Raw genomic sequence first — 215,510 nt, 5'->3', positions numbered from 1 at the left:
TTGTTTCCTAATTGTATTAAAGTTCTTTCCCATTAAAGTCTCATTTGTTTTATGTTGATGTGATGGATGGCAGAACCTATTTAGAGTAGGCAGGTCTGGGGGTGTCTGTGGTGCCCTTCTCCCTGTCCTGTAACATAAGGAGGTAAGAGAAGGTGTCTGCCTTACTATTACGACCACTTGTGATCTCCCTAGGCCACTGTTGGGCCCTCCTCTTTCCCATGAACAAAGCATGCACCCAGTGCTAAGGCAATGGAATGTCTCGCCCCAAATGCCTCTTCAAAGCCCCACAAGGAGCCCGGATTCTCTTGTTTCCCTGCTGGGGCTGGATGTCTTTTCTTCACGGCTGAATTCAAAGAAGACTATTTATATAAGGCTCTGTAAGTTATTTTAACCACCTTGAGAAGGGAAGATGTTGGTATTTGGATCCATTTCTTGACTGGCTTTGAGGAAAATTTGCACCTATTTCTCAGAGCACAAAATAGGTCCCCTCAAAGCATTATTACACTAACGATAGTGAACTGGTGGACATAGGCAACATTTGGCCTTGCGACTGTGTTTGGTTCGACTGCCAATGTTTTCTGAATTTGAGCCAACCTTTAAAACTTGAGAGTTTTTGTTTAAGAATATAGCTTTCTAGCTTCCCCATGATTTGGTGAAATTGGATCTGTGTGATACATGGCTACTGTTAATTGGACATGAACGGGTGTAGAGGCAGGAACGGACCACTGAGCAGGTTTTCTGATCCAGCCAACCAGGTAAAAATGGAGTCCTAGAGAGTCCTCGGTGGGTTTTGCAGGCTTTTTATTTAGATTACCAGGCATATGGCAGGTAAGGGTGCTGAGGGGCCGGAAGGCTGGCAGTCCTCCCAGCCCCCAGCAAGCCTTCACTCTATCTGGGCTCTCTGGCTTTCTCTCTGCTTCTCTGCTCTTCGGTTCGTTCTGCTTCTTCTTGGCTTCTGCTGGCGTCCCCGTGACGCGGCCCTTAAAAGCCCAGTCTTAGCCCAGGTGAATCCCATCTACCTATGCCCACACCCTGTTCCAGGTGCCCGCCATCAGGCATGCATTCAGGACCGCAAGGATCCATCATCTGTCCTGATGGCGGGAGGGCAGAAAAGCCTGACATTTTTCTTTACCCAACAACGGGGATTAGTCACTTTAAGTCATTTACAACCAGTCCCCTATATATAGTTTTCTTCACTTACCAACCTGGCTCCCAAAGAAGTGTCAGTTCTGAGAACAACTGTTCACTTTTTTTCACCTTTCCACATTGCTGCCAGGGACAGGTTGACTGATCTCTGCGCAAAGCTTACCCCCACAGTGGCTTTTGATATTCACTAGTAGACTGTGAAGCTGGCCGCAGCCTCTGCAGCATGAGTTCAATTCCTTGCCAGCCAGAGAGAAACCCACATGGAGCTGCAGACCTCTCCTGTCTCACCCGTTGCTCCCCTCAGCAGTGTGTTTCAGTTAGTCTGCCTGTTCTGCTCCCTACTCTGTCTCTGGTGAATCCTCCCACACCTCTGACTACACCCCAGTTCTTGTATGCATAAGTGAAATAAATCTTTATTTTTTAAAAGTTTTTGTATTTTTTTCTCTAATTGTGTTAGTCTTAACGAGTTGACTTTTTTATTGAAAGATTTATTTTATTTATACAAGTGCTGGGGTACAGGCCACATGCACGGAAGGGTGAAAGGATTCACCAGAGACACAGTGGGGAACAGAACAGGCAGACTGACGAAATACACTGCTGAGGGGAGTAGTGGGCGAGACAGGAGAGGTCTGCTGCACCATGTGGGATTCTCACCGGCCGGCCGGGATCGAACCTACGCTGCAGAGTCTACAAACAGCTTCACAGTGTGGTGCTCAACCTCCCGCACTGCCAGGGAGGTCCAGTAAAATAAATCTTTAAAAAAAATTTAACAGTGACTGTTTTTGTTACCAAGAAAAATTTGAATTCTATTACCCTGCTACGTTTATTCATTCAACAAATACTGACATAGTACCTACTCTGTGCCAAAGACTTGTGCTAGGCATTGGGTACCATCAGAACACAAAGAAGTGCCTGCCCTTGTGGTACTTACTGTGAGAAAGCTAAACAATGGAAAACAAATACGTTACCTATATAAGTTATTGCAAAGTGTGGCATGTTGTATGGTGAATACTCACCAAATGAGTGGTGTGTTTTTCTATACTTTATAACCACCTAGAATGGATCACTGGGGGAGTCCAATATAAAGGAGGTTGGAAATGAGAAAAAACAGCAAGGGAGCCTAAGAATGAACAAGCCAATAAGTGAGGAACAAAAGAGAAGATTGGGGTGTCCTGAAGGAAAGAAAGTAATTATAATAAATTAGTAATGGAAATCAACAGGCAACTATAAATCAGAGACATTCTGCAGGGGTAGAGGAGGGAGAAGGATTAAAACAGAGTTGGGAAGAGCACAAGGGACTATGGTGAAGGGACACAGCTGAATTGGTGGTGGGATTTTCATGGGAACTGCACCTGAGAGGAGAAAGCAAGTATTGTACAAAAATGGAGAATGATGTAAAATATATATGAAATAAAAAATAAATAAAGGAAACTAGAACTCAAAAAAAAAAAGAGGAAAGAAAGTATGTTGAAAAGAGAATAATCAGTGCTGCCAAATGTTGCTGCAGGCCCAGTAGATGAAGAGCAGACTAAGAATTGAAACAAGTGGAGGCCATAGTTGATCTTGACAAAAGCAATTTGGGGTGATTGATGGGGGCAAAAGTCTAATTTGAGTGGGTTTAAGAGAGAATAAGGGGGGGGGGCCTTCTTGGTGGTGCAAGGGGTTAAGATGCAGCACTATGAAGATATCTGCAGCTACTGCAGCACAAGTTTGATCCCCGGCCAGGTAGGTGACCCTCATGGTGCAGCAGACCTCTCCTGACTTGCCTGCTGCTCACTTCAGCAGTGGATTTTTGTCAGTCTGCCTGTTCTGTTTCCAGTCTATTTCTGGTGAATCTTCTCGCCCCCCACATCTCTGGTCTGTACCCCAGTTCTGGTATGCATAAATAAATTAATCTTTTTTTTTTTTTTTTTTTTTTTTTTGGTGGGACCGTCGCCGGTGGCCGGGAATCAAACTGGTGCTGCAGAGGCTGCGGGCAGCCTCCCAACCCAGAGCTCAACCACTGCGCCACCAGGGGAGGCCCAAATTTTTTTTTTTTTTTTTAAGAGAGAATAAGGGAAGTAGGAGCTTCATCATTTAGACCATAAAAAGGAAGCTCGCGTTTGCTTCCAGGGCAAAAAAAGGGGATTGAAACAACATCGGTGTAGTTTTGCTATCAGGGGTGCTGTGTTAAGGTGGGACAACTACGAACAAATGTGTATGCTATTGGAAAGAAATCAATAGAGAGGAAAAACCTGAAAAAAATTTTTTTTGAAATATTTATTTCATTTATGCATACAAGAACTGGGGTACTGACCAGAAGTGCAGGGGGTGAGAGGATTCATCAGTGACAGAGTGGGGAATAGAACAGGCAGACTGATTGAAATATACTGCTGAGGGGAGCAGTGGGCGAGTCAGGAGAAGTCTGCTGCGCCATGTGGGATGATTCCTGGCCGGCCGGGGATCGAACTCATGCTGAGGTGGCTGTAAATAGCTTCATAGGTTGTGTCTTAACCACTTGGTCGACCAGGGAGGTCCCAAAACCTGAAAATGTTGAGAGAGACAAGGGAGCATCACTGGATTGACTTACTATGTAGGTACAAGATTTAGTGTGCACGTGGAAAGAGCATCTTTGGAAGAGGGAGTGGGTAATTCCTCTGCAAGAAGAGGAAGCCAGAACACATAGAGTCGAAGAACAAATGTTAGTGGTGGCTAAGGGTAGCAGCAAGTGTCTATGTAAGTGTTCCTCATTTCTACAACTGGACACTATGATTCTGAAATGTTGATGAAGATCATGAGGGACCAGTGCTCTACATGACTAGGGTGTTCTGTATGAGTATAGAAAGTGTTATGGGCAGAGGTACATTTCTGTAGATTATGGTTCATTTGGAATAATATGGTTCATTGAGTAATAGTGGATTCAAACTATGGTCTGCCTGCAAACTGATGCTTATTTTTGTGGAGATGTGTGTATTCTTGCTCAAGCAGTTAGATCAGTAAGAAGATGCTGAAAACAAGAAGAAGGTCAGTGTTTGGGCACAAAGAAAATCAGCTTGTACCCCTCTGGGTTCTTCTAGGCTGGCAAATAATTAAGCAAATATCAGGCAAATTTATGAGAAAAAAAGCCAAAAAGAAATTGAATAATAACATGTATATCTCCTGTCTACCTGGAAAAAACATAGTAAAACTGAGTAACTCACTCACATGGCTTCAGATGCCATCTTAAAAAGTTCTATTAAGGCAGAAGAACTTTGAGAGTGGAAGGTGGTAGGATGGAAAGATAGCTAGAAGTTTACCAGGGAAGGGAAATAAACAAATCTCCAAGTGTTTGAGACTAGCCAAACCCCCATTATATAGGTATTTGTGCCCTCCTTGACATCAGTGCATCAGTTTGGATGCTTCTGAAAAGAAAACCTCTTGAACTCTGTGCTTTTAGTGTCCTTTCCAAGAAGTCATTGACAAATCCAAGCTATGAAGATTTTTTTTTTTAAGATTTATTGTATTTATTTATTTATTTATTTGTATTTTTTTAGAAAAAAAATTTTTTTATTTATTTTTTAAAGATTTATTTATTTATACCAGCACTGGGTACAGTCAGAAGCGCAGAAGGGTGAGAGAATTCACCAGAGCCAGAGCGGGGAGTAGAGCAGGCAGAAGGACCGAAGTACACTGCTGAGGGGAGCAGCGGGCGGCAGGAGAGGTCTGCGCGCCATGTGGGACCCTTGCCCGGCTGCCGGGGATCAAACTGGCACTGCAGAGGCTGCGGGCAGCTTCGCAGCCCAGCGCTCAACCACTGCGCCACCAGGGAGGCCCATTAGAAAAATTTTAAAAAATATATATTTATTCATGCATAAAAGAACCGGGGTACAGGACAGATGTGCAGGAGGGTGAGAGGATTCACCAGAGACAGAGTGGGGAAGAGAACAGACAGACTGACTGAAATCCACTGCTGAGGGGAGCAGCGGGTGAGGCAGGAGAGGTCTGCTGCACTATGTGGGATTCTTGCCGGCTGGGCAGGATCAAACCCATGCTGCGGAGGCTGCGGACAGAGTCACAGTGCTGCGCTCAACTGCCTGTGCCACCAGGGGAGGCCCTTATTGTATTTATTTATGCATACAAGAGTTGGGTGTAGGCCAGAGGTGCAGGGAATGAGAGGATTCACCAGAGACAGAGTGGGGAGCAGAACAAGCTGATCTACTGAAATACACTGCTGAGGGAAGCAGCAGGCGAGACAGGAGAGGTCCGTTGCACCATGTGGATCAGCTCTCTGGCTGGGGATGGAACCTGTGCTGCAGTGGCTGCTGATAGCGTCATAGTGCTGAGACTTAACCCCTTGCACCACCAAGGAGGCCCCTATGAAGATTTTATTAAAAATAGCTTTTTTTAAACTAGCAGGAAAAGTTTTATCTCACCTGGAAGCTTGTCTCTCCTCAAAAGATGGAGCTATGGGTCTTTAATTTTGTTTGGAATAACTCTTTTCCATAGCAAGTAAGCATAGCAGGACACATAGCCACAAATCAGGTATGTATCCCTGGAACCCTGGTGTTCTGCTCCCTCTCAAGATTCTATTCAAGATGTGTTAATTGGGCCTCCATGGTGGTGGCTCAGTGGTTGAGTGCTGGGTTGCGAAGCTGCCCACAGCCTCTGCAGTGCCGGTTGGATCCCCAGCAGCCAGGCGAGGGTCCCACATGGTGTGCAGACCTCTCCTGCCACCCGCTGCTCCCCTCAGCAGTGTATTTCGTTCAGTCTGCCTGCTCTGCTCTCCCCTCTGGCTCTGGTGAATTCTCTCACCCTCCCGTGCTTCTGACTGTACCCAGTGCTTGTATAAATAAATAAATAAATCTTAAAAAAAAAACAGGATGTGTTAATTTAGGGCCTCCCCTGGTGACGCAGTGGTTGAGCGCTGGGCTGCGAAGCTGTCTGCAGCCTCTGCAGTGCCGGTTCAATCCCTGGCCACCAGCGAGAGTCCCACATGGCGCAACAGACCTCTCCTGCCGCTCCCGCTGCTCCCCTCAGCAGTGTATTTTGTCAGTCTGCCTGTTCTGTTCACTGCTCTGGCTCTGGTGAATTCTCACACCCTCCCACGCTTCTGACTGTACTCAGTGCTTGTATAAATAAATAAATAAATCTTTTTAAAAAAATCTTAAAAAAAAAGATATGTTAATTTAGTTCCTCATTTCCATTGCTCCTCTTATCCCTGCAATCCCAAATTCTCTCATTTTATAAGGCCACCACTTTTCAAGTCTTGCATTTTGGAGAATACTAGAATCAGTAAGGGAAGGTCAAAGGGGTATTAGTTCGTAAAAAGGGGGGAAAAAGTACTTTAGATTAGTGGAACATGAATTTAAGCCAAGAAATCTAAGTAAATTTGTAACAGTGGATAGAAAACACAGATCTAACTCAAAAAGGAAATTGGAACTAGAGTTTTAAAATTGCTGAAGATTCCAGTAGAGAGAGAAGATAAAGAGAACTAGAAGGTTCTGCTCTGAACCTTGGGGGTTGGTCACCTTTAATGCAGTGTTGGAAAGAAGAAAGAGTAAAAGGATCCGAGAACAAAAGAGGTAGTGAAGGCAGATGAAAGAAAATTCAGGAGACTAGCCTCATGAAAGCAAGGGAAGCAGTTTCTGATAAAGAGGGACAGTGAATATTGGTTGAATTCTTCTAAGTTCAAGGGGTTTGCCAATAAAAGGGAGGTCAAATGAAAGACAAGACAGTAACAGAATCCAATTAGGCAGAAGAGAGATTCTTATCAAGTCACTGTGGATCATACTCTAAGGCTGTAAAATAGGTTACTTGTTTTAAATAAAAGTCTGAGGTCATCTCCTCTCTCTACTGGAATCTTCAGCAACTCAGTTCTCAGCTTTGGACAAGGACTGTCTTCTCTGTGTCTCCAATTTCCTTTCTGAGCTCAGGACTGGGTTTCTACTCATTAACTAGGTTACAAGAGACTGGGTAGGCAAAAGAACATCTGTTCCTTTAAGAAAGGGCTCAGAAAGTGGCTCCAACTTCAGAATCTGATAGATCCAGATCTGTGCTGCAGTGAAAAATTTGCATAACCTGCAAAAAGGAGAAACCTAGTCCGAGCACCCATAAAATGGGTTCTTCAATGTCTAGGAAGTTGAGGGGTTTGCCAGGCAGGTATAGAATTTTTTCCTAAAGGACTTTGAAAAGGCAGAAAAGGCAGTAGTCTGTTTACAAGGGAAGACTTCAGTCCAGTGAGAAAACACACAGACCATGTCTAAAACAAATACATCTCCATGATATGGAAGCAACTGGATGAAATCCAATTGTGAGATCTTAAATGGCCCCTTAAGCACTTCAAAATATCTAGGAGCCACATGAACAAGCTTCCCTGGATTAATTTTGAGTTGGTGGGACAAATAAGCTACACATTTTTTGCAGCAACAAATATTAACATTACCAACATTCCGTACCACGAAAGCTACCATTTTATTATTGGTCCAATGTTTAATGTTGGTGGTGAGTAGTAGAAATTTTAGGGTTGCTGGTAGGGCTGGGCTGTTATTTGGTCCAAAACACAGCTTTCCCTTTTTGTCATACCAACAGTCATTAAATTTCCAATCCTGTTTTCCTTTTCTAAGTTATTCATTGGAGAAATATCCCTTTGGAGCATCACAGAGGATTGTCTGCTATTGGTTCCTATATGGGCAGTATTTCTCATGAAAATATCAACGAGGTGATTTCCTTCAGTATCAGAGAGTCAGTTTTACAATGCTTTGGGATCTTAATACTAGCTAAGACAGCCAGGAAAAGTATAGCAGCCAATAATTCCTAGACATAAGGTCCATTGAAAAAAATGGAAGGATGGCACATTGCTTCCCACAAGATTCCAAAATCATGAGCTACTCCAAAAACGTATCTATTGTCAGTATAAATGTTGGCAGTGCTGTCTTTGGCAAGGGCCCAGGGTGAGCATGTGTAATTCAGCATGTTGGCCTACTAGTCAAAGGCAAAAGTGCCATTTCGATTCCATCAGTGTTGATATTGGTATCCAGCACAATATCTACCATTTTCACTTTTCAAATAGGAGCTATCAGTGAACCATGAGTGTCAGCGTTACCCAGGTGGGTTTCTTGAAGGTTTGTTACCACAAGAGGTCAGAAAGTGACTGTGAATGTCAGACAGTAGTGAGGAACTTTGACAGTAGTAGCAGGGGACAAAGTAGCTGATTAAAGTGGTTAGAAGAGCTTCTATTGCACGAGATACAAAAATGGTTAAACAAGGGTCCCGCAATGATTTCCTTACTGACCGTAACCAAAAGGGCAGTGACAACAATGGCTCTAAAGCAAGGAGGTTATCCTCTTGCCAAAGGGTCTGGTTACTATTGTATCTTAAGGGTCAATGGTAGCTCCTCTTCTTTTCACGTGCCAAAAAGGGAGAAGGGAGGACCTCCCTGGTGGTGCCGTGGCTTTAGCTCAGTGCTATGAAGCTGTCCACAGCCTCGGCAGCACGGGTTCGATTTCCGGCCGGCCAGGGAGATGCCCACTTGATGCGGCAGACCTCTCCTGTCTCGCCTGCTGCTCCCCTCAGCAGTGCCTTTGGTCTGTCTGCCTGTTCTGCTCCCTGCTCTGTCTCTGGTGAATCCTCTCACCCTCCCAGGCCTCTGACCTGTACCCCAGCTCTTGAATAAATAAGTAAACTTAAAAAAAAAATCTTAAAAAAAAAAGGGAGAAGGGAAACTGATAATGTCCAAGGGTAGGTGGGTTTATTTAACCCTCCTTTAAAGCCATTAGTTTTGTTATCTTCTATCATAGGTTTTATGTCTTAAGGGGCTTCTTTACTTAAAGGGACCTGAAGAAGTTTCAGTTAGCCCCATAGCGTCAATGAGTTGGGTAGTAAGGGTATTATTATTCTGGATTCCCACATCACTGGAACCTTCCCAATTTCCATTATTAATCATACCAAAGAACTCCCTCCAAGCCCCTTATATCTCCAGCCTTGTAATCTTTCTGGGTTGTCTCTCTTGTCACTTTCTGTGTGTTGGTCCCCACAGTCTCGGTTTGAAGCATTCGGCACTTAATGACAAGGGCAAACCATGGGAAATGTCCACCTGGTTTCCATGACATAGACGGCAATGCTGGGTTAGCTAGTGGAGCCACTTTCTGTGGAATAGTGTTGGCAGAGTTATCCCCAAAGAATGGAGAGATCTGTCATCATTCCAGCTGGTATAAAACTGAATTGTTTCAAAACCAATTCACAATTGATGCCAAGTAAAAGTACTGTGTACCCATCAAAATATGACATGATTGAAGAAATAAAGTACATTTGAAACCGTAAAGAAAAAGAGAGACAGAGAGAGTGATCAAAGTTATAAATAAATGATCCTTTGACCTTTCAGTCCCAAGATTGACAGTAGTTGGTGGGGGAAGCCAAGGATCTTCGCTAACATGACTTTCTCTAAAGTTACATTTTTCACCTCAACATGACCCACACTGCTGCCCAGGAATCCTTTGGGTTGTCTCAATAATACAATATTTTAAAATTTTTATTTTTATTTAATATTTAAACCAGTAGATCAGAGACATCAACTTTTAACTGATGGAGCTGGTCTGAAAAAGGCCCCCAGCTGCACCCATATTGACTCTTTAATTGCCAACCAAAGGTGCTGGGAAAGAAATCAAGATTTCCTGGACAGGAGACAGTTAATAATTTTTTTTTAAAAGATTTATTTATTTATACATACAAGAACTGAGGTACAGGCCAGAGGTGCAGGGGGTGAGAGGATTCACCAGAGACAGAGTGGGGAACAGAACAGATGGACCAGCTGAAATACACTGCTGAGGGGAGCAGTGGGGGAGTCAGGAGAGGTCTGCTGTGCCATGTGGGCAGCTCAACTCATGCTGCAGTGGCTGCGGACAGCTTCATAGGCTACGTCTCAATCCCTTGCACCACCAGGGAGGCCCAACACTTAACAATTTATATAAAAGTATGTTAATTTTTTTAAAAAAAGGATTTATTTACTTATTTATACAAGAACTGGGGTACAGGCCAGATGTGTGGGAGCGTGAGAGGATTCACCAGAGATAGAGCTGGGAACAGAACAGGCAGACTGACGAAATACACTGCTGAGGGGAGCAGTGGGCGAGACAGGAGAGGTCTGCTGTGCCATGTGGGACCCTCGCTGGAGGTTTGCTGTGCCATGTGGGACCCTCGCTGGCTGGCTGGGATAGAACCAGCACTGCAGAGGCTTCAGACAGCTTCAAAGAGCTGTGCTCAACAGCCTGGGTCACCAGGGGAGGCCCAAAGTATGTTACTATTTTAAATAACTGATACATTTGCGTGGTTTAAACCAACTAAATATCAGTCTTGCTTTCAACCATGACCTTTCCAAAAACTGTCTCCCCCTTTTCTTGCCCCCATTCAATATCAATCTTCTTATTACTCATTAAAAAAAAAAAATTGTTGAACATTAGGTAAGCAAAGAGGAAAAAAAAATCCATGCATTTTGGCCTTACATGCTAATTGAAGGTCACAGATACTGAGGCCAACTCCAGCCTTGGTTCCTTGGGGCCCTCCAGCCAGGAATGCAGTGATGGTCCAGTCTGGGCTGGGGCCAGGCTTTTTCCTTTCACATCAGGCTTGAGGATATTGAAAATGGACCAGTTTAGGGCCTCCCTGGTAGCACTAGGGGTTAAGACATGACTTATGAAGCTGTCCGCAGCCTCTGCAGCACAAGTTCCATCCCTGGCCAGGGAGCTACCCACAAGGCACAGCAGACCTCTCCTGACTTGCCCGCTGCTCCTCTCAGCAGTGTATTTTAGTAGATCTGTCTGTTCTGTTCCCCACTCTGTCTCTGGTGAGTCCTCTCACCCCTCAAACTTCTGGCCTGTACCCCAGTTTTGTATGCATAAATAAATAAATTAAAAAAAAAAAGAAAATGGACCAGTTTAATTGGAGCTTGACCAGCATCAATCAAGCAGCTGCAATTAGAATCCCTTCCTTGCCCTTTGTTCCTAGTGTTCAGTTATACAAATAACTGGGATCGTAAATAGACGGATCTAATTGGCACTCTCATGGGTACCAATCAACTAAAAGGACCAGTCAGGTTCAAAAGGCAGGCAACTTGGATAATATATAAGTGAGGGTCCAAGCAGCCTGAAAGGAGAGTAGCAGAATTGAAGAGGACTTGAAGAGGCAGATGGAGAGGCTGTCAGGAAGACCTTCATTGAGCTGAACCTTGTCCTCTCATACCCTGTCTTTGTAGACCTGACCTTTTCTTCTGCCTCGGGCATCATCTGCTGAATGACACCATTGGCCCTGTGCTAGGTGTCCCTAAAAGAGCTGTTTGCTGTTGGCTTTATGCCCAGCATCTCTGAGAGATATAACACTGATCCCTGCCTCTGACATATCCCACACCATCACCAGAGGCTGTTTTCTTTGGTGCTGACCAGTCTGGTGTTCAGTGCTGCCCAGCTCAGCCTTTGTTTTGCTGTTGCTGACTGCTGTGGTTCCACTTTGCAGAGACTTTCAACTTTTGACCTTTGAACCATTGCTATTGCTTCTGATCCTGCCTGCCTCTAACACTCTCCTCTCTCCCAACTTCTCTGTCTCTGTTCCCTATGTAAATAAAGCCACTGCTGTTGAACCCTGAACCTGAGCTGTGTCCTGTAAATGCAGTTGTAGACACATGAATGAGAACCCACCAACCATGATATTTTGGCTCTCCCAGGCTTTGCACGGTGACAAAATCAGTGTAAATGTAGTGAGTAGACACTGTCTCTGGTGAATCCTCTTACCCACTCCACCACAACCCCCCACATCTCTGGCCAGCACCCCAGTTCTTGTATGCATAAATAAATAATCGTTTAAAAAAAGAAAGTCTATAAAAAAAAAGTAGTGGGTAGAAGGCAGTACTGTTCTCTTGGGCTCCATCAAAAGTCTGTGATTGCAGCTTTCTCTAGAGAATTCTGCCTGCCAATGAGTATTACCTTGAGATTGTGTTATAAAGTATTCAAAATCATTCCAAAATTAATGTGTATTATTAGTGCCATGATTAACATTCATATAATCACCCAAACACACCAGTCCCATTCCAGATTTGCTCTTTGGAAAGAAGAGCTCTGGTAATAGAGCTTATTCTTTGACCAAGTGACCATTTCTATAGCTTTCCTTTCTCTTTCAAAGAGGAATTTTTGTTTGAATGTTATTAGCAATCTGTAAAACACAGATCCTGCTTTGATTTCTATTCCAATCACGCATTGTTTGTATGATTTTAATTTAACTAGTGCCTGCTTTTTAGCCCAGATAGATGTTTAACTTGTAATAACAGGTGATGTCATTTCTTCATAAAAATAAGTTATTAAAATTCTTTTACAGCTGAAGGCATCATGATGTAGTGGTAGTTCTGCTTGTGTTTGGGGGGGGCTTTGGGGAGATGTTGTATTTCTTCCTTAGTTTATTATAATTAGAGATATTTGTATGAAAATAGAATCTCTGTTGCTTAAGTGTTGCTCAGCTCCTGCTGATCAGTTCTCACTCACAGGCACCGTCCTTTGTGATATAATAGTTAGTTGCTGTGGAGATGATTATCCTGTCATGGAGAAAAAAGACTTATGAATTTAAATGAAGAATGAACAGCAGGAGCAAAAGAACTATGCCAAAAGCCAAGCATTTCATCCATTTTAATTTTCTATTGCTTTTTAAATATATGTTATATCATAAAGTTAGATGTGTCAGCTTAAATAATACAGTTTCACAGTTAGTGATGAATAATGACAAAAGGAGAATTTAAAAGAAAAGGCAAGATATATGCTGACAACCAGTACAGAGGCAAGAATGGGCCCAAGTTAAAGAAAACTCAACAATAACAAGTAAATACTATGGACTATAATGTCATCGTTTAGACAAAAAATTAAGTTATTTGGGCAGTTATTGCAACCTACTTCTGATAAGTTATTGAGGTAATTTAGGATTTGCCAATAAGAAGGAAGTAAAGTGTTGAGATAGAAAGGTGGATTAGGGCCTCCCTGGTGGCACAGCGGTTGAGCCCTGGTTTGCGAAGCTGCCGGTAGCCTCTGCAGCACCGTTTCGATCCCTGGCTGCTCCCCAGCCACTGGAGGAGGGTCCCACATGGTGTGCAGACCTCTCCTGCCACCCGCTGCTCCCCTCAGCAGTGTACTTTGTCAGTCTGCCTGCTCTGCTCCCTGCTCTGGCTCTGGTGAATTCGCTCACCCTTCCGCGCTTCTGACTGTACACAGTGCTTGTATAAATAAACAAATGCAATCTTAAAAAAAAAAAAAAAAGAAAAAATTCACACACACACACAAAAAAAAGAAAGGTGGATTAAACAGAACTGGATTTAATGCCACTTTTAAGCAATTGATCTTAGACCACTTGGCCCACTTTGATCTTCAGTTTCATCAACTATAAAATTGAGATAAATCTGTAAGGTTGTTTTCTGGGTTATTCAACTGATATGGACTCATATGGCTATACCTGTTGTTTATAGCAATGTTCCTTTTTTATTTTTTAAAAAAAGATTTATTTATTTAGGCATATAAGCACTGGGGTACAGACCAGAGGTATAGGGGGTGAGTGGATTCACCAGAGACAGAGTGGGGAACAGGCAGAGAGACTGAAATGCACTGCTGAGGGGAGCAGTGGGTGAGCCAAGAGAGGTCTGCTGTGCTATGTGGGTAGCTCTCTGGCTAGGGATTGAACTCATGCTGCAGTGGCTGTGGGTAGCTTCATAGGTGGTGTCTTAGCCCCTTGCGCCACCAGGGAGGCCCCAGTATAGTGGCTTTTAACTTCCTCAGTCCCCAAGACACATCTTACTCCTCTGCTGCCCATTGACCAGAAGTATTCACATAACCCCACCAGCCTCTTACAAGGGAGGTTGAGAAATGTTATAGGCAACCACTCACTGTCTTTGCCACATCATCTTTGTTTGTGAGGATTTAATAGTATATATAAAGGATTTACATTTGTGCTTAATGTGATCAGATCACAAAGGTTGACAAATTACAAAAAAAAAAAAAAAAATGAATTCACACCAGGTTTATAGCTTGTCGTGAATGACAAATTGGCTGAGATTATTTTCATTTCCACCTCAAACCAGCAAAACAGCAGAAGAAAGGATGCACGTGAAATTGATCGAAGTTCATGTTGAATGCAGTCATCTGCTTCGTTCCTTATGGAAGCATGTCTCAGATTCAGCAAACTGAGCAGCCCATGTGGGAGAGGAACCTTATTTATAGGTTCGAGAGGAGAGAGGCCCAGAACAGAGGTTTGCTTTTCCATTCTTTTAGGTAAGACTGGATAGTAGCAGAATTGGGAGATGATGAGAAAAGTGAACATGGAAGAGCCCATTCTATTAGCATAAACATTTCTTGCTGTCAGTTACCAATTCTACAATTTATTACTGCATCTTTGAGATTACATTAATAAAAATTTCCTGAATTGGGCCTCCCCGGTGGTGCAGTGGCTTGAGCGCTGTGCTGTGAAGCTGTCTGTAGCCTCTGCAGCACAGGTTCAATTCCCGAATGGCCAGGGAGATTCCCACATGGCGTGGCAGACCTCTTAATGTTTTGAGAAACTACCATACTGTTTTCCATAGAAAACAGTATTAGGGGAGCCCGTTGCTCCCCTCAGCAGTGTATTTCAGTGTATTTCAGTCAGTCTGCCTGTTCTGCTCCCCACTCTGTCTCTGGTGAATCCTCTCACCTTCCTGCACCGCTGGTCTGTTCCCCAGCTCTTGTACAAAAATAAATGAATCTTTAAAAAGAAAAGAATTTCCTGAATTCATACTTTATGATTATGGTGGATTTATAACGGGTGCTATAGGAGGATGCTAAAAAAAGAAAAGCCTCCTCTCATAAGGAATGTATAATTTAATTAAGGAGATTAAGGCAGGTCAATCAATTAATAAATGGCAAACCTATGCCTATGAAAGAAAGATAATTCAAAAATAAGGCAACTATGATAAGATGTTGCTTTTGCATTATAAATTACAAAAAATAAATGAGTGAAGAGAGTAATTATTAGGAAAGTTAGTAGAAGTCTGGCAACATTAATTTTCCTGGGAGAGTTAAAGAATATTTCATTTTAAGTTCAGATTCCAAAGTAAAGAAGTGCAGAGAATTTCAGATCACATTTAACAACAGATCTGGTCTTGGAGTCTGAAAAAATTTCAACTCAATTGCTCTGGACAGGGCAACATCAGGAATAGCCTGGATGCTATAGGATGGAATGCATAGAAGAAGGTATACCCTAGGGCTGTCAAGAAATGCCTGGGGGGCCCTCCTTGTTGGCATAAGGGGTTAAGACGCAGCACTATTAGGCTGTCTGAAGACACTGCAGCATGAGTTGGATCCTCGGCCAGGGAGCTACCCACATGGTGCAGCAGACCTCTCCTGACTTGCCCACTGTTCCCCTCAGCAGTGTATTTCAGTCAGTCTACTTGTTCTATTCCCTATTCTGTCTCTGGTGAATCCTCTCACCCCCCACATCTCTGGCCTGTACTCCAGTTCTTGAATGTATAAGTGAATAAATCTTAAAAAAAAAAAAAAAACTGGAAAACTTACCTCGTTTAAAAAAAAGAAATTTATTTAATTCAGACAGAAACATTGCTTAACCAAAGACAGTTACTTTGTCTGTCAGGAAACTTTTTTTTTTAAAGATTTATTTATTTATGTGCACAAGAACCAGGGTAGGGGCCAGGTGTGAGGCATGAGAGGATTCACCAGAGGCGGAGTAGAGAACAGAACAGGCAGATGCACTGGAATACACTGCTGAGAGGAGCAGTGGGCGCAACAGGAGAGGTCTGCTGCACCATGTGGGTAACTCCCTAGCTGGCTGGGAATTGAACTCTGTGCTGCAGAGGCTGCCCATAGCTTCACAGTGCTGTGCTTAATCCCTTGCTCCACCAGGGAGGCCCATCTGTCAGGAAACTTAACAAGTACATATTTGAAATTCCTTCTGTGACACAGGGGAAAGCACTAATCTTAAACTTCTTGAAAGACATGAATTTCATCATGTAGTCTTGTGTCTATGGTCCTGGGCAGGACTCAGCAGGCAGAAGCAGGAACAGGGTACCTGGGCAGGAACAGGAGACTTCTAAGAACACTGTTATAGAGCATGAATGAGATTTAGGAGGATGAAGGAGTGATAATGAAATATGACTTGTTACGTAATAATAATTATTAAGAAATGAGTTTAACACTTGGTGTTGGTGGGAATATAGGCTAGCCTAGCCTCTGTGGAAAACAGTATGGTAGTTTCTCAAAACATTAAGAAGAAATCAACCATATGATTCAGGATTCCCTATTTTAGGTAACTTCCATAAGAATACAAAAACACTAACTAATTCAAAATGTATATATATACTTCTGTTTATTGGAGCACAATTCACAATAGTCAAATTATGGGAATGAACTAAATGCCCAGCAACAGATGACTGGATTACGAAGCAGTGGTATATGTATATACATAATGGAATGTTATAGAGCTATGAAAACGTGAAATCTAGCCATTTGTGACATGGATGGAACTGCAGGTGATTATGTTTATCAAAAAATTAGGAGGACAAATACCAGATGATTTCACTAATAGGCAGAATACAGGGCCTCCCTGGTGGCACAAGGGGTTAAGACGTAACCTATGAAGCTATCTGCAGCCACTGAAGTATGAGTTTGAACCCTGGCCAGGGAGTTACCCACATGGTGCAGCAGACCTCTACTGTCTCCCCACGGCTCCCCTCAGCAGTGTATTTCATCAGTTTGCCTGTTCTGTTCCTCACTCTGTCTCTGGTGAATCCTCTCACCCCCCACACCTGTGGCCTGTACTCCAGTTCTTGTATAAATAAATAAATCTTTAAAAAAATATGCAGAATACAAAGAAACAAAACAAAGGAACAGTCAAAAACAACCAAAACCAATGCTTGAAATCTGACTATAGAACTGAGGCTACCAGAAGAGGAAGGAGTGGGGACATCAAAGAGGAGGGGGCTCAGTGGTAGAAGATTATTTGGGTTTTGGTGCTGAGCTTGGTGTGATAATATCCATGTGTAGAGGTATGAACCTATATCCCTAAAACATAAGCAATGTTGTAAATCAACATTATCTCAATAAACGTATTAAAAATATATAAACTTTGACCTTAAAAATGAGTTTCAACATATTTTGTGTATTTTTTGTGTGTTTTGAGAGAAATGAAAGTGCCAGGATTCAGTAAATAGTGTCTAGAAAAATGTCTACAGCTCATCAACTTAACATAAATAAGTTTTTTTCTTTTTTTTTTTTATAGAGGCATGTTTTATTTATTTATTTATTTGTTTGTTTGTTTTGTTTATACAAGCACTGGGTACAGTCAGAAGCGCGGGAGGGTGAGAGAATTCACCAGAGCCAGAGCGGGGAGCAGAGCAGGCAGAAGGACCGAAGTACACTGCTGAGGGGAGCAGCGGGCGGCAGGAGAGGCCTGCGCGCCATGTAGGATCCTCCTCTGGTGGCTGGGGAGCAGCAGGGGATCGAACCAGCACTGCAGAGGCTGCAGGCAGCTTCGCAACCCAGCGCTCAACCGCTGCGCCACTGGGGAGGCCCAATAAGGTTTTTTTTTTTTTTGAAAAATAATTTAAATTTTTCTTGGAAGTATTAAAATTAAACTAGTGCCACTTTTTTTTTTTAAGTAATGTAATACTACCTCAATTTACATCTGCTCAGCTGACGGACAGTACCAACAAGGAAGCTGCCTTAATTCCTATTTTCAGATGAAAATATCCGAGTGTAAATATATATATTAAAATGGAAAGCTGTAGATCATGAGAAAATCTTGATTGTCTTAAGAGCACAGGATTTTGAGTCAGAAAACAAGTTGAGTATACATCACTTTCTGTCTTTATCCAGCTGTTCAATTTTGGGGTGAAGGACAGTTATTTAATTTCCTTCAGCTTCATTTCCTAAACTATAAAACAGGTATCTCTGTACTCACCTGCAGCCAGGTAGTAAGACTTAAAGGAAAATATGGATCTAAAGTGGCTAGACACAATAGTTAATAAATGTTTCTTATTTCATTATTCAGCACGCTCTTAGTAGATGGACTAGTGACCCAGATCTGTAATTATCTAGCTATTCTGGACTCATCATAATTTGACCTTAGAGTAGTTTAATTTGCTCAGTTAGAACAAGCTGCCCTTTTCACTGAGGGTGCTCTTAGGTGTGAAGTAAACAATCTGTACTTTGTTATATTCAGCCAGCTGTAGTCCAACATGGACTACAGAAGATGAAAAAGAGAAAAAGAAGTGAAAAATATTGAAGGCTTTAGAATAAAAAATAACTCTTGGAAAAACCTGAGAAAATGGATTGTTTCAGAGCTGACATTTATTTGAAAAGAAGAAATAGCATTGGATGTGTGCTGAGAATTTTGTGCTTTGAGCAGCCGCAGCATAGTGCTAAAACCTTTCATTTAATGGCCTCATAATCTGTTAAATAGCTAAGTGATTTTTATCTTAATGCATTTTACGAAGCAAAATAAATAGCTATCTAAGTGCTTTTTGATGTGTGAAGTAATGTACTTTTTAATTGTCACTTGTAAATGTCATTAATTTAGTAAAATCTCTTCACTCTCTGCTGATGATTTTCCCTCTCTGATAACACAGAGAATATTTATTTGCTTGTTGGCATCTATAGGAATGCTCTTTTATAAGCATGGAGATGGGGATTCAATAACGACATGCAAATAGATAAATGTGAAGATTTATATGGAGTGTTGCAAGGTGAAAAAATATTATCTTTATAAATGGCCCTGAAATTTATCTATGGAGGGAATTGTTTTACTTTAGGAAATGCTTCAGCTGACTGCTTGGGTGAGAATCTCAGCATGTTCAGATGGAGGCATGAGAACAAAAGAGACAGGGTATTGTTCCACACAAGAAGGAACTGAGTTCAGAGAAGTTGAGAAGGGAGAAGCTGAGGCAAGAGAGAGGATGGCTGAACAATGTAGTACAGAGGTAAAGGGTTTCTTTTTTTTTTTTTTTTTTTTTTTAATAGAGGCATGTTATTTATTTATTTATTTGTTTGTTTGCTTGCTTTGTTTATACATGCACTGGGTACAGTCAGAAGCGCGGGAGGGTGAGAGAATTCACCAGAGCCAGAGCAGGGAGCAGAGCAGGCAGAAGGACCGAAGTACACTGCTGAGGGGAGCAGCGGGCGGCAGGAGAGGTCTGCGCACCATGTGGGACCCTCCTCCGGTGGCCGGGGAGCAGCCGGGGATTGAACCGGCGCCGCTGAGGCCGCGGGCAGCTTCGCAACCCAGCGCTCAACCGCTGCGCCACCGGGGAGGCCCGTAAAGGGTTTCTTAAAAGAATCTCTGCTATCCTATTTTTTTAAAGATTTATTTATTTATGCATACAAGAACTGGGGTACAGGCCAGAGGTCTGGGGGGTGAGAGGATTCACCATAGACAGAGTAGGGAACAGAAAAGGCGGATTTACTGAAGTACACTGCTGAGGGGAGCAGCGGGTGAGTCAGGAAAGGTCTGCTGCACTATGTGGGTCACCTCCCTGGCCAGGAGATTGAACTTGTGATGCAGTGGCTGCGGATAGCTTCACAGTGCTATGTCTTAACCTCTTGTGCCACCAGGGAGGCCCTTTGATATCCTATTTTAAGGCATTATTTTTCTGTGATAAATACTCCCATTGCCTCCTAGAAGTTTCAGCAAATGACAGTTTATACTCATTATTTGCCCAAGTTGTGTTTTTTAGGAAAGGCATCAGATTTTGCAACAGGCTCAATGTGGCATGAACACCAACGGCAAAGTGGGATAATGACAGCTTCCATAACCTGAATTTTCCAAAAGGAAAAATTCCAACCAAAAAGAAAAGCAACATTTTGCACGGGACACATATTAAAAATCCTAAGATAGATTTTATTTGGTACTACTGCAGTAGAGGGAAAGACTCACTAACCTGAACTTGACTCTGCCAAACAAAAGGTGGGAGTCTTTTAAAATACTGGGGTGTATAAGGAAAAATACTGAAGAGAATGTTGGGGGGGTTAGTCAACCCAATGAGGCCATCTGGGGTTGCTGACTGATGCTTGCAGAAGTCACCACCTTGCACAGAGAAGGGGAGAGAGGAGTCCATCATTCTTGACTATTATGTTTTAAGAAATGACTCCTGGGTGCTTGAGAAAGACATGTCTGTGTTGTAGAAGATACAACTCTGAGTTGTATTTACAACTGCAAGTTTTCTTAAGTAAATGTTCTAGGCAAAGGGCAGTCATAAGCTCATTATCAGGTTTTGACCGGAACACACAGAAAATTCTTTTGACCCTATAGTGTTTTCTGAGGTGGAAGCTTCAGGGACCTGGGGCCATCATTCTAAGGACACAGCCATGAGTTATTGGGAACTATGCTAGTGTTTCCACAAGTCTTTAGTATGGGGGGGAATGAAATTGCTTGTACAAAAAGTTGCATTTCTTCTAGTGCCAAGGATGAGAACTAGTCTATTAGCAGGCTCAGAGGAGCCTGACTAAACCTTGGTCAACTTTGTGAGAACCAGGTGACAACACAAATATGACTGTTACAGGGCAGGGTGAGGGGCACCCCAGGACCCCCAAACCTGCCTGCTCTACAGAGTTTCTGCCATCTGCCACATCAAGACAAAAGGTACTCTAGTGCATAAGACCTTCAATGGAAAGGAACTTTAATACATTAGTATTCAATAAAGAGAAGAGAAGGGAAAGAATAGATACAATAGTTTCCAAATGAAACACCCAAAGTTATCCATCCCCTCCTGGGTAAACGTCCAGCCATAGAGGGCTGACCCAAAGCAGGGCCTAAAGTCACCTTCTGGTGGGGACCCATAGGAAAAGGGCGGCAGGGGCCAGGAAGTCTGGAAGGAAAAAAAAAGCAAAATCAAAACAAAAGTCAAGGTAAAGGCTGCCATTGTCAACCTTCCCCATGGGTCTCTCAAGTGTCTCCTTCCATGTCCCCCAAGTCCCTGGTGCAAGGCCAAGAATGAAAAGCAACCACAGCTTCTTCACATGTCTCTGCTCCATGTGCCTCCCTTGGGCATCCTTTTTGATTTTCCTTCCTCCTCCCTGTCTTCCCTCACTTCCCCTCCCTGCTCAGCTCCACCTTTCCTTGAATGGGGCAGGGAACCTGGATCCTCTCCTTTCCCTTGGAATTACCACAGAAATGTCCAGGAACCCCGAGGAAGATACTAGAATTTCTACTAGTGCAGTGATTATTTGAGTTGACCTAATCTGTTTTTCAATGGGCAGGATAATCCCAGCTGACATCCCCTATAAACATAAAGTATTCCTGGTTTTGATGAAGCTTCATAGCTAATATGCCTCAGCATATTTAAAGAGTTATATAGAGGGCCTCCCTGGTGGCGCAAGGGATTAAGATGTAACCTATGAAGCTATCTGCAGCCTCTGCAGCACGAGTTTGATCCCAGACCAGGTAGTCCCAGACTACATGGCACAGCAGACCTCTCCTGACTTGCCCGCTGCTCCCCACAGCAGTGGATTTCAGTAGATCCACCTGTTCTGTTCCCCACTCTGTCTCTGGTGAATCCTCTCACTCTCCACATCTCTGGCCTGTACCCCAGTTCTTGTATGCATAAATAAATACATCTTTAAAAAAATAAAGAGTTATATAGAGAAATAATCCTCGTAAACTAGTAGTGTTATATTATTAAATCTTGTCTGTCTTAGTCCTCTGTAAATGCTTCATGAATTTGTCCATTTCACCTACATTTTCAAATTTTTGACACAGTCATTCATAATGTTATCTTATTAATTTTTATTATTTATACATTCAGGTAATCTTTATTTCACAAAATTTATTCCACTGAAATTTTTTGTATAACTTTTACTATGTAAAACTATTTAAATGAAAAACAATGACACAACCACAAAGTATATTCTTTAAGTTATTTCTTCTACTACAAGGCTGTAAGTGTAGGAAAGTGTTAATTCCTAGACCAGGATCAGTGAGTTTATATTGCTTTTTCATGAACCTAAACTTGAATCTCACATTTAATACACCATTTCTTGACTCATCTGTGGCCTTGTCTTGGTTAAAGCTTAGATTTTCTATGTTCTTATGTGTGCCTTACCCCATCTTTTACTAAATCAGTAAGTTAGTTCCTGAAAAACTTGGCCTATCATTTGAAAGATGGGAAAGTAAAGAATCCAAGCAAGAATTTTAGAAAATAAGGTAAAAAGGAGAGAATTTCTACATGAGACTGTAAGACACATCTTCATAAAAAAGAGTTAGTTAGACAAAGAGTTTCTGAGACAATCAAAGTGAGGATTCAAACCTGGAAACAGTCCAACAGGTTTTACTCTGTGAAAACTGTGCCCACAATCACAATTTAGTTTATATAGGTAGGAACAGTGAATTGTTGACATTAACAATTTAATTATCCTTGACAAGGGGACTTCTGGTTCAAAGTTTTTTTTCACTTAAAGATATGTTGATGCTAACTGTGTGGAAAGGAAGACAATGCTGGGATTTACTCTCATGCTTTCTAAAGAATGCACTGTGGAGATGCAAAGCCTGGGTACCCATTGTTTAAATGTTCTTTCTAGGCTCCTTGGTCATCAGTGGGGTTTGAAAAGACTGGCTTTTACCGGTAAGCAGTAGATTTTGCATAACTGTGTCAAAAGACTTCATCTGTATGCAAATGGCTTTGCTTGCTTGTCTGCTAGAACAGGGAGGGGTCATTCCCAGAATATTTTATTCACATTCCTTATTAGCCACTAGCAACTCTCCTGCAACAACCCTCTCACCCCCCAGTTTCTGGCAACCTCAAATCTACTTCCTGTCCCATAGATTTGCCTACTCTGAATTTTTTATGTGAATGGAATTGTTGTAGGGCAGTCCCGATACAAAACGGGGTGCCTGACTCTGGGTCTCGCGAAAGGTTAATAAAAGGTTTATTTACAAGGAAGGGCAAATGAGGAAATGTACAGGTCAGGGAGAAAAATGGGAGACAAAGTTTTAAATGTGTCCTACCCAATCTGCCGATCAGGAATCCCAAATGGCGCTCTGAGAGCTGGCCGCAAGCCAGGAACCGTGAAGCCAGGAGGTAAGAGAGAGGGAGCGAGAGAGCCCCCAAGGCCCACGTGTTTAGTTTTTTATACCCAACCTGGCTGTTTAACTCCACCCTCAGGTCCCAGCCACCTTCCCTTTGGTGGTGACAGGATTTGTCTTTCCCAATGTCTTGATGGCTTTGGTCTGAAGTGGGGGTGCGGTCCACAAAAGCCTGTTTGGGATTAGCTCAGGACATCCTTTTCCCCTAACAGAATCATAATTATATCATCTTTTGTGATTGGCTTCTTTCTTCAGCATATCATTTTAGTAAGTATCATGTTTAGTAAGTATCATGTTTAGCAAGTACCACATTTTGTTATCATTCATCAGTTGATGGACATGTGGTTTATATCTACTTCTCGGCTGTTATAAACAAGGTTGCTATGAACATTCATGTACAAGTTTTCATGTAGAAGTACATCTTTCTCTCTCTGGGATATCTATGAGAAGAATTGCTGGGCGATGTGATAACTTTGTCTAACATTTAGAAGAACTACCAGAGTGTTTTCCAAAGTGACAGCACAATTATACATTCTCACCAGCAATAACAAGGGTTCAAATTTCTTTAAATCCTCACCAACATTTGCTACTGCCTATACTTTTTAATTCTAGCCATCTGCTGGATATGAAGAGGTATATCACTATGATGTTGATATACCTCTCCCAAACCCCAAATTTATCAGAGTAGATTTAGAGATTTAATTGGTTTTATCAAAAGAGTTATGAATCAGGTAGCACCCCAAGTAGAAAGGTCCTGCAAAGGTACTTGCACAAAATGAAAGTTTTTTTAGTATTATTTTTAAAGATCTATATATTTATGCAGAGATATGGGGGTTGAGAGGATTCACTAGAGACAGAGTGGGGAACAGAACAGGCGGACTGACTGAAGTACACTGTTGAGCAGAGCAGTGGGTGAGTCAGGAGAGGTCTGCTGCACCATGTGGGTAGCTCCCTGGCTGGCCGGGGATCAAACTTGTGCTGCAAAGGCTGCAGACAGCCTCATAGGTGGCATCTTAGCCCTTGTGCCACCAGGGAAGCCCCTTCATTATCTTTTTTTTTTTTTTTAAAGATTTATTTATTTATTTATACAAGTACTGGGTACAGTCAGAAGCATGGGAGGGTGAGCGAATTCACCAGAGCCAGAGCAGGGAGCAGAGCAGGCAGAAGGACCGAAGTACACTGCTGAGGGGAGCAGCGGGCGGCAGGAGAGGTCTGCGTGCCATGCGGGACCCTCCTCTGGTGGCCGGGGAGCAGCTGGGGATCGAACCGGTGCCAGGGAGGCTTCAGGCAGCTTCGCAACCCAGAGCTCAACCGCTGAGCCACCAGAGAGGCCCCCCTTCATTATCTTTTTAATGTCTGTAGCAACTGCGGTTATGTCCTTGTTTTCATCCTGATTGTAATTATTTGTTCTTTCTTTTTTCAATTCTTGTAGAAAGAGGTTTATCAATTTTTAAGCTCTTCAAGGATTCATCTGGCTTTGTTGTTATTTTCTATTATATGTTTGTTTTCTAGTTCATCATTTTTTGGTAATTTATTATTTTTTCTTCTTTGGGTTTTTACTTCTGTAATATTTCCAACTTCTTGCTGCTTAGCTTGTAAATTTTCAGCATTTTAAATTGTATAATTTATGCATTTAAACCTGTATACTTTTCTTTGGGTACTTAGCAGCCTCTTCTAAGTTTTGAATCATGGTAGTTAATTTTTTCCATAATAATTTCTTTTTAAATTCATGGATTTTTTTTAGAAGTATATTTTTAAATTTTTTTTTTATTATTGAGTTTTAGTGCAATCACATATGATTTAATTTCTTTAAAATGTGTCATGACTTCTTGCCTCAACACATGGAGAATTTTTGCATGCTAGAAAAATAACATATAGCTCATAAATGTCATATGTAATGTTCTGTATGTATCTATTAGATTATGCTTGTTAATGTTATCCAGATCTTCTATAACCTTCTATATTTTCTTTGGTTCCTTTATTCAGCAAAATAAATAAATTAATAGATTTAGAAGCATAATGAGCAATTTGCTACAAGGCAAAATGTTATAAAACATTCCTGGTGAATGCTGTGTAATGAGAACCTTAACTTCTCCATCAACAATTTTATCATCTGAGTGAGGGGATGTTCATAATGTTTATCTGGAAGAATTAAAAACATTCATAATATTTAGGTCCATAGTTAAGCTGATATCTTTTAGAAATTAGCAGCAAATGTACTAACATGGGGGCAAACAGGAATAATAGATGTTCCAACTTTCTGGCATAAATATTTGGGTAACTTGATCTTGTATATTCTGTCTCCTTTTGCTCTAAAGTACTTATTTCTCATGGATTCATACAGTTACAGGGCAGGGAGCGGGGCACCCCAGGCCCTGCAAACCTGCCTGCTCTAAATAGATTCTGCCATCCGCCGCATCAAGACAAAACATATGAGACTTTAATGAAAAGGAACTTTAATACAATTAGTAAACAATACAGGAAATGCAAAGAATATAGTTTCTAAATCAAGCACCCACAGTTACCCATCCCCTCATGGGTAAAAGTCCACTCAAGCAGGATTGGCCCAGAACAAGGCCCCAAAGCCTGCCACAAGTCTAAAGCATCTTCCAGCAGGGACCCATAGAAAAGGATCAGAAACAACCAGACAAGTCTGGGAGGAAAAGAGCAAACTCAAAATCAAGACAAAAACTGCCATTGTTATCCTCCCCGCAGGCCTCTCACCCACATCTGTTTCCCCCAGTTCATGACCAAAAGGCAAGCATAGTTTCTTCATGTGTCTCTCATCTCCATGTGCCTCTTCCAGGTCTCCTTCAGGCTCTCCATCCTGTCTCCTTTCCTCAGTCTCCTTTGCAGCTTCTTCTCTCTCTGCTCAGCTCCACCTTCCTTTTGGGTGAGGTAGGAAACCTGAAACTTCCCCCTTTCCTGGGGACCACCCTGTTACAATACCTATTATCTCTCCTGGCTCTAAATGAAGTGGCCTTGCATACACAAAGCTTGTGTAAATTGAATCTACTTGACATTGGCTTCTAATTACTTCACTCATGGGCCTCCCCTGGTGGCGCAGGTGGTTGAGCGCTGTGCTGTGAAGCTGTCCGCAGCCTCTGCAGCGCCTGTTCGATCCCGGTCGGCAGGTGAGGGTCCCACATGGTGCGGCAGACCTCTCCTGTCTTGCCTGCTGCTCCCCTCAGCAGTGTATTTTGTCAGTCTGCCTGTTCTGTTCCCCACTCTGTCTCTGGTGAATCCTCTCACCCTACCACGCATCTGGCCTATACCCTGGTTCTTGAGTAAGTGAATAAATAAATGTTTAAAAAAATAATTACTTCACTCATTGAGTCTGGATTTTCCTCTTCTTCTGTCACCTGGGTTCATCCTGTCCTTCGGCTCTTCTCTCTTCCCTTTCTGGACCAACTGTTGTAAGTTTCTTTCAGACTCTTGCTCTTTATTCTAAGTCAATAATGCTCTGTAGACACATCCTTGTAATGCTCCCGGGGTTATGGAACTATTGAATAAACCTGTTTCCCATCAGCCTTCCCATTAGAAGAAGGAAATAATTTTGTTGATTCATTTATCAGTCTGGAAATATTCTGCTCGCCCATAGATGAAGATTTGCCCAGCGAGCTCTAAATCCGATGCCTATCTGCTCCACACAGATTTCTTAGCCTCATAGATCTGACTTCTACACTCAGCTTTCTGTTCAGTATATTTATCATCCCCCTTCCTCCCTTTGGCAAGCGCTAGCATGTGAACCTTAATAACAGTCTCAGTACAGCCACAATTACTACTCTCGCTCCTCTTTCCTGATTATTAAAGGTACAATGCATAAAAAGGAATGACGTTCCAATATGCCACAACATGAATAGAGTTTGAAGAGATCATGCTAAATGAAATAAACCAGATGCCAAAGACAAATAGGTTCTGATTCTACTTATATAAGGTACCTAAAATAGGCAAATTCATAGAGACAGCAAGGAGATTAGAAGTTACCATGGTTGGGGGCCTCCCCGGTGGCGCAGCGGGTTGAGCACCATTCTGTGAAGCTGTCCGCAGCCTCTGCAGCGTGGGTTCAATCCTGGCTGACCAGGGAGAAACCCACATGGCGTGGCAGACCTCTCCTGCCTCGCCTTCTGCTCCCCTCAGCAGTGCCTTCGGTCTTTCTGCCTGTTCTGCTCCCCGCTCTGTCTCTGGTGAGTCCCCTACCCTCCCACGCCTCTGATTGTACCCCAGTTCTTGTATAAATGAATAAATTTTTTTTTTTTTATAGAGGCATGTTTTATTTATTTATTTATTTGTTTGTTTTGTTTATACATGCACTGGGTACAGTCAGAAGCGCGGGAGGGTGAGAGAATTCCCCAGAGCCAGAGCGGGGAGCAGAGCAGGCAGAAGGACCGAAGCACACTGCTGAGGGGAGCAGCGGGCGGCAGGAGAGGTCTGCGCGCCATGCGGGACCCTCCTCCGGTGGCCGGGGAGCAGCCGGGGATCGAACCGGCACCGCAGAGGCCGCGGGCAGCTTCGCAACCCAGCGCTCAACCGCTGCGCCACTGGGGAGGCCCAATGAATAAATATTTAAAAAAAAAAAAAGAAGTTACCAGGGCTGAAGTTAATGGTTACAGGGTTTCTGTTTGGAGCAATAAACAACTTTTGGAAGCAGATAGTGGTAATGTTTGCACAACATGGTGAATGTAATTAATGCCGCTGGATTATCAAGGCAAGAAGCAAAAGCAGCCTCTTCATCTGTCTCTGCGCCCACGTGCCTCTTCCAGGTCTTCTTGATCTCCCTTCTCCCAGTCCTCTCTAGCTTTTCCTCCCCGCTCAACCCCATTCCTTGGGTGGGACTGGGAACCTGGAACCTCTCTATTACTTGAGAATTACTGTTACAGGTGCTCCTTGAAAAGCTCAGATGTCTGCTATGTAAACTTTTTTAAAAAAAAGATATATTTATTTCTACAAGAACCGGAGTACAGTTCAGATGTGCAGGAGGGTGAGAGGATTCACCAGAGAAAGAATAGGGAACAGAACAGGCAAACCGACGGAACCACACTGCTGAGGGGAGCGGCAGGCGAGACAGGAGAGGTCTGTCCCACCATGTGAGTATCTCTGCAGCTGGCGGGGACTGACCTGGCACTGCAGAGGCTGTGGACAGCCTCATAGCGCTGCGCTCAACTGCCTGAGCCACCAGGGAGGCCACTGCTATGTAAACTTTGAGAGAACTAGACACATCTTCAACACTTGAGGTTCATGCACTTTTCTGAAAAGTCAATTGATGCTATGTTTATTCTCTTGGTGGTTGCATATTGCTAAATGGCTATCACCTAACCACTCAGAGCATTGTCATAACTGCACTTCCCTCCAGCTTTTTGTGGCTACTCCTGATAGTTCTTGTTTCATATTTTAGTGGTTTTAAATTCATTGGGGCTGCATTTAAAGATGGATATTGAAACACAATCTGAATACAAAGGTAAGGATTGGGAAAAAAATCCTTGGGGATCCCTGAAATTAGTGCTTCAGAATATTTAATGTTGTGGCACTTTCTGACTGTCTGATGTAATGATGTCTTTAGGATTTTCTCAAGGCAATAAATCAAGTGTTTTTAAAATTAAAATGACCTAGAATTAATTTTATTTCTTGAAATTTTGGATATTTTTGTGGTATTGTTATATGGTACAAAGGAAACTTGGACACCGGGGTTAATAAGAAGCAGGTTTAATGCACCGGTGCTGACTCAGTGGACTCACATCCCAAGGTTGAGCCCTGTCTTTAGGAAGTCAGGGGCTTATATACACTTTCAGTTTCTACAAGGTTCCAGGTGGGTTTGCATTGGCAGCTGTACATGGTCAGATATGACGTGGCTATATACTAAGAGGTGAGTTGTATGGTTGCATACCAAGGAGTGAGTAAAGGGTCAGTAATGATGGGACCATCCAAGTCAGTTCTGCTTCATGGTTAACATGTGACAAGATTTCTACCAGGAACTAAGTTGCATAGCAGAAACTGGACAAAAATTCATTACTAAGATGCCCAGGTTGCTTATCTCAGGTCACCATGCTTCACTGTAATTAGAGATTGCAGGATTCTGTAGCAGATTGGGAATTTATGTATCTGGTAAATGTTACTAAAGGAAGAGACACAGGTTCCTTATTACTTCAGTATTCCTGGTACTACTTTATTTTGTTTTTTGCAAATAGCATAGTTACTGTATCAGTCAAGGTTCTCCAGCGAAACAAATAGAGATTTATTTTAAGAAATTAACTCATGTAATTGTAGGGGCTGGTACGTCTGAAATTCATAGGGCTGGCCAGCAATTTGGAAATTCAGAAAGAATTTCTATATTATGGCCTTGAGATAGAATTTCTTCCACTTCAGAAATCCTCAGTTATTTATTACGTCCTTTAACTGATTGAATGAAGCCCATTCAGATAATTGAGAATAATCTTTACTTAAAATCAATTGACTGTGGATGTTAATCACATCTATAAAACACCTTCACAGCAATATCTAGACTTATGTTTGAACAAACAGCTGGGCATGGAGGCCTAGTTAAATCAACATATAAAGGGCCCCCCTAGTGGTGCAAAGGTTAAGCACCGCCCTATGAGGCAATCCACAGCCTCTGTAGCACGAGTTCGATCCCCAGGCCAGCCAGGGAGAAACCCACATGGTGAGGCAGACCTCTCCTGTCTCGCCTGCTGCTCCCCTCAGCAGTGTATTTCAGTCAATCTGCCTGTTCTTTTTTTTTTTTTTTTTAAAGATTTTACTTATTTATTTATACAAGAACCAGGGGACAAGCCAGAGGTGCAGGGCATGAGAGGATTCACCAGAGAAAGAGTGGGGAACAGAATAGGCAGACTGACAAAATACACTGCTGAGGGGAGCAGCGGGTGAGACAGGAGAGGTCTGCAACGCCATGTGGGATCCTCGCAGGCTGGCTGGGATTGAACCGGCGCTGCAGACCAGAGGCTGTGGACAGCTTCACAGTGCTGCACTCAAGCACCTGTGCCACCAGGGGAGGCCCCAATCTTCCTGTTCTGTTTCCCACTCTGTCTCTGGTGGATCCTCTTACCCCCCACATCTCTGGCCTGTACCCCAGCTCTTGTATGCATATATAAATAAATCTTAAAAAAAATAAATAAAATAGAAATAAAACCTATAAAATGAAACCATCACAGCTGCCTTAGTGATGTATTCATTAGCATAGTGTAGAGGTGAAAGGGGAAAAATTCCCTACCATCTGGGTTCTCTAAGCTGGACAAGTAATCAAAGCAGCATCAGATATTTGCAAAGGAAAAAACAATTTAATAACATATGCATGGAAAATTTGCATGGTTGTAAATTCTAAAGAATAATGGAAACCTCTGGGATTTTTATTCTGTGTTTAGGGACCTGGGGTGTTAAGGAGAGTGGAGGGGATACTTCAGATGACAAAAAGGAAGGAGTGACATAACTTTACTCTGGGGTAAAGATGAGATTCTCAGATAGAGAGCACATGTTCACTGATAAATCTACATTTGGATGAGTTGAAACTCTTACTGAACTTGTTACAGAGCAGGGAGAGGGGCACCCCAGGTCCCACAAACCTGCCTGCTCTAAATAGGTTCTGCCATCCACTGCATCAACACAAAAACATATGAGACTTTAATGAAAAGGAACTTTAATGCAATTAGTAAACAATACGAAAAAGGCAAAGAATATAGTTGCTAAATCAAGCAGCCACAGTTACCCATCCCCTCATGGGTAAAAGTCCACCCATACAGGATTGGCCCACAGCAAGGCCAGAAAGCCTGTCACAGTCGAAAGCACCTTTCAGTGGGGACCCGTAGAAAAGGATCAGAAACAACCAGACAAGTCTGGGAGGAAAAGAGCAAAATCAAAATCAAGATAAAAGCTGTCATTGTTTTCCTCCCCATGGGTCTCACCCGCATCTGTATAACCCAGTCCACAACCAAAAGGCAAACGCAGTTTCTTCACATGTCTCTCATCTTCATGTGCCTCCTCCAGGTCTCCTTCTGGCTCTCCTTCCTGCTTCCTTCCTTCTCAGTCTCCTCTGCAACTTCTTCTTCTCCCTGCTTAGCTCCACCCTCCCTTGGGTGGGGCAGGTAACCTGGAACTTCCCCCTTTCCTGGGGACCACCCTATTACAAACTCCCCAAACTGTTACTGAACTCATGAGGTTTGTCACTTTGTATATATCATGACGAGCCAATAGACCATGGTGAGAAGAGTTTATTACTTGAGTAAAGTAAGAAGACAGGGAGAGAGCTCCCCACTTCTTGGGATACTACAGCATGTAAAGGACATCTAGCTATTACTTTGAAGTGCAGTTGAGGGGCTGTGGTATACAGGCACAGATCAGTTCCATGGTGGAATCATGTTCCCACACATATTGCATAAGAATATGGCAACATTTGAATCTCCAGGGTAGATGTTAGGTACTGAACCCAAGTTTACTCCAGGTTGTTGGCTTCTTCTGTGGATTGCTGGGCACAAACCAGTTTGAGTCAGAATCTTGCTTGAGTTTCTGAAAAACAACCAAAATAGCTTAAGAATTTCCTGACATTAGTTCCCCTTTGACCCACAGGTAACAAAACTACATTCCTCTAGATCCTTAAAATGGGGAGCAGTGATTGCTTCTTTGGTTAGTAAAAAGGTAAACAATGAGAAAAGGAAAAAGCTTCTTTTAGCCCCTAGGGTCATCTCTTCTCCTGACTGAGAACAATTTGCATTTTTATAGACCTCAACAGACTTCCTGAGGGTCAGGGGGTCTCCATTGGCCTCAAGTTTCTATATAGAGGTGAGAAGAAGCCTACTTTGCTCACAATGAGCAGAATGCCAAAAAGCAACAAAAGATTCATTCATTATGTTTGTAACTTCTTTTACAAAAGAGGGGATGGTAAAGTATAGAGAAGTCCTGGTGGTATTGTTGCTGGGAAGGTCATTTTTGGTCAGTGTTAGCACAGACTGAAGGGTACCCTGGAACCCCCAAACTTGCATGCTCAAAATGGGTTCTGCCATCCACTGCATAGATCTTCAATAGAAAAGAACTTTAATAGAATTAGTATGCAACAGAGAAGAGAAGAAAGGATGATAGTTTCCAATTAAACACCTGAAGTTACCCATCCCCTCATGGGTAAATGCACAGCCAAACAGGGTTGGCCCAAAGCAGGGCCACTGAGGCCAAAAAGCTTGCCACAAGTCTAAGGCACCTTCTGTTGGGCACCCATAGGAAAGGGCCAGAAGGGCCCTTTCTGGGCCAGGCAAGTCTGGAAGGAAAGGAGTCTCCTTCCAAGGATCTCTATCTCAAGTCTTATTTAGCTTCCCCTCATAACTCAGCTCCACCCTTTAGGGAGGGCAGGGAATATGGAATCTTCGCTTTTTAGATTACGCTGCCACGAGAGAACCAAAATGAAACTGGGAGTAACTGAAGGATTACCCAGGGACTACAACTAGAGAGACAGAGAAGAAAGAATTTCAAACAACAGACTCCTAATAAAACTCCAAAAATCACCCACCCTCTTGGGCAAATGCTTAGCCAAAACAGGCTGGGCAAAGAGTGAGGTGGTTAAAACCCAAAAGCTATAAATCTACCATAAAATCTACCATGAGGCCAATCTATATTTATTTGCCTTCCTCCTTCCCAGCAGCCCCTCTCAGGAAGTGTCATTCATGGCATGGTAGGAGTTGTAATCCAAGGCATCTGAGATGCTGGCAGCCTGAAAGTGGAGGCAGGGCAAATGGTGCTGATGGAACCTTAGAACAGAAAATAGACGAAGAAGCAGAATTAAACTCTGACCACTGAATCATATTCACTCTTTAAAATTAACTGTTCAAAAACACTAAATTGCTTTCCTTATACCCCGTCCCCATGCCACCATGAACTGGTTCTAACTGCATTCCTGGACACTGTTGGGAAAGACAAACATCTGACTCAGGTCTCTAGACCTTTCATCTCCTGTACTGGCCTGAGGCACAGATAGAGATGATCAACACAGTCTTTGGAAGGTCTACAGGCAAAGCCGGCAACTAGAAGTGGAAGTAAAAAAAGTTAATCTTTTCAGGAAAACAACTCCAAAGGAAAACATTCCACCAAAAGCAATGAAAAATTACAATTAAAAATGCTATATAATGATATCCCTTGCTCTGGGAAAATTCAGACATTACCCCAAGACTGCCACCTCTGTCTACACAGGGGTCTATTTCTTAATAATCCTGCCCCTTCCAAAGGCAGCTTTTGGCTCATTAAGAACTGCCCCTTTGCACCTATGCAAATATCCATTTTTCCTTTTCTCTGTCCTAACAAACCTGCCCTTTTGACTTATAAATGAAGTTTCATTTCTAGCTCACCTATACTGATTCCCACACGAATTCTTTCCTGTGCGAATTCTTACCTGTGCGAATTCTTTCCTGGGAAGACTTCAAGGCCCAAGGGGGCCCTCAGCACCCCTGAGTCCCATCACTGTCCTTTCCTGTGGCCATGGCAACACTCCTCCCCTCCCGCCTTTCACTTTGACCGCTGCCCCCCCCCCCATGATTTCTGGCCACTTTGTTGCAGGTACCTTTTGAGTTGCTACAATGGACATTGTATACTGTTTTTATTTAAAAAGAGAAGAAATATGTATGGCTGTGTCGGTTCTTTTTATCTTATGGGCAATTTTTTTTTAACAATTTATTTATTTAAGATTTATTTATTTATACAAGAACCGGGGTACAGGCCAGAGGTGTGGGGGGTGGTGAAAGGATTCACCAGAGACAGAAGCCGGGAACAGAACAGGAAGACTGACTGAAATACTCTGCTGAGGGGAGCAGCGGGCAAGACAGGAGAGGTCTGCTCTGACGTGTGGGTTGCTCTGCAGCCAGAGGGGATCAAACCAGCACTGCAGAGGCTGCGAACAGCTTCACAGAGCTGCGCTCAACCACTTGCATGACCAGGGAGGCCCTGTTTTGTTTTTTTTTTTAAGATTTATTTTGTTTATACAAGAACTGGGGTACAGGCCAGAGGCCAGGATGGCGAGAGAATTCACCACAGACAGAGCGGGTAGCAGAACAGGCAGATAGACTGAAAACTAAAGAGAGGAGCAGCGGGTGAGTAGGAAAAGTCTGCTGCTCCATGTGGTCTCTCCCTGGCTAGCCGGGAATCGAACCCATGCTGCAGAGGCTGCAGACAGCTTCACAGTGCTGTGCTCAACCCACTGGGCCACCGGGGAGGCCCTTTTGGGCAATTTGACTTCCAACTTAGAACACTTGCTTGAGGTAGGTAATTTGAACTTAAGCAGATTTTAGATTATTGACTGTGTAGATGGTATATTTTAGGATTTGTTAATTCTCAAAGTTGCATAGACTGTGCACCTCCCTTAGAAGACAACCCCTTCCTTGTGTTTAAAATAGGAATAAAATCTACCCCATATTATTGTTGAGATGATTAATCTATTGAAGTGCTTATTTGCATACACAAATGAAGCCTTTGATGAACTTCATTTTTTTTCCAGATGACTGTCAGTTGCCCCAATAAAATACTATGCTTTTAGATATAAGTGGCAATAGTCAACAATAAGTGACTTAAACAATCTGTACATTTATTAACTCACATAATAAGACACATTGGTATGGCTGATCTAGAGCTGATTAATGCAGGGCTTCTACAATGACTTCAAAGATCCAGATTCCTCCTACTTTTTCAGTGTGTCTTTTACACTGTTCTCAAAACAAGTTTAGTCCTGTAAGAATTCTATTTAATTGGATAATTTCACTTTTGTACCACTAAGCTTAGATGATCAGGATTGCAGAATTTTTTCACACAGCTAATCAGTTGAAATAGAAATTACCTTTCAAAATTTGCAGTTATTATGTACAACACAACAGATAGGACTTTATTATTATTTTTTTATTTTTTAAAGATTTATTTATTTATGCATACAAGAGCTGGGCTACAGACCAGAGATGGGGGTGGGGGGCGTGTGTGTGAGAAGTTTCACCAGAGACAGAGTGGGGAACAGATCAGGCCGACTGACCGAAGTACACTGCTGAGGGGAGCAGCAGCAAGTCAGGAGAGGTCTGCCAGGCGATGTGGGTTGCTCCCTGACCGGCTGGGGATCGAACTTGTGCTGCAGAGGCTGCTGCGGATTGCTTCATAGTGTGGTACTTAATACCTTGCCCCACAAGGGAGGCCCAATCTTGTGCATTTTATTTATATCTTAATGCAAATCTGCCTGGTGTTAAAATGTGCTTCCCCAATGAGGAAACTGCTAGCCCTTCCCAAGCCCACTCTTCTTCCTATGCTGGTGACCCAAGGTCATCCAGCCACCATCACAACAATGTTTAGAAAAATTATCAAAACTTGGAAATGGGGCAAAGGAAAACAGCAGGTGCTCTCAGTTCCAGAGGGCCCTAATGGGCATGAGAGAGAAGCTTGTAATCGTCATTCCACTAAGTCCCTGCCCTCCACTGGGCAGCTCAAGTAGGTATACTCCTGGGTTTGAGGTTGGTGCTTATTTTTCCTTCCCCAGTTTCCGTGAAGATTGCAGTTGATTTCCTTTTCTGTTTCAGTTGGCTTCGCTCCCTTTTTACCACTTCCAACTAAATGATGATAGGATGATGTCTTATCACTTAGCATTTTTTTAAAGATTTATTTATTTATACAAAAATCTGGGTACAGTCCAGATGCATGGGAGGGTGAGAGGATTCACCAGAGATAGAGCGGGGAACAGAACAGGCAGACTGATGAAATGCACTGCTGAGGGGAGCAGCAGGTGAGACAGGAGAGGTCTGCGGCGCCATGTGGGATCCTCAACCGCTGGCCAGGATCAAATCCGCGCTGCAGAGGCTGCGGACAGCTTCACAGCGGCGCTTAACTGCCTGCGCCACCAGGGGAGGCCCTCACTTAGCATTTTTATTTTAAATTTACTGAAAGTTTCTTTTTGGACTTAACTATTGATATATATTTTTTTAATTTTTTTTTTTTTTTTTTTTTAGATTTATTTATACAAGAACTGGATACAGTCAGAAGCGCGGGAGGGTGAGAGAATACACCAGAGCCAGAGTGGGGAGCAAAGCAGGCAGAAGGACTGAAGTACACTGCTGAGGGGAGCAGTGGGCAGCAGAGGAGAGGTCTGCGCGCCATGTGGGACCCTCCTCCAGTGGCCGGGGAGCAGCCGGGGATCGAAATGGCGCTGCAGAGGCCGTGGGCAGCTTTGCAACCCAGCGCTCAACCGCTGCGCCACCGGGGAGGCCCACTATTGATATATTTTAATATATATTCACCTTTTTCATACCTAAACAGAAATTAGAATAAATGGATGAAGGCATTCCTGAAAATTCTTCACATTCAGAGTCTAACTCTTGAATCAGCTTGCTACTTAGCTATTGCTGTGTGTGCTTTTCAAATAGTTAAAAAATAAGATTTTCATGCAAACATAGAATGAACACCTGTCAAAGATCAAGGAGGGAATTAATACGATGGCAAAACGGGTTCAGAGGAAAGTTAGAGGAACAAGGATGACACAGACATTGGGAAAATAGGTTAGGTTAGAAACAAAGCCTGCTAATGTCCTATCACAGTAAAATATATCTTTGCAGCTATCGTTTCTACTAGACAAGGATTATTTGAATCTACTAGACAAGGATGATTTGAATCTCTATCAGATAAAAGTTAGCATGTAACATGTACTGTGAAACTTTAACCACTAGTTGATCAGAATCAAATAAAAGTATATTCCTTTAGACAATTAAACGATCAATATGACATTGAATGCATATGCTGTTTTCCTTTGCCCCATTTTCAAGTTTTGATAATTTTTCTTAACATTGTAATCAAAAGCATTGATGATATAGCATTTCTTTTTTTAATATTTTATTTTATATAATTCTTACATCATTTTTCATTTTTGCACAATGTGTGCATTTTCATTTTGGTTATATTTCCCATACAATTGCACACCCCACCCCCCCTCTTATTTTGACCCTAATCCTTCCCGCCCTCCTCCCCACCCCCCATAGTGTGTCTCTGGTTTATAGTTGCTTGTTGATTTTGATAGTCTTTTTCCTGGTCCCTTATTTAGGTTTTCTAAATTCCTGCTATGAGTGAGACCATCCAGTATTTTTCTTTTTCTTTCTGACTTATTTCACTGAGCGTGATCCCTTCCAGCGCCATCCATGTTGCTGCAAACTGCATGAGTTTATCTTTTTTGGTTGCTGAGTAATATTCCATTGTGTATATGTACCACATCTTCTTGATCCAGTCATCTATTTTTGGGCATTTGGGTTGTTTCCAAAGCTTAGCTATTGTAAATAGTGCTGCTATAAACATAGGGATGCAGGTGCCCTTTGGAATTAATGTTTCTGTGTCCTTTGGGTAAATACCTAGGAGTGGAATTGCTGGGTCATACGGAAGCTCTAGCTTTAGTAAGTTGAGGAATCTCCACACAGCTCTCCATAGTGGTTGGACCAGTTTGCATTCCCACCAGCAGTGCAGGAGAGTTCCTTTTTCTCCACACCCTCGCCAACATTTGTTGTTGCTAGTTTTTTTTAATATGTGCCATTCTCACTGGTGTGAGATGATATCTCATGGTAGTTTTGATTTGCATTTCCCTGATTACAAGTTATGTTGGACATTTTTTCATATGCCTGTTGGCCATTTGCATTTCCTCTTTGGAAAAGTTTCTTTTTAGCTCTTCTGCCTATTTTTTGACTGGATTATTTTCTTTGTTTTTATTGAGTCTCATCAGCTCTTTATAGATTTTTGTGATCAAGGAATTTATTATTCTAATGGAGACTATGTGGTTACAAAGCAGAGCAGGATGTGGGAAAATTGGCTACAACTATGATAGAATTGGACAAGAATTGTCTCAGCTCCTCTCCAAATGTGCGGCTGTCCACCTACATCTGAACCATGATCCTGACTTGGCGTGAGAGGTATTTTTTTAAATGAAAACTAGGATAGATGGTTCCTCCTCTTAGAACATTTTTCATGGTTTCTCATCACATTCTGTAATAAATCTCAACTTATTTTCCTGATGTCTAGGACTCTCTAGCTGTGGTATCTGCCCATCTAAATTCACCACTGTCCATTTTCTCCAGCTTCATTTTTTAAAAATTTTATTTATTTATGCTATTTATTTATGCATACAAGAACTGGGGTACAGGCCAGAGGTGTGGGGGGGTAAGAGGATTCAGTAGGACAGAGTGGGGAGTAGAACAGACAGATTGACTGAAATACAGTGCCGAGGGGAGCAGCAAATGAGACAGGAGAGGTCTGCTGTGCCATGTGCATGTGGGTAGTTCCTGGCCAGCTGGGGATCGAACTCATGCTGCAGAGGCTGTGGATAGCTTCATAGGTTGTGTCTTAATTAACCCCTTGCACCATCGGGGAAGCCCTCCATCTTCATTTCAGTTGAAGTATGTGATGACTATTTCTCTATCCATCCATTGTGCCAAGCTTGTCCTCATCTCAGGGCTTTGGCACTTCCTCCACACCTTAGCCTGTTGTGTCCCCATCCCTCGGGGCTTAGAGTGCATAAGTTCAGCACTGAGTAGTTTATGAAATCAGTTGTGCCTGCCCACATTTCAGCAGTTTTTACCACAATATTCCATATAATATTTTCATAGTGTCATTATCAGAACCTGAAATTATCATACATATTCATTCACATATTTATCATCTCTCCTCACTGGAATGTGAGCTCCTTAGAAGGTGTTAGCAGGCAGAATGAGGGGCACACTGGGACCCCTAAATCTGCCTGCTCTAAATGGTCTCTGCCATCTATTACATAAAGGCAAACATACTCTTGTCCATAAGACTTTTTAATAGAAGAACTTTAATACAATGAGTGTGCAATAACTTTAAAAGAATTTCAATACAATGAATGTGCAATAACTAGCATGCAATAGAGAAAATAGAAGGAGAAAAAATACATAGTTTCCAAATCAAGCACCCAAAGTTATCCATCCCCTGTGGTTAACTGCACAGCCAAAAAGGATTAGCCCAAAGCAGGACCACTGAGGCCCAAAATCTTGCCACAAGACTAAGGCATCTTCTGGTGGGGAACCATATGAAAGGGGGGGAAGGGGCCAGATAAGTCTGGAAGGAAAAGAGCAGAATCAACATAAAGACAGAAGCTGCCATTGTCACCCTCCCAGAGGTCTCTCACCCACATCTCTGTCTCTTTCAAATGTCTCCTTCCATGTCCTCCAAGTCCTGGTACAAGTCCAAAGCTAAGAAGCCTGTGTAGCTTCTTCTTTACATGACTCTCTGCTCCATCCGCCTCCTCCAGTTCTTTTCTTAGTCTTCTCTCTTGCTTTCTTTCCCAACTCTTTTTCAGCTTCTTCTTGCTGCTCTGCTCCAATCTTCCTTGGATAGGGCCGGGAACCTGGCACCTCCCCTTTCTATGGGCATTACATAGTTATAAAGGCAGAAACGTTGACTATCTTATGCTCTGCTGTTTCTCATTATCTGAAATGATACCAAACATTGATTTAGTAGTCGGTACTCCGAAATGTTTACTGAATGATTCAATACCCTTACATATGTTTTGAGAAGTCACCATACTTCTTCTGATCTTAGATCCTTCAATTTTAAGATGAAGTAGGTTGAATAAAAGACACCTAAAATTTGTTCTGGTTCAGTTGCTAGGGCTATGTCTTGTAACTTATTGAAATGACAGGAAAACTCTTGTACCCGAAGATTTGTATTTATTGTAGAACATTCATTCATTCATTTATTCAACAAGCCTTTACTGAGGGTGACAATAAACTATTCTAGGCACTGAGGCCAAATCAGCCATCAAGATTGTAATACATCAGTCTCAACAAATAAATATGAAAATCCCAGATAGTTGATGTTCTTGTTGCCCACCTGATTTTATACATACATATCCTTTTCATAATAGCTTCCTTAGTACCACACAATTTATAGACACTGGGATCCTTCTATGTTAAAGTTATTATTTCTCTTACAGTAGTTAATTTCCAAGAATTCTAGGATTAAGTGATATAATTTATGTGACTATCACTTATATAGCACCATGTAAAACGTGGCCATTAAGGTTGCAGAATTTCTGCCAATCTGACCTAGTTCTAATCCAAACACTGCCATGCTTCCTAACTTAATTGCAGCATGACTTGAACCAAAATTTTGACTTTATGAATCTAATTTTTAAAAAATGAACAAAATGGGAGTAGTAAAAAACTATACTTTTATATATTCAGGTCATGATGTACAGAAGGACTGCTAATTCTTGTGCCAACGTTAGAGTAAGCTGCTTTTAAATCTGAGTTGGAACTAGTGTGTATTTAGAGCTAATCATTAGTCAAATGCCTAGAGTGAAAATAAATCATTTTCAAAAATGACTATAAAGAATGAAAAATGACTAAGGAAAGAAAAGAAAAAGTAAATTGATATATATTATGCTAACTGCCAGTTGTTGGCATGTGCTACAGATGACTCACAGAAATTGATGTTGATTTCTCTTTGCTTTAATCAACTATGTAAAGGAATATATTACAGCTATAGAATATTTTAATCTTGTAAACAAGCAGTGCACTTAAAGCTTTATGTTGGTCAAAATGTTTTTGGTTTAGGAGAAAGACAGAAATCAAATTCAGTCTTGCTTAACAAACAAAAATGGAGAGGATTTATTGTCTCATGTAACTGGGCAAAGATATCATCAGAGAAGTCTTTTCTTTAATTCAGGGGCTTTCCTTTTTGGGGACAAATATCCACTAGTAGTTCATGATTCATATCTTACCAGTTTATCAATTCAAGGGAAAGAAACAGTCCTTTTCAAGTACCTTTGATAGAGAAATTCTGGGTTAGATCCTAACTGACCTCATTTAAAAGTAGAGTAATGTGTTTTGAAGGACCTCCTGCTCTTAGCTTATTCTTTTCTCCTTTTTTTCTTCAAAACTGTTTTTTTTTAAAGATTTATTTATTAATGCATGTAAGAACTGGGGTACAGGCCAGATGCAGGGGTTGAAAGGATTCACCAGAGACAGTGGGGAGCAGAACAGGCAGATTGACTGAAATACACTGCTGAGGGGAGCAACAGGTGAGACAGGAGAGGTCTGCTGCTCCATGTGTGTCACCTCCCTGGCCGGGGATCAACTCATGCTGCAGTAGCTGCGGATAGCTTCATAACGCTGACACTTAAACCCTTGCACCCCCCAAACTGTTATTTTTTGCTATGCACTAATCTTAGTTAAATACTAGGAGAATGAAATCTGATTAAATAGTTGAAAGCATTTAATATAACTTTAATATTTCTAGCCTAAATGAATTGATAATTCGTAGACTGTCAAAATAAAAAAAGAATCTGAGACTTGATGGATGAGGACAGTTTAAATCAGTACAATAAGTCATGGCAGTGTAGAAAGGGGTATAGCCTTTCCATGTACAGGACATATCAATAAAAATCTGGACACTTCTTCCCTATACTATCTCATTTGTGACTGCAAATATCCAAGAGTTTATCAGGGGCATGTCTGGAGTGGTTCACCTTTGGATCAGGCATTAAGGAATGCATTGTCAGAAAGCAATAATAAAACTAAGTCAGCCTGCTGTTTTTTTTAAAATGCTCATGTATAAAAATTCTGAACATCAGTGTTATAATATCCTTCCTGATCTTGATGAACCAGTCCCACTGTGCCTTTCCCTTGGGGTTTCTTGCCTATACTTCCTTCCAACTCTCTATTGAAGCATCCCAGAATATAAGTTTGAGTTCTAACATATTGCTTTTCACAACTATGGCTACCTCATGAGGAGAATTAACATGCTGGTGATTTGCACTCTAAAGAGATCAGGACACCTTGACTCTAAGAGAAAATAATCAGAAGAAAGTGTTTTACAAAATAGATTATAATTATTGTCATAAAGTGTGTTATAAGCATTAAGTATAATCATGCATTGTAAAATAGAGAATTAGCCCTGAAATAAATTCAGCAGGAAAAATTCTGTTCTGGAAGAGTAATTCATTTGTCAATTGAGCAAAAATTGCTTGACTAAGAAGTTTTTAAGAAAGAGTTGAATAATAACAAATGACTGTTAAAATCATCTAAAAGCAGACATATGACTTGAACTTGGACAGAGTGGGTGGTTTTCCTCGCCGCCTGTGGCCCTGCGGTCTTGCATGGAATATTAATGGTGGTCCAGCAGGTGGCGTTCTTCCCTCTGTGCCCCAGTAGGAAACTAACAAAGTTCCCCACACACAAGGTATGGATAGCTTGGTGTCTGGTCTTTGGAGGAACCCATGAAGTCTGCTTATCTGTGGCAATAATATGGTTATGCCTTTTACGGGGTGAGCAGTATTGGTCTTGTCTTTTTCAGATTTGAAATGCCCCATTGGTTCTAGGGTTTGTCATCTTTCATTCTAAGCTTTTGTTTGTTGCTGTTTAAATACGTGGACTTCTACTTTGTTTTTTAGCGTTTTTTGCAATGCTAGATAGAGGTTTGTACAGATTTGTGATGATTCCTATTTGAAAAGCATATTGAGCAAAAGCAATGTTTTTTAATTTGGAAAAAAGTCTGTTTCTTAAGTAAAAATTCCACACCATCTTGGAACTCCTGAAACTTCCCCTCAAGATAAAACTAGCTTCTTTAAAAACGATTTCAATCAAAACAAGGAAGGTTGTTTTTTTTTGTCTTTCAAATATACAGTGAAAATATAATGAACACATTTTCTTTTTAAAAATTGGCTTTGTGTTTTGCCTCTAAGTGCATGATTTGGTGGTCACAAAACAAATGTGCAATAACAAACAGAAGAATAAAAGACACTAATATTGTATGACAGTTAATAAAGCACCTTTTCATTTATTACATCTTATGCAAGCTTCAGGCATATTAATAGATATTAAGTGCATCATATATTATATCTCATTAAACTTTCAAACATATCCACTTTGAAGATAAGAAATAAGAGGTTTAAAAAGATTTAGTAATTTAGATCACATTCATAAACAAACCAAACCTGACAAAGTAGTTATGGAGTTTTTGCATGAATGTATGGTTAATAAATTCAAGAAAACATCTATTCACAAGCAACAGACAAATGAAGTTGTAAAAATAATAGAAAAAGATATTATGGAAGGTGTTACTGCAGATGACCACATGATGAAAATAGAAACTGATCACTGCAGTGCTTGCAGTGTATGTATCCCTGCTTTACATAGTTCAGTTCAGCAGCATTTAAAATCTCCTGATCACATCAAAGGGAAGTAGGCTTATAAGTAACAAGTCAAAAGAGAGAGTGTTTTGACTGCTACAAGCATTTTAAATAATCTGATAGTGAAGGCGTGATATGAACGGTTTATTAAGGGTGAGAATCCTTTTGAAATTCAGGATCATTCTCAAGATCAACAAATAGAAGGAGATGAGGTGGAGGAAGAAATCATTGATGAACCCATTCAAAAAGAGGAGGAGGAAGGGCCTCCCCTGGTGGCGCAGCGGTTGAGCGCTAGGCTGTGAAGCTGCCCGCAGACTCTGCAGCGCCGGTTCGATCCCTGGCCACAGGTGAGGGTCCCGCATGGCGCGCAGACCTCTTCTGCCGCGCCCACTGCTCCCCTCGTCAGTGTACTTCTTCAGTCTGTCTGTTCTGTTCCCCGCTCTGGCTCTGGTGAATTCTCTCACCCTCCCGTGCTTCTGACTGTACCCAGTGCTTGTATAAATAAATAAATAAATAAATCTTAAAAAAAAAAGAAAAAGAAGAGGAGGAGAAAGAAGAGGAAGCAAGGACAGGAGGGGGGAGTAGGAGGTGCAGGGTGGGGAAATGGAGGAAGACTAGGGCAAGAAGAAACAAAGGAGGAAACTGTCAGTCCTTCTGTTGACCAACCTGAAGAAAATTAAATATAAGTTATTAAATTTAAAGACGCTTTACATTTCTGTCCTAATGTTAGGTAAGAATTTTAATAGTTTAAAATATGAGTTAACACCCATGTTGCATACATTCCATACATTAAATTTTATTTTGTATAATTTGTAAATGTTTGGCATTTGTTTAATAGAATGAAGGTAAGGCTATTTTAGTTTAGTTTTTATAGCTGCCAAACTTAGATTCAGTAAATTGGTTGTATAATTTTCAGGCTTAATTTTTTTATATTATTATTTATTTATTTATTTATTTATTTATTTATTTATTTATTTATTTATACAAGCACTGGGTACAGTTAGAAGCACGGGAGGGTGAGAGGATTCACTAGAGACAGAGTGGGGAGCAGAATAGGCAGACTGATGAAATACACTGCTGAGGGGAGCAGCGGGTGCAGCAGGAGAGGTCTGCGTGCCATATGGGACCCTCGCCATGTGGGACCCTTGCTGGCGGCTGGGGATCGAACCGGCGCTGCAGAGGCTGCAGGGCAGCTTCTGCAACCCAGAGCTCAACTGCTGCACCACGGGGGAGGCCCTAGGCTTAATTTTTATTACTTTATTGGTGTTAAGGATGACAGGTGTATATTGTTAGTATATCACAATCATTTAAACTTAAATGCTGCTCTTTTGAGTATATATTCGTGTGCATTAATGTTTTGAATACTTACCCTAGAAGAGATAAACTGGGCAAGTATTTTGTGCTGACTGTGTATTTTTTTTTTACTGCATTGGACAAGGAATAGTAATTTGGGTTGAGATACACTTAAAGGCTTTTTGTGACCATGTTTCCCTTTGTAGCAATAAAATGTTTTGTACAAAAAAATAAAAAGATTTAGTAATTTATGTAATTTCATGAGGTGAATAAGTATCAGAATAAGGATTGGAGCTTCTAAAGCTTGTACTCCCAACAGAACATATTAGATTATTGCAACAACTTTATGAAGCTGTTAGTAAGTCAAAGAGCTTCAGTTTAAAAAGTCAATTTATAAAATGACCTTCAATAGTTACTCTATTTTGTATAAAAATCCTATGTATGGGCCTCCCCAGTGGCACATCAGGTTGAGCGCAGTGCTGTGAAACTGCACTGCTGCAGCCTCTGCAGCACTGGTTCGATTCCTGGCCAGCCAGGGAGATACCCACACGGTGTGGCAGACCTCTCCTGTCTCACCCCGCTGCTCCCCTCAGCAATGTATTTCAATCAGTCTGCCTGTTCTGCTACCCACTCTGTCTCTGGTGAATTCTCTCACCCTCCTGCACCTCTGGCCTGTACCCTGGTTCTTATGTAAATAAATAAATCTTAAAAAGAAAAATCCTATGTACAACAAAAGATAGGATATTATTGATAAAGTTAGGCATTCTTTAGAAATTGCATAAAGGGAAGAGGAGAGGGGAGTGTTAAAGAAAGATGGGAGGATATTACAGACAAATTGAACTAATTTTACAATTTGTTAGAGATTAACCCAGTCTTTAAAAAAGATTATTCAATAAAGAACACAGGGAAATACATTTTAATAAGAAAAATGTGTTTAATTTGCAAACTGTTACAATAGAAGTCTTAATATATGAAAAGCTTTAATATATAAATAGCTCTTATATATCAATAAGAATAAAAAATCAATAGAAAAAAACAAAAAAAGTATAAAAATTCACAAAGCTATATGGAAAAAAATAATCTTTCTCATTGAGAACTTCTAAATTTAACAATGGAATATGATGCCTAGTTCAACTCTCAAATTGACAAATACTAAAAGGAACAATGGAAACAATAACAATAAAGCAATAAAAGACATGAAAATGTCCAATGTGACTGAGGATGCAGGAAACAAGCATACATATGTTGCTGGTAGGTGGATGAATGAAGTTACATTATTTATAGAGTGAAATGCCATTGGCCTTAATCTAGATATTTATTTAAATGAAAATATTCCAAATAGAAAATATAATTCATGTATAATTATAAATCACATTTTATAAAAGAGCTGACATTGATTGCACATATATCTATAATTATGTGCAAATCTATAGGAATGTACAACAAACTAGTATTTGGGATTATCTAAAGATACTATGTTGGTATTTGGGGATATTTTCCCCCCCTTTTTTTTTAAATTATCATTTCTAATTTTCCTAAAGTAAAAGCTGGTTTACTCATGTAAATAAACAAAAGCAAGACTCAAGATGAAAGAAATAGCCTTGCAACTAGAGGATGAGCTCTGGAGTCAGATAAGTCCAGGTGACAGGTGATCTTAGATAAATTCCTTAAACTTTTTTTTTTTTTAAAAGATTTATTTATTTATTTATACAAGCACTGGGTACAGTTAGAAGCACGGGAGGGTGAGAGAATTCACCAGGGCCAGAGCGGGGAACAGAATAGGCAGAGTGATGAAATACACTGCTGAGGGGAGCAGTGGGCATGGCAGGAGAGGTCTGTCGCGCCATGTCGGACCCTCCCTGGTGGCTGGGGATCGAACCGGTGCTGCAGAGCCTGCGGGCAGCTTCGCAGCCCAGCACTCAACCGCTGTGCCACCAGGGGAGGCTAATTCCTTAAACTTCTTAATCTTGGTTTCCTTATCTGTAAAATGGTGATATTAATAGTGCCTGCCTCAACGGGCTTTTGGCTATCTGAGCCAACCTGTCATGTGTACTTCTGGACCAATAGAGTAATTAAGGAATTCCTACTCTTAAATTGCAGGGAAGGACAGAGAAGTTGAAGACTGTCTTGCTCGGCAGCAGTGAAATGTCCAAAGAGACAGATGTCAGTAACATAAAATATGGTAAACAAGGGTTTCATAATATTCTATGGCATGCAAGGTAATCCCAAATTTTATCTATCTATCTATCTATCTATCTATCTATCTATCTATCTATCTATCTATCTATCTATCTATTTTTTTAAAGTTTTATTTATTTATACATGCAAGAACTGGCGGATAGGCCAGAGGTGTGGGGGTTGAGGGGATTCACCAGAGACAGAGTGGGGAACAGAACAGGTGGAGCTACTGAAACACACTGCTGAGGGGAGGAGTGGGTGAGACAGGAGAGGTCTGCTGTGCCATGTAGGTCAACTCCATGGCCAGGGATTAAACTCATGCTGCAGTGGTTGTGGACAGCTTCAAAGGCTACGCCTTAACCCCTTGTGCCACCAAAGAGGCCCCGGTAATCCCAAAATTTAAAACTGCTAAATGTCTGCTAAACCAGTTTGCTCCAAAAGATGATCTAGATGAGTACATTTTATGATATGTTAGTTATCTCTCAATTAAGATTTTTTATATAATTTATTTATTTATATATTTTATATAATTTATGTATATATTTTGCATCATTTTTGTACAATGTTTCTTTACTTTCTTTACTCAGATGTAGTCCCCATGAATTCCCACCAATAATTCACCCGTCACCATCACCATAGTCCCTTGTGCTCTTCCTGCCCTTGTTTTGATCCCTCTCCCTCTCCCACAGAATGTCTCTGATTGATAGTTGTCTAATAATTTTTTTTATTGTTATTGTTTTTTCCCCTGATTCCTTATTTGGTTCCCCTAGATTCCTCTTACAAGTGAAACCATCTGATATTTTCCTTTTTCCTTCTGGCTTATTTCACTGAGCATAATCCCTTCTAGCTTCATCCATATTGCTGCAAATGCCATGAGTTTATCTTTTTTGATTGCTGAATAGTATTCCATTAGTATTCCAATAGTATTCCATTGCTGAATAGTATACCACATCTTCTTGATCCAGTCATCTATTTTGGGGTATTCGGGTTTCCAAATCTTACCTATTATAAATAGTGCTGCATAAACACAGGGGTACAGGTATCCTTTTGAATTAATGTTTTTGTGTTCTTTGTGCAGAACCCTAGGCGTGGAATTGCTGGTTCATATGGTAGCTCCATTTTCAGTAGTCTGAGGAACTACTCTGGTAGTAGTAGTCTCCATTTTTCAGTAGTCTGAGGAACCTCTACACGCTTTCCATAGTGGTTGGAGCAGTTTGCATTCCCACCAACAGTGTAGGAGAGTTCCGTTTTCTCCACATCCTCACCAACTTTTGTTGTTGCCTGCTTTTTTAATATGTACCCTTCTCACTGGTGTAAGGTGGTATCTCTTTGTGGTTTTGATTTGCATTTCCCTAATTATGAGGGACGTTGAACATTTTTTCATACACATGTCAGCCATTTGCATTTCCTCTTGGGAAAAGTGTCTTTTTAGCTCTTCTGCCCATTTTTTGACTGAATCGTTTACTTTGTTTTTGTTGAGTCATTTGAGTTCTTTGTATATCTTCGTGATCAGTCCCTTATCAGTTGTGTGGAGGGTAAAAATTTTCTCCCAATCAGTAGGGTATCTCTTTGTTTTGGTTAATGTATCTTTTGCTGCACAGAAGCTTTTTAGTTTGACGTAATCCCAGCTGTTTATCTTTTCCTTCACTTTGCTTTGGGGGATGAGTCTTTAAAGATGTTATTGAGATGTATATCACACAGTGTTTTACCTATATTTTGTTCTATGTATTTTATGGTTTCAGGTCTTAAGTTAAATTCTTTTATCCATTTTGAGTTGATTTTTGTGAATGGTGTGAAGAAGTGGTCTAGTTTCATTCTTTTGCGTGTGGTGGTCCAGTTTTCCCAACATCATTTATTGAACAAACTGTCCTTGTTCCATTGCATATTTGTTCCTTTGTCAAAGATTACATGTCCATGTATGTGTAGCTTTATTTCTAGGCTTTCTATATGATTCCATTGTGTGTCTGCTTTTGTTCTAGTACCAGACTATTTTAATTATTATGCCTTTGTAGTATAATTTGAAGTATGGGAGTGTGATACCTCCATTTTCCTTCTTTTTAGTCAGGAGAGCTTTGGCTATTTGAGGATTTTTGTGGCTCCATATGAATTTTATCAATATTCATTTCTTTCTTTGAAGAATGTCATTGAGATTTTTATGGGGATTGCACTGAATCTGTAAATTGCTTTCAGTCAGATGGTCATTTTAATAATGTTAATTCTTCCAATCCTTGAGGAGGGGATGTCTTTCCATTTCTTTTTTTTAAAGATTTATTTATTTATTTATACAAGCACTGGGTACAGTCAGAAGCGCGGGAGGGTGAGAGAATTCACCAGAGCCAGAGCGGGGAACAGAACAGGCAGAAGGACCGAAGTACACTGTTGAGGGAGCAGCAGGCGGCAGGAGAGGTCTGCGCGCCATGTGGGACCCTCCTCCGGTGGCTGGGGAGCAGCCAGGGATTGAACCGATGCTGCAGAAGCTGCGGGGCAGCTTCGCAGCCCAGTGCTCAACCGCTGCGCCACCAGGGGAGGCCTGAGATTTGCAAATTTTTTTTAATAAATTTTTTTCATTTTTATATTCCCCATACAATTGCGACCCCCTTATTTTGACCCCAATCCCGCCCCTCCCCGCCCCCCACCCCCTATAGAGTGTCTCTAGTTCATAGTTGTTTGTTGATTTTGATTTTTACTTTCTTATAGTTATTCTTTTTCCTGGTCCCTTATTTAAGTTTTCTAGATTCCTGCTATGAGTGAGACCATCCGGTATTTTTCTTTTTCTTTCTGGCTTATTTCGCTAGCATGATCCCTTCCAGCGCCATCCATGCTGCTCCAAATTGCATGTGTTTATCTTTTTTGAATGCTGAATAATATTCCATGGTGTATATGTACCACATCTTCTTGATCCAGTCATCTGTTTTTGGGCATTTGGGTTGTTTCCAAAGCTTAGCTATTGTAAACAGTGCTGCTATAAACATAGGGGTGCGGGTGCTCTTTGGAATTGATGTTTCTGTGTCCTTTGGGTAAATACCTAGGAGTGGAATTGCTGGATCATATGGAAGCTCTATGTTTGGTAGGTCAAGAAATCTCCACACAGCTCTCCACAGTGGTTGGACCAGTTTGCACTCCCACCAACAGTGCACAAGAGTTCCTTTTTCTCCACATCCTTGCCAACATTTGTTGTTGCTAGTTTTTTTAATATGTGCCATTCTCACTGGTGTAAGATGGTATCTCATGGTAGTTTTGATTTGCATTTCCCTGATGACAAGTGATGTTGAACATTTTTTCATATGCCTGTTGGCCATTTGCATTTCCTCTTCAGAGAAGTTTCTTTCTTAGCTCTTCTGCCCATTTTTTGACTGGATTATTTTCTTTGTTTTTGTTGAGTCTCATCAGCTCTTTGTGGATTTTTGTGATCAGTCCTTTCTCATTAGTGTTGTGTGCTAAAATGTTCTCCCAGTCAGTGGGGTTTCTCTTTGTTTTTGTTATTGTCTCTTTTGCTGTGCAGAAGCTCTTTAATTTGATGTAGTCCCAGCTGTTGATCTTTGCCTTCACTATCACTGCTTTGGGTGATGTGTCTGTAAATATGTCTTTGATGTGCATATCATTGTCTTATTGCTCTGGCTAGGACTTGCAGTATTATATCAAAAAGCAGTGGCAAGAGTGGACATCCTTGTCTTGTTCCTGATCTTAAAGGAAAGGCTTTCATCTTTTCGCCATTGAGAATTATATTGGCTGTAAGTTTTGTCATATATGCCTTTTATCATGTTAAGTTATGTTCCTTCTATCTCTTGGATTTCAAGGGTCTTCCTCATAAATAGATGTTGAACTTTGTGAACTGCTTTCTCATCATCTATTGACATGATCATATGTTTTTTGTTTTTCTTTTTGTTGATGTGTTGGATTACATTAATTGATTTTTGAATATTGAACCATCCTTGTGCCCCTCAAATAAATCCCACTTGGTTGTGGTGTATTATCCTTTTGATGCATTGTGGATTCTGTTGACAAGGATTTTATTGAGGATTTTTGCATCAGTGTTCATTAGGAATATTGGATTGTAGTTTTCTTTTTTGTGTGTTGTCTTTTGATTTGGTATTAGTGTAATGTTGGCTTCATAGAATGTATTTGATAGTATTTCTTTTTTCTCATTTCTTTGAAAGAGTTTGTGTAGGATAGGTACTAGTTGATTTCTGAACATTTGGTAGAATTCATTTGTGAAGCTGTCTGGTTGTGGACTTTTGTTCTTGGGGAGGATTTAGATTACTATTTCAATTCCACTGCTTGTAATTGGTCTGTTTAGGTGTTCTATTTCTTCTTTATCTAGCTTTGGATGATTATATTGTTTTAGGAATTTGTCTATCTCTTCTTCATTGCTGAATTTGTTTGCATATAAATGTTCATAGTAATCTCTGCTTATTCTTTTGATTTCTGCTGTGTCTGTTGTGATGTCTCCTCTTTCATTTATGATCCTATTTATTTGTGTTTTCTCCTGTTTTTTTCTTCATGAGCCTGCCTAGAGGTTTGTCTATTTTTTTTTTTTTTTTGAAGAACTAGCTTTTGGTTTCATTGCTTTTTTGGGTTGTTTTTTAAATTTCTATTTCATTTATTTCAGCTTTGATTTTTATTTCCTTTCTTCTACTGTTTTTTGGGGTTTTTTTTGTTGTTCTTTCTCTGTTTCTTTGAGATGGGAGATTAGATTGTTTCTTTGAGTTCTTTCTTGTGTCTTGATGTGAGCCTGTATTGCTATATACTTCCCTCATTACTTTTGCTGTGTCACATACATTCTGAAAAGTTGTGTCCTCATTGTTATTCAACTCAAAGTATTTTTTAATTTTTCTTTGATCTCCTCTTTAATCCAATGGTCTTCCAGTAGTGTGGGTTTCAATCTCCATGAAGTGGGGGGGTTCCTTGCTTTCTTTTCATGGTATATATATAGTTTGATGCCTTTATGATCAGAGAAGATAGTTGGTATGATTTTGATCTTAATGTATCTGTTGATATTTGTCTTGTAGCCCAATATGTGATAGATTCTGGAGAATGATCCATGTGCACTGGATAAAAATGTGTACTCGGATTTTTTTGGGTGCAGTGTGCTGTTGATGTCTGTTAAACCCATGAGGTTTAAAACTTTATTTAGGGCTCTAGTGAGCTTGTTTATTTTTTGTCTCGTTCATCTGTCCATTGGTGAAACTGGGGTGTTGAAGTCTCCTACTCTATATGTATTTTCTCAATACCTGTTTTCAGAGCTGATAATAATTGTCTTATATATTTTTGTGCTCCTTCATTTGGTGAGTATATGTTGATGAGTGTTATATCTTCCTGATGTATTGTCCCCTTAATCATAATGTAGTATCCATCTATGTCTCTTTTTACCTTTTTTAGTTTGAAGTCTATTTCATCTGATATAAGTGTAGCTGTTCCTGACTTCTTTTTTGGTCCATTTGCTTGTAGGATTATTTTCCAACCTTTTACTTTCAGTCTATGTTTATTTTTTGTGGTTAAATGTGTTTCCTGAAGACAGCAGAAGGTTGGATTGTGTTTTTAAATCCAGTCTGCTACTCTGTCTTATTATTGATGAGTTTAGTCCATTTACATTTAGGGTTAATATTAATATGTTGGCATCTTGACTTGTTTTGTTCTTATTAATTCCTCTGTGTTGGTTTTGGCTTTAGGACTTCTGGTAGTATTTTTTAAAGTGGGGGTTTAGTAGTAATGAATTTCTGGAGATTCTGTTTGTATGAGAAGGTCTTTATTTTTCTGTCATAGAGGAAGGAGAGCTTTGTGGGGTAAAATATTCTTGGTTGACATTTGTTACTTGGAGTTTGTTAAATATGTCACTTCATACTCTTCTGGTTCATAGTGTTTCTTTGGAGAAGTCTGATATCAGCCTGATTGATTTTCTTTATAGGTTATCTGCTTCTTCCCCCTTGTCAGTTTCATTATTTTGTCCTTGTCTTGGACTCTTGGAAGCTTTACTATTGTGTGTCTTCCTGTAATTTTCCTTTCATTGTGGTAATTTGGTGTGCTTCCAGCTGCCTGTATGTCTACTTTCATCTCCTTCTTCATGCTTGGGAAGTTCTCTTTGATTATTTCCTTGAATAGTTTCTCAGTTCTTTTGTCTCTCTCCTCTCCTTCTGGGATTCCTATAACTCATATTTCCACTCCTCATGGTGTCAGATAGTTCTTGAAGTGTTTCTCCATTCTTTTCCCTATTTTCTTTCCTTTTCTTTTTGGTTCTTTTTATATCTGTACCTTTGAGAGTACTGATTCATTCTTCCATTTCATCAGTTCTGTTTTCATTTTTTTCCCCCAGAGTTCTTTAACTCCTCCATTAATCTTTTAATCTGCTGTGATTCCTTCATTTCCTTCTTTAAAGATGCATTTTCATTCTTTGGTTCATTAATTATATTTCTCATATCATTCTTTTCCTTTTTTCACTTCTTTATGTTTTTTAATCATGATGACTTTAAATTCTCTATTTGGCAGGCAGAAAATTTCTTCCATGTCATTGTTGTTGAGTTTTGGGGACTCATTTTCTTTTTATGATGTGTCCTTGCCCAGAGGGCTTGCTTGGTTATTTGTATTTTTCCTTCTTTCTGTTTTTTGTTTTCTAATTTGTTCTATGTGTTGGGCCACTGTGCCACTGCCTCATCTTAGGGTGCTCCTTCTGGGATGTTGGAAACTGGAGGCCAGACTGTGTCCAGCACTGTTAAGCCAGACTTCACAAAGGTGGTGATTTTGTGGATATATTGATGGGTACTGTTCCTGAAGATCCCCTCCCTCTGTATTTACTCAATTCCAAAAGGGGATTGTGGGATCCCTGGCTTCCAACAGCCCCACAGGCAGACCTGCACTTTCCTGGTACTCACAGTTCACCTTGATGGTGGAGCTCTCCCTCTCTCTACCCAGTTGCAGAGGCGGGTCGCTGGGTTGCTGGCTTCTGACAATGGTGCAAGGGTTGCAATTTCCTGGTACCCAGAGTTCACCTTGATGGCAAAGTCTTCCCTCTCTCTACTCCTCAATTAAGATGCTTTAAAATGTAATCATATCAGTATATATTTACCCAAAATAAGTGATCTTAAGAGTATTTTAAGACAAAACTGTTACAGTACAGAAAATAATATTGCATAGGATATATTCTAAACTAGTTGATTTGAATAATATGAAATTTAATCTAGCTCATAAAGTTATGGAATTGCTTGGAGACTCATTTTTAGTTTGATTAATAAAACGATGCTCACATAGGATTTGAAAATGTTAAATACTATGACTAAAATAATGAATTCCTTAATTTTTTTTATAAACCAATTGGGGAAAAAGAGCTTTATTTGTTTGGGGGAGAAAAAGGAGCAGCACAGCAGTTCTTTCTTAATGTAACATCAATGATTTTTAAGTACCAATTAAAATTCACTTACTCTGAAAAATCTCTTCCTTAACCCTTCTTGCCCTTACTGATAATAACAATCCTAGCTTCTGTTACTGAGCACTTAGTTTGTTCCTGGGACTATGTTAAGTGCTTCAAAGATCTGATCAAATTTAATTTTGACAACCTATCAGATAAGTGCCATTTACTCTATTTAACAGATGAGGAGACAGACAGATAAGTAAAGCAACCTCACCAGGTTACATGACTATTAAGTTATTAGGTTAAGATTCAAAACTGGAACTATTGTACTATATCATACAAATTCTTCCTTGTACTTTGTTCCATCTCTGAATGTTAAAAATGAGCAAAGAATAAGAGGTTGGAAATTCAGTCTTTTCTCAAAGTGCTCCCAAACAAAAAGTCACAAGCTAAAACTACACTCTGATAAGAGACCTGAATTAGTTTTTTTTTTCAATAACAATAACAGTATTCTCAGGCATAATTATGCCAGCATATATAATGAAAGGTATTACTACTCTGAGAATATATACATAATTTAAGAACAAACTAGAAAATTAAGAAGAGTTGAAGGTTGAATAGTTTTATCATTGAGTAGTTATCTGGAAACACTCCTTTTCCTTTGAGATAACAGCTTCCATTTAATTCAGATTCTTATATTTTTTATTTCATTCATTCACTCACTTATTCAAATAGTTATCAACTGAACACCTACTATGTGCCAGGTGCTACTCTAGGCATCTGGGGAATATCTGAGAACATAACAAAAATTCCTGCCTTTCAAGAAAAAGATAATTATATAAAAAGAAAGAAAAACAATAGTAACAAAATATTTAACCTTATGGAGTTTCCATCTCGGTGAGGAGAGGCAAAGAAATATATGTCATATAATGCTAAATGATATGAATGAAATAATAAAGTCTTAGGGGAAAATAGAGATGAGGGTTGGTGTTGAGTTGGGGGTGGGGTGGAGAGTGCCAAGAAAAACCTTTGTCAAGTGTTAGTACTTAAGTTGAAATTTGAATGAAGTGAGAGACTTGGAAAGTGAACCATGTGAATGTCTGAGGAAGAGCATCTCAGGCCAAGAAAGAGCACATGCAAAGACCCTGAGCTTGGCATGTCCTTACAAAGTAAAAAGGCCAGTGGGACTGTGTGTTTTTGTGTCCAACATGGGTGTGTGGCAGCCTCTTCACACCAACAAGCAATTCTGATACCAGCAGCTCAGCTGAACCATAGAAATGTCAGATTCCAGGAGCCTCCCTGGTGGTGCAAGGGTTAAAGTCTCAGCACTATCAAGCTATTGCCAGCCACTGATACATGAATGCAATTGCTGGCCAGGGAGCTAACCCACATGCCATAGGAGACCTTTCCTGTCTTGACTGCTGCTCCCCTCCAACTCTGTCCCTGGTGAATCCTCTAGCCCCTCCCCCCACCTCTGGGCTACACCCTAGTTCTTGTATGCATAAATAATAAAAAGTAAATTTTGTAAAAAAGAGAAATGTCAGATTACATGGGTAAGAGTCGTAGTCTTCCAAGACTGCCTTCCACTTCAACCATATTTAAAATGCAGGATACCACATTAGCTTCTCACAAAAACTGGCTATAAATCAGAGATTCTCACAATCTTCTAGACTCAGGTACCCTTTGCAAACCCTGATTATTATCTCTGCTTCTGACAGGCTGGCTATAAATCAGAGATTCCCAGAATACCCTCCTCAGATTCCATTAATTTGGTAGAATACAAGCACAGAACTCAGGAAACCCATTTACTCACTAGATCATCCATTTATTACTACAAAGGGTATAACTCAGGAACAGCCAGATGGCAGAGATGCACAGGGCAAGATATGCGGGAAAGGTGTGGCGCTTACATGCACTCTCCAACATTCTCCCCAAATCTCCACATATTTTACTGATCCAGATGCTCTCCAAAACCCTCCCTCTTGAGTTTTTCTGGAGGTTTTACTACAAAATGGATGAATTCATTGGCCATTGGCAAATGAACTCTATCTCCAGCTACTCTCCCCTCCCCAGAGGCCTGGGGGTGGGATTGGAAGTTCCAACCCTGTAATCACAGGGTTATTTCCTCTAGAAACCACCCCATTCTCAGGTGTTTCCCAAACTTTACATTTGGTATTTATAACAAGATATACCTTTATCACTCAGAACACTTAGAAAATTGCAAGGCTTTGGGGAGCTGTGAGCCAGGAACAAAATAGGTATGAGAAATATATATATTTTGGTCATTTGTCATATATATATATATATATATATATATATATATGTATTTCTTGTAAATCGTGTTGCAGGCTGGAACAGAGAGCAAGTGGGAGGGTGATAGTAGAGGAGAAAGTCAGTCTTCATGTGGATGGTGGACTTTAGCTTTCTCTTTGAAGGTGGGAACCCAGCAAAGGATCCAGATGAGAAATGATGGGGGGTGAATGCAGTGAAGGGCATGAGAAATGGCTAGCCACTGGATATACTTTGAAAGTAAGAGTTGAGGACATTTACTGATGGATGGGGATATAGAGTGTGAGTGATGGGGTGTGATGTGTGACAATTCTTTGCCATAGAAAACTAGTTAATGAAATTTTTTTAAAGATTTATTTATATATGCATACAAGAGCTGGGGTACAGGCCAGAGGTGTGAGGGGTGAGAGGATTCACCAGAGACAGAGCGGGGAACAGAAGAGGCAGACTGACTGAAACACACTGCTGAGAGGAGCCATGGGCGAATCAGGAAAGGTCTGCTGAATCATGTGGGTAGCTCCCTGGCTGGGGATCAAGCTTGTGCTGCAGTGGCTGTGGATAGCTTCATAAGTTGTGTCTTAACCCTTGCGCCACCAGGGAGGCCCTAGTTAATTAATTTTGAAGGGAAAAGCTTTAAGATCCTTCTCAGACCTGCTTCCTATGTGTATAGTCCACTTGACCTTCCAGGTTAAGTCAATAGGAGTCACTAAAACACAAAACACTCAAAATAGGAACAAATGTGTGGTGACGTTTCTGCCTAAGTGTTTATTGGAAGAGGCTGCCAGGCAAAATGGTGGTTGTGCAAAAAGAATCAATGCCCTTTATAATGAACTATTTCTGATTTGTCAAGGAGAGGAACTGACACTAAACGTGCAAGAATAGACTCTGATCAAATCTTAAGAAGTTTCAGAGTCGGAAGCAGATTGTAGGACTTAGGCCCAGGGTTTCTCTAGTTTTTCGATTTCTCTCTTTTTTCCCCTTTGTTACCACTCCCATCATGGCCCAACTTTTTGGCTCATGAAAGTACAATTTACCATTGGTTTTCAAATGTCAGCAAGCATGGGAATGATCTGGAGGGTTGGGGCAAACACAGATGGCAGGGTCGCAATTCCAGCATTTCTAACTGGGGTTCAGTGTGTGTGTGTGTGTGTTTGTGTGTACAGGAATTTCCATTTTTCTTTTTTAACATTTATTTATTTTATATAAGAACTGGAGTACAGGCCAGAGGCACGGGAGAGTGAGATAATTCACCAGAGAGAGAGTGGGGAACAGAACAGGCAGATGACTGAAAACACTGCTGAGGGGAGCAGTGGGCGAGACAGGAGAGGTCTGCCACGCCTGGCCGGCTGGAATTCAAACCCGTGCTGCGGAGGTTGCAGACAGCTTCACAGCGCTCCGGCTCAACCCACTGTGCCACCGGGGAGGCCCCGTTTTTCATTTCTAACAAGAGTTCTAGAGAACTCTTCCTTCTTGGACCTGCGGGCCTGCAAAGTGAAGGGACTCTGAACTCCAGAGCATGGGATGTGAATGGGGAATGTCCTAGCTCAGAAAGGTTTCCAGTCACCAGGGAAACCTTCCACTTCCCCCAAGGTACTTCTCAGCTGCCCTAAACGGGTGAAAATGAGAAGCAAAAGTCGGGGAAGAGATTTCTTGACCTACTAAAGATAGAGCTTCCATATGATCCAGCAATTCCACTCTAGGTATTTACCCAAAAGACACAGAAACATTAATTCCAAAGGGCACCTGCACCCCTATGTTTATAGCAGCACATTTACAATAGCTAAGCTTTGGAAACAACCCAAATGCCCAAAAATAGATGACTGGATCAAGAAGATGTGGTACATATACACCATGGAATATCACTCAGCATTCAAAAAAGATAAACACATGCAGTTTGCAGCAACATGGATGGCGCTGGAAGGGATCATGCTCAGCGAAATAAGTCAGAAAGAAAAAGAAAAATACTGGATGGTCTCACTCATAGCAGGAATTTAGAAAACCTAAATAAGGGACCAGGAAGAAGACTAATTAATACAAAGTAAAAATCAAAATCAACAAGTAACTGTGGACCAGAGACACACTGGGGGTGGGGGAGAAGGGAATGGGAGAGGAGAGACAGGGAGAGGAAGGATTAGGGCCAAAATAAGGGGGAGGGGTGCAATTGCATGGGGAATACAACCAAAATGAAAATGCATACATTGTGCAAAAATGAAAAATGATGTAAGAATTATATAAAATAATTTTTAAATTAATATTTTATTTTGATGTAAGAATTATATAAAATAATTTTTAAATTAATATTTTATTTTGATGTAAGAATTATATAAAATAATTTTTAAATTAATATTTTATTTTATATAATTCTTACATCATTTTTCATTTTTGCACAATGTATGCATTATCATTTTGGTTATATTTCCCATACAATTGCACCCCCCCTTATTTTGACCTTAGTCCATCCTCTCCCCTTTCCTCCCCCCACCCCATTTTATAGTTGCTTGTTGATTTTGATTTTTTTTTTTTTTTTTTTTTTTAAAGATTTATTTATTTATTTGTACATACAAGCAGTGGGTACAGTCAGAAGCGAGGAGGATGAGAGAATTCACCAGAGCCAGAGCAGGGAGCAGAGCAGGCAGAAGGACTGAAGTACACTGCTGAGGGGAGCAGCGGGCGGCAGAAGAGGTCTGCGCGCCATGTGGGACCCTCCTCCGGTGGCCGGGGAGCAGCCGGGGATTCAACCGGCGCTGCAGAGGCCGCGGGCAGCTTCGCAACCCAGCGCTCAACCGCTGCGCCACCGGGGAGGCCCTGATTTTGATTTTTACTTTGTATTAATTAGTCTTTTTCCTGGTCCCTTATTTAGGTTTTCTAAATTCCTGCTATGAGTGAGACCATCCAGTATTTTTCTTTTTCTTTCTGACTTATTTCGCTGAGCATGATCCCTTCCCGCTCCATCCATGTTGCTGCAAATTGCATGTGTTTATCTTTTTTGAATGCTGAGTAATATTCCATGGTATATATGTACCACATCTTCTTGATCCAGTCATCTATTTTTGAGCATTTGGGTTGTTTCCAAAGCTTAGCTATTGTAAATAGTGCTGCTATAAACATAGGGGTGCAGGTGCCCTTTGGAATTAATGTTTCTGTGGCCTTTGGGTAAATACCTAGGAGTGGAATTGCTGGATCATATGGAAGCTCTATGTTTAGTAGGTCCAGAAATCTTCACACAGCTCTCCATGGTGGTTGTGACCACCCTGTTACAGTTGGACCAGTTTGCACTCCCACCAGCAGTGCAGGAGAGTTCCTTTTTCTCCACATCCTCCCCAACATTTGTTGTTGCTAGTTTTTTAGTATGTGCTGTTCTCACTGGTGTGAGATGGTATCTCATGGTAGTTTTGATTTGCATTTCCCTGATTGCAAGTGATGTTGAACATTTTTTCATATGCCCGTTAGCCATTTGCATTTCCTCTCTGGAGAAGTTACTTTCCAGCTCTTCTGCCCATTTTTTTACTGGATTATTTTCTTTGTTTTTGTTGAGTCTCATCAGCTCTTTGCAAATTTTGTGATCAGTCCTTTATCATTAGTGTTGTGTGCAAAAATGTTCTCCCAGTCGGTGGGGTTTCTCTTTGTTTTTGTTATTGTCTCTTTTGCTGTGCAGAAGCTCTTTAATTTGATGTAGTCCCAGCTGTTGATCTTTGCCTTCACTATCACTGCTTTGGGCGATGTGTCTGTAAAGATGTCAATATTAAAAAAACAAAAAAGAAGTGGGGGAAGAGAAGGATTGGAAGTCCTTGCATACTAGCATTAGCTTAGGGAGACTGCCTGAGGCGGCCCAACAGATGACTGGATCAAGGTTCTCTGAGGGCGCCGGCCGGAGGAGGCGCCCCAGAAGGCGGCGCCTCTCGGAGGAAGTTTGCACTTTTATAGCGATCTCGGTCACAACTTCAGGAGCAAGCGGCGGGCGCCCACAGAACTGTCAGCCCCTTTGTGTGCCGCCGGGCCCAGCATACGCCTTCCCGCGCCATGGGCGGCTCGGCCTCCAGCCAGCTGGACGAGGGCAAGTGCGCCTACATCCGAGGTACGCCCGCCCGCCGGCGCTGCTGAGCGCGCGGACCCTGGGCCAGGTTGGCCGCCCGACCTTGTAGCCCAAGGGGGCGCACGAACGGTGGCCTCCCCGCGTCCCGGGTCTCTCAGCCCAGCTCTCTGCTGCAGGGGCCGGGCTCTCCAGGGCGCACCGCGCCGCCTTCAGTCACGGTCGGTGCTGGAGCGCAGCTGGTGCAGGTGGGCTGGCTACCAGGACTGCTTTGGAGACGCCGGACCGGGGATGCTTTGGAAGGCGACGCTAGGGCTCCGGGAGAAGCAGGTGCAGGCCGCGAATGGGGGGGCGGCTCCGTTTCCTGCACTGCACCGGCCCAGACATCTGTTCTGCCCCCTGTTCTGAAACACCTTGCCCTCCTGTCCTTAGTGCCCTTCTAAGGAGTTTGCCGGGGGATATCCCGCTCTTCTGGAGATTTCCCTGGGGATTCCCGGCCCCTAAAGCAAAATTTCCCTTCTGGTAGTGCTGGCTGGTGTATACAAAGCGGTGTCGCCCCCAGCTTCATCTGAACTTCGTGCTGTTGCAGTCGGATGGTTTCATCAGATGCATAAAGGACAATGTCATTGTTCCCAGGTTGTGTGGCTTTCTTTCCTCCCCGGAAAGGGGGGGAAGCAAAAGAGGAACGCTGGCATATTTTGTAACAGTTGCTATAATTATACATGGGGGAGAAATCCATTTTGAGGAGACTTTCAGAGATGTAGTGACTCAGTGAAGAATGGGGCAGGAGAAAACAAAGCAAACTGAACTGAAACTGCAGGAAATCATGACACTTTGCCTTCTGTGTGTAGCTGGTCTTCCTCCCTTACCTCTCTCAGCCCCCAGCTTACCCACAGTCACTACCTAGCAGTTGGTTATCTTGTCAACTTAGTGTCTTTGTGGTTTCAGAAATACCTTCTAAGTTAGGCATTAGAGTTGGGTTTTATCTTAATTTTGTGAAGAAACGGTTAAGTTCTTCCTGATACCTCTTTCTGGCCCTCTCAACCTTTTCCTTGGAGGAAAGCATTTATGTGGTGTCCTTCTACCATATTTCTTTTCAGTCACCACAAGATTTAAAGTCATTTTAAAAGGAATCAAGTCAGGGACCTAGAGAGCAATGTAATTGATTTTCCAGGTTCCTGTTGTCTTGCTTTGGGAGGTAGAAGATCTTTAACAAGCCGCACTGTGTCTCCTTTTGCTTTTGTTTATTAAAAATGGGGAAAAGATGGATGACATTTACATTAGTAGAAGTTATACTTAGGCTGCTTTTGTCTTATGAATTTGGCTGTGTGCTTGTGGTCACCAGTGTGTAGGGGAATGAAAGAACCATGTAGTAGGACATTTTAGTAATTAGCAAGCTTATGTTTATGATGCTAATTTTTTAAAAAGATTTATTTATTTATATAAGAGCTGGGGTACAGGCTAGAGTCGCAGGAGGGTGAGTGGATTTGCCAGAGACAGAGTGGGGAGCAGAACAGGCAGATGGACTGAAAGCACCGCTGAGGGGAGCAGCAGGTGAGTCAGGAGAGGTCTGCTGAGGGCATCTTCACACCGCTGAGGGCATCCTCACAGTGCTGCACTCAACTGGCTGCTCCACCATGGAGGCCCTATGATCTTAATATTGTAAGGCTTTATGTCACTGAAAATCTTAGAAACGCCTAAAGTGAAAGCAGATATCTCCAGTAATTGTTGAAAATCCAACAGGTGAGGGATTAACTTGTTGGAGACTTTATGGTGGTAACAGCTCTTGCTCCTGATGCAAGTTTTGTGCTCCTGTGGTAAGAAAATGTGTGATCTTTTTCTTTTTTTTTTTTTTTTATAGAGGCATGCTTTATTTATTTGTTTGCTGGTTTGTTTGTTTGTTTTGTTTATACATGCACTGGGTACAGTCAGAAGCGCGGGAGGGTGAGAGAATTCACCAGAGCCAGAGCGGGGAGCAGAGCAGGCAGAAGGACCGAAGTACACTGCTGAGGGGAGCAGCGGGCGGCAGGAGAGGTCTGCGCGCCATGTGGGACCCTCCTCAGGTGGCCGGGGAGCAGCCGGGGATCGAACCGGCGCCGCAGAGGCCGCGGGCAGCTTCGCAACCCAGTGCTCAACCGCTGCGCCACTGGGGAGGCCCGTGTGATCTTTTTCACTGTGCAATGGTAGCAGATGCGTGGAAGTTGTTGCATCCTCTTGTCTTGTTAGTTTTCTCTCCTTATTCTATGTCAGGGAGGATACTTTCAAATTATGTCATGGTGGAGGGCAGACAAGAGTTAAAGTTAGAATACCTCCAGAGAAAACAAGATGTTGTGGGAATACTACTCCTGCCAAAGAGAGAAAAGAACATTGGAAAAATGCATGGTGCTGTGAATTGTTAGTGCATGAGCGAATGCAGTGCAGGGTCTGTGAGTGCCTGGATGGGTTGGAAGCCTCAGCTCCCTGAATAAAAGCCATAAACCGATCTTCACTACCCTGCCAAATCTTTAGCCCAAACTCTTCTCTAGCTTGGATTTAATTGTAAGCATAAGAACTGAAAAAATAATGGTCCAGTTTAAATACAATTTTATGGCTTATTTCACATAAAATAGCTGCCAGTGAAATATTGTAGATTAGAAATTTGCTATAGCCTAGACTTTTTCTTTTTCATAAGAAAGAACTTGAAAAAGTTTGCTGACATATAGAGAATCACTAATCACCATATTTGGAGTGAATTTTGCTAACTTAATCTTGTGTGTGTTATAAGCAATAATACTTCTAGTATGCTGATGACTGAATCAGCATTTGCTTCTAGACAAATCATTAACAGCTTGTTGTTTGGCTTGTGTGCCTCAAATCTTTGTGTCATGTGGATGTTCTGAAAGTATATTATTTCTTAGGCTTTTGTAAATGTCTCAAGAAAAGGGATATCAGTGGAAGGAGTCACTTCATTTCTAAAGATAGTTTTGAAAACTACTGCCACTCATGTTTCTTACAATAGAATTCATTTTGAGAATTGTTTCTACAAGTCTCTTAGTAAGTTCCCTTTATGAGATGTTTCCATTAATAAATGCAATCAACCAGTCAAAAAATGGGCAGAAGAGCTAAAAAGAAACTTCTCTGAAGAGGAAATGCAAATGGCCAACAGACATATGAAAAAATGTTCAACATCACTTGTAATCAGGGAAATGCAAATCAAAACTACCATGAGATACCATCTCACACCAGTGAGAATGGCACATATTAAAAAAACTAGCAACAACAAATGTTGGCGAGGATGTGGAGAAAAAGGAACTCTTGTGCACTGTTGGTGGGAGTGCAAACTGGTCCAACCACTATGGAGAGCTGTGTGGAGATTTCTGGACCTACTAAACATAGGGCTTCCATATGATCCAGCAATTCCACTCCTAGGTATTTACCCAAAGGACACAGAAACATCAATTCCAAAGAGCACCTGCACTCCTATGTTTATAGCAGCACTGTTTACAATAGCTAAGCTTTGGAAACAACCCAAATGCCCAAAAATAGATGACTGGATCAAGAAGATGTGGTACATATATACCATGGAATATTACTCAGCATTCAAAAAAGATAAACACATGCAATTTGCAGCAACATGGATGGCACTGGAAGGGATCATGCTCAGCGAAATAAGCCAAAAAGAAAAAGAAAAATACCGGATGGTCTCACTCATAGCAGGAATCTAGAAAACTTAAATAAGGGACCAGGAAAATGAATATAAGAAAGTGAAAATCAAAATCAACAAAAAACTATGAACCAGAGACACTTTTTGGGGGTGGGGGGCGGGAGGGGAAGGATTGGGGTCAGAATGGGGCGTTTGCAATTGTATGGGGGAATATAAAAATAAAATTTAATATTTAAAAAAAAAAAATAAAAACTATTGGAAACAATAAAAAAAAAAATAAATGCAATCAAGACCAACTTGTAATCACACAGGCAGTGGCAACTGTTAACTTCATTGATGATCTTGGCTCTGACCTGCAAGGGCTTCCTTTAAAGAGGAAGAAAATTCTTATAAAAAAATCAAAATCAACAAGCAACTATAGACCAGAGACACACTAGGGCCCCCCCTGGTGGCGCAGCGGTTGAGCACTGGGTTGCTAGGCTGCCAGCAGCCTCTGCAGCGCCAGTTCGATCCCCGGACACCTGCGAGGGTCCCACAAAAAAAACAAAAACAAACAAACAAACAAAAACAACAAATACACCAGAGACACACTAAGGGAGGGAGCCAGGAAGAGGAAGGATTTGGGTCAAAATAAGGGGGGTGCAATTGTATGGGGACTATAACCAAAATGAAAATGCATACATTGTGCAAAAATGAAAAATGATGTAAGAATTATATAAAATAAAATATTAAAAAATAATAAAAAATTCTTATAATAATGGCATTATGGTCAATTTAGGACACTTTCATTTTTGTATTCCATGTTTTCTTTTTCTTTTTCAACTTTTGATATGCCTAAAAATGAGCTATATTTGCAGGAAACACAGTTTTCATGGTTCAGCAATACATTCACTTCATCTTTTAAGTTGTAATTGAATTATCAGTGAATCAAAAGAAAAAAAACCTTAAAAATCTCCCACAGGGGTCCTGTGGAGGGTCAGGAAAGAATCACAAATTCAGGGGCCTCCCTGGTGGCACAAGGGGTTAAGTGTCAGCACTATGAAGTGGGCCACAGCTACTGCAACACAAGTTCGATCCCCGGCCAGGGAGCTGACCCACATGGCACAGCAGACCTCTCCTGTCTTGCCCATTGCTCCTCTCAGCAGTGTATTTCAGTGGGTCAGTGGATCCATCTGTTCTGCTCCCCACTTTGTCTCTGGTGAATCCTCTCACCCTCCCCACCCCTGCACCTCTGGTCTACACCCCAGGTCTTATATGCATAAATTAATAAATCTTAAAAAAATAAAAGAATTGGAAATTCAGTATTGCAAGTAAGAACTGTGGAGTGCACAAGGGTTGGGGGTGGGGTTGGGACTGGTGGCAACTTTAGGCCTAGTAGCCACAAATTACAGTTAGAAAAACTGTTCTTTTTCTAGACTGTTGCATGGGTGGTCACACCCATGTAAAGAGTCTAGTGGCCTTCTCTGAAATGCTTATCTGTGAGCAGATGCTTGTAGAATAAGACATCAGTTCAGTGTAAAAATAATATGTATTTTGCTCAAGGGAATTTCCTCATATTTATGCCATAGGGTGAAAACATAGGTGACTTTTAAGTCACAAAATCTATGCTGATAACTGTGTGGATTAAAGCCTGTACAGATTGGGAGTGGGAGATAGGGAGGGTGGCACCTGTCTGCGGTCCACTTGGTTTAGATGGGAAGTACTAGACTTTGGTGATAAGTTGTTGGTGGGAGATGGCTTTAGAACTGGTCTGATTTATCTGGACAGTTATGGCAATGTCATCTTTGAGTCCTTTTTCATGACAGCCCCAGCTTTGTTTGGGATTCAACCTCTTCCACATTGCCCTTTGTTCCAAAGGGGCAACCCCCTACAGCCTTTCTGGGGTGGGTGCCAATTGGTCCCTACCTTTCATGGTGATGTGTTCTCCTTGCCGGTAGTTACAGGACATATGGGATTATGGTGCAGTCTGGTCAGTGAAGCTCAAAGGGAAGTTTGCTGGCAGCTTTAAGAAGATTTCTTCCTTTTTTAACAGGAGGCAGAGGGAAGAGTTTCACACTTCTTGCCCTTCTTCTTTTGGATTTTTTGTATCCTAATGCCACACTTGGAACTACTGTTTTTATCTTGATGAGCAGGAGGGAAGCTAGCTTAAAGATAGAGCTAACACTAGGAACCTTTGAGGTTGTGGTTGTCTCAGACAAGAGAAGCTCTGACCATCTTAGAAGATCTACTGGTGTATTATGATTCCTTGCTGGATTAATTGGAGTCCCCGTACACATTGCTGATCACCTGAACATCCTATCCCTAGTCACTTGTTAAATGAGATACTAAATTCTCTTTGAGTTGGGGTATAGAGACTAATTATCCTTCTCTTCTGCTTTTAAAAATATTAGTGTCCTCAAATATTACCTGGCCTCAGGAGCTCCCAGAATAAAAAAGTTTCTCAGTCTTCTTTGCAATTAGATGGGGTCATGTGACTGAGTTTTGGCTAATGGGCCAAGGTAGAAGTGTTGTATGCTATTTCCAGAAAGTGACCTTAAGGGAAAGATGGTGCCCTTCTTTGCCCCATTCTGTACTGCTGGCTAGACCATCTTGGACTTTGTGATGGCCTTTTTTTTTTTTTAAGATTTATTTATTTTATTTATGCATGCAAGAACCGGGGTACAGGCCAGAGGTGTGGGAGGGTGAGAAGATTCACCAGAGACAGAGTGGGGAGCTGAACAGGCAGACTGACCAAATTACACTGCTGAGGGGAGCAGTGGGTGAGACAGGAGAGGTCTGCCGTGCCATGTAGTTATCTCCCCAGATGGCCAAGATTGAATATGTGCTGCAGAGGCTGCAGACAGCTCACAGCAAGGTGCTCAACCACCTGTGCCACTGGGGAGGCCCTGTGATGGCCTTTTAAGAAAGAGTTTATGCAGAATGGAGTTAAGTGAACAAAAGGAAGCCGAGGACTTCATGTAGTAGAACCTCCCTATTAGACAATTTATAGCCGTATTACATCACTTATCTCTGGACCTTAATGATAGAGAAATAAGCTTCTATCTTACCTAAGCAAGTTTTCTCTGTGGTATTACTGTTATCACAGACAAACCTTATCCGAACTAATATAACTATTTTCTGTTACTTGTGACTGAAGACATCCTAACCAGTATACTAAGTGCCTCATTGGGTCCCCTTTAAGAAAAATTAATCCAAGGAAAGTAGGAAGTGAGTAAAAGTGATATCATTCATATTTGTCTTAATTCCTAATTTATAGAAATGAGTGGATGCTCCTAAGTGAGAGATTGCAGTGCCCCAGGTAGGCATAGCAGGGATGGGAGACAGAGAGAGAGAACTGAGTGTAAATAGTACACAAACATATTAATCACATTATGGTTTTTTTGTTATTTTTTTATTTTTTGATCACATTATGTTTTGATGAAAAAGTTTTCTTCATGAATGCCAAATCACTGTTGAAACTAGTAGAGGCTTTGAATCAGGAAAATTCAAAATTGTGTATTGGATACTTCTGGTGGCAATAATTACTTTCTATTGCCTTTGGTCTTTGTTAATGAAAACCGAGACTTTGGTACTATGAAGCTTTTTAAGAAGCCCCTAGTCTAATTTTACAAAGCCATAAAAGACTTGAATGGAGTGTTCCTTAGCTTCATGAAAAATAAAGACACTAGACTGAGACAAATTAACATTTTCTCTTGCACTTGTGGAAGAAACTGTGACCTTTCCTGTCAGGTCCTAATTCATGCCTTGATGAACCTTACGGAGGAGTCAGACGTTGATTTAGTATTTAGTCTTGATGAAACACTTCCCTTTTTTGTGGATATTGACTTAAGAGGACCACATCATCACAGGGGCTTTACTAATAATAATTCCTAAGATGACAATAGTGATTTTTTTAATATTTAAAAACATTTTATTTATTTTTTGCAGTGGATTGCTGAGCTGATTGTAGTTTAACTCTATTATATTATTTGGGAAGGACTTAACTGTGTTCTAGGTAGAAAATGCAACAGCAGGAGCTCAATTCATAGCAATCGTTTCTAATTCAATTAAAATAAATGTACTGTGAATGTTTTATAAAATATGCAGTGTGAATTATGGCAGTGAATTTTAATCTCCTAATCAGAATTTTTAATTGTTTTTATTAGTAAAGCTAGGTAACACCATTCTAAGAAAGGAACATCTAACAATTTGCATTGTGAAATGGGAAATGAAATTAAAAGTGAAGATAAAAAAATAATGGAAAGAAAGACAAAAGAATAAAAGAGGACAAATCATCTGCTATAGTCTGTTCAAAGCACATTAGTAAAACTTATAGGACAGGAGAGATGAAATAATAAATAGTTCCAAACTAAAACACACACACACAAACATTCCCCAAACAAAACCCAAATGCCATACAGATTTTCTCCTTTAAACTGGAAAATGCATTTTGAAAAGAGACTAGTAATTTGCTGCCAATAAGAAAATGTAAGCCAGCTTATAAAAGTGCCTCCTTTTTTGGGTTACTAAATCTTTTTTCTCACTTAGAGGAGGAAAGATTTAGAGATATGAAAACATTTAATTCAATTTTGCGAATTACAAAGTCTAGGATCCAAGGAAATATATTTTTCTGTGCTTGCTGTGGTTTGGATATTGATGTCTATAGGATTAGAATAAATTGATCGTTTTTATTAGGAGCACTGAAGTGATTTTAATGAAGTCTGTATCTGAAGGAATTTTGGAAAAAGCGTACATGTCTCTATGCCAAACCATATGGGTATTTTTCCTTTTTCTTTAAAGCATTTTTATTTTAAAATAATACTTAAGTTCAGAAAACCACACAAAACAAATGCATGGGTTAGTAACTCATTATAAGGCAAATATCCTTATGTAGAGCCATCATCGAGGTCAGGAAATAGAAAGAACTTCACTAGCTATCCTGGCCTCCATGTGCTCCATACCAGTCCTAGACTCCTTTGACTTTCTCCAAAGAACCAGGGTCTTCAATTACCTACTGCCACCTAACAAAGTACCCCAGAGCATAGTGGCTCTTAAAACATCTTTTTTATTTGCTCCCAATTCTGTTATCTGCCCTGGGTTGAACTTCTTATATTTCATGGTGGTCAAGTCAAGGTTTGCAAGAATGCAAAAACTTCTAGAAACCTCTTATGTCTTAGGCTTGGATTAGCACAGTATGACTCCACCACATTCTAATGGTTAAGGGGAGTTTCAAGGATAGCCCAGATTCAGGACCACAAAACTTTCTGAATACCATGAGATGTGGTCCATTAGGCAAGACCACTGTGACAGACTAACCACACCAACTAAACCTAGATTTTATGGTAATAACGTCCTTATACTTTCTATAATTTTATCACCTAGCAATGCATTTTGAAACATTATAGCTTACTCTACCCCAGTTAAAATATCCCTTTTAAATTACTTTTGATCTATAGATTTCCCATACATCTCTGTCTCTTACTTGCAAATTTTCTGTTAAAGCATCTGTACTCCTTGGGCTTACAGCTGAATGCATCTTTAGCCTGTCTCCCCCAAACTGCAGACCTGAAGCCCCAGATGTTTCCTGTGATACTGGAGCTGCAACGCTAATGCTATAACTGCAACACCAGAGCTGTAATACCCCGTGCAATGCTGGGGCCCCCAGACTTGCATATTTTTCCATCAAATAGAAATAGAAAAATAGAAGTGACAATGTTTTAAAAAATTAGAGTTAATTCAAATATTTCTAAATCTGACTTACTGAAGTCCCAAAATAGAGAAGAAAATAAATGGGAGAGAATTATCAAAGAAATACTCAAGGCCATTTTCTAGAATAGAAGATCACGTGTCTTTGAATTTATAGAACCAAATAATTCCTGAAGCTTATTTAGAGCTGTAGAAGCGCAGTTTCTCATTATTAAAGGTAGGAAAACCTTGTGATGTGTAGGGCCTTACAAGGAGTTCATAGCGTACTGAGCAGAAATTAGCCCTAGACTTCAAGATTGCTTTGGTCCTGCTCTATTAAAAACGTAGAAGCAAACCTCAAAAGAATCAAATTGATCATAAGTAATTTAACTGCATGCCTGAACAAAGTCCAACATTCTTTATAGGAATACAACCAAACGTACACTCAACAAAAAAATGCAAAAGACCCAGCTTCCAATAAAAAAATCACTAGGTGAATGAAGAAGCAGAAAAATGTCTTTAACATGGAGAAAAGAATCCGTCAAATGAAACAGATTTAGGAATTCAGACATGATGAAATTAGCAGACAAGGATGTGAAGAGTTTTTATAAATATGTTCCATATGTTAAAGCAAAGGAACACACACAAGATCAGGAGAGGAATGGAAGATAGGAAACATAAATCTTGCCTTTAGTCTTTAGGAAAGAGAGCACGACTTTTGTGTTTCTGAAGTCTAGTGGAATAAGTAGGGGAAATGAGGCTGTATTACCTGCTACTAAAGTAGAGGAGCAGAGTCCACCTCTACTTGGAGCTGCTGCCAGGGGGCTGGCAGCTGCTGCCAGGGGAGCCTTGGTGGCATCAACTTAGAAAGGAAGGGAAATTGTGAATGTTCTTTCAAAAAGGACAGTTGTCTCTGCCCTTACTTGGGCTCATCCAGGGCAAGAGACAATTTCTCTGATTAGCTCAAAAGAATTCAGAGGTTTTCTTAATTTGGGTTAAAGGTGTATGTTTAAAAAATGATTTCCTATGTAAGTCATGCTGATTGAGTTAGAGCAATATGTCCAAGTAATTGCTTAAATGAGACAGACACAGGCTTGGAATTAGAATAAAGATAAATTTTATTAGCAACCACTGCAAATGTGTAATATCTGGAGTATAAATATTTAAAATGGTTTCATTGTAGAGAAGGATTAAATTAGCCCCATTAATTGAAATGTACTGTTTACGCTTAAAGTAAATAAGAATTTGGGCCTCCCCTGGTGGCGCAGTGCTTGAGCAATGGGCTGCGAAGCTGCCCGCAGCCTCTGCAGCGTCGGTTCGATCCCCGGGCCACCAGCAGGGGTCCCACATGGTGTGCAGACCTCTCCTGCTGTGCCTGCTGCTCCCCTCAGCAGTGTATTTCGTCACTCTGCCTGTTCTGTTCCAACTCTGGCTCTGGTGAATTCTCTCACCCTCCCGCGCTTCTGACTGTACCCAGTGCTTGTATAATAAATACATAAATCTTAAAAAAAAATAAAAGAATAATGGTTATCTTAAAAAAAAAAAGTAAATAAGAATTTTAGAGCATGACTAAGACCTGTGCATATCAGCTAGGATGTCAGTTCTTAACCAAAAATAATAGGTTCTGATCTGAGGAATAATAACAATCACAATGATAAGCACTAACATTTACTGAGTGCCTATTATGTACCAGGCAAGTAAATGTCTCAAACAGAAGATAACAGGATTGCAAATATTCTTCCAGAAATTCCAGGTATTGCCCCGGAATAGCCTTTTCTTAAGAGGAATGGAGTGTCAACTTGATAGAATTTGAGCAGCGTTGTAACCATGTCAGCTACTTAAATGAGCTAAACCAGTAATTTATCCTTCGGTGTAAACTAAGACATTTATAAGGCTTTTGATTCCATGTCTTAATTCTAAATGATATGACTACTTTTGAAGTGAACATTTTCAGCGGATGAGTTGATAGATTATAAATAGCTTAATCTAGAAATTAAAATTCATCTAAATGCTAGCAAAACATGATATGGAACTTAGAAATCAATGGAAGCAGGCACTTTATTTTTAAGTAAAGTGATGCCTTTAGGCAGCTTCATTATAAAAGAAAATATTTATATTTAGGAAGACACAAAGACTCATAAATGGAGCTTTCAGATTTGAAAAAATGGCATGATCATCTCCTGAGTACATGCAGAACCTGAAGATGGATTCTCTATAGATTTTGAATCTGTCAACCGGCCGCCTTCAATTTCTCACATGTAAAATGGGGACAGCAGTATTGCCCAGAGAGATAAAAGGAGGTCGGAAATGAAAGTAATATAATTCTCAGATTTCCCCAACCTACTATTATGCTAATCAATTTGTTTTTATTGTCAGTAATGGCATCAGGCCTTTCCAGACTAAATAATTGGCTTTCAGACACTGCCAAATAATACCTACCTCACACATTTGTTCTGTACTCTAATTAATGTTTCAGTGTTTAAACACAATGCCTCTATAGAAGCGATGGCATTATAATTTGTTGGGACACTCTAGTATTGTAATTAGTACTAATTAAATTCTTTTCGACAGCTTGCAGTATTTACAAATTACTGCATCTAAGGTATCCTGCTTTATTTATTCATCATGAAAGAGTCAGCCACAGTGGTTTAAATAAAAGCCTTTGAACAACTATTTTCAAGATTTTACACACACCTCTGTCCTCAAACTAGTGCAGGGAAATAGCAAGACACCTTTCTAGTGTTGTCCCAGAATGAATGAGGCATAGTTGAAGCAAAGTATAAGCATTTGTTTGGGATTTTATTAGGATGGCAGCCCAGGAGACAGATTCAAGAAGCCCTTGAATAGTTTCTGAGTTGCCTGGATAGGATAGGGCTTACATTCACACAGAAAAGGTTATGAGTTCCCACTGTGGTCAACTATGCAAGCCAGGGTTCTAAGTCCATTAAAGTCTGATTGATGGCCCATTCTGCAGATTTGGCTAGAAGCCAGTCCAGTTCCAATTGGTGCAATAATATGCAAATCAGGTGAAATGTCAGTTGAGCAGTGTTTGGTCACGTTTCAATCCTGGGTGGTCTGTGAAGTTCTGTCTTTGTTTTGATTCCTTCCTGGAGATGGGTGTGTCTGGCATGCTTGGGTGTACCCAAGGATTGGCAGCTTCTTGACTCTGTTTTGGTTTTACGCAGACTGGGTGACTGCATTTTGCATGCTTCTTTCTTTTATTCTTCTCTTCTTTCTTTCGTTAAAAAAAAAAAAAATCGTGTCATAGTTAATAGGGGAGGCTGTTATAGTGCTGTGCTAGGATCTTGCACACACTGGCTAACAAGAGCTGAAGCTGGCATCCCTTCCTAACTCACTGTTCAGTAACACCATATTGGCATACAATCAACCTAGTGAATTTCTTCTTTTTTTCTTTTTTCAGACCCAATGTAACAGCACGTCACGGCTTGGTGCACTTCCCTTAAGTGCTTGGAATGGTCATAGTGGTAACCACCTGGCAGTGACCTCAAACCAGGTTTCAGTTGTACATTAGTCAGTATGGGCTGGCTGCTGAAACAAACATTCCCCAGAGCTCAGTGTATAGACCTAATAACCATTTACAGTCACTCACTGCTTAATGTAGGGGGAAAGGCATTGTTAAGTGTTTGCCATTGCAAGAATATCATAGAGTGTACTTCCCAAACTTGGATGGTATATAGAAAACTTCAAATAGACACAAAGCTTTCAAAAGAGCTTTAAATCTGATCTTTATAATCTGTATCTGTCCCCTTTTCAGAAGAGTGAAGAAAATAAAATGAACTTACAGGGCAGATAAATCCTCATAAAACATTCAGCACAAATGCTACTATGCAGCTTTTTTTTTTTTTAAAAAAAAGATTTATTTATTTATGCATGCAAGAGCTGGGGTACAGGCCAGAGATGCGGGGCGTGAGGGGAGCCACCAGAGACAGAGTGGGCAGAGTGGGGAACAGAACAGGCAGACTTACAAACACACTGCTAAGGGGAGCAGTGGGCGAGACAGGAGAGGTCTGCTGTGCCATGTGGGTCACCTCCCTGCCGGGGATCGAACTCGTGAAGCAGTGGCTGTGGATAGCTTCATAGCGTTGCTTCTTAACCCCTTGCACCACCAGGGAGGTCCCGCTTCTTCTTCTTTTTTAAAATAGTGCTTAAGTCTCTCCAAAGAATCTTACTTTGAAATTATAAAAATATCCTGGGACACATCTATTCCTTCCAGTGAAGCATTCATTGACTAACTTTCATTCTCTTCATCAATTAGAATGTGCCCTGCATGGCAAATTGAGATGAACAAGGCACATGAAACTGCTCTTGAGGATTTTGTCATGGAGGTGGTGGTGGGGGGAAAGTGAAATAAATAATAAGATGGCATGTGGTAATAAGTATTATGAAAAAACATAAGGACAGGAAGAGGCAAGAGAGTGATAGGAGCCACTAACTCAACGAGGGGGCAAGAAGCCCTCTCTGATACTTGAATGAAGTGCTGGTGTGGGACATAGGAGTAGTGGGCAGGTGTATCCCAGGCAGAGGAAAGTTTAAAGGTTCTGAGTTTGGAAAGGAGTTTGTCTTAGGAATAGCAGAAGGCCAATGTAGTTAGAGAGGATGAGCAATATGCTAGTGTAAGAGGGGAGACTTGTAGGACTTTGCAAAGTCTTGGGCTATTATTCTGCATGAGAAGAGAAACCATGGAGAGTCTGAGCAGAGGAGTGCCATCGTCTAATTTCCCTGACTAAAGAAACTCTAAGAGAAACAAGGGAGGATACCGGAGGTTAATTAGGAAGCGAGAGAGCTATAATCCAGGCGAGGGGTGGCTTGGAGAGAGTGAGGAGTGATTGGTTTGAGAGTACATTTTGAAGGTAGGACTGCCAGAATTTACTCATGAGGTCTGTGGGGTAGTAGGGGGAAAAGTATTACCAAAGAAGACTGAGAAATGGAGATTGGAGCTGCTACTTATTGAAACAGGGAATACTGGGGAACACACCTAAAGGTGAAAATGAAGAGTTCATTTTTGGACGCACTGAGTTTGAAATGCACATGGATGAGCAACAATACAACTGTAATAATAATTGCTATTTGTTAGGGGAGTTACCTGCCAGGCACCATGTGAAGAATGCTATACTTTCAAATCCTCAGTAAATAGGTATTATTATCCTACTCATTTTGCAGATAATGAGACTGAGAGCCAGGGACATCAAATCTGTAATTATGGTTACGTGTCTAATAGTGGATGGAGATCTTCCTGAGGCCAAAATCTGGACCTTACACACAAAGTCTAAAGAGCCAGTGGGAGGAGGTAGATGGACATCACAATAACTGATTTGAGTTCCTGTTCCTGAATGAATTTGCTTTTTATCCATTGTCTTAACCTCTTTTTGTCTTAATTCTCACAGACACCTTGAAGCTTATTGAATTCATCAGAAGTATCATTTATTATTTAAGAGCAGAAAGCTGCTGATGACATATATTTACAACATATTTTACTTCTGAGGACTACAAATATTTTTCAGTGCCAAATACTATAATTCAGGAGTGCAGAAAGAACTGTCATCTGATGAAATTATTGTTTCCAAAGGCAATAAGCTTGGATGCTGAACTATGTCCATTATGTCCTCTTTTATAGCTAAATTAGGCATTGGGCCATGAATTTTCATTTCTAGCATCTTAAAGCAGCTTCTTTGTGATGCTGCTGGCCCAGTGAAGTTTTTCCATCTATATATCTTGATAGCCTTTAGTTGAACAAGCAGAAATAAGATCGTGATTGTTCTCATTTGCATAAGCATCTCCCTGACAGCTCATTGAATATATTGTTTTTGGACACATTTCACAGGCGGCTGAAGGCATGCATAATCATCTCTAGCAATTCTTCTTCGTACCTAGCTTAATGACCCCTGTTCCATATCAGGAGAATGATGGAGTGAGAAGGCAGTGTGTCCAGGGCCTGCCTGCTTAAGATTGTGGAGTAAATTAACAGCGGGGAATAAATTACATGAGCTCTTTCTCATTCTTCAGCTGCCTTTTTGCTAACTTCATCTCAACTAGGCTAAACATTCTGGATGGCCTGGAAAAAAATTGTGCACCTTTCACCAACAGGCTCAGGTTTTTGTTCCGCATCAAGCTCATATGTGGTCAGTCATGAGATCATTATTTTTGTTTGAAATTTTTTTTTTCTATTTCTGTCTTTTTAAATCTGGGGTAACTTTAATTTTCTTTTTTTTTTATGATTTATTTATTTATTTATTTTTATTTATTTATACAAGCACTGGGTACAGTCAGAAGCATGGGAGGGTGAGAGAATTCACCAGAGCCAGAGGGGGAGCAGAGCAGGCAGAAGGACCGAAGTACACTGCTGAGGGGAGCAGCGGGCGGCAGGAGAGGTCTGCGTGCCATGTGGGACCCTCCTCCGGTGGCCAGGGAGCAGCCGGGGATCGAACTGGTGCTGCAGAGGCTGCGGGCAGCTTCGCAACCCAGCGCTCAACCTCTGCGCCACCAGGGAGGCCCTGGGGTAACTTTAATCTTCCCTTAAACTATCTAGTAAGCATCCAAAGTCCCAGTGAAGAAGCCTCTTCTGCCCTAGTAGACAGAACTTGGGCTTAAGGAGTATGGGATCCTTACCTTTGTATCCCTTTTTTGAATAAAAAAAAAAAAAGATTTTGGTGATAAAGCAGATAAATCATTATTTTGATTGAACTATATAAAATAAACACTCCATTGATTCTTCTCCTCCCTCAGGAGTGGTGCTTGGGTGGTAATGGCGGTGGCTGCTGTCAGCCTGGTGGTGCCAGAACCTTATCTACATCTGGGTTGTGGTTGTGGCAGTGCAGGGATCCAGATTCAGCTCTACGTCATTTTCTGTAGATATTATCATCCACCATTTCCAGATCAAGAACTGACGTTTAAATTCTGGCTTGTAATTTTGCACTCGAATATGTACTGTTCATACCCTTTAGCATTACTGTAACAGGGTGGTCCACAGGAAAGGGGAAGGTTTTAGGTTTTCTGCCTCACCCAAAAAGAGGGTGGAGCTGAGCAGAGAGAGAAGAAGCTGCAGAGGAGACTGAGGGAAAAAGGAAACAGTATGGAGAGCCAGGAGACCTGGAGGAGGCACATGTAGCCGAGAGACACGTGAAGAAACTACACTTGTCTTTTGGTCGTGGACTGGTTGACACAGATGTGGGTGAGAGACCTGTGGGGAGGTGACCATGGCGGTTTTTGTCTTGCTTTTGATTTTGCTCTTTTCCCTCCAGACTTGTCTGGTTGTTTCTGATCCTTTTCTGTGGGTCCCCACTGGAAGATGCTTTAGACCTGTGGCAGGCTTTGGGGCCTTGTTCTGGGCCAATCCTTTTACCCATGAGGGGATGGGTAACTTTGGAAGTTGATTTAGAAACTATATTCTTTGCCTTTCCTGTATTGTTTCCTAATTGTATTAAAGTTCCTTCACATTAAAGTCTCATATATTTTGTGTTGATGTGGCAGATGGCAGAACCTATTTAGAGCAGGCAGGTGTGCGGGGTCTGGGCTGCCCCTCTCCCTACCCTGTAACATTACCTCAATTTTTGATAATTAATCTGAAAGAAAGCACTGTCACAAGTTAATAATGAATGACTCTGTTTTGAGAGGGAAGATACTATCTTGTATCTTCACTTAAACCTACTGTTGATCAGGCAAGCAGAAGGGAGATTTGGGGGACCGTGGAGTACAATGGAAAGTGTGTAAAAGCAGCCAGGTCTTTACACGAATTATGTAGCTCGCGAACCTCAGTTTCTTCTTATGTAAAATGGGGCAATACCAACTACTTGACATTTTATTGTGAATTTTATATCATGCATGTATTGTGCTGGATGAAAATCAAGATTCAATAAATGATAGCTATTCTTGATTTGATTATAGATCAGTTTCTTTGAACAACAATCAAACTTCAGAGAAAAAACTAAGGCAAATCTCTTGCCACATGTCAGGAGTTCTGTAAACCCAGAAGATTTTTAAGACAAAAATTAGGGAGAAATAGTGAACACTATAATTTTTAATTAAAACATTAAATGAAAGTTAATTCTAACTATGTATTACTGCAAAATCAAGAAGAAAATATAAGGAAAATAAATACATTATCCACAATCCTTCAATTATTGTTAAATAATGCTATTTCTTTTTTATCTCTATTTTACTCCTTTTTCTGTCAATGTTTCATATATCTATATATATATATACATACGCACATTAAAAACAAAATTTGGGTCATATATTTTGAATATGAATCTGTGTATTGCTACACCACATTATATCAAAAAAATTCCCTAAATCACTAAGTATTCATCTAAAGCATACGTTTTATTGATGGTGGAGAACTAACTCTAGTTTCCATACATTGTATAATTTATTTTACCATTCTCTTCTTGTTGGACATGTAGCTCATTTTCAAACTTTCATTATTATAAATAATATTTTAGTGAGCATCCTAATGCATAAATATTTATGTACCTCTTGATTATTTCCTTAGATATATTTCATAGATGTCAAAGAATATAAGCAATTTTAGAAACAATAGCATTAAAAGAAAGGCATAATAAGTGAGCAATATATCAGCCACACTCAATTCCTGAATCTCTGGAATTCAGTAACTACCCTGAACTCTTGGGAGCAGATATTTTATCTTATTCATTTTCCTACCCCCTTTGTATTCCATAATCCCCACCCTCAATACTTGTTTTATGAATAAATATTAATTGAATAGGAATTAATAGACTCTAGGCCTCTTTCAAACAGAACTGCACCTGAATTAGCCCTAAATACTAGATATATCAATAATTAGGCCTCTGTTGAAAAAAATTCCGTAAGTGCATTTTATAATTATTGTATGTGAAAATTCTTGTTCCTAGGGATCTTTTCTTCTTGTTATTACATATTGTTGAATACCTGATTGTGCTTATCTAAGAGTAGGTTGAATAACCCAATAATCTGAGAGGCGTTTTATATTCTTGTTCCTTTCCACTTCACCACTATTTGGGGGCATTACTGTATATTACTTACAGTCTAAGGAGATTATAGTAAAGGGATAAACACTACCTGCTTTCCCTTTGGAAGGGAAATTAAAGATCATCTTATGGTCAAATGCTCTTACTAATCCTATGAACAGTTTTCAATAAGTCAAGTAACAGGAAATTCTTGATTATCTCCTAAAGCCAATCAATCCATATTTGGACAGTTATTTTGTTACTGAACTGTGCCAGGATTGAATACTTTCTAGATCCATCACTGTCTCTTGGCTCACACTTAGCTCCTGGGCCAGGCGCTCTGCCACCCTTTCTTGCCCTGCCGTGGCCAAGTCCCTGGTTAGGGGCCCTTGATCAGCACCCACGCTCCTGTGTGTTTAGAAGGGAATTCAACCTATAAAAATCTGGGATTCAAACCCACATGTGTTTGATCAAAGCTAGATACCTGTTTCCCTTTATTGTGGAAAATATACAAAACCTATGTATCATTTTAACCATTGTTAAATGGGTTAACATTGTTAAGTACGCAATTCAGTGGCATTAAATACATTCATGTTATTGTATACTCATCACCATTATTGATACCCAGAACTTTTCATCATCCCCAGTGTGAACTCTGTAGCCATTAGATGTTAACCTCTAATTTATTTTTGTCTGTGGATTTGCCTATTATAAGCTCCTCATATAAGTTACTCTAGCACCCTACAATCATAGTTGGTTCTCCATCACTAGTGCCTTTTTGTGTATTTCAACTTGTTAGACTCATTCAATTCCAAAAGCTGTCATGCTTTTACAAAGATAACAGAGGCTTTGCCCTCATGTCATTTGCTCCAGCAGAAAGCAAGATAGGAGAAACAATGAATTTCTTTGTCTTGAACTCTAAATTCTTCTTTAGAAAAATCTCTTCTTCTGTGGTACCAGAAGAAGAGTGGAGAATAAATGCCCACCCACCTGCAACAGCAGTCATTCTGGTTTTGATACTGCTTTTTAAAAGAAAGGTCTCTATTAATTCACCAATACATTGATAGTGACTTTTAGTTTGAACAGATACTTTTTATGATTTTTTTTTATTTTGAAAATTTAAAGCATCCCATTAATATTGATTCTATATTTTTTGTTATTGAAATTAGGCTCAAAGGCTTACAGGTTACACAATCTGCATTCATTCTTTCTTTTGAGAATAGGATCTTCATTTGTCTATTCAACTTTACTTGTAGACAATAGCTTGTGCATCTTATTTGTGAATTTTCTTAGTACATTGGAGTGTGGTTATTTTACAACATCCTGCTGCTCAGTTTATCTATATTTTGAAATTTATTTTAATTTTTTATTGATGTAACATTGGTTTACAACATATCGGTTTCAGATGCACAGCATTGTAAGTCAACATCTGTATATGCATATTATGATCCTTATCAAAACTTCAGTCTCCATCTACCATTATATGAATGACCAATTTACCTGATTTATCCACCCCATTCCCTCTGTCTGGTAACCATAGTTTTGTTCTTATAATCTTAGAGTTTGTATTTTTTGTTGTTAATTTGTTTTGTTGCTTTATCTTCCACATGGAGTGAAGTCATACAGTATTTACGTTGTTTGTCTTTCTCTGACTCATTTCACTTAGCACTATACTTTTTAGGTCCATCCATGGTGTTTGTTGCACATGACAAGATTTCATCTTTTTTAAAAATTGTTGAGTAATATTCCATTGTGTATATGCTAATGGAATCTTCTTTATCCATTCATCCATCAATGGGCAATTTGGTTGTTTCCGTACGTTGGCTATTGAAAATAATGCTACAGTGAAAATATTGGTACATACATCTTTTTTAATTAGTGTTTTCACATTCTTTGGGTAAATACCCAGAAATGGAATAGCTGGATTACACGGTAGTGCTATTCTTAATTTTTGGAGGAAACTGTATGCTGTTTTCCATAGTGGTTGTACAGTCTACATTCCCATCAACAGAGCACAAGTGTTCCTTTCTCTACATCCTGCAACACTTGTTTCTTATCTTTTTGATAATAGCATTCTGGCACATGTAAAGTGATATCACATTGTCTTTTGACTTACATTTCCCTAATACATGTTTTCATATGCCATACTGCTCATTTTAAATCTCTTCACTGATCTTGGGTCTTTTACTCTTACCATATTTAGTCTACTATTTTAAGTCCAAAAATGATAATTCTTAGAAGAGAAGACAAGGACAAAAATAATAGTGAGTCAGTTATTCTTTTCCTGTGTTATTGCATCATGTCTTTGTCTCTGAACATCAGGTGACGGTCCCCAAACATTTGGCTTATCTCTTTCTTGTATTTCTGTTTTTTTGTTTTAAGCCAAAACCTGGGATCAAATCCCTTTTTGTTTCTAACGTACCTAAAAGCTACTTTTTGGTATTCTTATAGTTATTGTTCTCAATCTCATTATTTTTGGAGAAACCCCATCACTCATATTTGTTCTGGGGGAGCCCCGTTTCTATTTTTCATTCCACCCTTTCAAAATCAGAGGTCTTGGGGCTCTTCAGTGGTGCAGCAGTTGAGCACTGGCCTGTGAATTTGCCCGCAGCCTCTGCAGCACCAATTCGATCCCTGGCCACGGGCAAGGGTCCCACATGGCATGCAGACCTCTCCTGCCATGCCCGTTGCTCCCCTCAGCAGTGTACTTTGTCAGTCTGCCTGTTCTGTTCCCCACTGTGGCTGTGGTGAATTCTCTCACCCTCCTGAGCTTCTGACTGTACCCAGTGCTTGTATAAATAAATAAATAAATAAATCTAAAAAAAAAAAAAAATAGAGGTCTTGATAGAACTATGTAAGGACCCAGGTCATCCCTTCCTTGGTGGAATCACAATCTGTGACTGTGCTGACAGAATTGCACACTGTGTGCACAGATGGGTGCTACCCAGCCCTCTTTCAGAATCTCTTGCTCCAGAGTCATGATTCTGTTTCTGTTGAGTCTTTTGACATCTGCCTTCTGAAGTTCAGGGTTTATCATCATATTTTTAACATCCCTTTCTTGACTATTAAGAAGACAGAACAGAAACCTTTTTATTTTATTTTATTTTTATATTCCCCATACAATTGCAACCCCCTTATTTTGACCCCAATCCCTCCCCTCCCGCCCCCTATCCCCCATAGAGTGTCTCTGGTTCATAGTTTTCGTTGATTTTGATTTTCACTTTCTTATAGTCATTCATTTTCCTGGTCCCTTATTTAAGTTTTCTAGATTCCTGCTATGAGTGAGACCAATCCGGTATTTTTCTTTTTCTTTCTGGCTTATTTTGCTGAGCATGATCCCTTCCAGTGCCATCCATGTTGCTGCAAATTGCATGTGTTTATCATTTTTGAATGCTGAGTAATATTCCATGGTGTATATGGACCACATCGTCTTGATCCAGTCATCTATTTTTGGGCATTTGAGTTGTTTCCAAAGCTTAGCTATTGTAAATAGTGCTGCTATAAACATAGGGGTGCAGGTGCTCTTTGGAATTGATGTTTCAGAACAGAAACCTTTTATCTATCACTATTGGGGTGGAGTTTGATAATTAATCAAAAAGGTAGTTAACGTGGCAAAACACAAAAAGATAGACGTACCTAGAATATCTTATTTTCACTTAAAGTGTGCTAATGAAACAAATATTCATTCAGCAATCTTTTGCAGGGCAAAGGCCTTTATTTAAAAATTGATTAGAGTGCCACATTGTCATTTTTGCATCATCTATAATTTTCAGTTTTGATTTCAGTTGAGCAAGATCTTATAAAGAAATTTGATCACAAAATCCGTTTTGAATCACAGAATCCATCTTGAGATATATATATATATATATATATATATATAGTTTTGATATTTCAAAACACTGTTTTCAGTTCATTTTCCAAACTATGAAAATCACTTCACTACATTGTTTGAGTTATGTGCAAATAATACTTGAATTTCCTACATCTAACACTTTGTGTAGAACTTTTATCAAAATATTCCAAAACATTTAATTTAACTAATAACCATTCTTTTCCTTTTGCACTAATATTTAGTCAGTTGTATAATATTTAATTTAAGTTATATTTAAATTTAAATCACAATTAGTATGAGTATATTTGGAAGGAAACACAACAGACGTTCGATAAGCACACAACCTAGCAGATGGATCAGAGGTACTAGAGAATACACCATTGAACTTGAGTCCTGAATTATTAGCAAATACATTTTACAAAGATAGTGGATGAAAACCCTTGGGTGAGTGCAGCATGATGGAACGGGCTTCTGTCATATGCTAAAATGACATGATTGCTTTTACCTAAGGGTCATTTCACTTCACTAGCTGCTATCTCTTTGTTGTTAAGATTTAAATCCAAGGAACTATTCCCCTGGTTATGTCTCTACAAAGAAATAAAACTGCTATCCAGTCCATGCAGGGATTTTGCAGACATTTTGCTTTTAGTTTAGAGTCCTCCAGTCAAATATTTGTGCAATTGAAGTTTTCCACCCGAACTGTTTCGGGCCTCTACGCCAGCATTGTAAACAAAATTAGGAACACATCATCCATTTCTTCCGTTAAGCTAGATACTTTGTGAATATCAATTTTATCAACAATATGATATCTTTTCCTCTCATTTAATCCTCATTTGAATGGCTCTTTATTTCCTTACCATCTGGATTCATGGATTTTCACACAGTACTATTTCTTTACCTCCCTTCATCACAAATATTTCTTTGGAATACTACCAACTCCCAGTAATGACTACTAGATTATATCTATCACTTTATTTTCAGGCTCCCATGCTCTCTTCTGGTCTCATACAACTATGAATATCATTTTGAAAACTTTTCCCAGTTGATTTTTTTATTTAGTGTGAGTTCTTTAATAGAATTGGTATGCACAGAGAGGGAAGAGAAGAGAAAATATTCCTAATATGAGTTTCCCAATAAAACACCAAAAATTATCCATTACCTTGTGGGCAAATGCAACCAAACAGAGTCAGCCCAAATTGGGACTCCTGAGGCCCCAAAGCTTGTCACAAGTCTAATGCATCATCTGGTAGGGAACCATGGACAGGGGGCAAAAAGGACCAGGCAAATCTGGAACAAAGAGAAGAGTCAGAGTTCAAGATGTACCAAATAATCCATCATGAAATCAGGATAATGGCTGCCTTTGTCTCTGCCAAGTTCCAGGAAAGCAGCTTCCCTGCATATCTCCTTCCAAGTCTCTTTGTACTGGGGTGCAAGTTGGGCCATGGCAGCAGGAGAACTTGACTGTTTTCTTACAGGAGACTCCTGGCTTCTCCTGAACTCATCTTTTTCTCATGGCATTATAGGATTTTCTGGTAACTGGCTTCAGGACTTTGAGAATTTAGTTTTCTCTTCTTCCATATACAATATAAAGAGTATCTGATGATCTCTAAGCTTTTCTTCCTGTCTGCATCAGATGTACTCCAACCCTACCCAAAGTCTATCATTGCAGTACCTAAAGGTATCAGTTATTTGCCAGGACATCCTACTTGCCAACGACCTCTTTATTGTTAGGTGTTCACTCTCCCAATTTCCAAAGTCTGAGAGGAAGAGATATAAGGACCCCACTTGTGCTCCTGGGTCTTTTAGTCTCCAACCTGCGACTTTCTTTTAATAATTAATTTTTTAAATTTTTTACATCATTGTTCATTTTTTTTAAATAATAAATTTTATTTTTATATTCCCCATACAATTGCAACCCCCCATTCTGACCCCAATCCCTCCCCTCCCGCCCCCCAACCCCCAAAAAGTGTCTCTGGTTCATAATTTTTTGTTGATTTTGATATTCACTTTCTTATAGTTATTCATTTTCCTGGTCCCTTATTTAAGTTTTCTAGATTCCTGCTATGAGTGAGACCATCGGTATTTTTCTTTTTCTTTCTGGCTTATTTCGCTGAGCATGATCCCTTCCAGTGCCATCTATGTTGCTGCAAATTGTATGTGTTTATCTTTTTTGAATGCTGAGTAATATTCCATGGTATATATGTACCACATCTTCTTGATCCAGTCATCTATTTTTGGGCATTTGGGTTGATTCCAAAGCTTAGCTACTGTAAACAGTGCTGCTATAAACCTAGGGGTGCAGGTGTTCTTTGGAATTGATGTTTCTGTGTCCTTTGGGTAAATACCTAGGAGTGGAATTGCTGGATCATATGGAAGCTCTATGTTTAGTAGGTCAAGAAATCTCTACACAGCTCTCCATAGTGGTTGGACCAGTTTGCATTCCCACCAACAGTGCAGAAGAGTTCCTTTTTCTCCACAACCTCGCCAACATTTGTTGTTGCTAGTTTTTTAAATATGTGCCATTCTCACTGGTGTAAGATGGTATCTCATGGTAGTTTTGATTTGCATTTCCCTGATTACAAGTGATGTTGAACATTTTTTCATATGGCTGTTCATTTTTAAACAATATTTGCTTCCCCTCACTATCTATGGATAGTCCCCACAGAGTTTCCTTCATCAATGCACCAGTGCACCATCACCTCAGTCCCCTGTGCTCCTCCCTCCCTCCCTCTGATCCCTCTCCCTCTTCCTCCTCTGCAGGATGTCTCTGATTTATAGTTGTCTGTTTTTGCTTTGTTGTGTTTTGTACTGTTATTATTTTTTTACACTGATATCTTATTTAGTTCCCCCATATTCTTGCTATAAGTTTATCTTTTTTTGATTGCTGAATAATATTCCATTGTGTATATATACCACAGCTTCCTGATCCAGTCATCTATTTTTGGGCATTTAGGTTCTTTCCAGGTTTTACCTATTGTAGAATATTGCTGCAATAAACATACAACCTGTGACTTCTTAAATACAAATGATACTGCTTTTGTCTCCTCACAACGTGGTTCCTTCCCATGTACACCCCAGGACTGAATCATGAGTTAGTGGGCTTAATGTGTTTCAGTAGACTACTATATTCCAGAAATAGTCACCAGAAAGATGGACAGCAAGCAACACTGGCTGTATCTGATCTGCACAGAATCCTAAATGAGAGTGGTGAACTTCAGCCACCCTTTTCCTACCAGAACAATAGAAGATTTCTTATTCTAGCTGTGCTTTGGTGTCTTCTTGGATGTGATTCCATGGTGTTTCATGTACATGATCTTGATTGACTAGCAGTAGTTTTCATAGCGGTAACTGCGTTGTGGTTGCTGAATAATGTGCAGGGATAAATGCAGTACATGATTTCCCCATATTTCTTTATATATATATATCTATTTATATGTAAAAATATCTGTCTATACATTTATTTATTGAGGTAACATTGATTTACATCATTGTTTATGTATTAGAAGTATAGGCTCTCCCCACTTAGGTGTTCATGTTTCTTTTTAGAAGATCATCTTTTTTACCTACCTCTATTTTCGTGATAAACTGGATATCCTGTGCTTCCCTATCCCCACTTTTGGGTCTATTCTTCCCTAGTGAATCATACTTCTGTGTCACCTACAATGTCTAGTACAGTGTGATAGAAAATTTAGCACTTAATAAGTATTTTTAAAGTTAATTGCTTTGTATAAGATCCCACTAACTATATGAGTAAAGATCTTGGAAGTTATTTTTGAATAGTAATTTGCAGTTGCCGAGTTATTGGCTTTGACTTGCTACACTGCATTTCCTTAGCAAGTTGCAAATATTCAAGCAGCAAGATATGTGGTCAATTTCTAAACAGCATAGTTGGTTTTCACTGTGTTATTCAGCATTAACATTTGCAGGCTTTACAAATACAATCTCTCAGCTTCTATTAAGAACTAAAAATTTGTCTCCTGCAAATGGCATTGATGGATTACTATATAAAGTTGCCAGTGATCAGGGGCCAGTATTAATCCCAAAGGATGACCATTTTAAAAATTAAATTTAAGTCTGAACATTAATAAAATTTATTTATTTTTTTAATTTAAATTTTATTTTTATATTCCCCAAACAATTACAACCCCCTTATTTTGACCCCAAGCCCTCCTTTCCCTGCCCCCCACCCCCATAGAGTGTCTCTGGTTCATAGTTGTTTGTTGATTTTGATATTTTCTTTCTTATATTCTTTTTCCTGGTCCCTTATTTAAGTTTTCTAGATTCCTGCTATGAGTGAGACCATCTGGTATTTTTCTTTTTCTTTCTGGCTTATTTCGCTGAGCATGATCCCTTCCAGTGCCATCCATGTTGCTGCAAATGGCATGTGTTTATCTTTTTTGAATGCTGAGTAATATTCCACGGTGTATATGCACCACATCTTCTTGATCCAATCATCTATTTTTGGGCATTTGGGTTGATTCCAAAGCTTAGCTACTGTAAACAGTGCTGCTATAAACCTAGGGGTGCAGGTGTTCTTTGGAATTGATGTTTCTGTGTCCTTTGGGTAAATACCTAGGAGTGGAATTGCTGGATCATATGGAAGCTCTATGTTTGGTAGGTCAAGAAATCTCCACACAGCTCTCCATAGTGGTTGGACCAGTTTGCACTCCTACCAGCAGTGCAGGAGAGTTCCTTCTTCTCCGCAACCTCGCCAACATTTGTTGTTGCTAGTTTTTTTGATATGTGCCATTCTCATTGGTGTAAGATGGTATCTCATGGTAGTTTTGATTTGCATTTCCCTGATTGCAAGTGATGTTGAACATTTTTTCATATGCCTGTTGGCCATTTGCATTTCCTCTCTGGAGAAGTTTCTTTTTAGCTCTTCTGCCCATTTTTTTGACTGGATTATTTTCTTTGTTTTTGTTGAGTCTCATCAGCTCTTTGTGGATTTTTGTGATCAGTCCTTTATCATTAGTGTTGTGTGCAAAAAATGTTCTCCCAGTCAGTAGGGTTGTTTTTGTTATTGTCTCTTTTGCTGTGTGGAAGCTCTTTAATTTGAGAACATTAATAAAATTTAAATGTAATCTCTTTTTCTTTGCTCTTTTGGGATTAGCCCACTGATTTTCTATTTATTGGCCAATGCAGACTTCCCACAGAACTCATTTTGATCTAATTTTGTAACTGAGAGTATTCATCGTGCTAGCTTTGGAAGGATTTTTCACAGACATCTAAATCAAAATATCTTGGCTTAGGGTCAGAGAATTTGGAGTGGCAGAATTTTATGTCTATAGACATTACTCTGGTATTCAAGGCTTTCAGTATAATTTTAAAAGGGTATGTCACTTAAAAAGTTTAACCATTTTTTTCTGTACCTCTTAGATTATGAGAAAAGTTCTCACTTTCTCTCCAAAATAAAAAAAAACCTTTAGCTCACATTCTCATTGATGTTCTTCTCTTTGAAAGTTTCTCTTTTTTTTTTTTTTCCTATTCTGGAATGAGAATTTTTGAAACATCATTGATTTTCAGGTCATATGAAGGTGCTTTTCTCATTTTTTCTGGGGTTGGTTAGTGCACAGAGTTAGGAGTTTGAGTATGAGAGACTGTTCTCACCAGTCATCACCTCAGCGATGTGTGGGCAGTTAGTCAGTAAGGAGATTGATTCTTTTAAAAATGGCAACTCCTAGTAAGTTCTTATTACACATATGTCTAAGATTAAGGTTTACCTATTAAATACACTTGCAAAGAATTCTTCAAACAGGTGATGAAATCCAAGGCTCCTATTGAGCTTATGTTCATCCTACTATGCTACTGATTTGCTCCCAAGCTTTTTTATAACTTGTATTTTATAACTTGTAAGATACATCTTCTCTTTTAAACTGAAAACAGCTAACTGGACTAAAAAAAGCATAACTTTCATGCATACAGGAAGTGGAAAGATATAGTAATTTCTATGTTCTCTTTTTGATAGTTTATTATTATATTTTTTAGCCTACACAGCTTTCATTATGAACTCTACCAGCCCCCTAAAAAGTTATTCTATAGGCCAATAATTTTAATGTACTCTAGTCCATGGTAACTCAGAGACCTTAAGCAACTTCTAATTGTACCACCTCATTTGTGTTTTTTAAAGTACAGGCCCTGGTATGTAGTAGCCTTCGTCTTAATATAGCTTCTGTTGTCAGGCTGTGGGAAGCTGAGACAAGATCAGCCCTCTGTTTTAACATCACCCATCTTTGAGCTGTCTTCATATCCTTCCCTATGGTTAAAGCTTCCTCTTCTGAGAACAGTGAATATTTTTCCGTGGGAGACTCCTTACTCTTTGCACTTCCTTGTTAGAGTAACTCACTCTGTCACCCCAGCCGTGACTTCAGACACTTCAATTACAGACTTGCGCATCATCACTTAGACTATTGTGCATCTGTTCAGCTCCTGGAGACATGATGCATGGTGGAACCAATACCGTCACACAACTTGTTTCATAAAGAAAATTGGGAGAGACCTGAATTAGGTGTAAAGAGGTCCAAGAACTGTGAAATGAATGATTGATGAATTTCCTATGAAAATATGGTCTCCATTTCCCAAGCAGCTGACCTATTGCTTAAGCCCAGGTACAGATGCATCCCTAAAGATGTGACAGAAACATGACTGCAGATGCCAGCTTGTGATATCATTTAGCCTGGGACACAGGGAAGCATATCTACCTGGTTTTTAATGACAAGAATGAACTAGTATTGCAGGATCTGTGTGCTATGCCTGTACTCTGCCCCTCCCCGTGTGAAATCAGGAGGTCATGAAATCACTCCCATACTCTTCAAACAAAAGTGTTGACATTTTCAGGTGTTTGACTTTCCTAATTTACAACAAGATATGTTGGATTTGAGGGGGGAAGGGATGCTAAAAAGCTTCAATTCACTTTAGTTTACCCATCTCAATTCCTTCTCTCCTTTCTTTAAACTGCTCCCCTACCCCACCCCGCCATTTCCTTTTTCTTTGTCTTCTGTTTGCCAACTGCTAAGTGGTTTGGGCATTATTCTCAGTTATGTCTAGAGTCAATAAAATCTATATAGCAAGTTTTCCCATCACATGAAATAGACTAAAGTGGGTCTGATGTTTGTTCTGCTGTAACTATATTTCTAGTGGATGTAGCCAATCAGGAGCTAAAGGAGTTGATCTATTCAAACCATCCCCAGCAGAATGATGATTTCACTATATCTCTTATGTTCAGAAATAGCAAGGGCCTTCTCAGATTTTTACAAAGATTATCTAGAAGGCAGAATGTGCTGAACACTCACTATATTTACTCACAGAAGTAATGAGAACAAGTTTTTTATTAAAACTATTATGCAATTATTTGCTTAACTTTGTTGCTAAATGCATACCTTAATAGTAAGTTAATGTGGAATATTAATGTCAGAAGGTTTTAAGACAATGATAATCTTTCCCTTACCCCTCTCATAAAATAAATTAGAATATACTAATTTACACTAATTAGGATCCCATATACCTCAAAAAGCGTATGAAAGCAGTAAATCATAAATTATTTTCTTTTTTCTTTTTTAAGCCATTTGATACTGTGTGTTATTGAGAGAGTCTGTGGTTTTATAGGATTTGAGGAATTTTAAATGTTCCAAGCTACTTCCAGGCCTGCAATAATAATTTGGGGAAATGCATTCACTTGAATGCTTCCTTGCTACCATTCAAAATTGCAGAAAGCAGGCTTCTGGCAGTGGGTGGGGTGATTCTTATTTCGCCTCTGAAGTCCAGTCCCAGTTCTGTGGCACTGGCACCAGGAGAAGCTGCTCTAGTAATGCAGAAGCTTTGGCTGCTGGGGACTCTTGCCATATGGTCACTTACCACATTGGCCATTTTTAGGGCACAGATGTCTCCCCAGAATCCCCAGTTATCCCAAGACCTGACCTCCTCACCCATTCCCTGTAACTCTATCTGGAGAGTTTGCCTCCATGTGGTTTCCTCTCCTCATTAGGGAAGCAGGCCAAAGTCTTTCCTATCTCATTACATCATCACCCCCAATGATGTCTCCAAATCAATACTAGGCTTATTGTATAAAGTTATACCTTTAAATTTGTGTTTATATTGGACATTTGGAGCCTCTTAGCACTTTATAATTTCTTGCTGGTAAAAAGAATGCTTTAACTTAAGAACCCTATCAGAATCAATCTGAACCACAGGGAAACATAGATTTCTATTTAAGTTCCAGTTCAAATTTATTTATTTATTTTTTTTAAAGATTTATTTATTTATTTATACAAGCACTGGGTACAGTCAGAAGCGCGGGAGGGTGAGAGAATTCACCAGAGCCAGAGCAGGGAGCAGAACAGGTAGACTGATGAAGTACACTGCTGAGGGGAGCAGTGGGTGAGACAGGAGAGGTCTGCAAGCCGTGTGGGACGCTCGCCCGGTGCCAGGGGATGGAACCGGCGCTGCAGAGGCTGCGGACAGCTTCGCAACCCAGCGCTCAACCGCTGCGCCACTGGGGAGGCCCACGAATTTATTTTTTGATTAAAAAAGAAAGATCTCATTTGATTTTCTTAGAAAGAACAGAGAGAGAGATAAAGGGGGGAGGGAAAGAGAGAAGAAGAGAGAGAGGGAAAGGGAGAGAGAAGAGTGGAGAGGTCAGGAGGAAAGAGAGAAGAAAAGAAAGAACTGGATTCTTGTAGTAGTTATTTTAATATCATGCAGATATAATTGAGAACCTTGAAGCTATCCTTGTCTCTGTTATCTACATTTCATGCTACAGACAATTTCCCAGTAAAAGGTAAATTCTCCAAAATATCTCTAATATTCCTCCTCTCTTATCCACCTCTTGTCCCTGGCTGATTTCCAGTCTTTATGAACTTCTGACAGAACTGTTTTACCAAATTGTACTGATCTTTGTAACTCATTTTTTCAGACCACCTTTGACACATCTGTATAAACTTGAGCACACCACGACCCCATTAAGCTCTCAGCCCCTAGTTAACCATCCCCCACTTCCCCTACCCCACCCTCACCCACATCCCTGACTATCTCTCCGAGCTCATTCCTTGACCTTTTCCCAATTGTCTTGTGCTTTTGGCCTTGGCCTGACTCCCCTGACAAATCTCTGTGTGCTTGTCAAGTTCAGCTCCGCCTCACCTCCCTGCCAAGCTCTGCAGCAAACCCAGCTGCTCTGGGGGCTCTGCTGCAGCAGGTGCTTTGCCCGCATCACGCTCTTTAGTCCTCTCCACCACCTTGAATGTAGGTGGCCTTTGTTCCCACCATCCAGGTAAGAAAAGTGAGGCTCAAAGAGATGAAGCCATTTGCCTGAGATCCCACTGTAAGATGGTAAGTGGTGAGGTGGAATTTTTTTTTAATATTTTATTTTATATAATTCTTACATCATTTTTCATCTTTCTACAATGTATGCGTTTTCATTTTGGTTATATTCCCCATACAATTGCACTCCCCCCTTATTTTGACTCTAGTCCTTCCTTTCCCTCCCCCCGCCCCCCCACCGGTGTGTCTCTGGTTTATAGTTGCTTGTTGATTTTGATTATTACTTTGTATTGATTAGTCTTTTTCCTGGTCCCTTATTTAAGTTTTCTAAATTCCTGCTTTGAGTGAGACCATCCAGTATTTTTCTTTTTCTTTCTGACTTATTTCGCTGAGCTCCATCCATGTTGCTGCAAACTGAACGTGTTTATCTTTTTTGGTTGCTGAGTAATATTCCATTGTGTATATGTACCACATCTTCTTGATCCAGTCATCTATTTTTGGGCATTTGGGTTGTTTCCATAGCTTAGCTATTGTAAATAGTGCTGCTATAAACACAGGCAAGGTGGAATTTGAACCCTGTTGTTTCGGTCTTAGGAATCTGCTCTCTCTGCAGGAGGGGGCCCTGGCGGTGCTTCTCTGGCCCCCACCTGACTTTCACCACGGCATCATCACAGTCATGGTGGGGACAGTTGTCCCTTTCTGCTACATTCATTGGGGCTATCAGCTCACTTTCATCTTCAGGTGAAAATTAGCTGTGTCTGGCTCATGATAGGTAGTTAAGACATTTTTTTTTTTGGGAAAATGAAGGAACCAAACAGTACAGTAAGCACACAGTATAAAGCTCCCATGGTCTGTGAGGGAATAATAGACCACGGTCTTTTCTGTATGGTGTAAAGAAGCAGAAGGGAGAACTAATGGGGGCCACTTTCTGAGCAGAAGAGTCACAGCAGGACAACGGGAGGCTGCACAACCCCATTTTAGGGAGGATTTTAAATTTTTTTTAAAGATTTATTTATTTATTTATACAAGAACTGGGTACAGTCAGAAGCATGGGAGGGTGAGAGAATTCACCAGAGCCAGAGCAGGGAACAGAACAGGCAGACTGAGGAAATACACTGCTGAGGGGAGCAGCGGGTGAGACAGGAGAGGTCTGCAAGTGATGTGGGACCCTTGTTGGCGGCCCGGGGATTGAACTGGCGCTTCAGAGGCTGCAGGCAGCTTCACAACCAAGCGCTCAACCGCTGTGCCACAAGGGGAGGCCCTTAGGAAGGATTTTAAAGTCAGCTGCTAACGAAGTCAGGAATGAATATTTTGATAATTGTATTAGAATTTGGGAATGTTTGTACTGCCTAATATTTATCACTTCCTTAGATGAACTTGTAATTAATGCTTGTAAAGAAGTATTCCTTGTAAAAAAATGATGTTCCTGTGCCCTCCAGTAGCTCCTTTTCCTCTCCAGATGCTCACTGCCCATTACAGCTCAGGGGGTGGGTAACAAAGGGTATAGGAGGAACCGAAATGGGTGGAGAGGACTCTGGCAGCGAGGCTTCATCTGAGATTCTAAGTTTCTTTATTTGAAAATATTTTTATATTTACCGTGAGGGTGACTTTGACTAATACGGTGTAGGAGGCCAAAGAATGTCTCCCAATGATGGCAGGTCCTGGGCCTGGGCCTCATAAATGTTACCTTATTTAGAAAAAGGGCATTTTCAGATTGTGATTAAGGATCTTGAGACAAGGCAATGGAATGCAATGTCATGTGTCTTTGTGAGAGGCAGAAGTAGAGTAGACACATACACGCACAAACACACACGCGAAGACTGAGGCAGATTGGAGTGATAAGCCACAAACCAAGGGAAGCCAGCAGCTGCCCGAAAGTGGAAGAGGCAAGGACAAGCTTCTCCCTTGGAAGCAGGGGTCAGGGGTCAGGGTGTTGTCCTGCCAGGGGCCTGCTACCCCCTTGATGTTATGGAAGCCATGCTGATTTTACACTTTAGGGCTCCTGAAGTGTGAGAGAACACATTTTTATTACTTTAGCAAAGAATAAGAGAATAAGTTTGTTATTTTTAGTTTGTGGTGGTTTGATACAACCGCCACAGGAAACCAGTGCACACTGGGGGTATGACAAGCATGAGGCCCCCAAACCGAGGGCTCCTCTGAGGGAGGGAAGTGATGGATGGGGGTTGTGGCACTGGGGATTTGTCAAGGGTGAAGGAGGCATATGCATACATAGAGGTGTGAATCTGTTCTCCCCAAATGACATAGTTGTATAAACAAGTGGCAACTCAATAAAACTTGAGAGAAAAAAAAAACCCAAAACAAAGAATTCTTGCCGATGACTCTCCCTCTGCTTCCCATGAAAAGCTTTCTGCTTTCACTTTCCAGGGCATCAAAAATAGGAAGAGAGTATGCCTCCAGAACTAGAGCTTGGCATTCATGAGTCCTTCCCCCTGCAGATGCTTGCTGTTCGCGCAGTTCAGGCGCGCGTATATGCATTCCCTTTGGGAACAAGTGACCTTCACTGCCTGTGAGGGAACTGGGAACATAGCTATATTTGGATGAGGTCAGTTATAAGTGGGAAAGCTCATGTTACATAATTAGCTTAGCATAAGTATAAATCTTTAAATAAGTTCAACTTTCTCCTGTTTTTATGACTATCACGAGAATAGGCTCAATTAGATCATGGTTATGATTCCTTCCAACTCTGAATCCATTTACTCTCTCACCAGATTGCATTTGCTTTCAACCTTGAACTTGTAGTCCTTTCTCACTGCATAGATGATGCTTCTTCTACTACTAGACCCAAGCGATGTCTGTTAGCACATAGGTTCCTGGAGAAGGACGTTCTTTCTGGAACCCTAGTCCTGGTCAAAGACTTAAAACACAGCCACAACAACAGCATAAACCTTAGTTCTTATCTAAGTTGGTATCCCTAGCTTCAGACTTTGGAATTACCCAGCTCGGCTTTCTTTGGTCCCAACTACCTGCATTTCATTTGGTGTCTGTGAATATAACTTGATCAAGCCAGTCTGAATTCTTACCATCTTCTATTCTTTTCACATTATTTTTCTTTTAATATTTTATATCATGTTGCTTACTGTAGACCTTCTGGTCTCAACATAGGTCAACAAAGATTAGTTCCTTTCTCTTGAACCCATGGCTTCCCTATAGACATTCTGAGATACTTCACAATTCTCATCTTCCTCTCCTCTCAACTTCCTACAAGGGTTCAGTTCCTACAATGTTCTTACAGTGTCAGTCAGGGAGGTCAGCTGGTGCTCAGCCCCTTGATGTATGCACCATTATGAGCTACTAGAGTGAATACTTGGGACATAATTTTCTTTTTCTTTTTCTTTTTTTAAAAAGGTTTATTTATTTATTTATACAAGCACTGGGTACAGTTAGAAGCACGGGAGGGTGAGAGAATTCACCACAGCCAGAATGGGGAACAGAACAGGCAGACGGACCGAAGTACACTGCTGAGGGGAGCAGCCGGTGGCGGGAGAGGTCTGTCACACCATGTGGGACCCTCGCCAGCGGCCAGGGATCGAACTGGCGCTGCAGAGGCTGTGGGTAGCTTCGCAGCCCAGCACTCAACCGCTGCGCCACCAGGGGAGGCCCCATAATTTTCTTTAGTAAACACATTTTGAATACCTACTGTAACCAAGCATTTCATCAGGTTAGTGTTCAAACTGTATGTTAGAATAAGTAAAGATTCTTATTTTAAAGTTTTTTTGTGATAGAGAAAGTCAGCTAGCCACACAAATGGGAATATCCGGTGAGTGTTGCTGAAACAGTGATCCAAAAGTCAACACACCAAAGTTCTGGTCCCTAATTGGACATTTGCCATGAATATGGGTTTATGAATTTCTCATATGCTGGTATGCCTGTGGAGCATATGCTAGTGCAACTGTTGTGTAGATTAAATGATATGAAAGTGTCTGATTTTATCCCTGGTATATAGTAGGAGATCAAGAAGAGATTCTTACATTGAATTAGTAAAAAGAAGAGGATTCAAAAGGAAAGTTCACAGGCAGTTAAGTGGATTCAGAGGGTTTTGTGGAAGGGGGAGAATCTAAAAGAGGCCAGACTAGTGGTCCCTCAGGGAAGGAACCTTCCAAATTGCTCTTTTGTCCTTTGTATTTAATATATATTGGAAAGGTTGAATTGGACTTGAAGAAAGGGCGTGCCAGGCAGAGGGCACAGCATGGAATCAGAAGGTCTGGGTCACTTTGGAGGGATAATAGTCAAGCTTGATTGTAGTGTTGGGAAGTAGTAGAAGTAAGAGTAAAATGTAAGCTGGCTATACTATGTGGCTCTTGAAAGGGTTTCCAATATTAGACAGGGGAGTTTATACTTAATTCAATTGCTCTCTAATTTCTTCAGTTGAATTCTTGGGAAGAGACTTTTTGGTAATGCTTTTTGGGTTACTGAGAGTTTATCATGACAATTTCCATCTCGTGTGTTTCTCCTTTTTTTCGAAGGTTTCAAGTATTTCTTAATAGGGGTAATTAGGCCACTATGTAAATATGCAGTATTTGAATTTGGCATTCTGACTTACTTTACTACATGTAATTCCTTAAAGCCCCTCCATTTGGCTATAAATGACTGCATTTATTTTTTCCTGAAGGCTGAATAGTACTCCATAGTGTGGCTATACCACATCTTCTTGATCCAGTCATCTATTATGAACATTTAGGCAGCTTCCATGTCCTAGCTATTGTCAAAAGTGCTGTAATAAATATAGTTTTTTGCTTTGATGGTTTTATGTTCTTTGAATAGATGCCCAAGAGTGGGATTGCTGGGTCATGTATCATTTCATTTTCAGTTAATTCAGATCACTTTCCATAATGGCTATAGCAGTTTACATTCTCACCAACAGTGTATCAGGGTTCCTCATCTCTGCAGTCTCTCCAGCACTGGTTGTTGGGCATCTTTTTAATATTTGCCATTGTTATCTGTGCTCATCATCACTTCTTATTAGGGAAATGCAAATCAAAACCACAATGAGATATCATTTCACATCTGTGAGAATGGCACATATCCAAAAGACTGGCATCAGTAAGTGCCTGAAAGGGTATGTTGAAAAGGGAACCCATGTATGCTGTTGTCGAGAAGGTAAATTGGTGCAGCCATTTTGGAAAACAGTGTGGAGCTCCCTCATAAAGCTAAAAGTAGAAACACCCTATGATCCAGCATTCCCACTTATAAATATCTATCCAGAGAATCTGAATCATTAACTTGAAGAGTTATATGCCCCATAATGTCAATGACAGCATTATTTAAAATAAGCTAAGGAAACACCCTAAGTGCCTATTGATAGATGATTAGATAAATAAGATGTGGCATATACACACAATCAAATAGTATTTGGCTATAAAGGAAGATGACAATTTGCCCTTTGCAGCAATATGGAAGGAAGGCATAAGGATTAAGCAAAGTGAAATTAGTCAGAAGGAAAAAGACAAATATCAGATGATTTCACCTATATGTGCCAAATATAGAAGAAGAATGGGCAAAAAACAAAAAACTTAGAGAACATCAATAGAACCAAGTTTACTAGAAATGCAGAGAGTGGAGAGTGGAAGCAAGGGTGGAGGGTTCTAAGGGATGGTGATGGGCGAAAAAATATTACAACTAAAAAAATAAAATAATTACTAGGAAAAAAGCTCACCCCACCCCCATCCCCAGGAAAAAAAGAAACAGGCTTGTCCATAACTCCTTTTATAATTTGATTTTATATTTCAAATGTTAGTATCCTTGAGAGAAGTAATAATAATGTATGAAAACAGCTGGGGAGTGTATTAGGAACCATGGAGAGGGTACTAAAGATAAAGACTTGGTATTTAGTTGACCTCAGTTGTAAATACACCACTATTTTATGTACCATTAAGAAAAAAAGTACTGGGGCCTCCCTGGTGGTGCAAGGGGTTAAGCACCACACTATGAAGCAATCGCAGCCTCTGCAGCACGAGTTCCATCCCCAGCTGGTCAGGGAGCCACCCACGTGGCAATGCAGACCTCTCCTGTCTTGCCCACTGCTTCCCTCAGCAGTGTGTTTCAGTCAGTCTGCCTGTTCTGTTCCTCACTCTGTCTCTGGTAAGTCCTCTTACCTCCGGCATCTCTGGTCTGTACCGCAGCTCTTGTATACAGAAATAAGTAAATCTTTAAAAAAAAAAGAAAGAAAAAAGTACTGCTAATTATGTTTAATGACCATCCTACATACAGTACACATGAATTGGCTGTTGGGACTTATCATTGCTTTGACTTTTCTTTTATCTCTTTTGAGATATTTGGCACTTTTGCCTGTTTTCAGTTGGGTTGCTTGAACATGAGGTAGAAAGTCCTTTGTATGTATCTTTGTAACAAAATGCAACACAACTTCTTCTACCTCTGTTTAGATCCCATAAAGCAATCAATTTTTGCTTTATATTCAAATACAGAATTGTGGTCATTTTCCCAAAGATAGATACTTATCTTACTAACATCACATTAATTCTGCAGCCCCATTTCCATACCTGTCTATTTACACGATAATTGTTTATCAATGTAGAATCAGTTTCATCTTCTAAAGACAGAAAAAATGACAAGTTCAACAGCTGCTAAAACAAAACTCAGTTACACTGACAGCAGCATGGACAGTGACAACCAAGTTTGTGGATGTGCAACCACATCATGATAGCAAGTTGGCGGAAGCAATTATAAGAAGCCACTGATGATGAGACACATTCCCAATTTAGCAGTACCAAAATGTGAAGAAAATATGCCTCTTGCGGGTCTTGAACTTAACTAATTAAAAGCGTCCAAGGACCAGCCTATCTCTTGCTGAAGTGTTGTCTCTTTTGCTAAAGACTAAATCCGGTGAGCCACATCCCTTTGTGGCTGGTTTCTTGATAAACACTAGCGTGTGTCCTAAAACCATAATGTTCATTTGGTGACCACAGTCATCTTACCAAAGGGTTCTGCCATGAGGGAGGGTGAAACAGACTATCCATCCTCCTGAAAGCTGCTCCAAGTTGGTGTTGTGTAGAGACACCCGTTTGCCCTTGCTCCCTTTACCCCATAACATGTGCCACTTAGTAGTTAATTTAATGGAGGATTTGGTGCTTTTCTGGTCTGATTTACTTCTTGCTGGTCCTTATTTAGTAAAGCATAGCTTCTGATAAACACACAGGAAAGGATATGTTGAAGACACCTAACTTACCCACTGTGAGTCAATTTCCTTCTTGTTACCTTCACCATCTTCATTTCAGGCATCCCCTCACTACAGAGGGTGCCCCATGAATAGAGAGGTGAGAAACCCACCAAAAGAAGTTAAGCTGTCAATTTCTCTTTACCTTCCAAGCTGAAGGTTGATGAGTCAATTTCCTTCTTGTTACCTTCACCATCTTCATTTCAGGCATCCCCTCACTACAGAGGGTGCCCCATGAATAGAGAGGTGAGAAACCCACCAAAAGAAGTTAAGCTGTCAATTTCTCTTTACCTTCCAAGCTGAAGGTTGATGGCGACAGCTGTGATTTGGCAGCTTTTGCACTGCATTGTGAGCATTTCAAACTTTCCTCTCAGCAGTCTACCTAGAGTTAAATCTCTGAAGACTTTTATTTCATTGCTGATCATTTGAAAGGTGGGAGATTGGAATCTATCCATCCTTTGCTTCTTGGGATGCAAGATTCTTGATTCCTGTTTTTGATGGTACTCTTACTGCTGCTGGAGGTTTGCTTCTACCCCAATCCATTTACAGCTGTTTACAGCTGTGAACTACTTCAAGTACCAGGCACAAAGCTCAATAGAAGTTTGACAATTTTTCTTCCCATTAGCATTTTACAGTAATCTAATCTGTCAGGGATATTTTAATATTTTTGACTAAATATTAATGGAACTGACACAGTTTTAGCCAGCACTCATTGCATTTTGTATTAAGAAAAAAAATTCAGTGTACAATCTATGTGTGGCAAAAAAAGGACATAGTTTCTGAGGAAAATTCTTATGTAAGGATTAAATTGAACACAAAATGAGTGCCTTAAAACTTCTATTTCCTCATTTTCAGCTGTAGACTTGGGGGGATTTGGCAGCCACTTGAAGATGTCAGATTTCTTTTTTTATCTAGAAATGGCTGCCCATAGAAGCTGATTTAATTTGTAGGCACTTTATAAATTTGTATTAAGTAAATGAATGAATTCATGACTTCCTGAGAATTAAACCTTGTTTTCCTATCCTCCTTGTGTGATGGTGTGGACACACCCCTCTGAAAGGGACATTTCTAGACAGATCTTCATGAGCTGTTTCCATCCCAGTCCTTCACCTCTTTTACACTGAAAGTAGTCTGTGGGGCGTGGTAGCCATTTTGGGGTAGAGAAGGTGCACGTGATGAAGCCCATGATTCAGGACTGACTTCCCTCTCACGTTGTGGTTTTTTGCCCTTGCACCAGAGTATAAAATAGCTTTGAGGAGCTCCAGCTGCAAGCTCGGAAGAGTCTGTGTGACTGTAATCACAACGCTTGGAATCTAAATTGAACTTCTGTTGTATTCTTGCCACTAAGTTTATTTTTTTAGCAGTTTAATGGGTACATTTTAGAGTGTTGTATTTTGTATGGAATTAGATCCTCCCCTTCAAATGCTGTAATTGACATCACTTAAAATAAAACTTGAATAAATATTAAAACCTCAAAAAGAAAACCCCATATGTATTTCTTCGTTTATTGAGGTGGGAAAAAATATCTTCCTGTCTATTTCTTTCCCTGGCTTTGCTTGGGAAACATAAGTGGCATACACCTTCCTTTCAAACATTTAGAAACCAGACTCACTAAATCCTAAATACGACTTTAGGGTACTTGAAGATTTAAATGGAAATAAAAGTAATTATTTGCCAGATGACCTGGATACTTTTGTTTTATTAGGCTTTTAGGATGGTAAAATATTTTATATCAAATCACATAGTGGCTGTACAATTGTAAACATTAAATAAGCATTGTACTTTTAAAATTGGCAAGTTTTATTGTCTGCAAATTATACTTAAATTAACAATGACCAAAAATTTTAAGTATTTTGGAATTTAGGAAAGGACTGACTGAGCTTTTGGGAAAAGAACTTCTCTGGACAAACTAAGACACAAAGATCAGAGATGGGAACACCAGTTCTTATTTTAATCAGAAGCCAAATATATTGACACTAATAAAAAAAGGATTTAATGACATCGTATTTTACGGGCTTATTATACTACCTACTATGTTTTGAGTTCTTTCCCAGTGTCATTCTAATCATTTGTGTGTGTGTACAGGTGAAGTGGGGTTTGGGGGTATGTGGAGGGGTGGACATGCCCTTCATAAACATGAAAGAATGAAGAAGGTAATTAGTGAGGGTGGAGAGGAAATATATAATCACTTGCTCTTTAAAATTAGGGCTACCTGCTTAAAATAACCAGAGCACAAGATCAGGGCTAAATAGATTGCTTATATCGACAGTCAGAAAATTCTTGAAAATTGGCAGAAATGATGCTGTTTTGGAAATTACTATTGATTATTTTTACTGTTAAAGTGATTGGATTGATTATGCCATGCTTTGGTAATTAATGGGACATTCATTTGCCTTGATTTTTACATACAAATTTAATAAGATGTAATGGTTTTATTGGGGCAATAGTGATTTCTAAGCAGATTGTTTAAGACCTTAAACGAGCAAGTTATTGCTTTTGCTGTTTTTTTTTGAGAAAATTTCTTTCTTACCCATTTTAAAATAAAATGTGTCTATGAGACATAACCATGTATGAAAACAGAAGGAAAAAAATCCATGGGCCTGTTACTCAATAATAACCAGTTACTGTTTTAGTATATTTCCTTCTAGGCTTTTTTTCCTCTGCCCAGCTGGGTATGTTTTTTTTACTTCTTTGTGTTCTCCCTCTTTAAAAAGTCTTTGTTGACTCCTGTTGCTATTGCTTTCTTTATGATGTGCACTTTATATTTCACAAATACATTTTTATTTAAAATTTTTTTTTATTTATATGTTTTTTACATCCACTCTCCTCTCAGGTATAATCCCCATAAAATTACTACCACCCAGACACCCATGAACCATCACAGTCACCATAGTCGTTATGCTCTTCCCTCCCCTGCTTTGATCTCTCTTCTTCCCACTCCCCTGCTGAATATCTCTGATTTATAATTTGCTAACTAGTTTTGTCAACAAATACATTTTTAATTATTGCACTTAATTAAAAATATACCATAGTTTACATCCCTGATTATACTACATTCTTATATTTTATTATACCTAACTAGATCTGGAAATCATTTCTTTTCTGATGGAAGAAAATATTTATTTGCTTTAACTCATAATTTTTTTTAATTTATTATTTTATATAATTCTTACATCATTTTTCATTTTTTCACAATGTATACATTTTCATTTTGGTTATATTCCCCATATAATTGCACCCCCCCTTTTATTTTGACCCTAGTCCTTCCTCTCCCCTTCCCCCCCCCAGTGGTTTGTCTCTGGTTTATGGTTGCTTATTGATTTTGATTTTTCCCTTGTGTTAATTAGTCTTTTTCCTGGTCCCTTATTTAAGTTTTCTAGATTCCTGCTATGAGTGAGACCATCCGGTATTTTTCTTTTTCTTTCTGACTTATTTCGCTGAGCATGATCCCTTCTAGCTCCATCCATGTTGCTGCAAACTTCATGTGTTTATCTTATTTGATTGCTGATTGATATTCCATTGTGTACATGTACCACATCTTCTTGATCCAGTCATAAATTTAAAGGAGCAAACTACCAAATTCATAATAATAAAAATATCTGCTAAATCTTAAATCACCCCAGATGATTACATAGTCAAAAAAAGAGGTGTTCATATTCCACATCAAATTGTTTCCTTTAATGATTTAATGATTTCCACACATTTGATGGCAAACTTGGAAGTTTTATAAATAATGCATCTTCTGTCTTGATCTTTCTTGATTTTCTTTCTGTAATATCTTCAAGTAGCTATAAAGATCAATTGCTTGTGTTCATTGTCTTTGTGATCATCTAGTGTGCACTCTTAGTTTCTTTCTTAAGATGAGGCACTTGATTTTTGATTTTTACACATTTTGTGGGTTCTCCTCAATGCCCTTCTGTTACCAGCTCAAAACCTCTTCCTCTTTGGAGTTTGTCTTATTTCCTCTCCACTGCTTTCCCTAGCTTTGGTTGGCAGGTCTTGTTTATTTAAAATCATAACAACTAAAGCATGTGTGTGTGTGTGTGTGTGTGTGTGTGTCCCTAGTCCAAGGTAACTGAATGATGCAAGACTTTCATCTCTTTCCCTCCTAAGAGAAATGCTTTCCATCTGGAGAGTCTTTTAATAGTATGTGTGGCTACAATTTGTGTGTGTGTGTGTGTGTTATTGTTTATTGTTTGCTTTGTTTGTTTATCTGGAGATTATTAAAGGGCCTGTGACTCATAGCCGTCATTGTGTATTCAGATACATTTTATCCTCATTACCTCAGGTGTTCAGGAAATTTCCCCAGCTGCTCTTTGCTCTTTCTTCCTTACTTGGTGCAATTGTCCAAATATAGACAAGTTGAAAGCACCAGAGAAACCCTTCATGGAAAATGGCAAATCAGATGACAAAGAAGCTCACTTTTCTTCTTCAGGGTCTTATTCTAAAATCACTTCCAGGATAAATCTGAATCGGTTTTGTTTGTCCAATGAGTAGCTCTTTTTCTGTCATTCAGTCTGTTTGAACTTGTTTCTTGTTCTTTTCATGCTGAGTTAGATTCTGTCAACCAAGTATTTTTGTATCACTTGAACTAGGTCTAATCTAAATTTTCACCTCACGGCTTGGATTTGTAAATGTAGTCTTGCTGCTTTGCTCCTAGCGGATCAGTAAATTTCATATCAGATTTGGAGAAAGGGAATAAAGTATTCATTCCTTCTGCCCATCTGTTGGGGCAGGTGAGCTTAAGAGTAGATGGAGACAGTTGAGTTTGTAGAGATAGCAAAACACTTTGATTGCTGACTTTTTTTTCAATTTGTTTAATACTAACTCATTACAGAGCTGAACATATCACTTTAGGATAAATATTTCTGACAAGTTATATATTTGAAGACTTTCTGGTTCTCAAATGAAGGAAAATTAAGCTCACAGTGTGGAAGAAACAGAACAGTTTTGGAATAGAGTTTTCTAAAGAGTTATAGAAGTACAAGTTTAAAAATGTTGGTTTAAATGTTCAATTTGTGTGAAAAATTAATTTTCTATTGGGTTTCCCATTAGTCCTCATGTGTTTTAGTTGGGAGAGGGGCAGGGGAAATACATTTATTGCAAAGAGAATATTTACACTATCAATTAGACAAATGTTCTTGGAGGTACTGACCTCTCTAGACTCCTAGGAGTCAAGAATGAGAAACCTGCTTTCAGCTAGTGGCTGTGCCAGCAAAGGAAGGCAGGTCGCAAATCACCACACTGCAGTGGGAAATGGGCAGAATGGGCGTTAGGTAGAGGAGTGAACAGCAGAAGCAAAGGTCAGGCATGTGCTGTGTTCAACAGCAGTGGCAAATGTGGATCAGACTCTGGACTAGACTCTGGGAATGTGGATTAGTCTCTGGGAATATGGATTAGACTCTGGATTGTGCAGTGGCTGGAGAGGTGAGTGGGAGACAACTTGAGAAGGACCCTATGAGCAAGGTGGTTTTTATCAGAGACAAGTCCTGGTCGGTTGTGCTTTTCAGAATGTTACCTTTGCTGGTAAAGGACATATTTGAAAAGGAGGAAGGAAAGAGGCAGGAGAAAAATTGGTTTGTTCCAGTAATTGTTCTTGCAAGAGATGAGGGCCTGCACCATCATTGGTAGCAGGGTTGTATTTAAGAGATTTGTGAGGTCAACTGGGCAGGACGTGGTATCTGTGGTACCAAAAGGAGAATAAAGGATGAGTGAAATTTCTACTGCCGTTGCTCAGGCCATGGAAAAATGTGATAACTGAGACAGGACCAGGTTTGATGTTTTTTTAGCAGGGACTCAGGAACAGATGTAGTGTTCAGCCAGAGGTGGTATGGCAGACAGAGCAGACGTCATCAGGTGTGTTTCTAAGTGGGTGAGGGATGACAAGGATGCAGAAGGTTGGTAAATCAGGGGAAAGGGGCCAACTGAACAGTGAAGGATACAATTGAAACTTTTTTAGTGGTGACCCTAATGTTGTATATATGCATGTTGATTTTTATTGAAATACCTGAAACGTATATAATTGTTACAATGCAGTGTTACTTCAATTAAAAAAAAAGAAAAAGAAAAATAGGGCCTCCCTTGTGGTGCAAGGGGTTAAGGCACAACCTATGAAGCTATTGGCAGCCACGACAGCACGAGTTCGATCCCCAGCCAGGGAGCTACCCACATGGTGCAGCAGACCTCTCCTGACTCACCCGTTGCTCTCCTCAGCAGTGTATTTCGGTCAATCTGCCTGTTCTGTTCCCCACTCTGTCTCTGGTGAATCCTCTCACCCCCCACACCTCTGGACTGTACCCCAGTTCCTGTAAGCATAAATAAATCAATCTCGAAAAAAAAGAAAAATAGGAAAAGGGTATAAAAAAAAGTAGATAGGTGATGGATATGGGAATAGTGGTTTTAGAGTACTGTTGGGTAGCTAAGGGAGACAGAGGGTAGTTTCCTGAGAGGCAGATGTGTTTGCTTCTTTCATTCATGCTGTAGGAGTTGAGCACATTTGTGGGCTGAAACTTGTGAAGAAGAAGATAATGATAATCTAAGAAAAAGTACACAGTTGGTGGGGTGAGTTTACAGGAAGAAGTTTGGAAAATCTTCCTTTCTTAACATTTATTTTTGAAGATTTTATTTATTTTTGCATAGAAGAACTGGGGTGTAGGCCAGAGGTGTGTGTGGGGGGGTGAGAGGATTCACCAGAGACAGAGTGGAGGGGGGCAGAACAGGCAGATCTATTGAAATACACTGCTGACGGGAGCAGCAGGTGAGGCAGGAGAGGTCTGCTGTGCTATGTAGTTTAGCTCCTTGGCCAGGGATTGAGATCATGCTGTTGTGGTGATAGTGCTGGGATTTAACCCCTAGGCCTCCAGGGAGGCCCAGGTCTTACTTTTGAGATAAGAAGAAAAGAAGAAAGTAGAGTTGATGAGACGAACTTGGAAGTAGATAAGGGAGGACCGAGACTTATTTTTTCTGTATATCTTAAAAAAGGACAATCTGAGAATAAAAAAGGACAATCTGAGGAAGGGAGTGGTAGATACTGGTGAAGATACAATAGCTGTTGTGGAGAGTGTAAGAGCAGTCACTGAAGATGAGAGAAAGTTTGCTGAATAGTGATTGGGTCCATCTCAGGCTGGAGCTCATTTCTATGTCACAGAGCCAAGGACACGACCTCCTTGTATCATCTGCTGGGGCCCTGCAAGGAGCAGCCAGGAACATGGGCAGAAGAATTGATCAGGCCTAGAGATCGGTCAGACTTTGAAAACACTTAGGGGTAAGAAAATCAAAGTTATTCTTGACTGTGGTATTCAATGATAGTGGTGGGATTACTAGAGATCACCAGAGATCTAGGAGGGTTAATGCAGAAAGCTAAGCAAAGGAGGTTTTAGGGGCTGGGAGAATCAGGAGGGGCAAGTGTGTGGAGGTGTAGATGAGTAAATAGGTTTAAAATGAGTGAGAGGAGTTGGGGTTGGTGAATGTGTGTGTGTGGGGGGGGGTGTGGATGTGAGCAGGAAAGAGGAGAGAATGATGTTGTAGATAAAGTGTTATTTTTATACAACCCCAGTTCATTTACTCAATAAAACTATTTGGTTTTGTTGCATTATTACATATATGGATAGTTATATTTTGTTATATTAGATGAAACGAGCAACCTTCAATCTTATCTCAGAAATTAAATGTTTCGCTTTTTAAAGATTTAGGCTGATATATATCTCTCTAATGTAATTTATTCATCTTTCTTTACATAATCAATTATTCAAAAAGGATAAAAGGCAATTAATGAATCATTTTACATTTTTTGCTGATAATCAAAATTCGTAGTTAATCTATCATTATAATGTATGTTGTAATTAAAGTGAAATTTAAAATTTAAATGCAAGGTCCTAAAACTTTCGTTTATCTTGACACATATATAATTTAGTCACTTTGTTGCAGCTTTCTTCTCCCCTTCACTGCCATATTTTTATTGCCCTTCTGATATCTGCCACAAAGCAGACCCAATGCTATCTGTTTATAAGATTCCAGGTCAGTCCCCTGGATGAAATGAGCCCCCAGAAGCCATAATAGACACATTTATTAGATGATCATGCTTCTACTGCTGCAAGTAACAATCTTTCTTGTCATCTTTGTGTCTTTTATTTGGAGAGCTTCAAGTACTCTGAAAAAAAAATCTCATTATATTTCCTTTAGGAAAGTCGATGAGCAGATGGCTCCCACACCTGCACAATGGAAATGTTCATGGATTTATTTCTGCAACTATATTGAGCTTCAGGTTATATAATATGTTCCTTCAAACAGCAGCAAATTTAGCAATAGACTAGAATGCAGGTCATTTGCTCCCAAACTATCCTTTAATCTTTTGAGACCATTCTCACTGTTTCCTAAAGTTAACAACCACTTTGACTTTAGAAAGACAAATTTTCTCTTTCAACCTTTCCCTCCTTTTTCAATTTTTTTTTTGATGGTATGTAGTTTCATGTTATTATTTTTCTCTCTCCTCCCATGCCAAAGGCCTTCACTATATTTCCAAAATAATTTACCCCATCAAATAGAGTCAAGATCACCCACACTTTAAGCTACCCATCATCGAATACATACCTTATATTATCCCTTATATTCTTTTCTACTTAAATAGAGGCAAATTGATGAAGTGGCTTTAGCCTTCTGGAATACCCCACCCCACCAGAATCACTACACTCTTACGCATTAGAGAGATTTGAATCAGGGAGGAAAAAAATACTGTCTACTCTTTTAAGTTCAGTGGTTAGGACCTGTGATTTAAACTGATAAAGACAGAATAACAGAAAAAAAAAAGCAGTTTATGTACGCAATCCACATACATGAAAGAGATTCTGTGATGTGCATTTCAAAGTTGTGGTTAGAATTCAGGGCTTATACCATTTTAACAAAGGATAATAAATTTGTGGAGAAATGATAAGGCAATGGAAAATGGTTTTGGGCCTCTAGGAGCAGTAAGTTGTGAGAAGACAACCATATGGGGGAAACTAATGAACGTTAAGGGTAACTTTAGTAAGGTTTGTTTGTGCAGACCCATCTTGATGCCAACTTTCTGTCTCTGGTGGTAATGGTTGTTTTCTTCCTTCTAGTTTGGGAGAGGCAGAGGGATAATCAGCATGAAGAGAAATTTATGCTCTACTTTCAGACAGACAAGGGGAGGGCAAAGAGTTGTTTCCATTTGCTGCTTTGATATTACCTTCAGCTCCAAAAATCCTTATGTCAAAGTGGCTTATTTTGAAGTTGCATGTTTTGATTCTCTATAGTACTTTAGTTTTAAAATTACTTTAAAATCATGTCTTTTTTTTAATTGAGGTAATTTTGGTTTGCAATACTATATGTGATTTAGGGGTAAAAGTTTATACCACTTCAAATGTATATTACCATGCTATACCCACTACCAAAGCACCCATATTCCTCTACCATAGTATGTTGTACTCCCTCACCCCTTTGCTGTCCACCTCCCTCTCTGCTTTGTTAGCCTCAATTGTGCAGTCAGATTTCTAGGTTTTGTTTGGTTTAGTTAGTTAATTTGTTTTGTTTCTTTATATTCCATATATGAGTGAAATATTCTGATATTTGTCCTCTTTTTCATTTACATTGCTTTGCATAATCATCTCCTGTTTCACTTATGTTATTGCAAATAGTAAGATTCCATCAATTTGAACACATTTGAGTGGCCTTCCATTGCGTATAAATATACTGCATCTTTCTAATCCACTAATCTGTCCTTGGGAACTTAGGTTGTTACCATAATGTGGCTATTATAAATAATGTTGCAGTGAACAAATATAGTGTTTTTGCTTTCTTCAGGTAAATATCTAGGAATGGGGATGCTCGATCATGTGGTATATTTATTAGTATTTTGAGAAACCTCCATACTTTTTTTGATAGCATCTGGACCAGCTTACATTCCTACCAACAGTGTACAAGGGTTTATTTTTCTTCATATCACCATCATCAATACTTGTAGGTCTGGGACTTTTTGGTATGTGCCATTCTCACAGGTGTGAGCTATTATCTCATAGTGGTTTTGATTTCTATTTCCCTGATGACAAGTAATGATGAGCCTTTTCTCATGTGCCTAATGGCCATCTCGATGTCTTCTTTGGAGAAGAGTCTATTTAGACTGCCATTTTTGATTGGGCTATTTGTTCTCTTGCTGTTGAGTTGCATGAGTCCTTTGTAAATCTTGGATATTAGCTATTTGTTGGATGCATGAAGTTCAAATATTTTGCCATTTTCTAGGGTGTCTTTTCATTTTAATGATAGTTTCTTTTGCTGTGAAGAAGACTTTTAGTTTGATGTAGTCTATTTTTGTTCTTGTTTCGCTTGCTCTTGTAGCCAAGTCTTCAAAGACATCATGAAGCCAGTGTCTCAGAGTATTTTACCTAGTTTTCTATTATGTATTTTATGGATTCAGGTCTTACATCCAAACTTTTAACCCATTTTGAGTTAACTTTTGTGCATGGTATAAGATAGTGGTATATTTTCTTTCTTTTGTGTGTTACTGCCCAGTTTTCCCAGCACCATTTGTTGAAGAGACTTTCCTCTCTCCATTGTATGCCCTTGACTCCTTTGTCATAAATTTACTTTCCATATTTGTGTGGGTCTGCTTCTAGGCTCTCAACTCTATTCCATTAGTCTGTACAGTTATTTTTACTCCAATATCATACTGGTGTCAGAGTAGTGTTGGTCTTATAAAATGTGTTTAGCAATGTTTCTTCTTTGTCAATTTTTTTGAAGAGTTTGAAAAGGATAAGTATTCATTCATCTCTGAAGGTCTAATGACCCAACATGTACATATCTTTGAAGATCAGATGGGTCACATAAAGACAGCATAAAGTTTGGTTTTGTGTTCTGATCCTACCTGTCACACTGTACCATTTGATTAAGGGTCATTGTTATTATGTGACAGCTTGCGGTCACCAATTTGTTTTTAATTTTCTGGTTCTTCCTATTTATTTCCTTGTTCAATTTTTTTTTGTGGACTTTATTCTCTTCAATTTGGGGGAGGTCTAGTATTGGCAAATTCCTTTAGCTTTCATTTGGAAAGACTTTATTTCTTTCTCATATCTAAAAGAGAGAGTCTTGCTGGATATTTTGTCTTCACTATAAGTTTATATTTTTGAGATTGTATCATTCTATTCTATCCTTTTCTGTAGTGTTTTTGCTGAGAAGTCTGATGAAAGCCTGATTTGAATATCTTTATAGTTACCTCCTTTCTTTCTCTAGCCACCTTCAATAGTCTTTCTTTGTTTTTAGTTCTTGGTAGTTTCACAACTTTGTTTTAGTGTAGGTCTCATTGTATTTAGGTAACCAGATGGTGTTTTAGCTTCATGGACTTGTATATTTTGTTCCTTCCCCAGGTATGGGGAGTTTTTTCCTCTATTAATTTTTAAATAAGCTCTTTGTTCCCTTCTTTTTTGCTTCTCCTAGGGGGATATCATTATCCTTATGTTTCCTTTCTTAATGGAGCTCAATAGTTCTTTAAGTGCTTCTTAATTTTTTTTTTTACATCTTCTTCCTCTCTCTTCTTCCAGCTGGGTCTTTTGTGCGTTACTATTTCCACAGTCACTAATTCAATCCTCCATTTGGTCTAGTCTGCTTCCATAATTTCTCTAGATTTTTAAATCTCATTTATTGAGCTCTTTACATCTGAATATCTGTTATTTTATTTAGAGCTTCACTTTCTACCTTCAATTTCCTAATTTTATGTCTGAATTCATTCACTGGTTTTTCTTAATTTTTTTAAAGATTTATTTATGCATGCAAGAGCTGGGGTACAGGCCAGAGATGTGGGGCGTGAGAGGATTCACCAGAGACATAGTGGGGAACAGAACAGGCAGACTGACTGAAATACACTGCTGAGGGGAGCAGCGGGCAAGACAGGAAAGGTCTGCTTTGCCATGTGGGTTGCTCTCTGGTGGCCGGGGATTGAACTTGTGCTGCAGAGGCTGCGGATTGCTTAACCCCTTGCGCCACCAGGGAGGCTCTTATTTTTCTTAATTTTGTTTTATGTCTTTGATTAGCTATCCTGAGTTCACTGTTATCACTTTGAATTGCCTTTTTCCATTTTCTTCTATCCCTTTGATTTTTAAAAAAATAGTATTTGAGTTCTCTACTCATAGGGAGAGAAAATCTTCCATGCCTTCATGGCTATATTCTGGAGCATTGTTTTCTCTCTTGATGTTATATTCCCTTGAGGCCTCACATTTCTATGTTTTAGATTTTTTTCTTTGCCATTTCACTGCTTTCATTTCCCTATTTGTTTTTCAATATCCATAGCAATTGATATAATTGAACTACTTTTATTTTTTCTACAGGTGGTTCTGTGGTTTAACTTAACTTCTACAGGTACTGAGACCTGTTTTTGCAGTGGCTGAGTCAGCAGTATGGGGGACTAAATTGGAGAGTTCTAGTCACTGGTGCAAATGTACTTGGGAATGGAGGGTGGGAAGATTTGCTTTTTTGTGTTACTGCTGATATCCCTCCTCTCCAGGGTTCCAGATCTTGGATTCTACAGTCTTTCCATTGTTAGTACACATCACAAGATCAGTCCTGAGGAGTGGGGTTGGAGTATGCAATCCAGAGCACATTCTCTATACTTTCCCTAGCCATGATCTTGGCCTTTTTGGAGCACCACAGTTCCTCTGCACCTGTTACCTTTTAGTGAAGAGTGTGTGCTTCTCCACTATTTCTGCTCTCCTTACCCCAGGGCCCCAGGGAGAGCCAGAAAACCTGCCATCTGTGTTCCCCACAATAGCCTTTGGGTATTTTTCTCCACCTACCTCCTGTTAAATGAGGTATGATTCTCCTCCATGTCTCCTCTGTGCAGTCTGCTGATCTCTGATGTATAAGAGGTGTTTCGGTTTCACCCTGAGTCACAGGAATCTCTTGGTGTGGTGTCCTACTGGTTAACGGTTAGATGTTCCTTTCAGGAGTGAAGCAAGGAACATCATCAAAATCCTCTACTTTTAACCGTGTGTTGGTAACATCATCAAAACCTTATATTCTTAACCTTGTACTTTGAGTCTCACTTCATCATGGGTGCAGTTGAGTTCTGTGCTCCTGGGGTATTGTGAATGTTGTATGCAAATAAGGTACAAGGAATGGCGTGGACACATATATTACATGAAGCTCCTCAGCTCATGAGCATGGTCCATTTTTCCCCTTGAACTTTACAAGCCTGTATGAAGTTGTTCCTAGGCAAGGTGCTTGTCCTTGGCGCCCTCTTTGCACTGGGTGTGGCTGCCTCGCTAATTGCCTTCAGTACATTAGATACTAGTTAGCATATGTGTTATATGACTAGCCAGAATAGTTGTATGTGTTAACTGTCTAGCCAGAATAGGAACCATCTCTCTCTGAGATATGTGCTGTGCTAGGTACCTTGCCAGTTCTTACAAGTATCAGTATCCATTCTTCATTACAATTCTTTTAAATACCAAACTTACCTTGTCATGAGAATCAACTGGAAGAAAATATTGAAAGTCCCGGGTGCATAGCCTCTCTTGGGTACATTCTGATTCAGTAGGTATGAAGTAGGGAATGAATTTTATAATCTTTAATAAAGCAGCCTAAGAGAATCTTATGACCAGTAAGGTGAAAGAAAACACTGAGATAGGTGATTTTTTTTAAGATTTATTTATTTATGCACACAAGAGCTGGGGTACAGGCCAGAGATGTGGGGGGGGGGTGAGAGGATTCACCAGAGACAGAGCGGGGAACAGAACAGGCAGATTGACCGAAGTACACTGTTGAGGGGAGCAACGGGCGAGTCAAGAGAGGTCTGCTGCACCATGTGGGTTGCTCCCTGGCTGGCCAGGGATCGAACTCGTGCTGCAGAGACTGTGGATTGCTTCATAGTGCGTTGCTTAACCCCTTGTGCCACCAGGGAGGCCGAGATAGGTGTTTTTTATCCCCATTTTAACATGAAGACATGGAGCTTTTCTAGAACTATACTCCTTAGCATGGTAGCCACAAGCTACATGTGCTTATTAAAATTAAAGTTAACCAAAACTAAGTAAAATAATAATTCATTTTCTAAGTTACATGCTTCACGTACTCGGTAGCCTCAGGTTACTAGTAGCTGCCATGTTACACTGATGTAGAATATTTTTATCTTGGAAGAAATTTCTACTAAATGATGCTCTCCTAGAAATAAAGTAACTTATCTAAGGCAGTGTAATTAAGAGGTAGAACCAGTAGGTGGGGATTTGGACTGATACCTCTCTGAAATAGAATTTTATGTCATGGTAAATCCAGTTTCATTCAAGAGAGATTGAATCTGCTAAGGGGAAGACTGGAGGATCTGCTATGTGCTGAAATTGAAACAGACTTCTTTAGCTATTTTTGAAACCCCACAAGTCTCCCACTTTGGGGTTAGTTCTGAAACTGACAGAACCCTCTGGGAGTATTTGTTCTAAACCTCAAATGGAGACACAGTTGGATAGAGACACACTTGGATGCAGACTGAAGATAACCACTAATCTGACTGTACACTAAGTCAAATTTGCACCCATGGGAATAACCCCTTCCTGAGTTACACTGAGTCAACCCCAGAATCTCACCTAGCCTAAGAGAATCTACTTTGAAAAGGTTACTCTTTTGCAAGATGGAAATCACTGTTTCCTTTGCAGATCTAGACAGTTCTCCTTGAACTCCAAATATTTCAATTATAAGCCTATGGTTTAGATTTCAGAATCATCTTGGAATGTAAATTGTTGGTTTGTTTTCCGGGCTATTCTGCAAAAATCTGCAATGTACATCAAAGGAATATGTACTTAAATTATAAGAAGTGCATCTTACAATGAAAGTACAAATATGTTAGGTACATATAACCACCATTCACCACTCTTCTTTTGTGAAACTGTACAGTGTGCATTCCTACTTCTTCTGCTGGAAATAATTTTCCCCATTCTTTCTTAATAGTTTTAATGGAGGCATAGCTCAGGGAGGTGAGATGATATGTCTTGGTTGTTTATTCTCTGTATTTGCATAAAAGAGACATCTCTCATTGGCAAAAATACAGAAGTTTGAGAACATGCTGCTGGTGAGTCTGTGGGTAAATGACAATCTTATGTAACATTCTTGGTGGTACAAAAAGATCTAGCTACTGTAGTAGGCAATTTGTTAATTTATATTAAAATTGCAGAGCTTTTACTCTTTGACTTAGTATTTTGATCCATTCCAGCATTGTTTATACTATCAATAGAAAACGGACAATTCACAAGTATCCATCAGTGGAAGACTGATTAAACCAATAGTTTCATACTTCATTGTGCATCAGAAATACTTGGAGGTTTGCCAAGTGTTTTATATGAATTATTCATTTGATCCTCAAAATTCTGCTGTTTCTGAGATTTGCAAGATACGAAACAATTCAACTTCTGCTTTTGCATGAAAAACATTTCTTCTTTGATGTTTTTATCTGTAAAAAAAGGAATATTAGAAAGTTAATAACATGAAGGACTTAGATCCAGCTATTACTATGCTCATTATTACTGCTCTATTTCTATAGAATAGCACTTTAGTTCTTTCTAAGCTCTCTGATCAGTGCCTTTCTGTCAAGCATTCTGCATGCAGTCACATAGAGCAAGGTTTGGAACTTGTCTTCCTTGTACAGGAGCAGGCCTCCATACTTCCATGTAATATTTAAGGGAATACAAAGTTCATAGCTGACAATCTCACCATCTCCACTTCACTGGCCAAAACCTTGGACATTCAATATCCCTCCTTTATGAAGTCAGAGACCATGTGCTTCTGCTTTTCTTTTAATGCTTGTATAGTCTTTCTTGTTTCATCATTTACATATGACTTGTAAAGACCTACTTATTATGACTTGTAAGACCTACTTATTCCTTTTTTCTAGGCTGTATGCTCCTTGACCTCATGAGCTTTTGGCTTTAGTCTTTCAGTCCTCTAAGGAAGGACCTTAAATGTAAAAGGAGTGAATTATTTGTTGGATTGAATTGGAAAGTAAGTGCATGTGTAACATCCAATTACTCTTTAACCAGCTTTGGCATTAGTGCCACAAGTTTTCCATAATCTGCCTACATCTTTTTTTGAAGTTAAACTGCCTTTCAGATTTCATTATCATCAACCTACCCCCTCCCAATATCATATTATTCTTTTAAAGTAGGAGCATTTGGACAGCCACAAAGTTGTTTTAAAATGACTTAAAACAATGTTAAAAAAAGATTTTTAATAAAACATAGAGGGACTCAAACTGAAGCGCATGGATTTAATGAACTCTGAAATACACCTCTTGAGTTTTTAGACAATAATGAAATAATTACAGTTTAGAGGGAGGAATGGCAAGCAAAACAATTTACTCCATTCATCTTTTTGTCAGATCTGTTGTACATGAACCTAACATTTTCTAAATTGAAATAATGTATTTGATTTAATCCCTGCATAGGAATAAAATGTGACCTCATGCTGGAATCTAATAAACACTAGTGTGTGAATAATTTATGAGACGTCAATGAGAATTTTTACACTTTGTAGCACATGATTAAGTACATAGGAAATCTAAGATAATTTAAATATAAGTTTTAAAAGTTGCTGGATATAAGAAAACAAAAAGTTAAGAACTAGAAATAAATAATTAGAAAGTGTGAAAGAAAAAAGATTTCATTGATAAACTTCACATGAAATTGGAATTTAGGAATAAATCTAACAACGATGTGTAAAAATATGAATAACAAGAAAACTTTATTTAAGAATATTAAGGGAGGGCCTCCCCTGGTGGCGCAGGCAGTTGAGCACTGCGCTGTGAAGCTGTCTGCAGCCTCTGCAGCGCCGGTTCGATCCTGGCTGGCTGGCCGGTGAGGGTCCCACATGGCGCAGCAGACCTCCCCTGTCTCTCCCACTGCTCCCCTCAGCAGTGTATTTTGGTCCATCTACCTGTTCTGTTTCCCGCTCTGTCTCTGGTGAATCCTCTCACCCTCCCGTGCATCTGGCCTGTACCCAGTTCTTGTATAAACAAATAAATTAATTAAAAAAAAAACAACAAAAAGAATATTAAGGGATACTTGAATAAATGAAGAGATATGCTTTGCTAATGAATGTGAACAGAATTGCTGTTCTCAATCTTCCAGGACATTTATAGCTTTGAGGCTCCTAACCAAGGAGCAGCAATGAAGGCCCAAATTCTATTCTCTGCTGCATCTCTATTCGTGTGAGTCTGGCTGTATCTATCCTGAGGAAGGCAGATCTTTTCTTTGCACATATGGCTAGCAGCCCAGTACAAAGCTAGCCTAGAACAATTGCAAATTCATTGTTAATCAATATTCCAATATTTTTTTTCCATGAACTTGAATAAATTCACCCTAGACCCATGTGGATGATGCATATCTAAGACAATCTGGAAAAGAACCAAAAAGTGGAAAGACTTTATCAAAAATTATTATAACACTAAAATAATTAAGACAGGATGGTACTAATAGTACAGAGACAGAGAACAGACCAATGGAGCAGGCTGGAGCGCTCCAAAACAATCCATTAAATATAGTAACAATATATATCCAAAATGGCTTTATATATTGGGAGAAATGTAGACTATTGAATAACTAGTACTGGAATAGTTATCTGTATGGAAAAGTTTATGTATTCCTATGTCATACCTTGCACAAAAAATTAACTACAGGTTGTAAAAACCTTAATGCCAAAAGCACTTTTATTTTTTTATATATCTTTTTTAAAGATTTATTTATTTATGCATACAAGAGCTGGGGTGCAGGCCAGAGATGCAGGGGTGAGAGGATTCACCAGAGACAGAGTGGGGAACAGAACAGGCAGACTGACTGAAATACACTGCTGAGGGGAGCAGCGGGCGAGACAGGAGAGGTCTGCTGCGCCATGTGGGACCCTCGCTGGCTGGCCGGGATTGAACTGGCGCTGCAGAGGCTGCGGACAGCTTCACAGCGCGGTGCTCAACTGCCTGAGCCACCAGGGGAGGATGGATACATATGTATATTGTATGAGGCTAAAATGACTTGCAGGGATAAATGTCATATTGAGTGCAGTGGTACTCGACAGTGTTGTGGGACAGAGTAGAAGGGGCTATGAATGCAGTTGTAGTATTTTGTTTAAAATTTTTTTGAGGCATATAGCAAATTTTAAGATTTTATTTAGCTGAATAATGGGGCTACATTTTATTCACAATACTATTCCATATGTTTAATATATTGCATAATAAAAGTAAATACATACATACACCAAATCCTCATTATCAGTGATCTGTAAGTCAATATTTCTTGGGTCATATAAAGTAGAATATGGACTAGAGACGAGAGGGCTTTGTTGAAGACATTTCAAATAACATGTACATGATGGGGCTGGTACTTAGCAGTACCTTTTAAATTTGATTTTGTTCAAAACATATTCATAATCAGTAGACAAGAAAGTATTAGTACAATCCCCAGGAAGCTTTATGGGATTAGCCAGCAAAGACTGCAGCCTTAATTCAGACAGTGATATTACTTAATCGGAGCACCTGAATGAGATTATGGGTGCTCAGAGAAGGTCATCTTGTTTTCCCTGTCCCAGAACATTCCTGGCTTCTGCCTTCTTGCTTTCAAGCTTTGCTCACTGGGTTTAAGCTGAGCCAAATACTTTTACTGTTCTCCATAAATCACTTCAGGGAATGTTTTAAATACAGATTCCATGTATTTCAGAATGTATTCTGAAACACATTGGCATACTGATTCTACTGATAAATTTAGAACTCACTACACTGAAGCAGTAGACATTTGCATTACTTTTAACTTGTTATTGATCCAAGCTTTTAATATGCATTAAGGAAATTGATAATTGTTGGGACTCAATAATGTATTTCATTTGATTATATTATGTCTGTATTAGTCAGAGTTCTCCCAAGGAAAAGGACCAGTAGGAGGAGGGAGAAGAGACAGAGAGAGCGAGGAAGGGAGCGGGGGAGAGAGAGGGATTTTAAAATAAGGAATTGACTCATTTTCTTATGGAGACCAACTACCTAGTCCCAAGATCTGAGGTCAGCAGCCTGGAGACGCAGGAGAAGGTATGATATAGTTTCAGCCTGAAAGTTGGAGATTGAGAGACCCAGGAAGAGCCAAGGTTTTAGTCCAAATGAAGACCAGAAAAGAAGATGTACCAACTCCAGTTAGTCAAGCAGGAGTTCCTTTTATTAGGCCCTCAGCTGATCTGATGAGCCCTACCCATGCTGGGAAGGAGAGTCTTCAATACTCTGTCTGCTGGTTCATTCAGAAATATCCTCGCAGACACATCCAGAATAATGTTTAATCAAATATCTGGGCACACCATGGCCCAGTAAAGCTGAGACAAAAAAAAAGTAACCATCACATCTTTTTACTCACATTTAAGATTATTTCACCAAACTTCTTGAACAATGGAGTTGTTATTATCAAGAAAAACTTAAAACATTCCTCCATTGCAAAAAAAGAACTGCTTAAATTCCACTATAAAAATACATATGCTATTAGAAGAGAGAAAAGCTCTGTTAAAAACTTTGACACAGATGTATTGTCATAAATGTTCTGTTGCAACTAGTTTTGTGACCATGGCCAATTAATTTCCTGATGTGAAAATAGGAGGGGGTTGGAGATGGCATTAGGGTCCCATCCAACTCTAGAAGTCTGTAATCTTTCATCTTCTCATCAGTGTGTGGAAGTTGGAATGTGGTTGACGTTGGGAAATTGCTCATTAGCTTATTGTAGAGAGTATTCTCAGTTATTTATAATTTGACTTCATATATAGTTCTCTCGGTACATATAATGACTAGTTGGAAGTGAGTGGAAATCACTGGTGAGGCTTGGATTCCAAGCAGAGCTAATTTATGCTTTTCTAGCACATATATTAAGTGCAATGTGAATTCACTTTATAAAAGCACGGTTTCCATAGAAAAGGGATGACTTTAATGAAACTGGTACTACCTATATAATTATTACTACTGGGACTTGGTTGTTGTTTTTTTTTTTTCCCCTCTGCATTTTTCTCTGTCTCTGTTTTTGGAGCATCACATTCAGTAGATTTTGGATGATTTTTCACTAATGTACATTACTCATGAATTTTTAAATTTAGTGATAAAGTGATCTAGCGACTGGCAATCATTAGGTTGTCAAAAAAGCAAAATTTGACATTGAGATGAGCTATTCTTTTAACTGTGTTAGGTCAGATTTTATGATTGGGGATGTTTGAGTTACAACCAAGAAACTATTCAGAGATAGAGTATTTGACAATCAAGTGAACAGGAGTCAGAACCATTTGGGCAGGCCTTTAATTCTTGTGAGGATAAGTTAGAGCATGCGAAAATAATTTTCACTAATGAGTACTTTATCTGCCTTGTAAATAGTCTTAAAAAGTCAGATGACCTACACAAATGCCAGATAGTTTATAAAGTTTTTCCTGGACTCCCCTCCCAAGCCTGCCGGTGCCATCTCTCATTTCCTAGCCAAGTCCGCTCCTTTTTATTGTTAGCCATATCCCAGACTAATAAATTACAAACACACCTGGGCCCTGAGCACAGTTCTCTAGAAATGCATTTTATTTTTACAGCAATGGCATGGATTCTTAAGGCAGGAGAAATAGAAAAAAAAAAAACACATGGCAGACAAACTTCTGTGCAGAGAGACAAAAAGTGGAACAAAATAGGAAAAAAGAAAGGACATCATGGGAAAATAAAAGAACCCTGGAGGAGACTCCAGAACCTATTTTCTTTGGAAGGGGAATCACTTAGTAAAATTCCTAAGCTGGTTGCCTGGTTTATTTTAAGTCTGGCCTGATTTCTCCTCATGTGCATGTTGTGCTCGTTTGCATGGTTGTGATCTCTGAGCAAAGAATATTTTCAGAATTTTGGAATAATTTGAGAGCTGCTGATAAAATACATGCAGAAAAAATGTAATAACTATAACTAGACTCACAAAGAGCAAAGAGAAGCTCATTATTTCAGCTTCTAATTTTAGTGATGTATTTTCTTCAAAGCCAATGAAGGTTGTCTAATGAGCAAAAATATTATGATTCCTCCTGAATTCATAGTTCTCGTGAAGCTTTCTGACAAAGTAGCTGTGTCAGATTGGTTTAATTTTCTTTTTCACACTCTCCCCTATTGGTTTGTAAAGGAAAAGACAGCCAGTCTGCAGCTTCCTTGGGGAACATTAGGCAGCATAGAGAAGTGGCAAAATAAACAAGATTTGTTCTCATCAGATGTGTCATGAGAAAATGGGAGGCATGCTGTGAGGTAATGGCAAAATAATCCTGAAAATCTCCAAGCACTTTTTCCAAATGGAATGGAAGAAAATTTAAAGTTAAGCTTCAGCTAATTATGACCAAAGACAGATGTGTGTGCATAAATGCGCGGGGATCTGTATTTTTCTAACAATACTTTCGGTTTCTTCCCCTAAAAAAGAGGGGGCTTTCGGTCCCGTAGTTTCAGAAAGGTGCTCTGTGGAACAGCTGCCCACGGTGGGTTTTTTTTTTTCATTTCTCGAATGAATAAGGTAGAGTGAATTGCAATTTATAAAATGCTCCTGTTTTCCCCTCCCTTACTGTCTCCTCCCATTTCTCTTAATTGTTTTAACCTGTGAAGTGTTATTCTACCAACTTAGTGCAGATGGAATCCTTACTTTATCTTAGTGGCTATAGTCATTCATAGAATACACTGTTTTTGCTTCTGCTCCTGCGCTGGAGCTGCAGCCTGCTTCCACAGGTTGCTTGTCAATAAATGTGGATTCACTGCACACCCTTCTTGAACTAATTTTGGTGGCCGTTTTGAAGGTACAGGGTCTTTGGAGTAGGGACTGGGAAAAATGGAGGGTCTCTGACAGTCCAAGGGCAAGCACACGCCGAGCTTAGAGTTTTGGATCTCTGTGAGTGTGAATTTTGAAAGGAAGATAATGTCCTATTGTTTCTTCCTAAGCATGTATGCTTTTCATCCAGATGCCTTCTGAGCGGTGGGAAGGTCCTGGCATGACTTTGATGTATTTAATGCATATGTGTTATTTTGAACTCAAAATGGAGGTTTGTTTTTTTTTACCAGTAGGACACAGAGACCTGCTGGCATCAAGGCTACCCATGAAGAATTTTTGACTTTTCTCAGTAGGGTCTATTAAAAAACCTGTCTCTCAAGCTCCAATAATAAATGTGCTTTAAAAAATTAAAATACACTATTCAACTCAATTATGGAAAATCCAATTTATCTCCATTCTCTAAGGCATTTTCTAGAAGAAAGACAGAACTTGGGTATTATTCTGTGTAATTAGATTTTTGCAACTTTGTATTGTGAATTGGGATTGCTATTTCTCTACCCTAATGTGTGGTGATCACGCTTAGAAACCTGAGACTATACTTGTTATAATTCATAAGGACTTTTACATTTTTAAAATACGAGAAACTCTGGGGGAAAATAGTAGATCTTATACCCTATTTCATAAATATTAAGAACATATTTTTAGAGCAACTTCTCTTATTTCCCCAAATTAACTTTCACCCAAATCTGCAACTGTTTCGAAGAAATTATGCCAAAAGCCTAGTTAACCCATGGATTTGCTTCAATTCCCAGGAAGTAGTCACTGCGTTAAAATAAACCTATTTTTGAAAGCTTTAGTATTTTTCTCCTACATAGTAATAATGAAAATAAAAATGTAACACTTAAGAATCATGATTTTTTGGGAGGGGGTGTGGGGGTGGCGGGTAATGTCATAGGAAAAACCAAAGATAAAATGTGAAGTACATAAGAGTGGATACGAGATATAACAATCTCAACGACTTAGGAAAATAATTGCGAAAAAGATAATTAGGAAATGTAGCAAATATGGTGTTTGGGTTTTTTAGATATCTTTTTGTGTTTATGAGCTAAAAGTGATTGAAACAGGAAGGAATCTGCAGATTTTAGGATCTGTTATAGTTGTATTGACATGGGGAATGAGGAATAATTCACTAGAAACTGTATGTTTCAAGAAAGAAAATTAGTGATAAAGAGTAGATTGGAGCTGAACTAGTGCACAACTGAAGGTTAACAAATATCTTCTAGAATGAGAAAATATATAAATCCATCAGGTTTTTCAGGCATTTTATGTTTTACTTAGACCTTTATATACTTCCCATGTTTACAGACTGGCCAACAAAAATAAACAAACCAAGAAAGTAATTTATTTGCAAATAATTGCCCTAATATAATTTCATGGACAACATTCATCTAAAAATTTGAAAGGAATTAGCCTGTAAGAGTCTGATTTTTAAAAAAACAAATATGGGTTTAGGTTTAAGAGTGTATAGTTTTAGTAATAAATATTCAAGCTAAGAATGGTATCTTTCTCCTTAATTGGGACATTGGTAAGTAATGATTAGGAAACATTGTAATTTGCTTTACTCTTAAATGTTTAATTGGTCATTCTTTCATTCATTCAACAAATATTTGCACAATTTATAAATACAATATGCCCTTGAAGGAGTGATAAGCTCTATTTGAACAACTGTAACCAAATTGTGCACAGTTTTGGGAGAATGCAAAAGGTTAAGATTGTTTTCACCTGGGGAGAGCCAATAAGCTACTTCTTGGATTGGGATTGCCATATGGGTTTGGAGGGTCTAAAAATGACTGGCAGGACATTTAGTGGGAGAAAGGAGGGTGAAGGCATTGACATGTGTGGGGGATAAGATTTAGTTTCAGCCGGGGAGTAGGAAATGTGGTCAGTTTCGACTAGATCAACTAACCTTTGATACTAAATTAAGTGGTTGGCACTCTGGGTGATGGGGAACAATTCACAGTTTTGTTTTTTTTTTAATAGCTCTTTTTTTTTAAAGATTTTATTTATTTATATAAGAACTGGGGTACAGGTCAGAGGCACAGGAGGGTGAAAGAATTCACCAGAGACAGAGCAGGGAGCAGAACAAGTAGACAGACCAAAGACACTGCTGAGGGGAGCAGTGGGCATGACAGGAGAGTGCTGCCCCGTCATGTGGGAATCTCCCTGGCTGGCTGGGAATTGAACCTGTGCTGCAAAGGCTGTGGACAGCTTCACAGTGCAGCGCTCAACGCACTGCGCCACCGGGGAGGCCCTATTCACAGTTTTAATGAACAAAGTGACATGGCCTCATAACAATCTATTAAATGAAACTTGTCAGGCCAAGACCCAGAAGACTATGCCTCTGAGACTATGAAATGTGCTTCTTGTGGCTTTCAAAGGAATTTCCTGGCACATTAATGGCAAGTTGTGGTTGTTAAGGATGTCCCCTACTCTAACGTGTGGGCTTGGTGATATTTCCCAGCTTTTTCTCCAGTGGGACCACAGTTGCTAGCTTGGATTCTGCCTCTCCTATTCAGCTCCATTAGCCTGGACTCTGCAATGTCCCAGAATGTGCTTGGGCCATACAAATAAGTTTGGTTTATTTTCCAGAATCTTCTAGAGTGCGTCTATGGACACTAGCACTCCCCACCCCCACTCTGGCTTTGACTTTTTTGTTCTTCTTTTTGAGCTAACAACTCTGAGTGTTTTTTGCTCTACTGAGACAGGGCAGATGAAGTGATTTTACGATGTGGCTCAGAGATAATAAATACTTGGTTAAAAGTGGGAAAGGGAAAAGGAATGGATTCAAGAAATATTGTGGAAGTGACAAGATCTGATGATTGAATATGGAAGTGACAAGATCTGATGATTGAATATGGAAGTGAGGGAGAAGGATTTTTGAGCCTGTTTGAATCCAAATAGTTTACTTTCTATATGCTAGAACTGGTGAAGCCAGCAGGCAACTTACACAAGGTCCTACAGCTGTTAAGTAGCAGAGATGTGACTGAAATACTTGTCTGACTTCAGAGCCCATTTTCCTAACTACAGTGGTATTTTGCCTCAACATGAAGCTTTCCTCTAATTTTCAAAGCCCCTAAATTGTGTTCCTTTACTTGGGTTAACATAGGATTAATCTAAAATCTAGATGGGGGCCTCCCCAGTGGCGCAGCAGTTGAACGCTGGGTTGCGAAGCTGCCCTCAGCCACCGGAGGAGGGTCCCACATGGCGTGCAGACCTCTCCTGCCGCCCGCTGCTCCCCTCAGCAGTGTACTTCGGTCCTTCTGCCTGCTCTGCTCCCCACTCTGGCTCTGGTGAATTCTCTCACCCTCCCGTGCTTCTGACTAAATAAATAAATAAATAAATCTTTAAAAATAAATAAAAAAAATAAAATCTAGATGGATTTTGGGAATCCCTTTAGATTCATTCCCCCTAAAATTTGTGTGATGTTAAGTGTTTTATTCACCTTTTAAACCAGTGATTAGGTTAATTACCCAAGAATGCTCTATTTCCCTTGTAAAATAAATGTTGCCTGGTAGATAATATATGCATATGTTCAAATCACAGAAGCATTTTTCTCATATGCTGGGAGGGTGTGGCTATGGTCCTCCTCAGGAGAAGCGGGGTGTCTTTGAGTCAGGTTTGGGGATGTGGCAGCAAATCACATTTCAAAGATTTGTAAAACTGATCATAAAATGATATCCACCCTCTTTTATTTAAACCCAAGCAAAAGGGCACAAATTACCATCAGAACTTAACAGGCTGTTTTTCTGCTAAACGAAACAGTGGCTACTAGGACCTAAAAAGGAAAATTTTGTTAATCATCTGTAAGTTTCAGGAGGTGAGACTCATTCTCATTGTGGGAATTCTCAAAGATGTCTTGTTTCCTGTAAGAAAAGTATAAACAAGTAGATAGAATTTCATTATTTATGCACCATATAAAAGCTAATAAAAATAACAACCAATTAGATAGTTACAAAGCCTGAATATTGAAGTATTATGCAATACTGATTAATAGCAATAACAAACTCACAGAGTAAGCAAAAGCATGCCTGATTTAAATTATAGAAGTTTTTATTTGCATCTCTACAGAACCTATTATTAGTGGTTCTCAAAACACCTTATGAGTAATAACTATGAAAGCCCATAAATACAACCAGAAAATGTAATGTTATAGAGGGAAGAAAGAAGAATTCCCCTTTTTCTCATACACATCATGAGTCCTAAATGCTTGAGCAAAAAAATCTCACCATCTACAGAGAATATCCACACACTGGGTGTTTGGAGCTGTGATTCCATAGGCACAGAAACTGGCAGCCATAGATTTAAGGTTCTTGTGTTGAGTATTTCTGTGCAATTGGAATTTGTCATTTAATTTTGAAATTTTACATGCACTATTGCGCTAAACAAATCTTAGTAGCACGTTATATTTTAATGTTTCTGTTGACTATAATATCAAATCTGAAAACAGAAATGATGGCAAATTCACATAAAAGTATTTACAAATATTTTGGAATGTCCTATCAGGTTTGTTTTTTCATAAGCTGTTGTCTTATTCCAATGACTAAGAGCTTATACACCCAGTCAGAGGATCTCTATCCTTGAAAGGTTGTGAAGATTTCTAATCTGCTCTGGAATGCTCCTTTGCCCTTTGTCTCCTATTTCTCCATCTCCTTTCCCTCCTTTGCAACTTCCCTACTCTCTGAAGCCAAACACAGGTTGGAAAATTTCAGGAATATTCCCAGTACCTGGCTCCCTCTCCCCCTCCACCTCAAGTCCTCAAGCTCCCTCCAGGTGGTTGATTCTCAGCTTTATTTTCTTCTGGCCCTGAGAGACCAAATGCTCAATGGCACTTCCATGGTTCTTCTTCACCTGCACATAGATTTCAAGTCAAGTGTGGATTAGGGAGCCTGGAGCTTGGAGAGAGTGACTTGACTGAGGTCATGCAGCTGATTTCTGTCTCACTAGAACTCAGACCAGAGCTCAGGTCTCTAGACTCTGAAGCCAAAATTGCCCCTTTTACTCGGGGTAATTATCAGTGCTTCAAGTCTCTTTCTCTGTCTCTGTCTCTGTCTCTGTCTCTCTCTCTCTCTCTCTCTCTCTCTCTCTCTCTCTCTCTCTCTCTCTGTCTGTCTCTCTCTTTCTCACACACACACCATTTAAACCAGAAACATAGAGTAGAATTAGAAGAAAGAGTTTGTTGATTTTATCTCAGGTTATGTATCTACAAAATTAGAGGTGGAACCTCCAGACTCTGAAGAGCAGTGGAGGGATGTGCGTGTACAACTACAGTGTGGATGACCATGCATCACACTATGGATTGCTGTAGTGCAGAAAGAGATGAATGACAGGAGGCCAAGGGGAATGAAGAGCAAGGTGAAGTGGAGAACACCAGAGGTAGAATGACAGTGGTAGAAGAATTAGAAGGATCATTGCATTTATGGCCATGGGTTTTTTAAAAAAAATTTTTTAAACAATATTTGCTTCCCCCCACCCCTCAGATTGAGTCCCCATAGAATTTCCTTCCCCAAGACACCCATGCACTATCACCTCAGCTTCCTGTACTCCTCCCTCCTTCCCTCTCACCCCTCTCCCGCCTCCTCCCCTGCAGTATGTCTCTGATTTATAATTGTCTGTTTTTGCTTTGTTGTCTGTTGTACTATTATTATTTTTTTTTACACTGATATCTTATTTGGTTCCCCTATATTCCTGTTATAAGTGAAACCATCTGATATTTTTCTTTTTCCTTCTGGCTTATTTCACTGAGCATAATTCCTTCTAGCTCCATCCACATTGCTGCATATGGCATGAGTTTATCTTTTTTGATTGCTGAATAATATTCCATGGTGTATATGTACCACATCTTCTTGATCCAGTCATCTGTTTTTGGGCATTTGGGTTATTTCCAGGTTTTACCTATTGTAAATAGTGATGCAATAAACATAGGTGTATAGGTGTACAGGTGTTCTTTTGAATCAATGTTTTTGTGTCCTTTGGGTAGATCCCTAGTAGTGGAATTGCCGGGTCATATGGTAGCTACATTTTTAGTAGACTGAGGAACCTCCACACAGGTTTCCATAGTGGTTGGACCAGTTTGCACTCCCACTAGCAGTGTAGGCGGGTTCCTTTTTCACCACATCTTCGCCAACATTTGTTGTTGCTGGGTTTTTTGATATGTGTATGGCCATGGGTTTTTGACATAAAAACCCTTGTCCCTTCTCCCCCTCTGCTACCAGGTTAAACCAGTTCCTAAAAAAAGTCCTTAAGGACCCTGATACCAGAAGGGGAGGGAGAGATAGAGGCATGTGCCACAGATAGCAACGTTCTCAAAGAATGTGGCTCAGAGCAAGTCCATGGGAAATAGTGGTGCTTGGGAGACCAGAAGGGTGTCTCTAGAATTATGTAGATAGGTGTCTATTTGTGAGAGATGCTACATTTCTGACCTTGAATTTTCCTGCTTTTCCAGGGAAAACCGAGGCTGCTATCAAAAACTTCAGTCCCTACTACAGTCGCCAGTACTCTGTGGCTTTCTGCAATCATGTACGCAATGAGGTGGAACAGCACAGGGATTTAGCATCACAGTTTTTGAAGACCAAGGTAACTCACAAATATTTGACTTACATATATCTCCCACTGAAGAAAGCTCTCTAACTCATAATATTTCTGAAATAAGAAACAGTTGAATGTCAGTTTTAAAACCTATTCTCAAATCATTTCATGCTCAAGAAACTATCTGCATGGAAATTAGAACATGTGATTTCTTATTGATGATGTAGTCCATAGAGAATAAAAACTAGCATGGCAACAATTTCATTATGTTTTTCATACATTGATGCTTGAATATTAGGGAATTTGAGTTGCCATAGTGCAGTTTATTAAAAAAAAAAAAAAAGCCAAAATTTCAGTGCCTCAGACTAGGGTATTTTAATTTTGGTAATAATTGGTCAAATACAATTTTCTCTTCTCACCCCCTAACTTCTCTCTCCTTTGCTGTATATAGCAGTAATCCACAGCCCCAATAAGTATTAATAGGCATCTACTACATGCTAGAGCTTATTCCAAGAACTGCATTCTCTACTTCTTTGTTTATACTCAAATATAGGAGGCAAAATAAATACATTTATTAAAAAATTAACAATACAAAATAAATATATGAGGCAGACAGTAAACAAATAAATTATCAGGTGATAGTAAATACTATAAAGAGAAATGCCGCAGGAGTCTGTGACCAACAGAGAATATGGCAGAGATGCCCTCTGTGCAAATGGCATTTGAGCTGAAACTGTGCTGTGTGAATATCTGTGGGAAGAGTATTCCAGGCAGATGGAACAGCAAGTGCAAAGACCCTGCAGCAGTCATAAGTACAGCAGGAAGGCTGGTGTGCTGATAACATTATGAGCTAGAGAGGAGAGTAGAAGAAGTATTTGCAGAACAGGTAGGGACCAGACCCTGTCAGGCCTGTGGGCCAAAAAGAGTTTGATTTTAAGTGTGATAGGAAGTTATTAGGGAGGGGGGATTGTCTACAAAGTGGTATAATGTTAGGTGATCTTTCTGGCCTCTCCATAGAGAATAGACTATGGGATGGGACAATGGAGACTGAGGAGACATGGCAGTCCAAGAAAAGGATGATGGCAAACTGGAAAAAGATGGTGGTAGCAGTTGTGAAAAGAGGTCCAAGTCAAGGTATATTTGAGATCTGACAGAATTTGCTGATGGATTGGGTATGAGATAAGAGAAGAGGAAAGTCAGTGATGACGTCAGGGTTTTCAGCCTAAGCAAATAAGAGGATGCAGTTGCCATTTACTCAGAAGGAAGAGTCCTAGGTGAATGTCAATCCTGGTTCACTTTTGGCCATATTAAGTTTGGGCTGCATATTTGACATACAACTATGGGGATGTTGGTTGTTTGAATCTGGAGCTCGGTAAAAAGGTGGAGACTAGGAAATAGAAATTGGGGAGTTGTTTAGCTTATAACTGGTATTAAAACCTGGGGACACAATCAAAGGAGAGCACAGACAGGAAAAAAAAGAGGTTCCACAATTAAACCCTCTTCATTTGGAGATCAGAACAAAGAGAAGGATATAGCATGATGGACTGAGATGAAATAGCCTCTGGAGTAGGAGAAAAATCTAGAAAGTATGATGCACCAGAAGCCAAACAAAGAAGGGGTTTCGAGGAGGGAATGATAAGTAGACCCAACAGTACTGAGAAGCCTAATACATTGACCCATAGATTTAATAGCATGGGTGTGTCAGGTTATTGGTTGTTATCCTCATAGAACAGTGATTCTCAGAATTTAAAGGGCTCATTAAAATGCAGGTTCATGTACACACCCCCAGTCATTTTGACACAGTCAGTCTAGGCGAGGCCATATTTTTAACAAGCGTATCAGTTGACTTAAGTAGCCCAGTTGACTTAAGTGCCTCAGAACTGTGAAGTTCAGCTTATATGTGGTTTCAGTTTCATTGAAGGGGAAGAGGCAGGCCCTGTCTTACCTTGCAATGAGTAAGATAGACAGCTGCCTTGGTGTTTCTCAGGGCAGAATAGGAAGCCCTGGCATTCGAAAGGGAATTAAATTTATCCTTTAGACATTCTTAAAAAGATTAGAGTGATGATCTCCTCTGTATGATCATGTAAATTTTCCCTGGAAGTGGTGAGATGAATATCTCATGGCACTGAGTTTTTTGTTTTTTTTTTTTTTAAGATTTATTTATTTATGCATACAAGAGCTGGGGTACAGGCCAGAGATGTGGCGGGTGAGAGGATTCACCAGAGACAGAATGGGGAACAGAACAGGCAGATCGACTGAAGTGCACTGCTGAGGGGAGCAGCGGGCGAGTCAGGAGAGGTCTGCTGCGCCATGTGGGTTGCTCCCTGGCCAGCTGGGGATCGAACTCATGCTGCAGAGGCTGCGGATTGCTTCATAATGTGGTGCTTCACCCCTTGTGCCACCAGGCAGGCCTGGCACTAAGTTTTTTAAAAGGGAAAGTAGATGTACGTTCAGTGACATGTGAAGACTAGGGGCTCATTCCTGTATTTTGAGATAATGTGAGAATTACACTATGAGCAGGATGGGAATTTTCCCTTCCAGTTAGCCCAATGGGAGACCTAACTGGCAATCTAAGGGAGACTCCCCTTCAGCATATGCATCACCAGCATTAATGAGAAAGACTCACACTTTTAAGTAGAAGAGGTAGAAATTAGTTTTGCTGGCTTGTCTGCTTGTTCTTTAGTCAAAGAGCAAGTCTGGGATGGATGAAGTGATCATAGACTGGGGATTTGGGGTCTGGGCAAACCACTGAGCACTGACTGTTGAGGCTGCTCTGAAGATGTGATAATAGGCATCAGCCTCTTCATTCTTCTTTTTTATATAGTTTTATTTTAATCCCAAGGCACCTTGGGGCGTTGGGGTAGATGTCTATAACCTGTACTTCCCTGACTCTCTCACACAGGTCATTGAAGATTTATGATGTGTGTGTATACCAGGCACAGGCTTATTACAATACTTCCTTCTACATATGCTATTACTGTAGCTTATTGTAGGGAAATGGAAATTGGTAAAAAAAAAAAAATCAATGGACAAATATTTGTATTTAGTCAGGGGGAGCAGAAAAAGGAAATGTAGAGGGAGGGGAAGGAAGAAACAAATTCCTCAGGATTTCATCCCAAGATAGTTTCCCAAAATATTCCTTGAAATACCCTGGATAGACTTAGTGGTAGCATGGCACATTACCTTTGCTGTGATAATCCCTTGTATTCATTTTTTAAAAGCCACCACTGGAGCCTGGAACTGTTCTGTATGAAGCAGAGCTGTCACATTTTGCCGAAGACATAAAGAAATGGAAGGAGAGATATGTTGTGGTTAAAAATGATTTTGCTGTGGAAAGCTACGAGAACAAAGAGGTGAGACATTTCCTGGTTACCACTGTTCTTTCCACAGTTCTTACAAGTTGGCTGAGTGGTTTAGCGTGCTCTCTTCTTCCAGATTGACTCATTTACTGAGCACATACTCACACAGGTACTTATTTCAGTCAATAGATATTTATTGAATGCCTATTATATGCCAAGTTTTATAGAAGGTTCTGGGCAAAAGGGTAGATCAGACAGATGTTTTGAGTGAGAAGATAGACTTTAATTGCAAGTGAGTATGACTGTTGAAGGTTATGCCAATCAAATCCAGGTTTGATCCTTTTTTTTTTTTTTGATCCTTTAGATTGTTCTCAATCACTGTATTGTTCCCCTCTCTGCTCTGTCTCAGTTTCTTTCTGCTTTCAAGGTGATTGTGACTGAATTTGCATGGGTTCCCAGGAAATCAGGACCTTTCACATATTTTACTCCACTTACAGATTTTTTTTCATTTAATTTTTTCCTAACTGTTAACTCATTTTCCTCATCTGTAAAGTATAGAAAGGTCTCAGACACCTGGGAGGACCTCTGTTTTAATGGGTTTGTAGTGCCAGGAAGGGCACGGAACAGGATACCTGTGTTTTTTGCGTGCGTGTGTGTGTTAAAACTTTATTTTTTACTTTCCTAAATTTTTAAAAATTTTTTACATCGTTGTTCATTTTTAAACAATATTTGCTTCCCCCCACCCCCTCAGGTGTAGTACCCATAGAGTTTCCTTCACCAAGGCACCTGTGCACCATCACCACAGCCCCCTGTGCTCCTCCCTCCCTCCCTCCCTCCAACCCTTCTTCCTCCTCCTCCCCTGCAGTATGTCTCTGATTTATAATTGTCTATTTTTGCTTTGTTGTGTTTTGTACTGTTATTATTTTTTTACACTGGTATCTTATTGGGTTCCCCTATATTCCTATTATAAGTGAAACCATGAGATATTTTTCTTTTTCCTTCTGGCTTGTTTCACTGAGCATAATTCCTTCTAGCTCCACGGTTTCGAGCAGACGGGTGAAGGAGAGAGTCCTGGAGCCCTTGCTGGCTTTTGCAGGATTTTATTGGGATTTACCAGGTACACGGCTGGCAGGGGAGCCGGGGTGCCAGGGGCCCGGGAGGCTGGCAGGCCTCGCAGCCCCCAGCGAGTCTTCACTCTTTCTGGGCTCTTCAGCATTCTCTTGTGGCCTGGTTCTCTCTCCTGCTTCTTTTATTCTCGCTCTGTTGTTTCGCTCTCTGCTGGTGTCCCCATGACACCGCCCTTATAAGCCCAGTCTTAGCCCAGGTGTATCCCATCTACCATGCCCACAACTCACTCCAGGTGCCCACCACCAGACATGCATTCAGGACCCAGGGATCCATCATCAATCCTAATGGTGGGAGGGCAGAAAGCCTGATACTTTTTTTACCTTACCCTACAGGGTTCCTGTGTCTTTCCCTATTTAGAAAGATACCATGGCATATGGAAAAGAATACTAAACAGAGAGCTTGGAAAACTAAAGTTAAGGTCAGACTTCAGTAAAACTAGGGAGTTGGGCTGATTGGCCCATTGATTCCTTCCAGATCTCACACTATAGCAGTTTTAGTTCACATAGATTCTCAAGCTCCCTTTAAAATGAATAGTTGCTGTTTGAGTTCTTGGATCCAATTCTGATATGAGTGAGTGTGGAGTCTTCTCCACACCAGCAAGCAATTCCTGAACACCAGCAGGGAGTATGAGAGCTCAGCTCATCAGATGCCACAGGTTAAGGGCTCAGTCTCCCAAGACTGGCTTCCACTTTAGATGCCAGCAATGCCAGCCACAGTCAGGTTATTAGCTGTGCATTCAATCAAAGAGCTGTAGATCAGAGGTTCCTTGAACCCCTCCTCAGATCTGTTTGCTAGAAGACTTTAGAATATTTAGGAAATCTGTTTACTCATTAGATCACTGACTTATTACAAAGGATATAACTTACAAATAGTCAAGTGAAAGAGATGCATAGGGAAAAGTATGGGGAAAAAATGGAGCTTCTGTGCCCTGTCCAGGTGTGCCACTTTCTCAGATGTTCACATGTTCACCTACCTGGAAGCTCTCCAAAGCTCCTGAATATTGCTTTTTTCCTGGAGGCTTCACCACATAGGCATGAGGATTAACTCACTGGCAACAGAACTCAGCCAGCCATCTCCCCTCCCTTGAGGTCTGGGGGTAGAACTAGCAATTCCAACCTTCCAGCCACATGGTTGGTTTCTCCGGGCAACTGACCCTCACCCTTAGGTACTTCCCCCAGAGTCACCTCATTGAACATAACAAGACATACCTTTAATATGCTCAATTCTTAGAAAATTCCCATGCTTTGGGACCTATGAGCCAGGACTGTGAATGAAGACCAACTACTCTGAGTTCAGGAGTAGCCAGGACAACCTGCACAGATATTCTGAGCAATACCCCTGATGCTAAACCATTAAGAAGAGGCTTCTTGCTGACAGACCTATGTGTTTCCTTTTGGAGAACAGACATAAAATGCAGTTCAAACTTATCCATGGACTCCCAGACAATGCTCAAGTGCTCTTTTAAGAATAGTGTCATCTTTTCAACATTAAGCTAATATATTTTTTGCTTATCTATATTAGAATTTCATTCAACTCTTTTTTTTATTTTTTTTTTTTATTTTTTTTTTTTTATAGAGGCATGTTTTATTTATTTATTTGTTCGTTTGTTTTGTTTATACATGCACTGGGTACAGTCAGAAGCGCGGGAGGGTGAGAGAATTCACCAGAGCCAGAGCGGGGAGCAGAGCAGGCAGAAGGACCGAAGTACACTGCTGAGGGGAGCAGCGGGCGGCAGGAGAGGTCTGCGCGCCATGTGGGACCCTCTTCTGGTGGCCGGGGAGCAGCCGGGAATCGAACCGGCGCTGCAGAGGCTGCGGGCAGCTTCGCAACCCAGCGCTCAACCGCTGCGCCACCGGGGAGGCCCCAACTCTTTTTTTTAAAGTTTTTTTTTAAAGATTTATCTATTCATACAAAAGCTGGGGTACAGGCCAGAGGTATGGGGCCTGAGAGGACTCACCAAAGACAGAGTGGGGAACAGAACAGGCAGATTGACCGAAGTACACTGCTGAGGGGAGCAGTAGATGAGTCAGGAGAGGTCTACTGCACCATGTGGGTTGCTCCCTGGCCAGTGGGAGATCGAACTCCTGCTGCAGAGGCTGCGGACAGCCTTGTAGGCTGTCTTAACCCCTTGCGCCATCAGGGAGACCCTCATTTTAGTCTTGATTTCTCTCTGAAGCAAATGATCAACACAATGTGAGTAACAATAGCAGATCCTTTACATTCTCTTTGGTACACTGCAATCTTCTCTCAGGGAAACTTGAGAGATGCAGTATGGTATGATGATTAATATCATTATGGTGAATCACACCTTTATCAGATCCCAGATATAAATCTCCTTGATCCTGGTTTTCTCATCTGTAAGAATAGTCAGCATGGTCACTTTGTCATGGTGATGTTTTAAACAAGTGAATATATTGAAACACTTTGTACATCGCCCAATATAGAGCCCAATATAGAACATTTGTTGTGTGATTACTACTAATTCATTGGGAGGAAAAACTCAGCATGCTCTTGGATTTTTTGGGGTTTTCACCACATTCAGTACTAACTGTAGTTTCATTTTTAATCAAATTTTGGTGTTTTTCCTCTTTTCATTTTTTAAGCTTGCAATATACAGACGATTTGCAATATATATATCGATTTCTTTGCTCATCATTTCAAATGAATTTGTTGGGTTGTTATAATAGGAGGATATGGTATCTGGATTTGGTGATAAAGTTTAAAAAACTTGGAAGTTTAAAAAAAAATGCCCATGCAATTTTCTTCAGTTCTTCAAATGTTAATATCCTGCTTTTTAGTTACAGAAGTGTTTTTAATAATACCTAAGACTTGAACATTAAGTACCTATAAACATTGAGTACTATTAGCCTACTATTGGCTAATAGTTAAAAAAGAAAAGGTGAAGCACTCTCATCTACCAATCACTTCCTACTCCCTGGCACTTGTTGGACAGTCCTGGGGGCTGGACAGACTGGGATTAAAGCCTGAATATGTCACCTACTTACCATTGGCAAGTTATTTAACCTCTATGAGTTTCATTTTTTCATTTTTAAAGTGAAGATAGTATCTAATTCATAGTGCTATTTTGAAGATTACATCATGCAATTTTTATAAAAGCTCAGGCCTGTTGTAACAAATAATACAATTTAAATAGGAGGCCAACTTGAACTGCTTCTAAACTTTTCTAAAATCACATCACTTTCGATTCTTCTATTGTGCTCTGGTTCCCAAATTGGCTTGAGCAATCCATTTGTGGTTCTTACAAGCAAGAATGCGACCTTCTTCAATAAATGAGAGCTGGATTTGTTTGGGTCTCTCCAGTCACTCTCTTATTGATGCAGAATGTGTTACTGTTATTCTGATTTTTTTGCCCTAAAACATTATTTTAGCTATTTCCAAGAGTATACTCTGGATTTGGGGTCCCCAGTTTCTTGGTTTCACTTCTAAACTTGCTTGGAGGTTGTTGTTCCCCAAATTTTGCTTTGTTTCAAACTCTCACATCAGATGCACTTACTTACATTTTATCCTATCTGAGGTCTTTATGGGTCTATTGGTTTCACACATCTGCTGTAGGATGCTCCGTACTGATTTTCCATTTCCCAAACAGCAGAGATAGTTGTCTACTGGTCAGCACTCATTATGATGTCATGATATTGCACTTCTATCCCTAACCGTTTTACTGCAACACATTCTCATGTTTGAGGGCCAAGTGGTAGCACATTTAAGGAAGGCAACATTTTTGTTTTTGGTGAAAATCATGGCAACTGTAACTGCAGTTACATGTCCTACTGTCTCATTTGTCATTGGTTACCAAGCATTTTGTGCAGGAAGTATCTGTGTGCATTCTCACCTTGTGATTATGAGAATGACTCAGGTGCTGAAATAGTAAGAATGGTAGAGTGTTTCTAGATGCTACTGAGGTTACGTTTTTCCCATTTGAGAAGCAAACTGACAGTGACTCTCCCTAAGATTAGGGACTCTTATCTACTATGTTGTGACCATCACACTGAAGTATGAAAATATTGCCTTGCAAGTAGCAGGTATACAAAACACATTTTTTCAATAACAGCTCTTATTCAATGACAGTGTGGGAATTACTGTATCTGAGGATATGCGTCTAGCTCTGTCTGTGTTTCTCTTATATTGCTGATGTTTTCTGAAAATCCAAATAGGAAAAAAAATTCATTTCTGCTTTTACTTTCCCAGGCATACCAGAAAGGAGCTGCTCCTAAAAGCCGAATTCTTCCAGCTGGTGGCAAGGTATTAACTTCAGACAATGACTACAATTTATTATCTGATCGGCATTTTCCAGACCCTATTGGTAAGTTGTTGAGCATCCTTTCCCAAGGGAAAATTCCTAAACTTGCTTTATTCAGCTAGACATGTGCTTTCCAGTGGGGTAGGAGGATTTCACTGTCCAGAGACATTTGGCATTATCTGGAGATCTTTGTCCCAACTTTGGGAGGATGGTATGACAGCTACTTAATGAGTCGATGGAGATGGCAATGATATGCTCAATACCTTGCCATTCACAGGCCTGCCCCTGTCAAATGAAGAATTATTCAGTGTAGAATATCAATAGTTGCCAGGGTTGAAGAAACCCTGGACTAGACATGCATTCTCCATAGACAAATGGAAGATGTGTTTTTCCAAATTTAGGTAAACATTGGACCACTTCTATTGTTTTAAATCGCAGTCAGTGATACTGTGTTCCTAATGCACAGAAAGCATTGGAATATACTACAAGCTTTAATAACAGTATACAGGACAGCAGAAATAAATAGATAGGACCCCATCTATGAAATGTGCAAACCTGTCTTTCAGGAAGTCAGCCTGGACCTGTCAGGGAATATGTTTCTAATTTCAGGATGATATGCAATAAAATACCCTAAAACAACAAAAAACATGTAACAAACACTACAGTAACTCAGAGCCACTGTTTTTTTTTTAAATGATATTAGTTAGCATGTCTCTAAATCATAGCTGAATGCTGTCATGGAAAGAGCATTGAACTGAGATTTGGGAGATTGAATTTTTATCCTGTTCTCATGCTGAACCTCTCCGGTTTCTGTTTCTCCAACACTAGGGCCTTGAATTGAAAACCTAGAAGGATCTTTTCAATTCTGCCATACTTCGATTCTCATTCATTCCACTTTTCACATGTAGAGACAGTGATGGATTACGTATCAACCAAATAGTGCATCTTATGGAGATTCATGAACTGTGGATAATGTAATAACTCCATTTGGTGTTGTGTAAATCATACAACACAATAATTACTTGGTTTCTTGAAGAGAGGCCTGGTTTTTATTAATGGTATGATCCTTTCATTAGAATTTATGGAGAAAATGTAATCATTTTATTCATTGTTATTTCGGTGCAGAATGCTTAGCATAGTGTTTTTAATAACGCTATTTGGATTAGTACATGGATCATAAACCTAGCTTGGCAAACTATTGCTAAGTAATTCAAGCTAAAGCAGTGCATTATGTGCATGACACATGTTATTATATTTTCTCTCAATATCTACTTATGTGTCATCTTGACTCTGGAACTGCTGTAGAAATGGGAATACCAACATGTTTTAGAATCTCTCCAAAGAATTTCCAATGAAATGAGTTCAGAGAGACAATATACTTATTGATGAAACCAGAAGCAATCAAAGGGATAAAAAACACAAAGCCTGTGTGACTAATGCCTTTTGGCCGAGGATTTCAGATTGAGGCATTTCAATGATTTTTTTTTATTGTGTGGTATGACCTTCTGAGTTTCAAAAATAGAATATTCTACAGTAGGTCATTTGTATATCCTTGTAACTCAATTCAGAAAAAATGCAGATTAATGGCATCTGGAAAATAGTTGTAAAAAGTTAAATGAGATAACTAGAGTCTTATTGTAAATTGTATGGTACTTGCTGAATCTTTTACATGCAAAGGGTCAATGTTGCTTTCAGTTGTCTGTACAAAATTATGACATCTTAGAAAGATGTGTTACTGATTCTACTGGAAAGAATAAAAAAAAAAGACACAATAAAGATGGGAGGAATTAATGTCCCTTGCGAAAAAGTGGTAGAGGTTTATCAATAATTATGTCATCTTTACACAGTATTCTGCTAAAATGAAGTGTCCCAACTGCCCTCAAGTTTTGCTAAAGTGATTCATTTATTTGGAATATTGCTAGTTAGACTCCAGTTAGCTGACACACAAAAAAAATTCAAATTAAATTCATAAGATTTTATCATCTTGCCAAAAATACTTGTATATGAGCAGTCCAGTGCTGATGTGACATGTCATAAAGGTCAAGGACTCTCTCTCTCATAAAGGGCAGGTAGTTGTTGGAGCACTGGCCATGTGCTTGCTCCAGAGAGCAGGAAGGGAAAAAGGAAAGAGACAGGAAATTTCCTTTTCTTTAACGATATTCCCAGAAAGCTCAGGAAGTTTATCTGACACTTCTGTTTATATCACATTGCCCAAAACTTAGTGGCTGTGTCACTTCAAACTGTAGTGGAGGCTGGAAAGCTAGTCATGATCCCATGTAGTTACTTGCTCAATTAAAAATCAGGGATTGCTATAGTATTGGATTGGAATCAGAGACATCAGAGTGATCTTGTATCTTTAAAATACATCTCTATCTACCCTTCTACTATATCTGTCTGTCTGTCTATCTATCTATCTATCTATCTATCTATCTATCTATCTATCTATCTATCTACTTACCTATCTATCTATCTCTATCTAGCTGTATATATGCAGATATAGATGCAGATATTAATATTTGCTTATGCATTTATGAATGTACTTATAAATACTCCTGGGACTGTCTGCTGAGAAGGTCTGGGAGCAGAAATCAATAAATCAATAAATCGATAAAACAAAAAGTAGGATTGTATTACTGAGAAAGATACTGTGTTACAAATAGAGGTCTCTGCTAGAACATTCAGTCATTCATTCTTTTGTTTGTACATTTGCATGCTGATTCTGTCTGTTGTTATTATGTACCAGGTATTTGGCTACTTTGCTCCCAATGCTTTTTACTCTGTTATGTTCAGATTTCAGGTCACTAAAACAGGGCTGCCCTCTATGCCTCAGGAAATTTATACTTTATCTAAGTCAGTTTTGATTTATTAACTTGCCAGTACCAAGACTCAGTTCTGGAGGCTCCTTTATGGTGTATTCACTTTAAAATACATCTCTATCCACTTCTTTATCCCTTATCCACATCTGGGTATATCTAGTGCTTTTATTTGTTATCAGAGTGTTCGCCTTACCTTCCTTTCCTTGAAGATGGTGCCATTGTGTAGGCAGAGAGCACGGGGCTGATTTTCTTCCTTCTGTCTGTTCTGCATGACTCTGAAAATAAGCTGGGGCTCATTTAACCAAATGCCATGTCATATAAATGGAATGCATGCGAGGGAACAAAGTTTAGGTAGGGGATCTGATGGTAGCATGGCTAACACGGGTTTCTTGGAATTACTTTTGAAGGAAAAGGAAAAAGTTCATTGTTTTTTAAATTTCTTAGGACAACATAGGATATTTATTCATTCAAGAAACTGTAGTTGAATGTCTACTAGGTTCTGTGGCTTGCTCTAGACTGAGGGTATAAAGATATGCAAGATAAAGTCTCCATCCTCTAAGCTATAGACAGTGGCACTGCCTCCTGGGGGGGATGGGACTACCTGAAAACCAGGAAGGGAATTTACCTCACTCTGTGCCCTTCATCCTGAGTATGGGTGCCAGACAGGGAAACAGATTATTACATTATTTTTGGTGAACAAACAGATCATTACATTATTTTTTCCCCACCTGATGGGAGGGGTGTTAGGATAGATGCTGGCCAGGTGGGCAGGTGAGAAAGCAGAGGACCGGTAGGGACAGCCAGCTATGTCTGTGGGTGATTTCTACGCAAGAAGGCGAGAGCCATCTGCTGAGTGAGACCTGCGGGCAGGCGGAGGCAGCAGGAGGAACCACAGTTCTCACTCTGCCACCTGTAGGTCGCCTCGCTCCCCTTCCCATCCCGTGGACTGCCCCAGAGACTTGCCTTCACAGCCTGAGACATGTATTTTATTTTATTAAAGATTTATTTTATTTATTTATGCATCCAAGAGCTGGGGTGTACACCAGAGGTGAGGGGGGAGGAGGGGTGTGAGAGAATTCACCAGAGACAGAGTGGGGAGCAGAACAGGTGGATCTACAGAAATATACTGCTGTGGGGAGCAGCGGGCGAGTCAGGAGAGGTCTGCTACGCCATGTGGGTTAGCTCCCTGGCAGGGATTGAACTCATGGTGCAGTGGCTGGTGATAGCTTCATAGTGTTGAGACTTAACCCTTTGCGCCAGCAGGGAGGCCCTGGGACATGTATTTTAAATTAAAAGATAATATATTTAAAATGTCTTTGCATTTTCCATCTTTAGCAACCAGCGAAAAGGAGGCCAGCCAGCCTTTTGTGGTCTTTCCAAAGGAGTTCCCTGTGTACCTGTGGCAGCCCTTCCTCAGGCACGGCTACTTCTGCTTCCAGGAGGCTGCCGAGCAGAGGAAGTTCAGTGCCCTCCTCTGCGACTGCATCCGGCACCTGAACCATGGTATGCGGCGTGATTGCCCTGTCCCATTGCTTTTCCTTGCTTCACCTGGAGGACCACTGTTAGAATGATTTCTAGAAAGAGCCACAGATGTTGCTGCCCCCTGGAAGGAGAGGGAAACCAGGTGAAGCCTGCCATCCTGCTGGTTGTGTAGTCAGATATGGGCAGCCTGGGCGACACTAGGTGGGAAGCAGTATAGGCTCGCATGCCGGGTGCCAGGCGTGTGCGTATAATTCATCCTTCTTTTCCTGTTTTTTGTTTTTTCTTAATTGAAATGACAGCAAGAATGTACTATTTGTACTATTTGTCTCTGGTCCAATCCTAGTCCTGCTGACATGTCTTGCTTATTATCACCTTTATTTCTGAATAACAATCATTCAAAACTTCTGAGTTTACAAAGTCACCTGGAGAACTTCAGTAAACAGATTTTGGGGCTCCACCCTTGGATATTCTGATTCACTGGAACCTTAATGGGGCCTTGATTTTACTTTGCTAACAGATTGCTGAGTGATATTCAGGCTGATGCTGTTGGTCTGTGGACCACAGTTGCTTCCAACCACTTTGCCCAAAGTGTACATTTAATGAAGAGTATGTGTACACACACACACACACACGCTATATCTATCTATCTATCTATCTATCTATCTATCTATCTATCTATCTATCTATCTATCTATCTATCTATCTATCTATCTATAATAACTTTCATTCCAGTGTATGATTTTTTGGTGAATTGATGTGAATGCTGTTTTTTTTTGGAGTCCACAAAGCCTTAAGTTACAGATAATTGATCTTTTGACTTTTGGTATTTGGGAAGGCAGCCAAATATGACTGGGGGCTGATTCTGGATAAGGTATTAGGGATCGAGTAATGAACCCTGCAAAGCTCCTGTCTCTGGGGTCTGTAGTCAAACAGCAGAGGAAAACTCACTCATAACTTCATGAGGTAACTTGATAGTTATCAAAGTTACCGATTAAAGTGTAACTAGGGTTACTGCATAGTCAAGAAAGTGGATCATATTTGCTCGTCAGGGGAGACCTCTGTGAGCAGTGACATTTGAGTTGAGTCACCTCATCTGCTTGTGCTTTTATTTCCTAGCTGGCTAATTTTACTATACACTTACTTTAAAGTTCTGAGGCTTACATGGGAGCATGAGTCCCACAGTAGGAAAGTCACTCGTAATACAGTCTATTTTCTTGATTTTGGCTTGTGTAGCCATAGGAGGCTAATGGAAAAAGATAATGTCACTATTTTGCTATAGCAACTTTGAGCAGCATTAGCCATAGTACTGGCTCAAAACTAGTTAGGGGCTTTATAAAAATAATATCCTTATTTATATCTTGCCTTTTTGGCTTTGGCATTTTAGAGACTTTCCCAGTGCAGTGCTTCCTGCTCCATCTAGCTCATTTTCAGTATACTGACACCTTGGTGGGCAGGGCTTTGGTCTAGATGAAGCATTCGGTTGGCAATAAACACAAGAACCATGAAGTTTCACTAAGCAAAGAATGTTCCCTGCCCAGCAGGATGGAACTTGCTTCATTCCCCCCACCCCACCGCCTTCCTTGCACATAATAGGAATTTCTCTGGGGAGTTTTTGGATGTCGTGCTGTCTGCATTTAGATTCCTTTTATGGAAGATTTCAGCAGATTCAAATCCCTCTTTGCTTGTGAGCATGTTATCAAAGGTGCTGAGAGGATGAGGTTAGGCACATGGCCTTGGTTCTGTGGCACGTTCTTCTGTCCAGAAACCACTTTTTCCGCCTGGAGGCTTTGGGCAGACTTAATGTGATTTGGCACAATTTCCAGTAACTCCACCCAGAAGTAGAGACCATCATCATATTGCAAGGATCAGTCCTGGGCTGCCAGGAGACAAAGCATTCACAGTCCTTCCCTTCTTGCCTCCCTTTCTACCTGTTTGACAGCACACTTCACCCTCTTCACTGGCTCACTTTTTGGATTTCAGTGTCTACCTGTTCTTCATTATGTAATTTTGAGTAGACTAGTAAGGGGTTCACAAACTCACAGTTAACCATTATTTTTTCCATAATTACTGGAAAATTCCAGAAGTCAATATAAAATTGGGGCTGTGATAAAGGCCAGAAACCTTGAGGAGACATCCCACCTCCACCTCCAAGGCAGGAGCTGATGCTGTGATAAAGGCCAGAAACCTTGAGGAGACAACCCACCTCCACCTCCAAGGCAGGAGCTGATGCTGGGTCTCTATCCACTCACACATCCTCAGGGATCCCCCACCCCCACTTTTATTGAGATATAATTGACCTATAATGTTGTATTAGTTATAGCTGTGCAACATAGTAATTTGATAGGTGTATATAGTGCAAAGTGATCCCCACAATAAGTCTAGTTAACATCCATCATCAGACAGTCACAATTTTTTTCTTGTGATAGGAACTTTCAAGATCTATTCTCTTAGCAGCTTTCTAATACACAATATAGTGTATTTAGTCACCAAGCTGTACATTCCCTCTGTGAGGTATTTATTTTATAAATAAATCTCTGTGCAGTATTTATTTTATAAGTGTTTGTTATAAAATTTTGTACCTTCTGATCCCCTTTGTCCAGTTCCCATCTCTCCCCCCACCCTGCCTTTGTCAACCACTAAGCTGTTCTCCTCTTGAGTTCAGATTTTTTATTTTTATTTTTTGTTAAAGATTTATTTATTTATGCATACAAGAACTGGGGTACAGACCAGAGATGCAGGGGATGAGAGGATTCACCAGAGACAGAGTGGGGAACAGAACAGGCAGATTGACTGAAATACACTGCTGAGGGGAGCAGCGGGCGAGACAGGAGAGGTTTGCTGCCCCATGTGGGTTGCTCCCTGGCCAGCCAGGGATTGAACTCTAGCTGCAGAGGCTGCGGATTGCTTCATGGTGCATTGCTTAACCCCTTGCGCCACCAGGGAGGCCCAGGTTTTTAGATTCCACCTTTAAGTGAGGTCTACAGTATTTTTCTTTCTCTGTCTGATATTTTACTTGGCATAATGCCCAAGGGATCTTTGAAGGAAAATTCTTTCATTGTCTTCCTGTAAGTTCTACCAAGGATGTCTGTTATTTGGAGGTCCTAGGACACCTCTCGTGTATTCAATCCCACAGAACTTAACCCACCTGCCCCATAAATTCTGCGTTCAAGTTGGTATAGATATCTGAATCTAGAATCACACATCTGGTTCTGTTCCTACTGGGATGGGTGCATTTTCTATTTAATCCTGACAGAGGGCCTCATTGCCCCTGTTCGGTACAATAGGCTTGTGCCCTAAGGTATGTATGTGCAAGCAGAGGGCTCTCTGCTAGTCGGGCCTTCAAGACAGGGAGCAGCTCCAGGTGCTCCATAGATCCTTTACACTCCTAGGAACCACAAAGAGGTATTTGTGTTTGTTTTTGGCACCTCTTCACTGAGCAGAACCGAGAAAACAAGATAAATCACTCCAACACACTGAACTAAATATTAAGTCCACAGTGTGACAGGTGCCTAGAGCCTCAGCTGGACCCCAGCCTATGAAATCACCCAGCCATCCCCTCTACCCCTGCAGGAAGGTCAGAGTTCTAAATGTCTATGACACAAATGGGGACTTCCATGAAGCCAATATGTTCATGGACAGACCTAGTGTCCAAAATTCCATTGGATTCTTCAGAATTTTGTTTGCAAAATATGATCATTACTGTTATGTGGTTATAGTGAGATCTCTTAGCAAACATAGAGGGCTGCACTTATGCCGAGGAATAGTGACTGCTCTTACTGTGAGTCTGTCCTTGTTCTTTCAGGATTACCATTCCTTGGCATGGGAGTTTACAGGAAGAGCAAAAGGAGGAGGGTGTGTGGGGCCTGGAGCAGTCAGTGCAGAATTCAAGGAACTGAAGGAGTTTTATGTGATTAGTGTTGAGAGAGGAGAGAGGTGCCCAGTGAGAGCAAGATGGGCTGCCCCCAGGCTGTGATGCATTGTGATGCGTATTAAAGGATTTAGAGTTTATTCTAAGAGCAACCAGAAACCAGGAAAGGTTTTAAGCAGATAAGTGGCAGCCATATATTCATTCTAGGAGGGACACACTGGCTGCAGTCTGGGTAGTCACATGAGGGTAGCGTGCTGGGATGCCAGGTGGTTTGACCATATAAGAAGCATTGGCAGGCAATGGATGGTGGCGGCCTGCCCCTGCCCCAGAGTGTGTGGGTAGTGAGGGGTGCCTGGAAAAGAGAGATCCAAGAAGTAGGAGCAGGGGGACAGAGGCTAGAGAACATGGGGCAGGCAGTCATGGGAGAATCAGAGGGAAAGTTCCAGGTTCTGCCATCTCTGAGATGGGTACCTAGTGTGAAAAAGAGCAGTTTCTAGGGAAACATTGTTCAGTGTTGCAGATATTGAGTTGGAGAAGTCCATGGACATCGCAGTGAGGAAGTCTTGCAATGTGTGGACAAAGCTGAAGAGGCAAGCACGATGTGGAGTGGATACACTGGTGTGAAGCCAGCAACCTACGTGTAGTCCCTGAAGCCCTGACTGACTTTGTAGGAAGAGTGTTGGTTGGGAGACCTGAAAGGCAGAGGCTGCCTCTTACCTCTATCCCCAGCATTTGGCCAAGCATCTGGCCTCTGGTACAGGCTCTGTAAATATGGCCATCCTCTTATGTGTGTGTGTGTGTGTGTGTGTGTTTAGAAGAACTGGGGTGTAGGCCAGAGGTGTGGGGGGGATGAGAGGATTCACCAACGACAGAGCGGGGAACAGAACAGGCAGATCTACTGAAATACACTGCTGAGGGGAACAATGGGCGAGACAGGAGAGGTCTGCTGCACTTTTGGGTTAGCTCCCTGGCCAGGGATTGAACTCAGGCCCTAGTGGTGATAGTGCTGAGACTTAACTCCTAGGTTACCAGGGAGGCCCTCATCCTCTCACTTTAGGTTTTGTGCCCACTTGTGAAAACATGGGGCATTGTATATTGGTGCGGCTTAAAGATGTTTGTATTAAAAATGTGTGAACATTAATGTCCAATGGATTGGTGCTTTTATGTTAAGTACTAACTTATTCACTCATTTCATGGATCTGTGATCTACAATTGAACCTTTAAGCAACATGTTTATCAGGAACATGAGATTGGGTGACTTAGTTTGGGACTTGTGAGGTTCTGTGACTAGGCTGTCTTTGACTCACCCTTTTCTTACCTACTCAGTTACCCGTGTCGCTTGTGTATTTTATGTCAAGTTCACTGCTACTAACCTGCTTGGGACTCATATAAAAGAACATTCCCAGAGGCTTTTAGTTGATTCTATTTTTTCCAATTACTGCCATCTCCTACATATAACTGTCAGATAAATCATCTTTAAATGCAATTTTGGTTTAAAATTTTTCAGTGGGGCTGCCATTGTCAAAAAAGATAAAACACTTCATTACAAAGCTGGCTGAGCCTGTTTCCTATTCCCCTCAAGTACGAGATAGTCTTCCCACAGCCCTGCTGTCCTGGCCATTGGGTGGAAATTTGGCTTGGACCTCTTTGGTCTCTGCCTGCACATGGACTGCCCACTCCTCTTGTCCACCTATTCAAGTTCTCTCTTGCTTCCTTCAGATAAGAACAAGCTGCAGACTGAGCCCTGCCTCAGAGACACATTGTTAATTCTACTAATGCCTATTGTCTGTCTCCTGATTGGATCCTTACACATTTTGCCGCACATTGTCCATTTTCACATGTGGTTGTCCCATTTCTCTGAGTCTATTTCAAGTTCCTGAAGGCAGATATATATAGCTATAAATGTGGTATTGTTACAGGGCAGCATGTCCTCCAATTGCAGTGCACTTATAGTGACACCAATGCAAGGAAGGTCCTTTGGGCTGGTAAACCACAGGTGTAATGGGGTCAACAACATCGGGGACCAGACTGTTACAGGACAACCCCAAAGGGGAATTAAACGGCATGGGTGTGAGTCTTCACATGCTTTAAAAAATTCAGAACAAGACCCAAGGGAGGCACACATACAAAGATTAATAAAGGTTTATTTATAAGGGAAATGAAAATAGCGGAGGGGAGGAGGGAGAGAGAGGGAGGGGGAGAGAGAGAGAGAGAGAAGTTAATTGGTCAATATGTCCTACTGGTAATACAGTCTGAGCTGGGACCCCAGGTGCATACTGAAGGCAGGCAAAACCAAGCCCCCTCCAGCCCACATATGTTCAGTTTTATGCCAAGCATGGTTGCTTAACTTTACCCCTAGTTCCCAGCAATCCTCCCTTCACGAAGTTGGTCTCTGGTAAAGGCTCTGTAAATATGGCCATCCTCTTGTGTGTGTGTGTGTGTGTGTGTGTGTAGAAGAACTGGGGTGTAGGCCAGAGGTGTGGGGGGATGAGAGGATTCACCAATGACAGAGTGAGGAACAGAACAGGCAGATCTACTGAAATACACTGCTGAGGGGAGCAATGGGCGAGACAGGAGAGGTCTGCTGCACCTTTGGGTTAGCTCCCTAGCCGAGGATTGAACTATGGCAGGTTCATGGTATGATGGGAGTTGTAATCCTTGACTCCTGGGATTTTTTTTGGCATGGAGCTGGGGGTGGAGTCCCACCCCCAGTATTCAGGACAGTATTCCCACCCCCTATTCAGGACATACTGTTCTCCCAACAGTATGGACTAATTCACAAACCCATTAGCATTAGTGAGTGAAGGGATTTGTCAACTGAAGCCTAAAGGACATCTTTGGTCTTTGCCTGCACATGGACTGCCCACTCCTCTTGTCTACCTATTCAAGGTCTCTCTTGCTTCCTTCAGATAAAAGCAAGCTTCAGGCTAAGCCCTGCCTCAGAGACATGTTGATAGCCAAGAGGACAGGTATTACAAGGCAGCCATCACTGGCTAAATGGTGATTCTGGGAAGAAGAAGGAATGTTTGCAAAGTTATGTTCAGCTGGGCTATGCTAGCTTGAAGGGCAGCCAGGATTGCCATGGAATGAACATTGGTGTCCCCATCATCATGAACACTAAGGGAGAGAAATGGTAGGATGCCTGGGAAGCATGAGGGCTGAAAGAGATAGTATAAAAGAAGATTTTGATGGAAAGAACACAGTCCTGTAAAAACACCCTGCAAACCTCTGCTTCAAGTTGGCCTGATTCAAAACTTGTGACAATTTTGATATCCTCTATGCTTGTGATGGAGCAGTCAGGCTGCGTGCAAAGCAGCAGCAGTGATTAAACTTTGGAATTGGTTGCTGTGGGTGTTCCCTGCCTGGAGCTCTTCTCCCAGAAACCCCATGTCAAATCAAACACCTTTATTAGATTTGGTTTTGACACTTGCACACTTTAGGTGTTCAATAACTTGCAGAGTTGAACTGCATTTTAAAATAGAAAAGGATATTATGATTCAAATCAGATGGAACAAATCCTTTTTGGTGTGTTTATTTGAACTCAGTGTTAATGCTCTTCATATGATAAACTCATTCTTTGATAGACTAAATGTCTGGTGTAAGCATCAGTCTATTTTAACTGAAAACATGAAATCAATTTTATTTTGTCATATATGAAAATATTCTTCTAAATTTGTGACACATGCTGATATTTATATATTTATTTATTCTGATATGTATTTATTGCTGATAGTTTATATATTTATTTATGCTGATAGTTGTATATTTAACACATATCTATGAGTTAGAAAATTCTAACTATCCTTGGGCCCTTTTGGAAATTTTACTACAGATAAAAATTGACTGGGCATAGATAAACAGTTTCTGTAAACAGATCTTTGAATGCTCTTCCTTACAAATTATTCTCTAGTATATATCTGTTGCAATGCTGAAAAATGTTTATGCATTGTAAACAAAATGCTTCCTAACTACTGTTTAATAAATAATTAGATATCAATTTTCAGTTTTTACAGGACTATTCCAAACAGAATTCTTTCAGAAGATTCTCTCTGCTTGGTGACTATATTCTCTTCTTGAGTTTAACTCTTTACCTAACTCAGTTCAGACTCGACACATAAATATGTTCTCTGTCCCTTTGTGTATCCCATTTTATCTTAAATTATTGCTTCCCCCTCTCTGACCCTTGTTTACTATTTAAATTTGGAAGGGACTTTACTGGTCACCTACTCCAACCCCCAAGAGCTTATTAATGATAAGTAATGGTAAGTAATAATGATGTACTTGCTGAAGTAGTTAGCATTAAAAGAATAGTTGTTCTAATGCCTAATCCTTGGCATCTGTTTCAGTTTTTGTGTCTTTTTGGCATTACTTTTCAAAAGATCTTTCCTCTCTGGTCATTTAAAACACATTACTACTAAATCAGATTGCTCTTGTGATACATTTACATGATCTAAAGTGAAGTAAACCCGGAGCTATTCACTTGAGCTCATCTGAACTTGGGGTGTGTCTGGTTTCTTGATAAGGAGTACTAACCCAGTATTTTGCCCACTAGCTTAATGTGACTCTATCTTTTAATTTAGATATACTCTGACAGTAACATATTTGATGACATAGCCGGTTTACTGATTAAAAACTCAAGCTGTCTAGTTTTGTGTAATTCAAATGAAAGCTCATTTCTCAAGAAAGTTGATTCTGCTTGTGAGGACATGAGTTGGAATACTTTAAAAATAATAGCTCTAAAAGAAGCCAAACAGAGCAGGACAAATACTACATGGTGTCACTTAGATGTGAAATCTTAAAAAATAAAAGTCAAACTCATAGAATGGAAAGTAGTAGAGCGAATGTGAGGGGTAGGAGTAGAAGAGATAGGGAAAGTTTGGGGAAAAGATACACATTTTCAGCTGTGAGATGATTAAGGGCTGAGGATCCAATGCAAAACATGGTGACTAATGTTGATCATACTGTATTGTGTAGCTGAATTTTGCTTAGAGTAGAACTTAAACATTCACAGATAAACATGTGACGTGATGGATGTATTAATTAATTCCACGGGGGACTCTTTCCCAGTGTATGCATATATCAAATTACCACGGCATTCTCTTTAATATCTTACAATTCTGTATGTCAGTTATACCTAGTAGAGCTGAAATTAAAAATAACAGGTCTTAAACATGTTTGATTGATATCATTTATGCTTATGGATTTACTTATATTACTTCAAGCTCTCAAAACAATCTAAAAGTTGGAACTGAAAGAACAGGTTCCCATCCGAAACTAGAATAAACAGAACTGCTTTCTCTCAGTTACTTAACTTATCACCACCAATGCATATCTTAGGTTTATTTGTTGCTTAAATCTGTGTTACCATGGAACTATTTCTGAATACTTTTTTTGCCTATCAAATGCGTTATGATTTCAGCAAATCCTCTGATTCCTATCCACTCCCTGCCTCATTCTTCTTCCCAGCCCATCAGACCAGTGAGTGAACCAAGAAGCTATTTTGGTCTGAAGGTTTAAAAAATGTGCTATTATGGTAGTTGAGAATGACAATTAAAAGAGTAATAAAAAAAAGATTAAATTAGCAGAGAGTTGAAGTTAATTCAGTAAATTTTTTTGTCGGTACTATTTGGATAGCTCTGGCTTGAGGTGCCTCAGGAGACAGATGTTATTAAGACAGACTTTGGAAAGGTTTGAATAGCAAATGGAATATGGGAAGATTGAAACTTACTAAAAGGACCAAGCAAATGGGATGGCTGTTTGAATATGTAGCTAGATAATTAGCATTATAAGAGAACTCTGTTTGGCATATTCCTGGATTTCTTTTAAAAATCAACATTCAGGGGAGCCTGGAGAATATTCTCTGTGTGATTATGTCCTCTTCCCTGCAATGTGAACAAATTCGTATCGTGACCTGGGTGATAAACATGCTGGGAGCTGTCGTTCGTTCTATTGATGGTTTGAATTTTTTAAATTGAATATCGCGTAGTTATAAAAGAATGTTTCAGAAGTAGGTGGAAAGCATAAAGAGCGTAAACGTTATTTCTGTAATGTGTTGTACCTTCTCACATGCTAATCCTATTACCTTCACTTCCCTTTGGACTTTGTGTTTGCTTTTCTTTATAGCTTCACCACACATGTTTAATCATTTGCATGTTTTTGGACTTTATCCTATGGAATTTTATAACATGTCTTTTTTCATTGCTGAGTACATGCAACTATATTAATATGCCATAATTTCTAATTCCTTCTAATTCCTTCTGTTGATAGGCATTGGGGTTATTTCCTTTCTGTTCAACACTATTTTATAGAAACCTAGTTTAGATTTGGTTTGCTATGATTGTAAGGAATGGTCACATCTGTCTTAACAAGTGTATTTGACCTGCAGTTCTCCTATGTTGCAATAACATTTTTAGATTTTGCTATCAAGATTACTCTTGCTTCAGAAAATGAGTTGGAGAGTGTTCTCCATCCCCCTCTCTTTTTATCCTTTTTTCTGTAAAGCTAAGTATTCTTTTGAGATAAGATTTTAAACTGCTGACAGATTTTCTACTGTTACAGAATTATTCAGTTTCTCTACTTCTTAAGTCAGTTTTGGTAGGTTACAGTTCTTTTATGTTTTAAATTTTAGCTATGCATAGTATCCTCTTATTTATTAAGAATATATTCATGGGCCTCCCCGGTGGCGCAGAGGTTGAGCACTGGGTTGCGAGGCTGCCCGCAGCATCTGCAGCGCCGGTTGGATCACCAGCCACCAGGTGAGGGCCCCACAAGGTGCGCAGACCTCTCCTGCCGCCCACTGCTCCCCTCAGAGTGTACTTCGTCAGTCTGCCTGCTCTGCTTTCCGCTTTGGCTCTGGTGAATTCTCTCACCCTCTCGCACTTCTGACTGTACCCAGTGCTTGTATAAATAAATAAATAAATCTTTAAAAAAATTAATATATTCATGACACTCCTTTATTCTCTGCAGCACCTGTACTTCCCTCTTATTTCTAATATTGATTGTTGGTACTTCCTCTCTTTTATTCTTGGTCAGTCTTACTAGAAGTATGACAGTTTTGTTAACTTCAAACAAAAAGTAAACGTAGCATTTTCAATTGTTGTAGATTGGGTTTTCTGCTATGTTAATTTCTGATATTATCTTTTTTAATTGCCTTTCTTCTATTTCCTTCAGCTCTGTTTTGGTGGGTTTTCTCCCTTGTCTCTACAGTAGCTGCTTAGCTCATCCTGACTTTTGAAATGCTACAACTATTTTGACACTCTTTCCTTCCAAAAAATGGACCCAAATTTTTCTCCTCTTAAATATGAGCCAGATTTAGGGTCTAATTTCTTATGAAAAGAATATGCCAGAAGTGATGTTATGTGACTTCCAAGAATAGCTTACAAACAGAACAACTTCTGCCCCTAGTTTTTCTTTGGATCACCCACTTGGGAGAATTAGCACCAGCTAGTGAGTATGTGCGAGTACCTGTCTGTGGAGGGTCATGAGAAGGGAAACGGAGGCTTCCTCCCAACAGCCAGCACCAACTTGTTAGCTTTGTGAGTCAGTTACCTTGGAAATGGATGCTTCTGCGCCAGTCAAGCCTTCCGATGATTACAGCTTTGGCTACATGACTATAGTCTGATGAGACACCTCCATCAAGAACTATCCAGCCAGACTGTTTCAAATTCCTGACAAAATCTATGAGAGAGGACCAATAGTTATTGTTTTGAGCCATTAGCTTTTGGCGTCATTTGTCTTGTAGCTAGAAAAGTAATGTATTCACTAAATAGCACCCTTTCTTCTGCTCTAATAGAGGCTTTTAAATGCTATAAATTTCCCTCTGTGTATTGTTTTGGCTGAATCCTGTAAGTTTGGATAGAACTTAACTTCTTCAAGAGAAAAATTAATAACATCCTTAACTTTCTCTCAAAACATACAGAAAACTTAGAAGACTAACTCCTTTAACACCCTCCTCTCACATACAGGCTATTGTTAACTTGTATTTTAATTACAATTGACCCTTGAATAATGAGGGAATAGGGGGATTGGTAAAGGGTGCTGACCCCTTTTGCCTAGTAACTGAAAATCCACGGATAACTTTTGACTCCCCCCAAAAGTTACCTACAGTTGTTCCTTAGAATATTTGAGGTTGGTTTCAGGACCTTTCCCCACACCACTCCCCCGCCATGACAAAATCCATGGAAGTCCCGTATTGTGTGCCTTCCGCATCCGCAGATTCAATTAAACCAGCCAACATCCTTTGTTGGTTGAATCTGTGAATGCAGAACTGCAGGTAGAAAAAAAATCCACGCATACGTAGACTCAAGTGGTTCAAATCCTTGTTTAAGGTTCTTCTTTTTATTTGTATTTTTTAATTTTAATTACAATATTTTCTGTGAAGTAACATTGATTTACAGCATTGCATATGTTTTAGGAGTATAGGTTCAGTCTACTCCCACCACCAAAGAACCAATTATCTAACCTTCCAATGTATTATTATTGCTTTTTAATGCAGCTTTAATTTTGCCACATCGTTACCACTTTCTTTTCTCATAATTTCTTCTTACAGACTTTCTGTCTGAGAACATTCCTTTTTTTCCTGAAATATGTCCTCTGGAATTTTCTTTAGTTTGGGTTTCACACTTTCTCAGTGATTGTTTATTTATTTATTTTATTTATTTTTTTAAAGATTTATTTATTTATTTATACAAGCACTGGGTACAGTCAGAAGCTTGGGAGGGTGAGAGAATTCACCGGAGCCAGAGTGGGGAACAGAACAGGCAGACTGACAAAATACACTGCTGAGGGGAGCAGCGGGTGGAAGGAGAGGTCTGCGCACCCTGTGGGACCCTCACCCACGCCTGGGGATCGAACTGGCGCTGCAGAGGCTGCAGGCAGCTTCTCAGCCCAGCGCTCAACCGCTGCGCCACCAGGGGAGGCCCTCTCAGTGATTGTTCAATCAAAAAATATTTTTCTTCCATTTTTGTTCTAAAGAGATTTTCACTGCATATGGAATTCTGGAGTGGCAATTATTTTTCTACCACCACAATGAATATTTTATTCCACTACCTTCCAGTTGAAGCTGAAAAATTTGCTGTCATCATCATTGTTACTCCTTTAAAAGTAATTTGATTTCTTTCTCACTTAAATATTATTTTTTCTCTTCAGTAGTCTGCAATTTCATGAGAATGTGTATTTTCCTGGGTCTCCTATTTATTTATACTGCTTAAGAATTGCCAGTCTTTCTGAATCTCTTGCTTATTGTTTAATCCATTTAGGAGATTCTAGTCCCTTACCTCTTCTCTCCCATTCTGTCTCTTCTACTTTGGGAAATCTAATTAGGTAAATAGCATATGTTCTTATTCTCTCATCCTCATCTATTAACCTTATGTTTTATATTTTGCATCTTTTTTTGAGCAGTTTCTATGTCTTATTCTCAGATATATTTAATCTGCTTTAAAGTTCATTCATTACATTTTACTTTTAATTCTTATGTTTCATTGCTAGCATTATTTTGATTCTTTTTTGAACAGTCATTTAAAATATGCTCTTACTCTTTAGCCACATTTTCAATTCGATTCTCAAACATGTTCAACTTAATCTGTTTTATATTCTGTGTTTGCTAATTCCAATTTCTGAGATTTGGGGATTTATATTTTGCTCTTTGTTGTTTCTGCTGGTTCTTACTCATGGTACCTTATTAACTGTGTGCTTTGTGATTTTTGATGATGTTTCTCCAGTGAAGATTTGTGTTCCTCTCACCAGGTGCTTGAGGGCACTGCTATATATTTTGACCCTTCCACCTAATGTGAATTTAGGCCATAAATGTTGTGGGAACATGAGTGTGATTTTGATTTCTCAAGGGAAATATTATCTTCTTCACTCACTTCCTGGATTTGAAACAGACAATTTCCCTTGTAATGGACCAAAACCTTTTGTATGTGGGTGATTCCTGCAATTTAATAGATTGCCTTCTATTGACTAGAACTTTGATTCTGATATGGAACATCCTGGAGAGCTATGATAAAATCCCAGAGTTTCTGAATCAGTAGATCTGGCTTGGGTACTGAATTTGATTTTTTTAATGTCATTTTTTTAAATTTTTAAATAATATTTGCTTTCCTCCACCCCCTCAGATTGAGTCCCCATAGAATTTCCTTCCCCAAGGCACCCGTGCACCATCACCACAGTCCCTTGTGCTCCTCCCTCCCTCCCTCTGATCCCTCTCCCTCCTCCTCCCCTGCAGGATGTCTCTGATCTATAATTGTCTGTTTTTGCTTTGTTGTGTTTTGTACTGCTATTATTTTTTTTACAGTGATGTCTTATTTGGTTCCCCTATATTTCTGTTATAAGTGAAACAATCTGATATTTTTCTTTTTCCTTCTGGCTTATTTCACTGAGCATAATTCCTTCTAGTTCCATCCATGTTGCTGTGAATGGCATGAGTTTATCTTTTTTGATTGCTGAATTATATTCCATTGTGTATATATACTATATCTTCTTGATCCGGTCATCTATTTTTTGGGCATTTGGGTTGTTTCCAGGTTTTACCTATTGTAAATAGTGCTGCAATAAACATAGGTGTACAGGTGTTCTTTTGAATCAATGTTTTTGTGTCCTTTGGGTAGATCCCTAGTAGTGGAATTGTCGGATTGTATGGTAGCTCCATTTTTAGTAGACTGAGGAACCTCCACACAGGTTTCCATAGTGATTGGACCAGTTTGCACTCCCACCAGCAATGTAGGAGAGTTCCTTTTTCACCACATTGAATTTGATTTTTTTTAAAGATTTATTTATTTATGCATAGAAGAATTGGGGTATAGACCAGAGGTGTGGGGGTGGGTGGATGTGTGTGTGTGAGAGAGGATTCATCAGAGACAGAGTGAGGAGCAAAAACAGGCAGATTGATTGAAGTACACTGCTAAGGGGACCAGCAGGCAAGACAGGAGAGGTCTGCATATGTGGCTTATCTCCCTGGCTAGGGATTGAACTCAGGCAGGCTGCAGCAGCGATAGTGTGACAGTGTTGAGACTTAACCCCTATGCCACCAGGAAATCCCCTAAATTTGAATTTTTAATGTGTTCTGAGTTAATACTGCTGCTACTGCTCAGTGTTAACAAGTGTGATGACCATACGTGGGAAGTCACTATATTAACTCATTTAATCCTCACACAGTCCTGGTAGGTGGGTGCTATTATGTTTCTTTTTTTTTTTTTTTTTTTTTTTTATAGAGGCATGTTTTTTATTTATTTATTTATTATATTTGTTTGTTTTGTTTATACATGCACTGGGTACAGTCAGAAGCGCGGGAGGGTGAGAGAATTCACCAGAGCCAGAGCGGGGAGCAGAGCAGGCAGAAGGACCGAAGTACACTGCTGAGGGGAGCAGCGGGTGGCAGGAGAGGTCTGCGCGCCATGTGGGATCCTCCTCCGGTGGCCGGGGAGCAGCCGGGGATCGAACCGGCGCCGCAGAGGCCGCGGGCAGCTTCGCAACCCAGCGCTCAACCGCTGCGCCACCGGGGAGGCCCGGTGGGTGCTATTATGTGCATCCTCTGCACTTTATAGATGAGAATCCTGACGCAGCTAGAAAAAAGGCTGGTGGTTAGAACAAGATTTTAAGCCCAGGCTGTCTGACTCGGGAGTCCAAGTTCTCATTAAAGCACGGTGCCACATGGCTTCTCAGTCAGCAAGTACTTATTAAGCCCCTACTATGTGCCTGCTATTTGACTAGCCAATATAAAAAATTAATTACATTTTTTATTCAGGCCCAGATGGTTTGAAGTTAGTTCACTTCTTACTGAACTTGCCACCAGCGTGGTTAATTTTGTAATGTCTGAGAAGGAAGTGGTGAACTGCTGGACATTTGTTGAAATCCAAGTGACAGTTGAGATACAGACGTTCAAGAAGTTAAGTTCTGAAGTTAAATCTGAAATTGTGCCTTAACCATGGCTGTCCTCATGGTACATTGTGGACTGCATAAATGCTCTCCAAAGTCAGCATTTTCTCGGCTTATGCAATATACAACTGAGAATTATTTTGTAGAGTATGTTTCAGGGGTGGGATTGAAAATCCCACTGTCTTACTGTCTTACTATGTCTTTATGTTGTAAGCCCTTAGCCTTTATTTACTTATCTTCTCTTTCAGCATTTTCTCTTGCAACTAGATTCCTGTATTGGGTATTGCTGGGGGAAATTCTGACTTGATCTTATTTTTTTAGTGTTGTGGAGAATACAAATTATGCTTCAAATGACCACCATTGGAAGGGAGGTGAGAGAAGGAAGTCAAGGAAGAGCGATGGTGTCATAACACTCCTTTTCAGACAAAACCACTCCCTACCAAGTTCCCTTTCCTGTGGGAGATCAGGGCATAGTCTGCGCAAGTACCAGCTAAGAAAAGAACCAAAATGTCTCTACATGTACTTGCAGTTCCTTCTCCAGCTTTCCATAAAAAGTAAAGGATGGTCCAGCACCCCAAATGCCAAATTGTTTATAACCATTTTTCTTTATGCATACATTTCAGGGATAAATGTCACCTTAGTTGATGGGAAATAGATACCTAGGAATGGCATCGCTGAGTCATATGGCAGATCCTTTTACAGTATTTTGAGAAACCTCTACACAGCTTTCCATGAAGTCTGGGCCAGTCTACATTCTCCTCAACAGTGTAAGAAGATTCCTTTTTCTTCACACCCTCACCAGCGATGGTTGTTTCTTGTATTTTTAATATGGGCCATTCACACAGGTGTGAGGTGGTATCTCATTATGGTTTTAATTTGCATTTCACTGATGATAAGTAATGATGAATGTTTTTTCATGTGCCTGTCAGCCATCCAAATATTATGGCTTTTTATTAAGTTTTATTAGGTAGTACGAGCAGAGTGCAGAGTACTAAATCATTTTTATCCTGGGGGAAAAAAGTATAAATGAAGAGATAGACAAACATTGAAATAAAAGAACTTTTGTTAAGTGTCTGTTGTATCCAGAACATTGTCTTAGATATTCTTAGATGTTTCTAGATGTCTTAGATGGGGATGGAGGGAAAGAAAAGCATATGGACACTGCTTGCAAACAAGACTTAGTGGTAAGCTTCATCCATTCAATGGATGTTTGAGAGCTTTGAGTATTATTTTCTCTTGATATTCTGGGAGAGGTAGAATTAAAGTACTGGAAAGTAGACCAAGCACATCACTTCACCTCATTCCATCTCATTTCAAGTCAACTCTTGCCCAACCTGAAATGATTATTTTCAATAGAACATGGCGGGTCAGGCCAGATATGTCCTATTACGTCTTCACCTTTGTCCTTTCCTTCTTCAGTCCCTGGTGAGGAGAGTGGAGATCTCCTCTTGTCTTTTTATCTCCATTCTTTAAGATAACAGATTAGCTATTTTCAAGTTTTGAGATTCAAATGTCTTTCCACAAAGTCATGGACTCCTCTTGTCAGTAGCAATGAGTCATTCTTGCCAGGAATGTAGGTAGTTTGTATCTGTCTGGCACTTCTTGTTATACAGAGTGAGCTGTACTTCCTGGCACTGCATGCCCTAGTCACAAACCACAAAGGACATTCAATGTTATGACTGGGCCACTTTTGATACGTGTATGTGTGACATGTGTGCATTTGTGCCTATTATGTGTGTTGCATGTAGCATTGTATATGTGTCTATTATGTGTGTGTTGTATGTGTACATGTGTACATCTGTGAGGTGTGTGTATGTGCATGTGTGGTGTGATGGGCACTGACCCCATCTCCCTAGTTGACTGCACTGATGTCATTATATTACTATAGGTGCTGTACTTCATATTTTTTGTACAGATGCAAGTCTCATATTGATTGTTTGACTTTCAAATGAATGAATTTACCCACATGTGTGCTAATGAATGAACAGCAATCAAAAGGAAAAGAGATATTGAATTCTGATTGGCTAAAAGAAATGTGCAACTTCTATTATTTCTTGTGTACATATCTTGCTAGCCAAAAACTTATGTTTGCTAGGAAAGTCTAAATATCATTGATTTGAAATAGGTTGATTGACATTTTGGAGGGTACAGGGAAACATTCCCCCATCTCTGGTTTCTTTTCAGGCTGGACAAGCAAACAAATTAATAAATTGACAGACTAGTAGGATAAAAAAGGCCAAATTTAATTCCATATGTAGAGAAAATTTATATGACTGTAAATTCTAAAGTCAATGAGACAAAGGGTTTATATCCTGAGCTAAGGAATGGGATAGAGGCCTGGGACATCAAGGAGAAAGAAGGGGTACTCAAGTGATGAAGAGGGAATTATTTCATATCATAAAACCTGTCTTTAGATGTTTGCCCTGCCTTAACATAGAGTTCTCTGATAAAAAGGCTATTTCTGGAGAGGACACTAAATCTGGGAAATCTTCATTTAATTTTAAGGTAATGTTTTTTTCCTAGGCCCACTGGGCCTTTATTAACCTTTATCTCCATGTAACAAAGTGACATGTATTGGAAAAAGCTTGCTCGAGTCATGTTGGGGAATGCTTGTTCAAATACTTTTGGTGAGGCCAGGCCTACAATATTTATGGTTGGGTTTGGTCATGATGAAGTATAGGGAAATCCCCTGTCTAGATGAGTTGCAATTGGACAGAAAATGTGATTTGAAGTTTTTCCATATCTAGTTTTCTTCTGATTTCTAGTTCCGTGTTTGGTGGTTTTAAATGAATAGGCTACTACTCTGCTCATACCATCTATCATTATACCAGGTCAGGAATCTCAGTCATTTATGGTCTAATTAAGAATTGCTGAAAATGTGAATTTCATACCTGAAGAGAAGGGAACTGCTTTTAAATTGAAGTATTTTAATAGGGAGCTAATAACTGAGGCTAAATGGACTGTTAAGCATTATAATTTTGAAGTTATATTTCTTGTCTTCTTAATTTTCCTCCAAAGAACGTGTTCTATAATTACAACACTATTTCTACCACCCTTTGGGTTTTTTTCTCTTAAAAATTAATCCTAGGTTTGCAACTCACTTAGGGACTCTGTGGTTTGTTTTTTAAAGGTCCAGCTTACATGTCATTTTAGTGAGAAAGCTGTTTTTTATTTGGACTAGGGCAATCTCCTCTGATTTTCTTCTTTCTATTTGCTCATTCATCTGTCCTTCCTTCTTTCCTCCCTGTTCTTACTTCCATCACAGTAGGAACCACATTTTATTGGCATCGAATGCTTGCTTGTCTGACTTCTACAACTTGAAGTACCTAGCAGCCAGGCTCATGCCCACCTCTTGCATCTTAGCCCTGAGTACCGCATCACACCATATTTCTAACTCAAAGAGTGAGCTTAAGAAGGAGGTCATTATTTACGAAGTGTCTGGAAAGGATAATGATAGCTTAGAAAGCAAGCCAGAGTAGTTGGGAGGAAGGTCCATTTTTCTTGAATTGACAACAGAGGCAATCTACTTGAAAGACTCAGCTTTCTTCCTTGACTATCTATTTACTTATTTTCTTTTTCTCCAAAAGCTTATCAGCTTTTCAACTTTTTCTCATGCTCCTATTCACTTCCTGACATTCCAGCTTAGTCTTTCTTCTTGAGCTGAGCAGTATTCCATTGTGTACATATAGCACATCTTCCTGATCCACTCATCTGACTTTGGGCACTTAGGTTGTTTCCATAGCTTAGATATTGCAAATAGTGCTGCAATGAATACCGGAAGGCATAAATCCCTCAAATTAATGTTTTTGTATTCTTCAAATAGATACCTAGGAATAGAATTGCTGGGTAGTATGATAGATCCTATTTAAACTTTTGAGAAACCTCCATACTGTTTTCCAGTAGGGTCTGGACTACATTCCCACCAACAGTGAAAGAGAGTTCCTTTTTCTCCTCATCTTGACTAGTTCTTGTTGGTTCTTTTCTTTTTTATATAGTCCCACAGATGTGAGGTGGTATGTCATCATGGTTTTGTTTTGCATTTCCCTGATGATAGTGATGATGAGCATTTTTTCATGTGCCTGATGGCCATCTGTATTTTTTTTTTTTTTGAGAAGTGCCTTCTATTTAGCTCTTCTGCCTCTTTTTTTTTTTTTTTATTGGGTTATTTGTTGTCATTGAGTTGTTTGTGTTCTTTGTAGATCTTTGATATCAGCCCTGTTTCCAATAGATGATGTGCAAATATCTCCTCCAATTCAGTAGGGTGTCTTTTTGTTTTAGTCAGCTTCTTTCTCTGTGCAGTAGATTTTTAAATTTGATATAGTCCCTGTTGTTTATATTCTCTTTGTTTTCGTTGCTGCTGCAAAGACATCTCTGAAGACTGGGTCATGGAGCATTGTGCCTCTGTTTTCCTCTATGTATTTTAGAGTTTCAGGTCTTACATTTAAGCCTTTTATCCATCTTGAGGTGATTTTTGTGTATATGTGAGACAATGGTCTAGTTTCACTCTTTTGCTTATAACTTCCAGTTGTTCCAGCAACATTCATTAAAGAAACTTTCCTTGCTTCTGTGTATCCTCTTGGCTCTCTTGTCATAGATTAACTGTCTCCATATATGTGTGGGTTTATTTCTGGGCTGCACATTTCAAATGGATTTTCCACTTATGGAAAATGTTCTGGCATGGTGACCATTAGTTTCCCATTGGAATTGGATTATTTTGGATTCAACTTCTGACTCCACCACTTAGGATGTATGTTACACTCATTATTCTTCAATTTCCTCATCACTAACACAGAAGTACTCATAGTGTCTACCTCATGTAAATATTGTGAAAATTACTGGAGATAATGCAAAGAATCTACTTAGTACAGAAAGTACTAAGTATGTATCATACATTATTATTATTTTCAAGATAAAAATTTTCTATTGTAAAACAACTTGTCAATTTTTGTAATATCATCCCATAGTGTTCATTGTCTTTCTTTATTTTGTATCCTAATCCAGTTCCTCATGTGTCTCAGAATAAATAAAAGTGGTGGCTTCTAAGTCACAATTTTACAATCTTTGAAGGTGATTTTGTATGATTTTAAAATTTTTAGTGTGTTTACAAAATTACATTTTTTTACTCTGGAATTTTGAGGGATTTGCCTATAATATCTCCCCTGTCTTCACTTCCCACCTACACTCAGCTGACATGGACTCCTTGATTACTCCCAACTGCCTACAGCTTTTTGTGCCTTTAATTGCCCATCAGTACATGTCTTCCCTTCATTCCTCCAGTAGTCTGCAACCCCGGCCTATGCTAATCCTATAGCCTTAATTCCAACTTCACCTGCACCCCAGGTTTTGGATTTATTTTAGCTAATTCATCAAAGACCTTGTCCTTCCTTCCTTTCTCTCTTCATTATGTACAGTCCTTGTATTGACCCAACCACTCTTGTCCCACCTCATCTCACCTTACCCCAGTCCATTCTGCCCTGAAGTTCTGGCTTTGGTTTCAATTTCCTGTGACGCTGATGCACACAGGTGCAGGGAGGCTGACTAATTATCATGTCAAAGAGTTGTGGGATGATGGGGTGGCAAGGGTGAAAGCTGACTGCCTTGCGCACACCCTGCTCAGTGTCACCTCAACTGTCCCAGCCTGACTCAGGTCCCTGCGGAACAGTGGAGTTCTCTCTACTATGGAAATGACCATGGCCCTTTCCTTAAAATGCCTCTTTGGTAGCCAGCAGTCATCTAACAGAAATGCAGTGAGCACACAGAGCACACCAGCATGCCTGCGGGTGAGCGTGGCTGCCACGCCATGGCGAGGGCTTCATGGCATCATGAGCATAACCGCTGGCCTGATGTCCTAGTCTGGAGGAGAAAACTAGAGTGGGTAAAACAGAAACCTGGTTGTGGGAGGGGCCCTGCTTCTGCTTTCAGAGCTTTCTTAGTTTGTTTCCACAGGCTGCATGGTTACTGGGGAAATACACATGTAAACGTATATTCTCTGGACCCAGGGACTCAGAGGCATCAGCTATGTGGGAGTTGGAAAGAACCCCAGAGATCATAAGCTGACACCATCATCTGACAACTAAGGACAGAACAAAATTGAGCACTGACTGTGCCCCAGATCACATGAAGAGAGGGAGACTTTGATAAATGTGGCTTCACTGAAGGCAGTTTGCAGGCAGCAAAGAGTATTAATGTGCCAGATTATTTTTTGTGACAAATTTTGTTTCTCCTTTGTTTTATTAAAAAATTAGTCTATCTATCCACCCACCCATTTATTGATAGATTTATATATAAAACACACCTATGTAAATCTATGAATTGGATCATTTCATAAATGTTAGGCTTCCCTCCCTGCTCTGCTCTCTCTACCCATTCTCTTCTTTCCTCCATAAACAATATTCAAAGCCCTGTATGTATTTTTTTTATATACCCACATACATTATAAGGGGGTGGAGGGCTCGATCACTATTTTTTAATAGGGTTATGAAATACAATGCTGCATTTGTTTTTTTTTTTTAATAGAGCCTCATGAAATCTATCCAAGTCAATTGTCATAATTCATTTGTCAGTGGCTATATAATGTTTCATGACTTGCATCTTACATGATTTAGTGGTTCTCTTATTGATGGCCTTAACTTTGTTTCCAACTTTGCCACTCTGATCCGTGATGAAATAAAGGACCCGTTTATTGTGCTTTTATTTTATAAGGCAGTATCCAGGATCGAATTGCTAGGTTTAAAGAGAAATGCATTTTGTATTTAGCTGATGCTGCTATATAATTTTTATGTGGACTATAAAATTTTATATTTTTATTGTGTCTGAGAGCACTCTCCCTGCCTCCCTGTCAGCAACAGACCTTTTGGCCCTTTTTCTGCTTGACACACAGACGGGGCTGAGTGAATCTCCTTGTTAGCTGGAGTGATTTTTCCCTGCCTACCAGTGAATCCGAGCATCTTATTCAGTATTTATCAGCCATTTGATTTATTTTTATGTGACTTTTGCCCATTTTCATTCATGCATTTGTTCTTTTATTCTTCTCTTGCCTGTAAAAGCTCTGTGAAAATTTAGATATTAAATCTTTTCTATATCTCCATTATAAACATTTTTCTCAAACTCATTTATCTGTTTTCATTACGTATATTCTTATTAACCTTATTTTTTTCATGAAAAAGTGTCTCATTGTTATACAAATATGTCCATCTTTTGAATTTTCTGCCTTTGTGAAAGATTTCCCTTCTTCTTACATTACATAATGTAGTTTCCTTGATTTTTCTAGCTTTTAAATTGATTTATTTTATATATTTAAGTGTCTAGTCTGCTTGAAAATCATGTGTGTCTATGGATATCTATGGTCTAATTTTCCATTTAAATGTATAACCAATTGTGCCAGCACCATTTATTAATTCTAACCTTCCCTACTGAACTAAGCAACTGTCTTGGCCATATATTAAAATTATATATGTATCAATATATCTTGAGTTTCTCTAGGCATTCTCTTTTCTTTTCCACAGAAATATTTGTTTATTCCCATGTTAATGTAATTTCAACTTGACTGCAGTAGATTTTTGTTGGATGTTCTTATATTTGAAAAGAAAATTTATTTTAAAAAAAGAAAATTTATAGCTCATTCACATTATACTTTTCTTGACTCTTTCTTGGCATATATTCTTATTTGTGAACTTACATTCATTGTAGCTAATTATCCACCAATGCCTGCTGGAATTCTAATGACCATGGCATTAATTTGTAAATAATTTTGAAAATATTAACATAGTACATGTCATATTCATTGCAGGGTCTTAATAAATTCATTTTAAAGATCAGTGATAGGGATAGACTAAGTGTCATAAAGTGTGTGTTCCCTGTCAGTACTAAGCACAAGCTGCAGTGAGTCCAGGGAATGAAGCCAAGGGAAGGTGGTCACTAGAGAACTAGCCCTGAGCCAGGCTCTGTCCTCAGTCCTCTGCTCCCAGCTTGTCACTCAACACAATGACATCTTGGGGACAGTGAGGAAGACCCTAGACTTCTTAGACTCCAGAGCCCCACTACCTTCACTCTGTCTATTAGATGGCTTTTTTTTACTCTTGCTAATATAAATATAATATAAATAAATGAAGGATTTAAATTGACATAATTTATATAATATAATATATAATAATTAATAAAATATATACATTCATATATATTTTAAATACCCTTGTTTATTTTTGCACAATATAGGATTTCTCCCTCAGTGCGGTCCCCATAGTTTTCCCACCACCAAAGTGCGCACTGTTCTCTATCACACTCCACCGAAATCTCCACCTCTCTGGTCTCTACTCTTCTTCTCTCACTCCACCTCCCCTGCTGGATGTCTCAAATATGGTCTGCTTTCAAGGGTCATTCTTACAGTTTGTCTTTGTCTGATCCTTTGTTTGGTTTCTATAGGTCCCACATATAAGTAAAAGCATCCTGTATTTATCTTTCTCCTGCTGTGTCATTTCACTTAGAATAAACCCTTCCAGTTCCATCCATGTTGCTGCAAATAGCATGAGTTTATCTTTTCTGATTGCTGAATACTTTTCCATTGTGTATGCATACCTTATTTTCTTGAGGCTTTATAATCACCTAATTCTATACCTGTGCAAATATAACTTAAAAACTCTACAGATTGGTTTGATGGTTTCACAGCTGGGTGTTTAGGACCGGAAATACATTGGAGGAGGACAGATCCTGTGTGGTCTGTTTCATCTGCCTCTGTGCTGCGTGCGGGTCATGCACTGCCCTGTGTCTTTAACACGGGTCACCATCCACCATCCAGTCTACCTTGACCACTTAGCTCCCAGCTCCAGGAAAACACATCCTCATTGCACAACAGACACTCCACTTCCTCTTCTGAATTCCCATGCTCCTTTGCTTTCTCATGCTCTTTATTAGTTCTAGAGAGTTATGCATTCTTTTTTATGAAACGTTTCCAAATTGAGCATCTGCCTTGTGACTATGCAGGGAGGTGGAGATGCAATGATGAACAAATGGTGGATTTATCATTGTTTCCACAGTAAACTTTGTGCCCATTAACCAAATCTAGTTCCTGTGCATTCAGAAAATTGTCCACAGTGACTCATTACATTCAAGCGGCATTTGGTGAGTGATTGAATATGTGATAAAATTGGGTTGAGGGCACAATAATTCTGTTTGAAATATGATTTTCTCAGTTCTGCATCAGTCAACTACTTTCCCCCATCTTTTAATTTTTTCTTAATTTGAATATGTTGTACTTGGTTTTTCTTTACATGTCTTTAGTCATAATTTTCAAAGTTTGCCAGAATAATTTTTTTTTTGCATGGAAGAACTGGAGTGTAGGCTAGAGATGCAGGGGGTGGTAAGATGATTCACCACAGGCAGAGTGGGGAGCAGAACAGGTGGATCTACTGAAATACACTGCTGAGGGGAGCAGCGGGCGTGGCAGGAGAGGTCTGCTTCACTACATGGGTTAGCTTCCTGGCCAGGGGGTGGAACTCAGGCCCCTAGCAGGGTGTGGAATGCAGGTGTAGCAACAGTGATAGTTGTTGAGACTTAACCACGAGGCCACAAGGGAGGCCCTTGCCAGAATAATTTTTATTAAATAGATATTTTTGAGCCCATACTATGTGTAAGGCATATAAAAACCATTGCAGCTTAAAAAAGAAGTAATAAACCTGTATCAACAGGGTTGCTGTTTGAAAAATTAACTTGGGTTATTTTATCCAGAAGGCATGTAGCCACAATATTTTTAAATCTAAGAAATTTAAATACTGATCTCCATATGTATAGTTAGAAAAATATGGTAATAAATCAGAATTAATCTGTACCCTCGATGCTGGATACTGAAGAACAACAAACTTCTAAAAAATGAATACTACCTATATAACCCAGTTTTCTTCAATAGTCTATATAATAAAGTAGACATTTATTTTTAATTTAGTCACTCAATTTTATCTTATTTGATATACTTCTTAACTAGAAACATGGGTCTAGATGCATACTTATATATTAATTTAATTAGAAACTGGATTTACACTGATTGGACCTGTACTCATTTATGCAACAAACATTTACTGAGCATATACTATATGCCACATACTGTTCTAGGCACTTTGGGAATAGCCATGAACAAAACAAAGATCCTTGTTCTTGTGACATTATATTCTAGGTTAAGACTGATAGTGGAGGCAGGAAATAAAACCATAGATAATAAATGAGCAAATTATGTACTATATTAGAAGGTGATAAGCACTGTGGAAAAAGAGTAGAGTAGATTAAGGGGAGCCAAACATGCTGGAGGTGGAGGGGTGAGGATTAAATATGCACAGAATTCAACTGGGAGAACTCCCAACCTAAAACCTAAGAAATGCACAGATGTAGCATGCTGTTGGAGGAGTTCCAAAAATGTCAGTAAAATCTTGAAAAAATAAAAATGTGGTAAGTATTGGAAATACTTCTACTAAACTTGAAAGAGAAGGTGTTGGAAGACACAATAATGTCTTAACAATAGTATTTCTAACTCCACTGAAGATGTTCTCAGCTGTAACATGAGGAATGTAGGTGAACCAAGACGGAGAGTTGCCTGTGATCAAGCCTCCTCAGTTCTAAATGTGATGTATGGAAAGACTGAAGGAATGTTTTCTAAATGACTTAAAGCTTGATTAATTTAATTTGCGAACCCACACGAAATGCACCCTTAATAAATATTTGTCTTTCCTATTATTAATAATGCTCATGGGTCTTGAATAATTTATATGCTGTTACAGTTATTGAATAAATAAATGCTACTCTATTAGTAGAGAAATGAACTGGACATTAAAAGCCCACTCTATTTCTAGGGTTCCTTTATGTCTTCCTTAATGGTAAAAATACCAGTAGGAACTGTGAGCACCCAAGAGCATTAATTTATAATATTCACATACGAGATGCACATACAAATTCTCTCCCCCCCACTTCTGTCTCATTCTCTCATACATTAGAAGTTTTGACAATTCTAACCCATGAATTACAGCTTTGTTTTAATTTCCTCTTTCTCTGTTTTACCATAAGGGAATTAGATCATTGGGCCATTTCTTTCAAAATTATTCCACGGGAAGGGTTGATTATATCATGTGATTCAAGTCTACAGCAACTACTGACATTGTCTACAATAGCAACAGGGGGCACCCAAATCCATCAGCATTTTAGCATGTTCTTTTTGATGGAGGGCAAGAAGGAAGTAAGCATTTTATTGCTGTAAATATAGTAAATTGTTGCAAGGCCATATCCTGCTTGGAAATTATCTCATCTAATATCTGTGGAGATTATCAGTTTTCTACCACACTGAGCAGGATTATTATGCTATAGCATTGCTGTTCAGGCCAGGAGGATTTCCCCCTGTCCTGAAGGGAGGGTTTGTAAATGAGATAGAATTAGCAAGGGTCCTGGGCCTCCCATGGTGGCTCAGGCGCTTGAGCGCAGCATTGTGAAGGTGTCCGCAGCCTCTGCAGCCCGGGTTTGATCCCGGCCGGCCAGCGGAGATTCCCACATGGTGTGGCAGACCTCTCCTGTCTCGCCCGCTGCTCCCCTCAGCAGTGTTTTCTGTCCCTGCCTGTTCTGCTCCTCACTCTGTCTCTGGTGAATCCTCTCACCGTCCTACATATCTGGCCTGTACCCTGGTTCTTGTATGCATGAATAAATAAATTAAAAAAAAAAAAAAGAATTTGCAAGGGTCCTAAACTGTGATTCATTTTAATCCACATAGGGACCTCCTGCAAATCACCTTGTTTGTGTGAATTCTTCTGATCCTGGGGCTACTCCATGAGCTGACCCATGCTATGCGTGCAATGATGAATCAGACATAAAGTCAGGTTTCTTCTGTCTGTATTGATTTGGAGTAGGGGTACAGCTCAACAGATCCCCTTTCTAGTAACGCTGTGTAAATACAGGTCAGGTGTGTAGTGGCATGCTTGCTCTTATTGCCTCCCTCTTCCTCTCACTCAAACAATCTACCTCTCCAGCTGCAGGCTTTTAGAGACATGGTATCCAATATGGGGGACATCGGTGGTTACAATCACTTGAAATGTTGTGAGTCTACATTTGTAAATGACCAAATCTGATCTTGCACTTGCACCGAGAAAGCCAAACTCTGAACTGTTTTTACATGAAGGAATTTTATTTGAGATGGCAGTCAAGGGAGTTGGCAGAATAGGCACCCAAAACAACTGAGGGCTCGGGGTGTGCTGGGATTTAATAAGGGGTGAAGGAAGGTGAGGGAAGTCAGGGCTTCACTTCTCCAGGTCTGAGGAGGTGTAGGCTGCCTGGGTGACAGGGGTCAAGGTGTGTGACTTCCCAGCAGGGGATTTTCTCAGCAATCAGCAGATGTTTGCTGTTGATGCCACTGTCAACCCCAGAGGGACACAGAATTTTATTAGGGATGTAACACAATTGATTTTCCAAGGTCCCAGTAATACAGGTGAAACTAGTTAAGGATTAATCTTAAGGAGGGCATAGGAGTGCAATTCTGTGAATTGCAATTGGTGAATAAACAGTCCTAAAGAAGGAGTGCAATTCAGTGGTTAGAGTTTAATCCCACTTATTCCTAGTTTTCAGTAAAGGTGTTTTCTGTTGCAAAATGGAGGGGATCTGGCTACACACTGACATGTGTTGTAAGTACAGAACACATACCAGATTTTGAAGATTTAGTACTCAAAGAAGAATGTAAAATCTCTCATTTGTAATTTTTTTATTGGTTACCTATTTTTATATAATGTTTTAAGTAAAATATATTAAAATTAACCTTACATGTTTCTCTTACTTTTATGATGTAGCTACTATAAAATTTATGATTGCATGTGTGACTTTTATTGGCTATATTTCTGTGGGACAGTGCTGGTCTAAAGTGTTTGCTCTCTCATTTCCCCTTCTGCTACCCTGGAGAAGACCTTTTAAAATCTATATTGGTTACTTTTTGCAGTCTAGACAAAGATTTATTTCTATGTGTGTATATGCATGGGAGGTGGTTCAGGCAAGGGGAGGTGGTGAGAGCGGGAGTGGGAGAACATTCAGTGAGAAAGATAAAGAACAGTGGAAGGAAGGTAAGTGGGCAGTTTGCTCCAGGTTGGTCTGAGATGCCTTCAGCTCTCATTTGAAGTTAGGAAGGAATTATTCAGCCCAAGTCTCTTCCCCCTTTGTTTTAAAATTGGGTGATTCACTGGAACATCAGACTCATCTGACTTGAAATGTAAATACAAGACTTCAGTAACTGCAGTGCAGAAGGAAACAAAGTTTTAAGAATTATCATTGTCTTTGCTTTCCCTAGTTAACAAGACAAGCAAGAACTGACCTACCTTCCTTCCTACCTTCCTTCCATTAGATTGCTCTGATTTGGACAGAGCGTATAAAGTGTTTTTGTTCTGTAGCATTTCATAAAAGAGAATTCTCTGGCGGAGTCAGAATCTTTTAATGATCTCACAGTTGAGACTCAAATAAACACCCAAAATAACATGGTGGTTTTCTGGAGAACTGAAAAATTTGATAAATTGGAATGTTTTTTGTAAAATGTTAAATCAACCAAGTAGATCCTCTATTTTCAAGGGGAAGGAAAGGGGATATTTTAGGAACCAAGCCTATGAGTAAGTTAATGATCTAATGTTTTTTTATAAAAAGAGTCAGTTTGACTATATTTTGTCACAGATCATGTAATGGCAAATTGAATATTTTATTAGATTAATTAATTAAATAACCTATGATAGGGTGAGCCCAACAGAAATAACCACAAACTAAACTCTTTGTTATTCAGGACAATTGAAGGACAAAGAGCCTAGATTAGTGCTGTCCAATGAAATACAATGAAAATCATATATGTGATTTAATATTTTCTAGTAGCCATATTGATTACTATCTGTAGCCCAGAAAAAGATGATATGGTAGTGGTGGGGGGTGCAGGAAAGGGGAGGTGGGGGAGGTGGGAGAGGTGGGGTAGGGTAGGTGGGGTAGGGAGGTCGGGGGAGGTGGGGTAGGCCAAGGTGATGAGCAGGAAAAGAAGAGGAGGGGGAAGGTATGGGGAATTGGGAGAGGAGAGAAGTTTCATTAAGAAGAAAAGGATAAGGTCCTCTACTAAACATAGAGCTTCCATATGATCCAGCAATTCCACTCCTAGGTATTTACCCAAAGGACACAGAAACATCAATTCCAAAGAACACCTGCACCCCTATGTTTATAGCAGCACTGTTTACAATAGCTAAGCTTTGGAAACAGCCCAAATGCCCAAAAATAGATGACTGGATCAAGAAGATGTGGTACATATATACCATGGAATATTACTCAGCATTCAAAAAAGATAAACACATGCAATTTGCAGCAACATGGATGGCACTGGAAGGGATCATGCTCAGTGAAATAAGCCAAAAAGAAAAAGAAAAATACCAAATGGTCTCACTCATAGCAGGAATCTAGAAAACTTAAATAAGGGACCAGGAAAATGAATATAAGAAAGTGAAAATCAAAATCAACAAAAAACTATGAACCAGAGACACTTTTTGGGGGGTGGGGGGCGGGAAGGGAAGGATTGGGGTCAGAATGGGGCTTTTGCAATTGTATGGGGGAATATAAAAATAAAATTTATTATTTAAAAAAAAAAAAAAGAAGAAGAAAAGGATAAGGTCCTGCAGCTGCAACTGAAACATCGTACCTCCACATTGGAACATTGTCCAGGAAACACTAAATTAAAACTAGCTGAACTTGAAGTTACTCATAGAATTACACTATTTCATAGCTAGAACAGGAGATCTGACAGCCAGCCTCTCCTCTCAAATGAGACAGACTAGGCTCAGAGGAGCACAGTAACTCCCCTCCAGCACCTTCGTTGAAGTGACAGAAGTAGAAATAGCACCCAGAAGTGATTTGTCATCACCGTTCCCTGCCGCCTCTGTGTTACTGAGTCATTTATTTCTTTGCAGGTCTAGTCAAGAGCATTGAGTACCAGGCTTGTACTAAGGCTTAGGGTACAGTGATGACTGTGACCTTGTCCTCAAGACAGCCTAGTCTTGGGGGACACAAGTTCATCCAGTTGTGTCACAGATGAAGCTCCAGATGACACACTTATGTTGTCCCCTGTCCTTGATCAGCTTTCATGGCAAGCAGGGGATAGGTGGAAATTCTACTTTGAAGGACCCTTGTGACAAGCCTCAGAGTGTTCCAAGGGGGATGGACTTCCCTTTCATTCCTGAAAGGCAAAATGCTTGAAGGAGGCAGAGGTGATCTATTCTGAGTAATCCACATGATACATCTTCAAGGAGAGGAAAAGAAAGAATGACCTCTTGGTTGAAATCACCGCGGAAACAAGGGACAATGAAAGAGGAGTGAGGGGCCTCCCTGGTGGTACAAGGGGTTAAGTCTCAGCACTATGAAGCTATCTGCAGCCTCTGCAGCATGAGTTCAATCCCTTGCCAAGTAGCTAACCCACGTGGCACAGCAAACCTCTCCTGTCTCACCCGCTGCTCCCCTCAGCAGTGTATTTCAGTGGCTCCGCCTGTTCTACTCCCGCTCTGTCTCTGCTGTCCAGGAAAACACTCTGGCCACCCCCTGCCCAACACCTCTGGCCTGCACCACAGCTCTTGGATACATAAATAAATATTTTTTTAAAAAAAGAGCAGTGAGGCATGAGCCCTGGGAGGGAAAGGCTGTTCCACCCATTTCGGTTAATTTACTTTACAAACCCTTCAGTGTAGCACCTGAAAGTCAGGACATATCCGGTTTTGGCAGCTGCCGTGCTCACAGGAGCTCTGAATTCTCAGAGGCAACCTGCCATGGGGTCATTTTGACTCTGGGGTGTTCATTGACTTGAGAGAATTGGTTTAAAGAAAAGTCAGTACAGGGCCTCCCCGGTGGTGCAGTAGTTGAGCACTGGGTTGCGAAGCTGCCCGCAGCCTCTGCAGCGCCGGTTCAATCCCCGGCCACTGGGCGAGGGTCCCACATGGCGTGCAGACCTCTCCTGCCGCCCGCTGCTCCCCTCAGCAGTGTATTTCGTCAGTCTGCCTGTTCTGTTCCCCGCTCTGGCTCTGGTGAATTCTCTCATCCTCCCGCGCTTCTGACTGTACCCAGTGCTTATATAATTAAATAAATAAATCTTTAAAAAAAAAAGATTTTTTTTAAAGTTCCCCCTAACTAACTTTTTGCTTCTGATGTATTCCCTTTCAGTCATTCTTATATGGGTGCTTATTTTGCATGGCTTAAAAAGGATGTATGTGTAATTTTAGAGTCTGATTTTTACAACACAAGTGATCTCCAAATTACTTTTTTCCATGATATGTCTAAGTTATTGTAATTGTTATTTTCGTGACTGCATAATGTTCCATTCAGCAATCTGACCATGTTTTGTTAAACTTGTTGTTAGGTATGTTATTAAGCAAGCTCCTCCTTGGACTTTATGGAAATCATTGTGGATACTTAGAGTTTGTGCGATAAAACCACTATCTACCCTGTGGAAAGCCATGTTCAATGGCTCCCATAGTGAGACAACAGTTATCAGTGCTGAGTCCTAGGCCTTCAGCCACCTGACAGAAAGAACTTTCCAGTGTCAGGCCTCAGGCAATGACACAAAATTGGCACACATTGAGGGCTCAGCTTGCTCAGAAATAAAAAGAACTCTGTCAGCACTGCCCCTCTTGTAATCGTTCAGGAATGTAGACACTATTTTTATTGGCACATGACTGCCGAAGTTTGCAGTTTTAAAAAAAGATCTGGTCCCTGAGAACCTGAGGATGAAGTCGTATCCTGCTCTCCAAAGCCAAGGAGGAGGCCATGGAAGTACCTGCTTTCCTAGTCAGGGCTAGTTTATGGGTTTCAGAAATCTGTCTCCCTTTGTAGGTTGGCACAGAGCATGGGTCATTGAAGGTTTTAGGTCTTTGGGCGGTTATGAATAAGGAAACAGAAATGTCTTATCCTAGACAAAAGTAGTTACAACATCTAATGTAGTAAATGTTTTAAGTAAGGTTAGGTCCTTTTTGAAGTTGTGTCTGTATGGGACTAGAAATGCATTTTCTGCCTCTCTTTTGGTCATTTGATGACTAGATGAGTTATGTATCCATGTGATCTTGGGCAATGACTTAAAATCTTTGGTTTTTACGTATTTTCCATTTTCTACCTGGGAACCATTACATCGGACTTACCTGTCCCTTGTGATGGCAGTGAGAATAAATGAGATGTAAACTGTAAAATCTTTGGACAAGGGCAGGGTGGATGCTATTATTAATCACTGGTAATAACAATGAGTGGAAAATCCCCAGACAGCATCGTCAGCCAGTGCTACCTGTTGTGGGTGTATCAGGCTAGGAGATGATGAAGTGATGCCAACTGATACCAGCTATGTTCTCTAATGCAAACCTGGCCAAGTCATTTCACACCTGCCCTTACTTGTAGAGAGCACACTCCATGGATGCAGGGAAGACCTGGCAAGGTGTTCTAAGCTCATAAAGTGAAAGTCAATCCATAGTATCAGTGGGGAAGAATTTCCCTAATACTTTTGTGTGCTACAGTAACAAATTATATCAACATCTATGTATTAACTGTCATTTCCGGTGACAGTTAAGAGAAAGTATCATCAAAGAGGAAGGACCCATCTGTGGCCAGAAGAGCATTCTCCTTACTTATTTGAAAACTCAAGCTTGTTTTCAATTGTGTCCAGGTTGTGGTAAATTTTTGTTTGCAGGGACCAAACCACACAGCTCCCACAGAATCAATGAGAGACATGTGATCTGGTTTTGTGGTCTGAGCTGAAAGATGACCCTTTGTGCACAGTTGTAACTCCTGTAGACATTATGAAAAAAACTCTTTATAATTCACATTTTCAAGACCAGTTCAATAGTGTTCATTTGTTTTGCTTTAGTGTTGAGTGTATTTTTTTTTCCTACCTGAGGTCCTTTCATGTCCTCTCCAAATAATTATTTGGGGATTGGGAGACGGTTCTCTGCTCACTGTACAAACATCACCCACACACAGTCACATATGTTTGTCCTGGGGAAGATAGGAAATCATTGGTTGGGTCCTTTTTTTTCTCCTCCTGTCTCTGCCCAGGAGTCTAAGGCACACAGAGATGAACTTAGAAAAAAGGTTCAATTTTGCAGAGTAGCTCCATGGTATTTGAGAAGAAGCAAATGTTCTCTTGTCAGGTATCTGATGACACCACCCTTGTATTTTGGTAAGGTAAAGGAAGCTGTAGGGACAGGAATGACACAGTGCAGGTTTTCTATGATCCAGCAGACCGGGTAAAGGAGGAGTCAGAGTCCTCAGTGGCTTTTGCAGCCTTTTTTTAATTGGGATTTACCAGGTACACAGCAGGCAGGGGTGCTGGGGGGCCAGGAGGCTGGCAGGCCTCCCAACCCTCAGCGAGTCCTCACTCTATCTGGGCTCTCCAGCATTCTCTGCTTCTCTCTCGGCTTCTGCTGCTGCTTTTTTGGCTTCTCTCTCGGCTTCTCTTTTGGCTTCTACTGGTGTCTCCCAGACACCGCCCTTAAAAGCCCAGTCGAATCCCACACCCTACTCTAGGTGCCCGCCATCAGGCGTGCATTCAGGACCGCAGGATTCCGTCATCTATCCTGATGGCGGGAGGGCAGAAAAGCCTGATATCTTTCCTTACCCTACAGAAGCTGAGCTCATTTATGCTGGAGGAAAGAAGGCTGGCCCCGCAGAAGACAGACTCCACCTATCCAATGGGTACCGAAAAGAACAGCTAAGATCCAACCAGACTTACCGTTGAGGATTTGTATCCAGATAGTGATGATTGCTTCTGAAAAGCAAGTTGGGGGTTCCCCTGCATAGGTAGGGTTCTGATTGCTTGGGATATGTCCTTCTGAAATTGCTCGAAGTGTGCCTCCTTATCCTCATTCCTTTTGAGAAATCTTCATCATAATACTGTTTTTATACAGCATTTTGTGTTCATTTGTGTTAATCAGGTGAGCAGTCAACAGAAGGAATATTTCTTAATCTGATAATGAGGGAACCGGTCCTCAAAACCCTAAGCATTCAATAGGCAGAATCTTTTGCCATAGGTAGCTCTTCTTTGTAATCCACCCCTAACTCCTCCCAGCCCCCAGAGTTGGGGGAGTTCTATAAACTCAGAGTATGTTCTATAAACTACATGCAACAGAATCACCAGGTTCTCTGCCCCAATGCCAGACCTGATGAATCAGAATATCTGGGGCAAGATTAAGACCACATTTTGAACCAAGCACTATAGGTGATTCTGATGGTTGTGAACCACACACTCCTAGGGTTAGGTAGAAGAGGGGGTTTCCAAAGTGTCCCCCTGATCCTGTAGTAGCAGAGTTGCCTGGTAGCTTGTTAGAAATGCACATTCTTGGCCCCCACTCACCACCTGCTGAGCCATTAACCCTGGGGTTGCAGCCAGCATTCTGTTTCACAGTAAGTCCTCCAGGTGATTCTGATCCTTACCTGGTCTGAAAAGCAGTGGTCTGGAATACATCAGTTCTCTGCAGGAGCTCTTTACAACAGTAGGGATTCTCATTAAGAGAATCTGATCCATTCACAACACTTGGGTTTGTTTGTAACAAAGAAATGTTGGTTTAGGAGGAAATTTGTAGATTTAATCCAGCCCTCTCTCTAGTGCTTAATCCCTTCCTTCCTTGTTCTTCTTCTCCTCTCTCCTTTGCCCTCCCCTCCTCTCTCTGCCTCTCCCCACTTCTCTCCCCTCTGCTTCCCCCCCTTTTCATCTTCTCCCCTTCCCTCCTCTCCTGTCTCCTTGGCACTGGGGTAGGTATTGAGGATGCAGTGGTAAATGCAAACAGTAGTTCTCCATCTTCTTGGAGTTTACTGTTGTAAAGGGCAGGACAGGAATGGACCACAGTGCAGGTTTTCTGATCCCATGCAGACCGGGTAAAGGAGGAGTCAGAGTCCTCAGTAGTTTTGCAGGTTTTTTATTTGGGGTTCACCAGGCATATGACAGGCAGGGGTGTTGGCTGGGGGGCTGGGAGGCTGGCAGGCCTCCCAGCCCGCAGCAAGTCTTCACTCTATCTGGGCTCTCTGGCGTTCGTTCTGCTGCTTCTCGGCTTCTCTTTCGGCTTCGGCTTCGGCTTCGGCTTCTACTGCTGCTACTGGTGCTGCTGGCGTCCCCCCGTGATGCCGCCCTTAAAAAGCACAGTCTTAGCTCAGCTGAATCCCATCTACCTATGCCCACACCCTATTCCAGGTGCCCGCCATCAGATGCATTCAGGACAAGGATCCATCATCTATCCTGATGGCGGAAGGGCAGAAAAGCCTGATATTTTCTTTACCCTACAATGGTCTAGAGGAAAAGCATATTTCAAATGCTGACACTAATAGCTATAGAATTATAATTTGTGTAAGTGCCATTGTAAGGAGATACTTTGTGTCCTAAGAGTGTATAAAATAGAGAGGTTTGAGCAAATTCATACATCTTCTAGGTAACTCAGCCCTGTTGGAGCAATTTCTCTCCAGGTGAACTTTAACTACCTATTGGCACTGGTTTCACTGTAAAATAAATCTAAATGCTAGAAATCCATCCCCTACATTGAACCCAAACATGTCATGCTCTACCATGGATCAAGCAATCCTGACTACTCTCCGATTCTACAAAGAGCAAATCCACTCTCTTTCCTTTAGGTTTTATTCTTTCCAAGGATGTGAGAGTCCTCATTTATTTGGTCTTCAAAAATACTCCACTGTTTTTTCTTAATTTTTTTTCTAAAATAATCTCATGCTCAACATGAGCATCAGAGATACTGATGAGCTCAGAGGAGTCTATCTCAGAATCCTTTTGTAACTGCCCTTGTTCTACTCATATTTCATATCCTGTGGCCCAGCCTTACCTGCTTCATAGACAACCTTACAGCCAAATGGGGATGGGCTTACATTTAAGCGAAACCTTTGTGTTATATATAGACATGTATGTAATATGTCTATGCTATATAATATATAGACATACTACACATTTAGATGTGTTACATATTATGTATAGCATAGACATGCCACATATAGATGTATTATATATACATATATTAGATATATTAAATATACACATATAGTATATACATATATATCTATCTGTATATTACCTTTGCCAAGTGATTGAAAAAGTTTTAAAATATCCTAGAAATTCTCCTCTAGATTGTCAGTAACTTCAGCCATTTGACTAGCACTTGTCATTTAGGTATTTAACTTTGATCATGTTTATTTGCATTATCAACCAAAACTCAAAATCTTAGAAGTATGTTGTAGTGGCAGGAACGGACACAGGGCAGACCAGGTAAAGGAGGAGTCAGAGTCCTCAGTGGCTTTTGCAGTTCTTTTATTTAGATTTACCAGGCATACGGCAGGCAGGGGTCTGGGGGGCCGGGAGGTTGGCAGTCCTCCCAGCCCCCAGCAAATCTTTACTCTATCTGGGCTCTCTCTGCTTCTCTTCTTCTCTCAGCTTCTCTGTTCCTGCTGGCGTCCCTGTGACGCCATCCTTAAAAGCCCAGTCTTAGCCCAGGTGAATCCTATCTACATCTACCCACACCCTACTCCAGGTGCCCGCCATCAGGCATGCATTCAGGACCGCAAGGATCCATCATCTATCCTGATGGTGGGAGGGCAGAAAAGCCTGACATTTTTTCCTTACCCTACATACGTCAATCAAAATCTTCATTAATTGCCTTGCTAAAATCTAAATGTAGCTGCCTCCAACAGCCTTCTAACCTGCCAATCTAGCATACATGTAAAGGAAATGAGGTTAGTCTGGCTACACTTGTTCTAGTAATCACCACTTCCTCTCTCTGTTGACAGTCTTTCACTATTTATTGTTAAGTCGAGAATTCACGAGATGCACTGCTCTTAGTTGGATGAGACATGCAAGTGCGTTTCTGTGTGGGTTTTTTATCAAAACATTATCTTCACTAGAAACACCTTTCTTCCATGAATTTGTGAAATCTTTTATATCCTCTGAGTGAGTCTTGTATCTTTATATTTTTGCCTAAAGCAATGCCATTATAATTAAACGTATTCTTATCACTGGATCTCCATGAGTTATGCATTTTTCTTGGCTAAATCCACTTACCTTCCTATTAGATTTGTGTCCACTACAACTGATATGATTTGACCAGTAGAATAATATTATACTCTAGTCATTTGCAAAATACAGTTTGGGCCTCTTTGGTAGTTTACCAGTATCTTCTAAGTAATTCTCCAGCTAGTTCTCATAAGAATTGTTATTTACAAGATGGCAGTAGAGATTTGCTAAGGTCATAAATAAGCTTCTTAATAAAATTTAAAACTTTTATTGCCATTTCATTAGAATGAACCCCATTCATGTTTAATTCTGGTGAGTGCATTCTTATCTGCTTTTAACAATGTCATGTTACATTCTGTCTGGCTCTCAATTTCTCACTCCTTGTATGAGTGGCTGGACTAGATGATCCTAATGGTATGTTCAAATTCTAAAATTATATGATGATTCTAAACTTTGAAAAGGAAAGAAAAGTTCCTCTTTAAATTATTTTATTTTATTTTTATTTTTTTAAAAAGATTTATTTTATTTATACAAGAGCTAGGGTACAGGCCAGATGCGCAGGAGGGTGAGAGGATTCACCAGAGACATAGCGGGGAACAGAACAGGCAGACTGACGAAATACACTGCTGAGGGGAGTAACAGGAGACACAGGAAAGGTCTGCTCGCCATGTGGGTTGCTCCGAGGCCGGCAGGGATGGAACCAGCCCACTGCAAAGGCTGTGGACAGCTTCACAGAGCTGCGCTCAACTGCCTACACCACCAGGGAGGCCCTTTAAATTATTTTAAAATTAAGCCACCACACATGTACACACACATGTAAAACTGGTGAAATCAGACTAAGGTGGTTAGATTGCATCAGCTTCAGTCTCCTGTTGTGATATTATATTATATAGTTTTGCAAGATTCCCATTAGGTGAAATTGTATTATTTCTTTTTTTTTAATTTTTTTTTAAGATTTATTTATTTATTTATACAAGCACTGGGTACAGTCAGAAGTGCGGGAGGGTAAGAGAATTCACCAGAGCCAGAGCGGGGAAGAGAACAGGCGGATGGGTGAAATACACTGCTGAGGGGAGCAGCGGGCGGCAGGAGAGGTCTGCACGCCATGTGGGACCCTCCCCGGCAACCGGGGATCGAACCGGCGCTGCAGAGGCTGCGGGCAGCTTCACAGCCCAGCGCCTAAATGCTGCGCTACCCAGGAGGCACTGTATTATTTCTTACAAGAATATGTGAAGCTATAATTATCTCATTATAAAAAGGTTTAAATAATTAAACCATGCAGTGTTTTAAAAAAAATAAAATTCATCCAAGTACATTTAGAATCTAATTGGCTTTGTTCAATAATTCATGAATTGGGTGAATCCCATCTAGCAAATAGAAGGGCTCTAAAAAGGGTTGTACAAATAGAAGGTTTTTATATTCAGAGAGAGTGTGAAGAAAAAGGTCTTAGGCAAAGTCATCTTCACTTAGGGAAAGGTAAGAGGGTCTTATCATTCAGATGACCTCACTAGTGCTGACGAGGAAACTCCAAGTTCCACTTTTGGGGGCGGGGTGAGGTTGAAACTGCAGTTAAGCTAGGTAGGAAGTCTTGTTGGGATCTGGCATGAATGACTCCATTTTAGGCCTGTTTCTTTTTGTATTTTCAATAAGTGTTATAACAACAGGCCATGGAAGTAAGGAGGTCTTGCTTGACCACACACCAGCTCAAACAAGTTCTTTAACTTTTCTGGAACTAATTTTCTTTGCCCACTTAAAGTGGTATTATTAATTCCTACCTGATGGATTGATTGTTGGCAGGATTATACAAGCCAGTGTGTTTAAGCATCTCTTGTACTTCATGCTCCTTGATAGCACTTAATAACTATCAATTGCTTTCCCATGTGCTCCTTCTCCTTTGTTCTATTGAAAAAAATTGAAGGCAAGTAACCTCACTGAAAACACAACACCCAACTGAAGTTGAAGTCAGTTTAAAGTATACATTAGAGAGATGCACCCCATAGCAATGCAGTGAGTAATACTGTTACATAACCCTCTCAAATCACCAGGCAGATCAGCTAACAATTTGGCACAGTTTAATGATAAAATAACATAACAAGGTTGTTTCCAAATCCAGCCCGAGTCAGGGAGTCCCGACAGGGCAGCCAGAGTCTAAATGCAGAGTGACTACCCAGGCCTTGGAGCTCTGGCATCTTGCTTGACTCAGACATGTAATAAATCTGTTTAAGTGGAAAAAAACAAAAGCAATTTCTCTCTGGCCAGCCCCCTGAATAACTGTCCCCAAGGGGCTAAAAGAAGCTTTCCTTTCCTTGCAAAATCCTTAATCATGTCTCACAAATATGAGTTTTCCATGCAGCTGCAACAGATGAGAAATAGGGAGAGACTAAGGAGAACAGACATGTCTTGGTTCTTGAGGATCTGATTGTTGAATGAATGGCCAAGAGGGGTCTTCCACATGTCCCTTAGAATGTGGAGAGTTTCAGAACACAAGGGGATATAGTGATGGTACCTGGGTGATATGGTGGCAGGAGAACTATGGGGACTACAATGATGAAAGAAAAAAATTAATAATAAAAGAAAAAAGAAAAAAAACAAACCCTGGAGAGTTTCCAAGAACTCTGTTCTGGTGAGTTCTTATCAGTGAGTTTGCCAAACCCACCAAATTTTCAAACAACCCCACATTGAAAGGGAGTTAGAGACAGAATTACAGCTTTTCATTGACTTTGGCAGCTTTGGGGGCACTGAGCTGATTACTGTAAATTGTAATTGAGTAGGGACAATGTTAAAACCTGTTCTTCAAAATCAAAGGAGAAGTAATGTTTAGATTAACAAGATTTTTATATGAAGAGTGTGTAGGGATTTTTACTTGACTACAAGAAAAGTTTAAGTCAGCAGCATGATGTGGTTATATTGAAAAGAGGTCAGAGACCAAAACAAGGAAAGCAATCTTTCTACTTTATACAATTTGTGCTTAGAATATCCGGTGTCTCGTATTCAGTGTAGGGGCCAAATTTAAGAAAAATTGATAAACTGGACTTGATCTCTAGGGAAGGAAGCTAAAGAAAGAGTCACATTTAAAGGATCCCAAAACTCTGTTGTTTAAACAATGGCTGAGTAAATATTCAGCTTTCCCTTGGAGATACCATATGGGAGAGGAGTAAACTTGTCTGTTTTGCTCGAAAAGGCAGAAATGGAATTAATGAGAGTGAGTTCATGAAAACAGATTCTGGCTCAAGAGAAGGAAAGTTTTTCAAATTATTAGAGCAGTTCGGTGATGGAAAGGACTATTTCATTAAATTGTGAGCTTCCTGTCACTTGGAAATATTCAAGCTAATGATGAATGCCTTTCTGGAATGCTGCACATTCCCAGGGTTGAAGGAGATCTTGGGGTAGCTGACCTTTACGGTCCCTTCCAACTTGCATAGTCTATGATTTAAGTAAGCGTGAATGCCAAGGCCAGTTATGACAGGCCAGATCCACATTTTCAGCTCTTGGCTCTGAGCCTGACCAGCTGTGTGACCTTCAGCTAAAAAATTAACCATTTTGTGCTCCAGTTTCCTCATCCATAAAATGAGAAAGTTGGATTTAATGATGTCAAGTCACTCCTCATCATATCTGTCTCCTTGACCATCCTCGTAATGACAGCCTGGTGGAAAAGTACAGTTTGAGCTGATACTTGCTATTTTTTCTATATTGGCTGGCAGGGAGAAGATTCAAAGACCCCAACCCATTGTCAGTTCCTGGGCCAATGAAGTAAACTCTCAATTGCTTGTTGGGGGGAGAGGGAGTGGTTGTGATCCTGGGATTTGTTCCCATGAGATCTGTGGCAGGAAGTTGATCAAATAACTGATAATCTGGTTTCTCTCAAACACCTGTATGTTGCTGGCTGAGCTCAGCAAGCCCTTTGCAAACAACTTAGAAGAAATGAAGATCATATTACTATTGCAATATAGTTCTGTCTTTTACAAAGCAAACCTTTGTTCTTTATTTTCTTAATAATCTGGTAATTGCTGTTGAGCTTTGCTTATAATCATAAGAACAAATATTCATGAAGTGACTTACAATACAGTAGAAACTGTTCTGAATGTTTTATATAAATAAGTTTATTTAATCAGTTTGTAAGCTGAAAATCTAATGATGAATTGGTAGATTAAATACTTGTTCTCAGGCAAAGGAGTAGTTAAAATCCAGTTTTAGCCCTTCTTAATGGTAAAGAATACAGAATTCAAATCTGAGCCCTCTTTCTTTTAGACTTCATTGCTGATGTTTAATTATTGTAATTTCCTTTGTGATTCATTTGATTATTGATATTTTTCTTCTCCTTCTGTATCAAAGTGCCTCATCCTCCACTGATACTGCCTCTTCTATTCCTTCTTTGACATCTCTTTTACATATCATTGTCTCCAAATTCCATTTTTCTCAGTTATTTTTTCCAAAGGTCTTTGAAAATGTAACCAGCAGTAAGAGTGTCATTTGCTTTGATGTAGAGGTATGGACTGGATTCCAAATCTCTCTTCCTGTTACTTAGGTCAGCAGGGGAAAAAATAAGTAAACTTATGCTTTTTGTGGGGACATGAGGAATTTAAAACTTTATTCTCAGTCTCCTGGGTCTGGCAGAACTAACTCCATCCAAGTGGATGGAGTTTTCTTCCATCTCTTTGTTTCCTTAGGTTGGAAATGAAAACAGCTGTTAAAAATAAGAGCCTGTGAGTCAATCTTGAATCTCAATGTAGTAATTACAGTTTCCATCTCAGTCAGTAAAGTCCCTCCCAGAGTATTAAGCCTGGTAGGAGACTCCTCCTTGTTGTCACTTTATACCAGGACCTTAGATTTTGTTTTCCAAACCTCTAAGATTAAACAATAAAACATTTCCCAAACCAGAAAAAAAAGGCAGAAAATATCTTAAATTAAAATTCACATTTAAAAACTTGAATTTTGAACATGTCCTTTTTCTGATTTAGATTTTGACTGAATCTGTGTCTATCTTAGCAATGTCAACTGAAGCTTCACATTTTTGAAAGTGGTGCTCTACCTTCCAGGTACCTTCACTATACAAGATTTTACTCAAACTCTTGAAGAGGTTATGCCTTGAATTGTATTTTCTCTTTTCCACGTTTCTGTGGCTGATGATCTTGTAAGTCAATCTCAAGAGTCAACACACAACCTATTAATTGTTGTTTTTCTGTTACTTCTGCTTGATGCCCTATGTCAACCACTCAATCTTTTTTTTTTTTTTTTCAGATTTATTTATGCATACAAGAACTGGGGTTTAGGCCAGAGGTGTGGTGGGGAGGGGGGAGAGGATTCACCAGAGACAGAGTGGGAAGCAGAACAGGCGGATTGACTGAAATACACTGCTGAGGGGAGCAGCGGTCAAGTCAGGAGAGGCCTGCTGCACCATGTGGTAGCTCCCTGGCTGGGGATCAAACTTGTGCTTCAGTGGCTGCAGATAGCTTCATAGTACTGAGACTTAGCCCCTGGTGGCATAACCATTCAGTCTTTGACTGAACAATCCTGTTATCTTAAGTTCTGCTGTTTCCCCTATCAAACAGCTGCTAATGGTTTCCCTATAGATGCTGATCAAATTCCACTAGAATAGAGAGAACTTGAGTCCTACTGGGAAAGAAGGAGGAGGCAAGAGACTCAAACCTTTCCATCACTTCACTTTGCCCACTTCCTCTAAGACTTGATTTCTTTATTGTTAGATTCAATTACTCATTTTATTTGAGGGAAGAGGAGGATTGTGTTTTGTTTTTTTTTTTTTAATGAGTCTAAAGGTTAGGAAGTTATAAAACATTTCTGTATTTACTTATTTCAAATAAAATTGTATTGATGTATCATTGGTTTACATTACTATATACATTTTGGGGGTACAGTTTTGTATCTTGATATGTGTATGTACCCACTGCACCCACTGCCAAAGTTAGATTATTTCTAAAATTCATTTATCTCCCAAGATTTCTGTAATTCTTTTATAGTTGTGTCCTCCAGGAGCTAGTTATATGAGTTGAAAATTGTCAGCTTGGGTTGCTATCACATAAACACCAAAGCCTGGGAATCTGAGATCAAGTCACTGGCAGATCTGGGGTCTGGAGTATTTGGGGGCAAGGTGGTGGGGACTGGGAAAAGCAGAGACAGAGAGATTGCTAACTCATACCTTTTCTAGAAGGGTGCTAATTCCATCATGAGTGTTCTGCTATGATATCCTTATTTCCTCTCAAAGGCTCCATCTTTCAGTATCATCACATTGAGGATTAGGGTTTCAGCATATGAATTTGGAGGTACAGACACTTAATGTATAGCAGAAAGGGAGAGACTTGCATGCACAGTGAGATTTGTCGACTTCTGGGGAGACCAGTTAGCCCTGTTACCTCAACCACACCTAAAATTCTACCTTTAGATATTCATTTCTTTTGATAAAATATTACCTTTCAGATATGAGGTTTTTAAAAATCCAAAATGTTTGGAAGGCCAGGCCCATAAAATGAGTATGTGAGACAGTATCTTGTAGTGCTTAGAAGCAGGCCCTGGAGTTAGACTGCTTGAATGCACAACTGTAGTAACTGCATGACTTTAGGCATTTAATTCATCTTTCCGTGCTTTTATTTCCTCATCTGTCAAGTGGGACTGATAAGTATACTCGCCTCAGAGGTTTTTGTGAGATTTCAGTGAAATACATATAAGTTAGAAGAACAGGATCCCGCTAAATGTTAGTAATTATCATCTTTCATTTTCATAAATTAGTGTATTGTATTGATAGTTGCACAATCATCCTCCATTTACATAAATTAACATGTTCTATTGATAGCATTTTGACTAAAAGTAGCTATCAGGTCATGAAGAAAATGAAATATTGTTCTGGAAACTGGGAGGGGATGCCTTAGATACCCTGGTGCCTACAGGAGGCATTCACATAAAGGAGAAAGGGGGATGGAGGTGCTTCTAATGGACAGAATGAACCAGTTAGCATGGTGGCCAAGTAGCGTGATGGAGACTTAGCAATTTCTTTGCATTCAGCGCTTGCTTAACTTTTCTGCATCCCTTGCAATATCCCCCTAATGCTAGGTCTCTGATCCATTACACTTGGGGAACCATGGAGAAATATCAGAAAAAGTGGTTTTTCTTTGCTCACTGCCCTTGCCTCTTTCTTTTAGATTACATGAAGCACATGACATTTGAAGCCCAAGCCTTTTTAGAAGCTGTGCAGTTCTTCCAGCAGGAGAAGGGGCATTATGGTTCGTGGGAAATGAACACTGGAGATGAAATCCAGGTAAGCTGGGACTCAGCGTTTTGGGACCTCTTCTCCATCTACATAGTAGGGGGTCAGGATCATAATAAACCATCAAAAAAAGTTGCTTGAATGGAAGATCAAAGTCCACTTCTCTTATTGTCTGGAAGCCCTGAGACACCTACTCTGAAGACCCCAGACCAGGCATTAAATAGGGCCCAAGCACTGCAGCTGCAATGGGAAGGGCTGATTCCACTTTCTCTGCACAAAAAATTATTCTTTTAAATGGCCTCATCCTTCCAGACTAGGAGCAAATGTGAGCAAGTGTGGCATCATGTGGGGTGGTGCTCTAGGCTCCCAGCCCAGGTTTAAATCTTGCCAAGTAATTTAACCTACTCTTTAGTCTCAGGTCACTGCTATAGGGGAAAGAAAAAAAAACAAACAGGAATGACAATGTTTACCTTGCAGGGCAGTGAGAATTAAATGAGATGTTATTGGAAAGTATTTGGCAAACAGTTTTCTTTATCTAGTAGATGATTTATAAATGAAGTAGTTAATGAAAACAAAATTGGAAAGCATTAGCTAGATTTTAATACATTTAACACATTACCTTTGCTGGTTTTCTATCCTCCTGTGGTTGAGTATATTTCCCAATCTCATTGATTAAATGCCAGCCATGGGCTAAGCACAAGGGGCTTTTTTTTTTTTTTTTTTAAATATTACATGTTCTTTTTAAAAATTTTATTTTATTTATTTATGCATACAGGAACTGGGGTGTAGGCCAGAGATGCAGGAGGGGCAGTGAGAGGATTCACCAGAGACAGAGTAGGGAGCAGAGCAAGGGGATCGACTGAAATACACTGCTGAGGGGAGCAGTGGGTAAGACTGGAGAAGTCTACTGCGCCATGTGGGTCAGCTCCCTGGCTGGGGATCAAACTTGTGCTGCAGTGGCTGCAGATAGCTTTGTAGAGCTGAGAGTTAACCCCTTACACCACCAGGGAGGCCCCATTAGGGTCATTTTAATAGGTCTCCAGGGAAACTGTTTCGTGAGTGACCCTCTCTTCCATGATGGTTTCTGACAGTTGATTCCACCAGGAAGAGGAGGTAGGGTAGGGATTATTTACTAGAGGCACACAGTGTCCAAGAATGCTATTCTTTGGTTTGGCCCAGAGTGCTTCTTTTGGGGGACCGATAAAACTTGTTATAAGGAACAAAATTTAGAAGATGCCACATGAGGCCTTACCTTTCATGGTCATTGAATATTTAAGCCAAAAGCCTTTTCTCACGATGGTTCTTTATTATTTTACCTTATGACTCAGAATCTTCTTCCTCTTGTTACTATTTTTCTTTTGGTGGATTCTAAACTCATGTACTTTCCGTCCTGAGACTTATCCTGTACTTGAACTGATTCTTGATTTCTGAGATTTTGGGAAACTACGTGCATTAATGAATATGAGAGGCAAAGGATTTACAGTACTTGTAGCTAAAAGAAAAACAAAAGTACAAGAGGAGGCTGAATCATTTGAATAAATTGGCCTGTGATAGACCAAACACATTTCATAGACATACCAGTATTAAAAAACCTGCAAGTGGCACAGGCGGTTGAGCGCCATGCTGTGAAGCTGTCCACAGCCTCTGCAGCACCAGTTGGATCCTGGCCGGCCAGCGAGAATCCCACCTGCTGGGCAGACCTCTCATGTCTGGCCCGCTGCTCTCCTCAGCAGTGTATTTCGTCAGTCTGCCTGTTCTGTTCCCCGCTCTGTCTCTGGTGAATCCTCTCATCCTCCCGTGCACCTGGCCTGTACCTCAGTTCTTGTATGAATCAATCAATCAATCAATCAATCTTTAAAAAAAATGCCTGCAAGAGATACTTCTTATGTTCAAATTTTAATTCTCTCTCTCTCACCAATCTTACAAGGTAAGTAGAACAGTTATTGTTCTTTCCATTTTGTAAATGAGAAAACTGAGGCAGGCACACATCAGTTAAGTGACTTTGTTCAGTTTTATTTGCTGAACAAGTATTTACTGAGCCTGGCACTATGTTGGGCAAGAGAAAATATCCCTGCCCTGTGGGGCTGCTGGTTTCAGGGTCACATGCTAAGTAGACAAATGGCAAAGGACATTACAGTTTGACGCCTGGTGGGGGAAGATCGATACCCACCATGAACATATGAAGTTACACATTTCTTTAGCTCCTTGAGTTTAACGATGCCATTTGCTTAATTTTTTTCTTCTATTTGGAACCTCAGCCAGCTCACATTCTTCATGATGCCCTCAAACGATTCATAAATCCTTCCTGGGTGGGAAGGATTGAGGTTTTGATTAGTTTTTCATTGACTTGCTGCTTGACTTGCTGCTTGACTTTCATTGACTTGACTTTGCCTTCAGCTGACAGGCGCTAAGTGTCATCAGAGATACTAAATGACTAAATGACCCAGAGAGAGAACTAAATGACTTGACCTTGGCCATGGAAGTGAGGCAGGACATACCTGGAAGCACACAGAGAACAGACAGAGCAGAAGTGTATGTGGGCACTGGGGTTATGCACATATGGATATCCTGAACACAAAGAGCACAGCCATAATAAAGTACAAATTATACATTGTAAAAAATGTCTTAAGTGGGAAATGCAACAAAAAGAAAAGCAGAGAAGAAATCTGTAAAAGTCAGTGTTGTGGGAAGAAGATCAAGGTGAGGCTGGAGGCACAGGGGGTGAAAGAATTCACCAGAAGACAGAGCAGAGAACAGAAAAGGGGAATTTATTAAAATACATGGCTAAGAGAAGCAGCAGGCGAGACAGAAGAGGTCTGCGTGTGAAGAATGATTTGGGGCTCCCTTTTATAACCTGTTTTTTGGGCTTTTCATGACTGGGCAGTTGGTTTGAGAGAGTTAGTGCTGGGATGTCGGGTCTTGAGTTTTGACCTTTGATACAAAATGTGTCTTGGCCCTGCTTCTGCATTCACGGTTAAAAATGATCTGGTCTTAGGGCCTGGTCCCATAGCAACCTTATCAATTCCCTTTATCTAATCAGGCTTCCCAAACCTTCCTGCTGGGACAGAGATGGGGGCTTAAATTTTAACATATTAAATGACACACAGACAGACAATCGGAGGTATTAGCAAATCAATACCTGATAGAAAACTTTGCTCTTCCAGGAATCTGAGTCTCTTTAATGAAATCACAGACTCATAAAGTGGGAGTGCTGGCTGGCCATTTCAGAATTATTTGTCCAGCACCCTCTAGGTGACTGAAACAATGTTCTGAAATGTTGACTGGAGCCACGAAACTGAACTGTGACAGAGATGCTTTTTGTGCATATGCCAGGCTCTCCTTGGAGGTGAAAGGAAATGGTCCCCAAAACTTTGCTGTGCAGAGTCTGGCAAGATTAGGTCCACTGTGACCTCATACATGGACCCGAAGCAGCACCCGCCCTAAGACTTGCAGACAAAAGAGGTCAGGAGCCCAAAGCAGCTACCAAATAGTTAAAGAAAATAGTACGGCATGACTGAGTTTGAGACTGTGACTTATTGTGGTTAAAGCCTAGCTTTATTTGCATTTTTTCTTCATGTCTGCTGAGAATTTAATCACAACATTGTCTTAATCCACTCGACCCTAAGGACCTGCATTCAGAAGACTTTCAGCATCATTACATTATTATCTTCATAGTAATGATTCACACAGCGAGGATGGCAGGCCCTCTGGGTGATGATTATTTTAGGCAAGTGTCCAGGCAAAGCAAATACCTTGGAATAAGTTGCCTGACAGTCTAATAAAGTGAAGATATTTGTATACCAGTAAAAACATGAATAAGTTTCACTTGTCAATACAAATGTATCAAATGAGGTCAGGAGGGAAAGAAAGTGTTTTGCACACTGTATTTACAGTTATTTGGTCTATTTATTCTTTGCCTTTAAGTGAGCCAGATGGGCCAAGAGCAGCTCATAATTCCCACAGAACAGGGTGGTCTCAAGACAAGAAAACTATCCATTTTTTTTAGGCCATGTCCATATGTTCCAGCACTGCCTTTTGTCTAATGACCTTGAATGCAGTCCCTTTAAGTGGATTCTTTCACGCATGGCCACTTGGCAATACCCCGTTTTAGTTCTCATGGAAAAACTCAACAGATCCTGTGCTGGAGAGAGAAGGTTGGGGAACCCCTTTTTTATGATGATTTATTTATTACTTAAGCTTCATTCTCTGGCAATTTAATCACTAGGGCTTTCAACTCTGCTCTTGGAGAGCTCACCAAGGTAGGAAATCCCTGGGCAGGTTAGCCTTTGCACAGGTCAGGGTGGGGGTGGGGCTGAAGCTTAGAGGAAGAGGGCGATGTTGTTGGGTACCAGTTGGGCATCTGTACTCAGAGACTCTGCTTGCTGTGGGGCTATTTCCTGAGTCCCCACCCTTGCAACCCACACCCTCTCCATTTTTCTCCAGTCATATTTTCCTCCCAATTCCTGAAGTTGTAAAACAGAACCAAATTTCTTGGACCATTTGTATGGAAAAGACTCAAAGCGATAAGCCCCCACCTGAATGGAACATTCTTTCTCTTTGACCTTGGTATAACAGTTTCATCTTTCCAACCCCCTTGCATGACTGCGTTCAGGGTGAAAGTAGTCTCTGCAAAAGAGACTACAATTACTAGCATCCTGGAGTTTAACACTTTCAATTAAGGTAACACTTCTCCTTGATTTTAAGTTCTGGAGTCTATCTCCTTACCCTCTTCGGTTCCTCCCCCCCGCCCCCCATGCTTGTTACATTCTTAGGCAAGTATGTTCCTAAGAGAACTTACTCCCCTGAGCATGATGAGGCTCAGTGGCTTAGTAATTACCTACTTAAATCTAAGTGTTGGACCTGCTTATTTCCATGGAGTTTGCACATGTCAAGTTCACCTTAAACTCCTTCAAAATGCTGGCACACTGCTTGGCTGCACTCCCCCCAGAGAATGGTTAAGAAAAGTAAAAAAAAAAAAATCCTTACCCATGAATTACCAAAACTAGAGGAGATTCCATCCCCATAATAATTTTTGTCACACCCCGAGTTCCACCTCCCAGATGGCAGGAGCCCCACTCCCTGCACACAGCTCAGGTGGCCTTTCTCCCAGGAACCCACAGGCACAGAGGCTGGCTGGCTCTCCCACCCACTTGCACCCTGGAGTTGTTCCTGTTCAGCTCAGCTAAAGTGTTGCACCAGCCCTAGGGAAAGGCAAAATCTAGTTAACTCATGAATATTTTCACTAGCCAAGGTTGACCAGTGTCCTCAGAGAAAAGCGTTCTTAATTCCCAAAGCTTAATATGAATTTTTACAAGGTCAATTATTTTGGACAAATATTACTTAATTGCAGAAAACGGAGGTCAAATGATTCTCTACTTTTCTGTCTGCCTCCATTCCCAAAATGACTCTTGTTCTTTTGTAAATCTTGGTCTGTAGCCTGAAACTGAATGCGGAACTGTGAACCCCAGAAAATTTATAGTAAAAGTGAATCTGAACAAAGCTGCCCTAGTTGGAGCATGGGGGAGGGGAGGAGAGGCCAGAATTTTGTGGAGGAACTTAACGAGCTGCAGACGTATAGAACACTGCTCATATTCAAGAGAAACTTTTAATTAGGCCAAGCAAAATTTCAGGAGAGATTTGGGAATGATCCTTTTTTAAACACTCTGAAAACTTTAGTTCACTACTCCTCCCATATTCTGCTCATCCCACACAGGTCCAGTTGTTCCAAAGTATTTGTTACTCCCTTTTTTTCCTAAATTTAAAGAGGTGAAGATAGGGTTTGGGGACAGTGGGGAGATACCTAGATCCTGGGGGAGTGAGAGGAGTGAGGGACACAAACAAGGACTCCAGCCACCAAAACCAAGCCTGACTCCTTCACAGTGTGGCAGAGAATGCCCTTACCCACAGTTGAAATCTCCTACAATTCTCTTATCCCAAAGGCACTAGGTTCTTCTAGTTTGAATAAGAGAAATTTGACTTTGAGTGAAAACATGTCAGCAGATGTTACTGTTCCTTGCAGATCTTTTTTTTTTTCCTTTTTTATTTAAGATTCATTTATTTATTTATTTATTTATTTACTTATTTATTTATTTATACAAAAACAGGGGTACAGGCCAGGTGCACGGGAGGGTGAGAGAATTCACCAGAGACAGAGCTGGGAATAGAACAGGCTTACTGATGAAATACACTGCTGAGGGGAGCAGCGGGTGAGACAGGAGAGGTCTGCTGCACCATGTGGGACCCTCGCTGGCTGGCCGGCCATCGAACTGGTGCTGTAGACACTGCGGACAGCTTCACAGCACGGCACTCAACTGCCTGTGCCACCAGGGGAGGCCCTCTTTTTTTTTCTTTAAAGATTTATTTATTTTTATTCAAGAACTGGGGTATAGATCAGAGGCACGGGAAAGTGAGAGGCTTTACCAGAGACAGAGAGGGGAGTAGAGCAGGCAGATGGACCGAAATACACTGGTGAGGGGAGCAGCAGGCGAGACAGGAGAGGTCTGCTGTGCCATGTGGGTAGCTCCCTGGCCAGCCAAGAATTGAACCCACGCCTCAGAGGCTGCGAACAGCTTCACAGTGCTGCGCTCAACACACTGCATCCCTGGGGAGGCCCATCCTTGCAGATCTTTAAGAACACCTACTCTAAGTTTGTCATAGTTGGATTTTCTGTGGCCTCAGGCCAGGGTGAAACTATTAACCTAGCAGATTTCATGGGGCCTGGGACAGCCTGAGGTAGCCAGGAGAGGCCACTCCCCCGGAACCCCTTCAGCTGGCCTGACCTCAGCCATCACCATCTCAGGCCAGCCAACCTGGACCTCTGTTCTGCTTGCAGATCCTGAGTAGCCTGGTCATGGAGGAACTCCTGCCAACCCTCCAGACAGACCTGCTGCCCAAAATGAAGGGAAAGAAGAATGACAGGAAGAGGGCCTGGTTCAGTGTGAGTGGTGATTTTGCCTTGCAACCCTGCCACTCGAAACGAAAATTCCCTTCTCTTTATAGGGCAGTGTTGTGTTTAAATAATTCCTTCCCTGGGTGGAGAACTGCCAACCATTGAGTCTGTTCATTCTCACTTACACGAGAACTAATCCAAACAGACTCCAACTTTGAAAGAAAAATTGGAAATATGTACATTTCGTTTGTGCAGTGAGAGTCTGCAATTAACCTGCTCCCTCTGTGTGACGCTGGTGAACGCTTACCTGGGACAAAGCTCTCAGCTAAGTGTTGTGTGTTGCAGCTCCTGGAGGAGGCCTACAACATGGTCCATCATCAGGTTTCAGAAGGATTAAGTGCCTTGAAGGAGGAATGCAGAGCTCTGACGAAGGGCCTGGAAGGAACTGTTCGTTCAGACATGGATCAGATTGTGAACTCGAAGAACTTTTTAATTGGAAAAATCAAAGGTCAGTGGAGATAATCCATATCCTTACTAACAAAATAAACTGTATGTAGTGGCTCTACCACGTAGTTGGTTTTGTGGTTTCAGAGAATTAAAATAAGGGAATTGGGAAGAGGCAATAACAATTGTAATAAGAGCCTGCTAGAGGCACTACTGAGGACCTGGACCTCCCCGTGGAAACTTCAATGACACCAGGTGGAGGAATTAACATGTCACAAAACCATACTCAACATGACAGTGTCTTTGCATCCTTGAAAACAGTAGAGCATCCACGCCTGGGATGTAAAATGCATCCAGTCCATAGGAAAGACCCATAGCCCACAGTTCAGGAGCCCGTGTGGCTCCCAGGGCATCAGGCAACAGTGTCCTCCTAGGGAAGAGGGGAACTGAATGTTAATGAACTCTTCGAGAATTCAAATTGAATAAATTGTGGTTTTACAAGTCAAACTATGCATATGTCGTGATAGTAAATAGGTGGGTCTCCAGGATTTTCTTTTTTATATTAGGAATTTTCTTTTTTATATGTTCATAGGGGCCAGCAGGGGAAAACTTGGAGAGGGGAGAGATTCCGCTGATCTAATTCTCAGAGGTTTGCTGGTTTCCATTCTGGCACTTGCAACACAGGGTTCACGGGACTGGTCTGGCCAGGCTATTTGAGGTTGCCGTGACTGTTAAATGATGCTGTGGGGTGATGTCCAGCCCTGGCCTTACTCCAGGGCCTCCGAATGCAATTTTGCTCCAAGTCCCATTTTTCTGGTTCTTTCCTACTTCAGCGATGGTGGCCCAACCAGCAGACAAAATCTGTGCCGAGAATGTGCAGCCATTCTTGACGTCCATTCTGGAGGAGCTCATGGGACCAGTGAGCTCTGGGTTCAGTGAAGTACGCTCACTCTTTGAAAAAGAAGTGGATGAACTTAGCCAGAACTTTCAAGCCACCAAAGACAATATCCAGCTAAAGGAGGTAGGCTGCAAAGCCAAGATGCTGAGTGAGGACATTCTCCCAGAGCTGGCTTTTCCATAAGGATGCGTCTGCTTTCCTCTCTCCCTCCCTTCCTGCTCACTTGAAAAAGCAGGCTATTTAATTTTGCCACTTGAAAACCATTAATTGGGCCTCCCCGGTGGCGCAGTGGTTGAGCGCTGGGTTGCGAAGCTGCCCGCAGCCTCTGCGACGCCAGTTCGATCCCCGGCTGCTCCCCGGCCACCAGAGGAGGGTCCCACATGGCGCGCAGACCTCTCCTGCCGCCCGCTGCTCCCCTCAGCAGTGTGCTTAGGTCCTTCTGCCTGCTCTGCTCCCCACTCTGGCTCTGGTGAATTCTCTCACCCTCCCGCGCTTCTGGCTGTACCCAGTGCATGTATAAACAAAACAAACAAACAAACAAACAAATAAATAATAAAACATGCCTCTATAATAAAAAAAAAAAAGAAAACTTAAAAAAAAAAGAAAACCATTAATATTGGAAATCAGGTGAATGAATGAAAGAAAAGCCAGATGAATATATATATATGCATAAAGTCCAAATGAATCACCATCACCCATACCCACCCAACCTAGTCCACCCCCAACTCTGAGGCCACCTCTACTTCCAACTCCCTGAAATAACTAAATACTTTAATATTAATATGTTTTCACATACTCTTTCCTTATTCATGCAAATATATCAGCATATATCTCATTTATGCATAATTTGCTTGTTTTCAAAAAATACAGATTCAGGGGCCTCCCTGGTGGTGCAGGTGGTTGAGCACAGCGCTGTGAAGCTGTCCACAGCCTCTGCAGTGCAGTTGGATCCCCACCAACCACAGAGATACTCACATGGCAGGGCAGACCTCTCCTTTCTTGTGCCCTGCTCCCCTCAGCAGTGTATTTCAGTCAGTCTTTCTGTTCTGTTCTCCGCTCTGTCTCGGGTGAATCCTCTCACCCTCCCGCACATCTGGCCTGTACCCCGGTTCTTGTATAAAAATAAATAAATCTTAAAAAAAAAATACAGACTCATGATAAAGACCAGTGTTTCTCAAAGCATGGTCTCTGAACCAGATTGTCATCAATACCTTGTGGTTCAAAGAAGATTCTCAGGTCCCACCATGATCTTATGAATCCAAAATTCTGGGGTTCGGGCCACAGTATGATTTGATAAGACCTCCAGAGAATTTCATGCTCCTTAGACTTCAAGAGTCACTGACAAATACTGCCCAGTGGTTTGGCCTTGCGCTTGATATATTATGATGGACATCCCCAGAAGTCAGTGCATGAAAACAAATGCCTCTGTTTCTTTTCCTTTCTTATTACTTTATATTTACACATACATGCCATTGCACCCAAACAAGATCATTTTGCAAATGTTTTGGCGGTTTATTTATTTTCTTGGATCATTGTTCATATTTATAAGCAATCTTTGATTTCTCCTCTCAGGTGTTGTCCCATAGTTTTCCCACCACCACAGCACTCTGCTTCATCACCACGGTCCCTTGTGCTCTTCCCTCTCCTGTTTTGACTCCCCCCTTCCCCCTCCCCTGCTGTATGCCCCTGCTTGATATTTTTTTCTTTTTCTTGAAGTTTTGTTTTGAGAGACCCCAGTTTTTTAATTAATTAATTTATGTATACAAGAACCGGGATACAGGCCAGATACGCGGGAGGGTGAGAGGATTCACCAGAGACAGAGCGGGGAAGAGAACAGGCAGACTGATGAAACACACTGCTGAGGGGAGCAGCGGGCGAGACAGGAGAGGTCTGCAATGCCATGTGGGACCCTTGCCGGCCGGCAGGGATTGAACCGGCTCTGCAGAGGCTGCAGACAGCTTCACAGCGTGGTGCTCAGCCACCCACGCCACCAGGGGAGGCCCTGAGAGACCACAGTTTTTAAAACCGGATACCTTTCCCAGGTTAGGCCTCTACTTATCACCCTCCTGAAAATCCACTAGCACTGCAGAGAGCCAAGAGTAGAGGGGAGCTCTGTGGATCCTGTCTGAGCCTGAGAGAACTGTAGGCATTCTGACTTCACTCCCAGAATCCAGGAGTCCAGGAGGAATTTGAATCTCCTCACCATGATACTTTTGGGGAAAGGATGCCACTCACAAAAGAAGGTTTGGGAGGCTCCTGGGCCCTGTAACAATTCCATGCGCCCAGGAGCCTAGCATTCCTGAGCTCTAAACTTGGGAGCTCGGAGACCACCAAGAGCTTACAAAGACTGCAACCCCTTGGATGCACCCCTGAGTTCTCCCGTTGTCCAGTTAGTTCTACCAGTTCTGCTCTGTCCTAGCAATAGAGGCACCCAGGGACCCACTGAAGGAAGAAAATCAGATAATGGAAGTTTCAGGATCTGAGAAGTGAGAGCTAGTAACAAACATTTGATTGTTCATCATCTATGCAATGTGTAATAATATTGAATGTACCATGTAAATGTCTGATATGTACCATGTAAATGTCTGAAGGTGCTTAATTTTTTTCCATCGCCAAAATGCAGCATCTAGACCAGCTTAAGAATCTTCCACTGGATTCCGTGAAGATGGAACCTGGTTATATCAAAGTCGACCAGCTCCAAGAACGCTTGCAGGATCTCAGGAGCCGCTTCAGATTCCCCCACGTGGACCTGGTGGCCCAGAGGACACAGAACTACATGCAAGAGGTGGGAACAGCAGGGGTGTATGAGGACAGGAGGAAGCGGGGGACAGTGAGAGGTGGGTGTTGGGGCAGCCCAAGAATGAGGCCTATTTTTTTTTTTATCATCATGTCGAGTGAGGATAAATCTTGTCCTTCCAGCTGGCTTCCTCTTTTTTCCACGTTGATGAACATCGCAGAGAAGAAATATCTCAGGGAGTTAAAGTGACATTAATGGATAATCACTTGGTTTGTCACATCAGTGCTTTTAATTTGGGCTGCACATTAGAATCATCTGAGGAGTGTTTGAGAAATACTTATGCCTCAGCCCCACTCCCTTGATTCTGATTTTTCAAAATAATTTTACCAAGACTTCTCCACTCCCATTCTCACTGCTTCTAAAGTGCAGCCAGAATTGTGTACCGCCAGCTTCAATGAATTTCCCAACCTACTTAAGAGTAGATCAGTCAGTCAGTCAGTCAGTCAGTCATATCTTCCGTTTGGATTTCTTGAGTCTACATTGTAGGTGTGTTCTTTCCCCCTGTGGAACTTTTCCTCCAGCAACAGGAAGGAGTAGCTACTGTCTCCACATGACAGTGCTTTCTCACTGAAGAAAGGGTGTGAGCCCTGTTGCTGAAGAGCACGATTCTATTATGCAGATCTGCTGGGGACTTTGCTGTGGGCTGGGCTCTGTGCAGCTCCCACTTCAGGGAGATGATGGGGAGACAGAGTCTTAAATCAGCTCACAATGGTGTCTGGGGCACTGAGGAAAGGCCTGCTGGAGACTTGCAGTCTCAGGCTTGGGGGAAGAAAGGAATATTTTCTTTCTTAAAATGTATAGGCAGGGCTAAGTGATACATCTTATTATCTAATATCTGAGTTGCGAAGCATTAAAAACTGACAAGGGGGCCTCCCCGGTGGCGCAGCGGTTGAGCGCTGGGTTGCGAAGCTGCCCGCAGCCTCTGCAGCGCAGGTTTGATCCCCGGCTGCTCCCCGGCCACTGGAGGAGGGTCCCACATGGCGCGCAGACCTCTCCTGCCGCCCGCTGCTCCCCTCAGCAGTGTACTTCGGTCCTTCTGCCTGCTCTGCTCCCCGCTCTGGCTCTGGTGAATTCTCTCACCCTCCCACGCTTCTGACTGTACCCAGTGCATGTATAAATAAATAAATAAATAGATAAATAAATAAATAAATCTTAAAAAAAAAAACTGACAAGGAACAAAATTAGGCAACAGTTAACAGAAACCCTTTTGATAATGGTGGTCCCTGGTGAAACTCATATCAAGAGAGGAGAATAAGAAATCTGATGTTAAAAAATATCTGGCCTCTTCCATTTCCATTCCCTCACCTCAGAGGTATCAGCAGGGTCTCCTAAGGCCCTGAGACTGCCTGCCTCCCACCCAGTCTGGTCCCCAAACAAGAGAAGTATGGTGAGAGTGGAAAGAGGAGAGAGTTTGCTGCAGAGTGGTTTACCTTCACCTAAAAGGGGTGGTAAAGCAGCCAAAAAATAACTGGAGAAGGTTCTTACCTCAGCTCCCTAAGCCTTGGCTGCAGGTACCAGAGAATGAAGGAAGAGCAGGACCACCGTGGGGCTAATGGGATTTGCAGCTCTGAGTCTGTGTTTTCAGTTCAGGGTGGAAGGAGAAGTGATGTGAAGACAAGACACAAACATGCACACACCCCTCCATCCACAGGTGTGCATGCGCTTATCCTAGCCTCTGGCTGATCCCACGGCCGCATCTCCTCATTTCACACACAGTCCAGGCAGTGGGATGAAGACCTGTTCCCTGGGCCACCCCCAATTAGTGCCCTAGGAGACTCCTCTCAATGGCCATCCCCTCCCTCTCTCAGGCCACTTATGCAGACCCCAGTGCAGCCCCTTTCCCCTGACTGCATCTGTTTCTGTGTTGCCTTGATTTCTAGCTGATGGGGAATGCAGTCTTCACTTTTGAGCAGTTGCTTTCCCCACACCTCCAAGGAGAGGCTTCCAAAACTGCAGCTGCCATTGAGAAGGTGAAGCTCCGAGTCTTAAAGGTAAAATCGTCCTTTCATTTGTGGGAAGCCTGCATCAAGAATGTGACCTCTGTTTCTTTTATAAAGTGGAAATTATCAAGCCCTTTCTTTCACTCCCGCCCCCTTTTCCCTCCCATCTTTCCCCTCTTTTCTTCCCAAGTGCAGCAGTGCCCAGTTAGACTTTCATGCCTGTTCTGCCATCTAGTGGCTACTTCGGGGACTACCAGGCCTCTGCATCTGACCTTCAGCTGGAAGGGAATGTCTGGCTGGCTTCCTGTCTTAGCAGTTGGATTTGGTATTTCCTGGCTGCCCACTGGAAGCAAAGCGTTATAATGATTATTGCATGGGACATAGAAATAGGCAAGGCACGCCTATTTAAAACTCATTTAAGTTAAGCCAACATAAATTTCATGGCCAAGGAAAAGATACTTGCCATATAAAATTGCTTTCAGTTTGCTCCGTACATAAGTATATATGGAAATGGCTGTAATAATAAAAGCTTGCACCGATATTATATGTCATTAGAACTTTTTGTTTTAACCTATCCTGTTTCATTTGCCCTTCATAAAAACTTGTGAGATATTTAGAAATTGGACTCATTGTAGAGATGAGGAAACTGACTAAGAGCTAATGTGATGAATGGAAACTCAACAGGCTAGTCAAGATTGGAGCTAAAGCAACACTTAAACTTAGTACACTGATATTTTACAACCTTCTACTCCCCTAAAGAACCTTGGAGCAGAAGATCAAGTCCCTCAGAGCTAGCAGGGGTCCCCGAATTGCAGACCTAGTCCTGCTGCTCTCAGCAAGTAGAAAACTCCAGCAACCAAACAATTGAGCTTAAAAGAAATACCATAGAAACACAAATAATTGTGATAATAATGAACTTGCAAGTGAGAAAAAAAAAGATAGTGTTAATACCACTTCCTGTGTCAGGGCACTTACTCTCAGATAGTCCATTTCTTCTTCAGACACTTAACTGCAAGGCCATGCTTCCTATGTTAAGCCTAAGCTCTTGCTCGTTCTGTCTCTTTGTTCATGTCCTTCTTTCATGTGATACCCTTTGGTGGTTTGAATAGAGCTCTAATTTTTTCCCAAGTTACACGCTCCAGGATAAATCCTTCATCTCTCGAACCACTCTATGCCTGGCCTGACTATTCTCGCACAGCCTGTGACAAGGAGCTTCCAGTTTTTCTGTGATCTCCTTCAAGTGACATCTAAAACCAAATCCTGGTCCCTAGGGTTGGATATCCCATGTGTAACAGAGTGAATCATCACCTTTCTTGTTCTGGGTACTAAAAACTCTGATTAAAGGCCACAATGGAAGGCAACTATGAGCCAGGCTTGTTTTTCTCTTGGGAAAAATCACTATAAACCATTTGTCCTGCTTTGGGGATGTGGAGTGAAAGAGGGAGATGATCATGGTCCTGCCTGGGACAAGGGTGATGAAACGCATACTCACGACCCACTTCTACCCACACTACACCCCACTTCTACAGTGCAGGGGGCTGCTCTGTTTTGTCTTGCCTCAGTTTCCTTATCTGTTTGAGGAGATTGTAAGATGGGTCATTATCAGTCAGAACCTCTACCTAGAGTGTAAGCATTGCATAGAGAGATTTCTGAGACCTTGAAAACACCACAGAGTCCTCAGAAATTGGGCAAAGGGGGAAGGGAGAGGATGTGAATGACTGAGTTTTTTGTTTAAGCCAAAGTTAACAGATTGCAATGTTGCTATTTAGCATATGTTTCTGTCTCTGTATTGACAGCAATATGATTATGACAGCAGCACCATCCGGAAGAGAATATTTCAAGAGGCGCTGGTTCAGATCACACTTCCCACCATGCAGAAGGCACTGGCGGCCACATGCAAACCAGTAAGGGGATGGGCGACTCCATGGTCCTGCTCTGATTGCTTGTGAAGTCCAAGTAAATTCTTTTGCCATGATGCGCTTGCAAATAGTACACCAGACCAGGGAGAGGTCCCCAGCTTTTTATGGCAAATGGTCAGATAGTAAATATTTTAGGCTTCATGCACCATACTATTTGGGTTGAAGCTACTCAAATCTGCTGTCAGAGCACAGAAGCAGCCAGACAATACAAAAACAAACGAACATGTCTGTGTTCCCATAGAACTTTACCAAAACAAGCCGCTGGCCAGATTTGCCAGCCCTGGACCAGACATGATCTCAAAGGGTAATGATCTGAGTTTGAGCCAAACTAAGGGGTGTGGTAGAGTATACTGTGTAAGCCTCATTTAGTCTGACTCATGGGGCCAACAGGTGCTCTGAGACTTGCCCACCACACCCAGGTAAAGACTGTAAGTGACATGATTACAGAAGGGTATTGATTTTGTTAAATCCAGCAACATTTCTTTAGTGATCAATGTCAATGAAACCACTTAAAGCTACAATGAACACTAAGCAACTAGGGAGGGCAGGATTATGAAGGCATGAGAGTGTCAGGGCCCAGTGGATGGGTAGATGCAGGCTCTGCAGGCTTGGGGATGCCTAGGGCCCAGACTTGCTTTTTCCAGGTATCAGCTCTATGCCTTGCACAAGTCACTTTTCCTCTCTAGATTTCATCTTCTAGAAAATGGAGATAATGCTCAGAGTATCTTTGAGACTTAGAAGACTAGAATGATCTATGAACATTTTGATGGTTGCTAGCCATATGCAAGGCACTGTGGTCACCACTTTGTATGAATTGTCTCAGTGATGAATTGTCTTATGACAACACTTGGAGGGCGTATCTCCTCATTGTGCAAATGGAAAAACCTCAGGGCTTAAGTAACAGCCCAAAGTCACAGAGCTGGGAAGCACCAACCTTGAACCCAGCACCCGCTCACTGGTGGTGTGGAATGCATTCAGGAATATCTCAGGGAGTTAAAGTGACATTAATGGATAATTAATTGGTTTTTCACATCAGTGCTTTTAATTTGGGCTGCACATTAGAGTCATCTGGGGAGCATTTGAGAAATACTGACTCAGCCCTACTCCCATGATCCTGATTTTTTAAAATAATTTTACCAAGACTTCCCTACTCCCATTCTCACTGCTTCTAAAGTGTAGCCAGGTTTGTGAACTGCTGGCTTCAACTGTCGTGTACCACAACCATCCCTACTTTTCCATTTCAGAAGTGACCTGTGAGCCTGCACATTTGCAGGCCTCTCTGTCAATAATAAAGAACGTTTTCAGATTTAAAAAGGACTTTTTGGCAGCAAAGAGAGAGTCTCCAAACACTGGAACATTTAAAATCTTTGCATGAGTTATTTGGCCACAGAAATGTCTTTGGGCATTTTAATATTCTCTAAGTGATGGGCTGTTTATTTTTTTCCAAAGTCTCATCAGTATATCTAGTTACCTGCCTGGAATTTATTTGGGGGGTTGTATTTCTTTCATAGAGAAGTATTCGATCCCCGCAGGGGAGCAAAGAATCTGTCTCTGTGATTGTCCCTTGGCCTTGTATGGATGGAGAAGCTCAGCCACCAGGGGATGGCTCAGCCCACCTCTGGACATGTCTGGGCTCAGACATTCTGCTTAACATGTTTTCCTTTTTCAGTCTCAAAAGCTGTTTGGGGGCCTTCGAGCCACCTCCTCTCAGAAGAGGGGAAGGGTAAGGAAAGCCACCACTCTTGTCTGCTCCCCTCTTTCCAAAAATCAGCAGAGTTGATCCCCATCTGTAAGAAACTTTTTTTTTTTAAGATTTATTTATTTTATTTATACAAGCACTGGGTACAGTCAGAAGCGTGGGAGGGTGAGAGAATTCACCAGAGCCAGAGGGGAGAGCAGAGCAGCCAGACTGATGAAGTACACTGCTGAGGGGAGCAGCGGGCGGCAGGAGAGGTCTGCGCGCCATGTGGGACCCTTGCCCGGTGACCGGGGATTGAACCGGTGCTGCAGAGGCTGCGGGCAGCTTTGCAACCCAGCACTCAACCGCTGCGCCACTGGGGAGGCCCTGTAAGAAACTTTTGAGATTTGAATTCAAGGGAGAATGGTTTCAGAAGAAACTATGTCCCAGAGCTTTCAGGAATGAAGGCTATTGAGCATTAGAGATTTTTAAAACTCCGAATTTCCAGAACAGATGAATTAGAACTGATGAATTAGGGAATTATTTGCTTCAGAGAAGAATATTTTATTTTATTAAGTGTGTTTTCCTTGGTTAAGTCACTTCCTAGGTCTGTGGTCCTCAATCCAAGAACACATTAGAATTGCCTGGGAAGCTTTAGAAAAATTCTGATTCCCCACAAGCCACCCTCAGGGATTCAAATTTAATTGGTCCAGGTCCAGGGAATTAAACTTCTGTGACAGTTCGATCAATTCAATATAGAAAACCTGTTTTGTAAATGGATTAAAGAACTAGACATAAGACCTGAAACCATAAAATACATAGAAGGAAATATAGGCGAAACACTACGTGATTTGCATATCAAAGACATCTTTACAGACACATCACCCAAAGCAGTGATAGTGAAGGCAAAGATAAACAGCTGGGACTACATCAAATGAAAGAGCTTCTGCACAGCAAAAGAGACAATAACAAAAACAAAGAGAAACCCCACCAACTGGGAGAACATTTTTGCACCCAACACTAATGATAAAGGACTGATCACAAAAATCTGCAAAGAGCTGATGAGACTCAGCAACAACAAAGAAAATAACCCAGTCAAAAAATGGGCAGAAGAGTAAAAAGAAACTTCTCTGAAGAGGAAATGCAAATGGCCAACAGACATATGAAAAAATGTTCAACATCACTTGTAATCAGGGAAATGCAAATCAAAACTACCATGAGATACCATCTTACACCAGTGAGAATGGCACATATTAAAAAAACTAGCAACAACAAATGTTGGCGAGGTTGTGGAGAAAAAGGAACTCTTTTACACTGTTGGTGGGAGTGCAAACTGGTCCAACCACTATGGAGAGCTGTGTGGAGATTTCTGGACCTACTAAACATAGAGCTTCCATATGATCCAGCAATTCCACTCCTAGGTATTTACCCAAAGGACACAGAAACATTAATTCCAAAGAGAACCTGCACCCCTATGTTTATAGCAGCACTGTTTACAATAGCTAAGCTTTGGAAACAACCCAGATGCCCAAAAATAGATGACTGGATCAAGAAGATGTGGTACATATACACCATGGAATATTACTCAGCATTCAAAAAAGATAAACACATGCAATTTGCAGCAACATGGATGGCGTTGGAAGGGATCATGCTCAGCGAAATAAGCCAAAAAGAAAAAGAAAAATACCGGATGGGCTCACTCATAGCAGGAATCTAGAAAACTTAAATAAGGGACCAGGAAAATGAATAACTATAAGAAAGTGAAAATCAAAATCAACAAAAAACTATGAACCAGAGACACTTTTTGGGGGGTGGAGGCCGGGAGGGGAGGGATTGGGGTCAGAATGGGGCATTTGCAATTGTGTGGGGGAATATGAAAATAAAATTTATTATTAAAAAAAAATAAAAATAAAATTAAAGTCCTTTTTATTATTTAAAAAAATAAATAAATAAATAAAACTAATAGAATATGAGAAGTAATGGGCTTCACCTCCACTGGCAAGTAGGTAGGAAACAGTTGTGCCTCACTCTCTTACTCTTCATCAGGAAATACTCATGTTAAACTTCCAGCTGAGTAAAAAAATACACTTTTACTTTTTGAAACTACTTCTTGTTCTTTTGTATTATTCTTTTTGTATTGCATCAAGTATTATTCTAATGTATGGTCTCATATTTAGAAACTTCTCCTAAATAAATATTGTTTCAGCTACCAAAAAAAAAAAAAAAAAAAAGAAAACCTGTTTTGTACAGTTAGCCATGTCACAATGGTATAAATGCTCCTAGACACCATTCTTTTCAAGAGAAATAGTTAGCTGGTTGAAATGGTGAGAGTCTACTCTTTGTTTATTCAGCAAACATGTATGAAATATGTATCAGATCTGGAATTTATTTTGTGGGTTGTATTTTCAGGCCAGTGTCCCTGCCATCTTGGCTTCACAGCCCAGGACAGAAGACAGTGCACACTGTTCACTGTCAACTGAGCCCAGTGGTGCGAATGGGGAGGAACTGGCTAGAGCTCCGGGGAGAGGTGTATCAGCTCTGCTTGTGGGGTCTTCCCAGAGTCCTTTACATCTGGTCCTGAGAGGTGAAAAGAAACTAGGGGAACAGGAGTGGGATACCACATAGGGGTTCAAAGGGTATTGAGGGCAGGAGCATGTTCTCCTCATTCTGCAGAGGAAGAGAGCTGCACAGACAAAGTACTGACATGGTTTTCCCAGAGGGCCACAGCTACTCCAGGGTAGTGTCCAATCTGTGTGTCAGTTCAGTCTCACAGACCCTCTTGGGGTCATGGAAGCTCATGTCTCTTCAATCCTTTGGCCTTGCTTTAGCGGGGGTAAAGACGGACCCCAGGAATGCCTGCTATGATTTGGTCCTGGGTGACAAACTCCCCACATGCCAGCACTGAGAGTTGTCTGAATGTGGTGACTTCTGATCACCTGCTGTAAATCCAATTCCTGTAGGCAAAAGACACCAAATCCCACTGCTAAGTCACTGGTTCTCTGAGAGCCAAACAACCAGGTGCAAGGATTACTGATTTTATCACTAGGATATAATTTGGTACTTTTGGATCCATGCTCTATCCTCATGCTTCTAATAAGCAAGCCATTTGGAAAAGCAGGAAGGGTGCAAGGATTTTGAATCACACCTGCCTTTCAAAGAAAGAGTCAGGGAGCACCAAGATCAGCTAGAAGGAAAGAGAAGAATGTTCCTGAAAAGACTAAAAGTTCTCCATATCAGAAAAAGTGTTCTATTCTTTTTTTTAATTTAACTAAATATTTTTTATCGAAGAACATTGCATCATAACATTTATATGACTCAGATACACGATGTTTAAGTCAGAACTTGTATATACCACATTAAGTTCACCACTACAATCTAATTCCATTCCTCACCACACAGTTGAACACTCTTACCCGATTGAATAGTTGAGCATACATCAACTCTAGGCCCAACAATCTCACTGGCCATCAGATAAGTACTTATCCCTTTGGAAGGTATAGACTAGAAAGTATGTGTGTGTGATGAAAATATTCTCTGTCTTGATCTGGATCATGGTTACATGGGTATGTTGATATACTTAGCCATTGAGCTGCAGTTTTTAAATGTGTTCATTATACCGTGTATACCTTGGTAGCGTACTATTGACATTTAAAGAAAAAGAAACCACAATCAGATTTCATCCCACACTAGTTAGAATGCTGATTATGGAAATATCAAGAAATAATAAGTATTGGTGAGGATATGAAGAAAAAGGAACGTTGTGCACTGTTGGCAGGGAAGTAAACTAGTACAGTCACTAGTGGAAACAGTATAGTAGTTCCTCAAAAAATTAAAATAACCATATTATCCATTAAATCGCATTTCTGGGTGTTTACACAAAGAATATGAAAACACAATTCAAGAATATATATTCACCCACACGCTGCAATGTTATTTACAATAGCCAAGATATGGAAAAATCCAAGTGTCCAACAATGAAATAATGAAGAGGTGTTAGATACACACTGGAATACTTCTCAGCCATAAAAAGATGAAATTTTGCCATTTTCAACAAGGATGGACCTTGAAGAGATTATGCCAATGTAATGAATCAGAAGAAAAAAGACAAATATCATATGATTTCACTCATTTGTGGACTAAAAAGGAAAAAAAAGCAAATGAATAAACAAAGCAAAACCAAAAACACATGCTTAGATTCTGACAACGGAATGGTAGTTACTAGAAAGGGAGGAAGGAACAGGTAGGGTGGTTGGTGGTAGTAACTGGACATTTAGTGTAATACATATGGTTGCTGATGTGAGGAGCTGTATGCCTGAGATCTATGCAGTGTTGCAAACTGTTACTTCAAAAAAGGAAGACAGGAATGGGGGTAGGGCCCCAGATCCACTAATAGGGCCTTGAAATGATTGCAGTCTCTGGTGTCTGTGCCCTCAAAGTGCATGCATAGATTGTGCCCAGTGTAGGGAATGGTGTCTGGGAGAGGGAAGGGAGAGACTGATGACTGAGAGTCTCACACTCCAAGGACAGTCTCAAATAGACCTCTCATGTCTGGTTCACTTTATCTTCTTATCTCTCACTCTCCAGGAGCTTCAGAAATATGAGCAGTTCATCTTTGCTGACCACACCAACATGATCCATGTTGAAAATGTCTATGAAGAGATTTTATATCAGATCCTCCTGGATGAAACCCTGAAAGGTAAGCAGGGTTTACCTGGGGCTGGAAAGAACTTTAGACTCTAGAAGGGAGCACCTGGGAGATGGAACCAGAAGCCCAGCTCTGTTTTCTCAGCCTTTTGAAGGGGGAGGTTAATTGACAGCAGGGTGCTGTGGAGCTGGGAGGAAGGCAAGGACCAGAAAGGGAGACTGAGCGGCCTGTCTTGGCAGTGCCACACTGTCCCAGAGCTAGACGTTAGTTCTCTCTCACTACAGGTGAGAGCTCTGTGAGATGGGAATTGTAAGCTTTTTTTTTTTCAGATGAGAAAACTGAGGCTTTAGAGATTCAACCTAGCGTGTCTCCTGAATAGCTCTTCAGATAGAGTAAAGGGCTCTTTCCAGCCACAGGCTCCTGAACCTCTGAGAGTCCAGTGAGGTGACTTCAGGACAGGGCTGGGCTGTCCCTCTCAGTACACTCCCACCTGCTCCCAGCTGGGCACAGACATAGGAGGGGGTACAGCAGTACTGTTGGCCTTGTCCTCTGTCCTGTGGATCAGACCTGTTGAGGACAGGAGTACAGACAAGAAGCCTGGAAAGAAATGTGCTGGAGAGCATCCTCCATCCCCAATCTGTAGCCCTAAAACATACCTGGTTCCTCCCTGGAAGGTGTTGAATATGACAGAACCCCTCCAAATTGACTATGTGCAAGGCCTGGCCACATAATCACCTGGGCTCAATGAAATAAGGAATTTACACTTAGGTCAGCAGGATGTCCCCATAAAGGAAGGCTCAGTGAAGGTTACTGCCTGCTGAGTGCAGCACCTCTGAGGGAATTTGTAAATGACTCCCTTCCTTCAGGCACTTTACTGCTTTTTGTGCAAAAGTTGCCACCGTGGACTGATTTTGTTAGGACACTATGCTGCTAGTCACTGGAAATGATTATGATGAAAGCTTGGAGTAGAAAAATTAGGGATGGAGGTTTTTCACAAAATGCAGAGGTAGGGATAGGGATGATTGACAGTTGTTAAACCAGCCATGGAAGTTTCCAGGAATCTGAGGTGCAGTCAGAAAGGATTCTGTGTTATAGAAAACCAACCCAACCTGACCCCAAAGTGATAAAATTCCTCAAAGGAATGAATCACCCCAAAGCAAACTGTATAAGAACATCCCTTGCTCTAGCAAAATGCAGCTGTCTGCCCACCTGTGCCTATGCAGGCACATTTCCCCCCCCCCCCCTCCGCCTTTCTCTTTTTTCTAATAAACCTTTAAAATGCAACCTTTGCCTGTTTGTATCTATGCAAATGTCTTCTTCCTTAATAAATTTGCTATGTGCTGCCGAAAAGGAAACTGGGCTGAAATCTTTCTCAGAGGGTCCTATGCACCCCACTCGCTGAACCCCATCAATTTCACCAAATACATAGGTCTGAGCTATTCAAGGTGCATGGCATCCCCTGGGCTGTGTGGTTGGAGCAGAGGCTCCTGGGCAACAATGTCAGCTGTTATTCTGACTGTTGCCAGAACTGCTCTTCTGAGGCCCTGGGACTGAGCTGGTTGTGCATAGGTCCTCATTTTGGACCCCACAGCGCAACACTCCACGTGCTCTGTGCTGAGTTCCAGCTACACATTGTCCTGTGAGAAAAGCAGAGAGCAGCAAGCCCTGCCCTTGACTGGGCAGTGCCTCAGTTGGGGCAGGCAAGGCTGGAACCACATGCACCAGCAGCTGATGAGATGCACTGGGGCTTCCATATGATGTGGGCCACAAGGAGTGCGAGCGGCTGGAACACAAAGGCCTATTGTATTCATCTTTGGATTCCACAAATCCAGATTTTTTGGTTTAATAAAAATAGAGTGTTTTATTATTTTTTTAAAGTTAGTCATATAGAAGAAATAAAGAAATGAATGAACTAAATAAAACAAAATCTTTTAGACTATAAGATCTATTAGTAGGGACCAGAAGGGAAAGTTGGGTAAATCAGATAAAGAGGCGAATCATACAGTGAAGGATAGAATTGGAGGAGTTTCAGTGGTGAATTTCATGTAATATAAACACATGTTGATTTATAATGACACTCACCTGAAACTTAAGGTTATAATGCAATGTTGCTTTAATAATTAATGTAAAGGAAAAAAAGCTATATAAAAAGATGGGTTGTTTTTTGTATTTTTTACAACAATAAAGCATCATTTCTTAAATTTAAAACTACAGTTTTTTTTAACTAAAGTAACATTGCATTATAACATTATTTGTTTCAAGTGTTCATCATTTGAAATCAACATCTGTATAGACAGCATTAAGTTCACTGCTAAGAGGTCAACTGGGTCCTGTAGCAGATGCCCAGGCAATGTTTGTTGTTTCAATAAATGAATGAGTGAAGAAATAAATGGATGAACAGTGCAGTGATCCAGAGTCTGGAAAGAGTTTTTGGCTTTGACTGTCAGGAAGGGTTCCCTGGATAGGGTGACATCACCTAGAACTTGAGATTGAGAAATGTAGAGAGCCAGAAAAACTGAGCAGGAAATTTGGCTTCTGGATAAAACTGGAAAATCCATGTTGGCCAGGGCACTGTGCTAATATCATAACTTTTCTTCTGTATCTTACAGTGATAAAGGAAGCTGCCACCCTCAAGAAGCACAACTTATTTGAAGACAACATGGCCTTGCCCTGTGAAAGTGTGTTGAGCTTAGCCGATCTAAAAACCCCTGCAGGCTCAAACCAGGCCAGCCCTGTGCGGAAAGCCTCGGCCATTTTGCATGAGGGTCCAAACGATGAGACCCCAAATAATGAAGTATTCCAGGAGTCAGTGGAGAAGCAGGCAGGGGGCCTTGGTCAGCTGGCCAAAGGAGAAAGTCCTTCTCTCACTATGACCAGTCCTCCCTCCGGTGGAGATGGGCAGGTGATTATTTCAAGTGTGGATGACCATCTTGTGACTCCTGTGACTGAAGAGGACATGGTGGGAACGGCAGGCACACACTTGGCAGAGCTGGAGTTTGGAGAGACTCCTGAGGGCGAAGACCTCACCCACCTAAAGCCAGAATCTGTATCTCCTTCAGGTTCCTTAAAGGAGCTCAGAAGCCTGCTGACAGTGCCCATTGAGGTACCAGTAGAGTCTGTCCATCTCGACATGGGAAAAGATACAAATGAGGAGACCCTGGCTCCTCCAGAAATTGAAAAAGAAGAGGAGACAACCCATGTGTACACAGAGGTCAATCAGGCAGCTGCCACCAGTCAGGACAACTGTGAAGAAAGTCAAGTCAGCAAGAGGGAGGCCCATTCTTCCCTAGGAGAGGCTCAGGCTGGTGGGGCAGAGTTGGGGGGGTTTCCAGGGGCTCCGCCAGCCAGTGGAGGGCCTACCAAGGGTGCCGGCAGCCCAGCCAGACCAGAGGAGCAGGCTGAGGCTGAAGTGCCTGCAGAGAGGGATCTCCCAGGGAGGGCTTGCACTCTGGAGGCCCATTCTGTGGAGGGAGAGACCCTGCCCCAGGAAGATTGTGCCTTCAGTCCTGCCCCCATCGGCTCCCAGGAGAGCCAGGTTTCCATAGAACAAGAAGAGGTGGGAGGGCAAAGCAGCACCGCCCAGGCTCCTGCCAGCTTGGATGCAGAGATGCAGGCTGCCCCTGTCCATGTTTATGAGTGTCAGTGGGTGGTCGAGAATGCTCCAGACCTCGATATCCTAGGCTCACAGAATGAGGAGAGTACCCCAGAGCCACCACCTTCCGAGGAGTGAATATGACAATTTCGCAAAAGTATTTCTTTGAACAAATTCAGCCAAAGGGTTATAGTAATAGGTACACTTAAGGGTTGCATGCGAATTGTTAAAAAATTTTTAATTAATTCCTTAATCTGTATGATGAAACCAGATGAAACAGGCTATGCAGAATGAAGCAAACCTTGGTGGAACTGAACGGTTCTATTGTGAATTGTTGCTTTAGCATGTTAATAGGAATTTCATGGTGGTGGAGTGTTGGGGTGAGAGGAAGCTGAGTAGGGTGTTGACACAAACACTGAAAACAGGAGGAGTTCAGCCTCCAACACTCTTTGCACATTTTCTCCCAATGCACTTTAACGCTTTTTAATTTTTTCTAAGAATGCATATGCAAATCCAGCTTCACAACCTATTATGCCAACTTCACTGTCACTTAAGGGCTCAGCATCTGTCCACAGTTGGGCTGCAAGAAAACAGGGATGATGTGAACACAACACTCTTGCCTCATACAGCCCACGGAGCCTGAGAGATCTCCAGGGATGCTGGGCTGAATCGGAGGAAGGTTGTGGTCTGTGTTGCTGTCTGGGCCTGTCACTAATTCTGCTGTCAATTTCTGGTTCATTAATCTTGTTGATTCTTATTAATTAATCACCTTTTCTGGAAATTAAGAGGAAGCAAGACATTTCCTTGGCATGTTTAAGCCTGAAAGCATTCCAAATTAGCCTCAGACCATGCCGAGAAAGCGCTTAGCTAAATTACTGAGCTTAAAACCTACCAATCAACAAATATTATTGAACAGTTACTCTATACCACATACTATAGCAGGCATAGTAACAAAAATAAGAAAATATACAGGGTTTTGTGTAGTGTAAATTAAAGAACCCAAGGGAATTATATCTAGAAGGAAAAAATATGCTACTTTTCAAAGCATGACAGCTTTCTATTTTCCTATTCAAATAGTCCTGCTTCATTCCCAGAAGGGAATAAATGAATCATAAATAAGAAATGAAGGAGGGAATTAGGGAGGGAGGAAGGGAGAGAAAGAGAGGGCAGGAAAGCGAGCCAAAGTATGTATTATCAAGTTCCAAAGATCTTACCAAGAGTAGAAAGCATTTGTTAATTCATTCAGCAAGTTACCTGAGGTCCCTTACCTCCCCAGAGCTTGAGATATTGTGGTGAAAGAAGATTGTTTCTTTCATTTTAATGGTAATAAACACAAATCCATCTTCTAAATGGATCATGACCCTTAACTCTTCCTGTTAAAGCTGGAATGGACTTGTAAAAGATGAAAAAGATAGGTTCTGTAATCTTCAGAAAAATTCCAGATGATTTTCTCAAAGCTTCAGTCCCAGGAACTACATCTTGAAATTTCCTTCTACAAATTTTAATATTAGTTCCCAACATATTATCCTAAGAGCTTGTTTGTATTATTAGCAACAAATAAGTTTGTATTCATTCTGTACATATTTGTACAGTGTGTTTAACCATTTAGCCAGGAATCTGAATATCTCCCTTTATACTTCCCCATGAAGAATTTCTTGGATTTCTAGGTTGTAAAGGATGAAAAAAATCATTATCAGTATACTCTCATATTGAATTGTTTTAAATTTTCTTAGTGCATTTAAATCCTCATGTCTGTGAGGGATCTGGTTATAGGTAAAAAGGTAGATTCCACATCTTCCTCTCCCCTCCCTGTGTGAGCAAACACATACCCAGTGTCTTTGCACTTAGCACAGATTACTGAAATTATGTTTACTTCCCGTCTCTCCCTGGGGCTCCTCTCTTCAAAGACAGAAACCAGGGTTTAGTCATGTGTTTCCTGCTTGAAACATAGAGCCTTGAATAATGGCTCTCTGCCTCCTCAAGTCTCTTCAACGTCTCTAATGCCAACACAGGAATTAGCTCCTGCCAGGCAGGGCAGGAAAGGAGAGAACTGAACTTCTGCCTTACTGCTCTGCTGGGGCTCTTTGGACTTTCTGCCCTTGGGGAGTCATTCCTTAAATCAGGTCCAAAGTCCAAAGGGTGGATGGCCAGGTGATCAGATGCTGCCCAGTAAGGCCAGCAGCCAAGAAGCCGTGTCCAGCCCACAAGGTTGCCTTGGGGGAAAGCCTGACAAAGGAGGTCCCAGCCCAGGCTGACCCCACTCATGACTTCCCCACTTCCTTCCTGTGCTAACTTTAGGGCTTCTTGCACCCTTTGGAAAATGAAGAGATTCTGCTAAACCTAAGAGAGTACATTTCGTTGCTCTAATACTCTGTATTAGATGGATAAACATCAGTGCCCTCCCTTTATCCATCCCGTAGGCCAGAGAAGATGGTACAACGTGGAAGGATGCACTCAAGAACACAGTCAAAGAATATTCCTATAAATATTTCAGAAAAGACAAGTTCACAAGACTAAACAGGAAGATTATCTTCCATTTGAAGCTGGAACAGGAAATTAAAATGCATTAAAAATATTCTGTATTCATTTGAACACATTGAGTGGAACAACTTCATATTCTTTGGATTTTGTCTTGATTTTAATACAGGCTTGTATTTGGTGCTCCAGTGGTTTCCAGGTTGCATGAAGGAGGTTGTGAATTAAATGAACAGCATGAAAAGATTTTGACCACTGCTCTGGACACCCCTCCTGTGGGCAAACCCATTAGAAAAGTATAAAACTTCAAGATGTGGTTTTTCCCAAAACACCAGGACTTTAATTATGTTGCTGTTGACCTTTCACCAAGAAAGAATATTTCCTTGAAAAAAAAACTTGTCATTTTCTCCTTGTAGCTGAGAAAGGAAAGAGTAGTGCCTTGATTTATGCAGAATAAACTCTTCAAGAAATGTGCTGTGCAGATCACAAGGATAAGCTTCCAATTTATCCAAAAGCTTTCTAAAGTGGCTGTCAAGGACTGTAGGCCTTAAGGCTTTCTGTTCTACAATCTTAAGGCCTTCTCTTCTATAACGCTGATTCATAGGACTGGTTTTGTAGCCCTCCAGATTGGAGTTGTGATTTCAAAGGACTTCACAATTCTTCTAGCCAAAAGGGATTCTAATTCCTTCTAAAGTGTCAAATCATATGCTACCCAGCAATTTTAATCTGGGGGAGGGCAGGCCATCACTGACAGAAACAATAAGACAGTTGCACTAGGTAAAACAGTTAGCTTTGTGTGCCTTCTTACTTGACCTTTAATGAATGGGATTGGGATTTGCCTCTTAAGTCTGCAACTTCATGAAGAAAACCATACACTGTGCATTGGTTTTACCAGTCATGCTGTAAAGCAGATAAAGCCGAAACACTTTGTAACCACATATTTACTTTGCAAGTGCCTATATTCCAATAAAATGTTCATCCTTGAAGAGCTTTCCAGATGTCATATATATTTGGAATGGGGCTGGGTTTATCTTTTAAGTAAATGTCATGCTTGAGGTAGATGGAACAGCCCTCACTCCTATGGGATTACGGCGCTTTTAACTTTCTATTATCAGGAAAGAATCCGCAGGGAAGTCACTTCATGTCAGATGTCCTTATACTTTGGAAATATACCTGCTTATTTCTCTAGGAATTGGATTATGCCCTTAATACATTACTTGACATCACTGAATTGCTGTTCAACCTTATATTAATTTTCAGTGGGTAGCGTTGGGTGAAACATTCATTCTATAATTATAAGTAAAATAATATTTACTCACCAATATTGACTTGATTGCTCATTCACCCAACAAATAACGATTGTGTCACTACTACACAGAGACATTCCAGTGGCTTCTGGAGAAATAGGTAAACTTGGTAGATATGAGTACTTCATCCTCTAACTTGAATTCTTAGGGTTCACATGACCAGGGAGAGCCGAGAGTAGGTTTCTGCTTCCTCACTTGCCATAAAGCTTGCTTATAATCCCGGCTTTCATGCTACTTAAACCAACAACTTCAGTCGGGAGAGGAAGAAATTCGATAAATCACTTCCAGGAGTGAGGGGCATATGTGGTGTGGTGCAAACTTCACCTCTCCCTCACTTCCTTCCAGACAAGACTTTCAGTGTACAAGAACCACCCCCAGAGGAGCTCCTCCAGAACTTCTATTTAGGGCCAATAATCTGAATGGGATAGGAGGTGAGGGTTGATTTTCTTAGATTCCATGTTTATTTGGTATGGCTTAGATGGGACTAATGAAGGACTTGGGAGGATTTCGTCATCTAAAAGCTGTTCTCTCCTCAACCATGCTTGGGGCCACTTAATCTTTGCCATAGTCTTCTCTCTGCCAAGAACATCTGACCCTCCCTTTTCCATCTGGCCAATTCCCATGTTTCCTGTAAGAGTCAAGATAAGTCAGAACAAATCCCCCTCCCTGCCCCTACCCAGTAAAACTTTGCTGAACTCTCAACCTAATTTATTTGCCCAGTTCCAACCATCCTCTTTTACTCTATTGCAGCCATTTACCTCCCTGTACCTTTGGGGCAATGACCTTATCCTCAATATTTGTATCCCTAGCAGAGCATAGGCCCTTGCAGATAGTAAATGCTCAATAAATGTTAAAGAAATGAATAAATTATCACTGCTACCAGAAGCAGCACACAAATGGAGATATAAGTGGTGAGTCCCTATATACCATGAAGGTGGCTGAAGTGGGTAACTTTACTACCCTTTAGTCTACTGAGACAGTTCTGCATTACTGATGGAATTTGATCAAGTGTTTGTGCATACCCATTCCTCTGGGAGACAGCTTCAGAGCCAAGTTGCCCCCCTCAAAATCAAGCTAGTTATTATGAACTATCTTTTAGTTTCAATACAGTGGACTCCACTAGGTTTTCCTGAGGTCTCCATGAGATCAATAATGCAAAAAGGTTAAGAAGTTGGCCCTTGAATTTCACCCAAGTATGTGAAACATGAGCAAATGTCCAAGAATCATGGATAGCATCTTCCTCTTGGCAAGTACTCCTCTTATGGCTAGGCAGGAACAGGGAAGAAGACATGATTCTTGCTTTGAGGGAACTCAGTTCAGCTGGGGAAACTGAGATGCAAAAAAGATTCTGCAAGAGGAGGAAGGTGTGGCAGCACAAAGGAAAGGCAACTAACGACCCCACTCAGGAAATGGCAGGTTTGATTATGAAACATTAATTTCCTGCCTCTTTTATTTCTTCTTTCATTTCTTCTTTGTCATAACATTGTGATTTATAAGAAATATGTATTTGTTAATTTAGATGACCAAAAAATATTTTTTCATACATAGTTGGTCTTTATCCATAACTTCTGGTTCACAGCTCCCAAAATCTTAGAATTTCCTAAGTGTTGTGAGTGATAAAGTTATCTCTTGTGTTGCTGACA

At 40.6% G+C, this 215,510-nt stretch overlaps 1 protein-coding gene and 1 long non-coding RNA gene across 10 annotated transcripts; one reads left to right on the top strand and one right to left on the bottom strand.

Annotated features, from left to right (window-relative positions):
• The first annotated feature begins 12,747 nt into the window (after positions 1–12,747).
• On the top strand, positions 12,748–213,894 carry NIBAN1 (niban apoptosis regulator 1). Of its 7 annotated transcripts, none has more exons than XM_054693409.1 (15): positions 12,748–12,956; positions 14,204–14,393; positions 127,260–127,390; positions 130,564–130,695; positions 135,976–136,090; positions 140,179–140,346; positions 185,219–185,334; positions 192,116–192,220; positions 192,518–192,680; positions 193,450–193,637; positions 196,138–196,299; positions 198,192–198,302; positions 200,048–200,155; positions 206,433–206,544; positions 209,103–213,894. In XM_054693409.1, exons 2-15 carry the CDS (start codon positions 14,255–14,257, stop codon positions 210,221–210,223), a joined length of 2,871 nt encoding a protein of 956 aa, XP_054549384.1. In that variant the 5' UTR covers positions 12,748–12,956; positions 14,204–14,254; the 3' UTR covers positions 210,224–213,894. The 7 variants fall into 7 exon arrangements, with proteins under 7 accessions (XP_054549384.1, XP_054549385.1, XP_054549388.1 ...); XM_054693410.1 differs by lacking the exon at positions 12,748–12,956 and adding an exon at positions 46,718–46,799 and having other exon boundaries at positions 14,369–14,393; XM_054693413.1 differs by lacking the exons at positions 12,748–12,956; positions 14,204–14,393 and adding exons at positions 20,725–20,745; positions 46,718–46,799.
• Positions 124,502–152,405, bottom strand: LOC119241182 (uncharacterized). Of its 3 annotated transcripts, XR_008551129.1 has the most exons (6): positions 152,298–152,405; positions 151,742–151,870; positions 139,037–139,118; positions 130,526–130,602; positions 127,415–127,456; positions 124,502–124,680 (listed from the first exon to the last, which is right to left on the bottom strand). It is a non-coding gene; the product is annotated as an uncharacterized LOC119241182 (long non-coding RNA). The 3 variants fall into 3 exon arrangements; XR_008551130.1 differs by lacking the exon at positions 139,037–139,118 and having other exon boundaries at positions 152,294–152,403; XR_005124254.2 differs by lacking the exon at positions 139,037–139,118 and having other exon boundaries at positions 152,298–152,403.
• Positions 213,895–215,510: the final 1,616 nt, after the last annotated feature.

This window comes from Talpa occidentalis, unplaced genomic scaffold (genome assembly GCF_014898055.3).
Source record: "Talpa occidentalis isolate TD23 unplaced genomic scaffold, MPIMG_talOcc4v2.1 talOcc4.12, whole genome shotgun sequence".
Taxonomy (NCBI): domain Eukaryota; kingdom Metazoa; phylum Chordata; class Mammalia; order Eulipotyphla; family Talpidae; genus Talpa; species Talpa occidentalis.
The sequence above is the reverse complement of the archived record's forward strand: the minus strand, read 5'-3'. Positions and strand labels throughout refer to the sequence as shown.

Bases quoted from the DNA above. Each gene is read 5' to 3' on its own strand.
- NIBAN1 (XM_054693409.1), top strand. From the start codon at position 14,255: ATGCAGTCATCTGCTTCGTTCCTTATGGAAGCATGTCTCAGATTCAGC. The intron at 193,638-196,137 runs GTAGGCTGCAAA...GCCAAAATGCAG, and splicing joins ACAATATCCAGCTAAAGGAG to CATCTAGACCAGCTTAAGAA. The intron at 200,156-206,432 runs GTAAGGGGATGG...CTCACTCTCCAG, and splicing joins TGGCGGCCACATGCAAACCA to GAGCTTCAGAAATATGAGCA.